Source organism: Bufo gargarizans, chromosome 4 (genome assembly GCF_014858855.1).
Source record: "Bufo gargarizans isolate SCDJY-AF-19 chromosome 4, ASM1485885v1, whole genome shotgun sequence".
Lineage (NCBI taxonomy): Eukaryota > Metazoa > Chordata > Amphibia > Anura > Bufonidae > Bufo > Bufo gargarizans.
In genome coordinates, this window is record NC_058083.1 from 63,692,723 (window position 1) to 63,950,171 (window position 257,449).

Sequence of the window (257,449 nt, forward strand, 5' to 3'; positions counted from 1 at the left end):
CTGAACTAGGAATCTCCTTGCGAGTGCCGTGTGCTTGTCTCAATAGGTGAGACATTTGGTACCTTAAACCCTATCTGACCTCAGAAATTGCTAAGAGACTGGTAGAGGAAGATCACAGAGCCCATCTACGAGGGTGGAGGTAGATGACATAGAGAGCAGCTCACCTCCACCTCCATGTTCTCAACTCTGAAAGCCTACTATTTTTTTTATAGGCCAATTATCAGGAAGGAGAATTCCTAGGGATGTTCCACCTCTCCACATTCATAGATTTATAATAAAGGAGAGTTCGCAATATGGCACATATTTAGGAAACAGTCACATACATGTTGGATTACACGGATAACATACTACTACTATAATATTATATAGTCTAATCCAACACTTCAATGCAGAATAGAATTTGTGCCCCAGCAATATAACATCGGATAGCCGATAAGATCTATAAAGAGACATCAGGTATTTATAAAGGTCCAATTACACTGACATTGTCCGGAGGGAAGCGTTCCCTTCTGTCAATCGCCTGCTTGTCAGAAAAGAAGACCGCTGTTATTACATGCTTCGATCTCCTCCACAGTATAGGGAGGAGCGATCTCTATACCAGCAGTCATAAAATAAGAAGAATCTACATACGGAATCCACACAACACACATATGGGGAGGGTGAGAGACTCTCTTAGTAAAATAAGGATATAATGATAGCAACTTTCCATACATTGGTGTGGAACACCATAAATAAGCCACCAACATCTCAGTATGTATAATAAAGGGTAATGAGACCAGGTCAGTTAAACTAGAAAGAAAAAAAAACATTTTAGGTCATTGTCTATCTCCAGCCCTCAAACATTTGAGGTCATAGTGAAAGTCCTACTACCAAAGTCTTCAAACTACCAAAGTCTTCAAACCCGTACAATGGTCTCTTACTTTGCATGCCTCAATTTTAGATCATTTTGTTATGACCGAGCAGAGCAAGCCATTTGGTTTTCACACAGGAACATGGGGGAGGGCAGAGATCTTTGGGATACTTCTATGCCACTGGATCCCGGGATCCTGGGATCCCCTTCCTGTGTATGAGTAGTTGCAGCTGCAGCTGAACTCGTCCAGAAGATAGAGAACATAGTCCTTGGAAGTCCTCTCATATTGCAAGTGCCCCATTTGGTGTCTGAAACCTTACAGCAAGCTCAGACCATGTGAGGTATAGCAGACCTGCCCAATTACAGCTTACTACAGCCAACTCTGTGAAGCTCCAAGGCAAAGACACTTAGTTGCATGCCAGTCACTGCAAAACGATCCTAGACCATAAGGCCAAGTGTTGTGCACCCACTGACAATGTGCCTGGTTTGACTGACCATGCTGCCACCATGGGCTCAGCCTCTAAATAACGTGTTAAATAATGACTGGGACAATACGGTGTCAGCTATCATTAAATCCTAGTGAATAAAAGAAATTGGGGGTTGGATTTCGGGAATACTGCAGGTTGTGTGTTAGGTCTTAATTTGTAGCCTATTGAGATATATATACATAAAACTATGCAAAAAGGCTAAGTAGGTAATATAGTACAAACCAGGTACAAAGGGCGAGAAGCTGTTGACTGGTTCCACTCCCAGGTATGATGCTGTTTACATACAGAACACAGCTCAATGAATGGGTGAAGAGTTAGGAGAGTCCTCCTGCTACCACTAGTGGTGGGAAGTAGTCGTCTGCCGAGAAAAAGGGTGGAAATAATAAAGACGAGTTCTGCATTTATCATACATCTCACACGTCCTCCTTCATCTCTCATATTGTAGGGTTATTTAGGGTTCATAAGCTGTGTCTATAGGATGGTTCATACTGGACAAGACCAGATCATACTGGTATAGTACTGGGGGCAGGAGACCCTCCGTATGGACATATTTGTCCCCTATGTAATCTCCATCATGTCCAGTCTTCACAGTAATAGGTAAATGTGCGGTTCTGCTTTACACTGATGAGAGGAATGTAATCTGTCTGATTATGTCTGCTGATAATAAATTACTCTCCAGAGGAAAACACCTGGAAAATTTGTATTTATGTCTTTCTTTCTCTCCAGTGCATCATAAAGGACTGAAACATGCTAACAGAATTGGAGACCATCTGACATCTCTCCTAATTTCCAGAAAAGAGAGTTTCCATCACAGCGGTCTTAGTAAATTAACTCCCATAAGTCCACTTGCTCTGACATTACTACTGATATACCAAGGCCTGAATGTATAAAGTGTCACGGATCAGCGGATGTGAACCCACTGTGCTACTGACTGGATGTACCCTGGAGGGGCGTGACTAAGCAACTACCTGGTCTCCACTAGAGCCTCTGATGGTGAGGATAGACTTGGGCTGTTAGGGTAGTTGCCAGGTGCCACTCCAGAGCAGTCCCAGAGTCAGTAGCAGCTGGTCCAAGTGGACCAGAAGATACCTGAGATAGGTACCAGCAGTACCTGCGGCACAGGTCCAAGTCAGGCAATCTGGGTCGGCAATGGGAGAGACAAAGCAAGCAGACAGGGATCAGACAATAAGCAGGAACGAAGTATAGGTCAGGAACACAAGTGATTATCAAGCTCTTTAGCAACAGACTAGGACCTTGACACTCAGGCATCTGTGAAAATGGCTGATGCCCTTAAGTATATGTAGGAGAGCCAGGGTTGGTCAACGAGGTCACCTGACCCAACCCAGCCCAGCCCAGCCCAGGAAATGATGCGTACCACCCTTAGAACAGTGACACATGAAACCAGCCGAACTCATGCTGTGTCCAGGGCTAAATGGAAGCTGTGGAGCGGAATCCTCAGAAGCAACATAACTCACAAACAGAGTGTCCCGGACTGCAACGGTAACTGGGAAGCACTGGCCACCGATCACCGAAGAGCACAGCGCACGGGACTATGGCGGTAAGCAAGGGGGCCAGCGTCGCACAGCAGTCGCTGTTACAGTACCCCCCCCCCCTTACATCCCCTCTTTTTGAGTCCACAATGAGACAGAAAGCTCTTTATCAGATCCGAAGCATGAATGTTCTGCCGCTCCCAAGATCTCTCCTCAGGACCAAATCCCTTCCAGTCCACAAGATAGTAGGTCTTTCTGCCACATTTTTTGATGTCCAGGATGTCCTTGACTTCAAATACCTCATCAGCATTCACTGATACCGGAGTTGGAGTAGAAGGAGCCGTTGAGAAACGATTAAGGACCACTAGTTTCAGTAAAGAGACATGGAAGGCATTGGGAATACGCAGAGATGGAGGTAGCCGTAGCTTGTATGTCACTTTGTTGACCCTCCTCAATACTTCATAGGGTCCAAGGAACCTGGGAGCAAACTTAAAACTGGGGACCCTTAAGCAGATGTTTTTGGAGGAAAGCCATACCTTATCCCCAGATCAAAACTGAAGTGGTCTCCTTCTTGTCTTGTCTGCATTTGTCTTCATGTCACCGCTTTGTTGATGCAGATCTTTGTGTCACGCCAAATCTTTAAATAGAATTCCGCAGCTGGTACCTCGGAAGATGCAGGAACAGAAAGAGGAGTATGAGGATGTTGACCAAAAAACGACAAAGAATGGAGAGGATCTAGTAGACTTACTTGTGTGGTTGTTATAGGAGAACTCTGCCCATGGTAGCAGTTGTACCCAGTTGTCGTGTTGAGCTGAAAAAAAATGCCGAAGATAGTTCTCCAATATCTGATTGACCCGCTCTACTTGCCCGTTGGTTTGAGGGTGATAAGCAGGATAGAAGTCCAGGTTAATTTCTAGCAGTCGGCAGAGAGCTCTCCAGAGCTTGGATGTAAACTAGACTCCTCGATCAGAAAGAATGTGCCTAGGTAAACCATGCAGACAGAATATATGTCTAACAAACAGTCGAGGGCAATCCAGTCAAAGGAATAATGTGCGCCATTTTGGAGAAGCAGTCCACAACCACCCAAATAACGGTACATCCAGCTGAAGAAGGCAGATCTGTAATAAACACATTGCCATGGAGCATCAGGAACAGGTAGGGGTAACAACGGGCCCAGCGGTCTGCTTCTGCAGATTTTGTTCTGAGCACAGACGGTGCAAGCAGAGACATAGTCCTGCAAATTCTTGGACAATGTGGGCCACCAGTAGTGGTGAGACACTAGTTCTGAGGTCTTGTGGATCCCGGGATGATCGGACAGTTTGGAGTTGTGCCCCCACGTTAGGACATGTTTCCTTTTGGCAGATGGCACGAATGTCAGAAAAGTCAAATGATCGAGACAGAGCATCCACCTTGATGTTCTTCTCGGCCGGGCGGAAGTGCAACTCAAAATGAAAACGGGAGAAGAAGAGTGCCCACCTGGCTTGGCGAGGGTTCAGACACTGGGCTGTCTGCAGATACGTAAGATCTTGTGGTCGGTGAAAATTATTACTGGATATTGGGCTCCCTCCAATAGCTCTTTAATTAGACGAAAGCGGTCTCTGCCTAAGAAGTCCAGTCTTTGGCATTCACCCCTTTCTTAGTAAGAGTGGAGATCGGAGACGTAAGGCATGAAAAATTCGGAATAAACTGCAAGTAGAAATTGGCGAATCCCAGGAAGCGCTGTATAGCACGAAGAGCCTGTGGGCGTGGCCTGTCCATTATCGCCTTAAATTTTTCAGGATCCATCTGTAATCCGGCATCTGAGATGATGTATCCGGGAAACGGTACAGTAGTCTTTTCAAAGGTGCATTTTTCGAGTTTAGCATAGAGTCGATTTTCCCTCAACCGCTGTAAGACTAAACGTACATGCTTCAGGTGAGTGATTAAATCTGGACATTAAATCAGTATATCGTCCAGGTACACGATCAAGCATATATAGAGCAGGTACCGGAAGATGTCATTAACAAACTCTTGGAATACCGCCGCAGCATTGCACAGACCGAAGGGCATGATGAGATTCTCGTAGTGTCTATCACGAGTGTTGAAAGTGGTCTACTCATCGCCCTTTCGAATGCAGATAAGGTTATTTGCACTGCGCAGGTTGAGTTTGGTAAAGACTTTAGCCCCCCCGGATCCTGTCAAAGAGTTTGGAGATTAGCGAAAGAGGGTATCGATTATTGACCGTGACCCTATTCAGACCTCAATAGTGAATACAGGGCCGTAAGAATCCATCTTTTTTCTGCACAAACAAGAACCCGGCACCGGCAGGTGAAGTGGATTTCCGGATAAACCCCCTCTCCAGATTCTCCTTGATGTAGGAGAATTCTCGCCTGAGTCTCTGGAAGTGAGAGTGGGTAGACTCGACCATGAGGAGGCGTAGCACCAGGCAGAAAGTCAATCGGACAGTCATATGGACGATGAGGAGGTAGGGTCTTGGCGTCTTTCTTACTAAAGACTTCTGTAAATCTGGCATACTGCTGCGGAAGTACAGGCAGGTCTACAGGTAAAGAAGGCTTGGAAGCAGGTCGAACCTCCACTAAATAGGTGGAGTGACAAGATGATCCCCAATGCAGGATCTGACCGGAGTGCCAGTCCAGAACTGGAGTGTGCAGACATAGCCAGGGTAGCCCAAGGATAACTGTATTCACAGAGACTGGCAGAACATAGAAGAAGATCAACTCAGAGTGCAGAACCCCAATCTGTAACTTAAGGGATATAGTAACAGAGAGTATCGGTTCAGGGAGTGGTAATCCTTTTACGGAAGCCACTGACAAAGGTCTTTCCAGACAAATGGTGGGAAGCCGATACTGATGGACCAGAGCTTGATGAATGAAGTTAATGGCTCACCCAGCATCCAAGATTGCCGACACAGACAGTGTGACCCCCTTGTGAGAGAGAGTTACTTGAACTGAACATTTTGGAGAGGACTTCTCCTGGTCTATGACCACCTCTCCAACTGATCCTAGACATTGTTGTTTCCAGGCTTCTGTCGACAATTACGCACAAAGTGGCTCTTGCCTCCACAATACAGGTCAGGTCATTCATAGTAGACGGGCGGCTGCAACCAGCTAGTTCATCCTTAATATGGTCAGAAACATTGTTCCATGCAAGTTCGGCAGCCAGGGTACAAAACTGGATGGCGTACTGACCCACAGACGAGGAACCTTGTTGTAGATACAGCAGAGGACGATCGGCCGGGCTCCTCAAAGACCATCTGGAAGGTAGCCAGGAAAGACTGCAGATTATTGGTCTCTGGACCTCCATGTTCCCAAATAGGATTTGCCCAGGCAAGGGCCTCATCAGACACCAGAGACACAATGAAGGCAACCTTGGACCGCTCAGTGGGAAACCTCTGCCCATGTAACCCAAAGTTGATCAGGCATTGATTTAGGAATCCACGACAGGTCTTTGGATCACCACCATAGCTGGTTGGCAGAGGGAGTTTCACACCAGCGGCACTCAAATCCGGATTCACCGGTGTAGTCATAGCAGAGGTGGCAACGACGAGATGGCATCCAGACGAGCAGCAACATTTTGCATGAACTGCATCAAGACATCCTATAGTTCGCTCTGGCGCTTTAATTCCTATAACAGATCATGAACGACAGCCTTGGGATGACCAGTGGGGTCCATGGCCTGAGTGTACTGTCACAGATCAGCGGATGTGAACCCACTGTGCTACTGACTGGCTGTACCCTGGATGGGCGTGACTAAGCAACTACCTTGTCTTCGCTAGAGCCTCTGATGGTGAGGATAGACTTGGGCTGTTAGGGTAGTTGCCAGGTGCCACTCCAGAGCAGTCCCAGAGTCAGTAGAAGCTGGTCCAGGTGGACCAGAAGATACCTGAGATAGGTACCAGTAGTATAGGTGTAGTAGGCAGGCAGGGTCGTTACTAGGAGCAACAAAGCAGGAACCGAAGGATGAGGCAAGCGGCATAAGTACAGGTCAGGCAATCTAGGTTGGCAACGGGAGAGAACAAGCAAGCAGGCAGGGATCAGACGATAAGCGGAGTCCAGGGACCAGGTATAGGTCAGGAACACAAGTGGTTATCAAGCTCTTTAGCAACAGACTAGGACCTTGACCCTCAGGCATCTGGGAAAAGAGCGGAGCCCCTTAAGTATGTGTAGGAGTGCCAGGGTTGGTCAACCAGGTCACCTGAACCCAGCCCAGCCCAGGGAGTGATGCGTACCGCCCTTAGAGCAGTGACACATGAAACCAGTCAAACTCATGCTGTGTCCAGGGCTGAATAGAAGCTGTGGAGCGGAATCCTCAGAAGCAACTTCACTCACACAAACAGAGTGTCCCGGACTGCAGCGGTAACTCGAAAGCACTGGCCACCGATTACCGAAGAGCACGGCGCCCAGGACAGCGGCGGTAAGCAGGGAACAGTGTCGCACAGCAGTTGCTGTTACATGAAGACATCCACAGACCACCAACTGAGATGTCTAACAGGCTGTGCATGATCTCCATGGGACAGTAAGCAATAAAACCTCCTATATAAGAGACCAGTAGACAGTATGGCCTCGTTTATACTTGTGTATTTTGGTCGGTATCTTTTATCCGTATTTGTAAGCCAAAAATGAGAGCGGAACTTAAAGAGAATCTGTCACCTATTTTGAGCATATAAAACTGTTAACATAGTAATGTTCAATAAAGTACCTTCATTCCAGCATGGGTCTTCTTTCTTTTATTCAAGTTTTCATTTAGATCAAAAAGCGATTTTTCTGATATGCTAATTAAAGGGGTTGTCCAAGTTATATTTATTGATGACCTATCCTCAGGATAGGACATCAATATCAGATCGGCGGCGGTCCGACACCCGGCACCCCCTCCGATCAGCTGTTTGAAGAGAAGGCGTGCGCGGTGTCAGCGCTGCCTCCTCTTCACTGTTTACCTTCTAGCCGTTGCATATGCAGTGGTGAGCAGGTGTAATTACACCCAAGCTGTCCTATTCATTTCAATAGGAAAGCTTGGGTGTAATTACACCTGCTCACCACTGCAGATGCAACGGCTAGAAGGTAAACAGTGAAGAGGAGGCAGCGCTGACACCGCGCACGTCTTCTCTTCAAACAGCTGATCAGAGGGGGTGCCGGGTGTCGGACCCCCGCCGATCTGATATTGATGACCTATCCTGAGGATAGGTCATCAATAAATATAACTTGGACAACCCCTTTAAGCTTCAAGGTGCCCAGAGGGGCGTTATTACTCTCCTCTAGTGCCCAGTACCGCCGCCCCTGCAGTGCCCAGCCCACCTTTCTTCCAAGCCCAGCACGCCTCCTAAGAAATAAATTTACTCCCACATCCTTGCTGAACGGCACCGCCCCCTCCGCTACGTCATGTAATTTATTCACCCCACGATCCTTGCATCCTCCTTTCTTACCCTCCCAAATCTTGCGCAGCCTGTACGATACTCCGACTCCTGAGGGCAACAGCGCTCTGATTACGTCACTGGGCTCGGCGCATGCCCAGTGACACTATTGAGGCTGTTGCCCTCAGGAGCCGGAGTATCGTACAGGCGCAGGCAGTCAGCGATACTGCGGCTGTGGTCTCCTGATGCTGCTGTCACCTCCACACTATGTCATCTTGCCACTCTGTGGCCTCCTGATGCTGCCGTCACCTCCAGACTCTGTCATTGCACCACTCTGTGGTCTCCTCATGCTGCTTCCACCTCCACTATGTCATTGTGCCACTCTGTGGACTTCTCATGCTGTTCCCTCCCTCCCCACTTCATGACTAGGCCATTATTTTGGCTTTTGGCCTGGCTGACATCATCATTTGTTTGACCTTATTCTGATCTGTCAGAAGGAAGGAAAAATGAGACGCACACTGGATCCTGTGTGTAACAGCTGCAAGGCCTGTATGGTCCCATCAGAATTGGCTTCTGATTTGGTAGCCAAAAGCAGGAGTGGGTACAAAACACAGAAGACATGCAAATATTCCATTCACGTGTCATCTCTGTTTTGGATCCACTCCTGTTTTTTGGGCATTAGCAATACTGATGGATTACTGACCAAATGCTGACCGAGTGACGGCGGAGGCTCCACAGACAGGATCTGTTTTTTGTGGGTTATTGTTCTGACGGATCAGAGGAAGGGCAAAATAATCAGTGACGTCAACACAAACTTACTGCTGACCCCCTCTCCACTCTGTCGGGGGCTCTACTTGTATAAGAGTTTAATAGAACAGGTTCTGTAGACATCTATGTGGAATCAGCTGACGACGGTGTAAAAGGAGTGCGCTTCTTCTTGGCGCTAATATCGACCTGTAAGGCTGAGTTCATACTGGAGTTATTTGGTCAGTTTTTGCCCCGTGACTGCCCCAATAAGTGAAGTGAGCAGTGATTCTAAGAGCGACGCCTGTCATCTGTATGTCATACTGACTCACAACAATACTTATTTCCCCAAATCATTAATATCTACTCAAACAAGATAAAATGCAAATTTGTATGTATAGCGAAAAATATTAGTAATACTTTTCGCGATCATGAATATTTAGGAACACTTCATCTGACATCACAGCACTATGTCTGTAGCAGGTATGTATGGATAGCAGACAAATATCTCTCATATGCTCATTGCACATCCATTTTCCTGCCTCACACACTATATACTATATGCTGCAGGAGGAGAGTTGGTGGATTGCGAGCCGGTCTGTGAGGGCCCGACTCGGCCCTGAATGGTGATGCCGGACAGGCACAGGGAGGATACTTCCAGACACCTGATTTGGGCCTCCTAGTGCTTTTTTCATTTTGCTGGACATATACGGCTGCAGATGATTTAGTCTGCTTTAAGGAGGCTCTCCCCACCTAATTGTGTGGAGACAGTGGGGTGTCCCATTAGCGGTGCGGGCTGGGCCTGCTATGAGGTTTGGTGAGACTAACAGGTGTCGGATAGGAGCCCTTTCTATAACAGACGGACTAGACTAAAGGACTATCTGGAATTTTCTAATAAAGGTCGTTTTCCCTTCTGATATAACGAAATCTACTATCTACCTTCAGACGTAGCTGCTCCTATTGAAGACCATTGGAACAGGCCTAGGCCCATATAAGCTGAAAAAGCCAGACGGATCCATCTTGCTCGTATTTGAAGTACCGTGGGTAATGTACAAGCTGGACTTGGACACTACAGTATTAACATCGCAATCTTCATCTTTCCTTGGCATTGACTAACCTTGCTAACTATTATGGGATCATCTCCTATGAATTGATATGTGTGGGGTTAGAAAGGGTATAGGAAAGCATCTTTACTAATGCATGTAGCATCTTGAGCAATAATCTTATACTTGGATTTCAGACTCTCAAGGTTATTAACTTCGTCATCTATTATTAACGCCGCCAACTAAACATGCTAACAACCTGTTACTCTGCGTCCCTCCTGTATGCATGAAGCCACAGCCTCGGATCCTCTCTGTTGGAATTCCAAGGTGTGGAGTGACGGGAGTTAATAATATCCGCCTGTCTGGACATTAGAGTATTAATCTCTTAAATCTTAATTTTTGGATGCTTATCTACTCTGTTAACTATTTCTCTCACAATGCCTAGGAGTTTACATGTTTTTGAATTCTGTACAGGTACTGTAATGTGAGGACCTCTGTTATAGGTATTGAGTATCTGATACTGTGGTGCTTCGGTGCGATAGTATTAGTCTCTTAACCACCTCCCGACCGCTGTACGCAGATATGCGTCCGGGAGGTGGTTGCTTTACTCCTCCTGGACGCATATACGCGTCATCTCGCGAGACGCGAGATTTCCTGTGAACGCGCGCACACAGGCGCGCGCGCTCACAGGAACGGAAGGTAAGCGAGTGGATCTCCAGCCTGCCAGCGGCGATCGCTCGCTGGCAGGCTGGAGATCCGAATTTTTTAACCCCTAACAGGTATATTAGACGCTGTTTTCATAACAGCGTCTAATATACCTCCTACCTGGTCCTCTGGTGGTCCCTTTTGTTAGGATCGACCACCAGAGGACTCAGGTAGGTCAGTACAGTCGCACCAAACACCACACTACACTACACCCCCCCCCGTCACTTATTAACCCCTTATAAACCCCTGATCACCCATGATCACCCCATATAAACTCCCTGATCACCCCCCTGTCATTGATCACCGCCCTGTCATTGATCACCCCCCTGTCAGGCTCCGTTCAGACGTCCGTATGATTTTTACGGATCCACGGATACATGGATCGGATCCGCAAAAAGCATACGGACGTCTGAATGGAGCCTTGCAGGGGGGTGATCAATGACAGGCGGGTGATCACCCATATACACTCCCTGATCACCCCCTGTCATTGATCACCGCCCTGTCACTGATCACCCCCCCTGTAAGGCTCCATTCAGACGTCCGCATGATTTTTACGGATCCATGGATACATGGATCGGATCCGCAAAACACATGCGGACGTCTGAATGGAGCCTTACAGGGGGTGATCAATGACAGGCGGGTGATCACCCATATACACTCCCTGATCACCCCCTGTCATTGATCACCGCCCTGTCATTGATCACCCCCCTGTCAGGCTCCGTTCAGACGTCCGTATGATTTTTACGGATCCACGGATACATGGATCGGATCCGCAAAACACATGCGGACGTCTGAATGGAGCCTTACAGGGGGTGATCAATGACAGGCGGGTGATCACCCATATACACTCCCTGATCACCCCCTGTCATTGATCACCGCCCTGTCATTGATCACCCCCCTGTCAGGCTCCGTTCAGACGTCCGTATGATTTTTACGGATCCACGGATACATGGATCGGATCCGCAAAAAGCATACGGACGTCTGAATGGAGCCTTGCAGGGGGGTGATCAATGACAGGCGGGTGATCACCCATATACACTCCCTGATCACCCCCTGTCATTGATCACCGCCCTGTCATTGATCACCCCCCTGTCAGGCTCCGTTCAGACGTCCGTATGATTTTTACGGATCCACGGATACATGGATCGGATCCGCAAAAAGCATACGGACGTCTGAATGGAGCCTTACAGGGGGGTGATCAATGACAGGCGGGTGATCACCCATATACACTCCCTGATCACCCCCCTGTCATTGATAACCCCCCTGTAAGGCTCCATTCAGACGTCCGCATGTGTTTTGTGGATCCGATCCATGTATCCATGGATCCGTAAAAATCATGCGGACGTCTGAATGGAGCCTTACAGGGGGGTGATCAATGACAGGCGGGTGTTCACCCATATACACTCCCTGATCACCCCCTGTCATTGATCACCGCCCTGTCACTGATCACCCCCCCTGTAAGGCTCCGTTCAGACGTCCGTATGATTTTTACGGATCCATGGATACATGGATCGGATCCGCAAAACACATGCGGACGTCTGAATGGAGCCTTACAGGGGGTGATCAATGACAGGCGGGTGATCACCCATATACACTCCCTGATCACCCCCCTGTCATTGATCACCCCCCTGTCATTGATCACCCCGCTGTAAGGCTCCATTCAGACGTCCGCATGATTTTTACGGATCCATGGATACATGGATCGGATCCGCAAAACACATGCGGACGTCTGAATGGAGCCTTACAGGGGGTGATCAATGACAGGCGGGTGATCACCCATATACACTCCCTGATCACCCCCTGTCATTGATCACCGCCCTGTCATTGATCACCCCCCTGTCAGGCTCCGTTCAGACGTCCGTATGATTTTTACGGATCCATGGATACATGGATCGGATCCGCAAAACACATGCGGACGTCTAAATGGAGCCTTACAGGGGGTGATCAATAACAGGCGGGTGATCACCCATATACACTCCCTGATCACCCCCCTGTCATTGATCACCCCCCTGTCATTGATCACCCCCCTGTAAGGCTCCATTCAGACGTCCGCATGTGTTTTGTGGATCCGATCCATGTATCCATGGATCCGTAAAAAATCATGCGGATGTCTGAATGGAGCCTTACAGGGGGGGTGATCATTGACAGGGGGGTGATCACCCTGATCACCCCCTGTCATTGATAACCCCCCTGTAAGGCTCCATTCAGACGTCCGCATGTGTTTTGCGGATCCGATCCATGGATCCGTAACAATTATATGGACGTCTGAATGGAGCCTTACAGGGGGGTGATCAATGACAGGGGGGTGATCAGGGAGTCTATATGGGTGATCACCCCCCTGTCATTGATCACCCCCCTGTCATTGATCACCCCCCTGTCATTGATCACCCCCCCTGGTAAGGCTCCATTCAGACATTTTTTTTGGCACAAGTTAGCGGAAATTTTTTGTTTGTTTTTGTTTTTGTTTTTTCTTACAAAGTCTCATATTCTACTAACTTGTGTCAAAAAATAAAATCTCACATGGACGCACCATACCCCTCACGGAATCCAAATGCGTAAACATTTTTAGACATTTATATTCCAGACTTCTTCTCACGCTTTAGGGCCCCTAAAAAGCCAGGGCAGTATAAATACCCCACATGTGACCCCATTTCGGAAAGAAGACACCCCAAGGTATTCCGTGAGGGGCATATTGAGTCCATGAAAGATTGAAATTTTTGTCCTAAGTTAGCGGAAAGTGAGACTTTGTGAGAAAAAAACAAAAAAAATCAATATCCGCTAACTTATGCAAAAAAAAAAAAAATTCTAGGAACTCGCCATGCCCCTCATTGAATACCTTGGGGTGTCTTCTTTCCAAAGTGGGGTCACATGTGGGGTATTTATACTGCCCTGGCTTTTTAGGGGCCCGAAAGTGTGAGAAGAAGTCTGGGATCCAAATGTCTAAAAATGCCCTCCTAAAAGGAATTTGGGCCCCTTTGCGCATCTAGGCTGCAAAAAAGTGTCACACATGTGGTATCGCCGTACTCAGGAGAAGTTGGGGAATGTGTTTTGGGGTGTCATTTTACATATACCCATGCTGGGTGAGAAAAATATCTTGGTCAAATGCCAACTTTGTATAAAAAAATGGGAAAAGTTGTCTTTTGCCAAGATATTTCTCTCACCCAGCATGGGTATATGTAAAATGACCCCCCAAAACACATTGCCCAACTTCTCCTGAGTACGGCGATACCACATGTGTGACACTTTTTTGCAGCCAAGGTGGGCAAAGGGGCACATATTCCAAAGTGCGCCTTTCGGATTTCGCAGGCCATTTTTTACACATTTTGATTGCAAGGTACTTCTTACACATTTGGGCCCCTAAATTGCCAGGGCAGTATAACTACGCCACAAGTGACCCCATTTTGGAAAGAAGACACCCCAAGGTATTCCGTGAGGGGCACGGCGAGTTCCTAGAATTTTTTATTTTTTGTCACAAGTTAGCGGAAAATGATGATTTTTCTTTTTTTTTCTTTTTTCCTTACAAAGTCTCATATTCCACTAACTTGCGACAAAAAATAAAAAATTCTAGGAACTCGCCATGCCCCTCACGGAATACCTTGGGGTGTCTTCTTTCCAAAATGGGGTCACTTGTGGCGTAGTTATACTGCCCTGGCAATTTAGGGGCCCAAATGTGTGAGAAGAACTTTGCAATCAAAATGTGTAAAAAATGACCGGTGAAATCCAAAAGGTGCACTTTGGAATGTGTGCCCCCTTGCCCACCTTGGCTGCAAAAAAGTGTCACACATCTGGTATCGCCGTACTCAGGAGAAGTTGGGGAATGTGTTTTGGGGTGTCATTTTACATATACCCATGCTGGGTGAGAAAAATATCTTGGTCAAATGCCAACTTTGTATAAAAAAATGGGAAAAGTTGTCTTTTGCCAAGATATTTCTCTCACCCAGCATGGGTATATGTAAAATGACACCCCAAAACACATTCCCCAACTTCTCCTGAGTACGGCGATACCAGATGTGTCACACTTTTTTGCCGCCTAGGTGGGCAAAGGGGCCCACATTCCAAAGAGCACCTTTCGGATTTCACCGGTCATTTTTTACAGATTTTGATTGCAAAGTACTTCTCACACATTTGGGCCCCTAAATTGCCAGGGCAGTATAACTACGCCACAAGTGACCCCATTTTGGAGAGAAGACACCCCAAGGTATTCCGTGAGGGGCATGGCGAGTTCCTAGAATTTTTTATTTTTTGTCGCAAGTTAGTGGAATATGAGACTTTGTAAGGAAAAAAGAGAAAAAAAAAAAATCTGCATTTTCCGCTAACTTGTGACAAAAAATAAAAAGTTCTATGAACTCACTATGCCCATCAGCGAATACCTTAGGGTGTCTACTTTCCGAAATGGGGTCATTTGTGGGGGTTTTCTACTGTTTGGGCATTGTAGAACCTCAGGAAACATGACAGGTGCTCAGAAAGTCAGAGCTGTTTCAAAAAGCGGAAATTCACATTTTTGTACCATAGTTTGTAAACGCTATAACTTTTACCCAAACCATTTTTTTTTGCCCAAACATTTTTTTTTATCAAAGACATGTAGAACAATAAATTTGGCGAAAAATTTATATATGGATGTAGTTTTTTTTGCAAAATTTTACAGCTGAAAGTGAAAAATTTCATTTTTTTGCAAAAAAATCGTTACATTTTGATTAATAACAAAAAAAGTAAAAATGCCAGCAGCAATGAAATACCACCAAATGAAAGCTGTATTAGTGAGAAGAAAAGGAGGTAAAATTCATTTGTATGGTAAGTTGCATGACCGAGCAATAAACGGTGAAAGTAGTGTAGTGCCGAAGTGTAAAAAGTGCTGTTTCACCTAGCGGGGCTGAAGTGGTTAAACTGTACTGTTTTCTCTTTTTCCTAATAACCAATTTTCTCCTGGTATCTATAATAGTGTTGGCCTTCCCCCTGTCCTTCCCAACCTTTGTGGAGGGGGAGGAGAAGGTGGAATACTGGGACTAGGATTGGCATTGGTGTTTCTTGTGACGGCAATAAGAGTATTTTTCGTTCGTTACTTTTAAGGGAATATGCCTCCGAAGCCGGTTAATAGGAAATCTCCGGGGTACTCATCACCTAAAAGCGCAGGCCCAGGTAGCCCCTCAGCAAAAATAGATAGATTCTTAAAAAAATCCTCCCCGCATAAGACAAGACAAGCTCAGAAATCACAGCCACCCCAGGAAATTCCCGTTATCCCTGACAAAGTGGATGTAGGGAGTGATACTGATGGGAACTCGGGAGGAGAAAATAGGATGGAATTAATTGATAATGAATTGGCTGCTATATTGACAGCGGTGCATTTATCTAACCAAACATTGAGGGAGCTCTCTTTAAAGGTGGCCTCTGTACAATCTGACATTTCCCTAATATAAGATGAAATGAATAAGATACGGGATAAAGTTAAGGAGTTACAGGGCTTCACTAAAGAAATGAAAAAGCATCTGGACGTGACCTCGGGGAAAGCCAATGCTTTGGAATCCGAGAACAAAACATTGAAGGATAAATTGGCTTCCCTGGAGGATATGTCCAGAAGATCTAACTTGAGGCTGATAGGATTTCCGGAGGGGGCTGAGGGTGATGTAGCAGAAGAGTTTGTACAGAATTGGCTATCAACTAATATTGGAGTGGAGTCCCTCTCTCCCTCTTTTTGTGTGGAAAGGGCACATAGGATTCCGTTTAAAAAAAACACCGGGTGCCCCCCCCCCCCCCCCCCCCGAGGGCAATGTTAATCAGATTGCTGTCCCAAAAAGATACGGATAAGATTCTGAGGGAAAAGCAGGATTTCAAAGATTTGTTGTTTAATGATAGCAGGATTGAGATTTACCCGGATTTCTCTAAAAACACTCAAGAGAAACGTAGGGCATTCCGCGAGGTGAAAAAACAGCTAGCATCTGCAAAAATTTTATATTCCATGATGTACCCAGCAACTCTTAGACTAATATATAAAGGAAAAACTTTGTTCTTCCCTAAATTGAACGGACTAGTGTCGTGGATGGAGCAAGAGGGTATTGCTAATTAAATATGGAGTGGACGCGGGCGATGAGGAGGGGGAGGGGAGGAGCGCAAAGAGGAAGAGGCTATCGGGGAGGGATGTCACTCCCTGATGACCAGAAAGGGGGTTTGGGGGGTGTAGAGTCAGGGGATTCATTGTCTGGGGGCATATCTATGACGGATAGGCCAGGGGAGACCGCATCCCCAAGGACTGACCCCGGATAAGTACAATCTAATGACAGACAGACTTTTTGCATGCAATGTCCGTGGGTTAGCGGACAGAACAAAAAGAGTGATTGTCTCTGATATTATTAGTAAACATCTTCATGCTATCGTGTGTTTAATCGAAACTCGCCAGACTACTGAGACACTGCCACGCATGAAAAAAAAGTGGGCACAGGCTGAGTACCATTCTTGTCTCTCTACCTTTTCACTGGGGGTCAGTGTGTATATACACAATAAAGTACAGTATAAACCTATCGGACAAAGAATAGATAAAGAGGGCAGGTTTGTGTTTCTCCATTGCAGATGGTCCCAGACAATATGTATATTGGCGTTTGTCTATGTCCCTCCACCCTTCTCTCTGTATGTCATCTCTCAACTCTTTGACTTTGTAAGTCAAAGAGAAGAATGCCCAATTATATTGCTAGGAGATTTTAATGATGTTATGGACCGTGCGTTGGACAGGATCTCCTCGGGTGGTAGGAGTGGGTTGGGAATAGGAGGGGCATCGGCATTAGCCAATATATGTCAAGAAATGGCACTAATAGATATCTGGCGACATCTGTACGGAGAGGCAAGAGTATACTCCTGTTTCAGTCGTTCCTGCACTGCTTTATCCAGGATAGACCTGGCTTTTACAACGGCTAATTTTATTAAAAGGATAGTCCGTATGAAATATGAGCCACACACGATTTCAAGTCACTCCCCAATTCTCCTAGTAGTAAAAAGGTTGGAGGCTGCTGGGATACCTCGCGTTTTCAGACTGAATCTTCATTGGCTTATCAAAGTGCAGGTGTACAGCAGTGTTTACTTAAGGCAAGGGAGTAATACAACCGCCACCTTCAAGATAAATGTCAACAAAAGATCTCTTTCTCAGGGCAAAAACTGTTTTGTGGGGCAGGTAAGCCAGGGAGACTATTAGCTTCCCTGATTAAAAATCAGCAAACTACCACTATAATTAAAAGCATCAGATCGTGCAAGGGAAAGATATGTACAGATAGGGCGGATATCGAACAAGAATTTGCCAATTATTTTGCTACTTTATATAGATCGGAGTTAAAGGATCGACATATCGACCATAAGATATTCCTGGATAGGATCAATCTCCCCTCCCTCTCCCAGGAGGACCGATTGATGCTGGAGACTCCTCTCCAACTTTTGGAGTTGGAAGAGGCATTGAAAGCAACTAGAGGTAACTCGTCTCCAGGGGCAGATTGTCTACCTTTTGAATTATACCGGCGGTATAGTGATGTGGTGTTACCTCACTTGCTGCAGCTATTAAATGTGTCTTGGAATGAGGGCCACCTACCTGCATCAATGTCTGAAGCTATTATCACATTGGTCTTAAAAAAAGGGAAAAACGAATTGGAGATGGTGTCATATAGACCCATCTCCTTACTTAACACTGATTATAAAATTGGCGTCAAGGCACTTGCCAATAGACTTAAGAGGGTAATAGCTATGATAATTCATACTGATCAAACAGGCTTTATACCAAGGCGTTCAGCTCAGACTAATATCCGAAGAACTCTAATGAATATCCACCTGGGAGAAGGAGAGGACCGCTCCATCTTGTCTTTAGATGCCGCCAAGGCGTTTGACAGGGTGGAGTGGAATTTTTTGTGGGAAATAATGTACAGGATGGTCCTAATTTTATCCAGTGGGCTAAGCTCTTGTATGAATCGCCCAGGGCAAGGATAAATGTGAACGGCTCTCTGTCGGCCCCCTTTGAATTACAACGGGGTACTAGACAGGGCTGCCCCTTATCCCCTATCTTATTCGCTATTTTTTGGGAGCCCTTGGTATGTCGAATTAGACAGGATACGCGTATTCTTGGTTTTGGGAGCCAGGATCTGCAGGACAAAATGAGCTTGTATGCCGACGATGTCCTTATATATTTAAGGGATGGATATTTAGCCTTGCCCTATGTGATGAAGATAATAAATGAATTTGGCCTCTTCTCGGGATATGAAGTGAACTGGCAGAAGTCAGCTCTGCTCCCACTTAATAAAATACCCCCAGTTAGTGTCGGGGAGGTTAGATACCTAAGGTTAACAGACTCACTGGAATATCTGGGGGTTCGGATCAGCCCCATGGTGAAGGACTACACCAAATTGAATATCACCCCATTGATAGATAAAATAAAAAACAAAATATATGTGTGGCAAAAGTTGACTCTGGGGCAGGCGGATAGAATTGCTTTAATTAAAATGGTTCTCCTCCCACAGATATTATATCAACTGATCCCTTGTCCGATTTGGATTGAAGGCGCACATTTTAAAGCTCTGGAGAGATTGTTCAATGAACTAATCTGGGGCAGGAAAAGAGTGCGTATTAAACAGAATTATCTATGGCTAGCAGAGGAGAATGGCGGTTTGTCCCTTCCTTGCCTACAGGGCTATTATTTAGCCTCCCAAATACGGTGGTATATCTCTGCACCTATTTATACATTTTCCAAACTTATCAGAAATTATAGGACATATTTAACATCTTAGAAACTGGTTATATGGGAGGGGGGGGGGGTATTATATCGCACTCTATGCAACTTGTCTGGAATTCAGTCAAAGCTATTTTAGGAATTACGCATATATTTAAATTCACCCCTTTATGGTATAATGTGCACTTTAAGGAATTTAATAAGATGGAGGATATAGAATTTTGGGAAAGGAAGGGAATAACTAGGGTTGAGCAAATGATACATAATGGTGATATTAGGACCTTAGCGGATATATTTGGGCACAGAGATATTAAAATATTGGATAAGTTTAAATATTTTCAGGTCAAACATGCATATATGTGCACTAAGGATAAAGAGGTGTTTATGGTTAAGTCACATGAGTTTATGGATTGGTGTCATGGCGGGCATGCACTCAGACTCACAGATTACCCACCAACCAGGCTCTGGGCGAGAGACAGGGGAAGGGTCACCTCCTAGCTAATCCCTGACCTCTTTCCCTGCACTGCTCAGCCCACATGCAGACCTTAAAGGTAGGTATGATGTGTCCCCGTGCCTGGGCTGAAAAAAAAACTAAATTCCCTGAGATGGTGAAGAGGGGAAATAGGAGCAGCCTGCTCACACAGAACCTGGATGGGAGAGATGACACAAAACAACCAAACTAGAAATCACACTTATCTTTCTGAGCTGGAACAGACAACCTTCCTTCCTAGCTTCCAAGACCACAATGATTCTTATAATCCGCTCAGAGCACTTAGCTGGAAGCCATTTAAACTAATGACTCCACTCAGTGCACCTGATGAGAGGCGGATCCAGCACGGCTCCAAAACAAACACTAAACTCGTGTTTCAATTCATATCAGAATAGTACATCCATCTCACTAATCTACAGTAAATGGAGAGCGGAAATGGGCAAATTGAATAAGTTTAGAAGTGAAGTGAAATGGGGTCGAGATATTGGGAATAATAAAACACTAAAATGGGAACTAATTTATAGGAATGTTCGAAAAATTTGTTATTTTTTTCTTTTTCTTTTGGTTATTAGTTTGGCACTCATGATAGAAAATGTACCTAAGCTGTGTATATTTATTGTACCCGTGTAATATCATGTCTGCTAAATTTTTATGCTTTGGATATAAAATAAAACTTAATTAATAAAAAAAAAAATCTGAGCAACTGGACTGGTATTTCACAAGTCATCCGACTGTCTTTGTAAATTACAATACCTTATATGAGAAATCTCCGACACTAGTGATTCATGGTTCAGCCATGGAGGTAAGGTGTTGATTGCATTTGCATTACTGATGTCATTAGGTGTAATTGTACTGCATCAGGAGAGGTGTTAGGACAGCATTGTAAGTGGCAGTGTATACTGCCGGAGATTTCTTGTACAAGCCATTCTATATGAGAAAGGAATTCACATGACCTCAGTTCACTTCTGCAGTTATATGTGTTGAAAGCGTACAGAAAGAAAAAAATATATACGCACTTCACTGGTGCATTTATTTCTGGAAAAAGCGTTTAGTGGCCTATTTCAGTACAAAAAGAAAAATATATTCTCAATTCACGTCAGCGGTTATATGTGTTGAAAATATGGCTGGGAGTCAGGAGGGTGGCAGCAGTGGGAGCTGCTGGATTATTGAGCAAATGCTGACCGAGTGAAGGCGGACGCTCCACAGACAGGATCTGTTTTTTGTGGGTTATTGTTCTGACGGATTAGAGGAAGGGCAAAATAATCAGTGACGTCAACACAGACATACTGCTGACCCCCTCTCCACTGTGTCGGGGGCTGTACTTGTATAAGCGTTTAATAGAACAGGTTCTGTAGACATCTATGTGGAATCAGCTGACGGCGGTGTAAAAGGAGTGCGCTTCTTCTCGGCGCTAACATCAACCTGTAAAGCTGAGGTCACACTGGAGTTATTTAGTCAGTTTTTGCCCCGTGACTGCCCAAATAAGCGAAGTGTGCAGCGATTCTAATAGCGATGTCTGTCATCTGCATGTCATACGGACTCACAGTATTGTTTCACTACCACAGCAGACTCCCTATGTGTGTTACTGCAAGGCACAGTGTTCTACACCCCTATACAGGCACAGTGTTCTACACCACTATACAGGCACAGTGTTCTACACCGCTATACAGGCACAGTGTTCTACACCGCTATACAGGCACAGTGTTCTACACCGCTATACAGGCACAGTGTTCTACACTGCTATACAGGCACAGTGTTCTACACCACTATACAGGCACAGTGTTTTACACCACTATACAGGCACAGTGTTTTACACCACTATACAGGCACAGTGTTCTACACCGCTATACAGGCACAGTGTTTTACACCACTATACAGACACAGTGCTCTACACCGCTATACAGGCACAGTGCTCTACACCACTATACAGGCACAGTGTTCTACACCCCTATACAGGCACAGTGTTCTACACCACTATACAGGCACAGTGTTCTACACCGCTATACAGGCACAGTGTTCTACACCGCTATACAGGCACAGTGTTTTACACCACTATACAGACACAGTGCTCTACACCGCTATACAGGCACAGTGCTCTACACCGCTATACAGGCACAGTGTTTTACACCGCTATACAGGCACAGTGTTCTACACCGCTATACAGGCACAGTGTTCTACACCGCTATACAGGCACAGTGTTCTACACCGCTATACAGGCACAGTGTTCTACACCACTATACAGGCACAGTGTTCTACACCGCTATACAGGCACAGTGTTCTACACCGCTATACAGGCACAGTGTTCTACACCGCTATACAGGCACAGTGTTCTACACCACTATACAGGCACAGTGTTCTACACCGCTATACAGGCACAGTGTTCTACACCCCTATACAGGCACAGTGTTCTACACCGCTATACAGGCACAGTGTTCTACACCGCTATACAGGCACAGTGTTCTACACCGCTATACAGGCACAGTGTTCTACACCGCTATACAGGCACAGTGTTCTACACCGCTATACAGGCACAGTGTTCTACACCACTATACAGGCACAGTGTTTTACACCACTATACAGGAACAGTGTTCTTCACCGCTATACAGGCACAGTGTTCTACACCGCTATACGGGCACAGTGTTCTACACTGCTATACAGGCACAGTGCTCTACACCGCTATACAGGCACAGTGTTCTACACCGCTATACAGGCACAGTGTTCTACACCACTATACAGGCACAGTGTTCTACACCGCTATACAGGCACAGTGTTCTACACCACTATACAGGCACAGTGTTCTACACCACTATACAGGCACAGTGTTCTACACCGCTATACAGGCACAGGGTTCTACACTGCTATACAGGCACAGGGTTCTACACCGCTATACAGGCACAGGGTTCTACACCACTATACAGGCACAGTGCTCTACACCGCTATACAGGCACATTGTTCTACACCCCTATACAGGCACAGTGTTCTACACCACTATACAGGCACAGTGTTCTACACCGCTATACAGGCACAGTGTTCTACACCGCTATACAGGCACAGTGTTCTACACCGCTATACAGGCGCAGTGCTCTACACCACTATACAGGCACAGTGTTCTACACCGCTATACAGGCACCGTGTTCTACACCGCTATACAGGCACAGTGTTCTACAGCGCTATACAGGCACAGTGTTCTACACCACTATACAGGCACAGTGTTCTACACCGCTATACAGGCACAGTGCTCTACACCACTATACAGGCAAAGTGTTCTACACCACTATACAGGCACAGTGTTCTACACCACTATACAGGGTCTCTGCAGCCAGGAAATAGCAGTTTTTTTAATGTAATCGCTGCAAATATATTCGGATCGAACCAGAGTTTTCCCGAAAAATTCGGCAAACCGGCGAATCGAATTTTTGAAAAATTTGCTCATCTCTAGTAATGATTTAAAAAAATAAAAATAAAAAATAGCATCTATAAAAAATGTTTTTTACTAATGATACGTAAAAAAATAACTATGAAGAAAAAATAGGAATGGATGATAGATGGATAAAGATTAAGAGTAGCTACAGTCATGTGAAAAAATTAGGACACCCTTTGAAAGCATGTGGTTTTTTGTAACATTTTTAATAAAAGGTTATTTCATCTCCGTTTCAACAATACAGAGAGATTAAAGTAATCCAACTAAACAAAGAAAACTGAAGAAAAGTCTTTTCAAGATCTTCTGTAAATGTCATTCTACAAAAATGCCTATTCTAACTGAGGAAAAAGATAGGACACCCTCACATGTATTCCCTCTTAAATTGGCTCAGATCTCACACAGGTATATCACACCAGGTGCACATAATTAGTAGATCGTTACTCTGCATGTTGAATGAGGCTTGCCCTATTTAAACCTCAGACATTTAGTTTGGTGTGCTCCTGACTGTTGAAGTGAGAGTGAGCACCATGGTGAGAGCAAAAGAGCTGTCAGAGGACTTCAGAAAAAAGATTGTAGCAGCCTATGAGTCTGGGAAGGGATTTAAAAAGATCTCAAAAGATTTTGAAATCAGCCATTCCACTGTCCGGAAGATAGTCTACAAGTGGAGGGCTTTCAAAACAACTGCCAACATGCCCAGGACTGGTCGCCCCAGCAAGTTCACCCCAAGAGCAGACCGCAAGATGCTAAAAGAGGTCTCCAAAAACCCTAAAGTGTCATCTCGAGAACTACAGCAGGCTCTGGCTACTGTTGATGTAGAAGTACATGCCTCTACAATCAGAAAGAGACTGTACAAGTTTAACTTGCATGGGAGGTGTGCAAGGAGGAAACCTTTGCTTTCCAAGAGAAACATCGAGGCCAGACTGACATTTGCCAGAGATAAAGTTGACAAAGACCAGGACTTCTGGAATAATGTTCTTTGGACAGATGAGTCCAAAATTGAATTATTTGGACACAACAGCAGAGGACATGTTTGGCGTAAACCAAACACAGCATTCCAAGAAAAGAACCTCATACCAACTGTGAAGCATGGAGGTGGAAGTGTCATGGTTTGGGGCTGCTTTGCTGCAGCAGGACCTGGTCAGCTCACCATCATAGAATCCACGATTAATTCTACTGTGTATCAGAAGGTGCTTGAAGAACATGTGAGACCATCAGTTAGAAAATTAAAGCTGAAGCGGAACTGGACCATGCAACATGACAATGACCCAAAACATACTAGTAAATCAACCAAAGATTGGCTGAAAAAGAAGAAATGGAGAGTCCTGGAATGGCCAAGTCAAAGTCCAGATTTGAATCCCATTGAGATGCTGTGGGGTGACTTGAAAAGGGCTGTACGTGCAAGAAACCCCTCAAACATCTCACAGCTGAAAAAGTTCTGCATTGAGGAGTGGGGTAAAATTTCCTCAGACCGATGTCGAAGACTGGTAGATGGCTACAAGAACCGTCTCACTGCAGTTATTTCAGCCAAAGGAGGTAACACTCGCTATTAGGGGCAAGGGTGTCCTATCTTTTTCCTCAGTTAGAATAGGCATTTTTGTAGAATGACATTTACAGAAGATCTTGAAAAGACTTTTCTTCAGTTTTCTTTGTTTAGTCGGATTACTTTAATCTCTCTGTATTGTTGAAACGGAGATGAAATAACCTTTTATTAAAAATGTTACAAAAAACCACATGCTTTCAAAGGGTGTCCTAATTTTTTCACATGACTGTATATACAATAAGTAAGAAAAGAGTATAGGTTTATCTAGTGATAAAAAAAATCCAGAATATTCGCTATTACGAAGATATAGCACTATATTCTAGATCTTCACAATTTTTTGCCGATATTCACAATAAAAATTTGCGATTAGAATATTCATGCTCAACACTAATCATGACCTAGATGAATGAAGACCTCCACAGACCGCCAAGGAAGATATGAGATGTATAACTGGCTGTGCATGATCTCTATGGGAGAGTAGGCAATAAAAGCTCCATTGGAAGAGACCAATAGACAGTAAGGCCTCATTCACACTTTTGTATTTCGGTCGGTATCTTGTATCAGTATCTGTAAGCCGTAACAGGGAACGGCATAAAACAGAGAAAGGTATAATGGAAAGTCTTCCATGTTCGGGAGCTACTCCTAATTATATCCTACAAATACCGGTGTAAGATACTGACCAGAATACACAAGTGTGAATGAGGCAAAGAGAAGGAGATGGAAGGAAATAGAAGATCTGGGTTATTTAACAAATTATTGTCAACTCAAATTGTTACTTTCCCCATCACCTTTATCTTGATATATTGTAATAATGAAGAGCAAATACCCATTCCATATGTCCACATAGGTTACATAACAGTCTACAGGAGGTGTCCTTCCGTTTCTCACTGTGTCCCTCTGGATTCTCCTGCAGTGCTGGAGGAGGTATGAATACGGTAAGAAGCAAGGTCCATGGGGACAATCATCTTCACGGCTCTGACAGTAAACATCGCTCTTCTTCTTCTTTTTCCTCATATCCAGATCCAAGGCAATTCCACAGAAAAATATACTCTCATATCGGCTGTTAAATGCATGTAAACACTTTCCACATTTCAAACAAGAATTTAATTTCTTCTATGTGCGAATTCTCTGATGAGTTTCAAATTCTGAATTTCATTTTCACATGAAGAAAATCAAAATGGCTTCTCTCCTGTGTGAACTTTCTCATGTGTAACAAGACTACACTTTCGTGTAAAACAGTCACCACATTTGGAGCATATGAATGTTTTTTCTTCTGTGTGATTTATCTGATGAACCTTAAGGATGTCTTTTGTAACAAAACACTTTCCACATTCTAAACATGAATAAGGTTTCTCTCCTGTGTGACTTCTCTGATGAACCTTGAGGTTTTCTTTAGTAAAAAAACATTTCCCACATTCTGAACATAAAAATGGTTTCTCCCCTGTGTGATATTTCTCATGAGATACAAGATATGACTTTTGTGAAAAACCTTTCCCACACTCTGAACATACATATAGATTCTCTCCTGTGTGAGAATGATGTTTAGCAAGATCTGATTTATTTCTAAAACATTTCCCATATTCGGAACGTGAAACTGGTTTCTCCCCTGTGTGAATTCTCTGATGTGTAACAAGATATGTCTTTTGTGTAAAATATTTGCCGCATTCTGAACATAAATATGGTTTCTTTTTTGTGTGACTTCTCTGATGTCTAACAAAATTTGGTTCATCTGTAAAACATATCCTACATTCTGAACATGAATACGACTTCTCTACTGTGTGAATTCTTCTCTGTGCATATAGACCTGAGATGTCTGCAAACTGTTTTCCATATTCCCCACACTGAAAACTTGTAACTTCTTTCGGCCCGGTACTTGTAATAACAATCTGTGATTGGTCAGAAGAAGCTCCCTTATGATTAGGAGCATTATATGACAGATCTGGTCTGTGATGTCCTGGATGGACATTACAGGTAATGAGGTTTTCTCCTGAAGAGCCATGCCCGATATCTTCATCTTCTCCTTTATAATTTAGTGATAAGATGAAGTTTCCCTCAGAGATTATACTGGGATTTTCTGTTAGGATTAAAAAGAGATTTTATGCTTTCTTTTTAAACAGTAAAGAAGACAATTCTAGAAGCTTCCTATCAGGCTGAGTGCAGTTTTTGATGTAGTTTTTATATCAAAAGGAAGAAGAAGTACAAGTCCTTCCTTTATATTTCCCATTTATATGAATCCTTTCTTGGCTTTGGCACAAAATACTGAATCAAAAACTGAACTAAAAGAAAATCATTTGTGGTCGTGTCTTTATAATTATAATGGATGGATGATAAAGTCCAGGACTCTGCTCTACACTCACCGATCACTTCCATTACATAAACCCAGACCTGAAAACATTCAGAAATCTGAGAATCCCACCCTTCTCTGACAATCAGGCCTGTCCTCTGCCACCACAGTTGGTCCTTAGATATCAAGTGGGGATGATTTTATTACAATAACCTAAACCCTTCGTGAACGGCCTAGTTTAGACCTTACAAGGGTTTTCCACTTCTTTATAATTAATAGCCTATCCTCAGGCTGGGCCTCCAGTATCTGATTGTCAGGGGTCCCACACACCTCTGATTAGGTCCTTCCATTGTGCGTTGGACACAGCTGGTTCCTGTAGTGCTGCTACTATTGAGATGAATGGAAGCAGCACTGTTTGTTGTCATTTTTTTAGGTTTATTTTATTTATTTTTTTAGAAATTAGCGATAAAAAGTGTCAATCCATGAAAGTAATACAATTCATATACATCTATAAACATTCTCAAAGCACAAGTCACTGAAATGTAATGCCATTCTGTCATACAAACCAGTCGGACTAAGTCAGATGACTAGCAAAAGGTCTTCAAGAAAAAAAAATAACAAGTCCAGTTCTTCTGACTTATCACTACTGATATACCATGACCAAGATGAATGAGAACCTTCACAGAAAGCTCCTTTAGGGTTGTGGCTGTACCAGGTTACTACAGCACAGCTGTCCTTAACTTTAAAGGCAGCTGAGCTGCAGTAACCCAGCAGGGCCACTGCACTTTGAACGGCGCTGTGTTTCCTATTTCATTAAAGGTGCTAGATCCTTAAAGGAACAGCTGACCGTGAAGGAGTGGCAATCAGACCTTTACCAATCAGATAATAATGTCATATGCTGAGGATAACCCATCCATATCAAGAGCCTGGAAAACCCCTTAAGGTGGTTAAACTGAGTTTCCTCAGACCCTGGCCATCACTGCAGCCGTTCATCGCAGCCGGCGTGCCTCCAAAACCTGATGCTAAGCCGAGTGTCCAGCCTGGAGCATGAGAGGATGGAGAGAAGAGCTGGGAGAAGATTTCTCCTGCACTGTACATAACACAGGAGTCACTGCCCGGAGTGCTACTTAATGGAAGCTCTAAGGTGGAGTCTCACCTGAAGAAACCTCCCAATTCCCTTCCTACATACATGATTCCATACCTGTGGTCACATGGACTGGAATGTCCTTCTCCACCTCACTCTTACACGGGGGATCGCCCATCATCCGCTCTTCTTCATCCTCCACTTTAATATCAGTCACATCTTCCCCCTGATTTGTCATCTGTAACAATTCAGGACAATACAGCAGACAGGTGGGAAATCTAACAGATCCACATAAGAGACCCCCACAATCTATGACCCCTCTATGGCTGCAGGACCCCCCTATATAGATGTGTATAGGGCTCAGCTCCATCTACCTGATGGTTCTCTGGGAGCTTCTCCTCTGGACAGTCCTGGGAATACAGAGGACGGGGACATCTCTCAGAGAAATTTCTTTGTATGAGTCCATCTGTAAGAAACACATAGTGAAAGAATAGATTGATCATATGTGATGATCAGATGATGGGAGTAGCATCCAGGGGACCCTCAATGCAGACAATTCTTACACTTATGAGCGCTGCACAAATCTATCTCCTCTTCTTTTTCTTCATCTATAACCTCAACCTTAATATCAATCAGATTTTCATTCTAAACAAGAAAAATATAAATTGATCTTTGGTCCAATCACTTTTTGGTCAGATTCTGGTGAGACATCAGCTCCATCTACCTGATGGTTCTCTGGGAGCTTCTCCTCTGGACAGTCCTGGGAATACAGAGGACGGGGACATCTCTCAGGGGGTTTTCTTTCTATGACTCCATCTGTATGAAACACACAGGGACAGGAGAGATTATTACATGTGATGATGAGATGATGGGAGTAGTATCTATGTGATATTTACACTTTTATAATCAGGACGATCTCCTCTTACCTGGTGATGTCAGAGGCCGGGGATCCTCCATCATGGCCTCCTTGTACAGATCCTTGTGTCCTTCTACATACTCCCACTCCTCCATGGAGAAATAGACCGACACATCCTGACACTTTACAGGAACCTGACAACACAATGACACCGTCATCACCCAGACCCCTCCAGTGCTGTTACTGGAGAATTTCCCAGCATTCCCAGCAGTGTCACCTCTCCAGTCAGCAGCTCCATCATCTTGTGGGTGAGTTCTAGGATCTTCTGCTCATGTATCAGGGGGGGAGGCTCTGCGATGGGGGTCCTGCTCCACCCTCCTGACTCATGGATGATGGGAGTCCCTCCAGATGTCTTATTCACTATGGTGTAATCCTGTGGATGGAGAGAGATGCTTAGGGAAATAAATTATTTCTTGACTCCATACCTACAATCAGAATTCCTCTCTAGATCATGGTCCCATCTCCAGTAATCTAGTCACCAGAAGCTGGAATATTATTAACCTCCAGACTTTCAGGCTCCTTCTGGACTCTACTTGAAAATTTCCCATGACCCCTTTTCTATGGAACAGAGCTCCATAGTCTCACTGCTCTTACAGTAAAGAATCCTCTTCTATGTTGGTCGAGAAACCTTCTTTCCTCTAGACATAGTGGAGGCCTCCTTGTTATAGTCCAGTATCATCTAGATGTCAGACTAGTGGTAGAAATCCTCCCTCCAGTCCACACTCCGGCCATCTCCTCCTCTGCTTCCTCTCCTCCTGGGTGCAACGTGCCTACTTACCTTCTCATGGCTCCTACAACATGACTATTGGTCTCCATGATACATCACTGACCATACTGGAGGCTGATCTTCAGGTTCTCCGTCACTTGGAAGGTCTGGAGGCCGTTCTCCAGGACCCTGGACTCTTCCTATCACTTCCTATGATGGATTCTCCTTCCCGATGTCTGACTTGTTACAGAATACAATAAAGAGGTGAGAAATCTAGAAAAGTTTACCTCTCCGCTCAGCAGGGAGATGATCTCCAAGGTGAAGTCTAATATTCTTCTGCTGATCTCCTTCCTGTCCATCCTTGGTGGTCATTCAGGAGAAGAGGAGAGAACTGGAGGAGTTGGAGGCTTCTAGTACTGCAGGCGCCTTTATGAGAAGAGGAGAGGCTGGAAATCCTCTAGGGACAAGAGCATTAGTGAGATCCAGAACCGCACTTACTGCTCCTGGAGAGACCCCGCTTCTCAGAGCCCCCAGCACCGGGGATAAAGGGGGATTCTGGAGAAATGGCTGATACCAGAGAGAAGAAGAGGCTCCAGACACCACAGCAGTGACAACCGACCAGGACCTGCTCTGTATCTGCTGCACTGCAAGAGCTGAAGGACCTGTGATGATGTCACCGTCATGTGATCATGAGGGGCGGAGCTCAGCAGTAGAAGGTATAAGCGGTGGTGAAAGACCTTTGATGATGTCACCATCATGTGATCAGGAGGGGGTGGACCTAAGCAGTTGAGAGGATAAGGCTAGGTCTACACGACGACATTTGTCGCGCGACAGATAGGGCGCAACAGTTGTCGCGCGACAATTTTTATAATGGCAGTCTATGGTGTCGCACTGCAACATGCGACATGTTGCGACTGCGACGCGACAGTCGCATAAAAATCCATCTTGAATGGATTTTCTGCGACTGTCGCAGTCGCAGCATGTTGCATGTTGCAGTGCGACACCATAGACTGCCATTATAAAAATTGTCGCGCGACATTGGTGCAACAAAATGTCGCGCGACAAATGTCGTCGTGTAGACCTAGCCTTAGTGTTGGCGAAAGACCAGTGATGATGTCACCATCATGTGACATAGTTCGGCCGGGTTCTCATCACTATTTAGTTTTCCATTCTTCTGATACTTCAGAACAGAAAAATAAAGAAAAAATCGGATCCTGTATTTAAAGGTTCCGTTATGCTTAGTTATGCACAGTCGGCATCCGTGTTAGCGATTTCCCCACGCAGGACTTTATCTTTGTCCCCGTAGCTGTGTGTGTAGTATTATTATATGATCTAGGACACCAGGATTATAGAAGGACATCTGTTCGTAGAGATACATTAGAACCCCGACTTCAGTTATTTCAGGGGGAGTTAGAAGAACTTTGAATTTGAATGAAAGAATCCCTCGACTGTTATTAAAATGATTTATAAAAATGTATAGGGAATGTCAATGCAGTATTTTGGTATTTTGGATTTGGAAAATTAGACAGGAGTCCACGATCCATTTGGATATCTTCTCTATCAACTTTTAATGTACTTTTCTGAGCCTACCATGTTGATCACGGTTATTGGCGAATCAGGGTTCCATGCCAAAGAGGGAGGGTGAGAAAGAGAGACCACAAGGGAGGTCAATGGATGAAATTAAATGTTGATTGAGCGGAAAACTGGGACAAATTATTGAAGCCGAAGCTTACAAGTAAAGGAGGTGGCGCACATCAATTAAAGAAGAATTTTGGAAATTGAATTCCCTGTCACCTATGCAGAGCAGGGGTTTGTATACGGCAAAATTGGTAAAATGTCACCTGACAATGTAACAGATGATTTTTTAAAATTTATGTCCCTGTCACCTATGCAGAGCAGGGGTTTAATCATGGCAAAAATGGTCAAATGTCACCCAAGAATGTAACAGACAAATTTGTGAAATGTTTTTTACCTGTCTACTAGGTAGAGTGGGGTTATATCACAGCCAAAAATTGGTGAATTTTACCCGAGAATGTAACAGACAAATTAGTGTTTTTTTTTTTACCTGTCTACTAGGTAGAGCGGGGGTATATCACAGCCAAAAATTGGTAAATTTCACCCGAATATGTAACAGAAAAATTAATGAATTTTTTGTACCTGTTTACTAGGTATAGCAGTGGTATATCACAGCCAAAAATTGGTATATTTAACCCGAAAATGTAACAGACAAATTAGTGAAATGACATAAAATAAAATACGCACAAGTTTTTTTAACTGGATTTATGAGGTGGAGTTCCGTATGGAGTAGGAGTTTGAGGAGGCGGTGGATGTAGCGGAGTAGGTGGAAGCGGCGGTGGAGGAGGACAAGGTAGCCAACACAGTTTTTTGGCTTTAATTATTATTATTTTTTTTTTTTAGGGTACACTCCAAAAGAGTGTGAATTATCCAAAATACAAACATGAGCAATTGCGCTGCAGTATAACAATGGCTGCTTAGTGCCGGTATACATGTCTATTCTGCTCAAGGTACAGACAAGTCCTGTGGAATCCATGCTGGGTTCATTTTAATGAACGTGAGCTTGTCCACGTTGGCTGTGGACAGGCGGCCGCGCTTGTCTGTGATGACTCCCCCTGCCGTGCTAAACACACGTTCAGATAATACACTGGCTGCAGGGTAGGCCGGCACCTCCAAGGCGTAAAGGGCAAGCTCAGGCCATGTGCCCAATTTGGAGACCTAGAAGTTGAAGGGGGCAGACCCGTCATTCAGTACGTGTAGGCGTGTGCACACATACTGCTCCACCATGTTGGTGAAATGCTGTCTCCTGCTAAGACGTTCCATATCAGCTGGTGGTGCTGGTTGTTGTGGGGTGCTGACAAAGCTTTTCCACATGTCGGCCATGCTAACCCTGCCTTCTGAGGTGCTGGCGGTGCCCCAGCTGCGTTGGCGACTTCTTCCTCGTCCTCTGCCTTCGCCTTGTGCTTCCACTGAGCACCCGCTGTCAGGTGGGAATGCCACCAGCAGCACGTCTACCAGCCTGCGCTTGTACTCACGCATCTTACGATCACGCTCCAGTGAGGGAATTAAGGACGGTACGTTGTCCTTGTAACGGGGATCCAGCAGCATAGCCACCCAGTAATCAGCACAAGTTAGAATGTTGGCAACTCGGAGGTCGTTGCAGAAACACTGCAGCATGTAATCGATCATGTGTGCCAGGCTGCCCAGAGGCAACGAAAAGCTGTCCTCTGTGGGAGGTGTATCGTCTGTGTCCTCTGTATCCCCCCGTCCATGCACCAGAGATGGCTATGAGCTGGTCTGGGTGCCACCCTGCTGTGAACATGGTTCTTCCTCCTCCATCTCCTCATCCTCAAGAACTGTGCCCTGGCTGGACAATTGTGTACCTTGGGTTTGTGGGTGCAGGAACCCACCCTCGGAGCCACTTGGGAATGACTGGCCGGAAACCCTACGAAATGATCCCTCTTCCTCCTCCTGTACCACATCCTCTTCCATCATCGCCAGCAGTGTTTTTTCAGGTAATCATAGAAGTGGGATAGTAACGCTGAGAACGGCATTATCGGCACTGGCCATGTTGGTGGAGTACTCGAAACAGCGCAACAAGGAACACAGGTCTCGCATGGAGGCCCAGTCATTGGTGGTGAAGTGGTGCTGTTCCGCCGAGCGACTCACCCGTGCGTGCTGCAGCTGAAACTCCACTATGGCCTGCTGCTGCTCGCACAGTCTGGCCAGCAGCTCTGACATATCGGGGTAATTTTTAAGGAATCTCTGCACCACCAAATTCAGCATATGCGCCAGGCAAGGGATGTGCGTCAAACCGGCTAGTCCCAGAGCAGCTACGATATTTCGCCCATTATCGCACACCACCAGGCCGGGCTTGAGGCTGACTGGCACAAACCACTCATCGGTCTGTTGTTCAAGGCCCGTCCACAGCTCCTGCGCGGTGTGGGGTTTGTCCCCCAAACAGATAAGTTTTAAAACTGCCTGCTGTCGTTTACCCCCGGCTGTGCTGAAGTTGGTGGTGAAGGTGTTAAGCTGACTGGATGAGGAGCTGGTAGAGGATGAGGAAGCGGAGTAGGAGGAGGAAGCAACAGGAGGCAAACTGAAGCGCCCTGCAATCCTCGGTGGTGGAAGGACATGCGCCAAACTGCTATCTACCTCAGGCCCAGCCGCCACTGCATTTACCCAGTGCCACAGACGGCGTTGCGCAGTGCACACCTGATTTTGTCCCCTACTTGGTTGTGCAGGGAAGGGATGGCTCGTCTTGAAAAGTTGTGGCGGCTGGGCACGACGTACTGTGGGACAGTCACCGCCATAAGGCCTTTAAAACTATCCGTCTCCCCCAGACGGAATGACAGCATTTCAAATGCCAGTAATTTAGAAATGCTGGCATTCAGGGCTAGAGATCGCGGGTGGGTAGGGGGGTACTTCCTCTTCCTCTCCAGCGTTTGGGATATGGAGAGCTGAGTGCGACCACCGCCTCTTCCTCCGAACTACATCGGTCACTCGCATGACCTTGATTCCATGTGGGGTCGAGGACCTCATCGTCCTCCACATCATCTTCCACCCAGTCTTCACTCCTGACTTCCTTGTCGGTCTGCACACTGCAGAAAGCCCCAGCAGTTGGCACCTGTGTTTCGTCATCATCCGAGACGTGCTGCGATGGTCCTTCCATGTACTCATCTTGAAAAATAAGTGGTTGGGCATCGGTGCACTCAATCTCTTCCACTTCTGGGGCAGGGCTAGGTGGATGGCCCTGGGAAACCCTGCTAACAGAGTCATCAAAAAGCAGAAGAGACTGCTGCATGACTTGGGGCTCAGACTGCTTGGCTGATTTGCAAGGGGTTGAGGTGAAAGATTGATGGACATCGGCTGCAGGCGCCAACTGTGGTCTTTCAGCAGGAGACTGGGTGGGAGACAATGTGAAGGAACTGGATCCACTGTCAGCAACCCAATCTACTATCGCCTGTACTTGTTTAGTCCTCACCATTCGTAGAGCAGCATTAGGCCCGACCAAATACCGCTTCAGGTTCTGTCGCCTACTCGCACCTGAGGAAGGGGTTTCACTTGTGCGTGTAGCTGACACAGATCGACCATGTCCTCTCCCTGCAACAGGAGCTCCACCAGCAGCACCAAGACCTGGGCCACATCCCTTATTTGACGCTCTCCTTATATTTTTTGAATTTAGGATCTTGCCCTAAATGGGTGTTTAATTAATAGTAGAAAAGAACGTCAGTATGTAAAGGGTGTATCTCACACGGCCTGAACCAGACTAGGCCTAAATTAAAGATTTCTTTGCACAAAATGGCTGTATTTCAAATGGCTAATTCAAACCCCTGTATGTAGAGGGTGTATCTCACAGGGCCTGAACCAGTGTAGGCCTGAATTAAATATTGGTGCACCAAATGGCGGTATTTAAAATCTCTGAATGTAACCCTAATGTATTAAGGGTGCATCTCGCAATGACATCTGCATCAAAGGCTGCCAACTAAATTTTTTGGGCCCAAATGAGTGTTTGTTTAAAAACTGAATTTGACAGCAGTATATAAGCCTATAATTTCACACGTGCTGATGCTGAAAGGCCTGAAAATAGTGTTTTTTGTCAAAAGAGTGTGTTTTTAAAACCCCAGAAAATGATGAGTGTATTTCTACCTTAAATTGCAGACTGACTAATCCAAAGCTCAGATTCAGTGCTGGTGCACTGAGCATGCATAAAATGGCCGCCGCCGCCGCCGCCCACCTAACTAACAGAATTCTAAAAGTTAGTATTTTTTGGTCAATGAGCTCAGGGCAGGGTAAAACGATAGTGCCCTGCACCCACACAACTATTTGTCTGTAGATCGCTGAGTTAGATTCTGTCCTATGCTCTCCCTGAAATCACAAGTCCAGCTGCATCCTCTCCCTACACTTGTAACAGCAGAGTGACGTGCAGCGCTACATGACTCAAGCTTATATAAAGCCTGGGTCACATGCTGCTCTGGCCAATCACAGCCATGCCATTAGTAGGCATGGCTGTGATGGCCTCTTGGGGCAAGTAGTACGCCGCTTGTTGATTGGCTGCTGTGCACCATTTCAAAAAGCGCCAAGAAAGCGCCGAACACCGAACCCGAACTTTTATGGAAATGTTTGGGTATGGGGTCCAAAAATCCTAAAGTTCGGTACAAACCCGAACTTTACAGTTCGGATTCGCTCAACCTTACTCATATTGTTCATGACATTCAGTTAAGGATGGGTGATACACATGTTGAGTCCATTTCTTGTTTTGTTATGAGGGGCTTGCCTGCTCCGATGGTTCTAGGTTTACCGTGGTTGATAAAGCATAACCCTACTATTGACTGGTGAACAAGACAAATCAGTAGCTGCAGTGAATTTTGTACGGACTACTGTCTCTGTGCTTCTATCTCAGGGGTGTCAATTACGGTCCTACTTCAGTTTCTCTCTGATTTTGTGGACGTATTCTCGGAGGGTGGAGCTCAGGAGCTTCCCCCCCATCGGGAATATGATTGTCTGGTCAATCTCATCCCTGGAGCTAAACTGCCAAAATTTTGGCTATACAACCTTTCCCAATCCGAAAGAGAGGCTATGTATATTGCCGAGAGTTTGGCAAAGGGACATATTAGGCCATCCAAGTCCCCTGTGGCCAACGGCTTCTTTTTCGTAAAAAAGAAAGACAGATCACTTAGACTGTGCTTGGATTTCCGGGAATTGAATCTTATTACGATCTGTGATCCGTATCCCCTTCCTTTGATTTCTGATCTATTTGATCAAATTGTCGGAGACAAAGTGTTCTCCAAGTTGGATTTAAGAGGAGCCTATCATTTGAACAGAATAAAGGAAGGAGATGAGTGGAAAACGGCTTTCAATACACCCGAAGGTCATTTCGAGAATCTTGTCATGCCCTTTGGTTTAACTAATGCACCGGCGTCTTTCAGCAATTTGTCAATAATATTTTCCATTTCGTGGTTTGTTGTTATTTATCTTGATGACATACTAATTTACTCACTCGATTTGGAGACCCATCAGGATCACGTGAGACAGGTGTTGTCTATCCTTCGGGAGAATAAATTGTATGCAAAATTGGAAAAATGTGTATTTGCTGTCCAGGAGCAACCGTTTTTGGGATACCTGCTTTCTGACTCTGGTTTTTGTATGGACCCCGAAAAGGTCCGGGCTTTACTGGAATTCTTGAATTATTCCACCATTGTAAAACCTTTGACAGATATGACTAAAAAAGGCGCCGACCTCTCTGTCAGGTCGGATGAGGCATTACAGGTCTTTTCTGCTATTAAGAAATGTTTTGCGTCTGTTCCCATTCTGATGCAACCTGATGTGTCTCAACCGTTCGTCGTGGAGGTTGACGCATCAGAAGTGGGGGTCGGAGCAGTTCTGTGGCAGGTCACATCCCCTAGCAAATGGAATCCGTGTGCTTTTTTCTCCAAAAAACTCTCAGCCACTGAAAGAAATTATGATGTAGGAGTCTAGGAGATAGAGAATTACTGGCCATTAAATTGGCCTTTGAAGAATGGCGTCACTGCCAGTTGGTAGGGGCTACTCATCCTATTACGGTATATACTGACCACAAGAATTTGGCTTATCTGCAGTCTTTTAAGCGCCTAAATCCTAGACAGGCTAGGTGGTCACAGTTTTTTACTAGGTTCAATTTTGCGGTCACCTTTCGCCCTGGGGTTAAAAACGTCAAGGCAGATGCGTTGTCACGAAGTTTTCCTGGGGGGAGTGATTCAGAGGATTCCGCTCCGATTTTGGCTGATGGGGGTGGTGGTTTCTGCTCTGTACCCCGAGTTGGAGATTGAGGTGTTGGGGGCCCAGGAGGAGGCTCCTGATTCCTGTCATCCAGGCAAGTTGTTTGTTCCTGCTGAACTGCGATACAAGGTGTTCAAGGAACATCGCGATATGGTCCTTGTGGGACAGCCTGGAAGCAAATCCACCATAGATCTTATTTCCCAGAGATTCTGGTGGCCAGGGTTGCGCAAGGGTGTGGAGGGTTATGTGGCAGCTTGTGAGACCTGTGCACGGGCGAAGGTGGCTCACACTAGGCCTTCAGGATCCCTTCTTCCTTTGTCCATCCCGTCTCGTCCTTGGACGCATTTGTCCATGGACTTTATTACAGATTTACCGAGTTCCTCTAGGAAAACTGTAATTTTGGTGGTAGTGGACCGCTTCAGTAAGATGGCTCACTTTATACCGTTAAATAGCTTGCCCAATGCCAAAACTCTCGCTCAGGTTTTTATCGATAACATTGTAAAACTACATGGCATTCCCTCTGATGTGATGTCTGATAGGGGGACGCAATTTGTTTCCAGGTTTTGGAGGGCTTTTTGCTCTCGTCTGGGAATTCAACTGTCTTTATCTTCGGCTTTTCATCCCCAGTCGAATGGTCAGACAGAGCGCACTAACCAAAACCTGGAGACCTATTTGAGGTATTTTGTTGCCGAGAACCAGGGTGACTGGTCCACGTTCTGGCGGAAGATCCAAGTTAATTTGGAAAAGATGGGTGAAAGATATAAACGGATGGCTGACAGGAGATGTATGACTGGTCCGGATCTGTGTGTGGGTGATTCGGTGTGGTTGTCCACTAAAAACATTAAGCTCAAAGTACCATCTTGGAAACTGGATCCAAGATTTATTGGCCCTTACAAAATCTCTGCTGTGGTCAACCCGGTGGCGTTCCGTCTGGATCTTCCGCAAACCTGGAAGATCCATAATGTGTTTCACAGGTCCTTACTGAAGAAATATGTGGAACCTGTGGAACCATCTCCATTGCCACCTACTCCTGTCCTTGTGGATGGCAATTTAGAGTTTAAGATCTCTAGGATTCTCGACTCACGTGTTCTTCGGGGTTCCCTCCAGTAACTAGTAAACTGGAAGGGATATGGTCAAGAGAAAAGAATGTGGATTCCGGCTTCTGATGTTAGTGCTAGCCACCTGGTGAAAGCCTTTCACAGGGCACACCCAGGGAAAGTTGGTCCGGGGTGTCCGGAGGTCACCTGTAGAAATGGGGGTACTGTCCGGAGATCTGCCCGGATGGCTGCACATGTTTGACTCGTTTCTTTGGTTTGAGTTGAGCTGGATCCACCTTCCCTCTGGTGTACTGGGTTAATTGTTAGCGAGGCTATTTATTCCTCCTTCTCCCAGTGGCTTGTGCGGGTTATAGTTAATTCCTGTGGGCTTTGGATGTGTTATGGATTGTCTTTTCCAGCTCAGCTCAAGATAAGTCCTCTCTGTTTCTTACCTTGTTGTCTTTTGTCTAGGCCTCTAGGGAGAGGCTTGCTTCCCCCTGCTTGAGGAAGCAGGTCGCCTCTTCCCCTTTCCCTTCTGCTCAGGGTTGTCCCAGGGTATATAGACGTAGGTACGAGGGCATGTGCATATCCACTATAAGGGTAGGCACATGTGCACAGCAGTATAGGGAAAGCTTTAGGGATCGCTAGGAGGTGACTCTTTCTCCCTAGCTTTTGGGCTATTAGTCTATTTTTCTGTTTGTTTTCCCTGTATTTGGTTATTTCACTGCTGATATACCTTCCGCGACATGTAGGTGTATTTGAGTCAAATTTTTATATTAGAGTCCTGCACCTGCACCAAACGTAACCTAGTAATAATGGATGTGGAGCAGACTGGGACATGCAACAATTCCCTGAACCAACATAAAAACATACTCCAAGCTCCCAGAACACGTCAGTAGCAATGGCCTAATCTTCAGTAATCCAGATCTCATGGCTGCAGTGTTTATCGTATGCGTACAGTCTAAGGGCTCATGCACATGACCGTATGTATTTTGTGGTCTGCAAAACACGGATGCGCAAAAAATACAGATGACGTCCATGTGCATTCCATATTTTGCAGAATGGAACAGCTGGCCCCTAATAGAACAGTCCTATCCTTGTCCGTAATGTGGACAATACCAGGACATGTTCTATTTTGTTGTGGAACGGACATATGGAAACAGAATGCACACGGAGTAACTTTTTTTTTTTTTTTTGCGGACCCATTGAAAAGAATAGTTCCGCATACGGTTCGCAAAAAAACTAAACTGGCACGGAAATAAAATACATTTGTGTACATGAGCCCTAAGGGGGGAATTTATCATGAGGGTAATATCTAAAGTCAGTTTCTCATGAGGCTGGGTTGGAGTACTTTGTATAGAAATACTACTCCAGTTTTTCTAGTTGCAAATTATGAACCTGCCTTAAAAGTGGTGTAAGCAGGAAACATAACCTCTTTTGTACTCCAAAACCAAAAGTGGGGCCAAAAAGGGCCGAGGTCAAAATGTCACAAAATTTTGTGCAAGAGTAAAGCATGCAACATCACGTCAACATTTCATCATCAAAATACTGGTCACCAGATCTGATAGATGAAAAATATACATAAAGAAGTCTACGTGAAGAAAACGCTACACCTCACTAGAATTCACTATAAAAAAATACCCTTAATAGGAGCTAAATGTCAGATGATCATCATCCCAGGAAACCCCAAGGTCATTTTATAGCTAGACCTTTATGATCTCAGTATCTTTCCCCTTTACATCTTATTTAGGGAGTCTAATGTTACAGTTGCCCCCTTGCTAAGTCTCCAACCAGAACAGACCAAGGAGATCCAAAAGTTAAACACTTACATCCATTTTGCTAGACGTTATTCCCAACTCTACAGAATCTTTCTTCCAGTGTAGACACACATGTATATAATAGCCGCTTCATTACCCGAGGGCTTGTTCCACAGGACACTTTCTATTCCCTATATTAGTGACCAATTTCTGCAGTCTGCAGTGGAGCCTCAGTCGTCCCACCCTCAATCTAGGGAAGGTGACACTACACATAAAACAGATACCCCACCAATTTTCAAGGCTTCTTTTTTCTTTCAAGGGAAAACATGTTTCTTAATAAGCATGTCCTGACTGCGCACACGTGCAACATGACAGACCATGAGGGGCACTCTGGCATTAACAGCATAGCTTATGTGAGAAATCTCCGACACTAGTGATTCATGGTTCAGCCATGGAGGTAAGGTGTTGATTGCATTTGCATTACTGATGTTATTTGGTGTAATTGTACTGCACCAGGAGAGGTGTTAGGACAGCATTGTAAGTGGCAGTGTATATTGCCGGAGATTTCTTGTACAAGCCATTCTAATTGAGCAAGCAATTCAGATGACCAGTGAAAAAAAATACATGTCCAGTTGCTCTAAATTTATTACTACTGATATATCCTGACCTAGATGAATGAAGACCTCCACAGACCGCCAAGGAAGATATGAGATGTATAACTGGCTGTGCATGATCTCTATGGGAGAGTAGGCAATAAAAGCTCCATTGGAAGAGACCAATAGACAGTAAGGCCTCATTCACACTTTTGTATTTCGGTCGGTATCTTGTATCAGTATCTGTAAGCCGTAACAGGGAACGGAATAAAACAGAGAAAGGTATAATGGAAAGTCTTCCATGGTCGGAGCTACTCCTAATTATATCCTACAAATACTGGTGTAAGATACTGACCAGAATACACAAGTGTGAATGAGGCAAAGAGAAGGAAATGGAAGGAAATGGAAGATCTGGGTTTTCTAACAAATTATTGTCAACTCAATTTGTTATTTTTCACCATCACCTTTATCTTGATATATTGTATTAATGAAGAGCAAATACCCATTCCATATGTCCACATAGGTTACACAAAAGTCTACAGGAGGTGTCCTTCCGTTTCTCACTGTGTCCCTCTGGATTCTCCTGCAGTGCTGGAGGAGGTATGAATATGGTAAGAAGCAAGGTCCATGGGGACAATCATCTTCACTGCTCGGACAGTAAACAACGCTCTTCTTCTTCTTTTTCCTCATATCCACAATACTTTTCCTCCATGGATCCTGGTCACTGTAGACCTCAGGGAAATATAATTTGGCTCTTTGGCAGACCCAGGGTAATTCCACAGAACAATACACTCTCATATAGGCTGTTTAATGCATGGAAACACTTCCCACATTCCAAACAAGAATGTAGTTTCTTCTGTGTGAATTCTCTGATGAGTTTCAAATTCTGAATTTCTTTTTCACATGAAGAAAATAAAAATGGCTTCTCTCCTGTGTGAACTTTCTCATGTGTAACAAGACCTGACTTTTTTGTAAAACAGTCACCACATTTGGAGAATATAAATGTTTTTTCTTATGTGTGACATATCTGATGCATTTTGAGGGTCCCTTTATAAAGAAAACATTTCCCACATTCTGCACATGAGAACGGCTTCTCTCCTGTGTGACTTCTCTCATGATCAGCAAGCTGTGATTTATAAAGAAAACCTTTCCCACATTGTGAACATAAATACGGCTTCACTACTTTGTGCCTTTTCTCATGATCAGCAAACTGTGATTTAGATATATAACATTTCCCACATTCTGAACATAAATACAGCTTCTCTCCTGTGTGAATTCTCTCATGATTAGCAAGCTTTGATTTATGTATAAAACCTTTCCCACATTCTGAACATGAATACGGCATCTCTCCTGGGTGAACTCTCTGATGTATAGCAAGGTTTGATTTATTTCTAAAATATTTCCCACATTCAGTACATGAAAATGGTTTCTCCCCTGTGTGAATTCTCTGATGACTAACAAGTCGGTACTTTTTGGGAAAACATTTGCCGCAATCTGAACATGAATATGACGTCTTTACTGCGTGACTTTTTTTGTGTCCATTTAGACCATAGATGTTTGTAAACTGTTTTCCACATTCCTCACACTGAAAACGTGTAGCCTCTTTGGGCCCGGTACTTGTGATAACAATCTGTGATTGGTCAGGAGAAGGTTCCTTATGATTAGGAGCATTATATGACAGATCTGGTCTGTGAAGTCCTGGATGGACATAATAGGTAATGAGGTTTTCTCCTGAAGAGCCATTCCCGATATCTTCATCTTCTCCTTTATAATTTAGTGATAAGATGAAGTTTCCCTCAGAGTTCTTACTGGGATTTTCTGTTAGGATTAAAAAGACATTTTGTGTTTTTTTTCCAAATAGTAAAGAAGACAATTCTAGAAGCTTCCTATCAGGCTGAGTGCAGTTTTTGATGTAGTTTTTATGTCAAAAGGAAGGAGAAGTACAAGTCCTTCCTTTATATTTCCCATTTATATGAATCCTTTCTTGGCTTTGGCACAAAATACTGAATCAAAAACTGAACTAAAAGAAAATCATTTGTGGTCGTGTCCTTATAATTATAATGGATGGATGATAAAGTCCAGGACTCTGCTCTACACTCACCGATCACTTCTATTACATAAACCCAGACCTGAAAACATTCAGAAATCTGAGAATCCCACCCTTCTCTGACAATCAGGCCTGTCCTCTGCCACCACAGTTGGTTCTTAGATATCAAGTGGGGATGATTTTATTACAATAACCTAAACTCTTCGTGAACGGCCTATTTTAGACCTTACAGGGGTTGTCCACTGCTTTATAATTAATAGCCTATCCTCAGGCTGGGCCTCCAGTATCTGATTGTCAGGGGTCCCACACACCTCTGATTAGGTCCATCCATTGTGCGTTGGACACAGCTGGTTCCTGTAGTGCTGCTACTATTGAGATGAATGGAGGCAGCACTGCAGTAACCGGCTTCGTCCACAGACTGAGCAGTGTAGTTCCAGCGCTGACTTCCTGCACCGGAGCTACTGCAGAACAGCTGACCAGCAGGGGACAAGGTGTTGGATCCCCACCAATCAGATAGTGAAGGTCTATCCTGAGGACAGGTCATCACTTGTAAAGGAATAGACAATCCCCTTATTTGTTGTAATTTTTTAAGGTTTATTTTATTTATTTTTCAGAAAATAGCAATAGATAAAAGTGTCAATCCATGAAAGTAATACAATTCATATACATCTATAAACATTCTCAAAGCACAAGTCACTGAAATGTAATGCCATTCTGTCATACAAACCAGTCGGACTAAGTCAGATGACTAGCAAAAGGTCTTCAAGAAAAAAATATAACAAGTCCAGTTCTTCTGACTTATCACTACTGATATACCATGACCAAGATGAACGAGAACCTTCACAGAAAGCTCCGTAAGGCTTGTGTCTGTACCAGGTTACTACAGCACAGCTGCCCTCAAAGGGGTTGTCCCACTTCATAAAATAGGTTTTATCTAATCTATTTACCCCCACACACCATATCTTCCTATCCATGTTATTATCCAAAAGCTACCTTTCATTCAAAAAATCATGTAAAGCGATTCCTTTGTTGTTTTCTGTATCCCATGGATACGGCCTCTTTCGTCCGGCCGCATCGCTGTGCCGCGCCTGCGCACAACAGCTGAACAAGTACTCGGGCCGCCTCTCCATTCCTACAAGTACGCGCACGCCCGCGCATGCGCAAATACAGCAGGCGGGTGCCGGAATCAAATAGCCGGCATCCGACCTCTATGACAGGGAGCGGGACCTTAGGGGTTAACTGCCGCTGATCGCAGCCCCCTATCATAGAGGTCGGGTGCCGGCTATTTCACTCCGGCACCCACCTCCTGCATTTGTATTAACATTGGTGGCGCAGTGCGCCCCCCCCCCCAGTATAATATACATTGAGTGCGGCCACCCCCCCCCAGTATAATATACATTGAGTGCGGCCACCCCCCCCCCCCCAGTATAATATACATTGAGTGCGGGCCACCCCCCCCCCCAGTATAATATACATTGAGTGCGGCCACCCCCCCCCAGTATAATATACATTGAGTGCAGCCACCCCCCCCCCCCCAGTATAATATACATTGAGTGCGGCCACCCCCCCCAGTATAATATACATTGAGTGCGCCCCCCCCAGTATAATATACATTGAGTGCGGCCACCCCCCCCCCCAGTATAATATACATTGAGTGCGGCCACCCCCCCCAGTATAATATACATTTAGTGCAGCCACCCCCCCCCCCCCCAGTATAATATACATTGAGTGCGACCCCCTCCCAGTATAATAAACATTGGTGGCGCAGTGGGAAGTGCCAATGAGGGTTAAAAAAATAAATAAAAAATTAACTCACCTCCACCAATTGATCGCGTAGATGCCGATCTCCTGTTCTTTCTTTAGGACCTGTGAAAGGACCTGTGGTGACATCACTGTGGTCATCACATGGTACATCATATGATCCATCACCATGGTAATGGACCATGTGATTAGCTCAGTGACGTCACCACAGGTCCTGAAGCAAGAACAGGAGACCGGCAGCTGCGCGATCAATAGGTGGAGGCGAGTTAATTTTTTATTTATTTTTTTAACCCTCATTGGCACTTCCCACTGCGCCACCAATGTTTATTATAGGGTGGGTGAGTCATGAGGAGGCGTGGCCTTCACTCAACTACAGGAGCCGAACCAGGAAGTTATCAGGACATCTACTGCTGGTAAGATTAAAAAAGCAAAGTGGGACAACCCCTTTAACTTTAATGGCAGCTGAGCTGCAGTAACCCAGCAGGGCCACTGCACTGTGAACAGCGCTGTGTTTCCTATTTCATTAAAGGTGCTAGATCCTTCAAGGAACAGCTGACCGTGAAGGAGTGGCAATCAGACCTTTACCGATCAGATAATAATGCCATATGCTGAGGATAACCCATCAATATCAAGAGCCTGGAAAACCCCTTAAGGTGGTTAAACTGAGTTTCCTCAGACCCTGGGCATCACTGCAGCCGTTCATCACAGCCGGCATGCCTCCAAAACCTGATGCTAAGCCGAGTGTCCAGCCTGGAGCATGAGAGGATGGAGAGAAGAGCTGGGAGAAGATTTCTCCTGCACTGTACATAACACAGGGGTCACTGCCCGGAGTGCTACTTTACTGCAACTGTAAGGTGGAGCCCTCACCTGAAGAAACCTCACAATTCCCTTCCTCCATTCATGATTCCATACCTGTGGTCACATGGACTGGAATGTCCTCCTCCACCTCACTCTTACACGGGGGATCGCCCATCATCCGCTCTTCTTCATCCTCCACTTTAATATCAGTCAGATCTTCCCCCTGATTTGTCATCTGTAACAATTCAGGACAATACAGCAGACAGGTGGGAAATCTAACAGGTCCACATAAGAGACCCCCACAATCTATGACCCCTCTATGACTGCAGGACCCCCCTACATAGATGTGTATAGGGCTCAGCTCCATCTACCTGATGGTTCTCTGAGAGCTTCTCCTCTGGACAGTCCTGGGAATACAGAGGACAATGACATCTCTCGGGGGGATTTCCTTCTAGGAGTCCATCTGTAAGAAACACACAGGGACAGGAGAGATTCTTACATGAGATGATGGGAGTAGCATCCAGGTGACCCTCAATGCAGACAATTCTTACACTGATGAGCGCTACATAAATCCATCTCCTCTTCTTCAACTTTAACCTCAACCTTAATATCCATCAGATTTTCATCCTAAACAAGAAAAAAGTAAATTGATCTTTGGTCCAATCACTTTCTGTTCAGATTCTGGTGAGAAATCAGCTCCATCTACCTGATGGTTCTCTGGGAGCTTCTCCTCTGGACAGTCCTGGGAATACAGAGGACGAGGACATCTCTCGGAGGGATTTCTTTCTATGAGTCCATTGTAGGAAACACACAGGAACAGGAGAGATTATTACATGAGATGATGGGAGTAGTATCTATGTGATCTTTACACTTTTATGATCAGGACGATCTCCTCTTACCTGGTGATGTCAGAGGCCGGGGAGCCTCCATCATGGCCTCCTTGTACAGATCCTTGTGTCCTTCTACATACTCCCACTCCTCCATGGAGAAATAAACCGCCACATCCTGACACCTTACAGGAATCTGACAACACAATGACACTGTTATCACCCCGACCCCTCCAGTGCTGTTACTGGAGAATTTCCCAGCATTCCCAGCAGTGTCACCTCTCCAGTCAGCAGCTCCATCATCTTGTGGGTGAGTTCTAGGATCTTCTGCTCATGTATCAGGTCGGGAGGCTCTGTGATGGGGGTCCTGCTCCACCCTCCTGAATCATGGATGATGGGAGTCCACCTCGATGTCCTCGTCTCGATGGTGTAATCCTGTGGATGGAGAGAGACACTTAGGGAAAGAAATTCCTTCCTGACTCCAGATCTACAATCAGAATCCCTCCCTGGATCATGGCCCCATCTCCAGTAATCTAGTCACTAGAAGCAGGAATATTATTACCCTCCAGACCTCCAGGCTCCTTCTGGACTCTTCTAGAGAATCCCCTATGACTCCTTCCTCTGGCAGAGAGCTCCATAGTCTCACTGCTCTTACAGTAAAGACTCCTCTTCTATGTTGGTGGAGAAACCTTCTTTCCTCTATAGATGTAGCGGAGGCCTCCTTGTTATAGTCCAGTATCATCTAGATGTCAGACTAGTGGTAGAAATCCTCCCTCCAGGCCACACTCCGGCCATCTCCTCCTCTGCTTCCTCTCCTCCTGGGTACAACGTGCCTACTTACCTTCTCATGGCTCCTACAACATGACTATTGGTCTCCATGATACATCACTGACCATACTGGTGGCTGATCTTCAGGTTCTCCGTCACTTGGAAGGTCTGGAGGCCGTTCTCCAGGACCCTGGACTCTTCCTATCACTTCCTATGATGGATTCTCCTTCCCGATGTCTGACTTGTTACAGAATACAATAAAGAGGAGAGAAATCTAGAAAAGTTTACCTCTCCGCTCAGCAGGGAAATGATCTCCAAGGTGAGGTCTAATATTCTTCTGCTGATCTCCTTCCTGTCCATCTTTGGTGGTCATTCAGGAGAAGAGGAGAGACCTGGAGGAGCTGGAGGCTTCTAGTACTGCAGGCGCCTTTATGAGGAGAGGAGAGGCTGGAAATCCTCCAGGGACAAGAGCATTAGTGAGATCCAGAACCGCACTTACTGCTCCTGGAGAGACCCCGCTTCTCAGAGCCCCCAGCACCGGGGATAAAGGGGGATTCTGGAGAAATGGCTGATACCAGAGAGAAGAAGGGGCTCCAGACACCACAGCAGTGACTACCGACCAGGACCTGCTCTGTATCTGCTGCACTGCAAGAGCTGAAGGACCTGGGATGATGTCACCGTCATGTGATCAGTGCAGGGGGCGGAGCTCAGCAGTGGAGAGACGTGGTAGAGAAGGATCTGTGATGATGTCACCATCACATGATCAGTGCAAGGGGCGGAGCTCAGCAGTGGAGAAAAGTGGTAGAGAAGGACCTGGGGTGACATCACTGTCATGTGATCAGGAGGGGGTGGAGCTAAGCAGTGGAGAGGATAAGTGGCGGTGAAAGACCAGTGATGATGTCACCATCATGTAACATAGTTTGGCCGGGTTCTCATCACTATTTAGTTTTCAATTCTTCTGATCGGTCAGAATAGAAAAATTATGAAAAAATTGATTCTTTATTTAAAGGTCGTGCGCAGGAGCCCAGAGTGTGATGTCACTTCTATATGCACTTTCTTTTATTTGGATCTTGATTATTATTTCATTTTATCTTTATCATTACTTTTGCTGTCTAAACACATGTCAAGTAAATGCTGATGCAAAATAATTGAGTCACCGGTAGAAGGAGGTAGGAGGAGGTACACTGACTCTGAGAGGAGGTAGAAGGAGGTACACTGACTCTGTAAGGAGGTAGAAGGAGGTACACTGACTCTGTAAGGAGGTAGGAGGAGGTACACTGACTCTGTAAGGAGGTAGGAGGAGGTACACTGACTCTGTAAGGAGGTAGAAGGAGGTACACTGACTCTGTAAGGAGGTAGAAGGAGGTACACTGACTCTGAGAGGAGGTAGAAGGAGGTACACTGACTCTGTAAGGAGGTAGGAGGAGGTACACTGACTCTGTAAGGAGGTAGGAGGGGGTAAACTGACTCTGTAAGGAGGTAGGAGGAGGTACACTGACTCTGTAAGGAGGTAGGAGGGGGTACACTGACTCTGTAAGGAGGTAGGAGGAGGTACACTGACTCTGTAAGGATCTAGAAGGAGGTACACTGACTCTGTAAGGAGGTAGAAGGAGGTACACTGACTCTGTAAGGAGGTAGGAGGAGGTACACTGACTCTGTAAGGAGGTAGGAGGGGGTACACTGACTCTGTAAGGAGGTAGGAGGAGGTACACTGACTCTGTAAGGAGGTAGAAGGAGGTACACTGACTCTGAGAGGAGGTAGAAGGAGGTACACTGACTCTGTAAGGAGGTAGAAGGAGGTACACTGACTCTGTAAGGAGGTAGGAGGGGGTACACTGACTCTGTAAGGAGGTAGGAGGAGGTACACTGACTCTGTAAGGAGGTAGGAGGAGGTACACTGACTCTGTAAGGAGGTAGAAGGAGGTACACTGACTCTGTAAGGAGGTAGAAGGAGGTACACTGACTCTGTAAGGAGGTAGAAGGAGGTACACTGACTCTGTAAGGAGGTAGAAGGAGGTACACTGACTCTGTAAGGAGGTAGGAGGGGGTACACTGACTCTGTAAGGAGGTAGGAGGAGGTACACTGACTCTGTAAGGAGGTAGAAGGAGGTACACTGACTCTGTAAGGAGGTAGGAGGAGGTACACTGACTCTGTAAGGAGGTAGGAGGAGGTACACTGACTCTGTAAGGAGGTAGAAGGAGGTACACTGACTCTGAGAGGAGGTAGAAGGAGGTACACTGACTCTGTAAGGAGGTAGAAGGAGGTACACTGACTCTGTAAGGAGGTAGAAGGAGGTACACTGACTCTGTAAGGAGGTAGGAGGAGGTACACTGACTCTGTAAGGAGGTAGAAGGAGGTACACTGACTCTGTAAGGAGGTAGGAGGTACACTGATTCTGTAAGGAGGTAGGAGGAGGTACACTGACTCTGTAAGGAGGTAGGAGGAGGTACACTGACTCTGTAAGGAGGTAGAAGGAGGTACACCGACTCTGTAAGGAGGTAGGAGGTACACTGATTCTGTAAGGAGGTAGGAGGAGGTACACTGACTCTGTAAGGAGGTAGGAGGAGGTACACTGACTCTGTAAGGAGGTAGAAGGAGGTACACTGACTCTGTAAGGAGGTAGGAGGAGGTACACTGACTCTGTAAGGAGGTAGGAGGAGGTACACTGACTCTGTAAGGAGGTAGGAGGGGGTACACTGACTCTGTAAGGAGGTAGGAGGAGGTACACTGACTCTGTAAGGAGGTAGAAGGAGGTACACTGACTCTGTAAGGAGGTAGAAGGAGGTACACTGACTCTGTAAGGAGGTAGGAGGGGGTACACTGACTCTGTAAGGAGGTAGGAGGAGGTACACTGACTCTGTAAGGAGGTAGGAGGAGGTACACTGACTCTGTAAGGAGGTAGAAGGAGGTACACTGACTCTGTAAGGAGGTAGAAGGAGGTACACTGACTCTGTAAGGAGGTAGAAGGAGGTACACTGACTCTGTAAGGAGGTAGGAGGAGGTACACTGACTCTGTAAGGAGGTAGGAGGGGGTACACTGACTCTGTAAGGAGGTAGGAGGAGGTACACTGACTCTGTAAGGAGGTAGAAGGAGGTACACTGACTCTGTAAGGAGGTAGAAGGAGGTACACTGACTCTGTAAGGAGGTAGAAGGAGGTACACTGACTCTGTAAGGAGGTAGGAGGAGGTACACTGACTCTGTAAGGAGGTAGGAGGGGGTACACTGACTCTGTAAGGAGGTAGGAGGAGGTACACTGACTCTGTAAGGAGGTAGAAGGAGGTACACTGACTCTGTAAGGAGGTAGAAGGAGGTACACTGACTCTGTAAGGAGGTAGGAGGGGGTACACTGACTCTGTAAGGAGGTAGGAGGAGGTACACTGACTCTGTAAGGAGGTAGGAGGAGGTACACTGACTCTGTAAGGAGGTAGAAGGAGGTACACTGACTCTGTAAGGAGGTAGAAGGAGGTACACTGACTCTGTAAGGAGGTAGAAGGAGGTACACTGACTCTGTAAGGAGGTAGAAGGAGGTACACTGACTCTGTAAGGAGGTAGGAGGGGGTACACTGACTCTGTAAGGAGGTAGGAGGAGGTACACTGACTCTGTAAGGAGGTAGAAGGAGGTACACTGACTCTGTAAGGAGGTAGGAGGAGGTACACTGACTCTGTAAGGAGGTAGGATGAGGTACACTGACTCTGTAAGGAGGTAGAAGGAGGTACACTGACTCTGAGAGGAGGTAGAAGGAGGTACACTGACTCGTAAGGAGGTAGAAGGAGGTACACTGACTCTGTAAGGAGGTAGGAGGAGGTACACTGACTCTGTAAGGAGGTAGGAGGGGGTACACTGACTCTGTAAGGAGGTAGGAGGAGGTACAACTGACTCTGTAAGGAGGTAGAAGGAGGTACACTGACTCTGTAAGGAGGTAGAAGGAGGTACACTGACTCTGTAAGGAGGTAGAAGGAGGTACACTGACTCTGTAAGGAGGTAGAAGGAGGTACACTGACTCTGTAAGGAGGTAGGAGGAGGTACACTGACTCTGTAAGGAGGTAGGAGGGGGGTACACTGACTCTGTAAGGAGGTAGGAGGAGGTACACTGACTCTGTAAGGAGGTAGAAGGAGGTACACTGACTCTGTAAGGAGGTAGAAGGAGGTACACTGACTCTGTAAGGAGGTAGGAGGGGGTACACTGACTCTGTAAGGAGGTAGGAGGAGGTACACTGACTCTGTAAGGAGGTAGGAGGAGGTACACTGACTCTGTAAGGAGGTAGAAGGAGGTACACTGACTCTGTAAGGAGGTAGGAGGAGGTACACTGACTCTGTAAGTAGGTAGAAGGAGGTACACTGACTCTGTAAGGAGGTAGAAGGAGGTACACTGACTCTGTAAGGAGGTAGAGGAGGTACAGGAGGTACACTGACTCTGTAAGGAGGTAGAAGGAGGTACACTGACTCTGTAAGGAGGTAGGAGGGGTACACTGACTCTGTAAGGAGGTAGGAGGGGGTTACACTGACTCTGTAAGGAGGGTAGGAGGAGGTACACGACTCTGTAAGGAGGTAGAAGGAGGTACCACTGACTCTGTAAGGAGGTAGAGAGAGGTACACTGACTCTGTAAGGAGGTAGGAGGAGGTACACTGACTCTGTAAGGAGGTAGAAGGAGGTACCACTGACTCTGTAAGGAGGTAGAGGAGGTACACTGACTCTGTACGCGGTTATAAGGGACCGACTCTGAGAGGCGGTAGAAGGAGGTACACTGACTCTGTAAGGAGGTAGAAGGAGGTACACTGACTCTGTAAGGAGGTAGAAGGAGGTACACTGACTCTGTAAGGAGGTAGGAGGAGGTACACTGACTCTGTAAGGAGGTAGGAGGTACACCGACTCTGTAAGGAGGTAGGAGGTACACTGACTCTGTAAGGAGGTAGGAGGAGGTACACTGACTCTGTAAGGAGGTAGGAGGAGGTACACTGACTCTGTAAGGAGGTAGAAGGAGGTACACTGACTCTGTAAGGAGGTAGGAGGAGGTACACTGACTCTGTAAGGAGGTAGGAGGAGGTACACTGACTCTGTAAGGAGGTAGAAGGAGGTACACTGACTCTGTAAGGAGGTAGAAGGAGGTACACTGACTGTAAGCAGGTAGAAGGAGGTACACTGACTCTGTAAGGAGGTAGAAGGAGGTACACTGACTCTGTAAGGAGGTACACTGACTCTGTAAGGAGGTAGAAGGAGGTACACTGACTCTGTAAGGAGGTAGAAGGCGGTACACTGACTCTGTAAGGAGGTAGAAGGAGGTACACTCACTCTGTAAGGAGGTAGAAGTAGGTACACTCACTCTGTAAGGAGGTAGAAGGAGGTACACTGACTCTGTAAGGAGGTAGAAGGAGGTACACTGACTCTGTAAGGAGGTAGAAGGAGGTACACTGACTCTGTAAGGAGGTAGAAGGAGGTACACTGACTCTGTAAGGAGGTAGAAGAAGGTACACTGACTCTGAGAGGAGGTAGAAGGAGGTACACTGACTCTGTAAGGAGGTAGAAGGAGGTACACTGACTCTGTAAGGAGGTAGAAGGAGGTACACTGACTCTGAAAGGAGGTAGAAGGAGGTACACTGACTCTGTAAGGAGGTAGAAGGAGGTACACTGACTCTGTAAGGAGGTAGAAGAAGGTACACTGACTCTGTAAGGAGGTAGAAGGAGGTACACTGACTCTGAAAGGAGGTAGAAGGAGGTACACTGACTCTGTAAGGAGGTAGAAGGAGGTACACTGACTCTGAAAGGAGGTAGAAGGAGGTACACTGACTCTGACTTGTAGCCCGCAGCGGTGTTCTGTCTCTGGCAGTTTTCACTACCCCTTGTCACGTCCTCCTCGTTCCGACGTCTGGAAGGAGGTGCGTACTGCTTACTGTCATGATGCGCGTGCGCTAATACTAGTTAGCGAACACGCCCTCTCTTGCTTTGCGGAGCGCAAATGCGTCCCACAGGCCAGATTCTCTGTAGTGCAGGATGGGTTGGTTTCGCCGTGGGAGCCCGCACCAAAGAGCCGCATTGAAGGGTATAAAGAGCCGCTTGTGGCTCGCGAGCCGCACTTTGCCGACCACTGATCTAGGACACCAGGATTATAGAAGGACATCTGTTCGTAGAGATACATTAGAAACCCGACATCAGTTATTTCAGGGGGAGTTAGAAGAACTCTGAATTTGAATGAAAGAATCCCTCGACTACAAAGGGTTATTTCTGTGTCAGCTGCAGGGGTTAATTTGTCCTTTCGGCCGTACGCTGATCGGGGGAGGAAGAGTCCGATGAAGGTTATTGTGCCGGTATGTGGACAGGAAGAAGTAGTCCGCTGGGCAGTGCTGGATGGGGTCCGCATTGTATGGAGGCTTTACAGATTAGGAAGGCACAGTTACAGGGATACCCCGCATTAAGAGTGCCCTGAACTAGGAATCTCCTTGCGAGTGCCGTGTGCTCGGGGATTTAGGTCTGTCTCAATAGGTGAGACATTTGGTATCTTAAACCCTGTTCTGGACTCTTGTGAGGCTAAACATCGGTCCTGGGTGAATGGATTCGGACCTTTCTGGACCTCTAGAACCACCTTGATTTGACCCTACTGACGTCGGGAGAGTATTCCTCAGCAGCAAAGGACTGACACACACACGGGAATCACTGAGAAACACTCTGACTTTATTGTCCTACAGTTCAGCCTTTTATTAGGCAGAGAGTATAATTTACATAGTAGCAGCATTAACCAATCATATGTAGACAGGGAAGGAAACCTAAATTCCAGTGGGGGAACTTGAAACAGTGCATGAACAAGATGCTATCACAATAAATTTTGTTAGAACAGACAAAATGGAGTCACATTTCTCTTCACTGGGAGTGCGGACAATAGAGTCCAGCAGAAGGAGGTCTCCATTAGTGTTGAGCGAGCATGCTCAGCCGAACTGCTGTTCGGCTCGAGCATCGCTATGCTCGGAACATGGCGGTACTCGGCCAAGTAATGCATGTGCTCGACGCCATGCTCGAGTCTCCTCCCCGCACCTTTCACGGCTGCTATGCAGCCAATAAACATGCAGTTGAGTACTGCCCTCACTGTAATGTCAGTAGCCATGTTGGCTACTGGCATTACAGTGATTGGCTGGCCGGAACGCGTCATTGGATGCTATATAGAACCTGATGACGAGTGTTCGGCTCATTGCGAGTCAGGGAGAGCTGAGCGTAGGAAGGGACAGACAGTGTAGGGAGTCTGATCGCAATCAATCCAGTAGAAAAACCTTTCAAAGACCCAAAAGTCTTTTTAAGGACTATTGTGTGTGGTGGCAGGCTGGCAGTATTTTATAGCTACAGTACAATTTTTTTTTTTCAAGCATTTACAAAAAAAATTCTATAGAGGGTGTCTGCAGTGACTTGTGACATCTGTCCGATACCTTCTGTGTGTCAGGGCCAGAGATTGGAAAAATATAAGTGAAATCTATTTTCCTTTTTCCATACTGTGGCCGTGATGCTGATGGTTCACGCAGAGGCTGTGGCCCTGGGCGCGTTGAAACTGTGACTGCTGCCAGAGCACAAGAAAAACAATCATCCACGATACTTAGCTTCATGTCCCAGTTTGCAGGGCGTCGCATGACAAAACTCTTGAAGTCAGACCAATGCAACCAGGTGGTCGGTTGGATTGCAGCAGATAATGCTTCCAGTCGGTTAAGCACCACCCTCTCTTCCACCAAGTCCAGTCTCAGTAGCCAAAAGTCTGGTCAACAGAATCCTCTCCTAATCCTCCTTCCTCCCACCATGGAGAGTCTGGCCAAACAAGTGATCCCACACTCGGAAATTCTGAGGAGCTCTTTTCATCGCCATTACTTGATTTGGCCCTCTCACCAAGCATGCTTGAAGAGGGACATAAGATCTTGTGCCCTGATTCCTAACCTCTTGAGCATCCACAGTCACAAGAACATGATGGTGGGGAACAGCAATTAGTGTTTAATGAGGTGGATGATGATGAGACACAGTTGCCAATGAGTCAACTACAATTACTGTCTCAAGAGGTTGATGAAGAGGATGAGACACAGTTGTCAATAACTGAGGTTGTGGTTAGGTCAACAAATCAAGAGGATGATCAGAGTGAGGAAGTGGAAGAGGAGGTGGTGGAGGATGAGGTCGCTGACCCAACCTGGGAAGGTGGAAAGCCTAGCAAGGACAGCAGTACAGAGGGGGAAGGATCTGCAGCACCGCAACAGGCTGGAAGAGGCAGTGGGGTGGCAAAAGGGAAAAGCAGGGCCACACAAAACAGACCCGCAACTGTTCCACGGAGCACCCCCTTGCATAAATCTCCCTTGCCAAGGGGTAGGTGTTCCACAGTATGGCGATTTTTTGAGGAAAGTGCAGACGACAAAAGAATAGTAGTTTGCAACCTGTGCCACACCAAAATGAGCCGGGGTGTGAACAATAGCAACCTCACCACCACTAGCATGATCCGCCACATGGCATCCAAGCACAGTAATAAGTGGGATGAACGCCTGGGTCCACAATCTGTGTCTGCGGGTCACACCACTGCCTCATCTACCCCTATGGTACATGCTGGCCAATCGCCTGTCTAAGGCGCAGGCGAGGATGCCTTCTGCCCTGCACCTGGACCTTCGCAAGCACCATCAGAGACTACATGCACTTCCCTGTCCCAGCGCAGCGTCCCAATGTCATTTCCCAAGGCATTTGAGTGCAATCGCAAATACCCAGCCACCCACCCACAGGCCATAGCACTAAATGCGCACCTTTCTAAATTATTGACCATGGAAATGTTGCCATTTAGGCTTGTGGACACTGAGGCCTTCTGCAGCCTGATGTTGGCCCCCGTCCCGCGGTACTTTGTCCCCAGCCGCCACTATTTTTTAAGGTGTGCCATGCCCGCCTTACACCAACATGTGTCCCGAAACGTCACACATGCCCTGACCAATGCAGTTACTGGGAAGGTCCACTTAACCACGGACACATGGACAAGTGCATTTGGCCAGGGATGCTACATTTCCCTAACGGCACACTGGGTGAACATTTTGGAGGCCGGGAGCGAGTTGTACCCTGGGATGGCACAGGTGCTACCGACGCCGAGGATTGCGGGCCCCAATTCCCTCAGGGTTTCCGCCAGCACCTACGTAAGTGGCTCCAACCCCCACTTCTCCTACTCCGCCTCTTCCTCCACTTCCACCTCCGAATTATCCGCGTGCAGCACCAGTCAGCCATCAGCCGATAGCTGTAAGCAGTGTAGCACTGCAGTGGGGAAGCGTCAACAGGCCATGCTGAAGCTGATAGGCTTAGGTGACAAACAGACGCGCCGCAGAGCTGTTGCAGGGGATAAGAGACCAGACTAAGCTGTGGCTCTCGCCACTCAACCCACAACCAGGCATGGTTGTGTGTGATAATGGCCGTAACTTGGTGGCGGCTTTGGAGCTCAGCAAGCTCACACACATCCCATGCCTAGCCGTCGTCTTAAACTTAGTGGTTCAGCGATTTCTCAAAACCTACCCCAATTTGCCTGAGCTACTGGTGAAGGCGCGCTGCGTGTGTGCACATTTCCACAAGTCATCGACAGCTTCAGCTGGTCTGTCAACGCTGCAGCAGTGCTTTAACTTGCCAGCTCACCGGCTGTTGTGCGACATGAGCACGTGCTGGAACTCCACGTTCCACATGTTGGCCAGGCTTTGTGAGAAGTAGATGGCTGTGGTGGAATACCAGCTGCAACATGGTCGTTGCCTTTAGACTTTTGTGTCTACTCAAACGCTCGCTGATCACAATTAAGGACAACGCTTTGCATGTGGAAGAGGTGGAAATGGGGAAGACATTACACAGGGTGATAGCCAGACCACCCTCAGTTTGTCTTCTCAGCGTGAATTGGACAATGAAGAGGAGGAGGAGCAGGAGATGATTGCCTCCGCTACAGAGGGTAGTACCCATGGAGTGGCAGAAGAGGAGGAAGAGGATGAGGAGATTGAGAGTGATCCTTCTGATGATGACAGTGAAGTCTTGCCTGTTGGTACTCTGGCACACATGGCTGACTTCATGTTAGGCTGCCTTTCCCACGACCCGCACGTTACACGCATTTTAGACAACACGGATTACTAGGTGTTCACCCTTCTCAACCCCCGCTACAAAGAGATCTTCTCATCTCTCATTCCTCAGGTGGAGAGGACGGGCAAAACGGTGCAATACCAGAAGGTACTTGTTGAAAAATTGCTCCAAAAATTTCCATCTGACAACACTGACGCCAGAGTCCGTACTTCCTAGGGCAACCGAGGAGGGGAGACAAGGGGAACACAGCAGTTCCAACAGAGGCAGGGTAACACTCTCCAAGGCCTGGGAAATTTTTTTGATAACACCCCGCCAGCACCCTCACCCTGATGCGTGGCCTAATGTCACAAGGAGGGAAAAGTTTTGGAAGATGGTGAAGGAGTACGTAGCAGACTGTGTCAGCGTCCTCAGTGATCCCTCAGTGCCTTACAACTACTGGGTGTCCAAGCTGGACACGTGGCACGAACTGGAGCTCTACGCCTTGGAGGTGCTGGCCTACCCTTCCGTCAGCGTTTTGTCTGAGCGGGTATTTAGTGCTGCTGGTGACATTATAACAGATAAGCGTATCCGCCTGTCAACTGAAAATGCTGACAGTTTGACTCTTATAAAAATGAACAAGGCCTGGATTTCCCCAGACTTCTCGACTCCACCAGAGAAAAGTGGATGAACAAAGGCACTTTAGATGTGTTGTTTAATGTACTCAATACACTGTATTCCCTGTACCCCTTCCACCACAAAAAAGGGTATATGGTTAAATCTTCCTTTTCTCATCCTCCTCCTCCTCTTCCATCTTATCAATATGCTTATTCGTCACATATAATGCCCTCGCATATAATTTTTTACAGGGTCAGCTCACCTGCAGGCCTTCGCATATATGTTTTACAGAGTCAGCTCAACTGCAGGCCCTCGCATACAATCTTTTACAGGGTCAGCTTAACTGCAGGCCCTTGCATATAATGTCTTACAGGGTCAGCTCACCTGCAGGCCCTCGAATATAATGTTTTACAGGGTCAGCTCACCTGCAGACCCTCGCATATAATGTTTTATAGGGTTAGTTCAACAGCAGGCTCTCGCATATAATGTCCTACAGGGTCAGCTCACCTACAGGCCCTCGCATATAATGTTTTACAGGGTCAGCTCACCTGCAGACCCTCGCATAAAATGTTTTACAGGGTCAGCTCACCTGCAGGCCCTCACCTACAATCTTTTACAGGGTCAGCTCACCTTCTGATGACGATAGCGAAGTCTTGCCTGGTGGTACTCTGGCACACATGGCTGACTTCATGGCACACATGGCTGACACCCACACGTTATACGCATTTTAGACAACACAGATTACTGGTTGTTCACCAAAGAGAACTTCTCATCTCTCATTCCTCTGGTGGAGAGGACAAGCAAAACAATGCTATGCCAGGAGGTCCTTATTGAAAAATTGCTCCAAAGTTTATTGGGCAGACATCCAAATGGATCGTCGCCGTCACGGGGATCGCCTAGAAGTTATCTAGAGTCAACAAAGCGGCAGCAGGCCCTCACCTACAAGTCCAGTCTCAGTAGCCAAGAGTCTGGTCAACACAATCCTCACCACGATGGCACACTGGGTAAACATTGTGGAGGCCGGGAGCAAGTTGGCTGCTGGCTGGCACCAGACTTGCCCTCCAATACATCTTCAGTAACAGAAAGTGTACTCATTCCAATAACAGGGCTGCTTAGGAGTGCTGTATTGTTATTTATAGTCACTACCTCCCCGAGTCGGGAATGGGTAATTGCTGGGCGCCTGCTGCCTTCCATGGATTTTTGTGCTTTAATAACTTGACCCACCCTCTCTGGGTGGTTCACAATTAGGAAAAATAAGGGGCAAGGCAACAACAGCCAATCAGAATTCAGCCATTGACCTCCCTTGGATGTGGAAGCCCTTTCTCAGGCTCCCTCTCCTGCTTCGAACCCCGATTCCCCGTTACCCGTGATCACCATGGTAGGTGCAGAAAATAACATTGAAAGTTGATAGGGCAGACATCCAAATGGATCGTCGCCGTCACGGGGACGTGCAATTGCCCAGAGGTTATCTAGAATTACCAATGCGGCAGCAGGCCCTCGCCCTTAATGTTTTAGATGGTCAGATCAGCAGGCCCTTGCTCTAAATGTTTTTGAGGGTCACCAGCAGGCCATTAATCATAATTTTTCAGGGGGCATGTATGATGCTCTCCTTAATGTGTAACAAAGGGTGTTTCGGAGTGCCGGTTCTTTGTAATTTTTGGCAGCCCTTTCACTTAGTGCATAGGCTTTATGATTGTAGGAGTCCCAGACTCCCACTACCTGAACAATTGTACCACAATGTGAATGAGGCCCTCCTTTAAGTGACATACAGGTTGTATCGGAGTACCTCTTCCTTGTAATTTTTGGAAGCAGCGACCTGGGAGTCCAAGATGTATCCAGACATTCTCCCCATGCTGTTCCCGAACCATTTTGGTGGTGTTTCCATCAATTTCTGACCTTTTCCTGATGTAATCTCCATCATGTCCAGTCTTCACAGTAATCGGTAAATGTGCGGTTCTGCTTTACACTGATGAGATGAATGATAATAAATTACTCTGCAGGACATTGTTCCCCAGAGAAAGAAACCTGGAGACATTGGGTGTCATCTACTTAGTTGAAATACGCCTAAATTAGGCAGATGGTAACTACGCCGCACTGACGCCAGGTCTAATATTGTGGGTGAGGATGGGCCGGCAGACTTGTCTCATTTGCCATTTTCATCGCCTGTTTAATGGTCTAAATGTACGACAGCTTGGAAGTTATCTTACATTGGGAAGTGACAGTGGATCTGCCCAACTTATGAAGAGACGGTCTAAATAAATGTCCCCCATTGTATCTTTGTCTTTCTTTCTCTTCAATGCATCATAAAGGACTCAAGCTAAACCTGAGACATGGAGGCCCCAAAGTGTGAACATGGAGTCTCTGATCACTTGGAATTCATTCTGTCTGATTGAACTATCCTCACCTATGAATGGACGGTAACATTCTCATTCCTTTCTCCGCTCCACAGCCCCTACGCCTCCTGCAGACACCATGCTGTACCGTGCTGCTGGTTCTAACCACCACTATGATTTTGGTGTTCACCCACAACTACCGCCCCCCCCAGCATCTCATTCACAGACATTGGTCACTGACCAGGCGGTCATCACACCTGGCCTCAACACTTCTTCCCCACCAGATGATGTTCACACATGACCTCAATACATCCCCCCAACTAGGAGATGTTTGTACATGGCCTCAACACATCCCCCTGACCAGCCGATCATAACACGTGGCCTCAATACATCTCCCTGACCAGCCAATCATAACACGTGGCCTCAACATATCTACCTGACCAGGTGATCATCACAAATCACATCGACACATCCCTCTTACCAGGCAATCATCACACATGGGCTAAAGTTCAGTTCCTGATTCTTCCAGGAACTGATCATCTGCTTTTTTTAAAAACAAATTCTCCCTGGCTGATCAGCATATAGGCGGATAGGGGTGTGTATAACTACCAGGCCAGCACTGACTGACAGATGGGTCCTGCTGTAACGGCAGGGATCAGAGATAACTAGTCAGGAGCTTCCTCGGCCAAATTACCGTGCAGAGCTATGCTGGGAAGGTTGCCATGCTGACCTGTTAAATCCTGGCAGGTCGGCCTGTCGGTGTGACTGGCCAATGAACAAATCAGATTTCTGATTCTGTGTCCAACCCTAGAGCCAGGCAGGAGGTTTAAGACTGCGGATGTCGGTGTAACTTGTGATTGCATTTGTATTCAGGGCTCTACACTGCACCATATTCTATGGATTTTTCTGGTGTTCTGACTTCTGGCTTGTTTTTGGATTTACCCCATGGCTGTTGTTTCTGTTTATATCTACTGTTCAGGTAAATGGACTCTGGCTTGTCTCTGGATTAACCTCTCGTGTCCTGCATTCATTGTGTCTTTCTCTCCTGGTTTTTGACCCTGCTTGTTTACTCCTCTTGGTACCTCCCTGGTCATTATGGAAGGTCTACTACTAGTGGCCTGCACCAGTATTCTGTTTATCAGCACCACAGATGTATCCAAGGTCCCTAGCAGAAAAGTCCATCCCACCTTGCAGTAGAGTAATACCTAGAGGTTGCCCCAGTTTTATACTATCCAGAGTGGTTTTGGATGGCTGGTAGCAGGTTGGGGTTCACTGGCTGTGGTCCAGATGATGACTAGTAGTCCCTAAGATAAGATAACTAGAATCATGGATGTTTAATCTCCTAGATGCGACAGTCAATAGCACTCGTGGCATCTAAGCAGTTAGTGGTAGAGGGCTATCTTGGTCCCCATGACTGCAATCACAGGCTGTCGATTGCTTTGAGGTGTTATTTTTTTCACATAAGTGAAGGTTATTTCATTTCAAAAGCTCAATCTTTTCAATACTTCAATACAAATTTTGGCATGATCTCATATTCGATTCTTATGTTATGCAGGTTTGAAGACAACATGGCATAGTCTTCAACAGATTTCAGAGCAATGGAGAGCAGGGCAGTGATGAACTTACTGTTTATGGTGACATGGTGCTAACAATAGACGACAGGTGTCCTTTGTCTGCCACAGTAAAAAACAGGTGACAAGTGCCCTTTGGGGAGACCTCCAGTGGTGATAGTTCCAGAAACCATAGATGCCATTCATGACATGATTCTGGAAGACCAGCAAGTTTCTGCTTTGAAAATAGCCATGACTGTAAATATTTCCAGAGAAAGAGTTGGATCCATAATTCACGGTCATCTTGACATGAGGAAGGTGTCTGCCAAGTGGGTCCTTAAATGCTTGTCAGCAGATCAAAAGTGTGCCGAGTGCAGGCCTCCTGGGTAATTATGCAGGATTTTTGGCAGGATGCTTTCCTTTCTTGACGGTTGACAATGGATGAGACATGGATTTTTATTTATGATCCTGAGCCAAAAAAGTTGTCAAAATTATGGAGACATTGGTTTTCCAGAGTACAGAAGTGGTCAGCCAAGGTTACTGTATGCATCTTCTATCCTCTGGGATAAAGGTAGGATACTGCTTGTGGTCTACCTTCCAAATTGGTCTACTACCACAGTTGTGCATTATACAACACTTTTGAATAAATTGAAGGAGGCATTGAAATCAAAAAGGTGCGGAATGTCGACCTAAGATGTGGTGTTCTTGCACAACAATGCATCGCCCAAAACAAACTGTCTGACTTGGGCTTTGATGTGCTGGATCATCCGCCATTTTAGCCTGATCTAGCACCCTCTATCCCCTCTGTCTAACAGACTATCATCTATTTTCTAATTTGAAGAAACACCTCATGGGAGCCTTTCTGACACAACTTCCATGATTAATGCCTGGCTTGCCACCAAACCAAATTCTGGACGGGTTTAAGATGTTGTAACACAGTAGTCAGAAGTGCATGGGTATCTCAGGGGGCTATGTAGAATAACTGTTTAAAGTCAGAGTTCTATCTCAATTTTCTGTGGTCAAGGCCAAGGGCTTACTAGGACCACCTCCTAGTAAGAAAATAAGGATTTGATACAATGGTGATTTTGCAAGTTTTCCCACCTATAAAGAATGGAGAGGTCTGTAGTTTTTATCGTAGGTACAATTCAACTGTGAGAGACAGAATAAAAAAATAAACTGAAAATCACATTGTATGCTTTGAACATTTTTGATTTACATTTTATTGCATGAAATAAGTATTTGATCACCTACCAACCAGCAAGAATTCTGTCTCTCACACATCAGTTTCTTTTTAAGAAGCCTCCTACTCTACTACCAGAGACAAAATTGTAGACCTGCACAAGACTGAGATGGGCTATAGGACAATCGGCATGCTGCTTGGTGAGGAGTAGAGATGGCCTTGTGGTTCGCCCGGCGGTCGTTTTGCGGCGAACTTTGCTCGTTCGCCGAATGGGCGAACATATGGAGATATTCGCGCCTGCCATATTCTTTTACATTGTGAAGAACTTTGACCCATGACACATCCATCAGGTGGTACAGGACAGCCAATTGAAATGTTTCAGCACGTACCCCCTACCTTATAAATAAACCCGATTTGGCCGCCATTTTACATTCAGTGTTTTGCCAGTGTAGGGAGAGGTTGCTGTGTGGAGCAGGGACAGGCTGACGGTGCTGCAAAAGGGCTCCGATGTGTTCCTGATAGGAATACATTGGCTAAAGTCTCAATTCTTAACATCAGCTTGAGGGCTTAGCCAGTGTTGTCAGTTGCATATCATTGTGGTGCACCTTTCGCAGTGATTTATGTATTTTTATATTTGTATCCACACATTATCCCATCTTGTGTAGGACGCCATTGTGGTGCATGTGGCCCGCTGCCGACATCCTCCTTTGTATGCATTTTTCGGGGGATTGCCGTTAGCAACGGATCACATGCGGAGGGATTGCTCCCCCGGTTATAGACGCGCCACAGTGTTTGGGGTTTTTGTGCATTTCCTTCCATTCAGGCCACTTTATTTCAGTAATTTATTGTGTAATATACTTATAATATACTTTTTAACATAGAAAGTATATTATAGTGCAATAGTATTGTGCAGCATTTGTGTACGGTTCTGCTGCGATACCGCAGTCACACAGACTGCCCAACGCTATTGGAACAAATAATTTCTACTGGTGTGATTTACCAGTTGCCCCCCAAAAAACTGATTGAAGCAGGGGCGCTATATACCAATAATATACTTTCTATATAGTGCATTCGTCTGCGGTTTTGCTCAGTTACAGGTATTGGACTGATAACATCGTCTTCTACCGTAGGTTCATAGATGATTTACTTCTCATTTGGAATGGTGTTGATACCTCCATCACCTCATTGGGGTATAAATCTGGTGGGGACGTCCAACCGCCTCAAGATCGAATACCTTGATCTAGAATTAGAGGCTGTTGGAAAGGCTATTATCACGCGCACCTTTTTCAAAACAGGTGGATTGTAATAGTTATCTGGACTATTCCAGCGCTCACTATTAAAAATGGAAGGTCGATATCCCCTTTAGCCAGTTTAAAAGAGTAAGACGCAATAGTTCTCTTGATAAGGACTTTATTTGGCAAAGTGAAATTATCTGTGATAGGTTTTTGAAGAAAGGATATCCCCCGAAGATCATTGAAGCTGCATATGAAAGGGCTAGGGGCTTATCCCAAAATATATGTCTAAGGCCTCATGCACACGACTGTTGTTGTGTTCCGTTACGCAAAACGGGGTTCCGTTGTTCCGTGATCCGTTTTTGTTTCCGTGTGTCTTCCTTTAGTTTTGGAGGATCACCAGACATGAAGGAAAGTAAAAAAAAGTCTAAGTCAAGTTTGCCATGCAAATGATAGGAAAAAAAACACAGACGCGGACGCGGATGACAATCTTGTGTGCCTTCTCGTTTTTTCACGGACCCATTGACTTGAACCATGTTCCGTGAAAAAAATAGGACAGGTTATATTTTTTGGAGGAACTGAAACCACAGATCACGGACGCGGATGACAAACGGTGCATTAGCCGAGTCTTCAATTGACCCATTGAAAGTCAATAGGTTTGTAGAAAATCACGAAAAACGGAACAACGGTCGTGTGCATGAGGCCTTACTAAGAGTAAAATGAACGTTTTTGTATGAACTTTTTGACGACATATGGCACTAACCATAACGCCATTAGAAACATATTGTCCCAGCATTGGCACATATTAAAAAGGGATCCCCATTTGAAAATAATGTTACCAGGACAACCCCGACTAACTTTCAGGAGGGCTCAAACCCTTCAAAACATTCTGGCCCCCAGTAGACTTAGACCTCCACAGCATGTGAAACTGACTGTGAGTAACCTAGTCTCAAGACCGATAGGGAGTTACAAATGCAATCTATCCAGGTGTCTGTGTTGTGTGACCATCAGGACCACATCTAACTTTTGCAGTAAATCTTTTCCCATAAAAAATCATCCCAGAATGTTATCTACCTGCTGGAATGCCCATGCGGCCTACAATATGTAGGTCGCGCCATCCAAACGCTCTGCAATAGGTTAAATAAGTATAGATAGTGTATCTCGCCATGCGGCAGAGCATCGCGATGGGTGTTTTTTTGGCTTTAAGATCACAGGTAAATAACGGCTGCCGTGATGCCATTCAGGACCTTCGCAAACACAAAATGTTTTGGATTTTCAAACTCAATTGTCTTAATCCGAACAGTCTGAATCAGGCATTTGAAATAAATCTTTATGGCCAAAAGATTGACGATTTCCTTAAGGAGAATAGAGCGAAATTAGTATTATTATTATTATTATTATTATCAATATTTTTTATAGAATACTATTTATACATATATATATTTATTTTTTTCGGACATTTTTAACTGACCATTCAATCAACTTTAATGTACATTTTTTTGCAATTAATTAAATGTATATTTAGAATTATATACATTATATATATGTATTTATTTATTTTCACTTTTTATTCTGATTTTAATTTTTGAATTTTATTTATTTATTCATTTATTATTTTATTATTATACATTTTTTGTTTTTCTGATATATGTGGGAATGTCGCCTCCCTTTTTTTTATTAAAAACTCTTCCGATTGCTGAGCCTCTCTTCACGCCGGCCTGGAAGCGTCACGTCGCCTAGCAACAAGTCTGCATCACAGGTTACATGATCGGAACAGCGATCATGTGACCCTGGGTGACGCAGTGCCTCCTCCCTAGCGATGGGCTGGTCCGAAAAGTATTTTAAAGTGATCGTTGTGTATGTTAATGAACAAAATACACTTATGTGGATAGCCTGTAAGCCCAATGGGGCAGTGAATATATGTATATGTCTTCATTTATTAGTTTGTATATTTGTTTTTATGACTCCAGTTTGGGGAGATTTTGGGGTGACGCCCACCTGCCCTTGCATGTGACCATTTGTGTGTGTATATATATCCAGTCTGTTTGTCCATTTGTTATGCATTATTCTTCACCTGATGAAGGGGATTCTTTCCCCGAAATGCGTAGTGTGGTTGCAATAAATATTTCTGAAGATTCATCATCCGCATCTGGTTGGTTCCTTGCGCTGAGGGATGCTCCTTTCTTCCACTATGTACTATCCTCTGTGTGGGCCTTGGCACGCTCGTCTGAGGACACCTGCATCCATGGCTGCATACCTACCTTTTACATTGGGGATTGGTTTTATCTCCGACACGTCTTCAGTAGCGTTGTGCCTATATTTGCACAACCCTATTGGAGTTTATTTCAAATTCCCAAATGTTTTTACCCTATGGTGCGCCCTGTTTTTCTGTCTATACAGTAAACAACCTGCTTTTACACGTCATTTACTAGGTGAAGGACCCTGAGACAAGACCGCTCCTACCCCTACCTCGGATGCGTCAACTTCCACAATGAATGACTGTGACACATCCGGGTGCACCAGTATAGGAGCAGAAGCAAAGCATTCCTTCACTGCCGAAAAAGCTTGTAATGCCTCATCAGACCAGACTGAGACATCCGAACCTGTCCTAGTCATGTCCGTTAAAGGTTTAACCAAAGTCAAGTAGTTCAAAATTATTTTACGGTAGTAGTTGGTGAACCCCAAAAACCACATAATAGCTTTCAGATTTTTGGGTCGATCCCAGTCCAACACAGCACGGACCATCTCTGGATTCATACGACAACCTGAAGATGAGAGTAGGTAATCCAGGAATTGCACTTCTCCAACTTAGCATACAATTTATTCTCTCTTAGGATCTGTAACACCTGTCTCACGTGATCCTGATGCGTCTCCATATCAGGAGAATAAATTAGTATGTCATCCAGATATACAACAACAAACCTCCCCACCAGATGATGAACGATATAGTACATAGTACTGTACATAAGTAACATAGTACATAAGGCCGAAAAAAGACATTTGTCCATCCAGTTCGGCCTGTCATCCTGCAAGTTGATCCAGAGGAAGGCAAAAAAAAACTGTGGGGTAAAAGCCAATTTTCCCCACTTTAGGGGAATAAAAAATTCCTTCCCGACTCCAATCAGGCATCAGAATAACTCCCTGGATCATCGACCCCTCTCTAGTAGCTATAGCCTGTAATATTATTACACTCCAGAAATACATCCAGGCCCCTCCTGAATTCCTTTATTGTACTCCCCATCACCACCTCCTCAGGCAGAGAGCTCCATAGTCTCACTGCTCTTACAGTAAAGAATCCTCTTCTATGTTTGTGTACAAACCTTCTTTCCTCCAGACGCAGAGGATGTCCCCTCGTCAGTCACAGTCCTGGGGATAAATAGCTGATGGGAGAGATCTCTGTACTGACCCCTGATATATTTATACATAGTAATTAGATCTCCCCTCAGTCGTCTTTTTTCTCAAGTGAATAACCCTAATTTTGATAATCTTTCAGGGTACTGTAGTTGCCCCATTCCAGTTATTACTTTAGTTGCCCTCCTCTGAACCCTCTCTAGCTCTGCTATGTCTGCCTTGTTTACAGGAGCCCAGAACTGTACACAGTCCTCCATGTGTGGTCTGACTAATGATTTGTAAAGTGGTAGGACTATGTTCTCATCACGGGAATCTATGCTTCTTTTGATGCAACCCATTATCTTATTGGCCTTGGCAGCAGCTGCCTGACACTGGTTTTTGCAGCTTAGTTTGCTGTTTATTAAAATTCCTAGATCCTTTTCCATGTCAGTGTTACCGAGTGTTTTACCATTTAGTATGTACGGGTGACTTGCATTATTCCTTCCCATGTGCATAACTTTACATTTGTCAGTGTTAAACCTCATCTGCCACTTATCTGCCCAAGCCTCCAACCTATCCAGATCCCTCTGTAGCTGTATACTGTCCTATGTAGTATATATGCAGTATACTGTCCTCTTCAGTGTTAATTACTTTACACTGTTTTGTGTCATCTGCGAAAATTGACACTTTACTATGCAAGCCTTCTACAAGATCATTAATAAATATATTGAAGAGAATAGGGCCCAATACTGACCCCTGAGGTACCCCACTAGTGACAGTGACCCAATCTGAGTGTGTACCGTTAATAACCACCCTCTGTTTTCTATCCCTCAGCCAGTTACTTACCCACTTACAGACGTTTTCTCCCAGTCCGAGCATTCTCATTTTATATACTAACCTTTTATTTGGTACAGTGTCAAATGCTTTGGAGAAGTCCAGATACACGACATCCATTGATTCGCCGCTGTCAAGTCTAGAACTCACCTCCTCATAGAAACTGATTAAATTTTTTGACATGACCGATCCCTCACGAAGCCATGCTGATATGGCGTTATTTGCTTATTTCCGTTAAGATGCTCTAACATCGCATCTCTCAGAAAACCTTCAAACAGTTTACCCACAACAGATGTTAAACTTACCGGCCTATAGTTTCCAGGCTCTGTTTTTGGACCCTTTTTGAATATTGGCACCACATTTGCCATGCGCCAATCCTGTGGGACATTCCCTGTCAGTATAGAGTCTGCAAATATCAGAAATGAGGGTCTGGCTATGACATTGCTTAATTCCCTTAGGATACGGGAGTGTATGCCATCTGGTCCTGGCGATTTGTCTATTTTAATCTTTTTAAGTCGCTGTTGCACTTCTTCCTGGGTCAGACAGGACACTTTTAATGGGGAATTTATTTCAACATTCAGCATTTCATCTGACAGTTTATTTTCTTCAGTGAATACATTGGAGAAAAAAATATTTAACAGCTTTGCTTTCTCCTCGTCGCTCTCTGCGACTCCCCCCTCATTACTCTTTAAAAGGCCGACACCTTCAGATTTATACTTTTTAACATTTATATAATTGAAGAACATTTTAGGGTTAGTTTTACTCTCTTTGGCAATTAATCTCTCGGTCTCTAGTTTGGCCGCTTTTATTTGTTTTTTGTTCTATTTTTTTCCTTATAGTTTTTCAGTGCTTCCGTGCTACCCTCCTGTTTTAGTGTTTTATATGCTTTCTTTTTGTCATTTATTGCTTTGTTTATAGTTCTGTTTATCCACATTGGTTTATTTTTGTTCCTTAACCTTTTATTCCCATACGGTATGTACCTCTCACAATGAGATTTTAGGAAGTTTTTAAAGATTTCCCATTTTGTGGCTGTATTTTTATTTGTGAGGACTTTATCCCATTTAGTTAGGCCTATGGCCTCTCTTAGTTGGCTAAATTTAGCTTTTTTCAAGTTTGGTATTTTTGTTCCTCCCTGTAGAAACGCTCTTTTGAATGATAATTGGAAGGTTATTACGACTAAGGGTACCAACCCGAAACGCGTCAACATTTATGCTGTGTACGAAGTGGCTGTGTCCGCTATTTATTTATGATCAATAAAGAAGAGCTTTTAGAGGATCTCCATTGCCGCCGAGACCTTCCTTTCCAAAGTATTACTTTATGGTCACTATTTCCCAGGTGTCCCCCAACCTGCACGTCTGTTGTTCTGTCAGGCCTATTGGTTAATACTAAGTCCAGTATGGCCGTCCCTCTAGTCGGGTCCTGAACCAGTTGGGAGAGGTAATTGTCTTTGGTTATTGTCGAGAACCTGTTTCCTTTATGAGATATAGAAGTTTTAGTTTCCCAGTCTATATCTGGGTAGTTGAAGTCCCCCACAATAACCACCTCATTATGATTTGCCGCCTCGTCTATCTCATTTAGTAGTAGATTTTCTGTGGACTCTGGTATATTAGGTGGTTTATAGTAAACTACTATTAGTAATTTAATATTGTTTTTAGCGCCATGTATCTCTACCCACAGTGACTCCACATGTTCATGTCCCTCACTTATATCTTCACGGAGTGTGGGCTTTAGACAGGACTTTACATAAAGGCAGACCCCTCCCCCTCTCCGGTTCTGACGATCCTTTCTAAACAGACTGTAGCCTTGTACATTAACTGCCTAGTCATAGCTATCATCCAGCCGTGTCTCAGTTATTCCCACTGTCATAGCTATCATCCAGCCATGTCTCAGTTATTCCCACTGTCATAGTTCTCCTCACACATCACTAATTCCAGTTCACCAGTTTTATTAGTCAGGCTTCTGGCATTAGTATACATACATTTGAGAGGTCTATGTATATTTTTTACCCTACACCTTTCCTTCTGAACTGTTCTAGTCCCTCCTTCCATTCCTCCCCCAGTCCAGTACCTTGCCCCCGGTCTCTATCTGCACTATCTTCCCCTATAACATAATTACCCTCCCCCAGTCCCCAGTTTAAACACTACTCCAACCTTCTAGCCATCTTCTTCCCCAACACAGCTGCCCCTTCCCCATTGAGGTGCAGCCCGTCCCTACGATAGAGCCTGTAGTCGCTAGAGAAGTCGGCCCAGTTCTCCAGGAACCCAAACCCCTCCTTCCTACACCAGTTCTTGAGCCACTTGTTAATCTCCCTAATCTCCCGCTGCCTTTCTTGTGTGGCTCGTGGTACAGGTAGTATTTCGGAAAATACTACCTTTGAGGTCCTTGCCCTAAGCTTTTGACCTAAATCCCTGAAATCATTTTTAAGGACTCTCCACCTACCCCTAACTTTGTCATTGGTTCCGATATGGACCATGACCGCTGGATCTTCTCCAGCCCCTCCCAGTAATCTGTCAACCCGATCCGCGATGTGTCGAACTCTAGCGCCAGGAAGACAGCACACTGTTCGGCCATCACGGTCTTTGTGACAGATTTCCCTATCTCTTCCCCTAATAATTGAGTCTCCCACTACCAGCACCTGTCTGGCCTGCCCTGCTCTCCTGCTTACCGGAGCTGACATTCCCCTGACTGGCAGAGGAAGTGTCCGGCTGCTGCAGTGCCGTTCCTGGACTGACATCCCCCTCATCTGCCAAACGTGCAAACTTGTTGGGGTGTGACAGATCAGGGCTAGCCTCCCTGGCACTCTTCCCTCTACCCCGCTTTCTAACTGTTACCCAGCTAGCTACCTCACTTTCCTCAGCCTCCTCTCTGCCACCCTCCCCCTCATCTACCCCAAAGAGTGCTTGCTCGGTGAGAAGCAAACTCTTTTGCAAATTGTCAATGCCTCTCAGTGTTGCAACTTGCCCATTTAGAGACTCGATTTGCGATTCCAAACGGTTAATTTGCTCAAATCTTGAACAAAGATATACTGCCCCGAACGGCTGTTCCAGGACTGCATACATCATGCAAGATATCATTAACAAAATGCTGGATAGCCGCAAGAGCATTAGTTAACCCAAACGGCATAACCAGATTTTCAAAATTACCCTCTGGGGTTTTAAACACCGTCTTCCTTTCATCCCCTTCCTTGATCCTGACCAGATTATATGCCCCCCTTAAGTCCAATTTGGAGAACACCTTGGCACCAACAATCTGATTAAACAATTCAGGAATCAAAGGAAGGGGGTACGGATCACGGACCATAATCCGATTGAGCTCACGGAAGTCCAGACATGGCCTTAGACTTCGGTCTTTCTTCTTTACAAAGAAAAACCCTGCTGCCAGTAGGGATTTGAAAGGTCTAATATGTGCCTTAGCCAAACTCTCGGCAATATACTCATGCATGGCCGCTTTTTCGGGTTCAGAAAGGTTGTATAATATAGATTTGGGCATCTTCGCTCTGGGAATAAGATTGATAGGGCAATCATATTCCTGATGTGGGGGTAAACCCTCGCAACTACTCTCAGAGAATATATCGGAAAAATCTGAAATGAAAGAGGGTACAGCTTTAGTGGTTAAGACAAAAAAAGATGTATTAAGACAGTTGTCTATGCAATAATCACTCCAATCGATAATCTGTCTTGTTTGCCAGTCAATGGAAGCAGGCAGACTCTCCTGCACAAAACACAAAATGAATTCCTGATGAAAATCACCCATTCTTAGGCCTCTTGCACACGACCGTATGGCTTTTTCAGTATTTTGCGGTCCGCAAAACGGATATTGACCCTTCTGTTTTTTTTGCAGATCCATCGAAATAAATGGTTCCGTATACTGTCCGTATAGAGAACACAAAAAAACGGAACGGAAACGGGAAAAAAATACGTTAGTGTGCAAGAGGCCTTAAACTGATGTCCTGCACCATCTGTGACAAACATTTGTAAGTAAGTGGTGCGGAGTCAATTGCAAACACCGAAATATTTTTCCCTAATGCATTTGTTGTTAACCAATGCATACGGACGAACTGACCATCTACTAGGTTAACCCCTGCCCCACTGTTAATAAACACCTCAATTCCCACAGTTTTGGACTCTAGCACCACCTTGGCAGACAGGAGTAATCGGGTACTACCAGTAAATAACTAAAGTAAGTTCTCTGACTCCCCACCCACACCATTAAGAGTAAGATGGGGATTAAACTTTTTTGTTGTTGTTGTTGTCCCCTTGACGCTGAACATAAGGACAATTATTAACCAAATGTCCCCTTTTTCTGCAGGAAAAACATACTCCCTTCTTATGACTAAAACTCTTGCAAGCAGGCCCAGAGGTAGCTCCCCCTAACTGCATAGGTTCATCACTAGGCATAAACTCAGGAGTCTCTCAACCCAAAGTGTCTGAGGAAGCTGCCATGTTATATGATGGTTCATCCTGAGATCTCTCTCTCAGGGGTCAATCAATACGTACGGCAAGGGACATAGGGGTTTCCAATGACTGGATTTTTGTGAAAGGCCAAAGCGTCCTTTAGCCTCTCGGATAATCCCTGACAGAATTGGCTATGGAGAGCTGGATCATTCTACTCCGTATCCATAGCCCATCTCATAAATTCAGAGCAATAAATCTCTGCAGGACGCTCTCCCTGTCGTAAGCCACGTAACTTGGTCTTGGCCAGGGAGATCCGATCCGGGTCATCGTAGATAAGACCTAGAGCTCTGAAAATTCCTCTACCGACTGGAGGGACTGTGATCTGCTCGGCAGAGAAAAAGCTCAAGACTGTGCGTCTTCTTTAAGCAACAAAATGATTATACCCACTCTTTGATTCTCATCCCCAGAAGATTGTGGACATAGCTTAAAATATAATTTGCACGACTCCCTGAACAGAATAAAATTGTCACTTCCCCTGGAAAATCTGTCTAGGAGAGCGACCTTAGGTTCAGGGCAGGCCTGGTTCTCACTACCAGAACCAGCCGCCTGTGGTCTCTGCATCTGCGAGACGGTCGTGCGGGGGTCAGCTACCTCCAAAGACAGGCACTGCAACTATCCGGCCAGTGCAGAGATAGGATCCATGGCCGCACTGACACAAACAAAATGGCGGTTCGGGCGGTTGATAATGTCATGGAATGATGTGGGAGAGAACACCACACCGACAACAGGAAGGAAGGGAAAAAAGGAACTAGGCTACAAAGCTATAAAACGGGAAACGGTCACCACCTATAGAAACTCTAATGCTAGCCCTGACTCCTATCCGTATGAGTGGACCTTGATGGTAGGGCGGCTCATACACCAGAACCTCTGACCCTGGAAACCCTGAATAGCCCTAGGGATAGTAAAAGGCTATGGATGACCTGTTCCTTCCCAGATGAACGAACAAGCATCTCCCTGAGGCCTAGTAACCAAAGACAAGGGGAAATAACAAAATACAAAAGGAAAGTAACACTTATATAGTAAATGGACGAACAGGAACTCAGAAGAGGAGCTCACATCAGTGTAACGGTCACATACACACATACACACACACACACAGGAGGAAGGATAGTGACCACTGCGCTCCACCCTCACCCCTGCCTACTTGCCTCACGAGTCCTGATGACAGGGGACAACTGGACGACAGTCCCTTACTTAGAATATGTGCAGAGAAGACAGACAAGACAAAATACGGAACGTGAACAGACCGGGTAAGAACCAAGAGAGCTACGCAGTACAAAGGGTTAAGCAAAGAATGGTCAGGAGAAGCCGGGGTCAAATACCAGGAGAGTAGAGAAGTACAAGAGGAGTCCGCAAAGAGTAGTCAGGTGGGAGCCGAGATCACAATACCAAGAGGGATGCGCAGTACAGGAGGAGCAGGCAAAGGATCGTCAGGGAACAGGATCAGGTGAGTATTCAGTAGTCCAATAGCCAGGAACCTAGAATTAACAGGCAACCTGTGGACAGCAGGCTGCCTGTATTTATAGTGGGGTCTGAGGGTCATGTGACGTGGCCAGCGTCACATGACCGACAGACAGACAAGTTGAGCACCGATTGATCAGCTTGGCGCTCAAGGCAGACCTAGGAGCAGGGAGCCTCCCAGCTAGCAAAGTCATCCTGGGAACGAGGCCAAACACAGATCCTCGCTCGCGAAGCTAAGCGGCAGGTCTGCGGCTGATGGGAGACCGAGTGTGCCTTTGGCGCCCCGTGATAATCAGCACTTCCAATACCAGACAGACCGCACCAAGAGGTGTGGTCATTACCAGCAACAATAATAAAACAAACGAGGCTGTCAGATCACATCACATTCAGCCATTCTCTAAGATCTTCTAACACCTGTCATGTTAGAGACTGTGACAACTGCATCAGGAGAGGTGTAGGACAGCATTTTAAGTGGCAGTGTATATTGCTGGAGATTTCTTGTACAAGCCATTCTATATGAGAAAGGAATTCAGATGACCAGTGAAAAGTCTTCAAGAAAAAAAATAAAACATGTCCAGTTGCTTTGATTTATTACTACCGCCAAGGAAGATATGAGATGTATAACTGGCTGTGCATGATCTCTATGGGAGAGTAGGCAATAAAAGCTCCATTGGAAGAGACCAATAGACAGTAAGGCCTCATTCACACTTTTTATTCCGGTCGGTATCTTGTATCAGTATCTGTAAGTAGAGTTGAGCGAACACCTGAATGAAGTCTTTTAGAGGAGTTAATCTGCCTAATCTCGCCCTAACGTCGCAGCTGCAACCTCTCCCTACACTGATCAAAGCAGAGTGACGTGCGGCGCTATGTGACTCCAGCTTAAATAGAGGCTGGGTCACATGCTGCACTGGCCAATCACAGCCATGCCAATAGTAGGCATGGCTGTGACGGCCTCTTGGGGCAAGTAGTATGACGCTTGTTGATTGGCTGCTTTGCAGCCTTTCAAAAAGCGCCAAGAAAGCGCAGAACACCGAACCCGAACTTTTACGAAAATGTCCTGGTTCGGGTCCGTGTCACGGACACCCCAAAATTCGGTACGAACCCGAACTATACAGTTCGGGTTCGCTCATCCCTAATTATTACATGTGATCATGAGATGATGGGAGTAGTATCTATGTGATCTTTACACTTTTATAATCAGGACGATCTCCTCTTACCTGGTGATGTCAGAGGCCAGGGAGCCTCCATCATGGCCTCCTTGTACAGATCCTTGTGTCCTTCTATCTACTCCCACTCCTCCATGGAGAAATAGACCGCCATATCCTGACACCTTACAGGAACCCGACAACACAATGACACCGTCATCACCCAGACCCCTCCAGTGCTGTTACTGGAGAATTTCCCAGCATTCCCAGCAGTGTCACCTCTCCAGTCAGCAGCTCCATCATCTTGTGGGTGAGTTCTAGGATCTTCTGCTCATGTATCAGGGGGAGAGGCTCTGTGATGGGGGTCCTGCTCCACCCTCCTGACTCATGGATGATGGGAGTCCCTCCCGATGTCTTATTCACTATGGTGTAATCCTGTAGATGGAGAGAGACACTTAGGGAAATAAATTATTTCTTGACTCCAGATCTACACTCAGAATCCCTTCCTGGATCATGGACCCATCTCCAGTAATCTAGTCACCAGAAGCTGGAATATTATTACCCTCCAGACCTTCAGGCCCCTTCTGGACTCTATTTGAAAATTTCCCATGACCCCTTTTCTATGGCAAAGAGCAAAGAGCTCCATAGTCTCACTGCTCTTATAGTAAGGACTCCTCTTCTATGTTGGTGGAGAAACCTTCTTTCCTTTAGATGTAGTGGAGGCCTCCTTGTTATAGTCCAGTATCATCTAGATGTCAGACTAGTGGTAGAAATCCTCCCTCCAGGCCACACTCCGGCCATCTCCTCCTCTGCTTCCTCTCCTCCTGGGTACAACGTGCCTACTTACCTTCTCATTGATCCTACAACATGACTATTGGTCTCCATGATACATCACTGACCATACTGGTGGCTGATCTTCAGGTTCTCCGTCACTTGGAAGGTCTGGAGGCCGTTCTCCAGGACCCTGGAGTCTTCCTATCACTTCCTATGATGGATTCTCCTTCCCGATGTCTGACTTGTTACAGAATACAATAAAGAGGTGAGAAATCTAGAAAAGTTTACCTCTCCGCTCAGCAGGGAGATGATCTCCAAGGTGAAGTCTAATATTCTTCTGCTGATCTCCTTCCTGTCCATCCTTGGTGGTCATTCAGGAGAAGAGAAGAGAACTGGAGGAGCTTGAGGCTTCTAGTACTGCAGGCGCCTTTATGAGGAGAGGAGAGGCTGGAAATCCTCCAGGGACAAGAGCATTAGTGAGATCCAGAACCGCACTTACTGCTCCTGGAGAGACCCCGCTTCTCAGAGCCCCCAGCATCGGGGATAAAGGGGGATTCTGGAGAAATGGCTGATACCAGAGAGAAGAAGAGGCTCCAGACAACACAGCAGTGACTACCGACCAGGACCTGCTCTGTATCTGCTGCACTGCAAGAGCTGAAGGACCTGTGATGATGTCACCGTCATGTGATCAGGAGGGGGTGGAGCTAAGCAGTTGAGAGGATATGTGGTGGTGAAAGACCAGTGATGATGTCACCATCATGTAACATAATTCGGCCGGGTTCTCATCACTATTTAGTTTTCCATTCTTCTGATCCTTCACAACAGAAAAATAAAGAAAAAATCGGATCCTGTACTTAAAGGTTCTGTTATGCTTAGTTATGCACAGTTGGCATCCATGTTAGCGATTTCCACACGCAGGACTTTATTTCTGTCCCCGTAGCTGTGTGTGTAGTATTATCATATGATGTAGGACACCAGGGTTATAGAAGGACGTCTGTTCGTAGAGATACATTAGAACCCCGACGTCAGTTATTTCAGGGGGAGTTAGAAGAACTTTGAATTTGAATGAAAGAATCCCTCGACTGTTATTAGAATGATTTATAAAAAATTATAGGTAATGTCAATGCAGTATTTTGGTATTTTGTATTTGGAAACATTAGACAGGAGAGGCCCTGCTGCCGCTTTGTTGACTCTAGATAACTTCTGCCTGATTGCACGTCCCCGTGACGTCCCCAATCCATTTGGATATCTTCTCTATCAACTTTCAATGTACTTTTCTGAGCCTACCATGTTGATCACGGTTATTGGCGAATCAGGGTTCCACGCCAGAGAGGGAGGGTGAGAAAGAGAGACCACATCCAAGGGAGGTCAATGGATGAAATTAAATGTTGATCGAGCGGAAAACTGGGACAAATTATTGAAGCCGAAGCTTACAAGTAAAGGAGGTGGCGCACATCAATTAAAGAAGAATTTTGGAAATTGAATTCCCTGTCACCTATGCAGAGCAGGGGTTTGTATACGGCAAAATTGGTAAAATGTCACCTGACAATGTAACAGATGATTTTTTTAAAATTTATGTCCTTGTCACCTATGCAGAGCAGGGGTTTAATCATGGCAAAAATGGTCAAATGTCACCCAAGAATGTAACAGACAAATTAGTGATTTTTTTTTACCTGTCTACTAGGTATAGCAGGGTTATATCACAGCCAAAAATTGGTGAATTTCACCCGAACATGTAACAGAAAAATTTGTGAAATGTTTTTACCTGTCTACTAGGTATAACGAAGACAAACATTGGTTAATTTCACCCGAATATGTAACAGAAAAATGAATGAATTTTTTGTACCTGTCTACTAGGTATAGCAGTGGTATATCACAGCCAAAAATTGGTAAATTTAACCCGAAAATGTAACAGACAAATTAGTGAAAAGACATAAAATAAAATACGTCCAAAACTGGATTTATGAGATGGAGTTCCGTATGGAGTAGGAGTTTGAGGAGGCGGTGGACGTAGCGGTGTATTTGGAAGCGGCGGTGGAGTAGGACGAGGTAGCCAACACTGTTTTTTGGTTTTAATTATTATTATTTTTTTTATTAGGGTACACTCCAAAAGAGTGTGAGATATCCAAAATACAAACATGAGCAATTGCGCTGCAGTATAACAATGGCTGGTTAGTGCCGGTATACATGTCTATTCTGCTCAAGGTACGGACAAGTCCTGTGGGATCCATGCCTGGTTCATTTTAATAAACGTGAGCTTGTCTACATTGGCTGTGCACAGGCGGCTGCGCTTGTCTGTGATGACGCCCCCTGCCGTGCTAAACACAAGGTCAGATAATACAATGGCTGCAGGGCAGGCCAGCACCTCCAAGGCGTAAAGGGCAAGCTCAGGCCATGTGCCCAATTTGGAGACACAGAAGTTGAAGGGGACAGACCCATCATCCAGTACGTGTAGGCGTGTGCACACATACTGCTCCACCATGTTGGCGAAATGCTGCCTCCTGCTAAGACGTTCCATATCAGCTGGTGGTGCTTGTTGTTGTGGCGTGCTGACAAAGCTTTTCCACATTTCGGCCATGCTAACCCTGCCTTCTGAGGTGCTGGAGGTGCCCCAGCTGCGTTGGCGACCTCTTCCTCCTCCTCTGCCTTCGCCTTGTGCTTCCACTGTGCCCCCGCTGTCAGGTGGGAATGCCACCAGCAGCGCGTCTACCAGCGTGTGCTTGTACTCGCGCATTTTACGATCACGCTCCAGTGAGGGAATTAAGGACGGTACGTTGTCCTTGTAATCGGGATCCAGCAGCGTGGCCACCCAGTAATCAGCACAAGTTAGAATGTGGGCAACTCGGCGGTTGTTGCGGAGACACTGCAGCATGTAATCGATCATGTGTGCCAGGCTGCCCAGAGGCATTGAAAAGCTGTCCTCTGTGGGAGGTGTATCGTCTGTGTCCTCTGTATCCCCCCGTCCACGCACCAGAGATGGCTATGAGCTGGTCTGGGTGCCACCCTGCTGTGAATATGATTCCTCCTCCTCCATCTCCTCCTCCTCATCCTCCACCTCCTCATCCTCAAGAACTGTGCCCTGGATGGACAATTGTGTACCTTGGGTTTGTGGGTGCAGGAACCCACCCTCGGAGCCACTTGGGAATGACTGGCCGGAAACCCTACGAAATGATCGCTCTTCCTCCTCCTCCTGTGCCACATCCTCTTCCATTATCGCCAGCAGTGTTTTTTCAAGTAGGCATAGAAGTGGGATAGTAACGCTGAGAATGGTGTTTTCAGCACTGGCCATGTTGGTGGAGTACTCGAAACAGCGCAACAAGGAACACAGGTCTCACATGGAGGCCCAGTCATTGGTGGTGAAGTGGTGCTGTTCCGCAGTGCGACTGACCCGTGCGTGCTGCAGCTGAAACTCCACTATGGCCTGCTGCTGCTCGCACAGTCTGTCCAGCATGTGCAAGGTGGAGTTCCACCTTGTGGGCACGTCGCATATGAGACGGTGAGCGGGAAGGCCGAAGTTACGCTGTAGCGCAGACAGGCGAGCAGCAGCAGGGTGAGAACGCTAAAGCACGCAAAGACGGCCCGTACTTTATGCAGCAGCTCTGACATATCGGGGTAATTTTTAAGGAATCTCTGCACCACCAAATTCAGCATATGCGCCAGGCAAGGGATGTGCGTCAAACCGGCTAGTCCCAGAGCAGCTACGAGATTTCGCCCATTATCGCACACCACCAGGCCGGGCTTGAGGCTGACTGGCACAAACCACTCATCGGTCTGTTGTTCAAGGCCCGTCCATAGCTCCTGCGCGGTGTGGGGTTTGTCCCCCAAACAGATAAGTTTTAAAACTGCCTGCTGTCGTTTACCCCTGGCTGTGCTGAAGTTGGTGGTGAAGGTGTTACGCTGACTGAAGGAGGAGCTGGTAGAGGATGAATAAGCGCGCTGCAATCCTCGGTGGTGGAAGGACATGCGCCAAACTGCTATCCACCTCAGGCCCAGCCGCCACTGCATTTACCCAGTGCCACAGACGGCGTTGCGTAGTGCACTCCTGATTTTGTCCCCTACTTGGTTGTGCAGGGAAGGGATGGCTCGCCTTGAAAAGTTGTGGCGCCTGGGCACGACGTACTGTGGGACAGTCACAACCATAAGGCCTTTAAAACTATCCGTCTCCACCAGACGGAATGACAGCATTTCAAATGCCAGTAATTTAGAAATGCTGGCATTCAGGGCCAGGGATCGTGGGTGGGTAGGGGGGTACTTCCTCTTCCTCTCCAGCGTTTGGGATATGGAGAGCTGAACGCTTCCGTGGGACATTGTGGAGATGCTTGGTGACCCAGGTGTTGGTGTTGCTGGCAGATCCTCTGTTTGCGGGGTGGCAGGTGGCAAAGTCACTCCAGAGGTGGATGAAGAGGCCGAGATTGCAGCAGAAGAGGAAGCAGGAGAAGCCAGAGACCTTTCTTGGTTTTTGAGGTGTCTACTCCACTGCAGCTCGTGCTGTGCACTTAAATGCCTGGTCATGCAGGTTGTGCTCAGGTTGAGAACATTTATGCCTCGCTTCAGGCTCTGATTGCACATTGTCTGAAAAACTGCCACGCCAGGGAACTCCTTGGAGCTGGCTTTGGTGTGCTTAGTCCCTTGCTGCGGTGGGCAGTAGGAGGCGTACTGTCTAGAGGACAGCCGCTCCGCTTTTGCACCCTGCTCTCTCTTCTGCTGTGCTGGTGGCTCTGTGCAACCACCGCCTCTTCCTCCGAACTACATCGGTCACTCGCATGACCTTGATTCCATGTGGGGTCAAGAACCTCATCGTCCTCCACATCATCTTCCACCCAGTCTTCACCCCTGACTTCCTTGTCGGTCTGCACACTTTCGAAAGCCCCAGCAGTTGGCACCTGTGTTTCGTCATCATCCGAGACGTGCTGCGATGGTCCTCCCATGTACTCATCTTGAAAAATAAGTGGTTGGGCATCAGTGCACTCAATCTCTTCCACTTCTGGGGCAGGGCTGGGTGGATGGCCCTGGGAAACCCTGCTAACAGAGTCATCAAAAAGCAGAAGAGACTGCTGCATGACTTGGGGCTCAGACTGCTTGGCTGATTTGCAAGGGGTTGAGGTGAAAGACTGATGGACATCGGCTGCAGGCGCCAACTGTGGTCTTTCAGCAGGAGACTGGGTGGGAGACAATGTGAAGGAACTGGAGCCACTGTCAGCAACCCAATCTACTATCGCCTGTACTTGTTCAGTCCTCACCATTCGTAGAGCAGCATTAGGCCCGACCAAATACCACTGCAGGTTCTGTCACCTACTCGCACCTGAGGAAGGGGTTTCACTTGTGCGTGTAGCTGGCACAGATCGAGCACGTCCTCTCCCTGCAACAGGAGCTCCACCAGCAGCACCAAGACCTGGGCCACATCCCTTATTTGACGCTCTCCTTATATTTTTAGAATTTAGGATCTTGCCCTAAATGGGTGTTTAATTAATAGTAGAAAAGAACGTCAGTATGTAAAGCATGTATCTCACACGGCCTGAATCAGACTAGGCCTCAATTAAAGATTTCTTTGCACAAAAAGGCTGTATTTCAAATGCCTAATTCAAACCCCTGTATGTAGAGGTGGTATCTCACAGGGCCTGAACCAGTGTAGGCCTGAATTCAATATTGGTGCACTAAATGGCGGTATTTAAAATCTCTGAATGTAACCCAAATGTATTAAGGGTGTATCTCGCAATGACATCTGCATCAAAGGCTGCCAACTAAATTTTTGGTGCCCAAATGAGTGTTTGTTTAAAAACTGAATTTGACAGCAGTACATAAGCCTGTAATTTCACACGTGCTGATGCTGCAAGGCCTGAAAATAGTGTTTTTTGTCAAAAAGTTTTTCAAACCCCAGAAAATGATGGCTGTATTTTTTGCTTAAATTGCACACTGACTAATCCAGATGTTGTAGATTGCCCAAAAAGTCTTTTTTTTGCTAACAGAATATGAAAGCTGTATATATTAAACTTGAATTTAACACTTGCAGATCTGGAAAATACTGTTTTTGGAAGAAAATAGTGTGTTTTTAAAACCCCAGAAAATGATGGGTGTATTTCTACCTTAAATTGCAGACTGACTAATCCAAAGCTCAGATTCAGTGCTGGTGCACTGAGCATGCATAAAATGGCCGCCGCCGCCGCCACCCACCTAACTAACAGAATTCTAAAAGTTAGTATTTTTTGGTCAATGAGCTCAGGGCAGGGTAAAACGATAGTGCCCTGCACCCACACAACTATTTGTCTGTAGATCGCTGAGTTAGATTCTGTCCTATGCTCTCCCTGAAATCACAAGTCCAGCAGCATCCTCTCCCTACACTAGTAACAGCAGAGTGACGTGCAGCACTACATGACTCAAGCTTATATAAAGCCTGGGTCACATGCTGCTCTGGCCAATCACAGCCATGCCATTAGTAGGCATGGCTGTGATGGCCTCTTGGTGCAAGTAGTACGCCGCTTGTTGATTGGCTGCTGTGCACCATTTCAAAAAGCGCCAAGAAAGCGCCGAACACCGAACCCGAACTTTTATGGAAATGTTCGGGTATGGGGTCCAAAAATCCTAAAGTTCGGTACAAACCCGAACTTTACAGTTCGGGTTCGCTCAACCTTACTCATATTGTTCATGACATTCAGTTAAGGATGAGTGATACACATGTTGAGTCTATTTCTTGTTTTGTTATGAGGGGCTTGCCTGCTCTGATGGTTCTAAGTTTACCGTGGTTGATAAAGCATAACCCTACTATTGACTGGTGAACAAGACAAATCAGTAGCTGGAGTGAATTTTGTACGGACAACTGTCTCTGTGCTTCTATCTCAGGGGTGTCAATTACGGTCCTACCTCAGTTTCTCTCGGATTTTATGGACGTATTCTCGGAGGGTGGAGCTCAGGAGCTGCCCCCCCCCCCCCCCATCGAGAATATGATTGTCTGGTCAATCTCATCCCTGAGCTAAACTGCCAAAATTTTGGCTATACAACCTTTCCCAACCCGAAAGAGAGGCTATGCGGAAGTATATTGCCAAGAGTTTGGCAAAGGGACATGTTAGGCCATCCAAGTCCCCTGTGGCCACCGGCTTCTTTTTCGAAAAAACGGATCACTTAGACCGTGTTTGGATTTCCGGGAATTGAATCTTATTACGGTCTGTGATCCGTATCCCCTTCCTTTGATTTCTGATCTATTTGATCAAATTGTCGGAGCCAAGGTATTCTCCAAGTTGGATTTAAGAGGAGCCTATCATTTGATCAGAATAAAGGAAGGAGATGAGTGGAAAACGGCTTTCAATACACCCGAAGGTCATTTTGAGAATCTTGTCATGCCCTTTGGTTTAACTAATGCGCCGGCGTCTTTCAGCGATTTGTCAATAATATTTTCCATCATTTAGTGGTTTGTTGTTATTTATCTTGATGACATACTAATTTACTCACTCGATTTGGAGACCCATCAGGATCACGTGAGACAGGTGTTGTCTATCCTTCGGGAGAATAAATTGTATGCAAAATTGGAAAAATGTGTATTTGCTGTCCAGGAGCAACCGTTTTTGGGATACCTGCTTCCTGACTCTGGTTTTTGTATGGACCCCGAAAAGGTCCGGGCTTTACTGGAATGGGACCGGCCTGAGATTAAGAAGCTCTGATGCGGTTTTTTGGTTTTACCAGTTACTTTAGAAAATTAATCTTGAATTATTCCACCATTGTAAAACCTTTGACAGATATGACTAAAAAAAGGTGCCGACCTCTCTGTCTGGTCGGATGAGGCATTACAGGCCTTTTCTGCTATTAAGAAATGTTTTGCGTCTGCTCCCATTCTGATGCAACCTGATGTGTCTCAACCGTTCGTCGTGGAGGTTGATGCATCAGAAGTGGGAATCGGAGCAGTTCTGTGGCAGGTCACATCCCCTAGCAAATGGCATTCGTGTGCTTTTTTTTCTCTAAAAAACTCTCAGCCACTGAAAGAAATTATGATGTAGGAGTCTAGGAGATAGAGAATTACTGGCCATTAAATTGGCCTTTGAAGAATGGCGTCACTGCCAGTTGGTAGGGGCTACTCATCCTATTACGGTATATACTGACCACAAGAATTTGGCTTACCTGCAGTCTGCTAAGCGCCTAAATCCTAGACAGGCTAGGTGGTCACAGTTTTTTACTAGGTTCAATTTTGCGGTCACCTTTCGCCCTGGGGTTAAAAACGTCAAGGCAGATGCGTTGTCATGAAGTTTTCCTGGGGGGAGTGATTCAGAGGATCCCGCTCCGATTTTGGCTGATGGGGTGGTGGTTTCTGCTCTGTACCCAGAGTTGGAGATTGAGGTGTTGGGGGCCCAGGAGGAGGCTCCTGATTCCTGTTCTCCAGGCAAGTTGTTTGTTCCTGCTGAACTGCGATACAAGGTGTTCAAGGAACATCGCGATATGTTCCTTGTGGGACATCCTGGAAGCAAATCCACCATAGATCTTATTTCCCAGAGATTCTGGTGGCCAGGGTTGCGCAAGGGTGTGGAGGGTTATGTGGCAGCTTGTGAGACCTGTGCACGGGCGAAGGTGGCTCACACTAGGCCTTCAGGATCCCTTCTTCTTCCTTTGTCCATCCCGTCTCGTCCTTGGACGCATTTGTCCTCTAGGAAAACTGTAATTTTGGTGGTAGTGGACCGCTTCACTAAGATGGCTCACTTTATACCGTTAAATAGCTTACCCAATGCCAAAACTCCCGCTCAGGTTTTTATAGATAACATTGTAAAATGTCTTTTTCTTCGGCTTTTCATCCCCAGTCGAATGGTCAGACAGAGCGCACTAACCAAAACCTGGAGACCTATTTGAGGTGTTTTGTTGCCGAGAACCAGGATGACTGGTCCTCGTTCTGGCGGAAGTTCAAAGTTAATTTGGAAAAGATGGGTGAAAGATATAAATGGATGGCTGACAGGAGACGTATGACTGGTCCGGATCTGTGTGTGGGTGATTCAGTGTGGTTGTCCACTAAAAAGATTAAGCTCAAAGTACCATCTTGGAAACTGGATCCAAGATTTATTGGCCCTTACAAAATCTCTGCTGTGGTCAACCCGGTGGCGTTCCGTCTGGATCTTCCGCAGACCTGGAAGATCCATAATGTGTTTCACAGGTCCTTACTGGAGAAATATGTGGAACCTGTGGAACCATCTCCATTGCCACCTCCTCCTGTCCTTGTGGATGGCAATTTAGAGTTTGAGATCTCTAGGATTCTCGACTCACGTGTTCGTCGGGGTTCCCTCCAGTACCTAGTGCACTGGAAGGGATATGTTCCAGAGAAAAGAATGTGGTTTCCGGCTTCTGATGTTAGTGCTAGCCGCCTGGTGAAAGCCTTTCACAGGGCACACCCGGAGAAAGTTGGTCCGGTGTGTCCGGAGGTCACCTGTAGAAATGGGGGTACTGTCACGCCTTGCCCTGTGAATGTGCGGAGATCTGCTAGGCTGGCTGCACATGTTTGACTCGTTTATTTGTTTTGGTTTGAGCTGGATCCACCTTCCCTCAGGTGTACTGGGTTGATTGTTAGCGAGGCTATTTATTCCTTCTTCTCCCAGTGGCCTGTGCGGGTTATAGTTAATTCCTGTGGGCTTTGGATGTGTTATGGATTGTCTGCCCCAGCTCAGCTCAAGATAAGTCCTCTCTGTTTCTTCCCTTGTTGTCTTTTGTCTAGGCCTCTAGGGAGACGCTTGCTTCCTCATGCTTGAGGTAGCAAGTCGCCTCTTCCCCTTTCCCTTCTTCTCAGGGTTGTCCCAGGGTATATAGACGTAAGCACGAGGGCATGTGCATATCCACCATAAGGGTATGCACATGTGCACAGCAGTATAGGGAAAGCTTCAGGGATCGCTAGGAGGTGACCCTTTCTCCCTAGCTTTTGGGCCTAGTCTATTTTTCTGTTTGTTTTCTCTGTGTTTGGTTATTTCACTGCTGATATACCTTCCATGACATGTAGGTGTATTTGAGTCAAGTTTTTATATTAGAGTCCTGCACCAAACTTATAAAAACATCACCTAGTAATAATGGATGTGGAGCAGACAGGGACATGCAACAATTCCCTGAATCAACATAAAAACACACTCCAAGCTCCCAGAACACGTCAGTAGCAATGGCCCAATCTGGCAGTAATCAAGACCTCATGGCTGCAGTGTTTATCGTATGCGTACAGTCTAAGGGCTCATGCACATGACCGTATGTATTTTGTGGTCCACAAAACACAGATCTGCAAAAAATACGGATATGTTCGTGTGCATTCCATATTTTGCAGAATGGAACAGCCCTATCCTTGTCCGTAATGTGGACAATACCAGGACATGTTCTATTTTGTTGTGGAACGGACATATGGAAACAGAATGCACACGGACTAACTTCTGGTTTTTTTTTTTTGCGGACCCATTGAAAAGAATAGTTCCGCATACGGTTCGCATAAAAACCTAAACTGGCACGGAAAGAAAATACATTTGTGTACATGAGCCCTAAGGGGGGCATTTATCATGAGGGTAATATCTAAAGTCAGTTTTGCATGAGGCTGGGTTGGAGTACTTTGTATAGAAATACTACTCCAGTTTTTCTAGTTGCAAATTATGAACCTGCCTTAAAAGTGGTGTAAGCAGAAAACATAACCTCTTTTGTACTCCAAAACCAAAAGTGGGGCCAAAAAGGGCCGAGGTCAAAATGTCACAAAATTTTGTGCAAGAGTAAAGCATGCAACATCACGTCAACATTTCATCATCAAAATACTGGTCACCAGATCTGATAGATGAAAAATATACATAAAGAAGTCTACGTGAAGAAAACGCTGCACCTCACTAGAATTCACTATAAAAAAATACCCTTAATAGGAGCTAAATGTCAGATTATCATCATCCCAGGAAACCCCAAGGTCATTTTATAGCTAGACCTTTATGATCTCAGTCTCTTTCCCCTTCCCATTATATTTAGGGAGTCTAATGTTACAGTTGCCCCCTTGCTAAGTCTCCGACCAGAACAGACCAAGGAGATCCAAAAGTTAAACACTTACATCCATTTTGCTAGACGTTATTCCCAACTCTACAGAATCTTTCTTCCAGTGTAGACACACATGTATATAATAGCCGCTTCATTACCCGAGGGCTTGTTCCACAGGACACTTTCTATTCCCTATATTAGCGACCAATTTCTGCAGCCTGCAGTGGAGCCTCAGTCTTCCCACCCTCAATCTAGGGAAGGTGACACTACACATAAAACAGATACCCCACCAATTTTCAAGGCTTCTTTTTTCTTTCAAGGGAAAACATGTTTCTTAATAAGCATGTCCTGACTGCGCACACGTGCAACATGACAGGCCATGAGGGGCAGTCTGGAATTAACAGCACACCTTATGTGAGAAATCTCCGTCACTAGTGATTCATGGTTCAGCCATGGAGGTAAGGTGTTGATTGCATTACTGATGTTATTAGGTGTAATTGTACTGCATCAGGAGAGGTGTTAGGACAGCATTGTAAGTGGCAGTGTATATTGCCTGAGATTTCTTGTACATCCATTCTAATTGAGCAAGCAATTCAGATGACCAGTGAAAAAAAATACATGTCCAGTTGCTCTGATTTATTACTACTGATATATCATGACCTAGATGAATGAAGACCTCCACAGACCGCCAATGAAGATATGAGATGTATAACTGGCTGTGCATGATCTCTATGGGAGAGTAGGCAATAAAAGCTCCATTGGAAGAGACCAATAGACAGTAAGGCCTCATTCACACTTTTGTATTTCGGTCGGTATCTTGTATCAGTATCTGTAAGCCGTAACAGGGAACAGAATAAAACACAGAAAAGTATAATGGAAAGTCTTCCATGGTCGGGAGCTACTCCTATTTATATCCTACAAATACTGGTGTAAGATACTGACCAGAATACACAAGTGTGAATGAGGCAAAGAGAAGGAAATGGAAGGAAATAGAAGATCTGGGTTTTTTAACAAATTATTGTCAACTCAATTTGTTATTTTCCCATCACCTTTATCTTGATATATTGTATTAATGAAGAGCAAATACCCATTCCATATGTCCACATAGGTTACATAAAAGTCTACAGGAGGTGTCCTTCCGTTTCTCACTGTGTCCCTCTGGATTCTCCTGCAGTGCTGGCGGAGGTATGAATACGGTAAGAAGCAAGGTCCATGGGGACAATCATCTTCACTGCTCTGACAGTAAACAACGCTCTTCTTCTTCTTTTTCCTCATATCCACAATACTTTTCCTCCATGGATCCTGGTCACTGTAGACCTCAGGGAAATATAATTTGGCTCTTTGGCAGACCCAGGGTAATTCCACAGAACAATACACTCTTATACAGGCTGTTTAATGCATGGAAACACTTCCCACATTCCAAACAAGAATGTAGTTTCTTCTGTACGAATTCTCTGATGAGTTTCAAATTCTGAATTTCTTTTTCACATGAAGAAAATCAAAATGGCTTCTTTCCTGTGTGACTTCTCTCATGATTAGCAAGCTTTGATTTATGTATAAAACCTTTCCCACATTCTGAACATGAATACGGCATCTCTCCTGGGTGAACTCTCTGATGTATAGCAAGGTTTGATTTATTTCTAAAACATTTCCCACATTCGGAACATGAAAATGGTTTCTCCCCCGTGTGAATTCTCTGATGACTAACAAGTCGGAACTTTTTTGGAAAATATTTGCCGCATTCTGAACATGAATACGACGTCTTTACTGTGTGACTTCTTTTGTGTCCATTTAGACCATAGATGTTTGTAAACTGTTTTCCACATTCCCCACACTGAAAACGTGTAACCTCTTTGGGCCCGGTACTTGTGATAACAATCTGTGATTGGTCAGGAGAAGGTTCCTTATGATTAGGAACATTATTTGACAGATCTGTTCTCTGAAGTTCTGGATGAACATTACAGGTAATGAGGGTTTCTCCTGAAGAGCCATGCCCGATATCTTCATCTTCTCCTTTATTATTTAGTGATAAGATGAAGTTTCCCTCAGAGATTTTACTGGGATTTTCTGTTAGGATTAAAAAGACATTATTTGTTTTCTTTCCAAACAGTAAAGAAGACAATTCTAGAAGCTTCCTATCAGGCTGTGTGCAGTTTTTGATGTAGTTTTTATGTCAAAAGGAAGGAGAAGTACACGTCCTTTCTTTATATTTCCCATTTATATGAATCCTTTCTTGGCTTTGGCACAAAATACTGAATCAAAAACTGAACTAAAAGAAACTCATTTGTGGTCGTGTCCTTATAATTATAATGGATGGATGATAAAGTCCAGGACTCTGCTCTACACTCACCGATCACTTCTATTACATAAACCCAGACCTGAAAACATTCAGAAATCTGAGAATCCCACCCTTCTCTGACAATCAGGCCTGTCCTCTGCCACCACAGTTGGTCCTTAGATATCAAGTGGGGATGATTTTATTACAATAACCTAAACTCTTCGTGAACGGCCTAGTTTAGACCTTACAGGGGTTGTCCACTCCTTTATAATTAATAGCCTATCCTCAGGCTGGGCCTCCAGTATCTGATTGTCAGGGGTCCCACACACCTCTGATTAGGTCCATCCATTGTGTTTTGGACACAGCTGGTTCATGTAGTGCTGCTACTATTGAGATGAATGGAAGCAGCACTGCAGTAACCGGCTTCGTCCACAGACTGAGCAGTGTAGTTCCAGCGCTGACTTCCTGCACCGGAGCTACTGCAGAACAGCTGACCAGCAGGGGACAAGGTGCTGGATCCCCACCAATCAGACAGTGAAGGTCTATCCTGAGGACAGGCCATCACTTGTAAAGGAATAGACAATCCCCTTATTTGCTGTAATTTTTTTTAGGTTTCTTTTTTCCCCAGAAAATAGCAATAGATAAAAAGTGTCAATCCATGAAAGTAATACAATTCATATACATCTATAAACATTCTCAAAGCACAAGTCACTGAAATGAAATGCCATTCTGTCATACAAACCAGTCGGACTAAGTCAGATGACTAGCAAAAGGTCTTCAAGAAAAAAAAATATAACAAGTCCAGTTCTTCTGACTTATCACTACTGATATACCATGACCAAGATGAATGAGAACCTTCACAGAAAGCTCCTTTAGGGTTATGGCTGTACCAGGTTACTACAGCACAGCTGCCCCTAGCTTTAATGGCAGCTGAGCTGCAGTAACCCAGAAGGGCCACTGCACTGTGAACGGCGCTGAGTTTCCTATTTCAGTAAAGGTGCTAGATCCTTCAAGGAACAGCTGACCGTGAAGGAATGGCAATCAGACCTTTACCAATCAGATAATAATGCCATATGCTGAGGATAACCCATCAATAGCAAGAGCCTGAAAAACCCCTTAAGGTGGTTAAACTGAGTTTCCTCAGACCCTGGGCATCACTGCAGCCGTTCATCTACGCCGGCGTGCCTCCAAAACCTGATGCTAAGCCGAGTGTCCAGCCTGGAGCATGAGAGGATGGAGAGAAGAGCTGGGAGAAGATTTCTCCTGCACTGTACATAACACAGGGGTCACTGCCCGGAGTGCTACTTTACTGCAGCTCTAAGGTGGAGCCTCACCTGAAGAAACCTCCCAATTCCCTTCCTCCATTCATGATTCCATACCTGTGGTCACATGGACTGGAATGTCTTCCTCCACCTCACTATTACACGGGGGATCGCCCATCATCCGCTCTTCTTCATCCTCCACTTTAATATCAGTCACATCTTCCCCCTGATTTGTCATCTGTAACAATTCAGGACAATACAGCAGACAGGTGGGAAATCTAACAGATCCACATAAGAGACCCCCACCATCTATGACCCCTCTATGGCTGCAGGACCCCCTATATAGATGTGTATAGGGCTCAGCTCCATCTACCTGATGGTTCTCTGGGAGCTTCTCCTCTGGACAGTCCTGGGAATACAGAGGACGGGGACATCTCTCGGGGGGATTTCCTTCTATGAGTCCATCTGTATGAAACACACAGGGACAGGAGAGATTATTACATGTGATGATGAGATGATGGGAGTAGTATCTATGTGATCTTTACACTTTTATGATCAGGACGATCTACTCTTACCTGGTGATGTCAGAGGCCGGGGAGCCTCCATCATGGCCTCCTTGTACAGGTCATTGTGTCCTTCTACATACTCCCACTCCTCCATGGAGAAATAGACCGCCACATCCTGACACCTTACAGGAACCTGACAACACAATGACACCGTCATCACCCAGACCCCTCCAGTGCTGTTACTGGAGAATTTCCCAGCATTCCCAGCAATGTCACCTTTCCAGTCAGCAGCTCAAGCATCTTGTGGGTGAGTTCTAGGATCTTCTGCTCATGTAGCAGGTGGGGAGGTTCTGTGATGGGGGTCCTGCTCCACCCTCCTGACTCTTCAATGATGGGAGTCCACCTCGATGTCCTCGTCACGATGGTGTAATCCTGTGGATGGAGAGAGACACTTAGGGAAATAAATTATTTCTTGACTCCAGATCTACACTCAGAATCCCTCCCTGGATCATGGCCCCATCTCTAGTAATCTAGTCACTAGAAGCTGGAATATTATTACCCTCCAGACCTCCAGGCCCCTTCTGGACTCTTCTAGAGAATCCCCCATGACTCCTTCCTCTGGCAGAGAGCTCCATAGTCTCACTGCTCTTACAGTAAAGACTCCTCTTCTATGTTGGTGGAGAAACCTTCTTTCCTCTAGACGTAGTGGAGGCCTCCTTGTTATAGTCCAGTATCATCTAGATGTCAGACTAGTGGTAGAAATCCTCCCTCCAGGCCACACTCCAGCCATCTCCTCCTCTGCTTCCTCTCCTCCTGGGTACAACGTGCCTACTTACCTTCTCATGGCTCCTACAACATGACTATTGGTCTCCATGGTACATCACTGACCATACTGGTGGCTGATCTTCAGGTTCTCCATCACATGGAAGGTCTGGAGGCCGTTCTCCAGGACCCTGGACTCTTCCTATCACTTCCTATGATGGATTCTCCTTCCCGATGTCTGACTTGTTACAGAATACAATAAAGAGGAGAGAAATCTAGAAAAGTTTACCTCTCCGCTCAGCAGGGAGATGATCTCCAAGGTGAGGTCTAATATTCTTCTGCTGATCTCCTTCCTGTCCATCCTTGGTGGTCATTCAGGAGAAGAGGAGAGACCTGGAGGAGCTGGAGGCTTCTAGTACTGCAGGCGCCTTTATGAGGAGAGGAGAGGCTGGAAATCCTCCAGGGACAAGAGCATTAGTGAGATCCAGAACCGCACTTACTGCTCCTGGAGAGACCCCGCTTCTCAGAGCCCCCAGCACCGGGGATAAAGGGGGATTCTGGAGAAATGGCTGATACCAGAGAGAAGAAGAGGCTCCAGACACCACAGCAGTGACTACCGACCAGGACCTGCTCTGTATCTGCTGCACTGCAAGAGCTGAAGGACCTGGGATGATGTCACTGTCATGTGATCAGTGCAGGGGGCGGAGCTGAGCCGTGGCGATCAGTAGTGCTAAAGGACCTGGGATGATGTCACTGTCATGTGATCAAGAGGGGTGGAGCTCAGCAGTGGAGAGGATAAGTGGTGGTTAAAGACCAGTGATGATGTCACCGTCATATAACATAGTTCGGCCGGTGTTCTGCCAGATTTCTATAGCGGATGTGACGTGGTGCGCTGCGCAAGCGCACAAGCGTACTTCAGTGAAGCACTCCTGCTGCCTCCACTGGAGTAGTTCGCACACCGCGCATGCGCAGACTTAAGGGTATAGATTTCTTAAAGTGACAGTCATCTCCATTAATCTACATGAATTTGTACCCTCGCGGGGGCGTGGGCAGCCCGCATCATGGACCTATTCACTTCAATGGGTCCAGGATGCGGGATATGAGCGCTGCCGTGGTGCTTCTGGCTGTGCCTCCGCACTGCAAAAAATTAGCGCATGCATTACCTTTTTGCGATGCAGGCAGTCAGAAGCGGATCGCGAACCCCATTCACGTGAATGGGTCCGCGATCCTCATGCAGCTGCCCCATGGTCTGTGTCCGCAGCACAGGCACCGCGCCCGCGTGCGCAGGAGCCCAGAGTGTGATGTCACTTCTATATGCACTTTCTTTTATTTGGATCTTGATTATTATTTCATTTTATCTTTATCATTTGTTACTTTTATTAAACTTATCTGCAGACATTACTATTACTGTCTAAACACCTGCCAAGAAGGAGGTAGAAGGAGGCACACTGACTCTGAAAGGAGGTAGGAGGAGGTACACTGACTCTGAGAGGAGGTAGAAGGAGGCACACTGACTCTGTAAGGAGGTAGGAGGAGGTACACTGACTCTGTAAGGAGGTAGAAGGAGGTACACTGACTCTGTAAGGAGGTAGGAGGAGGTACACTGACTCTGAGAGGAGGTAGAAGGAGGTACACTGACTCTGTAAGGAGGTAGAAGGAGGTGCACTGACTCTGTAAGGAGGTATAAGGAGGTACACTGACTCTGAGAGGAGGTAGAAGGAGGTACACTGACTCTGAGAGGAGGTAGAAGGAGGTACACTGACTCTGTAAGGAGGTACACTGACTCTGAGAGGAGGTAGAAGGAGGTACACTGACTCTGTAAGGAGGTATAAGGAGGTACACTGACTCTGAGAGGAGGTAGAAGGAGGTGCACTGACTCTGAGAGGGGGTAGGAGGAGGTACACTGACTCTGTAAAGAGGTAGAAGGAGGTACACTGACTCTGTAAGGAGGTAGGAGGAGGTACACTGACTCTGTAAGGAGGTAGAAGGAGGTACACTGACTCTGTAAGGAGGTAGGAGGAGGTACACTGACTCTGTAAGGAGGTAGATGGAGGTACACTGACTCTGTAAGGAGGTAGGAGGAGGCACACTGACTCTGTAAGGAGGTAGGAGGAGGTACACTGACTCTGAGAGGAGGTAGAAGGAGGTACACTGACTCTGTAAGGAGGTAGAAGGAGGTACACTGACTGTGTAAGGAGGTAGAAGGAGGTACACTGACTGTGTAAGGAGGTAGAAGGAGGTACACTCACTCTGTAAGGAGGTAGGAGGAGGTACACTGACTCTGTAAGGAGGTAGGAGGAGGTACACTGACTCTGAAAGGAGGTAGATGGAGGTACACTGACTCTGTAAGGAGGTAGAAGGAGGTACACTGACTCTGTAAGGAGGTAGATGGAGGTACACTGACTCTGTAAGGAGGTAGAAGGAGGTACACTGACTCTGTAAGGAGGTAGAAGGAGGTACACTGACTCTGTAAGGTGGTAGAAGGCGGTACACTGACTGTGTAAGGAGGTAGAAGGAGGTACACTCACTCTGTAAGGAGGTAGGAGGAGGTACACTGACTCTGTAAGGAGGTAGGAGGAGGTACACTCACTCTGTATGGAGGTAGAAGGAGGTACACTGACTCTGAAAGGAGGTAGAAGGAGGTACACTGACTCTGTAAGGAGGTAGAAGGAGGTACACTGACTGTGTAAGGAGGTAGAAGGAGGTACACTGACTCTGTAAGGAGGTAGAAGGAGGTACACTGACTCTGTAAGGAGGTAGGAGGAGGTACACTCACTCTGTAAGGAGGTAGAAGGAGGTACACTGACTCTGTAAGAGGTAGAAGGAGGTACACTGACTCTGTAAGGAGGTAGAAGGAGGTACACTGACTCTGTAAGAGGTAGAAGGAGGTACACTGACTCTGTAAGGAGGTAGAAGGAGGTACACTGACTCTGAAAGGAGGTAGAAGGAGGTACACTGACTCTGTAAGGAGGTAGAAGGAGGTGCACTGACTCTGAAAGGAGGTAGAAGGAGGTACACTGACTCTGTAAGGAGGTAGGAGGAGGTACACTGACTCTGTAAGGAGGTAGGAGGAGGTACACTGACTCTGTAAGGAGGTAGGAGGAGGTACACTGACTCTGTAAGGAGGTAGAAGGAGGTACACTGACTCTGTAAGGAGGTAGGAGGAGGTACACTGACTCTGAAAGGAGGTAGGAGGAGGTACACTGACTCTGTAAGGAGGTAGAAGGAGGTACACTGACTCTGTAAGGAGGTAGGAGGAGGTACACTGACTCTGTAAGGAGGTAGGAGGAGGTACACTGACTCTGTAAGGAGGTAGAAGGAGGTACACTGACTCTGTAAGGAGGTAGGAGGAGGTACACTGACTCTGTAAGGAGGTAGGAGGAGGTACACTGACTCTGTAAGGAGGTAGGAGGAGGTACACTGACTCTGTAAGGAGGTAGGAGGAGGTACACTGACTCTGTAAGGAGGTAGAAGGAGGCACACTGACTCTGTAAGGAGGTAGAAGGAGGTACACTGACTCTGTAAGGAGGTAGAAGGAGGCACACTGACTCTGTAAGGAGGTAGAAGGAGGCACACTGACTCTGTAAGGAGGTAGAAGGAGGTACACTGACTCTGTAAGGAGGTAGAAGGAGGCACACTGACTCTGTAAGGAGGTAGAAGGAGGCACACTGACTCTGTAAGGAGGTAGGAGGAGGTACACTGACTCTGTAAGGAGGTAGAAGGAGGCACACTGACTCTGAGAGGAGGTAGAAGGAGGTACACTGACTCTGTAAGGAGGTAGGAGGAGGTACACTGACTCTGAAAGGAGGTAGAAGGAGGTACACTGACTCTGTAAGAGGTAGAAGGAGGTACACTGACTCTGTAAGGAGGTAGAAGGAGGTACACTGACTCTGTAAGGAGGTAGAAGGAGGTACACTGACTCTGTAAGGAGGTAGAAGGAGGTACACTGACTCTGTAAGGAGGTAGAAGGAGGTACACTGACTCTGTAAGGAGGTAGAAGGAGGTACACTGACTCTGTAAGGAGGTAGAAGGAGGTACACTGACTCTGACTTGTAGCCCGCAGCGGTGTTCTGTCTCTGGCAGTTTTCACTACCCCTCGTCACGTCCTCCTCGTTCCGACGTCTGGAAGGAGGTGCGTACTGCTTACTGTCATGATGCGCGTGCGCTAATACTAGTTAGCGAACACGCCCTCTCTTGCTTTGCGGAGCGCAAATGCGTCCCACAGGCCAGATTCCTCTGTATTGCAGGATGGGTTGGTTTCGCCGTGGGAGCCCGCACCAAAGAGCCGCATTGAAGGGTATAAAGAGCCGCTTGTGGCTCGCGAGCAGCACTTTGCCGGCCACTGATCTAGGACACCAGGATTACAGAAGGACATCTGTTCGTAGAGATACATCAGTTATTTCAGGGGGAGTTAGAAGAACTCTGAATTTGAATGAAAGAATCCCTCGACTACAAAGGGTTATTTCTGTGTCAGCTGCAGGGGTTAATTTGTCCTTTCGGCCGTACGCTGATCGGGGGAGGAAGAGTCAGATGAAGGTTATTGTGCCGGTATGTGGACAGGAAGAAGTAGTCCGCTGGGCAGTGCTGGATGTGGTCCGCATTGTATGGAGGTCTTACAGATTAGGAAGGCACAGTTACAGGGATACCCCGCATTAAGAGTGCCCTGAACTAAGAATCTCCTTGCGAGTGCCGTGTGCTTGGGGATTTAGGTCTGTCTCAATAGGTGAGACATTTGGTATCTTAAACCCTGTTCTGGACTCTTGTGAGGCCAAACATCGGTCCTGGGTGAATGGATTCGGACCTTTCTGGACCTCTAGAACCACCTTGGTTGGACCCTACTGACGTCAGGAGAGTATTCCTCAGCAGCAAAGGACTGACACGCACACGGGAATCACTGAGAAACACTCAGATTTTTTTTTTCCGATCAGATCTTTTTTATTGAGCATTTACAATGTAAATACACTGTTGTACAGATCATAAATAAAAATGGTATATAGACATGTAGTGTACGGGAGAGTAATACCCCGTCACTACAGAAGGGTCACTCGGGTATTGTCGTTCCCCCTGTATTTATGGGGAGGTTGGTATAGAACATCTTGTCAATGTACTGCTATATATTTCCCTGTTACTGTGAAACGTGCATGTGCAGGCCGGCTAGGGTGTTATTCCAGCTCTGAGTCACTAGAGGGAGCTAGGGAGCCCTAGTTGATATAAGGCCCAGTCAGGAAGTAGTAAGCAGGCAGACAGTGGGAGAAGGAGTCAGAGATGATCCTGTGTCTGAGTCAAGGCCAGGCCATGGGCCTGTGAAAGTGGAGCAGGCCTGAAGCCTGCCGACTAGGAGAGGGTAGTATAGGCCCTGTAACCGGGTTCCGGATCCAAGGAAAAGGTTCCCCTCCTGAGTCATCATCCGTTTCAGCCGAAACATCATAATCAACCAGCCGGGACACAGAATACAACTGAGGCCAATCTGATAAAGCAAGAGGTACTCAAGATAACAGAGGAGGTACTAGATAAGGACAGCTTCAAGGATACGCCAGAGATAGGGCATTAGACCTTGAAGAGTAAGTCACATGTTTCAGGACCAGTCAGGAATAGAGTGCAAGCCGCCTGTACTGCATCTCCTGTGATTAACACTCTGAAAATGAACATTGCTAAAACCGGCCAGTCTGTCCCTTCTATGAGCCAACTGTACTAATATACAAACCAACTGTCTTCCAAAGGAACTGCGCTTCCACCTATGTCCGTGCATGATTATTACTGACATTCAGTAAAGTTCCCGTTTTTGGTTGGCTATCCCGTGGTTGTTCCGTTATTCCACATTACTTTACACGGCGTGTCACCGTTTAATTGACACTGGCGTCACGAACATTAAATACCTGCCTGTTCCAGTATCTGCCCAGAATTGAAGACGACAGTGAATCCCAGGTTAGTGGGTTACTCTGCACTACAAAGCCCAGCATACACTACTGACCCCCCCTGGGACACTGCATCGCTCTTTTTGGCGTCACGAACAGGATCCGCATACTTCTGAAGTGCAGAGAAGTGTGAACTGTGTGCTTTAACTATTCCACCACCGTATTGCAAAGACTGTAACCTTTATTCCCAAATCTGTGGATTACAATTGTGCCTGGGAGAAATCGGAGGCGCTGGGCTATGCCGCGCTACCCCCAGAGAAAAATTTAATTGTTGGACTGTGACTTATTGGACTTTTCATCAACCTGCTTGCTGTCACTGAATTGCGGCAACAGAACACCCAAGATGGCCGCCGACGCTATGGAGCTTTTTACTGCGCCATCACGATGTACAGAGGCGCGAATATTTGGCGCCAAAACCCTCCAAGAGGGAGGAGGAGATTGCCCTGGAGCGCCACCCACCTTGAGGAGTGATGATGCGGCTGACTTCCCTGGAGAGTTACGCCTGGGAGGCGGGCCTGAGATGAAGGTAGACCGGCCCAGTGAGAGGGAGGAGCCAGTGTGGTCTCTGAACATAGCGGAAGAGGAGATGGCAATGGCGGATGCTGAGAGGCCCGAATTTGATGCCACGTGTGAGTGGGGCGCCACTCCACCGGACTGTCCTGCTTTAGAGACATGGGCCCCCCCAGCCTGGGCGGCCGGTTTCCAGGACCAGGAACAAGCTGTAGACCTACGAGTGACCCGTCGCCGGCATGCGCAATGGCCGACCCTAATGACCGAATTAAAAGCCGCGGTCGCGAAAAAAAATACCAGCCGGAAGAAAAGATTCGAAGAGATGGCTAAATCCATTCAAGGGGACTCCTTCCCAGGTAAGCCCCAGCTGGAAAGGCGCTGCGGGATCGTGGTGGCCTTTGATAAGGAGCGGGGGTTCGGATTCATCCAGGAGCTGGGGACTGGCCGGGACTTCTTTGTCAACCGGCGCTCAGTAAAGCGGCACTATCTCCCAGAGCGCCTCCATAACTTGACATTAGGGGAAATAGTTGAATATACCCCAGCGGAGAGCTTAAGGGGCCCCTATGCTACCGCCGTCACTCGCCCGAAGGCGCCGGCTGAAACTTGGGACCCAGAAAAAAAGGAGACAGACCCGAGTGAGGCAGAGGAGGCGAGAATTGGGCCGGCCCGAACCACTCACCTGCATAGTCAGATTTATCTAGGCCCCGATGTCTTTTGGGAGCCCATCGTTTTGCAGGGGCCGGAGGAACAATACCCCCCTCCCGATGCGGTGAAGCGGGAGGAAGAGAAAGAGAGGCTAGACAGTTACCAGCGAGCGGAGGACTGCGCCGAGGCCCGGCGTCTAGCAGCAGCTGCCGCAGTTACCCTAGAGGCCACTGTTACCGGACCCCCGGTAGCACCGCTGACCAGCACAAAGGCCGACATAGAGGCCCTGCGCAAGAGAATTTACTGGGTGGAGGACCTCGGGTACGCAGGATGCGTTCGGTGTATCCCGTTTCCCAGAACCGATGCAGAGATGGAGGCAATGAAGGACAAGCCTCCCCCTTTAAAGATCGTCAGAGGGGACGGATTCCAGATATGGCCTGCTAGGCCAGAACAATTGCTACCAGTACCTCTTGTTGAGTCGTCATCGGATGAGGAGTATGACACTCGTCTGTGAGTAGGCCTTGCTAGATGCTTATCTCCAACATGGCCGAGCTGTCCCTCCGTTTGGCAAAGCTGGTGAAGCTTGCTGCCAGTTCTACACGGCCGGTGGCATGATGACCAAGAGAAAGTGCCACTGTATACCACAGCTCCCAGCCTGCCCATGTTGTGTTTGGGACACCCGGCCTGCTGCTAAAAAAACATCCCGGTTGTGCCTTTAGTTTTGCACCATTTTTCCCCTTTTTACCCCCATTTCAGGTTGAAAAGACATTTTTATGTCAGCATTATTTTAAAGGGTAAGCAGGACTTGCCAGGATAACATGGCCCTGGTATTGTCAGAGTCCTGTATTGTCATTTTATATATGTGCTGCTGACTGTATTTAATAACCGGTTTTTATTCACGTCTATGTGCCCAGATATGGACTTCCTATGTGCAAGCCTCTGAGAGGTTGATTTTATTATGGACTTATTTATTGTCATGGACTATCCTGGTTCTTTAAACATCTCGCTGTGCCAGGTCAGCGCCCCCGTTCCACTCACTATCCTGAGAAGAAGAGAACGACGCCCCTTGTCACCGCACTTCACCTTTGCCAATTGGGTCTGATAAGAGTATAAATGACATATCTGTATGCATGCATGTGTCTTTCTCTATTTCAGGTAATGATTCCAGTTGGGCGGGCCCTGATGGAGTACGAGGTCGTACTCAGCTTAAAGCAACGGGGTATGTAGTGTACGGGAGAGTAATACCCCGTCACTACTGAAGGGTCACTTGTGTGCTGTCGTTCCCTCTGTATTTATGGGGAGGTTGGTATAGAACATCTTGTCAATGTACTGCTATGTATTTTCCTGTTACTGTGAAACGTGCATGTGCAGGCCGGCTAGGGTGTTATTCCAGCTCTGAGTCACTAGAGGAAGCTAGGGAGCCCTAGTTTATATAAGGCCCAGTCAGGGAGTAGTAAGCAGGCAGACAGTGGGAGAAGGAGTCAGAGATGATCCTGTGTCTGAGTCACGGCCAGGCTATGGGCCTGTGAGAGTACAGCAGGCCTGAAGCCTGCCGACTAGGAGAGGGTAGTATAGGCCCTGTAACCGGGTTCCGGATCCAAGGAAAAGGTTCCCCTCCTGAGTCATCATCCGTTTCAGCCGAAACATCATACTCAACCAGCCGGGACACAGAATACAACAGAGGCCAATCTGACAAAGCAAGAGGTACTCAAGATAACAGAGGAGGTACTAGATAAAGACAGCTTCAAGGATACGCCAGAGATAGGGCATTAGACCTTGGAGAATAAGTCACATGTTTCAGGACCAGTCAGGAATAGTGTGCAAGCCGCCTGTACTGCATCTCCTGTGATTAACACTCTGAAAATGAACATTGCTAAAACCGGCCATTCTGTCCCTTCTATGAGCCAACTGTACTAATATACAAACCAACTGTCTTCAAAAGGAACTGCGTTTCCACCTATGTCCGTGCATGATTATTACTGACATTCAGTAAAGTTCCCGTTTTTGGTTGGCTATCCCGTGGTTGTTCCATTATTCCACATTACTTTACACGGCGTGTCACCGTTTAATTGACACTGGCGTCACGAACATTAAATACCTGCCTGTTCCAGTATGTGCCCAGAATTGAAGACGACAGAGAATCCCAGGTTAGTGGGTTACTCTGCACTACAAAGCCCAGCATACACTACTGACCCCCTGGGACACTGCAGACATAGCTTTTGTAATGCTGACATCAGTCAGGCTACCAAACAATCAGCAACACTCTAATTGTCACCCTTCGCCCCTCCCTTCCCCTCCCGCCCCACTGTAGTATAGAAGTACAAAAGTACAATACTAGACATTGTTATTCAAACGTCGAAACGACAGCCAAGGTTCCCATAACTTCTCAAATTTTGATGGGCATCCACGCTTCTGGAATACCACCCGTTCGTAAACTAACATCGTGTCTACTTTACCAAAGAATTCACCTAGGGTGGGCGGCGCTGTCTGTATCCAATGCAAGGCAATTAACTTTCCAGCTACATACAGCACTCTGCCTATCGCTATTTTACATACCTGACTAGTGGCAAGTTCAGAGACATAGACCAACACACACACTCTAGGATCGAGCGGTACCCGTACCTCATATACGTCATGTATAGTCTGAGTTACCATCTTCCAGTACCTCCCTAGCCTCTCGCACTTCCACATCGTGTGCATCAAGCCCGCAGATTCCACAGAGCACCTTGGACAGTCAGCCGTAGGTCTATAACCTATGCGGAACAAAAAAAACTGTGTCTTGTAGACCCTGTGGACTATAAACAGCTGCGAGAGTTTACGTCCCTCGCTCAAGGAAGAAAGAGGTATCGCCTCTAGTATGTCAGACCATTGATCATCCGTTAGTTCACCTACATCCTTTTCCCACTTGCCCCTAGCCACCAGCGGGTGTAATAGCAAAAACTTATCTAATAGCAACTTGTATACACTGGAAATCATCCCTCTTTTCACCCCTTTGTGCGATATCCCTCCCAGCCATCACAGTCGGACCCCTAAATGTGGAATTGTATGCGTGTCTCACTTGAAGGTACTTATAGAAATGAATCCTAGGTAGCTCATATATTTCTTGAAGCCTGGAGAAGGACGTGAAATTTTTATCTTCCAGAAGGTGGCCTAATCTTAGGATTCCCTTTCTTTTCCATGCTCTGAAATCAGTCAAAGAAAGAAACTCCGGCAGCGCAGGATTGCCCCACAGTGGAGTATATTCCGTATTGCCAACAATTCCCCTTAGCTGCTTAACCCTGTTCCATGTACACTGCATCAAATACCCCAGATCCCCCATCGGACCACCTTTCCTGGCACCTCTAGTCTCCAGGAGTAACATTAGGTCACTAGATGACAAGCAATGAGTAAACAGCTGACATGTCACCTCACTCGGCTCCGGGTCCGTCCACCCTTTAAAGTGCTGGCATTGTGTACCTATGGGTTCGGTATCGCAAGGCCCCCTTCCGTTTTAGGATATTGCAGCCTTTCAAGTTTAATTCTCGGTTGCCCCTTGTGCCAGATGAGCTCCCTGAAAATAGCATTAATCTGATCAAATTTAGACTTTGACAGCCAGACCAGGGAATTATGCAAAATATAAAGTAACTGGGGCATCAACACCATTTTAATAAGGTTTGCTCTTCCCGCCACCCAGAGATATAGTTTACACCACGCCCTAACTTTACTCCTAAACTTAATAACCAACGGGTCAAAGTTAAGGCGCTCAAAGTCCCGAAGTCTGGGGGATACATGTATACCTAAGTACTTAAAGGATACTACGCATGGAATATTCCTTTCTCACACTGTCTGCGACTGTACTTGCCCGTCAAGCAGCATAATTGACGACTTTCCCCAATTTATAGTCAGACCCGACAGGGCACCGAAGCGATCAATAATTGTCATAGCCGCTGCCAGGGATGGACCGGTGTCCCCTAAAAAGAGCAAAGTGTCGTCCGCATACATCGCCACTTTATTGTTAACTGTCCCATATTGGAACCCCCGAATGTCTAAAGACCTGCGAATCGCTGCAGCTAGAGGCTCAATCGCAACCGCAAATAGCAGAGGCGACAACGGGCACCCCTGTCTAGTGCCTCGGCCCAGACAGAACTTAGGGGACACCCCACCATTCGCCCTAATACATGCTTTTGGACTAGAATACAACACCCGGACCCAGGATACGTACTCATCTCCAAATCCCATATGCACCAAAACTCTCCACAGGAATCGCCACTCAATGCTGTCAATGGCCTTGGCCGCGTCTAAAGAAAGGATTGCTCGATCTCCAACATTTTCAGCTGGGAGTTGAATACTGGCAAACACTCTTCTTATATTGATTGATGTAGATTTCTGAGGCATGAAGCCAGTCTGGTCAGAGTGTATGATAGACAAAATTACTTTAGACAGACGCGTGGCCAATACCTTCGCAAGCAACTTAACGTCAGTGGAGAGCAAAGAGATCGGTCTATACGAGTCAGGGAGAGAGTGATCCTTGTCCGGCTTGGGAATGACGACTATGAGCGCCTCCTGCATAGACGGAGGTAACACCCCCCTTTCCTTGGAATAATTAAGTACCTTCAAAAGTTCCGGGAGCAGCACTTCCGCAAAGGTTTTATATACTTCCGCTGGAAGCCCATCTAATCCTGGCGCTTTGTCATTAGCCATAGCACCCAATGCCGCCCTCATTTCTTCCAACTCAATCGGCTCCTCTAACCGCATGCTATCCTCCCCTGACAACTTAGGAAGATCCAACGTATTCAAAAAGGCATCAATCTCCTCATCTGAACATGACACCTTAGAGGTATACAGCGAGGAGTAAAAATTATTTAGTATATTTAAGATGTTCTCAGTATCACGCCTCAAGATGCCATTGGAATCTATCAGGCCAGTAATACATTGCGAACCTTGCTGAGCTTTCGCTATAATCGAGAGCATATGGCCGACACTCTACCCTTCTGCAAAAAATTGTTGTTTGTAGAAGAGCCGTTTCCTCTCCGCTACCTCTAAGAGGTGACATCTCAGCAACTCTTGCCTAGCCTTTAAAGCATTACTTGTTAGGATAGTTGGGGTCAGCACAAAGGCTTCCTCCGCAAGCTTCATATTCACATGTTTTTGTAGATCGAGCTCTCTAGATTTAGATTTAATCTGACTGACTGATTTAATTAGGGAGCCCCTGAGGAAGGCCTTCATCGCTTCCCAAACAACTATCGGAGATGCAGTTCCCTCATTTAGGCGGAAGTATTCCCTAAGGGATTGAAGCGTATCAGACGTATCACTCATCAGTGTTAACCAGAAAGCATTCACCAAACCCATATCTATACGCGATAGGGAGCCATAGGTCGAGGAGCAACACGAGTACTTCCTGTCCAGGGGGTGGGTCTCCCTCCATATGTCCGTCAGACCTACTTCCCTCAGTAGTCTCGCGAACAGGGTTTCACCAGTACTACCGTCACTAGGTGTGACCTGCCATCTATCAAGCGAACTATTGAGCATGTTATTAAAGTCTCCCACTATTAGCATTGGAAGCTCAAAAAATTCTGCCATAAAACCCAGAAGCTTTCTCAAAGGTACCGAGGAAAATGGTGGGGGTATATAGATTGTCGCCAACACCATTCTCATCCCTTGGACCACACAATGTACCTGTCACAACCAGACAGCTGAGAAGCTCTGAAAGAGGCCTTTCAGAACCTCCTCCTTGAGTTTCTTTGTTGTGGTATTCAGTTCCTCATCTCGTTAGCCTCTCTCAGCTGTCATGTGTTGGACTAATTGCTTCCCTTTAAATTCCTTCCCAGAATGCTTTTCTGGGCAGCTTATACTTCTTCCTGGAGTGTGTGTGCATGCTGGTCTTGTTCTCCTGTCTGCTACAAAGTTAAGTGTTGAACATTTATCTGTTATTTTCTGTTTGCTGGATCCCAGGTGACCCTGACTCCCTCTGTGTCATGGTCTTACCTTCTACTGTTCTCCTTCGTTTGACATGTGCTGGCGGCCATCTTGGTTTCTGGGTTCTTGTAGCCTCCCACCCTGCGGCTTCTCCTTCCCACTGGGAGGAGCTGGATGCCTAGCTCACATATATAGGAGGTCTGTGTCTTCAGTTCCCTGCTTGGTCCTCCTGTGTTCACATGCTTCTAAGACTGCTGCTGCTTCTGGTTCCTGATCCTGGCCTCGTCTGACTACCCCGTTGGCTCCTGATCCCGGCTTCGTCTGACTACCCTCCTGGTTCCTGACCTCTGTCTACGCAAGACCCTGCTTCGGTTTAGCCATCCGTTTTGACTTTTGCTTACAGCTGACTTTCAATAAAGCCTTCTTATTTCCACTTATCTCTTGTTGTACGTCTGGTTCATGGTTCCATGACATTAGGACCAAGCCATGAATTCTGACGGTACAGGGCCATCCTCGCTACCTACGCTGGTTGCCAGACTTGATCAGCAGGATCACCTGTTGGGTTGGTTCGCTGTGGCGTTGCAAACCCTGCTTGAACGCACGGCTCATTTCGCTTCCGTTACCGATGGGTCGGTTGTCGCTCCTGGGCCCGCTCCTACTGCCGCTCCGGTTGTTGCGCCAGAGTCTACACCGACACCTGTTGCTGCGCCTGCGGTGTCTCGGGGTATGACCGGTTCTGCCCCCCTTCCACAGCGCTTTGGGGGAGAGCCAACTCAGTGCCGAGGTTTCCTTAACCAGGTGGGCATTTATTTCGAGTTGCTGCCACATGCCTTTCCTACTGAGAGATCAAAGGTGGGCTTCTTGATCTCGCTGCTCTCGGACAAGGCCTTGGCCTGGGCCAGCCCTTTATGGGAGAACAACAATCCGGTGGTTGCCGAGTTTTCCGGTTTTGTTGCTTCTCTTCGGAAGGTATTCGATGTGCCGGCTCGTGCTGCCTCTGCTGCGAAGCTCCTTATGTCCATCAGACAGGGTTCATGATCCGTAGCTGAATACGCCATTGAGTTTCGTACCCTGGCAGCAGAGGTGGGCTGGAATAATGAGGCTCTGGTCGCTGCTTTCTCTCATGGTCTCTCGGATGCCTTGAAGGATGAGGTTGCAGCTAAGGACCTACCAGTGGAGCTCGAGTCTCTTATTTCTTTCCTGATTTTGATTGACACCAGACTCAGGGAGAGACCTTCCTTTAAGGAGAGCCTGCGGAGGTCTTCTAACAGATTGGCGCCTACGTTTGCTGTCCCACCCGTGCCTCCCTCTCCTCCCACGCCTCCTGGGGATGACTTGTCTGGGGGTGAACCCATGCAGCTGGGGTTTGCTCGCCTGTCCGAGGGGGAGAGGGTACTCCGGAGACGCGAGGGCCGATGCATGTACTGTGGTCTCGGTGGGCATTTTCGGCCGGCATGTCCGAACCGTCCGGGAAACGCTCGCACCTGAGATCCTGTCGGGGGCAGATCTTGGGTAGAGTCTCCTCGTCCCCGGTTTCCCGTGTTGAAAAACCACTGATCACTGTTGTCCTCTCCTGGGTCGGGGGCTCGGTGACGACCCAGGCGTTGGTGGACTCTGGTGCTGGTGGGTTGTTCATTGATAGTGTGTTCGCTGCCGCCAATTCCATTCCTCTGCAGCCTCGAGGTTCCCCACTGGCTCTTGAGGCGATAAACGGCAGACCCCTTCTGCCGCCACACGTGACTCATGAGACCCTTCCAGTGGGGATAGTCTCCACACTACTCGGTGGTCTTGGGGTACCCCTGGCTCCAGAAGCATAATCTGACTTTCGATTGGAGATCGGCCGAGATCCTCTCGTGGTCACCGCAGTGTGGGGCTAGTTGCATCCATGGGCCTGTCAAGTTGCTGTGTACTTCCTCAGACTCTCTGTTGCCTCCTGAATACCAAGAGTACCGGGATGTATTCGATAAGGTGCGCGCGGTTGCCCTACCTCCGCACCGCCCATACGATTGTGCCATAGAGTTACAATCTGGTGCCGTTCCTCCTCGTGGCAAAGTCTATCCACTGTCGGTAGCGGAGAATGAGGCCATGGAGGAGTACGTGAGGGAGGCGCTTTCACGCGGACACATTCTCAAATCTTCCTCCCCGGCAGGGGCTGGATTTTTCTTTGTGAAAAAGAAGGGCGGTGAGTTGAGGCCTTGCATCGATTACAGGGGTCTCAATCGCATCACGATCAAGAACGCTTACCCGATACCCTTGATTTCCGAGCTGTTCGATCGTCTCAAAGGGGCCACGGTCTTTACCAAACTCGACCTGAGGGCGGCATATAACCTGGTAAGGATCAAGGCGGGCGATGAGTGGAAGACCGCGTTTAACACCAGGACCGGTCATTATGAATCCTTGGTTATGCCCTTTGGGTTGTGCAATGCGCCCGCAGTCTTCCAGGAATTCATCAACAATGTTTTCCGTGACCTGTTGCAGCAGTGTGTGGTGGTCTATTTGGATGACATCTTGGTATATTCTGAATCCATGGAGGCCCACATTATGGATGTCAGACGAGTGTTGCAACGGTTACGAGAGAACAGGCTGTTCGGTAAGCTTGAGAAATGCGAGTTTCACCGATCCCAGGTAACCTTCTTAGGTTACATCATTTCCGCTGAGGGGTTCTCCATGGATCCTGAGAAGGTTTCGGCTGTCTTACAGTGGCCCCAGCCCAGTGGTCTCCGTGCCCTGCAGCGCTTTTTGGGCTTCGCCAATTATTATCGGAAGTTCATCAGGGACTTTTCCATGCTAGCCAAGCCTCTCACGGATCTGACCAGGAAGGGCAGTAATTTCCAGGTCTGGCCGCTCGAGGCCATCCGAGCTTTTGAGGCTCTAAAGTCCGCCTTTGTGTCGGCTCCGATTCTGTCGCATCCCAACCCTGGGTTGCCCTTTGTCCTCGAGGTGGACGCGTCTGAGACGGGAGTAGGCGCCCTTCTGTCTCAGCGTAGAACACCAGAGGGTCCTCTGCTTCCTTGTGGGTTTTACTCCCGGAAACTGTCTTCCGCGGAGTGCAACTATCAGATTGGTGACAGGGAGTTATTGGCCATCGTGCAGGCCCTTAAAGAATGGAGGCACCTGCTCGAGGGATCGGTGGTTCCGGTTCTCATCCTGATGGACCACAAGAATCTGACCTACCTTTCTGAGGCCAAGAGATTGACACCACGTCAGGCCAGATGGGCTCTGTTCTTGTCACGTTTTAATTACGTGGTCTCCTACCTACCCGGTTCCAAGAACATCAGAGCGGATGCCTTATCACGGCAGTACTCCGAGCTGTCCGGGGAGGAGTCGATTCCGACTTCGGTCATACCTCCGAATCAGATCCTGGCCGCCATTCGCACCAGCCTGACCTCTCCCCTGGGTGAGCAGATTTTGGCGGCTCAATCTGGTGCTCCCTCTGGGAGACCCAACGGCAGGTGTTTTGTGCCTGAGGAGTTGCGCACTCGGTTGTTGCGAACCTACCATAACTCCAAGGCCGCGGGGCATCCTGGAAAGAATCAGCTGTCCTGGGCTGTTTCACGTCTGTTCTGGTGGCCTTCTCTACGTTCCGACATCGCCGCATATGTAGCGGCATGCTCCGTTTGTGCCCAGAGTAAGTCCCCTCGGCACCTTCCATTGGGCCTTTTGCAACCCATAGCCACCGGGGAGCGCCCATGGTCACACCTGGGGATGGATTTCATTCTGGACCTCCCTGCATCCCGAGGCCATACGGTCATTCTCATGATTGTGGATCGATTTTCCAAAATGTGCCACTGTGTTCCTCTCAAGAAGTTACCCTCGGCACAAGAGTTGGCCACGATTTTCGCCAGGGAGGTCTTCCGGTTGCACGGTTTGCCCAAGGAGATTGTGTCGGATCGGGGGAGTCAGTTTGTGTCCAGGTTCTGGCGCGCCTTTTGCTCCCAGTTGGGGATTCATCTCTCTTTCTCCTCGGCCTACCACCCTCAGTCCAATGGGGCCGCAGAACGATCCAATCAGGCCTTGGAGCAGTTCCTTCGTTGCTATGTCTCCGATCACCAAGACAATTGGGTTGACCTCCTGCCTTGGGCTGAGTTTGCCAGGAACACGGCGGTGAACTCTTCCTCTGGGACGTCTCCCTTCATGGCCAATTATGGGTTCCAACCTGCCGTGTTACCGGAGGTATTCTCTCCCCAGGATACTCCGGCTGTGGAGGATCACCTTTCCGTCCTACGTGCTTCTTGGGTACAGATCCAGAGGTCCCTTGAGGTCTCTGCGCAGCGCCAGAGACTCCAGGCTGATCGCAGACGAGCGCCCGCTCCTTCCTACCAGGTCGGAGACCGTGTATGGTTGTCCACCCGCAACCTCAACCTTCGAGTGCCCACTCCCAAGCTGGCGCCTCGCTTTGTTGGTCCCTTCCGAGTGCTTCGCAGGGTAAACCCGGTAGCCTATGCCCTTGCGCTTCCTCCTGGCATGCGGATCTCCAACGTGTTTCATGTCTCCCTGTTGAAGCCATTGGTGTGTAATCGTTTCACTTCCTCGGTTCCTCGGCCCCGTCCGGTCCAAGTGGGCAATCGTGAGGAATATGAGGTGAGCAATATCCTGGACTCACGCCTGGTCCGCGGTCGGTTGCAGTTTTTGGTCCATTGGCGTGGTTATGGTCCAGAGGAGCGTTCCTGGGTTCCCTCCGCAGATGTCCATGCTCCTGCTTTGCTCCGAGCCTTCCACGCACGCTTCCCTCAGAAACCGTTCCTTACTCCACGGAGGAGGGGCCCTTGAGGGGGAGGTACTGTCATGGTCTTACCTTCTACTGTTCTCCTTCGTTTGACATGTGCTGGCGGCCATCTTGGTTTCTGGGTTCTTGTAGCCTCCCACCCTGCGGCTTCTCCTTCCCACTGGGAGGAGCTGGATGCCTAGCTCACATATATAGGAGGTCTGTGGCTTCAGTTCCCTGCTTGGTCCTCCTGTGTTCACATGCTTCTAAGACTGCTGCTGCTTCTGGTTCCTGATCCTGGCCTCGTCTGACTACCCCGTTGGCTCCTGATCCCGGCTTCGTCTGACTACCCTCCTGGTTCCTGACCTCTGTCTACGCAAGACCCTGCTTCGGTTTAGCCATCCGTTTGGACTTTTGCTTACAGCTGACTTTCAATAAAGCCTTCTTATTTCCACTTATCTCTTGTTGTACGTCTGGTTCATGGTTCCATGACACTCTGTGTCTAGTGTAGGGAGCCGGTGGTCGTGTCCCCTCACTATTGTAGAGTGCTCAGGGGTTATATAGTCAAGGTACGTGGATATGCAAACTTCCACCATTCGGATCTTTGCATAGGCTGAGCAGCCAGGGAAAGTGCCAGGTCTTCTGCAGGGGTCTCCCTTTTGTTCCTTAGCTTTTGGATCCAGTGAGTCATTTATACATGTTGCTTTGCCTTGTTTCCTGTACACCGTCCGTGACATTATAAGCCGCCAAAACAGTCTCAAGCATGGATCCGGTTTCACTTTTGGCTGAACGCTTCCAGGGTCTTTCATTGGAGGTAGCTGATCTCCGTAAGACTTTTTCTCAGCTTCAAGTGACCGGTTCAGCTTGCGTTCATGGAGCTTTTTCTGAGCCTGAGATCTCGCTCCCGGATACGTTCTCCGGGGGTAGTGAGAATTTTGTGCGTTTTAGAGAGGCTTGCAAACTCCATTTTCGCCTTCTTCCCCATTCCTCTGGTGATGAGGAACGGAGGGTGGGGATCATCATCTCGCTGCTCAGGGATAACGCTCAGTCCTGGGCCTTTTCGCTGCCGGAGGGGGCACGGCCTCTCTGTTCAGTGGATGAATTCTTTTTAGCCCTGGGTCAGATATATGATGATCCGGATCGTATTGCTCTGGCTGAGTCTAGACTACGTCTATTATGCCAGGGTAAACAATCCGCAGAAATATACTGCTCAGAATTTCGGAGATGGGCAGTTGATACTGGTTGGAATGATGCTGCACTCCGAAGTCAATTTTGCCATGGTCTTTCAGAGGGATTGAAAGATGCATTTGCCTTTCATGAGAGGCCTATTTCTTTGGACTCTGCTATGTCTCAGGCCGTTCGTATTGACAGGCGTCTTAGAGAGAGAGGAGAGATCTCTCCTTCCTGTCATACTCGGTCCCAGGACTGTGCAGCGGTCTCTTTCTGTGCGCAGGGGTGCGCAGGCTTCCTGATCCCCACCTCTTGGACCACATGCCGTCTACTGTATCCTTTATCTGTATTTTCTAATAGTTTACACTAATACTATATCACATAGATACATATCACACATCAGTGCCGCTCACTTGTACCATTTATACCATCCTATTGTACATTACACTGTAATCACATCACTTTGCTCTGTATACACACTGTACCATATTACCAGTATATACTAACACATTTGGCCATGTACACTCATCCATTAATAGCATCCTTTCACATACAACCACATAAAGCCATATCCATATCTTCTTTTCCCTTCTATGATACTATTCTACACAATCCTTCATCCTTTGGTTTCTTTCTCAAGTCCCCAGTGTTGTTTCAGACGACTGCATCCAACAGACCGACTCACTTCCGGTCGTTGGAGCGCAGTCACGTGACCCGATGCGTTCCATTTGCCGATCTACTTCCGGCCAATGGAACGCACGGCGTCACACGTGCTCCATCACCCAGGTCCGCCCCCATCGCTTGGCGCGCTCCCTGGTACACATTTAAAGCAGTGGATCACACTGCTATGGGCACACACACCACAAACCACTGGTGCTGACAGCACCTGATCTACAACTGTGTGACCTCCACATTCTCCTTCCATCTCCAGCGGCAATGGTAGGTCCTCCTGAGTGGGGATTAGGCTATCCATTTATCTGACTTATATGGTATTTTCACTATTATACTTGGGGTTATTCATCTGTCTGATATGTTGTCCTTATTACCATACCTGTGGCTATTAATTTTAGTCTGTAACCTATTAGAATGGACATCATACTTCAATTAGAGGACTCTGCTTAGATTAGATTTTTCCTTAAATTGATCCTTCAGGAACCATCGCATCGCCATGCATATCCTATGTTATATGCCAACATAATATTATGTAGCTACTGAATTGTAACTCTATATCAGGATGATTTCTCATCAATTATCTGCTTGCCATTTTTTCTTTATTTTTCTTTATTTTACTTGTTTGTTCTTTTTTCCTTCTTTTTCACTTTTTATGTTCCTTTTGAATTATTGTCGCCAATGGTGTATTACATGAGTTTATGTATATGCCTTGTGTATATATATGACACTATTATTCTCTGTTCCATAGTGTCTGATGAAGGCTAATATGTAGCCGAAAACGCGTTCACATGAATGTCGCATATTACCTGCAAAAAAATTAATTGCAATCAAAGAATACCTCTCACTGCTGTGATTTTTATTATACTAGTAATAAAGAAACAAACAGGAAAAAATCTTTAAAAAATGTTCCGTCTGTTACTATTGGCAGGGTTGAGGCGGAAATTGAAGGTTTTCCGTTTGCTTGTAGTTCCCGTTTTGTCCTGCCGGCTAGGGTGGCGCTAGAGAGCAAGAACATTTTTTGTGAGATTTTTGTGGATAGTGGAGCAGCGGTCAATCTCATTGATAATCAATTTGCGATAACTCATGGTTTCCAGGTGCGCACTTTGGGAAAGGATATCCCTGTTTTTGCTATCAATTCCACTTTCTCAGAAATCATTAAAGGGCATAGTTAAGAATATCCGTTTAATTGTGAGTGATGCTCATGTTGAGGATGTGTCATGTTTCGTCCTTAGCGGTTTGCCTACTCCTCTAGTGTTGGGGCTACCCTGGCTCACTAAACATAACCCTACCATTGATTGGCAAGCGAGGCAAATAAATGGTTGGAGTGACTTTTGCAGAGAGAATTGCCTCATGACATCTGTTTCTGAGGTTGCTACTAAGACTGTACCACCTTTTCTCTCTGAATTTTCGGATGTCTTCTCTGAGAGTGGAGTTCAGGATTTGCCCCCGCACAGGGAGTACGATTGCCCTATTAATCTCATCCCAGACGCCAAGCTGCCTAAATCTCGTTTATACAATCTTTCCCAACCTGAGAGGATCGCTATGCGTGCTTATATCTCTGAGAGTCTGAGAAAAGGACACATACGACCCTCGAAGTCACCTGTTGCCGCTGGTTTTTTCTTTGTTAAGAAAAAAGATGGTTCTTTAAGACCTTGTCTGGATTTCAGGGAGCTGAACAGTATCACTATTCGTGACCCGTATCCGCTTCCTCTGATCCCGGACCTGTTTAACCAGGTTGTTGGGGCTAAAGTCTTTTCCAAATTAGATCTAAGAGGGGCATACAACCTGGTCAGGGTCAGAGAAGGGGACGAATGGAAGACGGCCTTCAATACCCCTGAGGGCCATTTTGAAAATTTGGTTATGCCTTTTGGTTTGATGAATGCCCCAGCCATTTTTCAGCATTTCGTGAACAGCATTTTTTATCATTTGATGGGAAAATTTGTATTGGTGTATTTGGATGACATTTTGATTTTTTTCTCCCGATTTCAAAACTCATAAGGAACATTTACGTCAGGTCTTGCTCATCCTGCGGGAGAATAAATTATATGCGAAACTGGAAAAATGTGTGTTTGCGGTTCCAGAAATTCAATTTCTGGGGTTTCTTCTCTCCGCTTCTGGTTTTCGCATGGACCCCGAGAAGGTCCGCGCTGTGCTTGAGTGGGAGCTTCCTGAGAATCAGAAGGCGCTGATGCGTTTTTTGGGCTTTGCCAATTATTACAGGAAGTTAATTTTGAATTATTCTTCTATTGTTAAACCACTCACTGATATGACCAGAAAGGGGGTAGATTTTTCTTCTTGGTCAGTAGAGGCGCGTAAGGCTTTTTCTGATATCAAGGAGAGTTTTGCTTCCGCTCCCATCTTGGTGCAACCTGATGTTTCTTTACCCTTCATAGTTGAGGTTGATGCTTCTGAGGTGGGTGTGGGGGCGGTCTTGTCTCAGGGTTCCTCTCCTGCCAATTGGCGACCGTGTGCCTTTTTCTCAAGAAAACTCTCCTCCGCAGAGAGAAATTACGATGTGGGAGATAGGGAACTGTTGGCCATCAAGTTGGCTTTTGAGGAATGGCGCCATTGGCTAGAGGGAGCCAGACACCCTATTACCGTATTTACTGACCATAAAAATCTGGCCTACTTGGAGTCAGCCAAGCGTCTGAACCCGAGACAGGCCAGATGGTCGTTGTTCTTTTCTAGGTTTAATTTTGTTGTCACGTTCCGCCCTGGAGTTAAGAATGTGAAGGCAGATGCCCTGTCACGTTGTTTTCCGGGAGGCGGGAATTTTGAAGACCCAGGTCCCATTTTGGCTGAAGGTGTGGTGGTCTCTGCTCTTTTTCCTGAATTGGAGGCAGAGGTGCAGGCAGCCCAGTCAGAGGCTCCTGATCTTTGTCCTCCTGGGAGGTTGTTTGTGCCTCTCGCTTTAAGACACAAGATTTTTAAAGAACACCACGATACGGTCCTTGCTGGGCACCCGGGGGTAAGAGCCACACTGGATCTCATCGCTCGGAGATTCTGGTGGCCTGCGCTTCGTAAGTCGGTTGAGGGTTTTGTGGCAGCCTGCGAGACTTGCGCTCGTGCCAAAGTCCCTCATTCACGGCCATCAGGTCCTCTCCTTCCCTTACCCATTCCTTCCCGTCCTTGGACACATCTGTCCATGGACTTCATAACGGACCTGCCTCGTTCCTCGGGGAAGACTGTGATTCTGGTGGTGGTGGACCGTTTTAGCAAAATGGTGCTGTCACAACCAGACAGCTGAGAAGCTCTGACAGAGGCCTTTCAGAACCTCCTCTTTGAGTTTCTGTGTTTTGGTATTCAGCTCCTCCTCTCCTTAGCCTCTCTCAGCTGTCATGTGTTGGACTAATTGCTTCCCTTTAAATTCTTCCCCAGAAGGCTTTTCTGGGCGGCTTATATTTCTTCCTGGAGTATGTGTGCATGCCCATCTGGTTCTCCTCTCCTCTACAAAGTTAAGTGTTATACTGTTATCTGTTATTTTCTGTTTGCTGGATCCCAGGTGACCCTGACTCCCTCCGTGTCTGGTGTAGGGAGCCGGTGGTCGTGTCCCCTCACTATTGTAGGGTGCTCAGGGGTTACAGTCATGTGAAAAAATTAGGACACCCTTTGAAAGCATGTGGTTTTTTGTAACATTTTTAATAAAAGGTTATTTCATCTCCGTTTCAACAATACAGAGAGATTAAAGTAATCCGACTAAACAAAGAAAACTGAAGAAAAGTCTTTTCAAGATCTTCTGTAAATGTCATTCTACAAAAATGCCTATTCTAACTGAGGAAAAAGATAGGACACCCTTGCCCCTAATAGCGAGTGTTACCTCCTTTGGCTGAAATAACTGCAGTGAGACGGTTCTTGTAGCCATCTACCAGTCTTCGACATCGGTCTGAGGAAATTTTACCCCACTCCTCAATGCAGAACTTTTTCAGCTGTGAGATGTTTGAGGGGTTTCTTGCACGTACAGCCCTTTTCAAGTCACCCCACAGCATCTCAATGGGATTCAAATCTGGACTTTGACTTGGCCATTCCAGGACTCTCCATTTCTTCTTTTTCAGCCAATCTTTGGTTGATTTACTAGTATGTTTTGGGTCATTGTCATGTTGCATGGTCCAGTTCCGCTTCAGCTTTAATTTTCTAACTGATGGTCTCACATGTTCTTCAAGCACCTTCTGATACACAGTAGAATTCATCGTGGATTCTATGATGGTGAGCTGACCAGGTCCTGCTGCAGCAAAGCAGCCCCAAACCATGACACTTCCACCTCCATGCTTCACAGTTGGTATGAGGTTCTTTTCTTGGAATGCTGTGTTTGGTTTACGCCAAACATGTCCTCTGCTGTTGTGTCCAAATAATTCAATTTTGGACTCATCTGTCCAAAGAACATTATTCCAGAAGTCCTGGTCTTTGTCAACTTTATCTTTGGCAAATGTCAGTCTGGCCTCGATGTTTCTCTTGGAAAGCAAAGGTTTCCTCCTTGCACACCTCCCATGCAAGTTAAACTTGTACAGTCTCTTTCTGATTGTAGAGGCATGTACTTCTACATCAACAGTAGCCAGAGCCTGCTGTAGTTCTCGAGATGACACTTTAGGGTTTTTGGAGACCTCTTTTAGCATCTTGCGGTCTGCTCTTGGGGTGAACTTGCTGGGGCGACCAGTCCTGGGCATGTTGGCAGTTGTTTTGAAAGCCCTCCACTTGTAGACTATCTTCCGGACAGTGGAATGGCTGATTTCAAAATCTTTTGAGATCTTTTTAAATCCATTCCCAGACTCATAGGCTGCTACAATCTTTTTTCTGAAGTCCTCTGACAGCTCTTTTGCTCTCACCATGGTGCTCACTCTCACTTCAACAGTCAGGAGCACACCAAACTAAATGTCTGAGGTTTAAATAGGGCAAGCCTCATTCAACATGCAGAGTAACGATCTACTAATTATGTGCACCTGGTGTGATATACCTGTGTGAGATCTGAGCCAATTTAAGAGGGAATACATGTGAGGGTGTCCTATCTTTTTCCTCAGTTAGAATAGGCATTTTTGTAGAATGACATTTACAGAAGATCTTGAAAAGACTTTTCTTCAGTTTTCTTTGTTTAGTTGGATTACTTTAATCTCTCTGTATTGTTGAAACGGAGATGAAATAACCTTTTATTAAAAATGTTACAAAAAACCACATGCTTTCAAAGGGTGTCCTAATTTTTTCACATGACTGTATATAGTCAAGGTACGTGGATATGCATACCTCCACCATTCGGATCTATGCATAGGCTAAGCAGCCAGGGAAAGTGCCAGGTCTTCTACAGGGGTCTCCCTTTTGTTCCTTAGCTGTTGGATCCAGCGAGTCATTAATGCATGTTGTTTTGCCTTGTTACCTGTACACATTCCGTGACATTATAAGCCGCCAAAACCGTTTTAAGCATGGATCCGGTTTCACTTTTGGCTGAACGCTTCCAGGGTCTTTCATTGGAGGTAGCTGACCTCCGTAAGACTTTTTCTCAGCTTCAAGTGACCGGTTCAGCTTGCGTTCATGGAGCTTGTTCTGAGCCTAAGATCTCGCTCCCGGATACGTTCTCCGGGGGTAGTGAGAATTTTGTGCGTTTTAGAGAGGCTTGCAAACTCCATTTTCGCCTTCTTCCCCTTTCCTCTGGAGATGAGGAACGGAGGGTGGGGATCATTATATTGCTGCTCAGAGGTAACGCTCAGTCCTGGGCCTTTTCGCTGCCGGAGGGGGCACGGCCTCTCCGTTCAGTGGATGAATTCTTTTTAGCCCTGGGTCAGATATATGATGATCCGGATCGTATTGCTCTGGCGGAGTCTAGACTACGTCTCTTATGCCAGGGTAAACAATCCGCAGAAATATACTGCTCAGAATTTCGGAGATGGGCAGCTGATACTGGTTGGAATGATGCTGCACTCCGAAGTCAATTTTGCCATGGTCTTTCAGAGGGATTGAAAGATGCATTTGCCTTTCATGAAAGGCCTATTTCTTTGGACTCTGCTATGTCTCAGGCCGTTCGTATTGACAGGCGTCTTAGAGAGAGAGGAGAGATCTCTCCTTCATGTCATACTCGGTCCCAGGACTGTGCAGCGGTCCCATTCTGTGCGCAGGGGTCTCAGTCGCCGTCAGCCCCTTCTGAGCAGGAGCCCATGCAGCTGGGGTTGATTGCTTCTGACAATAGAAGATTCAGCCCGCATGGGACGGTTTGTTTTTGTTGTGGAGGTATTAATCATTTGGCAAATATTTGTCCCTCTAGGAGATTCAGGCAGTTCTCTGGGTATAATAAAGAAACAAAGAGGAAAAAATCTTTGAAAAATGTTCCGTCTGTTACTATTGGCAGGGTTGAGGCGGAAATTGAAGGTTTTCCGTTTGCTTGTAGTTCCCGTTTTGTCCTGCCGGCTAGGGTGGCGCTAGAGAGCAAGAACATTTTTTGTGAGATTTTTGTGGATAGTGGAGCAGCGGTCAATCTCATTGATAATCAATTTGCGATAACTCATGGTTTCCAGGTGTGCGCTTTGAGAAAGGATATTCCGGTTTTTGCTATCGATTCCGCGCCACTTTCTCAGAAATCATTAAAGGGCATAGTTCACAATATCCGTTTGATTGTGAGTGATGCTCATGTTGAGGATGTGTCATGTTTCGTCCTTAGCGGTTTACCTACCCCTCTGGTGTTGGGGCTGCCCTGGCTCACTAAGCATAACCCCACCATTGATTGGCAAGCGAAGCAAATAAATGGTTGGAGTGACTTTTGCAGAGAGAATTGCCTCATGACATCTGTTTCTGAGGTTGCTACTAAGACTATACCATCTTTTCTCTCTAAATTTTCGGATGTCTTCTCTGAGAGTGGAGTTCAGGATTTGCCCCCGCACAGGGAGTACGATTGCCCTATTAATCTCATCCCAGATGCCAAGCTGCCTAAATCTCGTTTATACAATCTTTCCCAACCTGAGAGGATCGCTATGCGTGCTTATATCTCTGAGAGTCTGAGAAAGGGACACATACGACCCTCGAAGTCACCTGTTGCCGCTGGTTTTTTCTTTGTTAAGAAAAAAGATGGTTCTTTAAGACCATGTCTGGATTTCAGGGAGCTGAACAGTATCACAATTCGTGACCCTTATCCGCTTCCTCTGATCCCGGACCTATTTAACCAGGTTGTTGGGGCTAAAGTCTTTTCCAAATTAGATTTAAGAGGGGCATACAACCTGGTCAGGGTCAGAGAAGGGGACGAATGGAAGACGGCCTTCAATACCCCTGAGGGCCATTTTGAAAACTTGGTTATGCCTTTTGGATTGATGAATGCCCCAGCCGTTTTTCAGCATTTCGTGAACAGCATTTTTTATCATTTGATGGGAAAATTTGTATTGGTGTATTTGGATGACATTTTGATTTTTTCTCCCGATTTCAAAACTCATAAGGAACATTTACGTCAGGTCTTGCTCATCCTGCGGGAGAATAAATTATATGCAAAACTGGAAAAATGTGTGTTTGCGGTTCCAGAAATTCAATTTCTGGGGTTTCTTCTCTCCGCTTCTGGTTTTCGCATGGACCCCGAGAAGGTCCGCGCTGTGCTTGAGTGGGAGCTTCCTGAGAATCAAAAGGCGCTGATGCGTTTTTTGGGCTTTGCCAATTATTACAGGAAGTTCATTTTGAATTATTCTTCTATTGTTAAACCACTCACTGATATGACCAGAAAGGGGGTAGATTTTTCTTCTTGGTCAGTAGAGGCGCGTAAGGCTTTTTCTGATATCAAGGAGAGTTTTGCTTCCGCTCCCATCTTGGTGCAACCTGATGTTTCGTTACCCTTCATAGTTGAGGTTGATGCTTCTGAGGTGGGTGTGGGGGCGGTCTTGTCTCAGGGTTCCTCTCCTGCCAATTGGCGACCGTGTGCCTTTTTCTCAAGAAAACTCTCCTCCGCAGAGAGAAATTACTATGTGGGAGATAGGGAATTGTTGGCCATCAAGTTGGCTTTTGAGGAATGGCGCCATTGGCTAGAGGGAGCCAGACACCCTATTACCGTATTTACTGACCATAAAAATCTGGCCTACTTGGAGTCAGCCAAGCGTCTGAACCCGAGACAGGCCAGATGGTCGTTGTTCTTTTCTAGGTTTAATTTTGTTGTCACGTTCCGCCCTGGAGTTAAGAATGTGAAGGCAGATGCCCTGTCACGTTGTTTTCCGGGAGGCGGGAATTTTGAAGACCCGGGTCCCATTTTGGCTGAAGGTGTGGTGGTCTCTGCTCTTTTTCCTGAATTGGAGGCAGAGGTGCAGGCAGCCCAGTCAGAGGCTCCTGATCTTTGTCCTCCTGGGAGGTTGTTTGTGCCTCTCGCTTTAAGACACAAGATTTTTAAAGAACACCACGATACGGTCCTTGCTGGGCACCCGGGGGTAAGAGCCACACTGGATCTCATCGCTCGGAGATTCTGGTGGCCTGCGCTTCGTAAGTCGGTTGAGGGTTTTGTGGCAGCCTGCGAGACTTGCGCTCGTGCCAAAGTCCCTCATTCACGGCCATCAGGTCCTCTCCTTCCCTTACCCATTCCTTCCCGTCCTTGGACACATCTGTCCATGGACTTCATAACGGACCTGCCTCGTTCCTCGGGGAAGACTGTGATTCTGGTGGTGGTGGACCGTTTTAGCAAAATGGTGCATTTCATCCCTTTTTCTGGTTTGCCCAATGCTAAGACGCTGGCGCAGGCATTTGTTGATCACATTGTCAAATTGCACGGTATTCCTTCAGACATAGTCTCTGATAGGGGCACGCAGTTTGTTTCCAGATTCTGGAAGGCTTTCTGTTCTCGCTTGGGGGTTCGGTTGTCATTCTCTTCTGCTTTCCACCCGCAGTCGAATGGCCAGACAGAGCGCGTCAATCAGAATCTGGAGACATATCTGCGCTGTTTTGTGGCGGAGAATCAAGAGGATTGGTGTTCTTTTTTGTCCCTTGCTGAGTTTGCTTTAAATAACCGTCGTCAGGAGTCCTCTGATAAGTCACCATTTTTTGGTGCATATGGGTTTCATCCGCAGTTTGGGACTTTCTCGGGAGAGGGGTCTTCTGGTTTACCTGATGAGGACAGATTCTCCTCGTCTTTGTCATCTATTTGGCAAAAGATTCAGGATAATCTAAAGAGCATGAGTGAGAGATATAAGCGTGTGGCAGATAAGAGACGTGTGCTTGGTCCGGACCTGAATATTGGTGATCTGGTGTGGTTGTCTACCAAGAATATCAAATTGAAGGTTCCCTCCTGGAAGTTGGGTCCTAGGTTTATTGGGCCTTACAAAATCCTGTCTGTCATCAATCCTGTTGCATACCGTCTTGATCTTCCTCAGACTTGGAAGATCCATAATGTTTTTCATAAGTCCTTATTGAAACCTTATGTTCAACCCATTGTACCCTCGCCTTTGCCTCCTCCTCCGATTATGGTTGATGGGAATCTTGAATTTCAGGTCTCTAGGATTGTGGATTCTCGTCTTGTCCGCGGTTCTCTTCAGTACCTTGTTCATTGGGAGGGGTATGGTCCTGAGGAGAGGATGTGGGTCCCAGTGACGGACATTAAGGCCTCTCGTCTCATCAGGGCTTTCCATAGGTCCCATCCTGAGAAGGTGGGTTCTGAGTGTCCGGAGTCCACTCGTAGAGGGAGGGGTACTGTCACAACCAGACAGCTGAGAAGCTCTGACAGAGGCCTTTCAGAACTTCCTCCTTGACTTTCTTTGTTGTGGTATTCAGTTCCTCATCTCGTTAGCCTCTCTCAGCTGTCATGTGTTGGACTAATTGCTTCCCTTTAAATTCCTCCCCAGAATGCTTTTCTGGGCGGCTTATACTTCTTCCTGGAGTGTGTGTGCATGCTGGTCTTGTTCTCCTGTCTGCTACAAAGTTAAGTGTTGAACATTTATCTGTTATTTTCTGTTTGCTGGATCCCAGGTGACCCTGACTCCCTCCGTATCTTGTGTAGGGAGCCGGTGGTCGTGTCCCCTCACTATTGTAGGGTGCTCAGGGGTTATATAGTCAAGGTACGTGGATATGCAAACTTCCACCATTCGGATCTTTGCATAGGCTGAGCAGCCAGGGAAAGTGCCAGGTCTTCTGCAGGGGTATCCCTTTTGTTCCTTAGCTTTTGGATCCAGCGAGTCATTTATGCATGTTGCTTTGCCTTGTTTCCTGTACACCGTCCGTGACAGTACCCCTATAAACCTTCCCTCCTCATCCACACATTCCCTAAGGCATTCAAATTTGATATTTTTATGGACCAGGATACTAACCCCCCTGGAATGCGAGGAGAAGACGGAATGTACCGAGTATCCCAACCACGGCTTTTGCAGTACATGTATAGATTGTTTGGTCATATGCGTTTCTTGCAAGCATATAATTGCTGGCTGATATCTAGATAAGTAGCGAAATAAACCGTGTCTTTTCGTAGCATCCGCCATTCCCCTCACATTCCAGCTAAGTATTCTTGTAACAGATCCCAGAAGAGTGCATACAAAAATAAAAGTAGGTTAGGGCCTCATACATCTCCAAGTCCCACAAGCTGCAAGAAAAAGTAATGTTAATCAACAGAGTATAGTCTCCCATCTCTTTCTCATTTCCCCCATCTAGGGGAATAAGGACTGTACATTTCAACATCTTAGAGCTACTATCATTGACACATTTGGCAGTAGTAACCCTCAATAAACCCTCTCCTCCCCCCCCACCCATCCCTACCCTCACAAGAAACATAAGTAGCATAACCAGATTTGCTAATGAACCTGGGGCCAATAGTGTGAACCTGGCCCAACAGCGCCTGGAGCAGCACAGCATCCAACACAATACCACTCGCAGGCCCAATGAGATAGTGGGGAGCATCCAAGGGCGTACGCTCTACCCACGAAGTGTCTCCAGCAACCGGCTAGAGACAGAAGAGAAATGTCAACAGCGGTGAGTAGATAATCCAGGAGACACCGAAAATCCATCCGAAATCGAACCTATCCAAAGCACAACTGGAACAACAGTTTCAGATGTCAGTCGATGGGATCCTAAGGCGACGCTCATTCTGATCTAGCCACTTGACCGCAGCATCCGAATCTTCAAAGAACACCGCAGATCCAAACGCCACCACTCTGAGCCTGGCCGGGAACATCATGGAATACTGGACTTGCAGATCTCTCAGCCTCCTTTTAATATCCACAAAGCGAGCCCTCTTCTTTTGTACATCCGACGAATAGTCCGGGAACAGTGATACCTATACCCCATTGATTTTCAAATCAGGGTGGGACCTCGCAGGCCCTCAGTATAGTGTCCCTGTCACAATAGTGCAGGATTTTAGCGAGTATTGGGCGTGGTTGACGCCCTGGTGGCAGGGGTCTGGTGGGGACCTGATGTGCCCGTTCAACCGCATATAGTGCAGAAAGTCCTCTATCTCGGAATTTAGCCGCAAACCACTTTTCAATGAATTCAGTAGGATCTGGGCCTTCTGACTTCTCTGGTATTCCCACCAGCCGAATGTTGTTGCGGTGAGAGCGGTTTTCAAGATCATCAGTTTTTATATAAAGCGCCGCTATGTCTTTTGACGCGGCACGGCTCTCTTTCTGCAGGGTAGAAGCCCCATCTTCCAGGTCCGAGACCCTCCTCTCTACCTCTGAGGTGCGTTCAGCCACCTTATGTAGGTCATGACGAATAATGGAGATATCAGCCTTTAGGCTTCCAATATTTATATTCATAGACTTGAGGGTGACGTTGCAGTTAACAATAGCTGCCATCACATCTTTTAAAGTGGGCTCAGGGGTAGTGACATCTGGCAGGCCTTCTTCAGTGCTGTAAAGGTTATTGCCCGCCCCCCCATCTTGCTGGCTAAGGAGCTGCTGATCATCAGCACAGGGGCCTTCCTGCTCCCCTATGCCCTCATCTGATGGTGTCAGGGTGCCATCTCTTGCACCCCATTCATGCCTGGGGGACTGCTGTGATTTGTGAGAAAAGCGCTCCAGCCGTGCTGCAGCTCCCTGACTCACCGCCGACCGCAAGTCAGGCTAGTCCTCTTCACCTGCGCCATCTTGGAAGCGGCATTCCTTCTCCTGTCGGCTCGGTGTTTTGCCCCTTTTCGCCGGCATGATCTCTTAACACTGAGCCGAATCACTTGCAGAGTGTGTCCCCTGCCTCTCTGAACAAATTCAGCGAAAATCGCCACCGCTGAAGGCAAAATATACAGGATGCTTGCCGGAGCTCATGCGACGTGCGCCTTATTCCATGCGCCGCTAGGCTCCGCCCCCACACTCTGATTTTATTGTCCTACAGTTCAGCCTTTTATTAGGCAGAGAGTATAATTTACATAGTAGCAGCATTAACCAATCATATGTAGACACATATAAGCCGGAATGACCTTGTAAAACGTGACTGTCTTCACTAAAATTTAGGAATTTCAAGAAACTGTCCAAGAACAGGGAAAGAACCCTAAATTCCAGTGGGGGAACTTGAAACAGTGCATGAACAAGATGCTATCACAATACATTTTGTTAGAACAGACAAAATGGAGTCACATTTCTCTTCACTGGGAGTGCGGACAATAGAGTCCAGCAGAAGGAGGTCTCCATTAGTGTTGAGCGAGCATGCTCAGCCGAACTGCTGTTCGGCTCGAGCATCGCTATGCTCGGAACATGGCGGTACTCGGCCAAGTAATGCATGTGCTCGACGCCATGCTCGAGTCTTCTCCCAGCACCTTTCGCGGCTGCTATGCAGCCAATAAACATGCAGTTGAGTACTGCCCTCACTGTAATGTCAGTAGCCATGTTGGCTACTGGCATTACAGTGATTGGCTGGCCGGAACGCGTCATTGGATGCTTTATAGAACCTGATGACGCGTGTTCGGCTCATTTGTAGTCAGGGAGAGCTGAGCATAGGAAGGGACAGACAGTGTAGGGAGTCTGATCGCAATCAATCCAGTAGAAAAACCTTTCAAAGACCCAAAAGTCTTTTTAAGGACTATTGTGTGTGGTGGCAGGCTGGCAGTATTTTATAGCTACAGTACAATTTTTTTTTTCAAGCATTTACAATTATTTTTCTATAGAGGGTGTTTGCAGTGACTAGTGTTATCTGTCCAATACCTTCTGTGTGTCAGGGCCAGAGATTGGAGAAATATAACTGAAAATTACTATATTTTTTTCCATCATTTTCAATACTTTTCATATAGAGGGTGTCTGCAGTGACTTGTGACATCTGTCCGATACCTTCTGTGTGTCAGGGCCAGAGATTGGAGAAATATAACTAAAAATAAAAAAAATTTCCCCATCATTTTCTATAATTTTTCTATAGAAGTTGTAGTTTTTGCGCGTTGAAACTGTGACTGCTGCCAGAGCACAAGAAAAACAATCATCCACGATACCTAGCTTCATGTCCCAGTTTGCAGGGCGTCGCATGACAAAACTCTTGAAGTCAGACCAGTGCAACCAGGTGGTCGGTTGGATTGCAGCAGATAATGCTTCCAGTCGGTTAAGCACCACCCTCTCTTCCACCAAGTCCAGTCTCAGTAGCCAAAAGTCTGATCAACAGAATCTTCTCCTAATCCTCCTTCCTCCCACCATGGAGAGTCTGGCCAAACAAGTGATCCCACACTCGGAAATTCCGAGGAGCTCTTTTCATCGCCATTACTTGATTTGGCCCTCTCACCAAGCATGCTTGAAGAGGGACATAAGATCTTGTGCCCTGATTCCTAACCTCTTGAGCATCCACAGTTACAAGAACATGACGGTGGGGAACAGCAATTAGTGTTTAATGAGGTGGATGATGATGAGACACAGTTGCCAATGAGTCAACTACAATTACTGTCTCAAGAGGTTGATGAAGAGGATGAGACACAGTTGTCAATAACTGAGGTTGTGGTTAGGTCAACAAATCAAGAGGATGATCAGAGTGAGGGAGTGGAAGAGGAGGTGGTGGAGGATGAGGTCGCTGACCCAACCTGGGAAGGTGGAAAGCCTAGCAAGGACAGCAGTACAGAGGGGGAAGGATCTGCAGCACCGCAACAGGCTGGAAGAGGCAGTGGGGTGGCAAAAGGGAAAAGCAGGGCCACACAAAAACAGGCCCGCAACTGTTCAACGGAGCACCCCCTTGCATAAATCTCCCTTGCCAAGGGGTAGGTGTTCCACAGTATGGCAATTTTTTGAGGAAAGTGCAGACGACAAAAGAATAGTAGTTTGCAACCTGTGCCACACCAAAATGAGCCGGGGTGTGAACAATAGCAACCTCACCACCACTAGCATGATCCGCCACATGGCATCCAAGCACAGTAATAAGTGGGATGAACGCCTGGGTCCACAATCTGTGTCTGCGGGTCACACCACTGCCTCATCTTCCCCTATGGTACATGCTGGCCAATCGCCTGTCGAAGGCGCAGACGAGGATGCCTCCTGCCCTGCACCTGGACCTTCGCAAGCACCATCAGAGACTACATGCACTTCCCAGTCCCAGCGCAGCGTCCCAATGTCATTTCCCCAGGCATTGGAATGCAATCGCAAATACCCAGCCACCCACCCACAGGCCATAGCACTAAATACGCACCTTTCTAAATTATTGGCCCTGGAAATGTTGCCATTTAGGCTTGTGGACACTGAGGCCTTCCGCAGCCTGATGTCGGCCCCCGTCCCGCGGTACTTTGCCCCCAGCCGCCACAATTTTTCAAGGTGTGCCATGCCCGCCTTACACCAACATGTGTCCCGAAACGTCACACATGCCCTGACCAATGCAGTTACTGGGAAGGTCCACTTAACCACGGACACATGGACAAGTGAATTTGGCCAGGGACGCTACATTTCCCTGACGGCACACTGGGTGAACATTTTGGAGGCCAGGAGCGAGTTGTACCCTGGGATGGCACAGGTGCTACCAACGCCGAGGATTGCGGGCCCCAATTCCATCAGGGTTTCCGCGAGCACCTACGTGGCTCCAACCCCCACTTCTCCTACTCCGCCTCTTCCTCCACTTCCACCTCCGAATTATCCGCGTGCAGCACCAGTCAGCCATCAATCGGTAGCTGTAAGCAGTGTAGCACTGCAGTGGGGAAGCGTCAACAGGCGTGCTGAAGCTGATAGGCGTAGGTGACAAACAGCAAACCGCCGCAGAGCTGTTGCAGGGGATAAGAGACCAGACTAAGCTGTGGCTCTCGCCACTCAACCTACAACCAGGCATGGTTGTGTGTGATAATGGCCGTAACTTGGTGGCGGCTTTGGAGCTCAGCAAGCTCACACACATCCCATGCCTAGCCCACGTCTTAAACTTAGTGGTTCAGCGGTTTCTCAAAACCTACCCCAATTTGCCTGAGCTACTGGTGAAGGTGCGCCGCGTGCATGCACATTTCCGCAAGTCATCGACAGCTTCAGCCGGTCTGGCAACGCTGCAGCAGAGCTTTAACTTGCCAGCTCACCGGCTGTTGTGCGACGTGAGCACGCGCTGGAACTCCACGTTCCACATGTTGGCCAGGCTTTGTGAGAAGTAGATGGCTGTAGTGGAATACCAGCTGCAACATGGTTGTCGCCTTTCCAGTCAGCTTCCGCTAATTAGAAGCGAGGAGTGGGCATGGATGTCTGACCTGTGAGGTTTTAAGAAACTCTGAGGAATCAACACAGATGGTGAGCGTTGATAACGCTATTATCAGCGTAACCATCCCACTGCTGTGTCTACTCAAACGCTCGCTGCTCACAATTAAGGACGATGCTTTGCATGTGGAAGAGGTGTAAATGGGGGAAGACATTACACAGGGTGATAGCCAGACCACCCTCTGTCCGTCTTCTAAGCGCGAATTGGACGATGAGGAGGAGGAGGAGCTGGAGACGGTTGACTCCGCTACAGAGGGTAGTACCCATGGAAGCTTAATTCCATCTGTTCAGCGTGGGTGGGCAGAAGAGGAGGAAGAGGATGAGGAGATTGAGAGTGATCCTTCTGATGTCGACATCGACGTCTTGCCTGTTGATATTCTGGTACACATGGCTGACTCCATGTTAGGCTGCCTTTCTCACGACCCACGCGTTATACGCATTTTAGACAACACAGATTACTGGTTGCTCACCATTCTCGACCCCCGCTACAAAGAGAACTTCTCATCTCTCATTCCTCTGGTGGAGAGGACAAGCAAAACAATGCTATGCCAGGAGGTCCTTGTTGAAAAATTGCTCCAAAGTTTATAGGGCAGACATCCAAATGGATTGTTGCTGTCACGGGGACGTGCAATCGCCCAGAGGATATCTAGAGTCACCAATGCGGCAGCAGGCCCTCGCCCTTAATGTTTTAGATGGTCAGATCAGCAGGCCCTTGCTCGAAATGTTTTTGAGGGTCACCAGCAGGCCATTAATCATAATTTTCTCAAGGGCGTGTATGATGCTCTCCTTAATGTGTAACAAAGGGTGTTTTGGAGTGCCAATTCCTTGTAATTTTTGGCAGCCCTTTCACTTAGTGCATAGGCTTTATGATTGTAGGAGTCCCACAACCTGAACAATTGTACCACAATTTGAATGAGGCCCTCCATTAAGTGATATACAGGTTGTATCGGAGTACCTCTTCCTTGTAATTTTTGGAAGCAGCGACCTGGGAGTCCAGGATGCATACAGACATTCTCCCCATGCTGTTCCCGAACCATTTCGGTGGTGTTTCCATCAATTTCTGACCTTTTCCTTTGAACCAGGCACCCTCTCCTCTTCAGAGCAGGGGGTGCCTGGTTTAATGCTCGGGTTCTTCCATTGACTTCCATTATACTCGGGTGCTCGGTCAAATACCTTGATCTAGAATTAGAGGCTGTTGGAAAGGCTATTATCACGCACACCTTTTTAAAAAAAGAGGATTGTAATAGTTATCTGGACTATTCCAGCACTCACTATTAAAAATGGAAGGTCAATGTCCCCTTTAGCCAGTTTAAAAGAGTAAGACGCAATAGTTCTCTTGATAAGGACTTTATTTGCCAAAGTGAAATTATCCGTGATAGGATATCCCCCGAAGATCATTGAAGCTGCATATGAAAAGGCTAGGGGCCTGTCCCAAAATATATGTCTAAGGCCTCATGCACACGACCGTTGTTGTGTTCCGTTACGCAAAAATCCGTTGTTCTGTGATCCGTTTTTGTTTCCGTGTGTCTTCCTTTAGTTTTGGAGGATCACCAGACATGAAGGAAAATAAAAAAAAGTCTAAGTCGGACCCATTGACTTGAACCATTTTCCGTGAAAAAAATAGGACAGGTTATATTTTTTGGAGGAACTGAAACCACGGATCACGGACGCGGATGACAAACGGTGCATTAGCCGAGTCTTCAACGGACCCATTGAAAGTCAATAGGTCCGCAGAAAATCACGAAAAACTGAACAACGGACACGGAATGAAACAACGGTCGTGTGCATGAGGCCTTGCTAAGAGCAAAATGAACGTTTTTGTATGAACTTTTTGACGACATATGGCACTAACCATAACGCCATTAGAAACATATTGTCCCAGCATTGGCACATATTAAAAAGGGATCCCCAATTGAAACAAATGTTACCAGGACAACCCCGACTAACTTTCAGGAGGGCTCAAACCCTTCAAAACATTCTGGCCCACAGTAGACTTTGACCTCCACAGCATGTGAAACTGACTGTGAGTAACCTAGTCTCAAGACCGATAGGGAGTTACAAATGCAATCTATCCAGGTGTCTGTGTTGTGTGACCATCATCAGGACCACATCTAACTTTTGCAGTAAATCTTTTCCCATAAAAAATCATCTCAGCTGTGGTTCCCAGAATGTTATCTACCTGCTGGAATGCCCATGCGGCCTACAATATGTAGGTCGCGCCATCCAAACGCTACGCAATAGGTTAAATAAGTATAGATAGTGCATCTCGCCATGCGGCAGAGCATCGCGATGGGTGTTTTTTTGGCTTTAAGATCACAGGTAAATAACGGCTGCCGTGATGCCATTCAGGACCTTCGCAAACACGAAATGTTTTGGATTTTCAAACTCAAATGTCTTAATCCGAACAGTCTGAATCAGGCATTTGAAATAAATCTTTAGGGCCATAAGATTGACGATTTCCTTAAGGAGAATAGAGAATATTTTTTATAGAATACTCTTTATACATATTTATATTATTTTTTTTTGGGGACATTTTTAACTGACTATTCAATCAACTTTAATGTACATTTTTTTGTAATTAATTATATGTATATATATGTATTTATTTATTTTCGCTTTTTATTTAAGGTTTTAATTTTTTTAATTTATTTATTTATTCATTTATTATTCATTATTATTTTATTATTATACATTTTTTGTTTTTCTGATATATGTGGGAATATGTCTCCTCCCTTTTTTTTATTAAAATAAAACATTTCCCTGTGGATCGATCGTTCCCAGTGATGAATGGCACCTCTTCACAGCACTGCAGACTGCCCCATGGAGGCGGCGTGACGCCTGACTCTTCCGATTGCCGAGCCTCTCTTCACGCCGGCCTGGAAGCGTCACGTCGCCTCTACATCACAGGTTACATGATCGGAACAGCGATCATGTGACCCTGGGTGACGCAGTGCCTCCTCCCTAGCGATGGGCTGGTCCGAAAAGTATTTTAAAGTGATCGTTGTGTATGTTAATGAACAAAATACACTTATGTGGATAGCCTGTAAGCCCAATGGGGCAGTGAATATATGTATATGTCTTCATTTATTAGTTTGTATATTTGTTTTTATGACTCCAGTTTGGGGAGATTTTGGGGTGACGCCCACCTGCCCTCTGACCTTACTTGCATGTGACCATTTGTGTGTGTATATATATCCAGTCTGTTTGTCCATTTGTTATGCATTATTCTTCACCTGATGAAGGGGATTCTTTCCCCGAAATGCGTAGTGTGGTTGCAATAAAGATTTCTGAAGATTCATCATCCGCATCTGGTTGGTTCCTTGCGCTGAGGGATGCTCCTTTCTTCCACTATGTACTATCCTCTGTGTGGGCCTTGGCACGCTCGTCTGAGGACACCTGCATCCATGGCTGCATACCTACCTTTTACATTGGGGATTGGTTTTATCTCCGACACGTCTTCATAGAAACATAGAAACATAGAATGTGTCGGCAGATAAGAACCATTTGACCCATCTAGTCTGCCCAATATACTGAATCCTATGGATAGCCCCGGCCCTATCTTATATGAAGGATGGCCTTATGCCTATCCCATGCATGCTTAAACTCCTCCACTGTATTTGCAGCTACCACTTCTGCAGGAAGGCTATTCCATGCATCCACTACTCTCTCAGTAAAGTAATACTTCCTGATATTACCTTTAAACCTTTGCCCCTCTAATTTAAAACTATGTCCTCTTGTGGTAGTTTTTCTTCTTTTAAATATTCTCTCCTCCTTTACCGAGTTGATTCCCTTTATGTATTTAGCAGTTTCTCTCATATCCCCTCTGTCTCCTCTTTATTCCAAGCTCTACATGTTAAGGTCCTTTAATCTTTCCTGGTAAGTTTTATCCTGCAATCCATGTACTAGTTTAGTAGCTCTTCTCTGAACTCTCTCCAAAGTATCAATATCCTTCTGGAGATATGGCCTCCAGTACTGCGCACAATACTCCAAGTGAGGTCTCACCAGTGTTCTGTACAGCGGCATGAGCACCTCCCTCTTCCTACTGCTTATACCTCTCCCTATACATCCCAGCATTCTGCTGGCATTTCGTGCTGCTCATTGTCTTCCCACCTTTAAGTCTTCTGAAATAATTACTCCTAAATCCCTTTCCTCAGATACTGAGGTCAGGACTGTGTCGAATATTCTATATTCTGCCCTTGGGTTTTTACGCCCCAGGTGCATTATCTTGCACTTATCCACATTAAATTTCAGTTGCCAGAGTTCTGACCATTCTTCTAGTTTTCCTAAATCCTTTTCCATTTGGCGTTTCCCTCCAGGAACATCAACCCTGTTACATATCTTTGTGTCATCAGCAAAAAGACAAACCTTACCATCGAGGCCTTTTGCAATATCACTTATGAAGATATTAAACAAAATTGGTCCCAGTACAGATCCCTGTGGAACCCCACTGGTAACATGACCTTGTTTTGAATGTTCTCCATTGACTACAACCCTCTGTTGTCTGTCACTCAGCCACTGCCTAATCCACTCAACAATATGGGAGTCCATGCTCAATGACTGCAGTTTATTGATAAGTCTTCTGTGTGGGACAGTGTCAAAAGCCTTACTAAAATCTAGATATGCGATGTCTACTGCACCTCCACCGTCTATTATTTTAGTCACCCAGTCAAAAAAATCTATAAGATTTGTTTGACATGATCTCCCTGAAGTAAACCCATGTTGTTTTTCATCTTGGAATCCATGGAATTTTAGATGTTCCACAATCCTATCCTTTAATAGGGTTTCCATTAATTTGCCTACTATTGATGTCAGACTCACTGGTCTATAGTTGCTCGATTCCTCCCTACTACCTTTCTTGTGAATGGGCACGACATTTGCCAATTTCCAATCTTCCGGGACGACTCCTGTTACTAATGATTGGTTAAATAAATCTGTTAACGGTTTTGCCAGCTCACCACTAAGCTCTTTTAATAATTTTGGGTGTATCTCATCAGGCCCCTGTGACTTATTTGTCTTCACTTTAGACAGCAAACTTAGAACATCTTCCTCTGTAAAGACACATGCATCAAACGATTTAATAGTCATCCTTTCTAGTGGAGGTCCTTCTCCTTCTTTTTCTTTTGTAAAAACTGAACAGAAGTATTCATTAAGGCAGTCCGCTAGCCCTTTATTCTCTTCTACATACCTTCCGTCCTTTGTTTTTAATTTAGTTATTCCTTGTTTTAATTTCCTTTTTTCATTTATGTATCTGAAGAATGTCTTATCCCCTTTTTTCATAGACTGAGCTCGTTTTTCTTCTGCCTGAGCTTTAGAAGTTCTTATAACTTGCTTGGCCTCTTTCTGCCTAATCTTGTAGATTTCCTTATCTTCATTGCTCTGTTTTTTTTTATAATTACAAAATGCTAGCTATTTATTTTTTATGATTTGGGCCACTTCTGCTGAGTACCACAGTGGTCTCTTCCTTTTTTTGCTTTTACTGACAAGTCTAATGCAATTTTCTGTTGCCTTCAATAACGCACCTTTTAAGTAGTCCCATTTCTCCTGGACTCCATGTAATCCGTTCCAGTCTGATAAGGACTCATTTATGACTAATTTCATTTTTGAAAAGTCAGTTTTTCTAAAATCTAAAACTTTTGTGTTTGTGTGGTGGGACTCTTTCACAGTTCTTATATTAAACCACACTGACTGGTGATGACTAGATCCCAAGGTTTCGCCTACAATGACATCATATACCAAATCCCCATTTGTGAATACCAAATCCAAAATGGCCTCCCTCCGGGTTGGCTCCTCAACCATTTGTTGTAGGGATAACCCCAGTAGGGAATTTAGAATATCTGTACTCCTGGTAGAACTTGCTATTTTGGTTTTCCAGTTTATATCTGGAAGATTGAAATCTCCCATGATGATAACTTCTCCTTTCATTGTCATTTTAGCTATTTCCTCAACTAGTAGATCATCTAGTTCTTTAACTTGACCAGGTGGTCTATATATCACACCTACACGAGTTACTGCATGATTAGCAAACTGCAACGTAACCCAAACTGACTCTATGTTGGCCTCACCAACTTGTATTAGGTTAGATTTAATGCTATCTTTCACATACAGGGCCACTCCTCCTCCTTTCTTGCCTTCTCTGTCTCTTCTGTATAAAGAGTACCCTGGTATGGTTATGTCCCAGTCATTTCTTTCATTAAACCATGTCTCAGTAGCATTGTGCCTATATTTGCACAACCCTATTGGAGTTAATTTCAAATTCCCAAATGTTTTTACCCTATGGTGCGCCCTGTTTTTCTGTCTATACAGTAAACAACCTGCTTTTACACGTCATTTACTAGGTGAAGGACCCTGAGACAAGACCGCTCCTACCCCTACCTCGGATGTGTCAACTTCCACAATGAATGGCTGTGACACATCCGGGTGCACCAGTATAGGAGCAGAAGCAAAACATTCCTTCAGTGCCGAAAAAGCTTGTAATGCCTCATCAGACCAGACTGAGACATCCGAACCTGTCCTAGTCATGTCCGTTAAAGTTTTAACCACAGTCAAGTAGTTCAAAATTATTTTACGGTAGTAGTTGGTGAACCCCAAAAACCACATAATAGCTTTCAGATTTTTGGGTCGATCCCAGTCCAACACAGCACGGACCAACTCTGGATTCATACGACAACCTGAAGATGAGAGTAGGTAAACCAGGAATTGCACTTCTCCATCTTAGCATACAATTTATTCTCTCTTAGGATCTGTAACACCTGTCTCACGTGATCCTGATGAGCTCCATATCTGGAGAATAAATTAGTATGTCATCCAGATATACAACAACAAACCTCCCCACCAGATGATGAACGATATAGTACATAGTACTGTACATAAGTAACATAGTACATAAGGCCGAAAAAAGACATTTGTCCATCCAGTTCGGCCTGTCATCCTGCAAGTTGATCCAGAGGAAAGCAAAAAAAAACTGAGGTAGAAGCCAATTTTCCCCACTTTAGGGGAATAAAAAATTCCTTCCCGACTCCAATCAGGCATCAGAATAACTCCCTGGATCAGCGACCCCTCTCTAGTAGCTATAGCCTGTAACATTATTACACTCCAGAAATACATCCAGGCCCCTCTTGAATTCCTTTATTGTACTCACCATCACCACCTCCTCAGGCAGAGAGCTCCATAGTCTCACTGCTCTTACCGTAAAGAATCCTCTTCTGTGTTTGTGTACAAACCTTCTTTCCTCCAGACGCAGAGGATGTCCCCTCGTCAGTCACAGTCCTGGGGATAAATAGCTGATGGGAGTGATCTCTGTACTGACCCCTGATATATTTATACATAGTAATTAGATCTCCCCTCAGTCGTCTTTTTTCTCAAGTGAATAACCCTAATTTTGATAATCTTTCAGGGTACTGTAGTTGCCCCATTCCAGTTACTACTTTAGTTGCCCTCCTCTGGACCCTCTCCAGCTCTGCTATGTCTGCCTTGTTTACAGGAGCCCAGAACTGTACACAGTACTCCATGTGTGGTCTGACCAGTGATTTGTAAAGCGGCAGGACTATGTTCTCATCACGGTCATCTAGGCCCCTTTTGATGCAACCCATTATCTTGTTGGCCTTGGAAGCAGCTGCCTGACACTGTTTTTTGCAGCTTAGTTTGCTTTTTATTAAAATTCCTAGATCCTTTTCCATGTCAGTGTTACCGAGTGTTTTACCATTTAGTGTGTACGGGTGACTTGCATTATTCCTTCCCATGTGCATAACTTTACATTTGTCAGTGTTAAACCTCATCTGCCACTTATCTGCTCAAGCCTCCAATCTATCCAGATCCCTCTGTAGTAGTATACTGTCCTCTGTAGTATATACAGACGTGGACAAAATTGTTGGTACCCTTTGGTCAATGAAAGAAAAAGTCACAATGGTCACAGAAATAACTTTAATCTGACAAAAGTAATAATAAATTAAAATTCTATAAATGTTAACCAATGAAAGTCAGACATTGTTTTTCAACCATGCTTCAACAGAATTATGTAAAAAAATAAACTCATGAAACAGGCATGGACAAAAATGATGGTACCCCTAACTTAATATTTTGTTGCGCAACCTTTTGAGGCAATCACTGCAATCAAACGCTTCCTGTAACTGTCAATGAGACATCTGCACCTCTCAGCAGGTATTTTGGCCCACTCCTCATGAGCAAACTGCTCCAGTTGTGTCCGGTTTGAAGGGTGCCTTTTCCAGACTGCATGTTTCAGCTCCTTCCAAAGATGCTCAATAGGATTGAGGTCAGGGCTCATAGAAGGCCACTTTAGAATAGTCCAATTTTTTCCTCTTAGCCATTCTTGGGTGTTTTTAGCGGTGTGTTTTGGGTCATTGTCCTGTTGCAAGACCCATGACCTGCGACTGAGACCAAGCTTTCTGACACTGGCTAGTACATTTCTCTCTAGAATTCCTTGATAGTCTTGAGATTTCATTGTACCCTGCACAGATTCAAGACACCCTGTGCCAGACGCAGCAAAGCAGCCCCAGAACATAACAGAGCCTCCTCCATGTTTCACAGTAGGGACAGTGTTCTTTTCTTGATATGCTTCATTTTTTCGTCTGTGAACATACAGCTGATGTGCCTTGGCAAAAACTTCGATTTTTGTCTCATCTGTCCACAGGACATTCTCCCAGAAGCTTTGTGGCTTGTCAACATGTAGTTTGGCATATTCCAGTCTTGCTTTTTTATGATTCGTTTTCAACAATGGTGTCCTCCTTGGTCGTCTCCCATGTAGTCCACTTTGGCTCAAACAACGACGGATGGTGCGATCTGACACTGATGTTCCTTGAGCATGAAGTTCACCTTGAATCTCTTTAGAAGTCTTTCTAGGCTCTTTTGTTACCATTCGGATTATCCGTCTCTTAGATTTGTCATCAATTTTCCTCCTGCGGCCACGTCCAGGGAGGTTGGCTACAGTCCCATGGATCTTAAACTTATGAATAATATGTGCAACTGTACTCACAGGAACATCTAGTTGCTTGGAGATGGTCTTATAGCCTTTACCTTTAACATGCTTGTCTATAATTTTCTTTCTGATCTCTTGAGACAGCTCTTTCCTTTGCTTCCTCTGGTCCATGTCGAGTGTGGTACACACCATATCACCAAACAACACAGTGATTACCTGGAGCCATATATATAGGCCCAATGGCTGATTACAAGGTTGTAGACACCTGTGATGCTAATTAGTGGACACACCTTGAATTAACATGTCCCTTTGGTCACATTATGTTCTGTGTTTTCTAGGGGTACCATCATTTTTGTCCATGCCTGTTTCATGAGTTTATTTTTTTACATAATTCTGTTGAAGCATGGTTGAAAAACAATGTCTGACTTTCATTGGTTAACATTTATAGAATTTTAATTTATTATTACTTTTGTCAGATTAAAGTTATTTCTGTGACCATTGTGACTTTTTCTTTCATTGACCAAAGGGTACCAACAATTTTGTCCACGTCTGTATATATACAGTATACTGTCCTCAGTAGTGTATATACAGTATACTGTCCTCTGTAGTGTATATATGGTATACTGTCCTCTGTAGCATATATGTGTGTGTGTATATATATATACAGTATACTGTCCTCTGTAGTATATATATGGTATACTGTCCTCTGTAGTGTATATGTGTGTGTGTATATATATACAGTATACTGTCCTCTATAGTATATATATAGTATGCTGTCCTCTTCAGTGTTAATTGCTTTACACAGTTTAGTGTCATCTGCTAAAATTGATACTTTACTATGCAAGCCTTCTACAAGATCATTAATAAATATATTGAAGAGAATAGGGCCCAATACTGACCCCTGAGGTACCCCACTAGTGATAGTGACCCAATCTGAGTGTGTACCGTTAATAACCACCCTCTGTTTTCTATCATTGAGCCAGTTACTTACCCACTTACAGACGTTTTCTCCCAGTCCGAGCATTCTCATTTTATATACTAACCTTTTATTTGGTACAGTGTCAGATGCTTTGGAGAAGTCCAGATACACGACATCCATTGATTCGCCACTGTCAAGTCTAGAACTTACCTCCTCATAGAAACTGATTACATTAGTTTGACATGACCGATCCCTCACGAAGCCATGCTGATATGGCGTTATTTGCTTATTTCCGTTAAGATGCTCTAACATAGCATCTCTCAGAAAACCTTCAAACAGTCTACCCACAACAGATGTTAAACTTACCGGCCTATAGTTTCCAGGCTCTGTTTTTGGCCCCTTTTTGAATATTGGCACCACATTTGCCATGCGCCAATCTTGTGGGACATTCCCTGTCAGTATAGAGTCTGCAAATATCAGAAATAAGGGTCTGGCTATGACATTACTTAATTCCCTTAGGATACGGGGGTGTATGCCATCTGGTCCTGGTGATTTGTCTATTTTAATATTTTTAAGTCGTTGTTGTACTTCTTCCTGGGTCAGACAGGACACTTTTAATGGGGAATTTATTTCAACATTCAGCATTTCATCTGACAGTTTATTTTCCTCAGTGAATACATTGGAGAAAAAAAATATTTAACAGCTTTGCTTTCTCCTCGTCGCTCTCTGCGACTCCCCCCTCATTACTCTTTAAAGTCCTGACACCTTCAGATTTATACTTTTTAACATTTATATAATTGAAGAACATTTTAGGGTTAGTTTTACTCTCTTTGGCAATTAATCTCTCGGTCTCTAGTTTGGCCGCTTTAATTTGTTTTTTACATGTTCTATTTTTTTCCTTATAGTTTTTCAGTGCTTCCGTGCTACACTCCTGTTTTAGTGATTTATATGCTTTCTTTTTGTCATTTATTGCTTTGTTTACAGTTCTGTTTATCCACATTGGTTTCTTTTTGTTCCTTAACCTTTTATTCCCATATGGTATGTACCTCTCACAATGAGATTTTAGGAAGTTTTTAAAGATTTCCCATTTGTGGCTGTATTTTTATTTGTGAGGACTTTATCCCATTTAGTTAGGCCTATGGCCTCTCTTAGTTGGCTAAATTTAGCTTTTTTGAAGTTTGGTATTTTTGTTCCTCCCTGTAGAAACGCTCTTTTGAATGATAATTGGAAGGTTATTACGACTAAGGGTACCAACCCGAAACGCGTCAACGTTTATGCTGTGTACGAAGTGGCTGTGTCCGCTATTTATTTATGATCAATAAAGAAGAGCTTTTAGAGGATCTCCATTGCCTCCGAGACCTTCCTTTCCAAAGTATTACTTTATGGTCACTATTTCCCAGGTGTCTCCCAACCTGCACGTCTGTTGTTCTGTCAGGCCTATTGGTTAATACTAAGTCCAGTATGGCCGTCCCTCTAGTCGGGTCCTGAACCAGTTGGGAGAGGCAATTGTCTTTGGTTATTGTCGAGAACCTGTTTCCTTTATGAGATATACAAGTTTCAGTTTCCCAGTCTATACCATTTTCATAAATTTAGGCCCAGCACCCAGGCAGAGGAGAGAGGTCCCGTAACAGACAATCTGGCTTCATGTCAGCAGAGAATCAGTCTTCATGTCATAGCAGAGAATCAGGCTTCACGTCACCCACCACTGCAACAGTCCATTTTCATAAATTTAGGCCCAGCACCCAGGCAGAGGAGAGAGGTCCCGTAACAGACAATCTGGCTTCATGTCAGCAGAGAATTAGTCTGCATGTCATAGCAGAGAATCAGGCTTCACGTCAGCCACCAATGCAACAGTCCATTGTCAGATATTTAGGCCCAGCACCCAGGCAGAGGAGAGAGGTCCCGTAACAGAGGATCTGGCTTCATGTCAGCAGAGAATCAGTCTTCATATCATAGCAGAGAATCAGGCTTCACGTCACCCACCACTGCAACAGTCCATTTTCATAAATTTAGGCCCAGCACCCAGGCAGAGGAGAGAGGTCCCGTAACAGACAATCTGGCTTCATGTCAGCAGAGAATCAGTCTTCATGTCATAGCAGAGAATCAGGCTTCACGTCATAGCAGAGAATCAGGCTTCACGTCACCCACCACTGTAAGAGTCCATTTTCATAAATTTAGGCCCAGCACCCAGGCAGAGGAGAGAGGTCCCGTAACAGACAATCTGGCTTCATGTCAGCAGAGAATTAGTCTGCATGTCATAGCAGAGAATGAGGCTTCACGTCAGCCACCACTGCAACAGTCCATTGGCATATATTTAGGCCCAGCACACAGGCAGAGGAGAGAGGTCCCGTAACAGAGGATCTGGCTTCATGTCAGCAGAGAATTAGTCTGCATGTCATAGCAGAGAATCAGGCTTCACGTCACCCAACATTGGAACAGTCCATTGGCATATATTTAGGCCCCGGCACCCAGACAGAGGAGAGGTTCATTCAACTTTGGGTAGCCTCGCAATATAATGGTAAAATGAAAATAAAAATAGGATTGAATGAGGAAGTGCCCTGGAGTCCAATAATATATGGTTAAGGGGAGGTAGTTAATGTCTAATCTGCACAAGGGATGGACAGGTCCTGTGGGATCCATGCCTGGTTCATTTTTATGAACGTCAGCTTGTCCACATTGGCTGTAGACAGGCGGCTGCGTTTGTCTGTAATGACGCCCCCTGCCGTGTTGAATACACGTTCAGACAAAACGCTGGCCGCCGGGCAGGCCAGCACCTCCAAGGCATAAAAGGCTAGCTCTGGCCACGTGGACAATTTAGAGACCCAGAAGTTGAATGGGGCCGAACCATCAGTCAGTACGTGGAGGGGTGTGCACACGTACTGTTCCACCATGTTAGTGAAATGTTGCCTCCTGCTAACACGTTGCGTATCAGGTGGTGGTGCAGTTAGCTGTGGCGTGTTGACAAAAGTTTTCCACATCTCTGCCATGCTAACCCTGCCCTCAGAGGAGCTGGCCGTGACACAGCTGCCTTGGCGACCTCTTGCTCCTCCTCTGCCTTGGCCTTGGGCTTCCACTTGTTCCCCTGTCACATTTGGGAATGCTCTCAGTAGCGCGTCTACCAACGTGCGCTTGTACTCGCGCATCTTCCTATCACGCTCCAGTGCAGGAAGTAAGGTGGGCACATTGTCTTTGTAGCGTGGATCCAGCAGGGTGGCAACCCAGTAGTCCGCACACGTTAAAATGTGGGCAACTCTGCTGTCGTTGCGCAGGCACTGCAGCATGTAGTCGCTCATGTGTGCCAGGCTGCCCAGGGGTAAGGACAAGCTGTCCTCTGTGGGAGGCGTATCGTCATTGTCCTGCCTTTCCCCCCAGCCACGCACCAGTGATGGACCCGAGCTGCGTTGGGTGCCACCCCGCTGTGACCATGCTTCATCCTCATCCTCCTCCACCTCCTCCTCATCCTCATCCTCCTCATCCTCGTCCTCCAGTAGTGGGCCCTGTCTGGCCACATTTGTACCTGGCCTCTGCTGTTGCCAAAAACCTCCCTCTGAGTCACTTCGAAGAGACTGGCCTGAAAGTGCTAAAAATGACCCCTCTTCCTCCTCCTCCTCCTCCTGGGCCACCTCCTCTTCCATCATCGCCCTAAGTGTTTTCTCAAGGAGACATAGAAGTGGTATTGTAACGCTGATAACGGCGTCATCGCCACTGGCCATGTTGGTGGAGTACTCGAAACAGCGCAACAGGACACACAGGTCTCGCATGGAGGCCCAGTCATTGGTGGTGAAGTGGTGCTGTTCTGTAGTGCGACTGACCCGTGCGTGCTGCAGCTGAAACTCCACTATGGCCTGCTGCTGCTCGCACAGTCTGTCCAGCATGTGCAAGGTGGAGTTCCACCTGGTTGGCACGTCTCATATGAGGCGGTGAGCGGGAAGGCCGAAGTTACGCTGTAGCGCAGACAGGCGAGCAGCGGCAGGATGTGAACGCCGGAAGCGCGAACAGACGGCCCGCACTTTATGCAGCAGCTCTGACATGTCGGGGTAGTTGTGAATGAACTTCTGCACCACCAAATTCAGCACATGCGCCAAGCAAGGGATGTGCGTCAAACCGGCTAGTCCCAGAGCTGCAACGAGATTTCGCCCATTATCACACACCACCAGGCCGGGCTTGAGGCTCACCGGCAGCAACCACTCGTCGGTCTGTTGTTCTATACCCCGCCACAACTCCTGTGCGGTGTGGGGCCTGTCCCCCAAACATATGAGTTTCAGAATGGCCTGCTGACGTTTACCCCGGGCTGTGCTGAAGTTGGTGGTGAAGGTGTGTGGCTGACTGGATGAGCAGGTGGAAGAAGAGGAGGAGGAAGCCGAGAAGGAGGAGGTGGCAACAGGAGGCAAAGAATGTTTCCCTGCGATCCTTGGCGGTGGAAGGACGTGCGCCAAACAGCTCTCCGCCTGGGGCCCAGCTGCCACTACATTTACCCAGTGTGCAGTTAGGGAGATATAGCGTCCCTGGCCGTGCTTACTGGTCCACGTATCTGTGGTTAGGTGGACCTTGCTACAGATGGCGTTGCGCAGTGCACACTTGATTTTATCGGATACTTGGTTGTGCAGGGAAGGCACGGCTCTCTTGGAGAAGTAGTGGCGGCTGGGAACAACATACTGTGGGACAGCAAGCGACATGAGCTGTTTGAAGCTGTCTGTGTCCACCAGCCTAAATGTCAGCATTTCATAAGCCAGTAGTTTAGAAATGCTGGCATTCAGGGCCAGGGATCGAGGGTGGCTAGGTGGGAATTTACGCTTTCTCTCAAATGTTTGTGAGATGGAGAGCTGAACGTTGCCGTGTAACATGGTTGAGACGCTTGGTGACGGAGGTGGTGGTGGTGGTGTTGGTGGTACATCCCCTGTTTGCTGAGCGGCAGGTGCCAACGTTCCTCCAGAGGCAGAGGAAGAGGCCGAGGCGGCAGCAGCAGAAGAGGTAGCAGGGGGAGCCTGAGTGAGTTCCTTGGTTTTAAGGTGTTTACTCCACTGCAGTTCATGCTTTGCATGCAGGTGCCTGGTCATGCAGGTTGTGCTCAGGTTCAGAACGTTAATGCCTCGCTTCAGGCTCTGATGGCACAGCGTGCAAACCACTCGGGTCTTGTCGTCAGCACATTGTTTGAAGAAGTGCCATGCCAGGGAACTCCTTGAAGCTGCCTTTGGGGTGCTCGGTCCCAGATGGCGGCGGTCAGTAGCAGGCGGAGTCTCTTGGCGGCGGGTGTTCTGCTTTTGCCCACTGCTCCCTCTTTTGCTACGCTGTTGGCTCGGTCTCACCACTGCCTCTTCCTCCGAACTGTGAAAGTCAGTGGCACGACCTTCATTCCATGTGGGGTCTAGGACCTCATCGTCCCCTGCATCGTCTTCCACCCAGTCTTGATCCCTGACCTCCTGTTCAGTCTGCACACTGCAGAAAGACGCAGCAGTTGGCACCTGTGTTTCGTCATCATCAGAGACATGCTGAGGTGGTATTCCCATGTCCTCATCATCAGGAAACATAAGTGGTTGTGCGTCAGTGCATTCTATGTCTTTCACCGCTGGGGAAGGGCTAGGTGGATGCCCTTGGGAAACCCTGCCAGCGAAGTCTTCAAACAGCATAAGAGACTGCTGCATAACTTGAGGCTCAGACAGTTTCCCTGGTATGTATGGGGGTGATGTGACAGACTGATGGGGTTGGTTTTCAGGCGCCATCTGTGCGCTTTCTGCAGAAGACTGGGTGGGAGATAATGTGAACGTGCTGGATCCACTGTCGGCCACCCAATTGACTAATGCCTGTACCTGCTCAGGCCTTACCATCCTTAGAACGGCATTGGGCCCCACCATATATCGCTGTAAATTCTGGCGGCTACTGGGACCTGAGGTAGTTGGTACACTAGGCTGTGTGGCTGTGGCAGAACGGCCACGTCCTCTCCCAGCACCAGAGGGTCCACTAACACCACCACGACCATGTCCACGTCCGCGTCCCTTACTAGATGTTTTCCTCATTGTTACCGTTCACCACAATAAGAAAAATATTATTTGGCCCAATGTATTGTATTCAAATTCAGCGGGATATAAATTTGAGGACACTAAATAACTTGCCCAGCCACAACAGGACAGCGGTAACGACAGATTTAGCGGGATATAAATTTGAGGCCTAGTATTTAGGCGCTGGGTGACCGGTATGGATTTACTGACAGAATTAGACTTGGAAATGCACAGTAGCGTGTGTGTGAAGTTATTCTGAATGACCCTATGAGCACCTTGAATATTATATACCCTTTTAGGGATAGATTTCAAATAGCTCTGATATAGCAGAAACCACTAAATTATGAAATTGCTAAATTGGGAATTGTATTTCAACCCAGAACAAAAAATGTGCTTTGGCGGACACTAAATAACTTGCCCAGCCAGAACAGTACAGCGGTAACGAGAGATTTAGCGGGATATAAATTTGAGGCCTAGTATTTAGGTGCTGGGTGACAGGTATGGATTTACTAACAGAATTAGACTGGGATATGGCCAAAAAATAACCACACTATTGCTGGTTAAATGCACTTGGTGTGACAGCTTGACCAACCACACTACTGAGGGTTAAATGCACTTGGTGACAGGCGCAGCTTGCCCCTGATTTAGTATATGGCCAAAAAATGAATAGACTATTGCTGGTTAAATGCACTTGGTGTGACAGCTCCACCCTGATGTAGGCTTTAGCCAAAAAACAACCACACCATTGAGGGTTAAATGCACTTGGTCGCAGCTTGGATGCACTTGGTCGCAGCACCGCACAAGACACAAAATGGCCGCCGATCACCCCAAAAAATGTGACTGACAAACGGTCTGGGCAGCCTAAAAACAGTGAGCAATTGAATTTCAGCAGCTCAATGATGCACAGCTGCAGATCGATCGATTAATCAAGTCCTTTGGAGAAGTTAATCTGCCTAATCTCGCCCTACTGTCGCAGCCGCAACCTCTCCCTACGCTAATCAGAGCAGAGTGACGGGCGGCGCTATGTGACTCCAGCTTAAATAGAGGCTGGGTCACATGGTGCTCTGGCCAATCACAGCCATGCCAATAGTAGGCATGGCTGTGACGGCCTCTTGGGGCAAGTAGTATGACGCTTGTTGATTGGCTGCTTTGCAGCCTTTCAAAAAGCGCCAAGAAAGCGTCACAAACGCGCCAAGAAAGCGACGAACACCGAACCCGAACCCGGACTTTTACGAAAATGTCCGGGTTCGGGTCTGTGTCACGGACACCCCAAAATTCGGTACGAACCCGAACTATACAGTTCGAGTTCGCTCATCCCTATTTGAGATCTCTAGGATTCTCGACTCACGTGTTCTTCGGGGTTCCCTCCAGTACCTAGTAAACTGGAAGGGATATGGTCAAGAGAAAAGAATGAGGATTCCGGCTTCTGATGTTAGTGCTAGCCGCCTGGTGAAAGCCTTTCACAGGGCACACCCAGGGAAAGTTGGTCCAGGGTGTCCGGAGGTCACCTGTAAAAAGGGGGGGTACTGTCACGCCTTGCCCTGTGAATGTGCAGAGATCTGCTAGGCTGGCTGCACGTTTGACTCGTTTCTTTGTTTTGGTTTGAGTTGAGCTGGATCCACCTTCCCTCTGGTGTACTGGGTTGATTGTTAGCGAGGCTATTTATTCCTCCATCTCCCAGTGGCTTGTGTGGGCTTTGGTTGTGTTATGGATTGTCTGCCCCAGCTCAGCTCAAGATAAGTCCTCTCTGTTTCTTACCTTGTTGTCTTTTGTCTAGGCCTCTAGGGAGAGGCTTGCTTCCCCCTGCTTGAGGAAGCAGGTCGCCTCTTCCCCTTTCCCTTCTGCTCAGGGTTGTTCCAGGGTATATAGACGTAGGCACGAGGGCATGTGCATATCCACCATAACGGTAGGCACATGTGCACAGCAGTATAGGAAAAGCTTCAGGGATCGCTAGGAGGTGACCCTTTCTCCCTAGCTTTTGGGCCTAGTCTATTTTTCTGTTTGTTTTCCCTGTATTTGGTTATTTCACTGCTGATATACCTTCCGTGACATGTAGGTGTATTTGAGTAAAATTTTTATATTAGAGTCCTGCACCAAACTTATAAAAACGTCACCTAGTAATAATGGATGTGGAGCAGACAGGGACATGCAACAATTCCCTGAACCAACATAAAAACACACTCCAAGCTCCCAGAACACGTCAGTAGCAATGGCCCAATCTGGCAGTAATCCAGACGACATGGCTGCAGTGTTTATCGTATGCGTACAGTCTAAGGGCTCATGCACACGACCGTATGTATTTTGTGGTCTGCAAAACACGGATCCGCAAAAAATACAGATGACGTCCATGTGCATTCCATATTTTGCAGAATGGAACAGCTGGCCCCTAATAGAACAGTCCTATCCTTGTCCGTAATGTGGACAATACTAGAACATATTCTATTTTTTTGTGGAACGGACATATGGAAACGGAATGCACACGGAGTAACTTCTGTTTTTTTTTTTGCGGATCCATTGAAAAGAATAGTTCCGCATACGGTTCGCAAAAAAACTAAACTGGCACGGAAATAAAATACATTAGTGTACATGAGCCCTAAGGGGGGAATTTATCATGAGGGTAATATCTAAAGTCAGTTTCTCATGAGGCTGGGTTGGAGTACTTTGTATAGAAATACTACTCCAGTTTTTCTAGTTGCAAATTATGAACCTGCCTTAAAAGTGGTGTAAGCAGAAAACATAACCTCTTTTGTACTCCAAAACCAAAAGTGGGGCCAAAAAGGGCCGAGGTCAAAATGTCACAAAATTTTGTGCAAGAGTAAAGCATGCAACATCACGTCAACATTTCATCATCAAAATACTGGTCACCAGATCTGATAGATGAAAAATATACATAAAGAAGTCTACGTGAAGAAAACGCTGCACCTCACTAGAATTCACTATAAAAAAATACCCTTAATAGGAGCTAAATGTCAGAATATCATCATCCCAGGAAACCCCAAGGTCATTTTATAGCCAGACCTTTATGATCTCAGTCTCTTTCCCCTTTTCATCATATTTAGGGAGTCTAATGTTACAGTTGCCCCCTTGCTAAGTCTCCAACCAGAACAGACCAAGGAGATCGAAAAGTTAAACACTTACATCCATTTTGCTAGACGTTATTCCCAACTCTACAGAATCTTTCTTCCAGTGTAGACACACATGTATATAATAGCCGCTTCATTACCCGAGGGCTTGTTCCACAGGACACTTTCTATTCCCTATATTAGCGACCAATTTCTGCAGCCTGCAGTGGAGCCTCAGTCTTCCCACCCTCAATCTAGGGAAGGTGACACTACACATAAAACAGATACCCCACCAATTTTCAAAGCTTCTTTTTTCTTTCAAGGGAAAACATGTTTCTAAATAAGCATGTCCTGACTGCGCACACGTGCAACATGACAGACCATGAGGGGCACTCTGGCATTAACAGCATAGCTTATGTGAGAAATCTCCGACACTAGTGATTCATGGTTCAGCCATGGAGGTAAGGTGTTGATTGCATTACTGATGCTATTAGGTGTAATTGTACTGCATCAGGAGAGGTGTTAGGACAGCATTGTAAGTGGCAGTGTATATTGCCAGAGATTTCTTGTACAAGCCATTCTAATTGAGCAAGCAATTCAGATGACCAGTGAAAAAAACGTACACGTCCAGTTGCTCTAAATTTATTACTACTGATATATCATGACCTAGATGAATGAAGACCTCCACAGACCGCCAAGGAAGATATGAGATGTATAACTGGCTGTGCATGATCTCTATGGGAGAGTAGGCAATAAAAGCTCCATTGGAAGAGACCAATAGACAGTAAGGCCTCATTCACACTTTTGTATTTCGGTCGGTATCTTGTATCAGTATCTGTAAGCCGTAACAGGGAACGGAATAAAACAGAGAAAGGTATAATGGAAAGTCTTCCATGTTCGGGAGCTACTCCTAATTATATCCTACAAATACTGGTGTAAGATACTGACCAGAATACACAAGTGTGAATGAGGCAAAGAGAAGGAAATGGAAGGAAATGGAAGGAAATAGAAGATCTGGGTTTTTAACAAATTATTGTCAACTCAAATTGTTATTTTTCCCCATCACATCGTCTACAGGAGGTGTCCTTCCGTTTCTCACTGTGTCCCTCTGGATTCTCCTGCAGTGCTGGCGGAGGTATGAATACGGTAAGAAGCAAGGTCCATGGGGACAATCATCTTCACTGCTCTGACAGTAAACAACGCTCATCTTTTTCCTCATATCCACAATACTTTTCCTCCATGGATCCTGGTCACTGTTGACCTCAGGGAAATATAATTTGGCTCTTTGGCAGACCCAGGGTAATTCCACAGAACAATACACTCTCATACAGGCTGTTTAATGCATGGAAACACTTCCCACATTCCAAACAAGAATTTTTGTTTCTTCTATGTGTGAATTCTCTGATGAGTTTCAAATTCAGTTTTTATTTTTCACATGAAGAAAATCAAAATGGCTTCTCTCCTGTGTGAACTTTCTCATGTGTAACAAGACCTGACTTTTTTGTAAAACAGTCACCACATTTGGAGAATATAAATGGTTTTTCTTATGTGTGACATATCTGATGCATTTTGAGGGTCCCTTTATAAAGAAAACATTTCCCACATTCTGCACATGAGAACGGCTTCTCTCCTGTGTGAATTCTCTCATGATCAGCAAGCTGTGATTTATATAGAAAACATTTCCCACATTGTGAACATAAATACGGCTTCACTCCTTTGTGCCTTTTCTCATGATCAGCAAACTGTGATTTAGATATATAACATTTCCCACATTCTGAACATAAATACAGCTTCTCTCCTGTGTGACTTCTCTCATGATTAGCAAGCTTTGATTTATGTATAAAACCTTTCCCACATTCTGAACATGAATACGGCATCTCTGCTGGGTGAACTCTCTGATGTCTAACAAGATCTGATTTATGTCCAAAATATTTCCCACATTCGGAACATGAAAATGGTTTCTCCCCTGTGTGAATTTTCTGATGACTAACAAGTCGGAACTTTTTTGGAAAACATTTGCCGCATTCTGAACATGAATATGACGTCTTTACTGCGTGACTTTTTTTGTGTCCATTTAGACCATAGATGTTTGTAAACTGTTTTCCACATTCCCCACACTGAAAACGTGTAGCCTCTTTGGGACCGGTACTTGTGATAACAATCTGTGATTGGTCAGGAGAAGGTTGCTTATGATTAGGAGCATTATATGACAGATCTGTTCTGTGATGTCCTGGATGGACATAATAGGTAATGAGGTTTTCTTCTGAAGAGCCATGCCCGATATCTTCATCTTCTACTTTATAATTTAGTGATAAGATGAAGTTTCCCTCAGAGATCTTACTGGGATTTTCTGTTAGGATTAAAAAGAGATTTTCTGTTTTCTTCCCAAACAGTAAAGAAGACAATTCTAGAAGCTTCCTATCAGGCTGTGTGCAGTTTTTGATGTAGTTTTTATGTCAAAAGGAAGGAGAAGTACAAGTCCTTCCTTTATATTTCCCATTTATATGAATCCTTTCTTGGCTTTGGCACAAAATACTGAATCAAAAACTGAACTAAAAGAAACTCATTTGTGGTCGTGTCCTTATAATTATAATGGATGGATGATAAAGTCCAGGACTCTGCTCTACACTCACCGATCACTTCTATTACATAAACCCAGACCTGAAAACATTCAGAAATCTGAGAATCCCACCCTTCTCTGACAATCAGGCCTGTCCTCTGCCACCACAGTTGGTCCTTAGATATCAAGTGGGGATGATTTTATTACAATAACCTAAACTCTTCGTGAACGGCCTATTTTAGACCTTACAGGGGTTGTCCACTCCTTTATAATTAATAGCCTATCCTCAGGCTGGGCCTCCAGTATCTGATTGTCAGGGGTCCCACACACCTCTGATTAGGTCCATCCATTGTGCTTTGGACACAGCTGGTTCCTGTAGTGCTGCTACTATTGAGATGAATGGAGGCAGCACTGCAGTAACCGGCTTCGTCCACAGACTGAGCAGTGTAGTTCCAGCGCTGACTTCCTGCACCGGAGCTACTGCAGAACAGCTGACCAGCAGGGGACAAGGTGTTGGAGCCCCACCAATCAATAGTGAAGGTCTATCCTGAGGACAGGTCATTACTTGTAAAGGAATAGACAATCCCCTTATTTGTTGTCATTTCTTTTAGATTTATTTTTCAGAAAATAGCAATAGATAAAAAGTGTCAATCCATGAAAGTAATACAATTCATATACATCTATAAACATTCTCAAAGCACAAGTCACTGAAATGTAATGCCATTTTGTCATACAAACCAGTAGGACTAAGTCAGATGACTAGCAAAAAGTCTTCAAGAAAAAAAAATATAACAAGTCCAGTTCTTCTGACTTATCACTACTGATATACCATGACCAAGATGAACGAGAACCTTCACAGAAAGCTCCGTAAGGGTTGTGGCTGTACCAGGTTACTACAGCACGGCTGCCCCTAACTTTATTGTCAGCTGAGCTGCAGTAACCCAGAAGGGCCACTGCACTGTGAACGGCGCTGAGTTTCCTATTTCATTAGAGGTGCTAGATCCTTCAAGGAACAGCTGACCGTGAAGGAGTGGCAATCAGACCTTTACCGATCAGACAATAATGTCATATGCTGAGGATAACCCATCAATAGCAAGAGCCTGGAAAACCCCTTAAGGTGGTTAAACAGAGTTTCCTCAGACCCTGGCCATCACTGCAGCCGTTCTTCGTAGCCAGCGTGCCTCCAAAACCTGATGCTAAGCAGAGTGTCCAGCCTGGAGCATGAGAGGATGGAGAGAAGAGCTGGGAGAAGATTTCTCCTGCACTGTACATAACACAGGGGTCACTGCCCGGAGTGCTACTTTACTGCAGCTCTAAGGTGGAGCCTCACCTGAAGAAACCTCCCAATTCCCTTCCTCCATTCATGATTCCATACCTGTGGTCACATGGGCTGGAATGTCCTCCTCCACCTCACTCTTACACGGGGGATCGCCCATCATCCGCTCTTCTTCATCCTCCACTTTAATATCAGTCACATCTTCCCCCTGATTTGTCATCTGTAACAATTCAGGACAATACAGCAGACAGGTGGGAAATCTAACAGATCCACATAAGAGACCCCCACAATCTATGACCCCTCTATGACTGCAGGACCCCCTATATAGATGTGTATAGGGCTCAGCTCCATCTACCTGATGGTTCTCTGGGAGCTTCTCCTCTGGACAGTCCTGGGAATACAGAGGACGGGGACATCTCTCAGGGGGATTTCCTTCTATGAGTCCATCTGTAAGAAACACATAGTGAAAGGATAGATTGATTACATGTGATGATCAGATGATGGGAGTAGTATCCAGGTGACCCTCGATGCAGACAATTCTTACACTGATGAGCGCCCCATAAATCCATATCTTCTTCATCATCATCTTTAACCTCAGCCTTAATATCAATCAGATTTTCATCCTAAACAAGAAAAATGTAAATTGATCTTTGGTCCAATCACTTTCTGTTCAGATTCTGGTGAGACTTTAGCTCCATCTACCTGATGGTTCTCTGGGAGCTTCTCCTCTGGACAATCCTGGGAATACAGATGACGGGGACATCTCTCAGAGGGATTTCTTTCTAGGAGTCCATCTGTATAAAACACACAGGGACAGGAGAGATTATTACATGTAATGATGAGATGATGGGAGTAGTATCTAAGTGATCTTTACACTTTTATGATCAGGACGATCTCCTCTTACCTGGTGATGTCAGAGGCAGGGGAGCCTCCATCATGGCCTCCTTGTACAGATCCTTGTGTCCTTCTATATACTCCCACTCCTCCATGGAGAAATAGACCGCCACATCATGACACCTTACAGGAACCTGACAACACAATGACACCGTCATCACCCAGACCCCTCCAGTGCTGTTACTGGAGAATTTCCCAGCATTCCCAGCAGTGTCACCTCTCCAGTCAGCAGCTCCATCATCTTGTGGGTGAGTTCTAGGATCTTCTGCTCATGTATCAGAGGGGGAGGCTCTGTGATGGGGGTCCTGCTCCACCCTCCTGACTCTTCAATGATGGGAGTCCACCTCGATGTCCTCGTCACGATGGTGTAATCCTGTGGATGGAGAGAGACACTTAGGGAAAGAAATTATTTCTTGACTCCAGATCTACACTCAGAATCCCTCCCTGGATCATGGCTCCATCTCCAGTAATGTAGTCACTAGAAGCTGGAATATTATTACCCTCCAGACCCCCAGGCCCCTTCTGGACTCTTCTAGAGAATCCCCCATGACTCCTATCTCTGGCAGAGAGCTCCATAGTCTCACTGCTCTTACAGTAAAAACCCCTCTTCTATGTTGGTAGAGAAACCTTCTTTCCTCTAGATGTAGTGGAGGCCTCCTTGTTATAGTCCAGTATCATCTAGATGTCAGACTAGTGGTAGAAATCCTCCCTCCAGGCCACACTCCGGCCATCTCCTCCTCTGCTTCCTCTCCTCCTGGGTACAATGTGCCTACTTACCTTCTCATGGCTCCTACAACATGACTATTGGTCTCCATGATCCATCACTGACCATACTGGTGGCTGATCTTCAGGTTCTCCATCACTTGGAAGGTCTGGAGGCCGTTCTCCAGGACCCCGGACTCTTCCTATCACTTCCTATGATTGATTCTCTTTCCCGATGTCTGACTTCTTACAGAATACAATAAAGAGGAGAGAAATCTAGAAAAGTTTACCTCTCCGCTCAGCAGGGAGATGATCTCCAAGGTGAAGTCTAATATTCTTCTGCTGATCTCCTTCCTGTCCATCCTTGGTGGTCATTCAGGAGAAGAGGAGAGACCTGGAGGAGCTGGAGGCTTCTAGTACTGCAGGCGCCTTTATGAGGAGAGGAGAGGCTGGAAATCCTCCAGGGACAAGAGCATTAGTGAGATCCAGAACCGCACTTACTGCTCCTGGAGAGACCCCGCTTCTCAGAGCCCCCAGCACCGGAGATAAAGGGGGATTCTGGAGAAATGGCTGATACCAGAGAGAAGATGCTCCAGACACCACAGCAGTGACTACCGACCAGGACCTGCTCTGTATCTGCTGCACTGCAAGAGCTGAAGGACCTGGGATGATGTCACTGTCATGTGATCAGTGCAGGGGGCGGAGCTCAGCAGTGGAAGGTATAAGTGGTGGTGAAAGACCTGTGATGATGTCACCATCATGTGATCAGTGCAGGGGGCGGAGCTCAGCAGTGAAAAGTATAAGTGGTGGTGAAAGACCAGTGATGATGTCACCATCATGTAACATAGTTCGGCCGGGTTCTCATCACTATTTAGTTTTCCATTCTTCTGATCCGTCAGAATAGAAAAATTATGAAAAAATGGATCCTGTATTTAAAGCTGCCGTTATCCTTTTTTATATATATATTCTTTATTATATATTTTCTTACATCGTACAAAACATTATTCACATTTGAAATTACAACAAGTGCATGTTTACCCCCCTCCCTATTTCCCTTTATTTGCTGCAAAAGAAAACAAAAGGTTCCGTTATGCTTAGTTGTGCACAGTCGGCATCCGTGTTAGCGATTTCCACACGCAGGACTTTATTTCTGTCCCCGTAGCTGTGTGTGTAGTATTATCATATGATCTAGGACACCAGGATTATAGAAGGACATCTGTTCGTAGAGATACATTAGAACCCCGACGTCAGTTATTTCAGGGGGAGTTAGAAGAACTCTGAATGAAAGAATCCCTCGACTACAAAGGGTTATTTCTGTGTCAGCTGCAGGGGTTAATTTGTCCTTTCGGCCGTACGCTGATCGGGGGAGGAAGAGTCAGATGAAGGTTATTGTGCCGGTATGTGGACAGGAAGAAGTAGTCCGCTGGGCAGTGCTGGATGAGGTCCGCATTGTATGGAGGTTTTACAGATTAGGAAGGCACAGTTACAGGGATACCCCGCATTAAGAGTGCCCTGAACTAGGAATCTCCTTGCGAGTGCCGTGTGCTCGGGGATTTAGGTCTGTCTCAATAGGTGAGACATTTGGTATCTTAAACCCTGTTCTGGACTCTTGTGAGGCTAAACATCGGTCCTGGGTGAATGGATTCGGATCTTTCTGGACCTCTAGAACCACCTTGGTTGGACCCTACTGACGTCGGGAGAGTATTCCTCAGCAGCAGAGGACTGACACGCACACGGGAATCACTGAGAAACACTCAGATTATTTTTTTCCGATCAGATCTTTTTTATTGAGCGTTTACAATGTAAATACAGGTCCTTCTAAAAAAATTAGCATATTGTGATAAAGTTCATTATTTTCTGTAATGTGCTGATAAACATTAGACTTTCATATATTTTAGACTCATTACACACAACTGAAGCAGTTCAAGCCTTTTATTGTTTTAATATTGATGATTTTGGCCACAGCTCATGAAAACCCAAATTTCCTATCTAAAAAAATTAGCATATTTCATCCGACCAATAAAAGAAAAGTGTTTTTAATACAAAAAAAGTCAACCTTCAAATAATTATGTTCAGTTCTGCACTCAATACTTGGTCGGGAATCCTTTTGCAGAAATGACTGCTTCAATGCGGCGTGGCATGGAGGCCATCAGCCTGTGGCACTGCTGAGGGGTTATGGAGGCCCAGGAGGCTTCACTGCGGCGTGGCATGGAGGCATCAGCCTGTGGCACTGCTGAGGTGTTATGGAGGCCCAGGAGGCTTCAATGCGGCGTGGCATGGAGGCAATCAGCCTGTGGCACTGCAGAGGTGTTATGGAGGCCCAGGAGGCTTCAATGCGGCGTGGCATGGAGGCCATCAGCCTGTGGCACTGCTGAGGTGTTATGGAGGCCCAGGAGGCTTCACTGCGGCGTGGCATGGAGGCACTCAGCCTGTGGCACTGCTGAGGTGTTATGGAGGCCCAGGATGCTTCACTGCGGCGTGGCATGGAGGCAATCAGCCTGTGGCACTGCTGAGGTGTTATGGAGGCCCAGGATGCTTCAATGCGGCGTGGCATGGAGGCAATCAGCCTGTGGCACTGCTGAGGTGTTATGGAGGCCCAGGAGGCTTCACTGCGGCGTGGCATGGAGGCAATCAGCCTGTGGCACTGCTGATGTGTTATGGAGGCCCAGGAGGCTTCAGTGCGGCGTGGCATGGAGGCAATCAGCCTGTGGCACTGCTGAGGTGTTATGGAGGCCCAGGAGGCTTCAATGCGGCGTGGCATGGAGGCAATCAGCCTGTGGCACTGCTGAGGTGTTATGGAGGCCCAGGAGGCTTCAATGCGGCGTGGCATGGAGGCAATCAGCCTGTGGCACTGCTGAGGTGTTATGGAGGCCCAGGAGGCTTCAATGCGGCGTGGCATGGAGGCAATCAGCCTGTGGCACTGCTGAGGTGTTATGGAGGCCCAGGAGGCTTCAATGCGGCGTGGCATGGAGGCAATCAGCCTGTGGCACTGCTGAGGTGTTATGGAGGCCCAGGAGGCTTCACTGCGGCGTGGCATGGAGGCAATCAGCCTGTGGCACTGCTGAGGTGTTATGGAGGCCCAGGAGGCTTCAATGCGGCGTGGCATGGAGGCAATCAGCCTGTGGCGCTGCTGAGGTGTTATGGAGGCCCAGGATGCTTCGATAGCGGCAGGGGCGTAGCTAGAAATGACTGGGCCCCATAGCAAAAAAAATTTATGGCCCCCCCCCCCCTTTAAATAATGCAGCTGCGCCTGCCAGGCTTGAGCAGGTATATGTGTGAATATGGATTAGGGAAGATGCTGAGATCACTGTGAGGTACAACCGGATCTCAGCATCTTCCCTATTCACACATATACCTGCTCAAGCCTGGCAGGCGCAGCTGCATTATTTAATAGTGTGGTGTGGTAATGGTTAATGGCATTTTGGCGAAGAAACAGCCACCTAGGCTACTTTCACACTTGCGGCAGTGTGATCCGGTGGGCAGTTCCGTCATCGGAACTGCCCGCCGGATCCGCTGATTTTAATGTGACTGAAAGCATTTGTGAGACGGATCCAGATGCGGATCCATCTCACAAATGCATTACAAGAACGGATCCGTTATTTTCACATTTTTATGATCCGACACTAATACATTCCTATGGGGAAAAATGCCGGATCCGTCCTTGTGGGCCCTTGGGCGATAAAGTCTCAGTGGGCCCCCTTACATAGTGATAACTCTCTGAGTATAGATAATGTAGTAGATATCACCTGCAGCCCTATGTAACAACACAGATAACACAGTACTGGCTATCTAAGTACAGAAAATTTAGTAGTGTTACCTGCAGTCCTATGTAAAACTACAGATAACACTAGAGCTGATAATGTGGTAGTGTTACCTGCAGTCCTATGTAAAAACCACAGATAACTCTAGAGCTGATAATGTGGTAGTGTTACCTGCAGTCCTATGTAAAACCACAGATAACACTAGTGTAGATCGTGTTGTAGTGTTACCTACGTCCTTAGTGTGCCTCCCTGTGTCTCTCCCATGGAATCCATCCTGGCGGCGCTGCCTCCTCTTCCATCTTCTTCTTGCCCCGCACAGAACGTCCTGATGCAGCTGCGTCAAGACATAGGAACACTGTGGGCGTAGTGATGGTGACACACACAGGGACAGACACACAGGTGACAGACACACACACAGGGACACGCACAGGGACAGACACATACATATGGACAGACACTTATACGATGGTGAGATGGTCACAGCACCTGCTGTGTATGGGGCAGGCTCACCGCCGCAGTCCGCTCCACACATTGTCTCAGCACCTGCTGTGTATGGGGCAGGCTCACCGCCGCAGTCCGCTCCACACATTGTCTCAGCACCTGCTGTGTATGGGGCAGGCTCACCGCCGCAGTCCGCTCCATCCATTGTCTCTGCACCTGCTGTGTATGGGGCAGGCTCACCGCCGCAGTCCGCTCCATCCATTGTCTCAGCACCTGCTGTGTATGGGGCAGGCTCACCGCCGCAGTCCGCTCCATCCATTGTCTCAGCACCTGCTGTGTATGGGGCAGGCTCACCGCCGCAGTCCGCTCCATCCATTGTCTCAGCACCTGCTGTGTATGGGGCAGGCTCACCGCCGCAGTCCGCTCCATCCATTGTCTCAGCACCTGCTGTGTATGGGGCAGGCTCACCGCCGCAGTCCGCTCCATCCATTGTCTCAGCACCTGCTGTGTATGGGGCAGGCTCACCGCCGCAGTCCGCTCCATCCATTGTCTCAGCACCTGCTGTGTATGGGGCAGGCTCACCGCCGCAGTCCGCTCCATCCATTGTCTCAGCACCTGCTGTGTATGGGGCAGGCTCACCGCCGCAGTCCGCTCCACACATTGTCTCAGCACATGCTGTGTATGGGGAAGGCTCACCGCCGCAGTCCGCTCCACACATTGTCTCAGCACCTGCTGTGTATGGGGCAGGCTCACCGCCGCAGTCCGCTCCATCCATTGTCTCTGCACCTGCTGTGTATGGGGCAGGCTCACCGCCGCAGTCCGCTCCACACATTGTCTCAGCACCGCATAGTGAGTGGAGCACAACACTGCCTGCATGGCCCGGCTTATTATAGGCCCGGATTATTATAGGCCCGGGTTATCATCAGCTGGGCCATGCAGGCAGCCGCTGAGACAGCGGTGAAAACCCAGTGACAGCTCAGGCTTCTTTCACATCACCGTTCAGCCTTTCCATTTAGGAGCAGGAGAATGGAAAGGACGGATTCGGCACATAACTGAGCCTAACCGATCCTAAGGACCCCATAGACTATAATGGGGTCCATTAGGTGTTCGCTCAGAAGAAGATTTTTGAAGCGGAGACAAAAGTCTTGCATGCACTACTTTTGTTTCTGCTCCAAAATCATGTTCTGAGCAGAAACCTAACAGACTTTATTATAGTCTATGGGGTCCGTAGGCTCCGTTATGTTCCGAATCTGTCCTTTCCATTCTCCTGCTCCTAAACTGAGCAGGAGAACGGAATGGCTGAACGGTGATGTGAACGAAGCCTCATATTGATCCTTTCTATACGGGCCCCTTCTCTCTGTACAGGGAACACTGACAACTGTTGCGGTCCGCATCTTTTGCAGCCCAATTAAAATGAATGGGTCCACACACATTACGCAAAATTGTGGCACGGAGGCAGACCCAGAATTACGCTCGTGTGACTGGACCCTAAAGGTGGGTCATCAGCGACACTTGGTGGTGACAGCAGCGCTGAGTGACAGTAACTACTAAGGACACGCTCTAAAGATTTAGCATGACAGGTACTACTTCTCCACGCTAAATCTTACAGCGTGTCCTAATTATAAGTAAAGGGGACATCATGGGAGGGGAGTGGTGCTGGCTGAGACTCACTATTTGGCTAATGGAAAAAGCTCAGTCACTGCGACATGGCTGAGCCTCAAGGGGTTAAAATTAAACAACTGGACAAAAGAAGGAAAAAGAAAAAAAAAAAAGGACCTTACTAGCGTACTAGTGTGAAGACAGGCCAGCAACAAGCAGGACAGGAAGCAACTCTGCAGTGATGGTAGCCACACTGAGCGGCCACCCTCTGGTGATCACAGAAGAACGTGGGGCATGTCAGGAGCACAGAGGACTGCAGAAGGAGGAGGCAATGATCGGGCTATTTTCCTGGGGCCCCTCCTGCAAGTCTCACTCAAGGCTGAGGCTCCCGAGCTCTTTTCACTGGCTGTGTGAGGAGGCATAGGAGGAAATAATCTTTCCTGCCCTGCGGTGCTGGTGCCTGGCTCCGCCTCTGGGTGACATCACCACAGGTCCTCCACTCAGGCTTTACTATCCTCTCCGGGCTCCGCCTCCACACTAAACTCCGCCCCTCTTGTAATGGATCACATGACTGTGACATCATCGCAGGTCCTTCATACTAGTGACTAGTCTACAGCAGACCAGCTCACAGAGTGGCTAATCCACAGGTACGCCCCCGTTGCGGCCCCCTTTCCACCGCCTACCTCATCATCTGCTTGTGAGGCAGTGCGCCCCGGGCCCCCCCCCCCGCCTCCAGTCCTGACCTGAAAGTGACTACTCCCCTCAGCCAGGCCCGAGCCGCGGACCGCCCAAGCCCCGCCCACTACACTGGGCGGGCGGGCGGGCCTGGCTGCCTGTCTGTGTTAATAAAAAAATAAAAAATTAATGCAGTCCGGACGGGCCCCCAGTGGCGTAGGGCCCCATAGCCACTGCTATGGTTGCTATGGCGATCCCTACGCCACTGGATAGCGGCCTTAAGCTCATCCAGAGTGTTGGGTTTTGCGTCTCTCAACTTTCTCTTCCCAATATCCCACAGATTCTCTATGGGGTTCAGGTCAGGAGAGTTGGCAGGCCAATTGAGCCCAGTAATACCATGGTCAGTAAACCATTTACCAGTGGTTTTGGCACTGTGAGCAGGTGCCAGGTCGTGCTGAAAAATGACATCTTCATCTCCATAAAGCTTTTTAGCAGATGGAAGCATGAAGTGCTCCACAATCTCCTGATAGCGGCTGCATTGACCCTGCCCTTGATAAAACACAGTGGACCAACACCAGCAGCTGACATGGCCCCCAGACCATCACTGACTGTGGGGACTGGACACTGGACTTCAGGCATTTTGGCATTTCCCTCTCCCCAGTCTCCTCCAGACTCTGGCACCTTGATTTCCGAATGACATGCAACAGTCCAGCGCTGCTTCTCTGTAGCCCAGGTCAGGCGCTTCTGCCGCTGTTTCTGGGGAATGCGGCCCCTGTAGCCCATTTCCTGTACACGGGGGCTCTGGATGTTTCTACTCCAGACTCAGTCCACTGCTTCCGCAGGTCCCCCAAGGTCTGGAATCGGTCCTTCTCCACAATCTTCCTCAGGGTCCGGTCACCTCTTCTCGTTGTGCAGCGCTTTCTGCCACACTTTTTCCTTCTCACAGACTTCCCACTGAGGGGCCTTGATACAGCACTCTGGGAACAGCCTATTCCTTCAGAAATTTCTTTCTGTGTCTTACCCTCTTGCTTGAGGGGTCAATGATGGCCTTCTGGACAGCAGTCAGGGCGGCAGTCTTACCCATGATTGCGGTTTTGAGTAATGAACCAGGCTGGGAGTTTTTAAAAGCCTCAGGAATCTTTTGCAGGTGTTTAGAGTTAATTAGTTGATTCAGATGATTAGGTTAATAGCTCGTTTAGAGAACCTTTTCATGATATGCTAATTTGTTTAGATAGGAATTTTGGGTTTTCATGAGCTGTAGCCAAAATCATCAATATTAAAACAATAAAAGGCTTGAACTACTTCAGTTGTGTGTAATGAATCTAAAATATATGAAAGTCTAATGTTTATCAGCACATTACAGAAAATAATGAACTTTATCACAATATGCTAATTTTTTTAGAAGGACCTGTACACTGTTGTACAGATCATAAATAAAAATGGTATATAGACATAGCTTTTGTAATGCTGACGTCAGTCAGGCTACCAAACAATCAGCAACACTCTAATTGTCACCCTTCGCCCCTCCCTTCCCCTCCCGCCCCACTGTAGTATAGAAGTACAAAAGTACAATACTAGACATTGTTATTCAAACGTCAAAACGACAGCCAAGGTTCCCATAACTTCTCAAATTTTGATGGGCACCCACGCTTCTGGAATACCACCCGTTCGTAAACTAATATCGTGTCTACTTTACCCAAGAATTCACCTGGGGTGGGCGGCGCTGTCTGTATCCAATGCAAGGCAATTACCTTTCTAGCTACGTACAGCACTCTGCCTATCGCTATTTTACATACCTGACTAGTGGCAAGTTCAGAGACATAGACCAACACACACACTCTAGGATCGAGCGGTACCCGTACCTCATATACGTCATGTATAGTCTGAGTTACCATCTTCCAGTACCTCCCTAGCCTCTCGCACTTCCACATCATGTGCATCAAGTCCGCAGATTCCACAGAGCACCTTGGACAGTCAGCCGTAGGTCTATAACCTATGCGGAACAAAAAAAACTGTGTCTTGTAGACCCTGTGGACCATAAACAGCTGCGAGAGTTTACGTCCCTCGCTCAAGGAAGAAAGAGGTATCGCCTCTAGTATGTCAGACCATTGATCATCCGTTAGTTCGCCTACATCCTTTTCCCACTTGCCCCTAGCCACCAGCGGGTGTAATAGCAAAAACTTATCTAATAGCAACTTGTATACACTGGAAATCATCCCTTCTGTCCAGGGGGTGGGTCTCCCTCCATATGTCCGTCAGACCTACTTCCCTCAGTAGTCTCGCGAACGGAGTTTCACCAGTACTACCGTCACTAGGTGTGACCTGCCATCTATCAAGCGAACTATTGAGCACGTTATTAAAGTCTCCCACTATTAGCATTGGAAGCTCAGAAAATTCTGCCATAAAACCCAGAAGCTTTCTCAAAGGTACCGAGGAAAATGGTGGGGTATATAGATTGTCGCCAACACCATTCTCATCCCTTGGACCACACAATGTACCTGTCACGGCTGAGGATGGGGGAAACCCTCAGTCGTGTGATGCCAGATGATGTTGTGGCTACTCAGCCATGAGAACAGGATAGGGAGCAGGTCACCTCCTCAAGCATCCCTAACCTGACCCTAACTCCTACCTGCATGGGCCGACCTTTAAGGTAGGAGGACCCATGCGCAGGAACCTCGGAGCCCTGACTTACCCTCCGTAGATCCCTGAGCTAGGAGCTGGGTAAGACGACCTACTCCTCCTAGGAACGGAGGAGCAGGAGTCTCCATGGCCAAGCTGTTGGGAAAAGGGGAACTCATACAGCCTTACGGGAATGACAGGCGAACTATTAGTTCCACCAACCTGCCACAGCCTAGCTGCACCAAACACATAGGAAGGTCCCAACAGAACATCACATACAACATCACACACATCAAGACATAAACATAACAACAATATCTTTAAATCTTTATGACCACAGGGGTGGCTCTCACTGGCAGGTAATATGCACAGGAGGCTGCTCCAGCCAAGCATGACTGAAGCAACCTACTGAGCCATGCCAAACACCAAGGCTATATAGGCCAAGAAGCCACACCCCACAGTCGGACACACCCAGTGACATCACACACACACTGGGAAGGGAGTTAACCCTTCCAGCACCACAGAAGGGAAACACACATAAAGGGGAAGTGACCAAACTAAGATCACCCTGTGGCTGTTGCCGCAGGCAACGACATGGGTGGCAGCCGTCCTGGGAGACAGCCTGAAGGCTAGGACACTGCCACCACATGTACAACATACCAAACGTTGCCACGGGCAGCCACAGAGAAAGGAAGGTGTCAAAGTGCACACCAGACAACACAAAGTGCACACCAGACATACCAAACGTGCATACACACACGCACACAACTCCAAGGGAACCGCACACATAGCTGTTGTCCGCGGCAACCGCACTTGAGGCAAACAACATCATGCCTCAAGCTGCGGTTGAAACAACTACCCAAACTGCGGGCAACTGTATGCGGCTCCCAAGGAGTCACGGCCATAACCGTGGCCGTGACAGTACCCCTATAAACCTTCCCTCCTCATCCACACATTCCCTAAGGCATTCAAATTTGATATTTTTATGGACCAGGATACTAACCCCCCTGGAATGCGAGGAGAAGACGGAATGCACCGAGTATCCCAACCACGGCTTTTGCAGTACATGTATAGATTGTTTGGTCATATGCGTTTCTTGCAAGCATATAATTGCTGGCTGATATCTAGATAAGTAGCGAAATAAACCGTGTCTTTTCGTAGCATCCGCCATTCCCCTCACATTCCAGCTAAGTATTCTTGTAACAGATCCCATAAGAGTGCATACAAAAATAAAAGTAGGTTAGGGCCTCATACATCTCCAAGTCCCACAAGCTGCAAGAAAAAGTAATGTTAATCAACAGAGTATAGTCTCCCATCTCTTTCTCATTTCCCCCATCTAGGGGAATAAGGACTGTACATTTCAACATCTTAGAGCTACTATCATTGACACATTTGGCAGTAGTAACCCTCAATAAAGCCTCCCCCCCCACCCATCCCTACCCTCACAAGAAACATAAGTAGCATAACCAGATTTGCTAATGAACCTGGGGCCAATAGTGTGAACCTGGCCCAACAGCGCCTGGAGCAGCACAGCATCCAACACAATACCACTCACAGGCCCAATGAGATAGTGGGGAGCATCCAAGGGCGTACGCTCTACCCACGAAGTGTCTCCAGCAACCGGCTAGAGACAGAAGAGAAATGTCAACAGCGGTGAGTAGATAATCCAGGAGACACCGAAAATCCATCCGAAATCGAACCTATCCAAAGCACAACTGGAACAACAGTTTCAGATGTCAGTAGATGGGATCCTAAGGCGACGCTCATTCTGATCTAGCCACTTGACCGCAGCATCCGAATCTTCAAAGAACACCGCAGATCCAAACGCCACCACTCTGAGCCTGGCCGGGAACATCATGGAATACTGGACTTGCAAGTCTCTCAGCCTCCTTTTAATATCCACAAAGCGAGCCCTCTTCTTTTGTACATCCGACGAATAGTCCGGGAACAGTGATACCTATACCCCATTGATTTTCAAATCAGGGTGGGACCTCGCGGCCCTCAGTATAGTGTCCCTGTCGCGATAGTGCAGGATTTTAGCGAGTATTGGGCGTGGTGGACGCCCTGGTGGCAGGGGTCTGGTGGGGACCTGATGTGCCCGTTCAACCGCATATAGTGCAGAAAGTCCTCTATCTCGGAATTTAGCCGCAAACCACTTTTCAATGAATTCAGTAGGATCTGGGCCTTCTGACTTCTCTGGTATTCCCACCAGCCGAATGTTGTTGCGGTGAGAGCGGTTTTCAAGATCATCAGTTTTTGTATAAAGCGCCGCTATGTCTTTTGACGCGGCACGGCTCTCTTTCTGCAGGGTAGAAGCCCCATCTTCCAGGTCCGAGACCCTCCTCTCTACCTCTGAGGTGCGTTCAGCCACCTTATGTAGGTCATGACGAATAATGGAGATATCAGCCTTTAGGCTTCCAATATTTATATTCATAGACTTGAGGGTGACGTTGCAGTTAACAATAGCTGCCATCACATCTTTTAAAGTGGGCTCAGGGGTAGTGACATCTGGCAGGCCTTCTTCAGTGCTGTAAAGGTTATTGCCCGCCCCCCCCATCTTGCTGGCAGCAGGAGCTGCTGATCATCAGCACAGGGGCCTTCCTGCTCCCCTTTGCCCTCATCTGATGGTGTCAGGGTGCCATCTCTTGCACGCCATTCATGCCTGGGGGACTGCTGTGATTTGTGAGCAAAGCGCTCCAGCCGCGCTGCAGCTCCCTGACTCACCGCCGACCGCAAGTCAGGCCAGTCCTCTTCACCTGCGCCATCTTGGAAGCAGCATTCCTTCTCCTGTCGGCTCGGTGTTTTGCCCCTTTTCGCCGGCATGATCTCTTAACACTGAGCCGAATCACTTGCGGAGTGTGTCCCCTGCCTCTCTGAACAAATTCAGCGAAAATCGCCACTGCTGAAGGCAAAATATACAGGATGCTTGCCGGAGCTGATGCGACATGCGCCTTACTCCATGCGCTGCTAGGCTCCGCCCCCACACTCTGATTTTATTGTCCTACAGTTCAGCCTTTTATTAGGCAGAGAGTATAAGTTACATAGTAGCAGCATTAACCAATCATATGTAGACACATATAAGCCGGAATGACCTTGTAAAACGTGACTGTCTTCACAAAAATTTAGGAATTTCAAGAAACTGTCCAAGGACAGGGAAAGAACCCTAAATTCCAGTGGGGGAACTTGAAACAGTGCATGAACAATACATTTTGTTAGAACAGACAAAATGGAGTCACATTTCTCTTCACTGGGAGTGCGGACAATAGAGTCCAGCAGAAGGAGTTATCCATTAGTGTTGAGCGAGCATGCTCAGCCGAACTGCTGTTCGGCTCGAGCATCGCTATGCTCGGAACATGGCGGTACTCGGCCAAGTAATGCATGTGCTCGACGCCATGCTCGAGTCTTCTCCCCGCACCTTTCGCGGCTGCTATGCAGCCAATAAACATGCAGTTGAGTACTGCCCTCACTGTAATGTCAGTAGCCATGTTGGCTACTGGCATTACAGTGATTGGCTGGCCGGAACGCGTCATTGGATGCTATATAGAAACTGATGACGTGTGTTTGGCTCATTTGTAGTCAGGGAGAGCTGAGCGTAGGAAGGGACAGACAGTGTAGGGAGTCTGATCGCAATCAATTCAGTAGAAAAACCTTTCAAAGACCCAAAAGTCTTTTTAAGGACTATTGTGTGTGGTGGCAGGCTGGCAGTATTTTATAGCTATAGTACAAATTATTTTTCGAGCATTTACAATTATTTTTCTATAGAGGGTGTTTGCAGTGACTAGTGACATCTGTCCGATACCTTCTGTGTGTCAGGGCCAGAGATTGGAGAAATATAACTGAAAATTACTATATTTTTTTCCATAATTTTCAATACTTTTCATATAGAGGGTGTCTGCAGTGACTTGTGACATCTGTCCAATACCTTCTGTGTGTCAGGGCCAAAGATAGGAAAAATATAAGTGAAATCTATTTTCCTTTTTCCATACTGTGGCCGTGATGCTGATGGGCCCTGGGCGTGTTGAAACTGTGACTGCTGCCAGAGCACAAGAAAAACAATCATCCACGATACCTAGCTTCATGTCCCAGTTTGCAGGGCGTCGCATGACAAAACTCTTGAAGTCAGACCAGTGCAACCAGGTGGTCGGTTGGATTGCAGCAGATAATGCTTCCAGTCGGTTAAGCACCACCCTGTCTTCCACCAAGTCCAGTCTCAGTAGCCAAAAGGCTGGTCAACAGAATCCTCTCCTAATCCTCCTTCCTCCCACCATGGAGAGTCTGGCCAAACAAGTGATCCCACACTCGGAAATTCCGAGGAGCTCTTTTCATCACCATTACTTGATTTGGCCCTCTCACCAAGCATGCTTGAAGAGGGACATAAGATCTTGTGCCCTGATTCCTAACCTCTTGAGCATCCACAGTCACAAGAACATGATGGTGGGGAACAGCAATTAGTGTTTAATGAGGTGGATGATGATGAGACACAGTTGCCAATGAGTCAACTACAATTACTGTCTCAAGAGGTTGATGAAGAGGATGAGACACAGTTGTCAATAACTGAGGTTGTGGTTAGGTCAACAAATCAAGAGGATGATCAGAGTGAGGGAGTGGAAGAGGAGGTGGTGGAGGATGAGGTCGCTGACCCAACTTGGGAAGGTGGAAAGCCTAGCAAGGACAGCAGTACAGAGGGGGAAGGATCTGCAGCACCGCAACAGGCTGGAAGAGGCAGTGGGGTGGCAAAAGGGAAAAGCAGGGCCACACAAAAACAGGCCTGCAACTGTTCAACGGAGCACCCCCTTGCAGAAATCTCCCTTGCCAAGGGGTAGGTGTTCCACAGTATGGCAATTTTTTTAGGAAAGTGCAGACGACAAAAGAATAGTAGTTTGCAACCTGTGCCACACCAAAATGAGCCGGGGTGTGAACACTAGCAACCTCACCACCACTAGCATGATCCGCGGTACTTTGCCCCCCAGCCGCCACAATTTTTCAAGGTGTGCCATGCCCGCCTTACACCAACATGTGTCCCGAAACGTCACACGTGCCCTGACCAATGCAGTTACTGGGAAGGTCCACTTAACCAAGGACACGTGGACAAGTGCATTTGGCCAGGGACGCTACACTTCCCTGACGGCACACTGGGTGAACATTTTGGAGGCCGGGAGCGAGTTGTACCCTGGGATGGCACAGGTGCTACCGACGCTGAGGATTGTGGGCCCCAATTCCATCAGGGTTTCCACTAGCACCTACGTGGCTCCAACCCCCACTTCTCCTACTCCGCCTCTTCCTCCACTTCCACCTCCGAATTATCCACGTGCAGCACCAGTCAGCCATCAATCAGTAGCTGTAAGCAGTGTAGCACTGCAGTGGGGAAGCGTCAACAGGCCGTGCTGAAGCTGATAGGCTTAGGTGACAAACAGCACACCGCCGCAGAGCTGTTGCAGGGGATAAGAGGCCAGACTAAGCTGTGTCTCTCGCCACTCAACCTACAACCAGGCATGGTTGTGTGTGATAATGGCCGTAACTTGGTGGTGGCTTTGGAGCTCAGCAAGCTCACACACATCCCATGCCTAGCCCATGTCTTAAACTTAGTGGTTCAGCGGTTTCTCAAAACCTACCCCAATTTGCCTGAGCTACTGTTGAAGGTGCGCTGCGTGTGTGCACATTTCCGCAAGTCATCGACAGCTTCAGCTGGTTTGTCAACGCTGCAGCAGTGCTTTAACTTGCCAGCTCACCGGCTGTTGTGCAACGTGAGCACGCGCTGGAACTCCACGTTCCACATGTTGGCCAGGCTTTGTGAGAAGTAGATGGCTGTAGTGGAATACCAGCTGCAACATAGTCGTCACCTTTCCAGTCAGCTTCCGCTAATTCGAAGCGAGGAGTGGGCAGGGATGTCTGACCTCTGTGAGGTTTTAAGAAACTCTGAGGAATCAACACAGATGGTGAGCGTTGATAACGCTATTATCAGCGTAACCATCCCACTGCTGTGTCTACTCAAACGCTCGCTGCTCACAATTAAGGACGATGCTTTGCATGTGGAAGAGGTGTAAATGGGGGAAGACATTACACAGGGTGATAGCCAGACCACCCTCTGTCTGTCTTCTAAAAGCGAATTGGACGATGAAGAGGAGGAGGAGCCAGAGACAGTTGCCTCCACTACAGAGGGTAGTACCCATGCAAGTTTAATTCCATCTGTTCAGCGTGGATGGGCAGAAGAGGAGGAAGAGGATGAGGAGATTGAGAGTGATCCTTCTGATGATGACAGCGAAGTCTTGCCTGTTGGTACTCTGGACACATGGCTGACTTCATGTTAGGCTGCCTTACGTTACACGCATTTTAGACAACATGGATTACTGGGTGTTCACCCTTCTCAACCCCCACTACAAAGAGATCTTCTCATCTCTCATTCCTCAGGTGGAGAGGACGAGCAAAACGGTGCAATACCAGAAGGTACTTGTTGAAAAATTGCTCCAAAAATTTCCATCTGACGCCAGAGTCCGTACTTCCTAGGGCAACCGAGGAGGGGAGACAAGGGGAACACACAGCAGTTCCAACAGAGGCAGGGTAACACTCTCCAAGGCCTGGGAATTTCTTTTGATAACAACCTACCAGCACCCTTACCCTGATGCGTGGCCTAGTGTCACAAGGAGGGAAAAGTTTTGGAAGATGGTGAAGGAGTAAGTAGTAGACTGTGTCAGCGTCCTCAGTGATCCCTCAGTGCCTTACAATTACTGGGTGTCCAAGCTGGACACGTGGCATGAACTGGAGCTCTACGCCTTGGAGGTGCTGGCCTACCCTCCCATCAGCGTTTTGTCTGAGCGGGTATTTAGTGCTGCTGGTGGCATTATAACAGATAAGCGTATCCGCCTGTCAACTGAAAATGCTGAGAGTTTGACTTATAAAAATGAACAAGGCCTGGATTGGCCCAGACTTCTCGACTCCACCAGAGGAAAGCGGATGAACAAAGGCACTTTAAATGTGTTGTTTAATGTACTCAATACACTGTATTCCCTGTACCCCTTCCACCACAAAAAAGGGTATATGGTTAAATCTTCCTTTTCTCATCCTCCTCCTCCTCTTCCATCTTATCAATATGCTTATTCGTCACATATAATGCCCTCGCATATAATTTTTTACAGGGTCAGCTCACCTGCAGGCCTTCGCATACAGTACAGACCAAAAGTTTGGACACACCTTCTCATTCAAAGAGTTTTCTTTATTTTCATGACTATGAAAATTGTAGATTCACACTGAAGGCATCAAAACTATGAATTAACACATGTGGAATTATATACATAACAAAAAAGTGTGAAACAACTGAAAATATGTCATATTCTAGGTTCTTCAAAGTAGCCACCTTTTGCTTTGATTACTGCTTTGCACACTCTTGGCATTCTCTTGATGAGCTTCAAGAGGTAGTCACCTGAAATGGTCTTCCAACAGTCTTGAAGGAGTTCCCAGAGATACTTCGCACTTGTTGGCCCTTTTGCCTTCACTCTGCGGTCCAGCTCACCCCAAACCATCTCGATTGAGTTCAGGTCCGGTGACTGTGGAGGCCAGGTCATCTGGCGCAGCACCCCATCACTCTTCTTCATGGTCAAATAGCCCTTACACAGCCTGGAGGTGTGTTTGGGATCATTGTCCTGTTGAAAAATAAATGATGGTCCAACTAAATGCAAACCGGATGGAATAGCATGCCGCTGCAAGATGCTGTGGTAGCCATGCTGGTTCAGTATGCCTTCAATTTTGAATAAATCCCCAACAGTGTCACCAGCAAAGCACCCCCACACCATCACACCTCCTCCTCCATGCTTCACGGTGGGAACCAGGCATGTAGAGTCTATCCGTTCACCTTTTCTACGTCGCACAAAGACACGGTGGTTGGAACCAAAGATCTCAAATTTGGACTCATCAGACCAAAGCACAGATTTCCACTGGTCTAATGTCCATTCCTTGTGTTCTTTAGCCCAAACAAGTCTCTTCTGCTTGTTGCCTGTCCTTAGCAGTGGTTTCCTAGCAGATATTCTACCATGAAGGCCTGATTCACACAGTCTCCTCTTAACAGTTGTTCTAGAGATGTGTCTGCTGCTAGAACTCTGGGTGGCATTGACCTGGTCTCTAATCTGAGCTGCTGTTAACCTGCGATTTCTGAGGCTGGTGACTCGGATGAACTTATCCTCCGCAGCAGAGGTGACTCTTGGTCTTCCTTTCCTGGGGCGGTCCGCATGTGAGACAGTTTCTTTGTAGCGCTTGATGGTTTTTGTGACTGCACTTGGAGACACTTTCGAAGTTTTCCAAATTTTTCGGACTGACTGACCTTCATTTCTTAAAGTAATGATGGCCACTCGTTTTTCTTTACTTAGCTGCTTTTTCTTGCCATAATACAAATTCTAACAGTCTATTCAGTAGGACTATCAGCTGTGTATCCACCTGACTTCTCCACAACGCAACTGATGGTCCCAACCCCTATTTATAAGGCAAGAAATCCCACTTATTAGACCTGACAAGGAACACCTGTGAAGTGAAAACCATTTCAGGTGACTACCTTTTGAAGCTCATCAAGAGAATGCCAAGAGTGTGCAAAGCAGTAATCAAAGCAAAAGGTGGCTACTTTGAAGAACCTAGAATATGACATATTTTCAGTTGTTTCACACTTTTTTGTTATGTATATAATTCCACATGTGTTAATTCATAGTTTTGATGCCTTCCGTGTGAATCTACAATTTTCATAGTCATGAAAATAAAGAAAACTCTTTGAATGAGAAGGTGTGTCCAAACTTTTGGTCTGTACCGTATATGTTTTACAGAGTCAGCTTAACTGCAGGCCCTTGCATATAATGTCTTACAGGGTCAGCTCACCTGCAGGCCCTCGCATATAATGTTTTACAGGGTCAGCTCACCTGCAGACCCTCGCATATAATGTTTTATAGGGTTAGCTCAACAGCAGGCTCTCGCATATAATGTCCTACAGGGTCAGCTCACCTGCAGGCCCTCGCATATAATGTTTTACAGGGTCAGCTCACCTGCAGACCCTTGCATAAAATGTCTTACAGGGTCAGCTCACCTGCAGGTCCTCGAATATAATGTTTTACAGAGTCAGCTCACCTGCAGGCCCTCGCATATAATGTTTTACAGGGTCAGCTCACCTGCAGACCCTCGCATATAATGTTTTATAGGGTTAGCTCAACAGCAGGCCCTCGCATATAATGTCCTACAGGGTCAGCTCACCTGCAGGCCCTCGCATATAATGTTTTACAGGGTCAGCTCACCTGCAGACCCTTGCATAAAATGTTTTACAGGGTCAGCTCACCTGCAGGCCCTCACCTACAATCTTTTACAGGGTCAGAAGTCTTGCCTGGTGGTACTCTGGCACACATGGCTGACTTCATGTTAGGCTGCCGTTCTCACGACCCACACGTTATACGCATTTTAGACAACACAGATTACTGGTTGTTCACCATTCTCGACCCCCGCTACAAAGAGAACTCATCTCTCATTCCTCTGGTGGAGAGGATAAACAAAACAATGCTATGCCAGGAGGTCCTTGTTAAAAAATTGCTCCAAAGTTTATACGGCAGACATCCAAATGGATTGTCGCCGTCACGGGGACATGCGATCGCCTAGAAGTTATCTAGAGTCAACAAAGCGGCAGCAAGCCCTCACCTACAAGTCCAGTCTCAGTAGCCAAGAGTCTGATCAACACAATCCTCACCATGATGGCACACTGGGTGAACATTTTGGAAGCCGAGAGCAAGTTGGCTGCTGGCTGGCACCAGACTTGCCCTCCAATAGATCCTCGTTAACGGAAAGTGTACTCATTCCAAAAAAAGGGCTGCTTAGGAGTTCTATATTGTTATTTATAGTCACTACCTCCCCGATTCGGGAATGGGTAATTGCTGGGCGCCTGCTGCCTTCCATGTATTTTTGTGCTTTAATAACTTGACCCACCCTCTCTGTGTGGTTCACAATTAGGAAAAATAAGGGGCAAGGCAACAACAGCCAATCAGATTTCAGCCATTGACCTCCCTTGGATGTGGTAGCCCTTTTCCCTCTCCGGCTTCGAACCCTGATTCCCCGTGATCACCATGGTAGGCGCAGAAAATAACATTGAAAGTTGATAGGGCAGACATCCAAATGTATTGTCGCCATCACGGGGACGTGCAGTAGCCCAGAGGATATCTAGAATTACCAATGCGGCAGCAGGCCCTCGCCCTTAATGTTTTAGATGGTCAGATCAGCAGGCCCTTGCTCGAAATGTTTTTGAGGGTCACCAGCAGGCCATCAATCATAATTTTCTCAAGGGCGTGTATGATGCTCTCCTTAATGTGTAACAAAGGGTGTTTCGGAGTGCCGGTTCCTTGTAATTTTTGGCAGCCCTTTCACTTAGTGCATAGGCTTTATGATTGTAGGAGTCCCACTACCTGAACAATTGTACCACAATGTGAATGAGGCCCTCCATTAAGTGATATACAGGTTGTATCAGAGTACCTCTTCCTTGTAATTTTTGGAAGCAGCGACCTGGGAGTCCAAGATGTATCCAGACATTCTCCCCATGCTGTTCCCGAACCATTTTGGTGGTGTTTCCATCAATTTCTGAACTTTTCCTTTGAACCAGGCACCCTCTCCTCTTCAGAGCAGGGGGTACCTGGTTTAATGCTCGGGTTCTTCCATTGACTTCCATTATACTCGGGTGCTCGGTCGAGCACCAGAACATCCCGATGTGTTGGGCTCGATCAACACTAGTCTCCGTAGGTGAGACTCCGTTCTCTCCGAGTTCTTGTGAGGCTCATCATGTTTCTATGTCTGTTCAATCTTACATTGAATGTTATGCTTGTTACGTATTATATGTGGACCAGCGATCTGACCTCCGAAATTGCTAAGAGACTGGTAGAGGAAGATCACAGAGCCCAACTACGAGGGTGGAGGTAGATGACATAGAGAGCAGTTCACCTCCACCTCCATGTTCTCAACTCTGAAAGCCTACTATTTTGTTATAGGCCAATTATCAGGAAGGAGAATTCCTAGGGATGTTCCACCTCTCCACATTCATAGATTTATAATAAAGGAGAGTTCACAATATGGCACATATTTAGGAAACAGTCACATACATGTTGCATTACACGGATAACATACTACTACTATAATATTATATAGTCTAATCCAACACTTCAATGCAGAACAGAATTTGTGCCCCAGCAATATAACATCGGATAGCCGATAAGATCTATAAAGAGACATCAGTTATTTATAAAGGTCCTATTACACTGACATTGTCCGGAGGGAAGCGTTCCCTTCTGTCAATCGCCTGCTTGTCAGCAGAGAAGACCGCTACTATTACATGCTTCGATCTCCTCCACAGTATAGGGAGGAGCGACCTCTATACCATGGCTCATCCCTATACTTATTGTTTGCTGGCAGTAGATCGCCTATTATACGGTACAGTCTGCCGCCAGCAAATGAGGATTTTTAAACATGTTAAAACATCCCGATTACCCGAGTGCTTGCTCATTCATCAGGTAATTAGCGGCAGTATTACACTGCCAGATGATCGCTAACAAGTTACTACAAACACTCATTAGCGATTATCTATTGGTGTAATAGGGCCTTAACTAAAGTAGTTCACTCTCAGCAGTCATAAAATAAGAAGAATCTACATACGGAATCCACACAACACACATATGGGGAGGGCAAGAGACTCTCTTAGAAAAATATATATAATTATAACTGCATTCCATACCATAAATAAGGCCATCCACATCTCAGTATGTATAATAAAGGGTAATTACACCAGGTCAGTTAAACTAGAAAAAAACTAAAACATTTTAGGTCATTGTCTATCTCCAGCCCTCGTACACTTGAGGTCATAGCGAAAGTCCTACTACCAAAGTCTTCAAACCCGTACAATAGTCCCTTACTTTGCATGCCTCAATTTTAGATCATTTTGTCATGACCAAGCAGAGCAAGCCATTTGGTTCTCACTCAGGAACATGGGGGCAAGCAGAGATCTTTGGGATACTTCTATGCCACTCTGGATCCCGGGATCCCTTTCCTGTGTACGAGCAGTTGCAGCTGCAGCTCTCATATTGCAAGTGCCCCATTTGGTGTCTAAAACCTTACAGCAAGCCCAGATCAGACACCTTTCAAGGTATAGCAGACCTGAACAAGTACAGCTTACTACAGCCAACTGTCACGTTAGTGATGTGGGAGGGAACACCACACCGACAACAGAAGGGAATGGAAAAGGAACTAGGCCTCAAAGCTAGGGAAAGAGAAACCGACACCACCTATGGAAACCCTAATCCTAGCCCTGACTCCTATCCATGTGATCGGACTTTGAGGACAGGAATGTTCATACACTGGAACCTATGACCCTGGAAACCCTGAATTGCCCTGGAATAGTGTCAGGGCTTGAGACAACCTGTTCCTTCCAATATGAACCAACCAGCGTCTCCCTGAGGCCTATTAACAATAGACAGAGGGGAAACAACAAAATATAAAAGGGAAGTAACATTTAACTTCTGGAGTAAACGGACGAGCAGGAACTCAGAAGAGGACCACACACCAGCACTTCCAATACCAAACTGAAGCTATCAAACGCATAGCATGATGGGTGAAGCCAAACTAAAAAGGGGAGTTGGAATGACCACTAAGCTACACCTGAGACAAGAGTTGTGGTCATTACCAGCAACAACACTGAAACAAGTGAAACCAAACGATGCTGTCAGATCACATCAGCTGCAGCCAGTCTTTTAGATCTTCTGACACTTGTCACGTTAGAGACCGTGACATCAACTTTGTGAAGCTCCAAGGCCAAGACACTTAGTTGCATGCGAGTCACTGCAAAACGATCCTGGACCATAAGGCCAAGTGTTATGCACCCACTGATAATGTGCCTGCTTCGACTGACCATGCTGCCACCATGAGCTCAGCCTCTAAATAGCGTGTTAAATAATGACTGGGACAATATGGTTGTCAACTATCTTTAAGTCCCAGTAAATAAAAGAAATTGGGGGATTGGATTTTGGGAATACTGCAGGTTGTATTTTAGGTCTTAATTTGTAGCTTATTGAGATATATTTATATACATAAAACTATGAAAAAAGGCTAAGTAGGTAATATAGTACAAACCAGGTACAAAGAGAAGCTGTTGACTGGTTCCACTCCCAGGTATGATGCTGTTTACATACAGAACACAGCTCAATGAATGGGTGAAGAGTTAGGAGAGTCCCCCTGCTACCACCAGGGATGGGAAGTCGTCTGCCGAGAAAAAGGGCGGAAATAATAAAGACGAATTCTGCATTTATCATACATCTCACACGTCCTCCTTCATCTCTCATATTGTAGGGTCATTTAGGGTTAGTAAGCTGTGTCTATAGGATGGTTCATACTGGACAAGACCAGATCATACTGGTATAGTACTGGGGGCAGGAGACCCTCCGTATGGACATATATGTCCCCTGTGTAATCTCCGTCATGTCCAGTCTTCACAGTAATAGGTAAATGTGCGGTTCTGCTTTACACTGATGAGATGAATGTAATCTGTCTGATTATGTCTGCTGATAATAAATTACTCTCCAGAGGAGGACACCTGGAAACATTGTATCTGTGACTTTCTTTCTCTCCAGTGCATCGTAAAGGACTTAATTTGAAACATGCTGACAGAATTGGAGACCATCTGACATCTCCTAAATTCCAGAAAAGAGAGTTTCCATCACAGCGGTCTTAGTAAATGAACACCTATAAGTCCACTTGCTCTGACATTACTACTGATATACCAAGGCTTGGATGTATAAAGACATCCACAGACCACCAAGTGAGATGTCTAACTGGCTGAGCATGATCTCCATGGGACAGTTAGCTAGAAAACCTCCCATATAGGAGACCAGTAGACAATACGGCCTCGTTTACACTTGTCTATTTTGGTCGGTATCTTTTATCCGTATTTGTAAGCCAAAAATGAGAGCGGAACTTAACTTAGAAACGTATAATGTAAAGATTTACAATTACACATCTTCCATGTTCTAGAGCTGCTCCTAGTTTAATCTTCCGAATACTGAGGTAAGATACTGACCAGAATACACACGTGTGAATGAGGTCCTTCTGCAGGTTATTTTCACCAAGGAGGCAGTACCAGATATTCGAGACGTAGAAGGAAATGGAAGATCAAATTTTTTAACAAATTATTGTCAACTACATTTTTTTTCCAACAACTTTATATTGGTATAGAGTATTAATAAATATCAAATATCGATAAATCCACATACAGTCATGTGAAAAAATTAGGACACCCTTTGAAAGCATGTGGTTTTTTGTAACATTTTTAATAAAAGGTTATTTCATCTCCGTTTCAACAATACAGAGAGATTAAAGTAATCCAACTAAACAAAGAAAACTGAAGAAAAGTCTTTTCAAGATCTTCTGTAAATGTCATTCTACAAAAATGCCTATTCTAACTGAGGAAAAAGATAGGACACCCTCACATGTATTCCCTCTTAAATTGGCTCAGATCTCACACAGGTATATCACACCAGGTGCACATAATTAGTAGATCGTTACTCTGCATGTTGAATGAGGCTTGCCCTATTTAAACCTCAGACATTTAGTTTGGTGTGCTCCTGACTGTTGAAGTGAGAGTGAGCACCATGGTGAGAGCAAAAGAGCTGTCAGAGGACTTCAGAAAAAAGATTGTAGCAGCCTATGAGTCTGGGAAGGGATTTAAAAAGATCTCAAAAGATTTTGAAATCAGCCTATTCCACTGTCCGGAAGATAGTCTACAAGTGGAGGGCTTTCAAAACAACTGCCAACATGCCCAGGACTGGTCGCCCAGCAAGTTCACCCCAAGAGCAGACCGCAAGATGCTAAAAGAGGTCTCCAAAAACCCTAAAGTGTCATCTCGAGAACTACAGCAGGCTCTGGCTACTGTTGATGTAGAAGTACATGCCTCTACAATCAGAAAGAGACTGTACAAGTTTAACTTGCATGGGAGGTGTGCAAGGAGGAAACCTTTGCTTTCCAAGAGAAACATCGAGGCCAGACTGACATTTGCCAGAGATAAAGTTGACAAAGACCAGGACTTCTGGAATAATGTTCTTTGGACAGATGAGTCCAAAATTGAATTATTTGGACACAACAGCAGAGGACATGTTTGGCGTAAACCAAACACAGCATTCCAAGAAAAGAACCTCATACCAACTGTGAAGCATGGAGGTGGAAGTGTCATGGTTTGGGGCTGCTTTGCTGCAGCAGGACCTGGTCAGCTCACCATCATAGAATCCACGATGAATTCTACTGTGTATCAGAAGGTGCTTGAAGAACATGTGAGACCATCAGTTAGAAAATTAAAGCTGAAGCGGAACTGGACCATGCAACATGACAATGACCCAAAACATACTAGTAAATCAACCAAAGATTGGCTGAAAAAGAAGAAATGGAGAGTCCTGGAATGGCCAAGTCAAAGTCCAGATTTGAATCCCATTGAGATGCTGTGGGGTGACTTGAAAAGGGCTGTACGTGCAAGAAACCCCTCAAACATCTCACAGCTGAAAAAGTTCTGCATTGAGGAGTGGGGTAAAATTTCCTCAGACCGATGTCGAAGACTGGTAGATGGCTACAAGAACCGTCTCACTGCAGTTATTTCAGCCAAAGGAGGTAACACTCGCTATTAGGGGCAAGGGTGTCCTATCTTTTTCCTCAGTTAGAATAGGCATTTTTGTAGAATGACATTTACAGAAGATCTTGAAAAGACTTTTCTTCAGTTTTCTTTGTTTAGTCGGATTACTTTAATCTCTCTGTATTGTTGAAACGGAGATGAAATAACCTTTTATTAAAAATGTTACAAAAAACCACATGCTTTCAAAGGGTGTCCTAATTTTTTCACATGACTGTATGTTACATAAAAGTCTACTGTGGGTAGTCCTTCCTCCTTCACTATGTTCCACTGGATTCTGGAGTGTGGGTTTAGGTATGAATACAGTAAGAAGCAAGGTCCATAGGGGCAATCTTCATTGACAGTAAACCGTGATCTTCTTTCCTTCCTCAGTTCTACAATGCTTTTCCTCCATGAATCCCGGTCACTGTTGACCTCAGGGTTAGGGTGTCCATAGGATGGTGCAAACTGGACAAGACCAGATCATACTGGTATAGTACTGGGGGCAGGAGACCCTCCATATGGACATATATGTCCCCTGTGTAATCTCCGTCATGTCCAGTCTTCACAGTAATCGGTAAATGTGCGGTTCTGCTTCACACTGATGAGATGAATGTAATCCGCCTGATTATGTCTGCTGATAATAAATTACTCTGCAGGACATTGTTCCCCAGAGAAAGACACCTGGAGACATTGGGTGTCATTTACGAAGTTGAAATACTCCCAAATTTGGCTTATTTCAGGCGTAGATGCTAACTACGCCGCACTCACGCCAGGTCTAATATTGTGGGTGGGGACGGGCCGGCAGGCTTGTCTCATTCGCCATTTTCTACACCTTTAATGGTCTAAATGTACAGCAGCTCGGAAGTTGTCTTACATTTAGAAGCGACATTAGATCCGATCAACTTATGAAGAGACGGTCTAAATAAATGTCCCCCATTGTATCTATGTCTTTCTTTCTCTCCGATGCATCATAAAGGGCTCAAGCTAAACCTGAGACATGGAGGCCCCAAAGTGTGAACATGGAGTCTCTGATCACTTGGAATGCATTCTGTCTGATTGAACTATCCTCACCTATGAATGGACGGTAATATTCTCATTCCTTTCTCCGCTCCACAGCCCCTACGCCTCCTGCAGACACCATGCTGTACTGTGCTGCTGGTTCTAACCACCACTATGATTTTGGTGTGCACCCACAACTACCGCCCCCCCAGCATCTCATTCACAGACATTGGTCACTGACCAGGCGATCATCACACCTAGCCTCAACACTTCTCCACCAGATGATCTTCACACCTGGCCTCAATACATCCCCCATTTTTTTTTTCACATCAGTGAAGGTTATCTAACTTCAAAAGCTCAATCTTTTCAATACTTCAATACAAATTTTGGCATGATCTCATATTAGATTTTTATGTTACGCAGGTTTGAAGACAACATGGCATAGTCTTCAACAGATTTCAGAGCAATGGAGAACAGGGCAGTGATGAACTTACTGTTTATGGTGACATGGTGCTAACAATAGACGACAGGTGTCCTTCGTCTGCCACAGTAAAAAACAGATGACAAGTGCCCTTTGGGGAGACCTCCAGTGGTGATAGTTCCAGAAACCATAGATGCCATTCATGACATGATTCTGGAAGACCAGCAAGTTTCTGCTTTGAAAATAGCCATGACTGTAAATATTTCCAGAGAAAGAGTTGGATCCATAATTCACGGTCATCTTGACATGAGGAAGGTGTCTGCCAAGTGGGTCCTTAAATGCTTGTCAGCAGATCAAAAGTGTGCCGAGTGCAGGCCTCCTGGGGAATTATGCAGGATTTTTGGCAGGATGCTGATGCTTTCCTTTCTTGACGGTTGACAATGGATGAGACATGGATTTTTATTTATGATCCTGAGCCCAAAAAGTTGTCAAAATTATGGAGACATTGGTTTTCCAGAGTACAGAAGTGGTCATCCAAGATTACTGTATGCATCTTCTATCCTCTGGAATAAAGGTAGGATACTGCTTGTGGTCTACCTTCCAAATTGGTCTACTACCACAGTTGTGCATTATACAACACTTTTGAATAAATTGAAGGAGGCATTGAAATCAAAAAGGTGCGGAATGTCGACCTAAGATGTGGTGTTCTTGCACAACAATGCATCGCCCAAAACAAACTGTCTGACTTGGGCTTTGATGTGCTGGATCATCCTCCATTTTAGGCTGATCTAGCACCCTCTATCCCCTCTGTCTAACAGACTATCATCTATTTTCTAATTTGAAGAAACACCTCATGGGAGCCTTTCTGACACAACTTCCATGATTAATGCCTGGCTTGCCACCAAACCAAATTCTGGACGGGTTTAAGATGTTGTAACACAGTAGTCAGAAGTGCATGGTTATCTCAGGGGGCTATGTAGAATAACTGTTTAAATTCAGAGTTCTATCTCAATTTTCTGTGGTCAAGGCCAAGGGCTTACTAGCACCACCTCATATATACAGTGGAGAAAATATGTATTTGATACACTGGTGATTCTGCAAGTTTTCCCACCTACAAGGCATGGAGAGGTCTGTAGTTTTCTATCGTAGGTACACTTTAACTGTCAGTGACAGAATCTAAAAAAAAAATTAAGAAAATCACATTGTATGCTTTTAAAATTTTAGATTTACATTTTATTGCATGAAATAAGTATTTGATCACCTACCAACCAGCAAGAATTCTGTCTCTCACACATCAGTTTCTTTTTAAGAAGCCTCCTACTCTACTACCAGAGACAAAATTGAAGACCTGCACAAGGCTGGGATGGGCTATAGGACAATCGGCATGCTGCTTGGTGAGAAGTAGAGATGGCCTTACGGTTCGCCCAGCGGTCGTTTTGCAGTGAACTTTGCGATTCGCCGAAAGGGCGAACATATGGCGATATTCGCTCCCGCCATATTCTTTTACATTGTGAAGAACTTTGACCCATGACACATCCATCAGGTGGTACAGGACAGCCAATTGAAATGTTTCAGCACATACCCCCTACCTTATAAATAAACCCGATCTGGCCGCCATTTTACATTCAGTCTTTTGCCAGTGTAGGGAGAGGTTGCTGTGTGGAGCAGGGACAGGCTGACGGTGCTGCAAAAGGGCTCCGATGTGTTCCTGATAGGAATACATTGGCTAAAGTCTCAATTCTTAACATCAGCTTGAGGGCTTAGCCAGTGTTGTCAGTTGCATATCATTCTGGTGCACCTTTCGCAGTGATTTATTTATTTTGCTCAGTTACAGGTATTGGACTGATAACATCGTCTTCTACCGTAGATTCATAGATGATTTGATTCTCATTTGGAATGGTGATGATACCTCCATCACCTCATTTGTTTAAGAAATGAAATCTACTAATTGGGGTATAAATCTGGTGGGGACGTCCAACCGCCTCAAGATCGAATACCTTGATCTAGAATTAGAGGCTGTTGGAAAGGCTATTATCACGCGCACCTTTTTAAAAACAGGTGGATTGTAATAGTTATCTGGACTATTCCAGCGCTCACTATTAAAAATGGAAGGTCGATGTCCCCTTTAGCCAGTTTAAAAGAGTAAGACGCAATAGTTCTCTTGATAAGGACTTTATTTGGCAAAGTGAAATGATCTGTGATAGGTTTTTGAAGAAAGGATATCCCCCGAAGATCATTGAAGCTGCATATGAAAGGGCTAGGGGCCTATCCCAAAATATATGTCTAAGGCCTCATGCACACGACCGTTGTTGTGTTCCGTTACGCAAAATGGGGTTCCGTTGTTCCGTGATCCGTTTTTGTTTCCGTGTGTCTTCCTTTAGTTTTGGAGGATCACCAGACATGAAGGAAAGTAAAAAAAAGTCTAAGTCAAGTTTGCCATGCAAATGATAGGAAAAAAACACGGACGACAATCTTGTGTGCCTCCGCGTTTTTTCCCCGGACCCATTGACTTGATTGGGTCCGTGAACCGTTTTCCGTGAAAAAAAATAGAACAGGTTATATTTTTGGGAGGAACTGAAACCACGGATCACGGACGCGGATGACAAACGGTGCATTAGCCGAGTCTTCAACGGACCCATTGAAAGTCAATGGGTCCGCAGAAAATCACGAAAAACGGAACAACGGACACGGAATGAAACAACGGTCGTGTGCATGAGGCCTTACTAAGAGTAAAATGAAAGTTTTTGTATGAACTTTTTGACGACATATGGCACTAACCATAACGCCATTAGAAACATATTGTCCCAGCATTGGCACATATTAAAAAGGGATCCCCAATTGAAACAAATGTTACCAGGACAACCCCGACTAACTTTCAGGAGGGCTCAAACCCTTAAAAATATTCTGGCCCACAGTAGACTTAGACCTCCACAGCATGTGAAACTGACTGTGAGTAACCTAGTCTCAAGACCGATAGGGAGTTACAAATGCAATCTATCCAGGTGTCTGTGTTGTGTGACCATCAGGACCACATCTAACTTTTGCAGTAAATCTTTTCCCATAAAAAATCATCTCAGCTGTGGTTCCCAGAATGTTATCTACCTGCCGGAATGCCCATGCGGCCTACAATATGTAGGTCGCGCCATCCAAACGCTCCGCAATAGGTTAAATAAGTATAGATAGTGCATCTCGCCATGCGGCAGAGCATCGCGATGGGTGTTTTTTTGGCTTTAAGATCACAGGTAAATAACGGCTGCCGTGATGCCATTCAGAACCTTCGCAAACACAAAATGTTTTGGATTTTCAAACTCAATTGTCTTAATCCGAACAGTCTGAATCAGGCATTTGAAATAAATCTTTAGGGCCATAAGAATGACGATTTCCTTAAGGAGAATAGAGCGAAATTAGTATTATTATTATTATGAATATTTTTTATAGAATACTATTTATACATATATTTTTTTTTTGTTGGGACATTTTTAACTGACCATTCAACCAACTTTAATGTACATTTTTTTGCAATTAATTATATGTATATTTATCATTATATACATTATATATATGTATTTATTTATTTTCGCTTTTTATTCTGGTTTTAATTTTTTTATGTTATTTATTTATTCATTATTCATTATTATTTTATTATTATAAATTTTTTGTTTTTCTGATATATGTGGGAATATGTCTCCTCCCTTTTTTTTTATTAAAATAAAACATTTCCCTGTGGATCAATCGTTCCCAGTGATGAATGGCACCTCAAGCACCTCTTCACAGCACTGCAGACTGCCCCATGGAGGCGGCGTGACGCCTGACTCTTCCAATTGCCGAGCCTCTCTTCACGCCGGCCTGGAAGCGTCACGTCGCCTAGCAACAAGTCTGCATCACAGGTCACATGATCGGAACAGCTATCATGTGACCCTGGGTGATGCAGTGCCTCCTCCCTAGCGATGGGCTTATCCCAAAAGCATTTTAAAGTTATCTTTGTGTATGTGGCTGCATACCTACCTTTTACATTGGGGATTGGTTTTATCTCCGACACGTCTTCAGTAGCGTTGTGCCTATATTTGCACAACCCTATTGGAGTTAATTTCAAATTCCCAAATGTTTTTACCCTATGGTGCGCCCTGTTTTTCTGTCTATACAGTAAACAACCTGCTTTTACACGTCATTTACTAGGTAAAGGACCCTGAGACAAGACTGCGCCTACCCCTACCTCGGATGCGTCAACTTCCACAATGAATGGCTGTGACACATCTGGTTGCACCAGTATAGGAGCAGAAGCAAAACATTCCTTCACTGCCGAAAAAGCTTGTAATGCCTCATCAGACCAGACTGAGACATCCGAACCTGTCCTAGTCATGTCCGTTAAAGGTTTAACCACAGTCAAGTAGTTCAAAATTATTTTACGGTAGTAGTTGGTGAACCCCAAAAACCACATAATAGCTTTCAGATTTTTGGGTCGATCCCAGTCCAACACCGCACGGACCATCTCTGGATTCATACGACAACCTGAAGATGAGAGTAGGTAAACCAGGAATTGCACTTCTCCATCTTAGCATACAATTTATTCTCTCTTAGGATCTGTAACACCTGTCTCACGTGATCCTGATGAGCTCCATATCAGGAGAATAAATTAGTATGTCATCCAGATACACCACCACAAACCTGCCCACCAGATGATGAACGATATAGTACATAGTACTGTACATAAGTAACATAGTACATAAGGCCGAAAAAAGACATTTGTCCATCCAGTTCGGCCTGTCATCCTGCAAGTTGATCCAGAGGAAGGCAAAAAAAAACTGTGAGGTAGAAGCCAATTTTCCCCACTTTAGGGGAATAAAAAATCCCTTCCCGACTCCAATCAGGCATCAGAATAACTCCCTGGATCAGCGACCCCTCTCTAGTAGCTATAGCCTGTAATATTATTACACTCCAGAAATACATCCAGGCCCCTCCTGAACTCCTTTATTGTAATTACCATCACCACCTCCTCAGGCAGAGAGTTCCATAGTCTCACTGCTCTTACCGTAAAGAATCCTCTTCTATGTTTGTGTACAAACCTTCTTTCCTCCAGATGCAGAGGATGTCCCCTCGTCACAGTCCTGGGGATAAATAGATGATGGGAGTGATCTCTGTACTGACCCCTGATATATTTATACATAGTAATTAGATCTCCCCTCAGTCATCTTTTTTCTAAAGTGAATAACCCTAAATTTGATAATCTTTCAGGGTACTGTAGTTGCCCCATTCCAGTTATTACTTTAGTTGCCCTCCTCTGGACCCTCTCCAGCTCTGCTATGTCTGCCTTGTTCACTAGAGCCCAGAATTGTACACAGTACTCCATGTGTGGTCTGACTAATGATTTGTAAAGTGGTAGGACTATGTTCTCATCACGGGAATCTATGCCCCTTCTGATGAAACCCATTATCTTATTGGCCTTGGCAGCAGCTGCCTGACACTGGTTTTTGCAGCTTAGTTTGCTGTTTATTAAAATTCCTAGATCCTTTTCCATGTCAGTGTTACCGAGTGTTTTACCATTTAGTATGTACGGGTGACTTGCATTATTCCTTCCCATGTGCATAACTTTACATTTGTCAGTGTTAAACCTCATCTGCCACTTATCTGCCCAAGCCTCCAGTCTATCCAGATCCCTCTGTAGTAGTATAATGTCCTCTGTAGTATATATACAGTATACTGTCCTCTGTAGTGTATATACAATAAAGGGTCCTCTGTGGTATATATACAGTATACTGTCCTCTGTAGTATATATACAGTATACTGTCCTCTGTGGTATATATACAGTAAAGGGTCCTCTGTAGTATATATACAGTATACTGTCCTCTGTAGTATATATACAGTATACTGTCCTCATCAGTGTTAATTGCTTTACACAGTTTAGTGTCATCTGCGAAAATTGATATTTTACTATGCAAGCCTTCTACAAGATCATTAATAAATATATTGAAGAGAATAGGGCCCAATACTGACCCCTGAGGTACTCCGCTAGTAACAGTGACCCAATCTGAGTGTGTACCGTTAATAACCACCCTCTGTTTTCTATCATTGAGCCAGTTACTTACCCACATACAGACGTTTTCTCCCAGTCCGAGCATTCTCATTTTATATACTAACCTTTTATGTGGTACAGTGTCAAATGCTTTGGAGAAGTCCAGATACACGACATCCATTGATTCGCCGCTGTCAAGTCTAGAACTTACCTCCTCATAGAAACTGATTAAATTAGTTTGACATGACCGATCCCTCACAAAGCCATGCTGATATGGCGTTATTTGCTTATTTCCGTTAAGATGTTCTAACATAGCATCTCTCAGAAAACCTTCAAACAGTTTACCCACAACAGATGTTAAACTTACCGGCCTATAGTTTCCAGGCTCTGTTTTTGGACCCTTTTTGAATATTGGCACCACATTTGCCATGCGCCAATCCTGTGGGACAATCCCTGTCAGTATAGAGTCCGCAAATATCAGAAATAAGGGTCTGGCTATGACATGACTTAATTCCCTTAGGATACGGGGGTGTATGCCATCTGGTCCTGGTGATTTGTCTATTTTAATCTTTTTAAGTCGCTGATGTATTTCTTCCTGGGTCAGACAGGACACTTTTAATGGGGAATTTATTTTTACATTCGGCATGTCATCTGACAGTTAATTTTCCTCAGTGAATACATTGGAGAAAAAAATATTTAACAGCTTTGCTTTCTCCTCGTCGCTCTCTGCGACTTTCCCCTCATTACTATGTAAAGGGCCGACACCTTCAGATTTATACTTTTTACCATTTATATAATTGAAGAACATTTTAGGGTTAGTTTTACTCTCTTTGGCAATTAATCTCTCGGTCTCTAGTTTGGCCGCTTTTATTTGTTTTTTACATGTTCTATTTTTTTTCCTTATAGTTTTTTAGTGCTTCCGTGCTACCCTCCTGTTTTACTGTTTTATATGCTTTCTTTTTGTCATTTATTGCTTTCTTTACAGTTCTGTTTGTCCACATTGGTTTCTTTTTGTTCCTTAACCCTTTATTCCCATACGGTATGTACCTCTCACAATGAGATTTTAGGATGCTTTTAAAGATTTCCCATTGTGTGGCTGTATTTTTATTTTTGAGGACTTTATCCCAGTTAGTTAGGCCTATGGCCTCTCTTAGTTGGCTAAATTTAGCTTTTTTGAAGTTTGGTATTTTTGTTCCTCCCTGTTGAAACGCTCTTTTGAATGATAATTGGAAGGTTATTACTTTATGGTCACTATTTCCCAGGTGTCCCCCAAACTGCACGTCTGTTGTTCTGTCAGGTCTATTGGTTAATAAGTCCAGTATGGCCGTCCCTCTAGTCGGGTCCTGAACCAGTTGGGAGAGGTAATTGTCTTTGGTTATTGTTAAGAACCTGTTTCCTTTATGAGATATAGAAGTTTCAGTTTCCCAGTCTATATCTAGGTAGTTGAAGTCCCCCATAATAACCACCTCATTATGATTTGCCGCCTCGTCTATCTCGTTTAGTAGTAGATTTTCTGTGGACTCTTGTATATTAGGCGGTTTATAGTAAACTATTAGTAATTTATTATTGTTTTTATCTCCATGTATCTCTACCCACAGTGACTCCACGTGTTCATGTCCCTCACTTATATCTTTGCGGAGTGTGGGCTTTAGACAGGACTCTACATAAAGGCCGACCCCTCCCCCTCTCCGGTTCTGACGATCCTTTCTAAACAGACTGTAACCCTGTACATTAACTGCCTAGTCATATCTATCATCCAGCCATGTCTCAGTTATTCCCAGTGTCATAGCTATCATCCAGCCATGTCTCAGTTATTCCCACTATGTCATAGTCCTCCTCACACATCACTAATTCCAGTTCCCCGGTTTATTAGTCAGGCTTCTGGCATTAGTATACATACATTTGAGAGGTCTATGTATATTTTGTACCCTACACCTTTCCTTCTGAACTGTTCTAGTCCCTCCTTCCATTCCTCCCCCAGTCCCACTACCTTGCCCCCGGTCTCTATCTGCACTATCTTCCCCTCCTATAATGTAATTTCCCTCCCTCCCAGTCCCTAGTTTAAACACTCCTCCAACCTTCTAGCCATCTTCTTCCCCAACACAGCTGCCCCTTCCCCATTGAGGTGCAGCCTGTCCCTACGATAGAGCCTGTAGCCGATAGAGAAGTGGGCCCAGTTCTCCAGGAACCCAAACCCCTCCTTCCTATACCAGTTCTTGAGCCACTTGTTAATCTCCCTAATCTCCCGCTGCCTTTCTTGTGTGGCCCGTGGTACAGGTAGTATTTCGGAAAATACTACCTTTGAGGTCCTTGTCCTAAGCTTTTGACCTAAATCCCTGAAATCATTTTTAAGGACTCTCCACCTACTCCTAACTTTGTCATTGGTTCCGATATGGACCATGACCATTGGATCTTCTCCAGCCCCTCCCAGTAATCTGTCAACCCAATCCGCGATGTGTCGAACTTTAGAGCCAGGAAGACAGCACACTGTTCGGCCATCATGGTCTTTGTGACAGATTTCCCTATCTCTTCCCCTAATAATTGAGTCTCCCACTACCAGCACCTGTCTGGCCTGCCCTGCTCTCCTGGTCCCCTGCTTACCAGAGCTGACATTCCCCTGACTGGCAGAGGAAGTGTCCGGCTGCGGCAGTGCCGTTCCTGGACTGACATCCCCCTCATCTGCCAAACGTGCAAACTTGTTGGGGTATGTCAGATCAGGGCTAGCCTCCCTGGCACTCTTCCCTCTACCCCGCTTTTTAACTATTACCAAGCTAGCTACCTCACTTTCCTCAGCCTCCTCTCTGTCACCCTCCCCCTCATCTACCACAAAGAGTGCTTGCTCGGTGAGAAGCAAACTCTTTTGCAAATTGTCAATGCCTCTCAGTGTTGCAACTTGCCCATTTAGAGACTCGAATTGCGATTCCAAACTGGTAATTTGCTTACATCTTGAACAAAGATATACACCCTTGAATGGCTGTTCCAGGACTGCATACATCATGCAAGATATCATTAACAAAATGCTGGATAGCCGCAAGAGCATTAGTTAACCCAAACTGCATAACCAGATTTTCAAAATTACCCTCTGGGGTTTTAAACACTGTCTTCCTTTCATCCCCTTCCTTGATCCTGACCAGATTATATGCACCCCTTAAGTCCAATTTGGAGAACACCTTGGCACCAACAATCTGATTAAACAAGTCAGGAATCAAAGGAAGGGGGTACGGATCACGGACCATAATCCGATTGAGCTCACGGAAGTCCAGACATGGCCTAAGACTTCAGTCTTTCTTCTTCACAAAGAAAAACCCTGCTGCCAGTAGGGATTTGGAAGGTCTAATCTGTGCCTTAGCCAAACTCTCGGCAATATACTCATGCATGGCCGCTTTTTCGGGTTCAGAAAGGTTGTATAATATAGATTTGGGCATCTTTGCTATGGGAATAAGATTGATAGGACAATCATATTCCCGATGTGGGGGTAAACCCTGGCAACCACTCTCAGAGAATACATCGGAAAAATCAGAAATGAAAGAGGGTACAGCTTTTCTGGTTAAGACAGAAAAAGACGTATTAAGACAGTTTGTCTATGCAATAATCACTTCAATCGATAATCTGTCTTGCTTGCCAGTCAATGGAAGCAGGCAGACTCTCCAGCACAAAACACGAAATGAATTCCTGATGAAAATCACCCATTCTTAGGCCTCTTGCACATGACCGTATGGCTTTTTCAGTATTTTGCGGTCCGCAAAACAGATCTGCAAAAAATATTGATGACATTCATGTGCATTCCATATTTTGCTGATAGAACAGTACTATCCTTGTCCGTTATGTGGACAATAATAGGACATGTTCTATCTTTGAACGGAACAGAAAAACGGAAATACGGAAATGGAAGGCATACCCTTCCGTTTTTTTTGCAGATCCATTGAAATAAATGGTTCCGTATACTGTCCGTATAGAGAACGCAAAAAAACGGAACGGAAACGGGAAAAAAATACGTTAGTGTGCAAGAGGCCTTAAACGGATGTCCTGCACCATCTGTGACAAACATTTCTAAGTAAGTGGTGCGGAGTCAATTGCAAACACCGACATATTTTTCCCTAATGCACTTGTTGTTAACCAATGCATATGGACGAACTGACCATCTACTAGGTTAACCCCTGCCCCACTGTTAATAAACACCTCAATTCCCACAGTTTTGGACTCTAGCACCACCTTGGCAGACAGGAGTAATCGGGTACTACCAGTAAATAACTAAAGTAAGTTCTCTGACTCCCCACCCACACCATTAGGAGTAAGATGAGGATTAAACTTTTTTGTTGTTGTTGTTTTCCCCTTGACGCTGAACGTAAGGACAATTATTAACCAAATGTCCCATTTTTCTGCTCCCTTCTTATGACTAAAACTCTTGCAAGCAGGCCCAGAGGTAGCTCCCCCTAACTGCATAGGTTCATCACTAGGCATAAACTCAGGAGTCTCTCCACCCAAAGTGTCTGAGGAAGCTGCCATGTTATATGATGGTTTGTCCTGAGATCTCTCTCTCAGGGGTCTATCAATACGTACGGCAAGGGACATAGCCGTTTCCAATGACTGGATTTTTGTAAAAGGCCAACGTGTCCTTTAGCCTCTCAGATAATCCCTGATAGAATTGCCTATGGAGAGCTGGATCATTCTTCTCTGTATCCATAGCCCATCTCATAAATTCAGAGCAATAAATCTCCGAAGGACGCTCTCCCTGCCGTAAGCCACGTAACTTGGTCTTGGCCAGGGAGATCCGATCCGGGTCATCGTAGATAAGACCTAGAGCTCTGAAAAATTACTCTACCGACTGGAGACTGTGCCACAGACTACAGACTGTGCGTCTTCTTTAAGCAACAAAATGATTATACTCACTCTTTGATTCTCATCCCCAGAAGATTGTGGACGTAGCTTAAAATATAAATTTGCACGACTCCCTGAACAGAATAAAATTGTCACTTCCCCTGGAAAATCTGTCTTGGAGAGCGACCTTAGGTTCAGGGCAGGCCTGGTTCTCACTACCAGAACCAGCCGCCTGTGGTCTCTGCATCTGCGAAACGGTCGTGCGGGGGTCAGCTACCTCCAAAGACAGGCACTGCAACTATCCGGCCAGTGCAGAGATAGGATCCATGGCCGCACTGACACAAACAAAATGGCGGTTCGGGCGGTTGATAATGTCATGGAATGATGTGGGAGAGAACACCACACCGACAACAGGAGGGAAGGGAAAAAAGAACTAGACTTCAAAGCTATGAAACGGGAAACGGTCACCACCTATAGAAACTCTAATGCTAGCCCTGACTCCTATCCGTATGAGTGGACCTTGATGGTAGGGCGGCTCATACACCAGAACCTCTGACCCTGGAAACCCTGAATAGCCCTAGGGATAGTAAAAGGCTATGGATGACCTGTTCCTTCCCAGATGAACGAACAAGCGTCTCCCTGAGGCCTAGTAACCAAAGACAAGGGGAAACAACAAAATACAAAAGGAAAGTAACACTTATCTTCAATAGTAAATGGACGAGCAGGAACTCAGAAGAGGAGCTCACATCAGTGTAACGGTCACATCCACACACACACACACACACACAGGGGGAAGGATAGTGACCACTGCGCTCCACCCTCACCCCTGGCCTGGCTACTTGCCTCACGAGTCCTAATGACAGGGGACAACTGGACGACAGTCCCTTACTTAGGATATGTGCAGGGAAGACAGACAAGACAAAATACGGAACGTGAACGGACCGGGTCAGAACCAAGAGAGCTACGCAGTACAAAGGGTTAAGCAAAGAATGGTCAGGAGAAGCCGGGGTCAAATACCAGGAGAGTAGAGAAGTACAAGAGGAGTCCGCAAAGAGTAGTCAGGCGGGAGCCGCGGACACAATACCAGGAGGGAGGGATGCGCAGTACAGGAGGAGCAGGCAAAGGATCGTCAGGGAACAGAATCAGGTGAGTATTCAGTAGTCCAATAGCCAGGAACCTAGAATTAACAGGCAACCTGTGGCCAGCAGGCTGCCTGTATTTATAGTGGGGTCTGAGGGTCATGTGACGTGGCCAGCGTCACATGACCGACAGACAGACAAGTCGAGCACCGAGTGATCAGCTCGGCGCTCAAGGCAGAGCTAGGAGCAGGGAGCCTCGAAGCTAGCAAAGCCATCCTGGGAACGAGGCCAAACACAGATCCTCGATCGCGAAGCTAAGCAGCAGGTCTGCGGCTGAAGGGAGACCGAGTGTGCCTTTAGCGCCCCGTGACAATCAGCACTTCCAATACCAGACAGACCGCACCAAGAGGTGTGGTCATTACCAGCAACAATAATAAAACAAACGAGGCTGTCAGATCACATCACATTCAGCCATTCTCTTAGATCTTCTAACACCTGTCATGTTAGAGACTGTGACAACTGCATCAGGAGAGGTGTTAGGACAGCATTTTAAGTGGCAGTGTATATTGCTGGAGATTTCTTGTACAAGCCATTTTATATGAGAAAGGAATTCAGATGACCAGTGAAAAGTCTTCAAGAAAAAAAAAATACTTGTCCAGTTGCTCTGATTTATTACTACCGCCAAGGAAGATATGAGATGTATAACTGGCTGTGCATGATCTCTATAAAAGCTCCATTGTAAGAGACCAATAGACAGTAAGGCCTCATTCACACTTTTTATTTTGGTCGGTATCTTGTATCAGTATCTGTAAGCCGTAACAGGGAACGGAATAAAACAGAGAAAAGTATAATGGAAAGTCTTCCATGTTCGGAGCTACTCCTAATTATATCCTATAAATACTGGTGTAAGATACGGACCAGAATACACAAGTGTGAATGAGGCAAAGAGAAGGAAATGGAAGGAAATAGAAAATCTTTTTTACAAATTATTGTCAACTGCTCTGACAGTAATCAACGCTGTTCTTCTTCTTTTTCCTCATATTCACAATACTTTTCCTCCATGGATCCTGGTCACTGTTGACCTCAGGGAAATAGAATTTGGCTCTTTGGCAGACCCAGGGTAATTCCACAGAAAAATATACTCTCATATACAGTATGCTGTTTAATGCATGTAAACACTTCCACATACCAAACAAGAATTTAGTTTCTTCTATGTGTGAATTCTCTGATGAGTTTCAAATTCTGATTTTCTTTTTCACATGAAGAAAATCAAAATAGTTTTTCTCCTGTGTGAATTTTCTCATGTGTAACAAGACTTGACTTTTGTGTAAAACAGTCACCACATTTGGAGCATATAAATGTTTTTTCTTCTGTGTGAATTTTCAGATGAACTTTGAGGTTCTCTTTAGTAATAAAACGTCTCCCACATTCAGTACATGAATAAGGTTTCTCTCCTGTGTGAATTCTCTGATGTGTAACAAGATGTGCTTTTCTGATAAAACATTTTCCACATTCTGAACATGAATACGGTTTCTCTCCTGTGTGACTTCTCTGATGAACCTTGAGGTTTTCTTTAGTGATAAAACATTTCCCACATTCTGAACAGGAAAATGGCCTCTCCACTGTGTGAATTTTCTCATGAGAAACAAGATATGACTTTTGTGTAAAACCTTTTCCACACTCTGAACATACATATAGCTTCTCTCCTGTGTGAGATCTATGATGTTTAGCAAGATCTGATTTATTTCTAAAACATTTCCCACATTCGGAACATGAAAATGGTTTCTCCCCAGTGTGAATTCTCTGATGTGTAACAAGATTTGACTTTTGTGTAAAACATTTGCCGCATTCTTGACATGAATATGGTTTCTCGCTTGTGTGACTTCTTTGATGTCTAACAAAATTTGATTTATCTGTAAAACATTTCCCACAATCTGAACATGAATACAACGTCTCTACTGTGTGAATTATCTCATGCTTCATGACTTGCGATTCATACATAAAACATTTCCCAAATGTTGAATATGAATATGGCTTCTCTCTTGTGTGAATTCTTCTGTGTGCATACAGACCTGAGATATCTGTAAACTGTTTTCCACATTCCCCACACTGAAAACTTGTAACCTCTTTGGGCCCGGTACTTGTGATAACAATCTGTGATTGGTCAGGACAAGGTTCTTTATGATTAGGAGCATTATATGACAGATCTGTTCTGTGAAGTCCTGGATGGACATTATAGGTAATGAGGTTTTCTCCTGAAGAGCCATGCCCGATATCTTCATCTTCTCTTTTATAATTTAGTGATAACATGATGTTTTCCTCAGAGTTCTTACTGGGATTTTCTGTTAGCATTAAAAACAGATTTAGTGTTTTCTTTTCAAACAGTAAAGAAGACAATTCTAGAAGCTTCCTATCAGGCTGTGTGCAGTTTTTTATGTCGTTTTTATGTTTCCCATTTATATGAATCCTTTCTTGGCTTTGGCACAAAATACTGAATCAAAAACTAAACTAAAAGAAAATCATTTGTGGTCGTGTCCTTATAATTATAATGGATGGATGATAAAGTCCAGGACTCTACACTCACCGATCACTTCTATTACATGAACCCAGACCTGAAAACATTCAGAAATCTGAGAATCACACCCTTCTCTGACAATCAGGCCTGTCCTCTGCCACCACAGTTGGTTCATAGATATCAAGTGGAGATGATTTCAATACAATAACCTAAACTCTTCATGAACTGCCTATTTTAGACCTGGCATTTTAGGGGCCCGAAAGCGTGAGAAGAAGTCTGGGATCCAAATGTCTAAAAATGCCCTCCTAAAAGGAATTTGGGCCGCTTTGCGCATCTAGGCTGCAAAAAAGTGTCACACATCTGGTATCGCCAGATGTGGGTGAGATAAATATGGATGAGATAAATATCTTGGTCAAATGCCAACTTTGTATAAAAAAATGGGAAAAGTTGTCTTTTGCCAAGATATTTCTCTCACCCAGCATGGGTATATGTAAAATGACACCCCAAAACACATTGCCCAACTTCTCCTGAGTACGGCGATACCAGATGTGTGACACTTTTTTGCCGCCTAGGTGGGCAAAGGGGCCCACATTCCAAAGAGCACCTTTCGGATTTCACAGGGCATTTTTTACACATTTTGATTTCAAACTACTTACCACAAATTAGGGCCCCTAGAATGCCAGGGCAGTATAACTACCCCACAAGTGACCCCATTTTGGAAAGAAGACACCCAAAGGTATTCCGTGAGGGGCATGGCGAGTTCCTAGAATTTTTTATTTTTTGTCACAAGTTAGCGGAAAATGATGATTTTTTTTTCTTACAAAGTCTCATATTCCACTAACTTGTGACAAAAAATAAAAAATTCTAGGAACTCGCCATGCCCCTCAGGAAATACCTTGGGGTGTCTTCTTTCCAAAATGGGGTCACTTGTGGGGTAGTTATACTGCCCTGGCATTTTAGGGGCCCATATGTGTGAGAAGTAGTTTGAAATCAAAATCTGTAAATAATGGCCGGTGAAATCCTAAAGGTGCTCTTTGGAATGTGGGCCCCTTTGCCCACCTAGGCTGCAAAAAAGTGTCACACATCTGGTATTGCCGTACTCAGGAGAAGTTGGGGAATGTGTTTTGGGGTGTCATTTTACATATACCCATGCTGGGTGAGATAAATATCTTGGTCAAATGCCAACTTTGTATAAAAAAATGGGAAAAGTTGTCTTTTGCCGAAATATTTATTTCACCAAGCATGGGTATATGTAATAAGACACCCCAAAACACATTTCCCTACTTCTTCTGAGTATGGCGATACCACATGTGTGACACTTTTTTGCCGCCTAGGTGGGCAAAGGGGCCCACATTCCAAAGAGCACCTTTAGGATTTCACAGGCCATTTTTTACAGATTTTGATTTAAAACTACTTCCCACACATTTGGGCCCCTAAAATGCCAGGGCAGTATAACTACCCCACAAGTGACCCCATTTTGGAAAGAAGACACCCCAAGGTATTTCATGATGGGCATAGTGAGTTCATGGAAGTTTTATTTTTTGTCACAAGTTAGTGGAATATGAGACTTTGTAAGGAAAAAAAAAAAAAAAGTTCTATGAACTCACTATGCCCATCAGCAAATACCTTAGGGTGTCTACTTTCTGAAATGGGGTCATTTGTGGTGTTTTTCTACTGTCTGGGCATTGAAGAACCTCAGGAAACATGACAGGTGCTCAGAAAGTCAGAGCTGCTTCAAAAATCGGAAATTCAAATTTTTGTACCATAGTTTGTAAACGCTATAACTTTTACCCAAACCATTTTTTTTTTTTACCCAAACATTTTTTTTTTATCAAAGACATGTAGAACAATAAATGTAGCGAAAAATTTATATATGGAAGTAGTATTTTTTGCAAAATTTAACAACTGAAAGTGAAAAATGTAATTTTTTGGGCAAAAAAAAACGTTAAATTTCGATTAATAACAAAAAAAGTAAAAATGTCAGCAGCAATGAAATGCCACCAAATGAAAGCTCTATTAGTGAGAAGAAAAGGAGGTAAAATTCATTTGGGTGGTAAGTTGTATGACCGAGCAATAAACTGTGAAAGTAGTGTAGTGCAGAAGTGTAAAAAGTGGCCTGGTCATTAAGGGGGTTGAAGTGGTTAAACAGCGCTGTGTTTCCTATTTCATTAAAGGTGCTAGATCCTTCAAGGAACATTTATGTAATAAATGAAGGAGTGTCAATCAGACCTTTACCGATCAGATAATAATGTCATATGCTGAGGATAACCCATCAATATCAAGAGCCTGGAAAAACCCTTAAGGTGGTTAGAATGAGTTTCCTCCGACCCTGGCCATCACTGCAGCCGTTCTTCACAGCCGGCGTGCCTCCAAAACCTGATGCTAAGCCGAGTGTCCAGCCTGGAGCATGAGAGGCCGGAGAGAAGAGCTGGGAGAAGATTTCTCCTGCACTGTACATAACACAGGGAGTGCTACTTTACTGCAGCTGTAAGGTGGAGTTTCACCTGAAGAAACCTCCCAATTCCCTTCCTCCATTCAATATTTCATACCTGTGGTCACATGGACTGGAATGTTCTCCTCCACCTCACTCTTACACGGGGGATCGCCCATCATCCGCTCTTCTTCATCCTCCACTTTAATATCAGTCACATCTTCCCCCTGATTTGTCATCTGTAACAATTCAGGACAATACAGCAGACAGGTGGGAAATCTAACAGATCCACATAAGAGACCCCCACAATCTATGACCCCTCTATGACTGCAGGACCCCCCTACATAGATGTGTATAGGGCTCAGCTCCATCTACCTGATGGTTCTCTGGGAGCTTCTCCTCTGGACAGTCCTGGGAATACAGAGGACAGGGACATCTCTCGGGGGGATTTCCTTCTATAAGTCCATCTGTATGAAACACACGGGGACAGGACAGATTGATTACATTATGATGAGATGATTGGAGTTATATCGATGTGATCTTTACACTTTTATAATCAGGACGATCTCCTCTTACCTGGTGATGTTAGAGGCCGGAAATCCGTGTACTTATCATTGTGTCCTTCTAAATACTCCCACTCCTCCATGGAGAAATACACCGCCACATCCTGACACCTTACAGGAACCTGACAACACAATAACACTGTCATCACCCAGACCCCTCCAGTGCTGTTGCTGGAGAATTTCCCAGCAGTGTCACCTCTCCAGTCAGCATCTCCATCATCTTGTGGGTGAGTTCTAGAATCTTCTGCTCATGTATCAGAGGGGGAGGCTCTGTGATGGGGGTCCTGCTCCACCCTCCTGACTCATGGATGATGAGAGTCCTCCCTGATGACTTCTTCACTATGATGTAATCCTGTGGATGGAGAAAGACACTTAGGGAAAGAAATTCCTTCCTGACTCCAGGTCTACACTCAGAATTCCTCCCTAGATCATGGTCCCACCTCCAGTAATCTAGACATTAGAAGCTGGAATATTCTGACCCTCCAGACCTCTATGCTCCTTCTGGACTCTTCTTGAGAATCCCCCATGACTCCTTCCTCTTGCAGAGAGCTCCATATTTACACTGCTCTTACAGTAAAGACTCCTCTTCTATGTTGGTGTAGAAACCTTATTTTCTCTAGATATAGTGGAGGCCTCCTTGGTATAGTCCAGTATCATCTAGATGTCAGACTAGTGGTAGAAATCCTCCCTCCGGGCCACACTCCGGACATCTCCTCCTCTGCTTCCTCTCCTCCTGGGTACAACGTGCCTACTTACCTTCTCATGGCTCCTACAACATGACTATTGGTCTCCATGATACATCACTGACCATACTGGTGGCTGATCTTCAGGTTCTCCATCACTTGGAAGGTCTGGAGGCCGTTCTCCAGGACCCTGGACTCTTCCTATCACTTCCTATGATGGATTCTCCTTCCCGATGTCTGACTTGTTACAGAATACAATAAAGAGGAGAGAAATGTAGAAAAGTTTACCTCTCCGCTCAGCAGGGAGATGATCTCCAATGTGAAGTCTAATAATCTTCTGCTGATCTCCTTCCTGTCCATCCTTGGTGGTCATTCAGGAGAAGAGAACTGGAGGAGCTGGAGGATTCTAGTACTGCAGGCGCCTTTATGAGGAGAGGAGAGGCTGGAAATCCTCCAGGGACAAGAGCATTAGTGAGATCCAGAACCGCACTTACTGCTCCTGGAGAGACCTCGCTTCTCAGAGCCCCCAGCATCGGGATAAAGGGGGATTCTGGAGAAATGGCTGATACCAGAGAGAAGAAGAGGCTCCAGACACCACAGCAGTGACTACCGACCAGGACCTGTCTGTATCTGCTGCACTGCAAGAGCTGAAGGACCTGGGATGATGTCACCATCATGTGATCAGGAGGGGCGGAGCTCAGCAGAGGAAAGTATAAGTGTTGGTGAAAGACCTGTGATGATGTCACCATCATGTGATCAGGAGAGGGTGGAGCTAAGCAGTGTAGAGGATAAGTGGTGAAAGACATGTGATGATGTCACCATCATGTAACATAGTTCGGCCGGGTTCTCATCACTATTTAGTTTTCCATTCTTCTGATCCGTCACAACAGAAAATTATAGGAAAAAAACGGATCCTGTATTTAAAGGTTCCGTTATGCTTAGTTATGCACAGTTGGCATCCGTGTTAGCAATTTCCACATGCAGGACTTTATATCTGTCCCCGTAGCTGAGTGTGTAGTATTATCATATGATCTAGGACACCAGGATTATAGAAGGACATCTGTTCGTAGAGATACATTAGAACCCTGACTTCAGTTATTTTTGGGGGAGTTAGAAGAACTTTGAATTTGAATAAAAGAATCCCTCGACTACAAAGGGTTATTTCTGTGTCAGCTGCAGCCGTACGCTGATCGGGGAGGAAGAGGCAGATGAAGGTTATTGTGGCTGGTATGTGGACTGCATAAGGAAGTAGCAGTAATGTCCACTGGGCAGTGCTAGATGTGATTCGCATTGTATGGATGTTTTACAGATTAGGAAGGCACAGTTAAAGGGATACCCCTCATTAAGAGTGCCCTGAACTAAGAATCTCCTTGCGAGTGCCGTGTGCTTGGGGAGATTTATGCCTGTCTCAAAAGGTGAGACATTTGGTACCTTAAACCCTGTTCTAAACTCTTGTGAGGCCAAACATTGGTCCTGGGAGTTACAGGAATGGCGGACAATAGTGTCCAGCAGAAGGAGGTCTCCATAGGTGAGACTCCGTTCTCTCCGAGTTCTTGTGAGGCTCGTCATCTTTCCTGGGCGCTTTACGTTTGTCTGTTTCTATGTCTGTTCCATCCTATGTTGAATGTTATGTTTGTTATGTATTATATGTGGACCAGTGATCTGACATCAGAAATTGCTAAGATACAAGTAGAGGAAGATCGCAGAGCCCAACTACGAGGCTGAACGTAGATGACATAGAGAGCAGCTAACCTCCACCTCTGTGTTCTCAACTCTGAAAGCCTACTATTTTTTAGAGGCCGATTATCAGGAAGGAGAATTCCCTCCTGCTATAGTGTATTAATGAATATCAAATATCGATAAGTCCACATATGTTACATAAAAGTCTACATGGGGAGTCCTTCTCTGACAGTAAACCGAGATCTTCTTTTCTTCCTTCAGATCTACAGTCGTGGCCAAAAAGTTTGAGAATTACATAAATATTGGAAATTGGAGAAGTTGCTGCTTAAGTTTTTATAATAGCAATTTGCATATACTCCAGAATGTTATGAAGAGTGATCAGATGAATTGCATAGTCCTTCTTTGCCAAGAAAATTTACTTAATCCCCAAAAAAACTTTCCACTGCATTTCATTGCTGTCATTAAAGGACCTGCTGAGATCATTTCAGTAATCGTCTTGTTAACTCAGGTGAGAATGTTGACGAGCACAAGGCTGGAGATCATTATGTCAGGCTGATTGGGTTAAAATGGCAGACTTGACCTGTTAAAAGGAGGGTGATGCTTGAAATCATTGTTCCTCCATTGTTAACCATGGTGATCTGCAAAGAAAAGCATGCAGCCATCATTGCGTTGCATAAAAATTGCTTCACAGGCAAGGATATTGTAGCTACTAAGATTGCACCTCAATCAACAATTTATAGGATCATCAAGAACTTCAAGGAAAGAGGTTCAATTCTTGTTAAGAAGGCTTCAGGGCGTCCAAGAAAGTCCAGCAAGCGCCAGGATCGTCTCCTAAAGAGGATTCAGCTGCGGGATCGGAGTGCCACCAGTGCAGAGCTTGCTCAGGAATGGCAGCAGGCAGGTGTGAGCGCATCTGCATGCACAGTGAGGCGAAGACTTTTGGAAGATGGCCTGGTGTCAAGAAGGGCAGCAAAGAAGCCACTTCTCTCCAAAAAAACATCAGGGACAGATTGATCTTCTGCAGAAAATATGATGAATGGACTGCTGAGGACTGGGGCAAAGTCATATTCTCCGATGAAGCCTCTTTCCGATTGTTTGGGGCATCAGGAAAAAGGCTTGTCCGGAGAAGAAAAGGTGAGCGCTACCATCAGTCCTGTGTCATGCCAACAGTAAAGCATCCTGAGACCATTCATGTGTGGGGTTGCTTCTCATCCAAGGGAGTGGGCTCACTCACAATTTTGCCCAAAAACACAGCCATGAATAAAGAATGGTACCAAAACACCCTCCAATAGCAACTTCTTTCAACAATCGAACAACAGTTTGGTGAAGAACAATGCATTTTCCAGCACGATGGAGCACCGTGCCATAAGGCAAAAGTGATAACTAAGTGGCTCGGGGACCAAAACGTTGACATTTTGGGTCCATGGCCTGGAAACTCCCCAGATATTAATCCCATTGAGAACTTGTGGTCAATCCTCAAGAGGCGGGTGGACAAACAAAAACCCACTAATTCTGACAAACTCCAAGAAGTGATTATGAAAGAATGGGTTGCTATCAGTCAGGAATTGGCCAGAAGTTGATTGAGAGCATGCCCAGTCGAATTGCAGAGGTCCTGAAAAAGAAGGGCCAACACTGCAAATACTGACTCTTTGCATAAATGTCATGTAATTGTCGATAAAAGCCTTTGAAACGTATGAAGTGCGTGTAATTATATTTCACTACATCACAGAAACAACTGAAACAAAGATCTAAAAGCAGTTTAGCAGCAAACTTTGTGAAAACTAATATTTGTGTCATTCTCAAAACTTTTGGCCACGACTGTACAATGCTTTTCCTCCATGGATCCCAATCACTGTTGATTGTTGACCTCAGGTAAATATAATCTTGGATTTTTGCAGATCCAGGTTAATTCCACCCAAAAAGAAACATATATTGGCAGTTTAATGCATGTGAATACCCTGATAAAATAATCTTTATTTTGCTCGAATAATATTTACATTCCAAGCAAGAATATGGTTTCTTATCTGTGTGAATTCTCTGATGAGTTTCCAAATTAGATTTTCTTGTAAAACATTTCTCAAAGTTCAATGTAGTTTCTCTCCTTTGTGAATTTTCTCATGTGTAACAAGACCTGATTTTTGTGTGAAACATTTCCCACATTTTAAACCTATAAATGGATTTTCTCCTGTGTGGCTTATCTGATAAACCCTGAGCTTGCCTTTAGTCATAAAACTTTTACTGCATATGAATATGTATATGAAAATGTTTTTGTCCAATGTGAATTATCTGGTGTGTAGAACATTTCCCACATTTAGAACATAAACACAGCCTTTCGCCGTGTCAGATTGCTGATGACTAACAAGACCTGATTGATCCTTAAAACATTTCCCACATTCTGAACATGAATATGGCTTCTCTCCTGTGTGACTTCTCTGATGTGTAACAAGATGTGTTTTTCTGATAAAACATTTCCCGCATTCTGAACATAAATATGGTTTCTCTCCTGTGTGATGTCGCTGATGTTTTTTAAAGTCTGAATTATTTCTAAAACATTTCCCACATTCTGAACATGAATATGGCTTCTCTCCTGTGTGAATTCTAAGATGAACTTTGAGACTCCCTCTAGTAATAAAACACTTCCCACATTCTGAACAAGTAAATGGTTTCTCTCCTGTGTGACTTCTATGATGAACCTTGAGGCTCATTTTAGTAATAAAACATTTCCCACATTCTGAACATTTAAATGGTTTCTCTCCTGTGTGACTTCGCTGGTGAACCTTTAGGTTGTCTTTAGTAATAAAACTTTTCCCACATTCAGTACATGAAAATGGTTTTTCGCCTGTGTGTGTTCGCTCATGTTTAATAAGAGTCAATGGTAGCGCAAAACATTTCCCACATTCAGAACATGAATACGGCTTATCTCCTGTGTGAATTCTCTGATGTTCAACAAGATGTGATTTATGTATAATATATTTCCCACATTCTGAACATGAATTTGGCTCTCCTGTGTGAACTGTCTCATGCGTAAGAAGTTGTGATTTGTATATAAAACATTCCACACATTCTCTACATGAACATAGCTCCCTTCCTGTATGAGTTCTTCTCTGGATAAAAAGACCTGCTTGTTGTGTACATTGTTTTCCACATTCCTCACAGTGAAACCTTTTAACTGATTTCTGCCCAGTACTTGTGGTAACAATCTGTGATTGGTCAGGAGAAGGTTCCTCATGATCAGGAGGATCATATGATAGATCAGTATTGTGAAGTCCTGGATGGACATTACTGGTAATGAGGTCTTCTCCTGAAGAGCGCTGCCCGATATCTTCATCTTCTTTATTATGATTTAGCGATAACATGAAGTTTCCCTCAGAGTTTTTCCCTGTTAGGATTAAAAATGGATTTAATGATTTTCCTTTTTTTTTTTTTTACCACAAAGTAGACACATATTTTAATCTTCCAATTAGGCTGGAAACACACAGACAGGAAGAATAAAATCCAGAAGTGGATAGCACAGGAAGGATAAATATAAGTCCATCGTTTATTTACTATTCTATATGAAGCCACTCATTACTTCAGATCCAAAAAACTGCATGTGTTATTTTAGCTGTATATAGCTTTGGATAACACTTTATAATGAATGATAAAGTCCAGGAATCTGCTTACACTCACTGATCACTGCTATTACATAAACCCAGACCTGAGAACATTCATAATATTTAGAACCACACTCTTTTATGACAATCGGACATGCCGTTTGTCAACACATTGGGTCTTTAATAAAAAATAAAATAAAAGCTCAATTCACAGCTTGCTGAGGAGTCAGGTTATAGTTTCAGACCATAAATGTCTATATAGAGGGAAGGGGAGGAGGGAGCAACAGAGAGAGAGAGAGAGTCGGGGACACACACGCACTGTCACGTGGCGAGGGCCCAAGGCAGATCTCTGGGATGTCTTGCAAACAGGACACAGGCAGAAACAGGCCAGGGACCAATAGAGTACTTTATTACACATGTAATAAAAGAACATGACAGTAACAATATGCAGGTTAGGCAATAGTAGTAGCACTACCACAGAACCAAGTGCACCAGGAGACCAGAGGAAAAACCCAGCGGGTGAAGAGCCAGAAAGGCACATTTGCTGAGCTGACGTTGACCACCATTCCTTCAGACAAGCCTGAGGATACCTGAAAAGGTCAGGAACTCCCAGTCCTTACTCACAGAGAGGATGGAATAGAGCTGACCGATTTATCGTAGGCCGCATCCCACCCCAAATGACCCTAATGTATCAGCAGAGGGAGAAAGCTAAACATATACAGGACTTTAACCGTGTGGATAATAGGTAGCCTTTTTAACTCTTTAAGGACTGTGCCAATTTTAGACCTCATGCACACAGCTGGAAGGTGCGGAATGGAGGCATGGAACCCCACGGAAGCACTACGATATAGCTTTTCAGGCAGTTGGCAATGACAGGTCTGGGAACTTTCAAAAGGCCTCAGGCTGTCATAGTAGCCAATCTGAGCCCCACAATTCCACCGCAGAGGCTCTGATCGGAGGACAGATGGAGCACTCTTTCCATGTCTAAGCCCACAGATGCTGCAGTCACTATTGAAAGTGACATCCGAGGGATTAAATGACCGAGAATGGCATCATCGCCGATCACTGTTGCTTTCTGGATTATGCAGCTGGAACCCATCATGTATGGAGTGAGATCAGCTTGTGAGGTCACTCCATACATCTACTGTACGCTAATAGCGTACATGTACAGCATTATATGTTAAGGGATTAAAGATACAACCGATCACCTGCTTGTCGATGTTAAGGGATATGCTGCCGACAATAGGCGATGAACAAATGTATTAACAGTAATTTATCCACCTTTTACTTTGCAACGGGCCAAGAAAAGCTCTTATAACAAGTGGGGACTGACGTCTTTATGATCGATTATTGGCCCTGCATCGCCCCCTGTAAGAGGACCCCATGTGATATTCATTCTGTACCATCTAGGTTTTGCGGAATGACTTTCCATGTCACAGTCATACTCTCATTCACTCAGCTCTCTGGTTTGCAGCTGATACAGAACAGGTGGCAGTACTGTGCCCTATAATACGGCAGTGGTCAAAGGGAAGACCATGATGGCCACATCAGCACATTGGTCTCTGGGCCCGCGCAATATTTCCCTCCACAACAGTCATTGCCGTATAGGGAGGAATTGTAGTGGCTGCTATACAAGTGTCATAAAACACCTGCTTGTAATAAACTGTCGTGTCACACAACTTTGCATGAAAGAATATGTGAGGCAGTGACTGTCCTCATGGTTGTTAGGGGAGATATATGGCAGGATTTGCTGTGTCTTCCCCAGAATCACCAGGTCTGAATAAAGACCAGGTGCAGTAATCACCTGGGGATAAAGGAGTCCTCAGAGCGAGAGGGGTGGGACTTGCACACAGAAGGCTGGAGTGGCTCTGTGTGGTCTGAGCCGGGAGGGCTGAGAGACCTCTATCCCCCAAGAGACACTGGTGTGGGAGCAGCCTGGAGGCTGCTGGAGGTTGGGCTGGGAAAGCCGCATCTCATCACGGGTGTGAACTGTGGTACGCTTTAGGTGAGTCAGGGAAACCTACGTGTTTAGATAGGGCCCAGACGGGCAAGGTATTTTATTTTGGCTTTGTGTGTTTTTCTTTATGCCGTGTGCCACAATAAAGCACAGTTTGGCCCCTAAATCCTGGTGTCTGTGAAGAAGTGTGTGGTTGCAACCCCCGGAAAAGAGCTAATCCCCCACAAATAGTACAGGCAAAAATAGAAGAAAGTTTGTAATATATATTGTCAGGGACAATGCCTCGTTCTCCAGTTATCAGCTCTTGTCTTCCTCTTGCCCTATTTTTACACTAACTGTGTCTCTGAATTCTGTCAGAAATCCATCTTGTTACAGCCATAACAGGCTGTCTGCTCACTAAGAGGTCAAGTTATAAACTACTATAGAAAACAAGCAATTTTACCTTTTGCGTCACCTTATCTCCTCATAGATTGCATTTAGTGCCCTCACTCAGCATTTCAGTTGTATATCAGTCTGGGGATTCTAAGTGAGGAATATTTAGGAAGCAGAATCTGCTGTATCCATGTGTAGACTATGGGAAGATATCATTACAGCTAATAGGCTGTGTTATATCTTACTTCATGTGCTTTATTCACATCATTACTGCTCAGTATTTCTCTATAATGTCCTATATGGGGCTTCTGAGTGAAAGAGAAAGTTGGGGAGCAGAATCTTCCTTTCGTATGTGTAGTCTATTGACATACATGGTTTCCGATAGCCTCCACCGACCACCTCTGCAACAACTGAGAATGAGTGGTTTTCTCCTTTAGATTTAGCATCTCTGACAATATATAATAGTCAGACACAGTGCTATCACTCATGTATACACATGATAGTTTATTCGGAAATGATTTCTGAAAGGTTGTGTTTTAAAAAGATAATTATATCTAACATCTAATTTGTCTCTATACAATGAATAGGAGTATTTTCTAAAAATAAAAAAGTGAGCAAACAAGTCTTTTTAAGTCTAGTGCAACATTAAAGGAGCTGCATAAATTTCTGGCAAGTACTGGTTGTGTACAGCATGGGACAACAATCTCCCGTATTCTTCATGACTGGACTGTGGGGTAGGGTGGCAAGATGGAAGCCTTTTCTTACAAATTGAAACATCTAAGCCCAGCAATTTATTTTATTTTTTTAACAAAACCTACATCAAGGCTGCCAAAAGCATGTGGGAAATGTGTTTTGGTCTAACGAGACCAAGTTTGAACTTTTTGGCCATAATACCAAAAGGTATGCTTGATGCAAAGCCGACACTGCGCATCACCAAAAGACTCAATAACCACAGTGGAGATGGTGAAGGTGGCATTATGCTTTGGGGCTGTTTTTCTGCAGTTGGAACTGGGGGCTTTAGTTAAGGTAGAGGGAATTATGGACAGTTCCAAATATCAGTAAATTTTGGCTCAAAACCTCTGCTAAAAAGCTGAAGTTGAAGAGCATGACAACGACCCAAACCTATATAGTGCCCTGGAGCAGGGAGTACTTTGACATTTGAAAATTATTGGACATTTGCCTATTTCCCCTATGCAAAGTTAAAACTTCTTACGTTTTTTAATGTAAAAGGGTTAACTTGCACTGTTTAATTCTGTGTAACTGCATTTTATATATATGTTGTGATATATATCCTGTTCCTTATCACTGTATTTACATGGCTCTGTGGGAAGGGTTAATGAATACTGAGAGACTGTTAGGACTTTGATTGAGAAGCTGGTAATTTTCCACAGCTGCCATAGGGTTTAAAGAAGACCATGTTTTGGACGGAAAAAAACTGACTTGTTTACCACTAAAAAGCAAACAGTCTGGCCTTTTAAATGTCTGGTTTTAGCTCTGTTGTTATGTTTGGAAACTTGTTTTGTCTGTAAAACCTGCTGTGTCATTGCAATTGAGTATCGTTGAAGCTGTAATGTAAGTCTATACCAGACGGGAGCTGAAACAATGTATCTGTTTGTGCCGAGTTTCTCCACTCCACCCCTCCCACCAGAAGGTTCTAGTCTAGCAAAAACTGTATATAAGGAGAGCATTCAGAGCCCCTAGTGTTAGGGACCAGTGCTTGGATGGGAGACTCTGCCAGACTACTGAGTGACCAGAAGATACTGAGACGGGTATACGCTGCCAAAGACCTTGGATCACAAGCCTTGAACCAGGGTACCAGCCTTCTGAAGAGAGAGAGGGACAGCTAGCTCAGGCTTTCCCTCAGCATCAAACCCTTCTTCTGCCTGGGAGGAGACTGGAGAAGCCAGCCCTACGCCTCACCTGTATTGTTTTTAACCTGAATTACTCCAGAAAAGAAGCTCCCTGGTTTACTGCAGACCCTGACTCTTTGGATTTATTTCCCATTGGGGTGCACCACGCCTTACCATCCCTTTCGGAGAGCAGCAACACGTGGTGACACCTCGACCGTGTCTGGGGGACCTAGCGCAGCATTGGGGCAACCCAAAACTCGGCCACTGCACCTACACATCAACAAAAGAATGGCTTCACCATAAGATCAAAGTTTTAGAATGGCCTGTCCAGATCCCAGAACTAAATCCAATAGAAAATCTGTAGGTTGTCCTGAAGAGGGCTGCTCACAGGAGGTGCCCACTCAGATTGAGTGGGCAAGGACTCCTTAAGAACCCCCCGTTCGTCTGCTGTGGTCCCCATATCTTTTGGCACCTCATATGCTAATGAGGCGAATTGGTTATACTAGGCGTGGACTTGAAATTCTCCTGGGTGCGGTTATCTTCTCGCAAGAACTTGAGCTCCTTCTCCCTGGCTAAGAGCGGGGCGCCCAGGAGAACTTCAAGTCCACGAATAGTATAACCAAGTTGCCTCATTAGCATATGAGGCGCCAAAAGATACGGGGACCACAGCAGACGAATGGGAGGTTCTTTAGGAAAAATTAAACTGCCAAGACATCACTGGGGGATGCACTATAAGGTAGTATAATAATTTGATTATAGATATCCAGGTGAAAGGTCCTCTTTAAAGGTGGAAAAAGCTCTGAAATGATTCTTCTTGGTCTGATTTTTGTGGAGACTTTTTGAAGCCACTGTATATATGAGTGATGGATCTTCTTTCTTGTAATACAGAGTGGGAGCTTATCCATCCATCATGACCTACTGCTATGCCATGTCATCTAATGATGCAAATATATATAGTCATAAAGGGGCAGATGTCACCCATAAGCTCCTAAAATTTTAAGAAAAATGATACCGTACAGCCTACAGTATTTCTCTGGATGCTGCTGTATAGAATAGTGTCATCTACTATTCAGCCTGATGGAGGCCGAGAGGACACTACATCTGTCAGCAGGATGGAGCCTATGGAGAAGTGTAATGTATATGGGAAATGTAGGCTCTAACGTGATGTGACCGGAGAATAACATGTGGAGCTCCTACATTACATGTCATTACACGCGTGTACACACTGCACATGACCTTGTCTCTTCTTACCTGGTGATGTCAGAGGCCGGGGAGCCTCCATCATGGCGTCCTCGTACAGATCCTTGTGTCCTTCTATATACTCCCACTCCTCCATGGAGAAATAGACCGCCACATCCTGACACCTTATAGGAACCTGACAACACAATGACACCGTCATCACCCAGACCCCTCCAGTGCTGTTACTGGAGAATTTCCCAGAATTCCCAGCAGTGTCACCTCTCCAGTCAGCAGCTCCATCATCTTGTGGGTGAGTTCCAGGATCTTCTGCTCATGTATCAGGGGAGGAGGCTCTGTGATGGGGGTCCTGCTCCACCCTCCTGACTCATGGATGATGGGAGTCCCCCCCGATGTCTTCTTCACTATGGTGTAATCCTGTGGATGTAGAGAGACACTTAGGGAAATAAATTCCTTCTTGGCTGATTATTACCCTCCAGGCCCCTTCTTGACTCTTCTAGAGAATCCCCCACGACTCCTTCCTCTGGCAGAGAGCTCCATAGTCTCACTGCTCTTACAGTAAAGACTCCTCTTCTATGTTGGTGGAGAAACCTTCTTTCCTCTAGGCGTAGTGGAGGCCTCCTTGTTATAGTCCAATATTATATAAATATCAGACTAGTGGTAGAAATCCTCCTCCAGGCCACACTCCGGCCATCTCCTCCTCTGCTTCCTCTCCTCCTGGGTACAACGTGCCTACTTACCTTCTCATGGCTCCTACAACATGACTATTGGTCTCCATGATACATCACTGACCATACAGGTGGCTGATCCTCAGGTTCTCCGACATTTGGAAGGTCTGGAGGCCGTTCTCCAGGACCCTGGACTCTTCCTATCACTTCCTATGATGGATTCTCCTTCCCGATGTCTGACTTGTTACAGAATACAATAAAGAGGAGAGAAATCTAGAAAAGTTTACCTCTCCGCTCAGCAGGGAGATGATCTCCAAGGTGATGTCTAATATTCTTCTGCTGATCTCCTTCCTGTCCATCCTTGGTGGTCATTCAGGAGAAGAGGAGAGACCTGGAGGAGATGGAGGCTTCTAGTACTGCAGGCGCCTTTATGAGGAGAGGAGAGGCTGGAAATCCTCCAGGGACAAGAGCATTAGTGAGATCCAGAACCGCACTTACTGCTCCTGGAGAGACCCTGCTTCTCAGAGCCCCCAGCACCGGGGATAAAGGGGGATTCTGGAGAAATGGCTGATACCAGAGAGAAGAAGAGGCTCCAGACACCACAGCAGTGACTACCGACCAGGACCTGCTCTGTATCTGCTGCACTGCAAGAACTGAAGGACCTGGGATGATGTCACCATCATGTGATCAGTGCAGGGGGCGGAGCTCAGCAGTGGAGAGAAGTGGTAGAGAAGGACCTGGGGTGACATCACTGTCATGTGATCAGTGCAGGGGGAGGAGCCCAGCAGTGACACTCCGGTCTCTTCCTCAGGCTTAAAGGGATTCTGTAACCAGGATTTGGGGCTATAGAGATACAGACATGCACGGCTAGATCGCCGCTAGCATGTCCGCAATATATGTGTCCTATAGGGCTGTGTGGTTTTAATAGATATGTAAATGAGTGTTGAATATGTCCAAGGGGCTGTACGAACCTTACTTGTGCCCAGCCGTGCCCAGCCGTGCCCGCCTGTGAAGGAGCCCAGCACCGCCTATGTCTCCTCCTTTCATCAATGATAGATAGCCGTAATCTCGCGATGCGCGAGTTCGCTCATGCGCAGTTCTTTTCCTGAGGCTGATGCCAGCACAGGGAAGGAACACTATACCGGCACTGCGCATGCGCGAGATTACAGCTATCTATCGTTGATGAAAGGAGGAGACATAGGCGGTGCTGGGCTCCTTCACAGGCGGGCACGGCTGGGCACAAGTAAGGTTCGTACAGCCCCTTAGACATATTCAACACTCATTTACATATCTATAAAATCCTTTTTTAAAGAAATTAAAAGCACACAGCCCTATAGGACACATATATTGCGGACATGCTAGCGGCGATCTAGCCGTGCATGTCCGTATCTCTATAGCCCCAAACCTGGTGACAGAATCCCTTTAATCTGAACTGTGACTGTGGTCTAAAGCCTGAGGAGGAGACCTGAGTGTCTGGGGAGCTCGTTATGTACCATCATGGCCTCTATTTCTGTGGCCATTAAAAGCTATCAGACCTGCAAGACTCTGATTTCATTTCTCTTACTGAGAGCAGTAAACCTGTTTTCTACTGGATATCACCACACAAGACTTTTGTCTTTTATAGAATGTATGGGCTCCTGAGAGAATGCAGCTCCGCACCCAAATCATCCTCAGATCTCATATCCACAAACAGAAGAGACAGCACAGAATACCGAGAGGAAAGTCTCACAGCCTGAAAGGAAAGACTTTCCTAGTCTCATAGTCGCGTGACCAAACCCTTTGAGGAGCGCGTACAGTCCAGACATTACTGAGCAGAGAGTCGTCTCTTGTGGCTCCTAAATGGATCTCTATTTATTACTATCATAGTTGCCAACAGTCCTTAATTTGCAGGTACTGTCCCTAATTCTCATGGCTTGGGGTCTCTGGGTGCACTGGAAAGCAATGCTCTGCAAGGCATTAGGGACTCTTGGTGCCATGGGGTGCAATGCTCTGCAGGAACTGCATAACTCTGCACATCCCAGATCCAGCAGAACAATATCTGTGTACTGTGCATTAAAGCGGTATTCCCATCACAAATAAAAGGGGCATATGGCTAGAATATGCCCCCACCTCTGGGACCCCTACCTACACCGAGAACAGAGGAAGGAGAGTGGCGTAGGGCGCACTGCGCATGTGCAGCCGCCCTCCATGCAATTCCTATTGAGCCACCAAAAATAGCCAAGCACTGGCTCGGCTATTTCCGCTGGCCCCAGAGAAATGAATGGGAGCGGTGGCCGTGCAAGCGTAATGCACTCCCATTTACTTGTATGGGGAGGGCGCTTGATGGTGGCCAGACCCCAGGAAAGGGTGGGACCTGCACCTATCAGGCAATGGTGGCATATTTCTGTGCTGGGAATACCCCAAGGGAGGTGTGGAGGCACTGAAGGAGCATTCTACTGTGTGGGGACCCTAAGGCGACTGGGCAGGACTGGGTAGAGTTAGGGATGTGGCTTGGTGTAAAAAAAAAATAATATAATAATTGCTTTGCGCTCCATGCGCGCTGCTGCTATTCTGGATGCCTTCACATGACCACGACTAGGCGATCATCACACGTGGCCTCAATACTTCCTCCGATCAGGAAATTATCATACATGGCCTCGAGACATCACCTTCACCAGGCAATCATCACACATGGCCTCAACACGTCTACTAACCATATGATCATCACACATGGCCTCGACACATCCCCCCAGCAAGCAAGGCGATCACCACACATGGCTTCAAGATCAGATCATGACTAGTGGTTATTGAGCACCGTAGTGCTCAGGGCGAACACATTGGGATGCTCGGGTGCTTGACCGAGTATAATGGAAGTCTTACCAAATGTAAGAAAAAAAAAAGATTTTAGAGGAAAAATTGTTACCCTGTTTCCCCGAAAATAAGACAGTGTCTTATATTAATTTTTGCTCCCAAAGGTGCGCTAGGTCTTATTTTCAGGGATGTCTTATTTTTCCATGACACAGGGGGATCAGAGGGGAAAATCAAAATGACACAGAAGAATCTGAGGGGGGATTACCATTTTAGTACCCCTTTCTTATCCTCCTGTGTCATTTTGATTCCCCCCTCTGATCCCCCTGTGTCATTGTAAGTGATCCCCCTCCCCTGTGCCAGCGGACAGTGGATTATTTAGTGTCTCCCCCCTCCCACCTTCACCAGACATCCCCCAACCACTTTATCAGACATTCCCCACCCCCCCCCCCACCTCAGTCACCCCTGTGTGTCCGTGCCGGCCAGATTCCACACAATGTGCCCGACTCCTGCCCTGCGCGACTCACTCACTGTCTAAATGTGAGTCAGCCAGATTCTGTCAGGGCAGAGCGAGCAGCAGGCGGCAGCTTGTCCTGGCGGCGGCGCGGGCTCTCTGATTTAGAGACCTCGCACTGCCTGAACAGCTCTAGCTGCGGCCAGTGAGCTGCACGGCAGCGCCCGCCGTTACAGTCCTGAGGAGTCAGACGCCTTACAGTAGCTTCTGGGACCTTATATTCCGGGGGGCCTTATTATCGGGGAGGCCTTATTATCGGGGAGGTCTTATTTTCGGGGGGATGCCTTATATTACAGCAAGAGGCAAAACTGGAAGTAGGTCTTATTTTCGGGGGATGTCTTATTTTCGGGGAAACACGGTAGGAAACATTCTTTCCTGTATATTTACTTATATATAAAGTGCAAGTGCTGCCAAAAATTACAAGGAAGAGGCACTCCGATACAACCTGTATATCACATAAAGGAGGGCCTCAATCATATTGTGGTACAATTGTTCAGGTAGTGGGACTCCTACACTCATAAAGCCTATGCACTAAGTGAAAGGGCTGCCAAAAATTACAAGGAACCGGCACTACAAACACCCTTTATTACACATAAAGGAGGGCATCATACACACCCTTGAAAAATTCTGATTGATGGCCTGCTGGTGACCCTCAAAAACATTTGGAGCAAGGGCCTGCTGATCTGACCATCTAAAACATTATGGGCGAGGGCCTGCTGCCGCTTTGGTGACTCTAGATAACCTCTGGGCGATCGCACGTCCCTGTGACGGCGACAATCGATTCGGATGTCTGCCCTGTCAACTTTCAATGTTATTTTCAGCCCAAACCATGTAGACCATGGGTAACGGGGGAATCATGGTTCGATTCCGGAGAGGGAGCTTGAGAAACAGCTATGGCTACCACATCCAAGCAAGGCAGCATGCGTGCAAATTACCTATTAGGCCTGCAGGTGAGCTGACCCTGTAAAAGATTTTAGGTGCGGGCCTGCAGGTGAGCTGACCCTGTAAAATATTTTAGGTGCGGTCCTGCAGGTGAGCTGACCCTGCAAAAGATTTTAGGTGCGGGCCTGCTGGTGAGCTGACCCTGTAAAAGATTGTAGGCGAAGGCCTGCTGGTGAGCTGACCCTGTAAAAAATTATATGCAAGGGCCTGCTGGTGAGCTTACCCTGTAAAAGCTTGTAGGTGCAGGCCTGCAGGTGAGCTGACCCTGTAAAAGATTATATGCTAGGGCCTGCTGGTGAGCTGACCCTGTAAAAAATTATATGCAAGGGCCTGCTGGTGAGCTGACCCTGTAAAAAATGATATGCAAGGGCCTGCTGGTGAGCTGACCCTGTAAAAGCTTGTAGGTGCAGGCCTGCAGGTGAGCTGACCCTGTAAAAGATTTTAGGTGCGGGCCTGCTGGTGAGCTGACCCTGTAAAAGATTGTAGGCGAAGGCCTGCTGGTGAGCTGACCCTGTAAAAAATTATATGCAAGGGCCTGCTGGTGAGCTGACCCTGTAAAAAATGATATGCAAGGGCCTGCTGGTGAGCTGACCCTGTAAAAGCTTGTAGGTGCAGGCCTGCAGGTGAGCTGACCCTGTAAAAGATTTTAGGTGCGGGCCTGCTGGTGAGCTGACCCTGTAAAAGATTTTAGGTGCGGGCCTGCTGGTGAGCTGACCCTGTAAAAAATTATATGCAAGGGCCAGGTTGCGCTACAAAAATATATTGCTGCTGTCACACACAATAGTCCGTACAAGGGCTTTTGGGTCTCTGAAACGTTTTTGTAGAAAAATGAAATTCAATTACACTCCCTACACTGTCTTTCCCTTCCTATGCTCAGCTCTCCCTGACTTAGAATGAGCCGAACACTCGTCATCAGGTGCTATATAGCACCCGATGATGCTTTCCGGCTAGCCAATAACTGTAATGCCAGTAGCCAACATGGCTACTGGCATTACCGTGAGGGCAGTACTTACCTTAGCAGCCGTGAAACGTGCGGGAAGGAGACTTGAGCATGGCGCTCAAGCACATGCGGTACTTGGCTGAGTACCAGCATGTGCCGAGCATAGCGATGCTCGAGCCGAACAGGTATTCGGCCGAGCATGCTCGCTCAACACTAATCAAGACACTTCTAGTGCACAATAACCCACCAACCTTCTCTGCTTTGTCCTTTCAAAATTCTCCCAGGTTATCGGCCCAGCCTCTTCCAGGTTCTGTCTCCGGACAGTCTGCAGGAGGGTTTTTGGAGTATGGATCTCCAGTTTCACAACCCTTCCCCTCTGAACGCTGTGATATTTATTTTTCTCTTTCATTATTTCATCTCCACTTTTCAAAAGACATAACTTTTTTTGTTTTCCTATCCTCAGACGTATGAAGGCTTGTTGTTTTGTGCCATATTATTACAGCAGTGCGGGTTAAAGTTTTTGTTAAATGGCCAAAGGTTAAAACTAAAAGATAATTATTGCTCGCCAATCCTCCGTTACTGCTGTTCAGACGCAGGGCGTTCGTTTTTCTGCTATACTCTTAGTAAACCCCCTAATGGTTTGATCTTTCCTATTTGCTATGGTGATGGGTTCTGGGGCCAATGCAAGTAGGAGAGGCATCAAAGGACAGGACATCCATCTTGTTCTCCCTTGTAAATAAAAAAATTGAGATTTTCCCCAATTAGCTATGACACTAACCGTCCGGGAATTATATAAAATAAACAAAACCCCCAAACAAAAACCTTTAGGCCTCTTGCACACGAGCATGACGGATTAGGTCCGGATGTGCTCAGTGATAATCGTGCGATTTTGCTTGCATCTGTTTTGTATGCGATTGTGTTGCGTTATTCCCGCGCTGAATGACATGCGAATTGCATGCATTTTTAACGCGCGTGAAAAATATAATATAAATACCCTCAGCATGCCTTGGCTTTTTGGACAGCTCCACTTGTTTGGGGATATTTGGTTGTTTGCCTGGTTTGTGCGTTTGGTTTTTCCTTTGCAGGACGTGCACTTTCACTGTATCATCCACTGAGCATGTGTTCTTGCACTGGCTGGTCTTCCTTTGTTTTGGAGAGCGGACAGAATGATAGAGGAGGAACCACGGAAGAAGCCGATGTGGGTGCATCCTCTCATTTCACAGCGGGCCAGCAAAGGTCAATTTGTTGCTTTGTACTCTGACCTCCGTGCGCACCCTCCGAAGTTCTTTAATTATTGCCGCATGTCGGTGGCTACCTTTGATCGGCTGTTGGGGGAGTTGCGGCCTGCCTTCTACCAAGTCATTTATTAGTCACACCAGATTCAAGTTCCGCGGGGGTTAATTTTTCTAATCCTGGCTGTAATGATGAGGATCCGTCACCTGTGTGTATATGCTAATGGTCCGGAAGTTGATGTAGCTAAACGGTTTACCTTACTTTAACCCCCTCAGCCCCGCTAGCTAAAACCCCCTTAATGACCAGACCACTCTTTACACTTCTGCACTACACTACTTTCACCGTTTATCGCTCGGTCATGCAACTTACCACCCAAATGAATTTTACCTCCTTTTCTTCTCACTAATAGAGCTTTCATTTGGTGGTATTTCATTGCTGCTGACATTTTAACTTTTTTTGTTATTAATCGAAATTTAACGATTTTTTTGCAAAAAAATGACATTTTTCACTTTCAGCTGTAAAATTTTGCAAAAAAAAACGACATCCATATATAAATTTTTCGCTAAATTTATTGTTCTACATGTCTTTGATAAAAAAAAAAATGTTTGGGTAAAAGTTATAGCGTTTACAAACTATGGTACAAAAATGTGAATTTCCGCTTTTTTAAGCAGCTCTGACTTTCTGAGCACCTGTCATGTTTCCTGAGGATCTACAATGCCCAAACAGTAGAAAACCCCCACAAATGACCCCATTTCGGAAAGTAGACACCCTAAGGTATTCGCTGATGGGCATAGTGAGTTCATAGAACTTTTTATTTTTTGTCACAAGTTAGCGGAAAATGATGATTTTTATTTAAAAAAAAAAAATTCTTACAAAGTCTCATGATCCACTAACTTGCGACAAAAAAAAAAAAATTCTAGGAACTCGCCATGCCCCTCACGGAATACCTTGGGGTGTCTTCTTTCCAAAATGGGGTCACTTGTGGGGTAGTTATACTGCCCTGGCAATTTAGGGGCCCTAATGTGTGAGAAGAACTTTGCAATCAAAATGTGTAAAAAATGGCCGGTGAAATCCGAAAGGTGCTCTTTGGAATATGTGCCCCTTTGCCCACCTTGGCTGCAAAAAAGTGTCACACATCTGGTATCGCCGTACTCAGGAGAAGTTGGGGAATGTGTTTTGGGGTGTCATTTTACATATACCCATGCTGGGTGAGAGAAATATCTTGGCAAAAGACAACTGTTCCAATTTTTTTATACAAAGTTGGCATTTGACCAAGATATTTCTCTCACCCAGCATGGGTATATGTAAAATGACACCCCAAAACACATTGCCCAACTTCTCCTGAGTACGGCGATACCAGATGTGTCACACTTTTTTGCAGCCTAGATGCGCAAAGGGGCCCAAATTCCTTTTAGGAGGGCATTTTTAGACATTTGGATCCCAGACTTCTTCTCACGCTTTCGGGCCCCTAAAAAGCCAGGGCAGTATAAATACCCCACATGTGACCCCACTTTGGAAAGAAGACACCCCAAGGTATTCAATGAGGGGCATGGCGAGTTCATAGATTTTTTATTTTTTTGCATAAGTTAGCGGAAATTGATTTTTTTTGTTTTTTTCTCACAAAGTCTCACTTTCCGCTAACTTAGGACAAAAATTTCAATCTTTCATGGACTCAATATGCCCCTCATGGAATACCTTGGGGTGTCTTCTTTCCGAAATGGGGTCACATGTGGGGTATTTATACTGCCCTGGCTTTTTAGGGGCCCTAAAGCGTGAGAAGAAGTCTGGAATATAAATGTCTAAAAATGGAATATGAGACTTAGTAAGAAAAAACAAAAAATAATATTTCCGCTAACTTGGGCCAAAAAAATGTCTGAATGGAGCCTTACAGGGGGGGGGGGGGTGATCAATGACAGGGGGGTGATCAATGACAGGGGGGGTGATCAATGACAGGGGGGGGTATCAATGACAGGGGGGTGATCACCCATATACACTCCCTGATCACCCCCCTGTCATTGATCACCCCCCTGTCATTGATCACCCCCATGTAAGGCTCCATTCAGACGTCCGTATGATTTTTACGGATCCATGGATACATGGATCGGATCCGCAAAACACATGCGGACGTCTGAATGGAGCCTGACAGGGGGGTGATCAATGACAGGGGGTGATCAGGGAGTGTATATGGGTGATTACCCCCCTGTCATTGATCACCCCACTGTAAGGCTCCATTCAGACGTCCGTATGATTTTTACGGATCCATGGATACATGGATCGGATCCGCTAAACACATGCGGACGTCTGAATGGAGCCTGACAGGGGGGGGGTGATCAATGACAGGGGGGTGATCAGGGAGTCTATATGGGTGATAACCCGCCTGTCATTGATCACCCCCCTGTAAGGCTCCATTCAGACGTCCGCATGTGTTTTGCGGATCCGATCCATGTATCCATGGATCCGTAAAAATCATACGGACGTCTGAACGGAGCCTGACAGGGGGGTGATCAGTGACAGGGGGGTGATCAATGACAGGGGGGTGATCAGGGAGTTTATATGGGGTGATCATGGGTGATCAGGGGTTCATAAGGGGTTAATAAGTGACGGGGGGGGTGTAGTGTGGTGTTTGGTGCGACTTTACTGAGCTGCCTGTGTCCTCTGGTGGTCGATCCAAACAAAAGGGACCACCAGAGGACCAGGTAGCAGGTATATTAGACGCTGTTATCAAAACAGCGTCTAATATACCTTTAGGGGTTAAACAAAATCACATCTCCAGCCTGCGTGCGCGCGTTCACAGGAAATCTCGGGTATCGCGAGATGGCGCGCCGATGCATCCAGGAGGAGTAAATCAACCACCTCCCGGACGCATCGGTGCGTTAGGCGGTCGGGAGGTGGTTAAAGTAGTATGGCCTAATTTTATTTCAACTTGCCAGACACATTGCCATTAAATAATGTAAAGTAATGTTGTAGATTTTAAAACGTGTGATATTTTGTGTATTAATGTTTGTTTGTTTTTTCATTTCAGATATCTGGCAACTGGCAAGTCTTTTTCGTCCTTACATTTTGAGTTTAGAATGGGGACCTCCACAATTGCTGGCCCAGGGCTTATTCCCAAATTGTATAGGTGCCCTTGATGGGAAGCACATAAGGGTTAAGAAGCCACTGAACTCAGGGTCCCAATTCTTTAATTATAAACCGTTTTTCTCTGTAGTTTTGTTCGCCTTGGCTGACACAAACTGCAGGTTTATAATTGTAGATATTGGGTCCTATGGAAGTTCTGCAGATGCTCGCATCTTCAGGGCTTCCAGAATGGGTTGGTGGCTTCAGTCCAGCCAACTGGACGTACCACAGCCAGCAAACCTTCCTGGCTCTACTGGGCCACCAGCGCCATATGTGGTTGTAGAGGATGAGGGTTTTGTCCTTTTTACCCACCTCATGCGTCCCTTTCCTAGGCGAGGTTTGGATGAAAAGAGGCGCACTTTTAATTATCGGTTAAGTAGGGCCAGATGGTTTGTGGAGTGCCTTTGGTATTTTTCCAGTAACTGGTGGGTTTTTCTTTCGGACATACAGCTGGCCCCCAAAAATGTCAATGTGGTCATCAAAGCGAGTGTAGTGCTGCACAACTACATATGTACCTATGAGTCAATACCTGATGAAGACGCCCAAGTCTATAGTTCGCCATCAGGAAGAGACACTCTCCAACTTGGAAATCTGGATCGGCTGGACTGAGAGTGCGGGACTTATTTTCTGAATATTTTATGTCCCCTATCCGTTCAATCCCTTTTCGGCAACAGTACTCAACTCATGGAAGTTTGTGTTTGCCAGTTATTTTTACAATTTACAATCAGTACCAGGCTGTGTTAAGTCAGACAGGACTGTTAACAGAAACAATACTATAATTATTAAGTGATCTGTTCTATCTTGGAAGTTCCACGGCTCCCCATCGAACTCCACAGTAAATTTAACTCAGACTATGTCATTGTCTGTCTAACTTAGCTTACCCCCCACCTTAAACGGACCACCAACCCCCCCCATCCCCCTCCCCATGCTTGTTGTCTCGGTAGGCACCGTAGGTAACCCCCCCAAAGGGGTATACGTTGTCTTTATCTCTCTCTCTCTCTTCCCTCGCCCCCCCCCCACCCACCCAGATGAAGGCACTGCTTCATAGCAGCTAGTATTACTACTTATTGCATATTCCTCAAACCTCTCAATCTTTACTAATAAATTTCTACACTCCGTAATATTGGGTGCTCTATCAGAACCCCACTCTCTTGTGATAATAACTCTCACAGCCATAAGGCCTCTTAGCCAGACCCTTTTTTTTCTTTTTTCCCCCTAACTGATGGCGGAATGCAGCCCAAAACGGCCACATCCAGGTCCCGTGGAAGGGACACCAAGGATTCTACGCTTAAGGCCCGAAAGACCTCTCTCCAGTAAGATTGCACATCTGGACAACTCCATATCATATGTATATAGTCGCCGGCCTCTTCTTTACATTTCCAACAGTTTGATTTTTGTTTCTTAGAAATCCTACTTAACATTAATGGGGTCATATATATTCTATGAATAATATAAAAATAAATAATCCTAAAGTTACTAGAAATCGTTGCTCTTTTTATATTTTTATATATATATATTCCCCCATTCTAATGTGTTTAATTCTATATCCTTCGCCCATTTTTCCTCGCTTTTGAGCTTTATCATTTTTCCCAACCGCTTCCTTATTATTCTGTAAACCTGTGAAATAGTCACCCCAGTTGTCGTATATTGATAACAAGATTCTATAAACTCATATTTTGCTGTAATAAAATATTCCTTATTTTGTGTAGCTTTAAATGCGTGTTTTAGTTGGGGATACCGAAACCGACTCATTGAGTCCAGCTCTATTCCGGGACATAACTTTTAGTGCTCTTATTTCTCCATTCATAACTAGTTGTGATACATAAATAATACCATACTTTTCCCAAAAATTATATTCTGCAATTAGCTGAAATTCTCTAAAATTACTATTACACCACAAGGGTGAAAAATGTGAGGTGTGCAGAATTCCTAGTATTCTTTTGATTTTTGTCCCAGGCCAAATCGACCATTCAACATATTGGACACTTTTTACCTTTCTTTTTAATAAATCCCATCTCCAGTATACTAAATATGTGATATTTTGGGCCAATAAAACCCTTTTCCAGATATTGATTTATAATATTTTCTCCCGATTTTAACCACTGGATTTGAGAGACCAAATAGTATCCCCGAAAGAAAGGGACCGCTAATACTCCATGCTCTTCCTAACCAAAGATATTTCTGTTTTAGTTTCATCCTTTTTCTTACCCAGATTAAGTCTTTAGCAGCTGTTCCAGATGGTTGAAAAATTAATCCTCTATCCGAACTGGACATACTGCCAAAATATACAAAATCTGGGGAAGTAACACCATTTTTATTAATGCAATTCTATCCGCCTGACTTAGCGATAACTTCTGCCAAACACTTACTTTGCTTTTACATTTAATCAACAAAGGGGAAACACTAAAATTTGTAAAATCAAGGATGCTTGCGCTTAACGTTACACCCAAATATTCAAAGGATCCTATAGGTTTCAAGGTTTCAATACCCTAATTTCTGGGGGGTTCAATGGAATCACCTGATCGAACGGTAGTAATACTGACTTTGCCCAATTGATTTTATATCCCGAAATATCGCTGAACTTATTTATTAGTTCCATAAGGTAAGGCAACTGTAGTGTTGGATTCTCCCCAAAAATTAAGATGTCATCTGCATACGTGCTTATTTTGTCAGATGCCCCCTTCATGCCAAAGCCTTTAATCCTTTCATCTGATCTAATTTTAGCTGCCAGCGGTTCTATAAATAATGCGAACAGGAAAGGGGAAAGAGGACATCCCTGTCTTTTTCCTCTATGCAATTCTATTTTCTCGGACCATACCCCATTAATGTTAATTCTAGCTTTGGGGTGAATATATAAAATTTGGACCCACTTAAAGAGGACCTTTCACCAAAAAACATGTATAGAAACAGTTACATTACCTAACAGTGTGGCCCCCAGTGATGTATTTCTGATTATTATTTTTTCAGAGGACCCCCCCTTTCTTCTGCTATGGTCTTTGGTAGTTCTGGCGCCTCATATGCTAAAGAGGCATTTGATTCGAGTAGGCGGTGACTAGAATTTGTACAGGGCGGGGTTTTCTTCTCCCTGGCTAAGAGCGCATCCAATCAGAGCGCCACGCGAGAACTTGAGCTTTTACACACCCTGGGTGTGCGCCATCTTGGATTCCCCGGCGGAGAGGATCGCAGCGGTGGCATAGGCGGCAGCGGCAGCAGCAGGATCCTGTCAGCAAGTATAAAAACTTACTGGGTGAATTTACCTGTCAATAACTCCCTTTAATCTATTAGCAAATATTTTATAATCTGTATTTAACAGAGATATCGGGCGATAAGCTCCGATCTCTCTTTTATCCTTACCCTTTTTCAGAGGCCAGTGCGGCTGGCCCCCCCTCCCTCCCCTGTAGTTAACACATTGGTGGCCAGTGGGCCCCCCTCCCTCCCCTGTAGTACTGTAGATTCATTAGTGGCCAGTGGGCCTCCCCCCCCTCCCCCTCCTAAATAAAATCTCCCCCCTATCATTGGTGGCAGCGGAGAGTACCGATCGGAGTCCCAGTTTAATCGCTGGGGCTCCGATCGGTAACCATGGCAACCAGGACGCTACTGCAGTCCCGGTTGCCATGGTTACTTAGCAATTTGTAGAAGCATTATACTTACCTGCGAGCTGCGATGTCTGTGACCGGCCGGGAGCTCCTCCTACTGGTAAGTGACAGATCATTAAGCAATGCGCCGCACAGACCTGTCACTTACCAGTAGGAGGAGCTCCCGGCCGGACACAGACATCGCAGCTCGCAGGTAAGTATAATGCTTCTACAAATTGCTAAGTAACCATGGCAATCGGGACTGTAGTAGCGTCCTGTTGCCATGGTTACCGATCGGAGCCCCAGCGATTAAACTGGGACTCCGATCGGTACTCTCCGCTGCCACCAATGATAGGGGGGAGATTTTATTTAGGAGGGGGAGGGGGGGGGGGAGGCCCACTGGCCACCAATGAATCTACAGTACTACAGGGGAGGGAGGGGGGCCGGCCGCACTGGAGACCAAATGTGTTAAATACAGGGGGGGAGGGGGTGGGTCTGCCCCCTGCTGCCTGGCAGCACCTACCAGGCAGCAGGGGGCAGTAATGTACACAGTTATTTTAGTATATTCTAACCTGAAGCGTCCCCATCACCATGGGAACGCCTCTGTGTTAGAATATACTGTCGGATCTGAGTTTTCACAAAGTGAAAACTCAGCTCTGAAAAAGCTTTTATGCAGACGGATCTGCGGATCCGTCTGTGTAAAAGTAGCCTACGGCCACGGACCACGGACGCGGATGCCAATCTTGTGTGCATCCGTGTTTTTTCACGGACCCATTGACTTGAATGGGTCCGTGAACCGTTGTCCATCCAAAAAATAGGACAGGTCATATTTTTTTGACGGACAGGAAGCACGGATCACGGATGCGGCTGCAAAACGGTGCATTTTCCGATTTTTCCACGGACCCATTGAAAGTCAATGGGTCCGCGAGAAAAATACGGAAAACGGCACAACGGCCACGGATGCACACAACGGTCGTGTGCATGAGGCCTTATTTTGAACTCTGTGCATCAAGAGAGCCCTTTCTATGGGTGAGATTACTTCTTACTAATTCCCCATATTATGTTGCTGGTTACAATGTAAGATACATTTTTATTTCTAAAAAATACATGTCCAGTTGCTCTGATTTAGTACTACTGATATATCATGACCTAGATGAATGAAGACCTCCACAGACCACCAAGGAAGATATGAGATGTATAACTGGCTGTGCATGATAGAAACACAGAATGTGTCGGCAGATAAGAACCATGTGGCCCATCTAGTCTGCCCAATATACTGAATACTATGGATAGCCCCTGGCCCTATCTTATATGAAGGATGGCCTTATGCCTATCCCATGCATGCTTAAACTCCTTCACTGTATTTGCAGCTGCCACTTCTGCAGGAAGGCTATTCCATGCATCCACTACTCTCTCAGTAAAGTAATACTTCCTGATGTTACGGTTAAACCTTTGCCCCTCTAATTTAAAACTATGTCCTCTTGTAGCAGTGTTTATTTTTTTTAATATTCTCTCCTCTTTTACCTTGTTGATTCCCTTTATGTATTTAGCAGTTTCTCGCATCTCCCCTCTGTCTCGTCTTTCTTCCAAGCTATACATGGTAAGGTCCTTTAATCTTTCCTGGTAAGTTTTATCCTGCAATCCATGTACCAGTTTAGTAGCTCTTCTCTGAACTCTCTCCAAAGTATCAATATCCTTCTGGAGATATGGTCTCCAGTACTGAGCACAATACTCCAGATGAGGTCTCACTAGTGCTCTGTAGAGCGGCATGAGCGCCCCCCTCTGTCTACTGGTAATGCCTCTCCCTATACACCCCAGCATTCTGCTAGCATCTCCTGCTGCTCTATGACATGGTCTGCCTACCTATAAGTCTTCTGAAATAATGATTCCTAAATCCCTTTCCTCAGATACTGAGGTTAGGACTGTATCACTGATTTTATATTCTGCTCTTGGGTTTTTACGCCCCAGGTGCATTATCTTGCACTTATCAACATTACATTTTAGTTGCCAGATTTTTGACCATTCCTCTAGTTTTCCTAAATCCTTTTCCATTTGGTGTATCCTTCCAGGAACATCAACCCTGTTACAAATCTTTGTGTCATCAGCAAAAAGACACACCTTACCATCGAGGCCTTCTGCAATTTTGCTGATAAAGATATTAAACAATAGGGGGCCCAGAACAGATCCCTGAGGTACCCCACTGGTAACAAGACCCTGGTCTGAATATACTCCATTGACTACGACCCTCTGTTGCCTGTCCCTCAGCCACTGCCTAATACATTCAACAATATGGGATTCCAAGCACACAGACTGCAATTTATTGATAAGCCTTCTATGAGGGACAATATCAAAAGCCTTACTAAAGTCTAGATAAGCGATGTCTACTGCACCTCCTCCATCTATTATTTTAGTCACCCATTCAAATATAATAATTAATAAGATTAGTTTGACATGATCTCCCTGAAGTAAACCCATGCCGTTTTTCATCTTTCAATCCATGGGATTTTAGATGTTCCACAATCCTCTCCTTAAGTATGGTTTCCATTAATTTCCTCACTATTGATGTCAGGCTTACTGGCCTATAGTTGCCCGATTCCTCCCTAATACATTTGTTGTGAATGGGCACAACATTTGCTAATTTCCAATCTTCTGAGACGACTCCTGTTGCCAGTGAATGGTTAAATAAATCTGTTAATGGTTTTGCTAGTTCACCGCTGAGCTCTTTTAATAGCTTTGGGTGTATCCCATCAGGCCCCTGGGACTTATTTGTATTAATTTTAGACAGCTGACTTAGAACCTCTTCCTCTGTAAAGACACATGCATCAAAAGATTCATTAGTCTTCCTTTCTAACTGAGGTCCCTTTCCTTCATTTTCCTTTGTAAAAACTGAACAGAAGTATTCATTGAGGCAGTCAGCTAGTTCTTTATCTTCTTCCATATACCTTCCTTCTTTTGTTTTCAATTTGGCCATTCCTTGTTTTAGTTTTCTTTTTTCATTTATGTATCTGAAGAATGTCTTATCGCCTTTTTCACTGACTGAGATAATTTGTCTTCTGCCTGTGCTTTAGAAGCTCTTATTACTTGTTTGGCCTCTCTCTGCCTAATCTTATAAAATTTCCCTGTCATCCTCGTTTTTTTTTTTTTGTTTTTTTTTATAATTACTAAATGCTAACATTTTGTTTTTAATGATTTTGGCCACTTCTGCTGAGTACCACAGTGGTCTCTAACTTTTTTTGCTTTTACTGACAAGCCTAATGCAATTACCTGTTGCCTTCAATAGTGCCACTTTGAAGTAGTCCCATTTTACCTGGAATCCATTGAAACTGTTCCAGTCTGATAGGGACTCGTATACCACTAATCTAATTTTAGAAAAGTCAGTTGGAGTAACTCAGTCATTGTACTTAAAGTAAACCACACTGACTGGTGATCACTATATCCCAAGCTTTCCCCTACAGTAATATCAGATACCAAATTCCCATTTGTGAATACTAAATCTAAAATGGCCTCCTTCCAGGTTGGCTCCTCAACTACTTGCTGTAGAGATAATCCCAGTAGGTAATTTAGAATATCTGAACCCCTGGCAGAACTAGCTATTCTGGTTTTCCAGTTTACATCAGAAAGATTAGAATCTCCCAAAATGATAACTTCCCCTTTCAATGTCATTTTAGCTATTTCCTCAACTAGTAGATCATCTAATTCTTTGACTTGGCTAGGTGGTATATATATATATATATATATATATATATATATCACACCTACCCTTATGATTATCAAGCTGCAACGTAACCCAAACTGACTCTTAATTGGTCTCGCTAACTTGTATTAGAGTAGATTTTATGCCATTTTTCACATACAGGGCCACCCCTCCCCCTTTCTTGCCTTCTCTGTCTTTCCTATATAGAGAGAACCCTGGTATTGTTATATCCCAGTCATTACTCCCATTGAACCATGTCTCAGTAAGAGCCACTAAATCTATATTTTCAGATGCCAATATAGACTCAAGTTCATTGATCTTATTTCCTAAACTGCGAGCATTTGTAGACAAGACTCTGAGCTTATCATTTCTTAACCTATGTGCTACTGGCATCTTTTTGCATTGTTCCGGGGGGCAATGGGACTGATAGACACCCTTTTGCCCTCTTTCTTAGTTTAAATGCTTCTTAGCAAATACTTTGAACTGTTCGCTGAGGACATTTGTTCCCTTGAGAGAAAGATGCAAACCATCTTTCTTGTACAGTTCTTTTCTAATCCAACGAGAGCTAACATGAGACACAAAGCCATTATGGGAGAGTAGGCAATAAAAGCTCAATTTTAAGAGACCAATAGACAGTAAGGCCTCATTCACACTTTTGTATTTCGGTTGTTATCTTGTATCAGTATCTGTAAGCCGCAACAGGGAACGGAATAAAACAGAGAATAATGGAACGTCTTCCATGTTCGGGAGCTACTCCTAGTTTTATCCTACAGATACTGGTGTAAGATACTGACCAGAATACACAAGTGTGAATAAGGCCTCATGCACACGACCGTTGTGTGCATCCGTGGCCGTTGTGCCGTTTTCCGTTTTTTTTCGCAGACCCATTGACTTTCAGTGGGTCCGTGGAAAAATCGGAAAATGCACCGTTTGGCAGCCGCATCCGTGATCCGTGTTTCCTGGCCGTGAAAAAAATAGGACCTGTCCTATTTTTTTCACGGCCAACGGTTCACGGACCCATTCAAGTCAATGGGTCCGTGAAAAAACACGGATGCACACAAGATTGTCATCCGTGTCCGTGATCCGTGTCCGTGATCCGTGTCCGTTTTTTCCTATCATTTCAATGGCAAACTTGACTTTGATTTTTTTTTTCATTTTTCATGTCCGTGGATCCTCCAAAAATCAAGGAAGACCCACGGATGAAAAAACGGTCACGGATCACGGACCTATGGACCCCGTTTTTGCGGACCTTAAAAAAAAACGGTCGTGTGCATAAGGCCTAAGGCAAAGAGAAGGAAATGGCAGGAAAAAGAAGATCTGGGTTTTTTAACAAATTATTGTCAACTCAATTAGTGATTTTCCCCCATCACCTTTATCTTGAGATATTGTATTAATGAAGAGCAAATACCCATTCCATATGTCCACATAGGTTACATAAAAGTCTACAGGAGGTGTCCTTCTGTTTCTCACTGTGTCCCTCTGGATTCTCCTGCAGTGCTGGTGGTGGTATGAATACGGTAAGAAGCAAGGTCCATGGGACAATTTATCTTCACGGCTCTGACAGTAAACAACGCTCTACTTCTTCTTTTTCCTCATATCCACAATACTTTTCCTCCAAGGATCCTGGTCACTGTTGACCTCGGGGAAATATTATTTGGGTCTCTGGCAGAAAAATATACTCTCATATAGGCTGTTTAATGCATGTAAACACTTCTCACATTCCAAACAAGAATTTCGTTTCTATAATTCTGATTCTCTTTTTCACATGAAGAAAATCAAAGTGGCTTCTCTCCTGTGTGAATTTTCTCATGTGTAACAAGACCTGACTTTTTTGTAAAACAGTCACCACATTTGGTGCATATAAATGTTTTTTCTCCTGTATGACTTCTCTGATGCACCTTGAGGCTCTCTTTATAAAGAAAACCTTTCCCACATTCTGAACATGAATACGGCTTCTCTCCTGTGTGAATTCTCTCATGCTTAGCAAGCAGTGATTTATATATAAAACATTTTCCACATTCTGAACATGAATACGGCTTCTCCCCTGTGTGAAGTCTTCGGTGTGTATATAAATTAGAGTGTTGTGTAAACTGTTTTCCACATTCCTCGCACTGAAATCCTAGACCCTCTTTCTGTCCGGTACTTTTGGTAACAGTCTGTGATTGATCCGGAGAAGGTTCCTCATGATTAAGAGGATTATATGATGGCTCTCTACTTTGAAGTCCTGGATGTACATTATGGGTAATGAAGTTCTCTCCTGAAGAGCGCAGCCCGATATCTTCACCTTTTACTTTATAATCTAGTGATAACATGACATTTTCATCAGAGTTCTTACAGAGATTAAAAAAAAAGATTTGGTGTTAAGAGGTGAGGAAAATTAGGTATTATACATTTTTTTACCTGTTTTTGGAATCAGATTTATGGATTTAAGGTTTGGTAAAGAATGGGAGTTCAATCTATCAGGTCCAGGTTCAATCTATCAGGGAGTTCAATCCATCAGCATATGTACATTTACATTTACCTAATGCTTTCTTTTTTAGTCTCTACAGTTGAGAGACACATTAGAATTCCAGACTTAAAAGCTTGCAAAGAGGATGGGTCTGACCTGCGGCTGTCCGAAAAAGTTTACATGACAAGCAGAGTATGTCACAATAGGAAGACATGCAAGGTGACAAGCCACAAGGGGGCGTTCTAGCATTCACTGCGCTCGTTACTTTGGCTTCCACACTCGCGTTACGCATTAGGCTACCAAGGAGTTAAGCGACCTCCAAACACGTCCTCACATCCACGTACAAAGCTGCCCCCCCCCCCCCCCCCGATAGTACAACCGATGTCACACCCCGGTTACAGATACACAGCACTCACAGGAACAAACTTCAACAATACGTCTAGCAAACCTCTAGCACACTGGCCTTTGAGAGTAACACAACAAAGGTACTTAGAGGGTGCGGATATTTACAGCATCAAGCAACGACTTACTACATTTAATATACAAAAAGGTATAGTACTACCAGGTTACAAAACAATGACGAAAAAGCACACACACATATGCAAACAGTACAGCAATAAAAGGGATAAAATTATAAAATGCATACAAATTAGATAGGTGGGATCAATGATGGGAGAGCAGCTAATCAGACCTACAACTAGATGTATCTAGGGGATCTGACCCTGTGTGGTTTGCTGTATGAATTTTTTTTTAAGTGTCTTAGCCGTCTTCCCTTCCCCCCTAGTCATGTGACAGTAAGCAGGCTAATGACATGCAAAAAGTGGCAAATCGTATAGCATACTCTTAATCTGAGCCCAAATTCTTGTAGGTATCCCTGAGATGGATAATATAACCGGCAAGTTTTACAGGATATTTTACCGACCCAGGCATACCAAACATAAATATGAAATAGTATTCATTTCCACCAATATGTAATTCCGTAGGTTTCCTAAGGTCGAAAATCCTGGCGCTTGAGACCGAAGAAGCCCCCAGTTCTCTGATCACAAGACCATAAGTTATTTATAATAAAACATGAATTATGACTAGAGTTGAGCGAACACCTGGATGTTCGGGTTCGAGAAGTTCGGCTGAACTTCCCGGAAATGTTCGGGTTCGGGATCCGAACCCGACCCGAACTTCGTCCCGAACCCCATTGAAGTCAATGGGGACCCGAACTTTTCGGCACTAAAAAGGCTGTAAAACAGCCCAGGAAAGGGCTAGAGGGCTGCAAAAGGCAGCAAAATGTAGTTAAATCCCCTGCAAACAAATGTGGATAGGTAAATGAATAAAAATAAAAAAAAAATAAAAAAAAATTAACCAATATCAATTGGAGAGAGGTCCCATAGCAGAGAATCTGGCTTCATGTCAGCAGAGAATCAGTCTTCATGTCATAGCAGAGAATCAGGCTTCACGTCACCCACCACTGGAACAGTCCATTGTCATATATTTAGGCCCCGGCACTCAGGCAGAGGAGAGAGGTCCCATAACAGAGATTCAGGCTTCATGTCAGCAGAGAATCAGTCTTCATGTCATAGCAGAGAATCAGGCTTCACGTCACCCAACACTGGAACAGTCCATTGTCATATATTTAGGCCCCGGCACCCAGACAGAGGAGAGAGGTCCCATAACAGAGATTCAGGCTTCATGTCAGCAGAGAATCATTCTTCATGTCATAGCAGAGAATCAGGCTTCACGTCACCCACCACTGGAACAGTCCATTGTCAGATATTTAGGCCCCGGCACCCAGACAGAGGAGAGAGGTCCCATAACAGAGATTCAGGCTTCATGTCAGCAGAGAATCAGTCTTCATGTCATAGCAGAGAATCATGCGTCACGTCAGCCAAAACTGGAACAGTCCATTGTCATATATTTAGGCCCCGGCACCCAGACAGAGGAGAGAGGTCCCATAACAGAGATTCAGGCTTCATGTCAGCAGAGAATCAGTCTTCATGTCATAGCAGAGAATCAGGCTTCACGTCAGCCAAAACTGGAACAGTCCATTGTCAGATATTTAGGCCCCGGCACCCAGACAGAGGAGAGAGGTCCCATAACAGAGATTCAGGCTTCATGTCAGCAGAGAATCAGTTTTCATGTCATAGAAGAGAATCATGCTTCACGTCACCCAACACTGGAACAGGCCACTGTCAGATATTTTTAGGCCCCGGCACCCAGACAGAGGAGAGGTTCATTTAACTTTGGGTTGCCCCGCAATATAATGGTAAAATGAAAAAAAAAAATAGGATTGAATGAGGAAGTGCCCTGGAGTACAATAATATATGGTTAAGGGGAGGTAGTTATAAATGTCTAATCTGCACAAGGGATGGATAGGTCCTGTGGGATCCATGCCTGGTTCATTTTTATGAACGTCAGCTTGTCCACATTGGCTGTAGACAGGCGGCTGCGTTTGTCTGTAATGACGCCCCCTGCCGTGCTGAATACACGTTCAGACAAAACGCTGGCCGCCGGGCAGGCCAGCACCTCCAAGGCATAAAAGGCTAGCTCTGGCCACGTGGACAATTTGGAGACCCAGAAGTTGAATGGGGCCGAACCATCAGTCAGTACGTGGAGGGGTGTGCACACGTACTGTTCCACCATGTTAGTGAAATGTTGCAGTTAGCTGTGGCGTGGTGACAAAACTTTTCCCCATCTCTGCCATGCTAACCCTGGCCGTGACACAGCTGCGTTGGCGACCTCTTGCTCCTCCTCTGCATTCACCTTGGGCTTCCACTTGTTCCCCTGTGACATTTGGGAATGCTCTCAGTAGCGCGTTTACCAATGTGCGCTTGTACTCGCGCATCTTCCTATCACGCTCCAGTGCAGGAAGTAAGGTGGGCACATTGTCTTTGTAGCGTGGATCCAGCAGGGTGGCAACCCAGTAGTCCGCACACGTTAAAATGTGGGCAACTCTGCTGTTGTTGCGCAGGCACTGCAGCATGTAGTCGCTCATGTGTGCCAGGCTGCCCAGAGGTAAGGACAAGCTGTCCTCTGTGGGAGGCGTATCGTCATCGTCCTGCGTTTCCCCCCAGCCACGCACCAGTGATGGGCCCGAGCTGCGTTGGGTGCCACCCCGCTGTGACCATGCTTCATCCTCATCCTCCTCCACCTCCTCCTCATCCTCGTCCTCCTCGTCCTCCAGTAGTGGGCCCTGTCTGGCCACATTTGTACCTGGCCTCTGCTGTTGCAAAAAACCTCCCTCTGAGTCACTTCGAAGAGACTGGCCTGAAAGTGCTAAAAATGACCCATCTTCCTCCTCCTCCTCCTCCTCCTCCTCCTCCTGGGCCACCTCCTCTTCCATCATCGCCCTAAGTGTTTTCTCAAGGAGACATAGAAGTGGTATTGTAACGCTGATAACGGTGTCATCGCCACTGGCCATGTTGGTGGAGTACTCGAAACAGCGCACACAGGTCTCGCATGGAGGCCCAGTCATTGGTGGTGAAGTGGTGCTGTTCCGCAGTGCGACTGACCCGTGCGTGCTGCAGCTGAAACTCCACTATGGCCTGCTGCTGCTCGCACAGTCTGTCCAGCATGTGCAAGGTGGAGTTCCACCTGGTGGGTACGTCGCATATGAGGCGGTGAGCGGGAAGGCCGAAGTTACGCTGTAGCGCAGACAGGCGAGCAGCGGCAGGATGTGAACGCCGGAAGCGCGAACAGACGGCCCGCACTTTATGCAGCAGCTCTGACATGTCGGGGTAGTTGTGAATGAACTTCTGCACCACCAAATTCAGCACATGCGCCAGGCAAGGGATGTGCGTCAAACCGGCTAGTCCCAGAGCTGCAACGAGATTTCGCCCATTATCGCACACCACCAGGCCGGGCTTGAGGCTCACCGGCAGCAACCACTCGTCGGTCTGTTGTTCTATACCCCGCCACAACTCCTGTGCGGTGTGGGGCCTGTCCCCCAAACATATGAGTTTCAGAATGGCCTGCTGACGTTTACCCCGGGCTGTGCTGAAGTTGGTGGTGAAGGTGTGTGGCTGACTGGATGAGCAGGTGGAAGAAGAGGAGGAGGAAGCCGAGAAGGAGGAGGTGGCAACAGGAGGCAAAGAATGTTGCCCTGCGATCCTTGGCGGCGGAAGGACGTGCGCCAAACAGCTCTCCGCCTGGGGCCCAGCCGCCACTACATTTACCCAGTGTGCAGTTAGGGAGATATAGCGTCCATGGCCGTGCTTACTGGTCCACGTATCTGTGGTTAGGTGGACCTTGCTACAGATGGCGTTGCGCAGTGCACACTTGATTTTATCGGATACTTGGTTGTGCAGGGAAGGCACGGCTCTCTTGGAGAAGTAGTGGCGGCTGGGAACAACATACTGTGGGACAGCAAGCGACATGAGCTGTTTGAAGCTGTCTGTGTCCACCAGCCTAAATGACAGCATTTCATAGGCCAGTAGTTTAGAAATGCTGGCATTCAGGGCCAGGGATCGAGGGTGGCTAGGTGGGAATTTACGCTTTCTATCAAATGTTTGTGAGATGGAGAGCTGAACGCTCGCGTGTGACATGGTGGAGATGCTTGGTGACTGAGGTGGTGGTGTTGGTGGTACATCCCCTGTTTGCTGGGCGGCAAGAGGAGGAAGAGGCCGAGGCGGCAGCAGCAGAAGAGGCCGAGGCGGCAGCAGCAGAAGAGGTAGCAGGGGGAGCCTGAGTGACTTCCTTGTTTTTAAGGTGTTTACTCCACTGCAGTTCATGCTTTGCATGCAGGTGCCTGGTCATGCAGGTTGTGCTAAGGTTCAGAACGTTAATGCCTCGCTTCAGGCTCTGATGGCACAGCGTGCAAACCACTCGGGTCTTGTCGTCAGCACATTGTTTGAAGAAGTGCCATGCCAGGGAACTCCTTGAAGCTGCCTTTGGGGTGCTCGGTCCCAGATGGCGGCGGTCAGTAGCAGGCGGAGTCTCTTGGCGGCGGGTGTTCTGCTTTTGCCCACTGCTCCCTCTTTTGCTACGCTGTTGGCTCGGTCTCACCACTGCCTTTTCCTTCGAACTGTGAAAGTCAGTGGCACGACCTTCATTCCATGTGGGGTCTAGGACCTCATCGTCCCCTGCATCGTCTTCCACCCAGTCTTCCTCCCTGACCTCCTGTTCAGTCTGCACACTGCAGAAAGACGCAGCAGTTGGCACCTGTGTTTCGTCATCATCAGAGACATGCTGAGGTGGTATTCCCATGTCCTCATCATCAGGAAACATAAGTGGTTGTGCGTCAGTGCATTCTATGTCTTCCACCGCTGGGGAAGGGCTAGGTGGATGCCCTTGGGAAACCCTGCCAGCGGAGTCTTCAAACAGCATAAGAGACTGCTGCATAACTTGCGGCTCAGACAGTTTCCCTGGTATGCATGGGGGTGATGTGACAGACTGATGGGGTTGGTTTTCAGGCGCCATCTGTGCGCTTTCTGCAGAAGACTGGGTGGGAGATAATGTGAACGTGCTGGATCCACTGTCGGCCACCCAATTGACTAATGCCTGTGCCTGCTCAGGCCTTACCATCCTTAGAACGGCATTGGGCCCCACCAAATATCGCTGTAAATTATGGCGGCTACTGGGACCTGAGGTAGTTGGTACACTAGGACGTGTGGCTGTGGCAGAACGGCTACGTCCTCTCCCAGCACCAGAGGGTCCACTAACACCACCACGACCATGTCCGCATCCGCTACTAGATGTTTTCCTCATTGTTACCGTTCACCACAAAAGGAAAAATATTATTTGGCCCAATGTATTGAATTCAAATTCAGGCCTTTTTTACAGACACCTAACACTATCTGGCTATCTATTTAGGTACCGTATTACACTAATACAGGCACAGCAGTAACCACAGATTTAGCTGACTATAAATTTGAGGCCTAGTATTTAGGCGCTGGATGACAGGTATACGTTTACGGACAGAATTAGACTTGGAAATGCACGGTAGCGTGTGAAGTTATTGTGGATGACCCTATCAGCACCTTGAATCTAATATACCCTTTTATGGATAGATTTAAAGTAGGCCTGATACAGCAGAATCCACTAATTTAGGGAATTGCTAAGTTGGGAATTGCATTTCAACCCAGAACAAAAATATATCCTTTGCCAGACAGCAGACAGTATTACAATTGGCTAGCCACAGCTGAAACACCAGATTTAGGGTACTGCTATTTTGGCAATTGTATTTCACCCCTCAATAAAATAGCAAGCACAGCCAAGCCCCTGATGTAGGATATAGCAAAAAAATAACCACACTATTGATGGTTAAATGTACTTGGTGGCAGCTTGTGCTGGCGCACCACAAGACACAAAATGGCCGTCGATCACCCCAGAAAAAAGTGACTGAAAAACGCTCTGGGCAGCCTAAAAACAGTGAGCAATTGAATAGCAGCAGTTCAATGATCCACAGCTGTAGATCGATCACGGAAGTCTTTTGGAGGAGTTAATCTGCCTAATCTTGCCCTAACAGTCGCAGCTGCAACCTCTCCCTACGCTAATCAGAGCAGAGTGACGGGCGGCGCTATGTGACTCCAGCTTAAATAGAGGCTGGGTCACATGGTGCTCTGGCCAATCACAGCCATGCCAATAGTAGGCATGGCTGTGACGGCCTCTTGGGGCAAGTAGTATGACGCTTGTTGATTGGCTGCCTTGCAGCCTTTCAAAAAGCGCCAAGAAAGCGACGAACACTGAACCCGAACCCAGACTTTTACGAAAATGTTCGGGTTCGGGTCCGTGTCACGGACACCCCAAAATTCGGTACGAACCCGAACTATACAGTTCGGGTTCGCTCATCCCTAATTATGACAGGACGGCTTTTGAAGTATATCTTCTGGTCTATTGGTATCTAACCCCTATTCCAAGCTTTGGATGGGCTGGAGACTGTGGCATGCATTAATCCCATTAACATCTCTGTGTTACCCAGAAACCAGCACACTTTGGCCTTAGGTCTTACAATGACTTTATTTGCCCCCCTCATTCTACAACATCCTGTTCCTAATAAGTTCCCATTTGTCCAGACTTTTGGCATCATGACTCATAACAAGTTTAAAACAAAATTCTAGATTGTCCTCCAATCTGAACCTCAGTGAAAATATAAAAATTCTAACTACTTTCCCCAAATTTTAACAATTAAAAAAATAAAGATCATTAGCATTGTCAAGTCACAAAAATGCCCAAACATAAAATATACTTATTAATGGGGGGGGGGTTCACAATAGCTGATTTGTTGTTTTTTTGCTTGATTCACCTCCCAAAAAAATAGAAAAAGGTGATCAGAATCATACACACTCCAAAATGGTATCAATAACAAAATACAGATCAGCCTGTAAAAAAGGAGCATTCACACAGCTCCATGGATGGAAATATAAAAACATTATGGGGGTCAGAAAATGGTGATGCAAACGATACATTCATTTTATTCTCAAACTTTTTTTTTTTTAAGTATTAAAACACAAGAAAAACTATAAAAATTTGGTATCTCTGGAATCATATTAAGCCGACAAATGAAGGGAACCGGTCAGTTTTGCTGAGTAGGAAACAATATGATAACAAAACACATAAAATTACATTTTTTTCCTCCAATTTCACCACAATTGGATTTTTTTCCAGCTTCCCACACACCATATACAATATTAAATGGTGTTTTTGTCCCTCATACGGCTATGTGAACACAAAAATAAAATGTCACGGCTCTGGAAAGGCAGGGAGAAAAAATGAAAACCAAAAAAAAACCACAGCTTTGTGGTGATTTCTAAAGCGGCGGGAAATTATCAGCACTGTTTGAGGTATGACTACACTGTCTATAGTTACAGATACTCAGGACTATGTGCTGGGACTGATACGGTATGGGAAGGAACCCATCTTAACCTGCTAACCAGGACCCCATGACCCCAGAAAAGGGCAGCTTGGGTCAAAGCCACCGACCATCTAATTGTGTTACCAAAAGATTACTGACCAGATTAGCTTTGTTTTGGGTATCGAATTTTCGGTACCCAATCGATACTTTTAGCTCGGTAATGATACGATACCAGGATTTTCCTTTTACCGATACTAGGTATCAGAGAACTTGGATCTTGCTGCTCTCAGCGTGCGCCATGTTCTCTCAGCAGCACAGGGAGAAGGAAGCAGTCTCTCCCTCCCCCTGTGCCGCTGCTGCCACCAATGGGAATGAAGAGGAGAAGAGGACGGGCTGTGGCCACTGCGCCACCATTGATAACTAACGTTTAATGCATTACTAATACAGGCCGCAGAAACACATTGCCGGCACCCGACCTCTGACAGGGCGCTGCGATCCGCAGCAAATAACCCCTCAGGTGCAGCACCTGATGGGCTAACTTCCGTTGATTGCAACTCCCTGTGGCCATGCCTACCAACGTTAATTATCATTGGTAGTGCAGTGCGCCCTCCTCTATTCCCAGTATTAAAATCATTGGTGACATGGCCACAGGGTCCCTCCCCTCCTCCTCATTGGTGGTGCAGTGGCAGCTTCTGATCGGAGCCCCAGCAGTGTAATCCTGGATCTCCAATTGGTTACTATGGCGGCCAGGACGCTACTGAAGCCCTGGCTGCCATGGTGATCTCCCTGCTGCTGTGTGTACTATGCACAGGGCAGCAGGGAGAGTGCGAGGTCCTATTCACCATCATAAAGCTCTATCAGGGTGAATAGGACAAGGGATTAAAAGATCCCAGGTACTAGCCCCTAAGGGGGGATAGTTATTAGATAAAAAGTTTTAAAAAAATAGTAAAAAATAAATAAAAATATTCAGTATAAATCATCCCCTTTCCCAATTTAATGTATAAACTATATAAACAATAAATAAAAAACATTACATATCGCAATGTCTGAAAATTCCAAATTATTAAAATATTTTTAAAAATCTCCTATGCAGTGAACAAAAAAAGAAAAAACGCGAGATGCAGTAAAAGAAAAAACGTGAGATTGGCCATTTTTTTGGTCACCTTGTCTCCGCAAAAAATAGGATCGGACTGTTTGATTATAAGCCGGACGTTCCATAAAATGCGGAATACACGCAGCTTTTTTTGGGCTTTTAATTTTTTTTGCGTGGTATCGAATATCGCAATACTTTTTTATGGTATTGAAACCAAATCAAAATGTTGGTATCAAAACAGCCCTAGACCAGATATCATAAGATTCAGGACCCCTGGATTAAATTGTCACTAGAAAGGTCAATGAATATGCTTGAGTTTTTGAGCCAAATCCTGAAGTGGATCCAGCAGGAAGGAGAAGTAGACGTCCTTCCTTTATATCTCCTATACCTTTGCAGCCAGCAACTATAGGCCAACAGCGGAACATCGATAGCAGTCAAAATCATGAAAACTACTGAAAAACCGGATAATGGACCACCTAAAACCAATATACTGGACCCAGAACAGCATGGCGTTAGTCAGGGCAAAGCAAATGATGTCAAACATCTCATTGCCTATGACACAAAGGTGTCGGATGAAGCTGGTGCCGTAGATATCGCAGATCTGGATGTCAGAATAGCCTTTTATACACTTCTACATAAAGAACTGATCAACAAGTTTGGCCTAATACCGGGATAGTTCAGTGGATTTGGTAAAGGACAGATATCAGAACGAGAGAGACTAGTGACAAGTGGTGACCACAAGGGTCTGTTCTGTGTTTGGAAGGGATATACAGCAGGAGATGGTTTGGTAGGTAAGGAATGACTATAGGTAGGGTGTGTCAGTAGGTTATGACTATAGGTAGGTTATGACTGTAGGTAGATTATGACTGTAGGTTATGACTGTGGATAGGGCATGACTGTAGGTAGGGTATGACTGTAGGTAGGGCAAACATGTCAGGTGCTTGATACATCCATCTGGACCAGGGCTACCACCTCTACCTGGATAGTTACTATACCAGTGTTCTAATATCCAAGTGCCTCGCTTCCAGTAGTACAGAGGTATGTGCGTCCCAGTACGTTTGCAAGTCAGGACACACACATTGTACCAGGGAGGAAGGAAAAGACTAAAAATGGTCCTGAGTGTGCCTCACAAGAGGGATAAGAAGAGACACCATCTACCAGTGCGACACCGGCCCCGACTCTCCTGGACCTTGTGTGAAGGAGTGTTATACTATTTCTCATACACCCCTTGATTTTCTATTTAATTGACCCCGCTGTTATTTACCCTGATGTACCCCGCACAGCTTACACATGCCGCATGCCAGTCCTTCCTCCTGGAGCCCTGCTGTATACTCAGGAAGCTGATAGAGAAACAAGGTGGAGCCTCAGCTGAAGTAACCTACCAATTTCCTTCCTCCATTCATGATTCCATACCTGTGGTCACATGGACTGGAATGTCCTCCTCCACCTCACTCTTACATGGGGGATCGCCCATCATCCGCTCTTCTTCATCCTCCACTTTAATATCAGTCACATCTTCTCCCTGATTTGTCATCTGTAACAATTCAGTACAATACAGCAGACAGGTGGGAAATCTAACAGATCCACATAAGAGACCCCCACAATCTATGACCCCTCTATGACTGCAGGACCCCCCTATATAGATGTGTATAGGGCTCAGCTCCATCTACCTGATGGTTCTCTGGGAGCTTCTCCTCTGGACAGTCCTGGGAATACAGAGGACGGGGACTTCTCTCGGGGGGGTTTCTTTCTATGAGTCCATCTGTAGGAAACACACAGGGACAGGACAGATTATTACATGTGATGATGAGATGATGGGAGTAGTATCTATATGACCCAGAAAACTGACATGAAAGTCACCCCCCAGCCTTCTTACATTGATGAACGCCCGATAAATCAATCATCTCCTCTTCTTCTTCATCTTTAACTTCAACCTTAATATTAATCAGGTTTTCATCCTGAAGAAGAAAAAATATGTAAAATGATCTTTGGTTCAATCACTTTAAAGGGAACTTGTCATCACCTTCATGCTGCCCATACTGACGGCAGAAGAAAGTAGAGACAGGTAAGTTGATTTCAGCGGTCTGTCATTTAAAATTCAAAACTAAGTGGTTGCTGAGAACTAACATCACAATCATTGCAGACTGGGCCCGGAAAAGAGTCGCGGCCTCCTGAGAAGAGTCCTGGTTATTCATGAATTGCTGCTCTCCTGCCCACCTGCTGATGACTGACAGTCTTCTACCTAGGAGATTATGCAATGATTATGATGCTGGTTCTCAGCAACCACTTACTTTTAGCTGATGAGTGACACAATCAGCATTTCTGTCACTACTTTATACTGCCCTCAGTACGGTCAGCATAAAGTTGATGACAGGTTCCCTTTAAAAATTAAATTCTGGTGAGACTTCAGCTCCATCTACCTGAGGGTTCTCTGGGAGCTTCTCCTTTGGACAGTCCTGGGAATACAGAGGACGGGGACATCTCTCGGGTGGATTTATCCTCCTGGATCCATCTGTGGAGACACAAGCACACAGTGACTGAATACATGGCCTCCTGTAGATCTGTCTATAGATCAGACTCTTCTCTCAGCTCCTTCACTTCTAGGTTTAGTGACCGGGATCTAAATAACAATGTTCTGCTCCTCACCAACCTTCTGATAAACCCCACAGATGATGAGAACAGGGGTCCTGTGCCCTCACATGGATGGAGCGGTGGCTGTAGATGTCTGCTGCTCCACTCACTGCCAGTGGAAATGCTGGAGATATCTGAGAGGACGTCTGCTCCATCCACTCCATTCACAAGGAGGACACAGGACCCTCGTTCTCATGATCAGTGGGGTCTCAGTGGTCACATATTTATCCCGTCCTGTGAATAGGCATGTCACCATATTCTGACTCCCGTAAATTGAGAGCTCATTTTCTGTGGGGCGAGCTGGAGTTATTATTGGTACTATTTTGGGGTGCATATAACTTTTTTGATCATATATTTTGGGGGAAGAATAGGATTTTTTCACAGCATGATTTTAATATTTCATATTTTTGAACATGACAAGACAAATAATGTTTATTTTTACATGATAAATAGGTAGAAAAAATTGGAATTTGTAATATTTTGCTTTATTCATATTTGGAAAAACGTTATTTCTTTTAGTTCCCTATGGGTCTTGAATCTGCGATCCGTCTGACTCCAGAGGCAGGGTATAACAGAAGAACCAAGATGGCGGGCCTTCATTATGTCTCAGGATGCCACCGACCAGCGCCCGAATGGAACGATCAGTGGACAAAGGAAGCCCCCATGTCTGCCCAGCTGCAGTGGATGTTATTGACCACAACATCTTTTGTTGGGTGTCATCTCTGTATCACAACTCCTGACCCCGCTCCTCACATTCCCTCCTGACCAGTGACGTTCATGTACCTAATTGGTCATTAATGGGTTAAGTCCTCGTTATCCACAGATGACTCCCATCCTCCGGCTTCTTACAGGAGAGGTCGGATCATTTATAACCAGAGCAGACTGTGCTCCGCTGCTGATTACAGAGAGGAATAACCCCGGCCGGTCTGATGGCCTCCACCGCTATATCCATCCTCTGCTGCAGAACATCCACATTCACATATATGGGACGGATTTCAGGAGCGGAAACCTCTGCAACAAACCTGCCATGTGTGAACACATCCTAATGCAGCAGTACAGTAAAGCGAGGAACATGTGTGTGGAGCTCAGGGATCGGCAGCTGATCAGGGACGTCTGTCACCCCCTCAGGCTGCCTGATTCATCTGCACCCCCCATGTCACCCCACTCCTATGTATCCTGGAGCAGATCCTCAGAGTAAGAGAAAACAGAGCCTATGACATACTGTGGAGCCTCCGCAGCTAGAACACTCCGGGCCGTACATCTACTGCTAGAAGACACATGTCCGCTCTGACAGGACCACAGACTGGAGGAGGAGAGAGAAGAGCCCGGTGATCCCACCTTCTCCTCCAGTCACACATAGCACCTTGTGTCTTCTCTGCTTGTGGAGTGACTAGAGGATCCCAGACATGAAGGGAGGAGAACTACTGCAAAGTGACTATGGAATAAGGATGTGTTCACACCACGTCTGAGCCTTCCATCAGAGGTAGATATCAGGAGGGTTTCCTAACGTAGATCTCTGATGGAAGGAGGTGACGTCTCCCCTGTACAGTCCTATCATTCTATATAGTCACACAGGGGCAGACGTCACCCATAAGCCCCATGTATACGGCACGGCGTAGGTTTTCCTGCAGGATCCTCTGTATAGAATAGTGTCATCTACTGTACCGGCCAATGGAGGCCAAGAGGACACTATATCTGTCAAGAGGATGGAGCCTATGGAAAATTGTGTGATGTACATGGGAAATGTAGGCTCTAACGTGATGTGACCGGAGAATAACATGTGGAGCTCCTACATTACATGTCATTACACGCGTGTACACACTGCACATGACCGGACTAAGGCTCTAACACGGCCTCTTCTCACCTCGTCTCTTCTTACCTGGTGAAGTCAGAGGCCGGGGAGCCCCCATCATGGCCTCCTTGTACAGATCCTTGTGTCCTTCTACATACTCCCACTGCTCCATGGAGAAATAGACTGCCACATCCTGACACCTTACAGGAACCTGACAACACAATGACACCGTCATCACCCAGACCCCTCCAGTGCTGTTACTGGAGAATTTCCCAGCATTCCCAGCAGTGTCACCTCTCCAGTCAGCAGCTCCATCATCTTGTGGGTGAGTTCTAGGATCTTCTGCTCATGTATCAGGGGGGGAGGCTCTGTGATGGGGGTCCTGCTCCACCCTCCTGACTCATGGATGATGGGAGTCCCCCCCGATGTCTTCTTCACTATGGTGTAATCCTGTGGATGGAGAGAGACACTTAGGGAAAGAAATTCCTTTCTGACTCCAGATCTACAATCAGAATCCCTCCCTGGATCATGGCCCCATCTCCAGTAATCTAGTCACTAGAAGCTGGAATATTATTACCCTCCAGGCCCCTTCTGGACTATTCTAGAGAATCCCCCATGACTCCTATCTCTGGCAGAGAGCTCCATAGTCTCACTGCTCTTACAGTAAAGACTCCTCTTCTATGTTGGTGGAGAAACCATCTTTCCTCTAGATGTAGTGGAGGCCTCCTTGTTATAGTCCAGTATCATCTAGATGTCAGACTAGTGGTAGAAATCCTCCCTCCAGGCCACACTCCGGCCATCTCCTCCTCTGCTTCCTCTCCTCCTGGGTACAACGTGCCTACTTACCTTCTCATGGCTCCTACAACATGACTATTGGTCTCCATGATACATCACTAATCTGGCTGATCTTCAGGTTCTCCATCACTTGGAAGGTCTGGAGGCCGTTCTCCAGGACCCTGGACTCTTCCTATCACTTCCTATGATGGATTCTCCTTCCCGATGTCTGACTTGTTACAGAATACAATAAAGAGGAGAGAAATCTAGAAAAGTTTACCTCTCCGCTCAGCAGGGAGATGATCTCCAAGGTGAAGTCTAATATTCTTCTGCTGATCTCCTTCCTGTCCATCCTTGGTGGTCATTCAGGAGAAGAGGAGAGAACTGGAGGAGCTGGAGGCTTCTAGTACTGCAGGCACCTTTATGTGGAGAGGAGAGGCTGGAAATCCTCCAGGTACAAGGACATTAGTGAGATCCAGAACCGCACTTACTGCTCCTGGAGAGACCCCGCTTCTAAGAGCCCCAATACCAGGCATAAAGGGGGATTCTGGAGAAATGGCTGATACCAGAGAGAAGAAGAGGCTCCAGACACCACAGCAGTGACTACCGACCAGGAACTGCTCTGTATCTGCTGCACTGCAAGAGCTGAAGGACCTGGGATGATGTCACTATCATGTGATCAGTGCAGGGCGGAGCTCAGCAGCAGTGATGTGGTGATGTCACCGTCATGTGATCAGTGCAGGAGGCGGAGCTCAGCAGTAGAGAAGTGGTGGTGAAAGACCTGTGATGACATCACGCCCATGTGATCACATTCCTTTGAGGGAGGGGTAGTTCAGGAGTAGAATTGTGTGATATTTCACAAGATGAGAAGAAGGTATAATGCTTTGCAGGGATCAGGGTTCTGTGTGCACGGGAAAGCAATGGTCTTAAGAGATTTTAGGCTCTTGGCATCTTACTTCCTCGTCTCATTCCCTCTCTGTTGGTGTCCCGCAAGGCTCTGTCCTAGGACCTCTGCTTTTCTCTATCTAAACTTTTGGCCTGGGACAGCTCATAGAGTCCCATGGCTTTCAGTATCACTCTTATACTGACGACACACAAATCTACCTCTCTGGTCCAGACATCACCACCTTATTATCCAGAATCCCACAATGTCTATCTTCTATATCATCCTCATTCGCCTTTCGCTTTCTAAAACTTAACATGGATAATACAGAATTCATCATCTTTCCCCCATCTTGTTCATCCCCCCAACAGACCTATCTATCACGATCAATGGCTGCACACTCTCCCCGGTCAGCCAAATACGCTGCCTTGGAGTGACCTTGGATTCTGCCCTTTCCTTCCGACCGCACATCCAAGCCCTTTCCACCACCTGCCGCCTCCAACTCAAAAACATCTCCCGTATCCGCGCTTTCCTTAACTTTAAATCTGCGAAAATGCTTGTACATGCCCTCATCATCTCCCGCCTAGACTACTGCAACACTCTCCTCTGTGGCCTTCCATCTAGCACCCTCGCACCCCTCCAATCTATCCTCAACTCTGCTGCCCTACTAATCCACCTCTCACCCTGTTACTCCTCTGCCTGTCCCCTCACTGGCTCCCTATTGCCCAGGGAATTCATTTCAAAGTAGTAACAAACACATACAAGGCCGTCCATAACTTGTCCCCTCCATACATCTCTGAGCTACTTTCCCGATACACCCCCACACGCACTCTCCGATCCTTACAAGACCTCCTTCTCTCCTCTTATCACCTCTTCACACAATCGTCTCCGAGATTTCTCTGATGCATCCCCCACACTCTGGAACTCTCTACCCCAACATATCAGACTCTCACCTACAGGGAAATCCTTCAAAAGAAACCTGGAAACCCACCTCTTCAGACAAGCCTACAACCAGTGACCCTGCTGCCTCTATACCGCCATGACCAACTTCACCCGCACCTACTGTGTCCTTCTCCCATACCATGTAGATGGTAAGCCCTCACAGGCAGGGCCCTCTCTGCTTCTGTACCAGTTTGTAACTCGTCTTGTTCATGATTAGTGCAATTGTCTGTATTATGTATGTGCACCCCTTATCATATGTACAGCGCTATGGAATGAATGGACCGCAGGGGCAACACGTGAGATTACGGTGGGCTGATGGGGGTAGTAGTTGTTTGGTACTCATGGTTAGCAGAGCCTCCCTGGGTTGGCGTGCAGTGAAGGGGAAGACAGCAGTAAATCCTCCGGGGCACTCTCTAGTACAGGGATCACCAGCCAGATGGTGGTTGTGGTGCCCTTGATGGTATAGTTGTTTAGGGTGCCTTGGAGGCTGGGATCCCGGTTGTTCATGACGCCAGCACCGTTAGGTGCAACTAAAGTTGGTAGAAAGGATGAAGAGTCCATTGTAGTAAACAACAGAACTTTTACTAAATCACTTGTCTTCAGGTAGTCAGTACAGTTCATGTAGATAGCAAAGCAATAATCCCAAAATGGGTTCAGCTGTATTCCTTATAACAGGCTTGGAAATTGTAATTTGAGGAATTTCCTTCTTTCTGTATCTGTTTATACTTTGGCCATTCTCTAGCACTCAGGTACTGGATATAATATCTCTTACTGGTCATTAGCAATCCACAGGGCGGCTCCTAATGGCAGGCATCAGTCTTATGCTCCATTCTTTGGAATGGATGCTCAGTGAAGAATTACGGTCTACTATGTCCATAGAGACATAGTGGGACACTGTACTAATACCACAGGGGCTCTGCAAATGTTACACGGTGCCAGAAACACTCCCAGCAAAATTGGTGCTCAAAAATCCAAATGGTGCTCCTTCCCTTCTGAGCCCTGTAGTATGCCCAGGCAGCAGCTAATAGCCACATATTACACATAGACACATAAGTTAAAGTGTCCTAAAGTTATTACCACATAAAGGGACACGTCCTTAAAGGGGTTGCCTTGCCAATTTATGTTGATGACCTGTCCTCAGGATAGGTCATCAATATCTAATCGGTGGAGGTCCGACACCTGGCTAAACAGCTGTTTGATGAGAAGGCGGTATTCCATTTGAGCGCTGCTTCCTGGTTATTACTCTGCACGTCTTCTCGGAAAAGCAGTGTTATGACGAGGACTCGCTCCAGTCACTTGAATGGAGTGAGTATTTGTAATTACACTACGCCGCCGCTCCACAGAGGACAAAGTGCAGTGGAATGACGAGTACTCGCTCCAGTCACAGGGGACGACTTGCAGTGTAATGACCAGAATGCAATGCTCACACGGAGCGTCGCCTCCTCTTTAAACAGCTGATCGGTAGGGGAGTCAGGTGTCAGACCCCCACCGATCAGACATTGATGACCTGTCCTGAGGATAGATCATCAATATAAATCACAGAACAACCCTTTTACGGTAAGAATCGGCTACGTCCTTTAAAGTGTTTTATTGTTTCTGTATTTTTACTGATCCACAGCAGAAAGGTTATATCATTTATGTCACATGATGAACGGTGGAAATTTGAAAATATTAAATTCGTGACAAAACTCCCCTTTTCTACAGAGAAATATCCGTCTTGCTCTGCATCCCAGGACGGAAAGCAAACTACAACATGTTGCGGTTTGCTCTCCGGTCTGGGAACGCAACTAAATGGAACAGAATGCATTTTGGAGCTCTCCGTTCTGTTCAGTTCAGTTTTGTCCCCATTGACAATAAATGGGGACAAAATTGAAGCGTTTTTTTCCGGTATTGATCCCCTATGACGGATCTCAATACCGGAAAACTAAAACGCTAGTGTGAAAGTAGCCTAACAAAAAAAGTAAAATAAAAATAAATATATTACCAAAATCAAAACCTGCAGTAAAGTTGAATCCCGCTTCTAGTCTAAGGTAATTCATGTAGGACATCATTTACGATATACGCATATGTACGTATTCTACACATCCTCAGATGGAGGCATCATGTAGGGTGATTTCCACCATGAAGACTCATGGACAGGACAGGTAGAAAAAAAGATCACAATATTTCACAGTATCAGAGGGAAAGGTTCACGATGCTTCTCAGTATTGCCTGTGCTGGTCTCCTAGATGGGTCTCCAAGACTTAGAAGACTCCAGAAGAGTGACATCTGGAAACGCAGTGTTCTCAAGGGTTTTCTACTAAATGCTTGCCGCCTGTAGGTGATGAAGTACTTAGAAATGTGTTGGCACTGTGCTTCTTCTGGTATAGGAAGGAATAGTCCTGCAGGTTTTTGTTTAGGAGTCTTGTTCTGAGGTGGCAAAGGAGGCCAGATGATCCCTTATGTCCTTAAAGACCGTAGCCTATCAAGAGATTGCACAATCATCCCACATGGCTTTCAATCTAGTTGAGCTGCGCCCAGCCCAATTGACCTATGATTGTAACTTCTCTGGCCTATGGGATGCAGGGAGAAGGACACTGCCTTCTGAAACAGGAGAGATCATCAGTCTGTAACAGGCCGATAACCCATTTCACTGAACTAAGGTGATCAAACAAAATTATAAACTGCTCTTACGGGTAAATAAATTTTCCTGGTCGATCATCAAGGAGGCCTGAAAGTATAAAAATGTATACGCTCCCGCTTTTCCTCAGTGGTTTGATGGACATAGATGTGTATATTGTGACATGAGATGTGTGTGAAGAGGGGTGCTCGGGGTATCCAGAAGAACAACACAATGTATGAAGATGTGTGCTGTTTTTCTATGACGATGAAATACTCCAAGAGCCCACAATCAGTTCAGAGGAGACCCTTACTTCGGCAGTCCCTGCAGAACATTACTCCCTATCTCCTCCTGCTGAAATTTCACACTGTTCTACCAAACTCCAGAACTGGGGCTCCCTCACAGGAATTTGGGCGTGACATCATCATAGGTCCTTCACGTCTACTTCTCTACTGATTAGCTCCACCCCTCTGAACTGATCACATGGTGTCATCACAGGTTCTTCACTATCACTTATTTCTACTGCTGAGTTCCGCCCCTTCCTGCACTGATCACATGACAGTGACATCATCACAGGTCCTTCAGCTCTTGCAGTGCAGCAGATACAGAGCAGGTCCTGGTCGGTAGTCACTGCTGTGGTGTCTGCAGCCTCTTCTTCTCTCTGGTATCAGCCATTTCTCCAGAATCCCCCTTTATCCCCGGTGCTGGGGGCTCTGAGAAGCGGGGTCTCTCCAGGAGCAGTAAGTGCGGTTCTGGATCTCACTAATGCTCTTGTCCCTGGAGGATTTCCAGCCTCTCCTCTCCTCATAAAGGCGCCTGCAGTACTAGAAGCCTCCAGCTCCTCCAGTTCTCTCCTCTTCTCCTGAATGACCACCAAGGATGGACAGGAAGGAGATCAGCAGAAGAATATTAGACCTCACCTTGGAGATCATCTCCCTGCTGAGCGGAGAGGTAAACTTTTCTAGATTTCTCTCCTCTTTATTGTATTCTGTAACAAGTCAGACATCGGGAAGGAGAATCCATCATAGGAAGTGATAGGAGGAGTCCAGGGTCCTGGAGAACGGCCTCCAGACCTTCCAAGTGACGGGGAACCAGAAGATCAGCTGTTAGAGCACTGAGACTATGGAGCTCTCTGCCAGATGAAGGAGTCATTGGGAATTCTCTAGATGAGTCCAAAAGAGGCCTGGAGGGTAATAATATTCCAGCTTCTAGTGACTATATTACTGGAGATAGGACCATGATTCAGAGAAGGATTCTGAGTGTAGATCTGGAGTCAGGAAGGAATTTCTTTCCCTAAGTGTCGCTCTCCATCCACAGGATTACACCATAGTGAAAAAGACATTGGGGGAGACTCCCATCATCCATGAGTCAAGAGGGTGGAGCAGGACCCCCATCACACAGGGTCCTCCCCTGATACATGAGCAGAAGATCCTAGAACTCACCCACAAGATGATTGAGCTGCTGACTGGAGAGGTGACACTGCTGGGAATGCTGGGAAATTCTCCAGTAACAGCACTGGAGGGGTCTGGGTGATGACGGTGTCACTGTGTTGTCAGGTTCCTATAAGGTGTCAGGATATGGCGGTCTATTTCTCCATGGAGGAGTGGGAGTTCTTAGAAGGACACAAGGATCTGTACAAGGAGGCCATGATGGAGGCTCCCCGGCCTCTGACATCACCAGGTAAGAAGAGACGAGGTGAGAAGAGGCCGTGTTAAAGCCTCAGTCCGGTTATGTGCAGTGTGTACACGTGTAATGACATGTAATGTAGGAGCTCCACATGTTCTTCTCCGGTCACATCACGTTAGAGCCTATATTTCCCATATACATCACACTTCTCCATAGGCTCCATCCCCCTGACAGATATAGTGTCCTCTTGGACTCCATCGGGGGATCCAGAAAAAAACTGTAAACTACACTGTTTATACATTTTTTATACATTTTGGGAGCTTATGGGTAATGTATGCCCCTGTATGACTATATATATATATATATATATATATTTTGTGACGGGATTAGCTCACGGGACCGCCGTCTCCTGGGATAGACGGGCGCTATAGGCACATAAAACACAGTCCAGTCCAAGCAAGTATGGTGCACCTGGCCTCAGCCAGTTTTATTGACTTTTGGAGAAAGATAAATATTAAACAAAACTGTTCAAAACAAATAAAATACCTGGCCGTCTGGCCACCACGTCTAAACAGGCAGTAGTCCCTAACTACATGAAACTGAGCCTTGTGCCCAGCTCCATCAACAAAACACACTGTTGTTTTTCACTCACCCAGCAGGTTCTTCCCAGGAGCAGAGAGAGCAGCTAGTGAGCTGTTTGCCCTTTTATAGCACACTCAGGTTCCAAGGTGATTAGCCACAGTTACCTGAATACCTGGAGTGGCTAATTGGAGCAGGGACCCACCCATCTCTCCCTGCTCCAAGCAGCCAGGCCCTTCTAACCAGGTTTTTAACAAAACCCTTGCAAAGAGAAAACCTAGTTTTCCTTGCTGTCAATTCCCTGGCTGCTTTTTAGAACGTATAAGACAGGAACCTAGGTGAAATGTAGACTCCTTCTACCACTTTCTCCTGGTCCTGTCACATATCCCCCGCCCTGTTTCGACCTTGGGGTAGGAACTCTCTGTGCCCTTAAACAGTACATCCTGGACAGGGCATCGGCATTTCCCAGCTGACGCCCAGGGCCTATGCTCAACTGTAAAACTATAATCTTGAAGAGACATGAACCATCGGGTCACTCGCCTGTTTTTCTCACGGTTTTGGCACATCCATTTAAGGGGGGCATGGTCAGTTACCAGTTTGAATGTTCTCCCTACCAAATAATACCTGAGAGCTTCTACGGCCCACTTAATTGCCAAACACTCCTTTTCTACAATGGAGTATTTCTTTTCATGTTCATTTAACTTTTTACTCAGGTACACTACTGGATGCTCTTCCCCAGCCCTTACTTGCGACAACACAGCCCCTATACCAACATCCGAGGCATCTGTCTGCACAATGAACTCCTTTTTAAAATCTGGTGTGACTAACACTGGGTGGGCACATAGAGCCTGCTTCAGGTTCTGAAAGGCTTGTTCCGCCTCCGTGGTCCATTTGACCATGGTTGAATCCTTCCCTTTTGTAAGGTCTGTTAAAGGGCTCGCAATGCTGGCAAAATTTTCAATAAAACGCCTATAATAACCCGTTAAACCTAGGAACGCTCTGACTTGTTTTTTGTTCAAAGGCCTTGGCCAGCTCTGGATGGCTTCCACTTTGTTTATTTGAGGTTTTATAACTCCTCGCCCAATTGTATACCCCAAGTACTTTGCCTCTTCTTGCCCAATGGCACATTTTTTGGGATTCGCTGTCAAACCCGCTTCCCTAATAGAATTCAGGACAGCTTCTACCCTGGGTAGATGACTTTCCCAATCTGTGCTATGGATTATCACATCGTCTAAATAGGCAGCTGCGTATCTACGATGTGGTCTTAAAATTTTGTCCATCATCCTCTGGAATGTGGCCGGGGCCCCATGCAAACCAAAGGGAAGGACTACATACTGAAAATGGCCATCAGGGACACTAAAAGCCGTTTTTTCTTTGGCCCCTTCAGTTAACGGTACTTGCCAGTAACCTTTTGTAAGATCTAAAGTAGTAAAGAACCTAGCATTACCAAGCCTATCAATCAGCTCATCCACTCGAGGCATTGGGTAAGCATCAAACTTTGAGACAGTGTTCAGTTTCCTGAAGTCATTACAGAAACGTATGGTGCCATCAGGTTTGGGGACCAAGACTATAGGACTAGACCAGTCACTATGGGACTCCTCTATAACCCCTAACTGAAGCATTGTTTGGACTTCTTGGGAGACAGCTTTACGTCTAGCCTCAGGTATTCTATAAGGCTTTTGGTTGACTCTGACCCCTGGTTCGGTTACAATATCATGTTTAATTATATCTGTTCGACCAGGTAGCTCAGAAAAGACATCTTTATTTTTCTGTACAAACTCCTTTGCCTCTTGGGTTTGAGATCCCGACAAAGTGTCTGCAATTTTTACCTCTGGTATCTCAACGCTACATCCCGTTTTCCCACTGCTGTAAGCTGCCAACACCTCTCGGTCCTTCCAGGGTTTGATTAGGTTCACATGATAAATTTGGTAGGGCTTACGTCTACCTGGTTGGTGAAGCCGGTAATTCACCTCTCCGACCTTCTCAACTATTTCATAAGGTCCTTGCCATTTGGCCAAAAATTTACTTTCTACTGTGGGACAAGGATTAATACCCTATCCCCAGGGTTGAAGTTTCTTACTTTAGCCGAACTGTTGTAAACTCGGGACTGACTCTCCTGGGCCTGCAGCAAGTGTTCTTTTACAATGGGCATTACTTTTTCAATCTATTCCTGCATTTGGGACAAGTGTTCAATCACACTTTTGCAGGGTGTAGCCTCACTCTCCCAGGTCTCTTTGGCAATATCCAAAAGACCCCGAGGGTGCCGACCATACACTAGCTCGAAGGGAGAAAATCCGGTAGATGCTTGAGGCACCTCCCGCACAGAAAACATAAGATATGGTAAAAGACAATCCCAGTCTTTCCCATCCTGTGCCACTACTTTTCTGAGCATCCCTTTTAAGGTTTTGTTGAATCTTTCGACTAGTCCATCCGTTTGGGGGTGATAAACTGAGGTACGCAAGTGAGTTATTTTCAACAGTTTACACAACTCTTTTGTAACCTTTGACATAAAGGGCGTCCCCTGGTCAGTGAGTACTTCTTTAGGTATGCCCACTCTAGTGAACATCTGGAACAACTCCTTGGCTATCACTTTTGCAGAGGTTTTCCTTAGAGGTATTGCTTCAGGGTAGCGGGTAGCATAATCAAGGACAACCAAAATGTATTGGTGACCTCTGGCAGACTTAACAAGAGGTCCCACCAAATCCATTGCAATCCTCTCAAAGGGAGTTTCAATAATCGGGAGTGGCACTAACGGACTCCTAAAGGTCGCTACCGGGTTGTGTAATTGACACTCTGGGCATGAATCACAGTATTCTTTTATCTCTTTATGTACCCCGGGCCAATAAAACCTCTGCAAAATCCGGTCTTTGGTTTTTTCATAAGCCAAGTGCCCTCCTAGCACATGTGAATGTGCTAGATCCATCACCTTTTGGCGATGCGATTTTGGGACCACAAGTTGCTCCACAACTTGTCCATTTTGCTCATGAACTCTATATAAGAGTTCATTCTCTATAGAAAAATGGGGAAATATTTTCTCTACCCCAGTTTCTTGAGGCACCCCATTGACTACTTTCACACTTTGCCATGCGTGGGTTAATGTAGGGTCCCTGAGTTGAGCTGTCCCAAAGTTATCATTGGAGACTGGCAAGTCAGGGAGACCAATTTCCGGAACATCATCAGTATCACCTGCAAGCACTGCTAAGGGAAAGTTCTCGGTTTCACTCTGGGTCACCCCTACTGTTTGCACATTTTCAGGTTCAGCCAGGGGAATGGGATCTACAGCAGACCCACTTAAACACTTATCAAGCATATTCCACATTTGCCAAAACAGAGGAAAATCACACCCCACAATGACAGTATGCAATAGGCTATTTACAACCCCCACTTCATGGGTTACTTTCCCGCACGGGGTTTCAAAAGAGACTATAGCAGTGGGGTACTCTTTTGTATCCCCATGTATGCAGATAACCCCCATCTGTCTCTTTTGCAGCTTCCTAGTGTCCACCAGGCTACCATGCACAAGAGTCATTAGACTACCAGAGTCCAACAGAGCTTGAACTGAATGTCCTTCAATCACCAAGCTGCAAGTTTGTCGCTCCATATCTGGGGTCGGCAAGGCAGAGTAGGCAGGACCCGCAAACAATGACCTCCTCCGCCCACTGCCACACTCCATAGGCTCATCAGCCAAAGGACAGTTGGCAGCCACGTGGCCCAGTCCTTGACATCGCCAGCAAACAATGTTTTTGACCGCCCAAGGCTGTCTAGGGCTAACTGGCTTAAGAGGTCTGGCTAATAGATCAGTCTCAGTTCCTACTTTACGGCCCTCCCTTGCCCCCTTTAGATTAGGAACAGTCTTACCGCGATCAGTAGACTTCTGGCTCCCTGGGGCCGGCCAAGTAGGAGAGAGGTCTTGGAGATACTCCTCGGTGTTCAGATACCGCTCCACTAGGGCGACGAGCTGATCCACATCCCTGGGGTCCGCTTGTCCACACAGCGCTGTATCCGAACTGGTAGACCACGAACAAACCGGTCCAGGACCACTCTTTCCACCACCTGTGTGGCTGTAGATACCTCTGGCTGTAGCCATTTTTTAGCCAGGTGAAAAAGATCATACATTTGCGACCTCGCTGGTTTATCCATTTAGAAAGTCCAGTTGTGCACTCGCTGGGCTCTGACCGCAGATGTTACACCTAAGCGAGCGAGAATTTCTGCTTTCAGTTTTGGGTACTGTCTGGCATCCTGCTCACTCAAATCATAGTAGGCTTTCTGTGGCTCCCCACTCAGAAATGGAGCAAGGGTGTCTACCCACTGTTCGGCTGGGAGTTTCTCTCTTTCAGCGGCTCTTTCAAATATGGTGAGGGAGGTCTCCACATCATCCCCTGCTACCATTTTTTGAAGGGAAGCTTGCACTCTCCTCCCCACAGAGATGGATTCCTCCTGGACATGCGGCCTTTCAGCCAGCACCGCTATCTGCTCCACCAGGCTTTTATTAAGCGATTGCTGTTCTCTGAAACCAGTTTGTGTAGTCTCCATGAACAACCGATTGGTTTCCTGCTGGTTAGCATTCGCCTTTTGGAGCTGTATGTTAGCCTGGACCAGCTGTTTCAGCACTTCCTCCATATCTGCACTGTTTGTTTTTTTCAGAACAGCAGACTTAACCCAGGACATAAAACTTGCTGGATTTTTTGTGCCAGCGCAGCCTCCACCATATGTGACGGGATTAGCTCACGGGACCGCCGTCTCCTGGGATAGACGGGCGCTATAGGCACATAAAACACAGTCCAGTCCAAGCAAGTATGGTGCACCTGGCCTCAGCCAGTTTTATTGACTTTTGCAGAAACATAAATATTGAACAAAACAGTTCAAAACAAATAAAATACCTGGCCGTCTGGCCACTATGACTAAACAGGCAGTAGTCCCTAACTACATGAAACTGAGCCTTGTGCCCAGCTCCATCAACAAAACACACTGTAGTTTTTCACTCACCCAGCAGGTTCTTCCCAGGAGCAGAGAGAGCAGCTAGTGAGCTGTTTGCCCTTTTATAGCACACTCAGGTTCCAAGGTGATTAGCCACAGTTACCTGAATACCTGGAGTGGCTAATTGGAGCAGGGACCCACCCATCTCTCCCTGCTCCAAGCAGCCAGGCCCTTCTAACCAGGTTTTTAACAAAACCCTTGCAAAGAGAAAAGCTAGTTTTCCTTGCTGTCAATTCCCTGGCTGCTTTTTAGAACGTATAAGACAGGAACCTAGGTGAAATGTAGACTCCTTCTACCACTTTTCCCCTGGTCCTGTCACAATATATATATATATATATATATATATATATATATATCTCAATCATACACTGAAGAAAAATATAAACGCAACACTTCAGGTTTTGCTCCCATTTTGCATGAGCTGAACTCAAAGATCTGAAACATTTTCTACATACACAAAAGACCCATTACTCTCAAATATTGCTCACAAATCTGTCTAAATCTGTGTTAGTGAGCACTTCTCCTTTGTCGAGATAATCCATCCCACCTCACAGGTGTGGCATATCAAGGTGCTGATTAGACAGCATGAATATTGCACAGGTGTGCCTTAGACTGCCCACAATAAAAGTCCACTCTGAAATATGCACAGTCTTGCTTTACTGGCGGGGTGGGGGTAAGAAAACCAGTCAGTATCTGGTGTGGCCACCATTTGCCTCACGCAGTGCAACACATCTCCGTCGCATAGAGTTGTTCAGGTTGTTGATTGTGGCCGGGTGAATGTTGGTCCACTCTTCAATAGCTGTGTGAAGTTACAGAATATTGGCAGGAACTGGAACATGCTGTCGTATACGCCGATCCAGAGCATCCCAAACATGCTCAATGGGTGACATGTCCGGTGAGTATGCTGGATATGCAATAACTAGGGATGTTTTCCGCTTCCAGGAATTCGTGTAAAGATCCTTGCAGTATGGGGCCGTGCATTATCATGCTGCATCATGAGGTGATGGTCGTGGATGAATGGCACAACAATGGGCCTCAGGATCTCGTCACAGTATCTCTGTGCATTCAAAATGCCATTAATAAAATGCACCTGTGTTCGTTGTCCATAACATACGCCTGCCCATACCATAACCCCACCACCACCATGGGCCACTCGATCCGCAACGCTGACGTCAGCAAACCGCTAACCCACACGACGCCCCACACGGTCTGCCATCTGCCCTGAACAGTGAAAACTGGGACTCATCCATGAACAGAACGCTTCTCCAATGTGCCAGACGCCATCGAATGTGAGCATTTGCCCACTCAAGTTGGTTACGACGACGAACTGCAGTCAGCTCCAGACCTCGATGAGGACGACGAGCATGCAGATGAGCTTCCCTAAGACGGTTTATGACAGTTTTTGCTGAAATTCTTTGGTTATGCAAACCGATTGTTGCTGCAGCTGTCCGGGTGGCTGGTCTCAGACAATCATGGAGGGGAACATGCTGGATGTGGAGGTCCTGGGCTGGTGTGGTTACATGTGATCTGCGGTTGTGAGGCCGGTTGGATGTACTGCCAAATTCTCAGAAACTTCTTTGGAGATGGCTTATGGTAGAGAAATGAACATTCATTGCACAGGCAACAGCTCTGGTAGACATCCCTGCAGTCAGCATGCCAAATGCACGCTCCTTCAAACATTGCGACATCTTTGGCATTGTGCTGTGTGATCAAACTGCACATTTCAGAGTGGCCTTTTATTGTGGGCAGTCTAAGGCACACCTGTGCAATATTCATGCTGTCTAATCAGCACTTTGATATGCCACACCTGTGAGGTGGGATGGATTATCTCGGCAAAGGAGAAGTGCTCACTAAGACAGATTTGTGAACAATATTTGAGAGTAATGGGTCTTCTGTGTGTGTGGAAAATGTTTCAGATATTTGAGTTCAGCTCATGCAAAATGGGAGCAAAACCAAAAGTGTTGCGTTTATATTTTTGTTCAGTGTATATATATAGATTATTAGATGACACATCTCTCCAGTAGGTTGTGATGCCCAGATAAATTCTCACTCCATATTACATAAAATAAGACAGCACAGACAGCAGCTAGATGGGGCCTGAGTAACTCCATAAGGTCCTGGTAAGTTGTCACAGGCATCTGGAGCCATGCTGACTGCAGTGCACCCAAAAGCTGCTGGATGGGGGCATGGGGGAGAGTCCATAGAGTGAACACAACCATCGAGGTGGTCCCACAACTGCTGGAGGGGACATGTAGGGTATTGAGGCTGTATTTAGTCACTATTTCATGTCTCATGTAAACAATCTTTCCTATCACTGTCTGTTTACTACAGATGGATCAAGGAGGAGAAATCCCCTCAAAAGATGTCCCCATCCTCTGTATTCCCAGGACTGTCCAGAGGAGAAGCTCCCAGAGAACCATCAGGTAGATGTAGCTGATGTCTCACCAGAATCTGACCAGAAAGGGATTGAACCAAAGATCATTTTATATGTTTTTTGTTTAGGGTGAAAATCTGAAGGATATTAAGGTTGAGGTTGTAGATGAAGAAGAAGAGGAGACGGATTTATTGGGTGATTGGCAGTGTAAGGAGGGGGGTCTGTCATGTCTGTTTTGAGGGTCACCTGGATACTACTCCCATCGTCTCATGTAATCAATCTATCCTATCACTGTCTGTTTCCTACAGATGTATCCAGGAGGAGAAATCCCCCTGAGAGATGTCCCCGTCCTCTGTATTCCCAGGACTGTCCAGAGAAGAAGCTCCCAGAGAACCATCAGGTAGATGGAGCTGAGCCCTATACACATCTATATAGGGGGGTCCTGCAGTCATAGAGGGGTCAAAGATTGTGGGGGTCTCTTATGTGGATCTGTTAGATTTCCCACCTGTCTGCTGTATTGTACTGAATTGTTACAGATGACAAATCAAGGGGAAGATCTGACTGATATTAAAGTGGAGGGTGAAGAAGAGCGGATGATGGGCGATCGCCCGTGTAAGAGTGAGGTGAAGGAGGACATTCCAGTCCATGTGACCACAGGTATGGAATAATATGAACATATGAACATGGGACCAACATAGATACCTTTAGCTGCCAAGTGCACATGCAACAGGTCAGCTAGTGTCATAGGTACGAATATGCTGCCGTGGGGCATGCGGCCGTGAGGCTGCCGCATGCAGATCGCGACCCCATACACTTGAATGGGGTCCGCGACCCGTCTGTTACGCAAAAAGATAGAGCAAGTTCTATCTTTTTGCGGTGCAGAGTCACGGAACAGAACCCACAAAAGCACTCCGTAGGGCTTCCGTAGGGTTCCGTTCCGCATCTCCGGATTTAATGCACACAGCCAGTGCCCCGTGTATTGCGGGCCGCAATACGGCAGCGGAGGGGCAACGGTCGTGTTAACAAGCCCTTAAGAAGATACATTTCTCACAGAATTCAAGAGAAAGGTAGTGTAAAAAAGGGGGTATAGAAAAAAAAGACTTGATAACTGGAGAATTAGGTGTTTAGGTGTGATATTACAAACTTTCCTATATTTTTACTATTCATTTATGTAAAGTTGTGTTAAACAACCATCTAAGTGACCATTTAAATATATACATATCTATAACCAGCCCCTCCCAATTTTTTATAAATTCCTTTCCGCTCTCTCTGTGTATGTGTGAATATTAGTGATGAGAGAAGCGAGCTTTGGATGTTAAATCACTTCATTCAAAACTTCGGATTAATACAGTACGGAGATCTGTCTCCATACAATATTAAAATGTATGGCTCCGATGAGCCTAAGTCAGTTGTTTGAGAAGTCGCGCGAGACTTCGTTGAATAACTTCAGAAGTTGATATTTAAAACTTGGAGCCAAGCTCGGCTTCAGTTGTGAGGTAGCAGTCAGAACCAAAGCTGAGCTTGGATCCAAGTTTTAAAGTGTTTTTTTCAGATAAAAATGAGGTTATAAATGTATCCACTTTGTGTTCCTAACAGGGAAGAACTCTGAAGGAACCTTCATGTTATCACAAGATCATAAAGAAGATGAAGATATCCTGCAGCACTCTTCAGAGGAAAACCTTATTCTCCATAATGTACATCCAGGACTTCACAGTACAGATCTATCATATAATCCCTATGATCATGAGGGACCTTCTCCTGACCAATCACAGACTGTTACCCCAAGAATCGGGCAGAAAGGGGGTAAAAGGTTTCAGTGCGGTGAATGTGGAAAACAGTTTACACAAAACTCTAATTTATATACACACAGAAGAATTCACACAGGAGAGAAGCCGTATTCATGTGCAGAATGTGGAAAATGTTTTATATATAAATCACAGCTTGCTAAGCATGAGAGAAGTCACACAGGAGAGAAGCCGTATCCATGTTCTGAATGTGGGAAAGGTTTTATTACTAAAGAGAGCCTCAAGGTGCATCAGAGAATTCACACAGGAGAGAAACCATTTATATGTTCAGAATGTGGTAAATGTTTTACACAAATATTAAGTCTTGTTAAACATCAGAGAATTCACACAGGAGAAAAACCATTTCCGTGCTCAGTATGCGGGAAAAGTTTTATTACTAAAGGCAACCTCAAGGTTCATCAGCGAAGTCACACAGGAGAGAAGCCATATTTATGTTCAGAATGTGGGAAATGTTTTACGTGTAGATCACATCTTGTTACACATGAGAAAATCCATACTAAAGAAAAGCAATACTCTTATGCAGAATGTGGGAAATGGTTTATCAAAAAAATCAGATCTTGTTACACATGAGAGAATTCACACAGGAGAGAGGCCGTACTCATGTTCATAATGTGGTAAATGTTTTACAAGGAAATTCTGAATTCTTAATCTGTTTCCCTTAGTCCTAACAGCTGCACAAAAAGGGGTATTTTACCGCCTGTGAACTGATAGGAGAGGCAGAATTTTTAATGAAGTCTAACTAATTTATCCCCAGTTTAAAGCCGGCCACTCTATGTGCAAGAGTAAAAAGAAATATAATATAGGGAGGGAAGTTTATGTTGTTGTTAGGACTAAGGAAAAACAGGTTAACATTAGAAATCAAAATGTATTTTACATTGTAACCAACACAATATGGGGAATTAGCAAGAAGTAATCTCACCCATAGGAAGGGCTCTCTTGATGCACAGAGTTCAAAATAAGGCTAGTTTCACTAGTTTTTTAGGAGATCTGGGAGGCTCTTCTGGCAGGGAACAGTATACTGGATCTTTCGAACATCACTGTGAACCTAGCTTAAACCATACAAAGGCTGCGCTTTCTAAAACCTGGAACTCAACAAACTTAATGACTGATAAAGGTTGAGTGTGAACTCCAGGAATCTCACATTTTTAATTTACAAGAGAGAACAAGATGGATGTCCTGTCCTCTGATCCCTCTCCTACTTGCATTGGCCCCAGAACCTCTCACCATTAGTGATAAGCAGCAGGGGCAATATTCAAATTCACAATATTTTGCGAATATTTTGTAAAATATTCGTCATATACTCGCAAATTCAAGAATGTAATATTCACGTAATGCGCGTGGGTCACTTTTGCTACATTTTCCAAGCTGCTAGTAGTTTCCTGAGACTGGAGAAAATGGTTGGCACGGCAGAACACTAAAAATGGCTTTATATGCAGATAGAGTGCTCCAATATATTCGCGATTGTGTTAATCGGCACCAATGATGCAAATATTTTGTCGCAATACGTGAAATTTCACATTTTATCA

The 257,449-nt window shown here is 45.9% G+C and overlaps 5 protein-coding genes and 2 long non-coding RNA genes across 7 annotated transcripts; all 7 read right to left on the minus strand.

Annotated features, from left to right (window-relative positions):
- Window positions 1-28,070: 28,070 nt before the first annotated feature.
- On the minus strand, window positions 28,071-30,124 carry LOC122935213 (zinc finger protein 667-like). Its single transcript, XM_044290978.1, has 8 exons — window positions 30,088-30,124; window positions 29,312-29,467; window positions 29,105-29,228; window positions 28,903-28,994; window positions 28,742-28,823; window positions 28,553-28,644; window positions 28,364-28,416; window positions 28,071-28,134 (listed from the first exon to the last, which is right to left on the minus strand). The coding sequence occupies exons 2-8, from the start codon at window positions 29,333-29,335 to the stop codon at window positions 28,071-28,073; spliced, it is 531 nt and encodes a 176-aa protein (XP_044146913.1). The 5' UTR covers window positions 29,336-29,467; window positions 30,088-30,124.
- A 15,773-nt stretch (window positions 30,125-45,897) lies between these two features.
- LOC122933890 (zinc finger protein 189-like) lies at window positions 45,898-151,586 on the minus strand. The gene is made up of 7 exons (XM_044288995.1): window positions 151,531-151,586; window positions 150,756-150,911; window positions 150,549-150,672; window positions 150,347-150,438; window positions 150,189-150,267; window positions 150,000-150,091; window positions 45,898-46,193 (listed from the first exon to the last, which is right to left on the minus strand). The coding sequence occupies exons 2-7, from the start codon at window positions 150,777-150,779 to the stop codon at window positions 46,098-46,100; spliced, it is 507 nt and encodes a 168-aa protein (XP_044144930.1). The 5' UTR covers window positions 150,780-150,911; window positions 151,531-151,586; the 3' UTR covers window positions 45,898-46,097.
- Window positions 90,990-92,189, minus strand: LOC122933929. The gene is made up of 4 exons (XR_006388594.1): window positions 92,138-92,189; window positions 91,363-91,518; window positions 91,156-91,279; window positions 90,990-91,045 (listed from the first exon to the last, which is right to left on the minus strand). It is a non-coding gene; the product is annotated as an uncharacterized LOC122933929 (long non-coding RNA).
- A 38,326-nt stretch (window positions 151,587-189,912) lies between the features above and the next one.
- On the minus strand, window positions 189,913-194,423 carry LOC122933874 (gastrula zinc finger protein XlCGF8.2DB-like). The gene is made up of 2 exons (XM_044288962.1): window positions 194,370-194,423; window positions 189,913-191,647 (listed from the first exon to the last, which is right to left on the minus strand). The coding sequence occupies exon 2, from the start codon at window positions 191,613-191,615 to the stop codon at window positions 190,575-190,577; it is 1,041 nt and encodes a 346-aa protein (XP_044144897.1). The 5' UTR covers window positions 191,616-191,647; window positions 194,370-194,423; the 3' UTR covers window positions 189,913-190,574.
- A 4,731-nt stretch (window positions 194,424-199,154) lies between these two features.
- On the minus strand, window positions 199,155-206,427 carry LOC122933869 (oocyte zinc finger protein XlCOF6.1-like). The gene is made up of 3 exons (XM_044288955.1): window positions 206,408-206,427; window positions 206,201-206,324; window positions 199,155-200,556 (listed from the first exon to the last, which is right to left on the minus strand). The coding sequence occupies exons 2-3, from the start codon at window positions 206,283-206,285 to the stop codon at window positions 199,460-199,462; spliced, it is 1,182 nt and encodes a 393-aa protein (XP_044144890.1). The 5' UTR covers window positions 206,286-206,324; window positions 206,408-206,427; the 3' UTR covers window positions 199,155-199,459.
- Window positions 206,428-224,969: 18,542 nt separating this feature from the next.
- LOC122933903 (gastrula zinc finger protein XlCGF49.1-like) lies at window positions 224,970-236,415 on the minus strand. The gene is made up of 2 exons (XM_044289007.1): window positions 236,355-236,415; window positions 224,970-225,915 (listed from the first exon to the last, which is right to left on the minus strand). Exons 1-2 carry the CDS (start codon window positions 236,413-236,415, stop codon window positions 225,392-225,394), a joined length of 585 nt encoding a protein of 194 aa, XP_044144942.1. The 3' UTR covers window positions 224,970-225,391.
- Window positions 236,416-237,393: 978 nt separating this feature from the next.
- LOC122933930 lies at window positions 237,394-239,690 on the minus strand. Its single transcript, XR_006388595.1, has 3 exons — window positions 239,659-239,690; window positions 239,452-239,575; window positions 237,394-237,453 (listed from the first exon to the last, which is right to left on the minus strand). It is a non-coding gene; the product is annotated as an uncharacterized LOC122933930 (long non-coding RNA).
- Window positions 239,691-257,449: the final 17,759 nt, after the last annotated feature.

Coding starts and splice junctions, on each gene's coding strand:
- LOC122935213 (XM_044290978.1), bottom strand. CDS start 29,335: ATGATGGAGCTGCTGACTGGAGAG. Junction 29,229..29,311: donor TGGAGCTGCTGACTGGAGAG/GTGACACTGCTG, acceptor TTGTGTTGTCAG/GTTCCTGTAAAGTGTCAGGA. Junction 28,995..29,104: donor CCGGCCTCTGACATCACCAG/GTAAGAGGAGAT, acceptor TGTTTCATACAG/ATGGAGTCATAGAAAGAAAA.
- LOC122933890 (XM_044288995.1), bottom strand. CDS start 150,779: ATGATGGAGCTGCTGACTGGAGAG. Junction 150,439..150,548: donor CCTGCCTCTGACATCACCAG/GTAAGAGGAGAT, acceptor TGTTTTATACAG/ATGGACTCCTAGAAAGAAAT. Junction 150,268..150,346: donor AGCTCCCAGAGAACCATCAG/GTAGATGGAGCT, acceptor TTTCTTGTTTAG/GATGAAAATCTGATTGATAT.
- LOC122933874 (XM_044288962.1), bottom strand. CDS start 191,615: ATGTTATCACTAAATTATAAAAGAGAAGATGAAGATATCGGGCATGGC.
- LOC122933869 (XM_044288955.1), bottom strand. CDS start 206,285: ATGGAGGAGTGGGAGTATATAGAAGGACACAAGGATCTGTACGAGGAC. Junction 200,557..206,200: donor CCGGCCTCTGACATCACCAG/GTAAGAAGAGAC, acceptor TAATCCTAACAG/GGAAAAACTCTGAGGGAAAC.
- LOC122933903 (XM_044289007.1), bottom strand. CDS start 236,415: ATGGGCGATCCCCCATGTAAGAGTGAGGTGGAGGAGGACATTCCAGTC. Junction 225,916..236,354: donor TCCAGTCCATGTGACCACAG/GTATGGAATCAT, acceptor TGTTATCACTAG/ATTATAAAGTAAAAGGTGAA.